The sequence below is a fragment of the Chelonia mydas genome, chromosome 21, assembly GCF_015237465.2.
Source record: "Chelonia mydas isolate rCheMyd1 chromosome 21, rCheMyd1.pri.v2, whole genome shotgun sequence".
NCBI classification, from domain to species: Eukaryota; Metazoa; Chordata; order Testudines; family Cheloniidae; genus Chelonia; species Chelonia mydas.
Window position 1 is genome coordinate 5,140,857 of NC_051261.2, and position 234,638 is coordinate 5,375,494.

General features: G+C 45.8%; 1 protein-coding gene and 7 long non-coding RNA genes across 13 annotated transcripts in view; 3 read left to right on the top strand and 5 right to left on the bottom strand.

The window, feature by feature from the left end:
• Window positions 1-78, top strand: part of LOC122463446 — a 5,457-nt gene extending 5,379 nt beyond the window's left edge. Inside the window, exon 3 of the long non-coding RNA XR_006286841.1 lies at window positions 1-78. This exon is cut by the window's left edge and continues 329 nt beyond it. This is a non-coding gene — a long non-coding RNA (uncharacterized LOC122463446).
• Window positions 79-9,686: 9,608 nt separating this feature from the next.
• LOC102941465 (complement receptor type 1) lies at window positions 9,687-205,519 on the bottom strand. Its single transcript, XM_043533800.1, has 63 exons — window positions 205,359-205,519; window positions 200,247-200,435; window positions 197,464-197,652; window positions 196,335-196,434; window positions 194,052-194,134; window positions 192,805-192,999; window positions 191,316-191,384; window positions 190,661-190,849; window positions 187,827-188,015; window positions 186,682-186,781; window positions 185,723-185,975; window positions 184,823-184,857; window positions 184,408-184,490; window positions 183,159-183,353; window positions 180,125-180,313; window positions 177,391-177,579; window positions 174,737-174,775; window positions 173,575-173,641; window positions 172,854-172,915; window positions 157,081-157,209; window positions 155,004-155,189; window positions 150,389-150,482; window positions 147,253-147,338; window positions 146,204-146,398; window positions 144,953-145,132; window positions 143,747-143,926; window positions 130,341-130,434; window positions 128,418-128,474; window positions 109,213-109,349; window positions 107,469-107,654; window positions 104,051-104,144; window positions 100,886-100,971; window positions 99,834-100,028; window positions 98,964-99,143; window positions 97,257-97,442; window positions 93,751-93,844; window positions 90,614-90,699; window positions 87,785-87,829; window positions 86,303-86,332; window positions 85,382-85,401; window positions 71,519-71,657; window positions 69,773-69,958; window positions 66,355-66,448; window positions 63,172-63,257; window positions 62,112-62,306; window positions 60,850-61,029; window positions 57,443-57,487; window positions 56,094-56,123; window positions 41,427-41,582; window positions 39,875-40,060; window positions 33,224-33,317; window positions 29,388-29,473; window positions 28,324-28,518; window positions 27,091-27,270; window positions 25,384-25,569; window positions 21,885-21,978; window positions 18,720-18,805; window positions 17,674-17,868; window positions 12,681-12,719; window positions 11,592-11,655; window positions 10,375-10,475; window positions 10,103-10,196; window positions 9,687-9,937 (listed from the first exon to the last, which is right to left on the bottom strand). The coding sequence occupies exons 1-63, from the start codon at window positions 205,438-205,440 to the stop codon at window positions 9,928-9,930; spliced, it is 7,758 nt and encodes a 2,585-aa protein (XP_043389735.1). The 5' UTR covers window positions 205,441-205,519; the 3' UTR covers window positions 9,687-9,927.
• On the bottom strand, window positions 11,255-11,581 carry LOC122463439. The gene is made up of 2 exons (XR_006286830.1): window positions 11,466-11,581; window positions 11,255-11,428 (listed from the first exon to the last, which is right to left on the bottom strand). It is a non-coding gene; the product is annotated as an uncharacterized LOC122463439 (long non-coding RNA).
• Window positions 50,801-54,475, bottom strand: LOC119564409. Its single transcript, XR_005223200.2, has 2 exons — window positions 53,579-54,475; window positions 50,801-51,712 (listed from the first exon to the last, which is right to left on the bottom strand). It is a non-coding gene; the product is annotated as an uncharacterized LOC119564409 (long non-coding RNA).
• Window positions 171,232-172,329, top strand: LOC122463443. Of its 2 annotated transcripts, none has more exons than XR_006286837.1 (2): window positions 171,232-171,545; window positions 171,653-172,329. It is a non-coding gene; the product is annotated as an uncharacterized LOC122463443 (long non-coding RNA). The 2 variants fall into 2 exon arrangements; XR_006286838.1 differs by having other exon boundaries at window positions 171,232-171,384.
• A 2,300-nt stretch (window positions 205,520-207,819) lies between the features above and the next one.
• On the bottom strand, window positions 207,820-222,068 carry LOC119564411. Of its 3 annotated transcripts, none has more exons than XR_006286834.1 (4): window positions 221,481-222,068; window positions 220,866-220,960; window positions 209,998-210,172; window positions 207,820-209,906 (listed from the first exon to the last, which is right to left on the bottom strand). It is a non-coding gene; the product is annotated as an uncharacterized LOC119564411 (long non-coding RNA). The 3 variants fall into 3 exon arrangements; XR_006286835.1 differs by having other exon boundaries at window positions 209,998-210,107; window positions 221,481-222,067; XR_005223202.2 differs by lacking the exon at window positions 220,866-220,960 and having other exon boundaries at window positions 209,998-210,107; window positions 221,481-222,064.
• On the top strand, window positions 210,731-216,269 carry LOC122463440. The gene is made up of 2 exons (XR_006286833.1): window positions 210,731-212,274; window positions 213,087-216,269. It is a non-coding gene; the product is annotated as an uncharacterized LOC122463440 (long non-coding RNA).
• A 2,824-nt stretch (window positions 222,069-224,892) lies between the features above and the next one.
• LOC119564414 lies at window positions 224,893-227,834 on the bottom strand. 3 transcript variants are annotated; one of them, XR_006286831.1, is made up of 2 exons: window positions 227,729-227,834; window positions 224,893-225,977 (listed from the first exon to the last, which is right to left on the bottom strand). It is a non-coding gene; the product is annotated as an uncharacterized LOC119564414 (long non-coding RNA). The 3 variants fall into 3 exon arrangements; XR_005223205.2 differs by lacking the exon at window positions 227,729-227,834 and adding an exon at window positions 226,767-227,333; XR_006286832.1 differs by lacking the exon at window positions 227,729-227,834 and adding an exon at window positions 226,767-227,148 and having other exon boundaries at window positions 224,893-225,930.
• Window positions 227,835-234,638: the final 6,804 nt, after the last annotated feature.

Here is a 234,638-nt window from a genome sequence, read left to right on the forward strand (position 1 = left end):
GTAGAGGGAGCTGCTCCCCCTGTGCCGAACCCCAGGCCCCCTCATTCTCAGATCCTCCTGCTGAGCCTCACCCCCCACACTCAGAACTTCCTGATGAGCTCCACTTACCCAGCATCTGACCCCACCACTGATTTCTCCCCACACTCCGACCCCCACTCTTCCGAGTGTTGTAGGAGCAGCAGTGATCTGTATGCTATGTACAACTTGTTACTCAAAAGGTCTGTTACACACACCCTTTTGTCTCCTCTCCCTCTTTGAATTCCTGTGAAGTGGCTTTCCCCTACCCTTCCTCCTGGAATGCTTGTGGGATGAATGGGCTGCTTAAACAGCTGGAAGATCAGAAGAGCTCCAAGGAGACAAGGTGTCTGGGACTCTAATTAGGCAGCGATCACACACCCAATGCATGGACTCTGCCTGAGGTGGAGTGTGACCAACCAGAGGCGGCCAAGTGATCTCTAACTGCAGGCCATGAGGAGCAGGTCCTTAAAAGGGGAAGAGGCCATGCGCTCAGGAGTGCACTCACAAGCTTGTACCTCCAATGAAGACCCTTCGCCTGGACCGCCTGGTGAGTGGATCACTGCGTTTCATTCCATCGTGCCTCAGGAAGACTTAGCTTAGAATCCTAGAATATCAGGGTTGGAAGGGACCTCAGGAGGTCATCTAGTCCAACCTCCTGCTCAACGCAGGACCAATCCCCAACTAAATCATCCCAGCCAGGGCTTTGTCAAGCCTGACCTTAAAAATATCTAAGGAAGGAGATTCCACCACCTCGCTAGGTAACACATTCCAGTGTTTCACCACCCCCCTAGTGAAAAAGTTTTTCCTAATATCCAACCTAAACCTCCCCCACTGCAACTTCAGACCATTACTCCTTGTTCTGTCATCAGCTACCACTGAGAACAGTCTAGATCCATCCTCTTTGGAACCCCCTTTCAGGTAGTTGAAAGCAGCTATCAAATCCCCCCTCATTCTTCTCTTCCGCAAACTAAACAATCCCAGTTCCCTCAGCCTCTCCTCATTACTCATGTGTTCCAGTCTCCTAATCATTTTTGTTGCCCTCTGCTGGACGCTTTCCAATTTCTCCACATCCTTCTTGTAGGGTGGGGCCCAAAACTGGACACAGTACTCCAGATGAGGCCCCACCAATGCCGAATAGAGGGGAACGATCACGTCCCTCGATCTGCTGGCAATGCCCCTACATATACATCCCAAAATGCCATTGGCCTTCTTGGCAACAAGGGCACACTGTTGACTCATATCCAGCTTCTCGTCCACTGTCACGTCTAGGTCCTTTTCCGCAGAACTGCTGCCTAGCCATTCGGTCCCTAGTCTGTAGCGGTGCGAGGGATTCTTCCGTCCTAAGTGCAGGACTCTGCACTTGTCCTTGTTGAACCTCATTAAATTTCTTTTGGCCCAATCCTCTAATTTGTCTAGGTCTCTCTGTATCCTATCCCTCCCCTCCAGCGTATCTACCTCTCCTCCCAGGTTAGTGTCATCTGCAAACTTGCTGAGGGTGCAAGACACACCATCCTCCAGATCATTTATGAAGATATTGAACAAAACCGGCCCCAGGATCAACCCTTGGGGCACTCTGCTTGATACCAGCTGCCAACTAGACATGGAGACATTGATCACTATCCCTTGAGCCCGACAATCTAGCCAGCTTTCTATCCACCTTATAGTCCATTCATCCAGCCCATACTACTTTAACTTGCTGGCAAGAATACTGTGGGAGACGGTGTCAAAAGTTTTGCTAAAGTCAAGGAACAACACATCCACTGCTTTCCCCTCATCCACAGAGCCACTTATCTCGTCATAGAAGGCAATTAGATTAGTCAGGCATGACTTGCCCTTGGTGAATCCATGCTGATGGTTCCTGATCACTTTCCTCTCCTCTAAGTGCTTCAGGATTGATTAATTGCTTCATTGCTGCGCAGTGGGACACTTACCTTGAAGGATCCTGACATCTCTAGTGCCATGCTTGTCCTGGGAGTGTGAGTATGAGTGTGTGACACCCCCCACCTTTTCTTTTGAGCTTAGCTGTCAGTATAATAAATGTGCTGCTTTCTGCCAAACTCCGGTGGGTCATTAGTCCTTCCTAAGCTTACTAGCTGGCCCAATTTCAGGTAACATTACTAGTGGAGAAGGTAGGCAGCTTAGTGGAGGATTTGACCCAAGAGTAGGTGTAAACCCCCGAGTGCCACCGCCCTCCGTGGTCTCTTGAGCAGGTCCGGCTAGAACCTGTGTAAAAGGTGGTAGGCTAGCAACCCACTGCAGGGAGAAAAGGACACTGCTGCTAAGTATGCCACTGTGGGGCAAGGGGAAGAAAAAGGCAAAGCAGCCTGCAGGAGAAGACTCCCCCCTGCTTGGGGAGCAGCGCTGCTGCTTGGGGTGGTGGTAGAATGGCTCCAAAAGAAAGGGGCAGACCCCTGGATGCCAGGGGCGGTTCCACCTGGGAGGACAATTCCTGAACCAGAGCTCATGTTGGATAAATAATGTACTTATATACAGTCCCAATAAGGCGGGACTGGATCGTGCAGTCACTGTGGCAAGCAGGCTGGCAATGGCAGAGTCAGCTCGCCACTGAAATAGATCCACTCAAGGACCGACGTAATGAGCTGGAGAAGGAACGGGATGGGTGGAAGGCGCAGGCTCTGCCTGCTAGCGCCCACGCCTCTTGCTCTCTGTAGCTGCAGTACAGATGGCGGCCGCAGAGGAGGAGCGGCTGGAGGTAGAGAATGCCGCTCTGAGCCAGGCAGTCACCTGCCTGAAGGATCTGGTCCTGGAGGGGTCCGCCCAGGCGAACAGGGTCCGGGGGGGCTTACTCAGCTCGGGTCGCTGCCATTGGGGTGAAAGCCCAAGGGGGTGTGGGACAATATGATGATTGGGACAGGGGATATCTAGTAGACCCCGGATGGCCGGACCCCAGACACTATGTTGCAGCGGTCCAGAGGGTGGTCCGAAACTATGGGCCTGTGCCTGCAAGGGGCGGGGCAGCCCCAAGTACCGGACACACTGGCAGAGACGGGGTTGACTTCTGCACAAGCAATAGAGTTAGCAAAACCCCTGGGTGGCCCCTTGCGCTTCAGGTTCAGCGGGTGGGCCAGGGATATGGTGACCCTGTGTTTAGATCAGGGACTGAACCTAGCTGAGACCCGAGGGGTGTTAAAAGCCGGTTCCGGTTGGGAGGAGATTTAGCAGGGGCAGCTCAGCAGCAAGCCGGTCATGCCGCACACAATAGTATCTTTGATACGTTGGCGGGGATGGTGCCTGCTGTGGGGCCATGCGCATTATTGGTAGAGCTTGTCTCGTAGAGAGAATGGTTCTCCTGGCATGCTTGTGTGGCAGCCACAGCGGGAGGGCAGGTACCCCCGGCCATAGCTCAAATAGCCCTGCCTCCGGAGGAATTGAGGCTGATCACCCAGGGGTCTCCCAGGCCATGTACAGCAGGCAATCAGGAGGTGGCGATCCGGGGAACCAGCAGATGAGGAAGCCCTGCTGGATGCAGTCCGGCAGGCTGCTCTCGTCATCCCGTCTGTGCTACAACCTCCAGTGGGCAAGGCTTCTAAGGTGGCGGCAGTAGACCGCAGAAACCCTGGGAGACCAGACCCTCGATCTGGAAACAGCAGGGGGCGGTCCTGCCTGCGAGAGAACCTCTGCTGGGTTTTGCTGGAAGGGGGGGGGATATGGACAATTGGTATGGAAACCCCCCCGGGGAGATGATGCTCCAGTGCATGCAGTTTGGGATACCCCTTCCTGCAGGGGAGCAGAGGAGCATCCCAACCCTGTCAGGTGCAGCGCCAGCTGGTGCAGATCGGCCAGTGCAAGCCCCCTAGGGGAGCCCGCAGGAGGATGGATGCCCGGAGTACGGGTGGAGATGGGTAGCCACCCTGTCCCCTGAGCGGGGGGTGTCAAGGTTCCTTCCCCACTCTGAACTCTAGGGTACAGATGTGGAGACCTGCATGAATACCTCCTAAGCTTACTTTTACCAGCTTAGGTTAAAACTTCCCTAAGGTACAAACTATTTTACCCTTTGCCCTTGGACTTTCGCTGCCACCACCAAACGTCTAACCGGGTTTCTGGGAAAGAGTTGTTTGGAAACATCTTTCCCCCCAAAATCCTCCCAACCCTTGCACCCCACTTCCTGGGGAAGGTTTGGTAAAAATCCTCACCAATTTGCATCGGTGACCACAGACCCAAACCCTTGGATCTTAAGAACAATGAAGAAGCATTCAATTTCTGAAAAGAAGAATTTTCATAGAAGTAAAAAGAATCACGTCTGTAAAATCAGGATGATAAATACCTTACAGGGTAATTAGATTCAAAACATAGAAAATCCCTCTAGGCAAAACCTTAAGTTACAAAAAGACACAAAGACAGGAATATCCATTCCTTTCAGCACAGCTTATTTCTTCAGCCATTTAAAGAAATCATAATCTTAAGCATATCTAGCTAGATTACTTACTAAGTTCTAAGACTCCATTCCTGTTCTGTCCCCAGCAAAAGCATCACACAGACAGACCCAGACGCTTTGTTTTTTTCCCCCGCATCCAGCTTTGAAAGTATCTTGTCTCCTCATTGGTCATTGTGGTCAGGGGCCAGCGAGGTTATCCTAGCTTCTTAACCCTTTACAGGTGAAAGGGCTTTTCCTCTGGCCAGGAGGTATTTTAAAGGTGTTCACCCTTCCCTTTATATTTATGACGGGGGCATCTAGAAGTCCAAATGCGGGTAGGAATGACACGTACCCCCTGTGTGGCACTGGTGGATACTGGTGCAGCAGTTTGGCTTTTACCCTTTTTCCCCCCTGAATGTGTGCAAGTTTGGTCAGTTGTGCTGGCTGCTTATGGGGGCCAGGAGGAGAGAGGAAGGTGGTTGTCACAACTAGGTGGGAGCTGGCAGATTTGGTGGCTCACCTCCCCTGAGTTCCTTCGCAGATGTTGTTCTAGGGATTGATCAGCTCAGAGAGCTCCATCTGGTGGTAGATTGTGCCAGTTGCTGCATGTAGCAGGTCCCCGCAGTGGACTGGAGGGGGAAGGTCCACAAGGAGGTGTCTCCGGAGTGCTAAGCTGCTCTTTGTTGGGGGTGGCAGCTGTGGAGGTTCCAGAGACAGAGGAATGGAAAAAGCAGATTCCCAGAGTCTGGGCTAATGATGAATATGATTGCGGTCTCTGGATGGGGAAGCCTATTGTCATTCAGGGTCCCCTGGTGCTGCCCCAGAAACAATACAAGTATCCTCCTGAGGCAGAGCAAGCTGTGGGTGAGATATTGGACACCCTGACACACCAGGGAGTAGTTCGTTTAACTACCTCTCCTTTCAACTCCCCCATCTGGCCAGTCCGTAAGGCAGGCTGGAAGACATGGCGACTAACTATAGATTACCGCCGGATCAGTGCTTGCACCCCTCAGCAGGCTCCAGCGGCAGCAGACATGACTGCACTGTTGGAAAGTATTCCGCCTGAGGCAAAGTGGTTTTCAGTGATTGATTTAGCAAACTGCTTCTTCACCCTGTGCCCCTGGCTCCAAAGAGCCAAGACCGATTTGCCTTTACCTTTCGCGATACCCAGTATACGTTCACCCAGCTTCCCCAGGGATTCCACAGTTCCCCCACACTAGCCCACCAAGCCGTGACTAGCACCCTAGATACCCTGACCCTCTCTGACGGGCCATGGGACCCCGGAGGGCAAATGGGTACACCGCAGACAACTCAAATGAGCAGGGTCTGCCGCAGCGGGAGCACTGTGCTAATTTCTTTCTAAGCTTCTATCTTTCAGCCTCTGAACCGGAATATCAGGAGAGCTGGTACCAGCTGAAGAGTTACAGAAATACCATGGTTATAGTGCTGCAACAAAGTCTGTGTTTGTGTTTGTGTCTGGTGGATGTCCTGTGCTAGCGTTGGGTCCAGAGAGAGGGGATACTACACTAGACAGGGTAAATGCCTTTCCCCTCTCTCCTTCCCCCATCTCCAACCAAATCATCAATCATATCCACCTCTGCCCAAAAGATGTTGGTCCCCAATGCATCAGGTTTATTTTTTGTTAGGTTCTCCAATAATCATTTTGTTGATACAATTGTATTGTTAGTTACATTTTCTTGTATTAATTCCACTTTACAACTGTAGTACTCCTACAAACTTTATTTAAGTACACATAAGGGTTAGGGTTGATTTTTGTTTGGCTATTGCAGCATCAAATTCAGGCCTCATTCCGCTTGTCAATGTACCCAATTACTGTAATGGTGATGGTTTTATTGTAGTCCCAAATACTATGATTGTTTGCATCTGTGTTATATCTGGTGTTTAGTCAATTGTAATGGTTTTATTATATTCACCTGGTTATGATTGTTTGGTTTGTTTTTAATAGATCACCTGTGTCCTACAAGGACAAAAACTACTGTAATGATCACAGATCAAGGGGCAGAGTGTTGTAGGAGCAGCAGTGATCTGTATGCTATGTATAACCTGTACACTCAAAAGGTCTGTTACACAGCCCCCCGCTTTGTCTTCTCTCCCTCTTGAATTCCTGTGAAGTGGCTTTCCCCCACCCCTCCCTCCTGGAATGCTTGTGGGATGAATGGGCTGCTTAAACAGCTGGAAGATCAGAAGAGCTCCAAGGTAGACAAGGTGTCTGGGACTCTAATTAGGCAGCGATCACACACCCATGCATGGACACTGCTTGAGGTGGAGTGTGACCAACCAGAGGCGGCCAAGTCATCTCTAGTCGCAGGCCATGAGGAGCAGGTCCTTAAAAGGGGAAGAGGCCATGTGTTCAGGAGTGCACTCACAAGCTTGTACCTCCAATGAAGGCCCTTCACCCGGACCGCCTGGCCAGCAGTTCGCTGCGTTGCATTCTATTGTGCCTTGGGAAGACTTACCTTCATTGCTGCGCTGTGGGACACTTACCTTGAAGGATCCTGACATCTGTAGTGCCATGCTTGTCCTGGGAGCGTAAGTTTGAGAGTGTGACACCCCCCCCCCCCTTTTCTTTTGAGCTTAGCTATCAGTATAATAAATGTGCTGCTTTCTGCCAAACTCTGGTGGGTCACTAGTCCTTCCTAAGCTTACTAGCTGGCCCAATTTCAGGTAACACCAAGCTCTATCCCCCCCACACCCAGACCTGCACTTCCTCTGAGCCCCAACCATGTTCACCTGGACACCCACCCTCAGTCCCATTACTGTTGCACCCAAACCCTCCAACAAGCCCCTGTGCATCCAGGTGCCCCCCCCATAGCTGGATCCCCCACTGAGCTGCCTGCACCCAGACTGCCCCACCCAGAACCCCCTCAACCCACACCTGGATCCCCCCACACCAAGTCCCTCTAGACTGGGATCCTGCCTTGCTGAGCTTGCCTGCCCACAGCTAGTGCACCGGGCAAGGAGGGGCAGGGCTCTGGGCTGTTTCCGGGCCAGGCTCTGTCCTTGTGCCATGTCAGGGCTGGGTGCAGCCTCACCGCTGGGTCCCAGGGGGAGCTGCACAGTGATCTCCCACTTCTATGAAGCCAGTGGCCTGTGCTCTGCAATGCCATGCTGGAGCCTTCACATTTATTTGACAAATGAATTTTGCAGATTTTTAAAATATCGTGTACAGAATTTTTATTCTTTTGGTGCAGAATGCCCTTGGGAGTAACTTGTTCTATACCTTTCATTCTCCTCGTTTCAGATACAAGCATTCCAGGTACTGACCCCAGAAAGTACCTTTTGTAATTTGTACCGGGGCAAAATAGAAATGTATTTGGATTTTTGACGAGTCACCTATCTGCTTATGTCACAGGCCAAGCAGCACTATTGCAACCTGTAGATTACCTCCTTTGCATCATGCGGGTGTTTGGTTCGCATTGCCTTCTGGTTACAACACAGAGGGATCCCAGGGCCACTGCAATCTACCTCCTGGGACCAGGGGGTTACTTGTTTGATGGGTTACGAAAGGGCCCGGTGGCTAGTCACAAATCCCCGCATTGACTCTCTGCCACGGGTCTGGTGTTTGTGACACAAAATGTTAATGGCAACTGGTAAGGGAGGTACAGAAACCTCCTGAGTTTGCTATACAAATATTCTGGTTCTCCCAAAGCACGTCAGGTGAGGTGTCACCTCAGTGCGGGGGACATGTTAGTCATTCAGAGTGTGGTCCAATGTTGTACAGAATTATGTAAGGAGTTGTGTGTGTATATACTGGAAATGTGTTTTAAACTCTGTAAGGTGCAGGTCTGTTGGGATGTAAATGTAGCATTGTAAAATAACAGAACGCATACCTCTTTACATACAAAGTCTATGTAATAAAGAGATGCCACCTCTACAGAAAAGGAGCAGGCAGGCGAACACAAGGCCTGGGTGATGATCCTGCCTCAGAGTAAAGACAATGAATGTTGGGGTATATACAGAAGGCACCGCTTCATTCCACACCCGGCAAGCCACAAGCGAGCGTGGGTTGCAGGCAGCCTTAGTCGAAAACCCCACAGCAGGCTCTGGCTGAGAGAAATGTCTTCAGCCAGGAGGTTAACCTGATAGTTTGTGTCTTGAGAGCATGCTCTGATTTTGGTGGCCTAGGTAAGGACTTGTTTCCCCACATTCCTCTTAACTCTCTTCTTTGTTAATTTTATTCTCCCTTTCTGTAGTCTTGGCCCTGAGTTGAACCTTACAAGCCCGTAGTATGTACGGGCAAGTGTTCAGTGGCACAGGCTGGACAGGAAGTGGGTCGGGGGTGTACTTAGGTCTTCCTTCCAAGAGGGGGGGTGATGGGAATGAGGCACCTCCTGCCCCAGAGGAAGGTGAGGGTGCAGGGGCTGGTCCCTGCTCTTGGTGTGTAATAACCCCCCCCCGGTCCCCTTTGTTCAAGTTCAGGGGTTGGGGTAATAAAACAAGGGGCCAGAGGCGTCTGCCACCGTCTTTGTTCTGTGGCAGGGCCGGGCTCCCGCAACGTGACTCGGCCTCCGGCGCATGCGCAGTTGGGAACGGCGTCCCATTGGGCGCCTGGCCAGCCAATGGCGAAGCGGGGGCGCGGTACAAAGCCGGAAGCGGCTCCCGCGCGAGAGAGCGGCGGCTGCTCCAGCATCCAGAGCAAGGAAGGAGCCGGAGCGGTGTCGGGCCGCTCCCCGCGCTGCAGCACCCGGGCGCTGGACGAGGGGAAGGTACCGCGCGCTCCCCTCCTCCCCCCCTTCTGCTACAGACCCTCCGCGCTGGTGCTTCTGAGATCCCGCCGCATGGACTGGCTGCTTTCCTCGCCCTCCCCGGGCAAGGCTCTGGGAGCAGAGGGGAAAAGAGGTAGGCTGCTGGGAAAAGAGCAGTTCAGAAGGGCTGAACCGGCCCATTTTTTAAATTGGGGGATGGATCATACAGACTAACATGGCTACCTTGTTACCCAGGGTATTGGCCAAGGTCAGAGCTCTGGGGGAAGCTGGACGCTTCCTATGCTGTATGCTCAGGGTTTAGCTGAGGGCCATATTTGGGGGGGGGTGGGTCAGCTCAGAGCTAGCCTCCCCCAGCACTGCTACTTCCTTGTAGGGGGTGATACAGTCCCAGCCTCGGTGTCAGTTGGAGGATGAGCCAATCAGCAGCCTGGTGCTATTGGTTTCCACAGGCCCTGTGGTTTATCTAATATATTGCTGACTTACCTCCTCCTAGACTGCAGCCATAGTTGACCCTATAGCTCTGAGCAGTGGGATCTTTGAAAAGAGGAAAGAAGAGAACTTCTTGCTTTTCTGTTTTAAATAGTTTATTTAAGAAAAAAGCTCAGTGCAGCTTGCAGTCACAAAATATAACATTTTAAATCTTATAAGACAGATGATCAAGTAAATAATACAGGCACTAAACCACTGGAGACTTTGGCATCTTCAAATTGTTCAGAAGAGCAAATAATTTTGATGCTAGAAGCCATTTTCAAGGGCAAGGGCAAGAGCAATGATCCACCTCACTCAGATGCAGTGGATTCATACTTCCTAACATATCCTGAAAAAGGAAGATAAACAAAGTTTCAGAGTGGTAGCTATGTTATAGTCTGTATCAGCAAAAACAACAAGGAGTGCTTGTGGCACCTTAGAGACTAACAAATGTATTTGGGCATAAGCTTTTTGCACAGAACAGAAACTGGTAGCTATCAGGGCAGACACTCACCTTGGCACAGCAGTGTCTGATGTGGCTTTGCCCAGCCCAGTTCCATTCCCTGCCTCCAGGTACGCTGTCTCCCCAGTGCCCAGGGAAGTATTGTCTGTGGGGGAGGAAGGGACATAGATCAGCCCCCTCAATGTTTGTTGTGGTTGCAGAAAAACAGACATGCAGGGTTTTAGTAGATAATTAAATAATATGAGACAAGGTTAATCAGAAGACTGCCTCACCACCTGCATACTTTTGGATACAGGAAAATATTTTTCTCTAAAAATATATACCTTTCAAGATCAAATTAGATTTTGTTTCACTCATCTGGAAATCATGTTCTGTCGTAATGTGATGCTTTCGGGAATCCAGATTTGGTTTTACACCGAAAGAACTGAATGGCAAGAAAGGAGAGAACATTTGCTGATTAAATATGTTCATGTAACAAGCAAATTTAATTTAAAGTAGGGGTTTTTGTTTTTTTAAAGATGGAGCCTTTTTATAAAGCTAGAACTGGATAAAGAAAAAGTTGGAGGCTGAATATTAGGAAAGTATTTTGATGGTACGATGCTTAAGGACAAGATACTTAAAACGCTTCTCAAAATAAAACAAACCCTATTTGCAAAATCTTATGTCCCTTATACTTTTCAAGAATGTAAAAAAAATTCTCATAGGGATTACGTTTTAACAATACACAAAGTACATTTCACAAAACAAGCAATTTATTCCCACAGAGACTCCACAGCTCAATAAAATCAAGAACAGATTAATATTTAATTTTCTTTTTTTGTCTGATGAACATATATTTTGCCAGCAATATACAAACAAGACTGCAGTAACCACATTTGTATCTTCCCTTACGAACTGCCAATACTGGATATTTTATTCAAATGACATTGTAGGTTGCTGCAGTCTATTAGCTTAGTCAGGGCTTGGAAATCAAATTTTTTTTAGAAGCTTAACATCACTGGCTTTACTTGTGTGGATTCCAGGGAAGAAGGTAAATATGCAAACCTTTTCACAACAGTTAACAAGAGATGCTGTCACCTTGAAAGAGTAACCAAGTTAATCTGTAAAATGCAGACTTCACACAATCCAGCATGTCAAAAGCAAAATTAATGTTTAATTAAAAATAGACTAGACACTAGGTGCAAGTCAAAGGCATCTCAGTATAAATGAACCCCAGGGAAATATTATTGAAGTGAATAGGTTATAAAGCAAAGCAACTATTTAAAAAGCCTTTACACAATATTATCTGGCAGTGATACAAAGAAAGTTTATGTTTTGCAGGTTTGAAGACTGAGATGTCCCTTATGAGAAACATTCCAGACCAACTAAACATCATTCCTTCAGTGATGCATTTTCAGAGCACTATATATGTAACTTTTCCTGACATCCAGGTACATGCAAGAAAAGACAAGCCCTGCTGAAAATGTAGAGTAAATCTCAGAAGGAAATACCTTTTCATGCAGTAATGAAATGCCATGAGGATAAGTTGAAACTAGCTTACCTTTTTTTCTTTTGCCATAAAATGGAAGCTCCAACCATCCCAGCACAAATGATGACAACAGCACCTTGAAGAAAAAACAAAAACAAAACACTGATCAGGCAATGAAGTTATATTTTATTTAACATTTTGGTAAACACAGCTAGCAAACTTCACAGATAAGTAGTATGGAAAAACCCCTCTTGTATCCCAGACCAGGAATTCTGATGTTGGATCTCCCCATTTATCACATCTAGCTCATTCAGAACAATGTTTAGTACTCAGTCTACTTAACATTCAAGGTGTTCAAGCTTTTCATCATCTGTTTCCCTTCAAGCGCCTCCAAGCTGTTTAAGGAAGGGACCTTACCCGCTGCTTGACAAAGCTGCTCAGATTGACCTCAGCAGGATTTATACATACGCTCAGGTGCTTTGATGAATGGGGGCCTAGTTAAGCTACAACAGGCTTTGTGGGAATTCTTTGGGAAAGGTGTGTTCAGAATTTGCTAGCGTGATGATTCAGAATTTGCTAGCGTGATGACTGAACGCCCATGCTCTGGTAAGTGGAGCCCTTTACGCTGCAGACTGACTAACATTCTGAATGGTGGGAACTTCATTTATATAAGTAACAACTTTCTTATTCCCAAGATGCTAGACTGTCAAATCCAACCTAGGAAGGCTTATGCTTGGATCTTCTCACAATTTCCCTTCCTGGCTCCTATCCTTTCCATTGTTGGTGCGCACCAGACAAATAAGCAGTCCTCCCTTCTGTTCCCCAATATTGTGCACGCAACTTTAAGAAAGAGAGAATCACAGCAGGATTCTTTGCTCAGGAAAATATTGTGAATAAATTAGAAGCGGACAGACAGAGAAACAGTGCAATCTCAACCATGGGCATATATTTTACATGGCACCACAAGGCAAAAGTTAATCAGTGGCAGAAAAATTCAAGATTCCTAAATCCAAGGACTCTTTAGGAGTTAAGCGGCGCAGAGTAGGGGTGGGGAGGGAATGAGATAGAGGAAGTGCAATAGTAAAATAGCCTGGACTGTGGACCTCAAAACAGTCACAGCTTTAGTGTTTCAAATTATTTTTTCAGTTTTAAGTTACTTACCGATGCCCAGGCCGATGCCCAGTTTATCAGTGCCAGACCCTGAAGAGAACAAAAATGTGAGCTAAAATATGAAACCGTGGTCATGTCAATAACTTAGAGGAACTCATCCACAATCCATGCATAAACACCTCTGTGACATTGCACCCCATAAAGCTTTATAGAAATATGTTTATGAGTGTAAATATGACATAACTGGAATATGTTTTAGGCTGGATATGCCATGTAACATATCTTTGCAAAGGTTATAATCTACTGAATATATTCATCCTATTGGTATGCATGTATCATTTTTATATTTGAAGTTATGAGCGTTAGCTCTATGCCTGTATTGAAAGCGGTATGAAGGGCTTATTCAAGTAATTGGGAGTACTTAACTAACAATGGACTTTAGGGGATTTTACACAGGAGAACAAAGGGGTTTCCACCCACAAGAGAGATTATGTAAGGCCCTGGAAACCCCTCCATTTTGTCTTCAGCCTGCTCAAAAGATAGCCTCTCCACTCCAAGGAGATGCCTGAAAGAAACTGGAACAAAGGCAGTAACTACGGGGGTGTGAGAGATTGCTGGACCCAGACTAGGAAAGAGTCTAGTCTGTCAAAGAAGCTTATTGGAACATCTCTGAGGGTGAGATTTTCCTACTGTTTTAGGCTTAGACTTATTTTGCTTGGTAATTTACTTTGTTCTGTTATTACTTGGAACCACTTAAAGCCTACTTTTTATATTTAATAAGATTTTTAATGATTAATTAATCCAGAGCAAGTAATTAATTCCTGGGGGAGGAAACAGCTGTGCATCTCTCTCTATCCGTGTTACAGAGGGTGAACAATTTATGAGTTTATCCTGTATAAGCTTTATACAGAGTAAAACAGATTTATTTGGAGTTTGGATCCCCTTGGGACCTGGGTATCTGGGTGCTGGAGATAGGAGCACTTCTTAAGCCGTTTTCAGTTAAGCCATACCCATTTCATTTTCCTTAGGATTTCTGTTGAGTTTGCACAGTGACAAGTGTCCACATGCATTAGGTACATTACTCGTACAGCCATGCCAACAACTAATGCTTTGAACCAGAAGCCATCTACTCCTACACCAAATAATTAGTATTATAGTACAGTTTTCAAGATGATCCATCTTCGGCCAAGTCAACATGCCTGGAGTGCCACACCCCCTAGGAGCTTGTAAGAGTCTATTCTCTCGTTTGGTACACGGTCTCCCCAATTCTCAAAAGCTATCGTCTCATCCCACCTATCCCTCCAAACTGTTCCCTTACCTCTCTTCGTTTGTAAGTTCTCCCAACACACCCTTGCCTCATGTTTCTTCACTCCAACACCATCCTTCAGCCCCTCCAGCCTGGTTTGTCCTCTTCATTCCACCCTAACTTCTTTAACCAAGCTTTTTAACTGCTCCTTCCCAGACCAGTCTCAGGCCTGTACTCTGCTCCATCCCCCTCTTCCTGTTGGACCCAGTTGATCCTCTCAAGACTGTTGAGCCAGGGATGAGAGTCTTGTAGATGCCCAGGTGATTTTCCCCCTCTGGCTCCTCGGCAGAGTCTCTTGCAGGTTCCTCCTCTAGGATAGGGTGGGATCTGAGTTACTACAGAGAAGTCCTTCCTGGGTGTCTGGCTGGTGAGTCTTGCCCACATGCTCAGGGTTTAACTGATCGCCATATTTGGGGTCAGGAAGGAATTTTCCTCCAGGACAGATTGGCAGAGGCTCTGGGGGTTTTTCGCCTTCCCCTGCCGTGTGGGGCATGGGTCACTTGCTGGAGGATTCTCTGCACCTTGAAGTCTTTAAACCATGAGTTGAGAACTTCAATAGCTCAGATATAGGTTAGGGATTTGTTACAGCAATGGGTGGATAAGATTCCGTGGCCTGCTCTGACCTTAAAGTCTAGGAGTCTTCCTGTTGACTTTGGCTTCACTCTGGACTCATGCCCGCAACGCTACGCGATGACTGGAGAAACGTATCGGCTGCCACTGGATGTGATGTGAGGAATGCCAGGAGCTGGGAGTCCTGGTGCCGCAGCTGAAGAATACAGATCACACTATCATCACTCCGAGAGCAAGAACCATGCCGGAGAGGACCCCGAAGGATACCATCTGCTGCCCATACGTGGAAAACCTGAAACGGAAGCCGGCCCAGGGCAAGGCATTCGAGGTGACGTTCAAGTGGGACCCAGCAACCACTTCCTCCCTGGGAGCAGCTTCACCCAATTTGCCAACTGGAAGTGCAGCCACAGGGCCCAGCTCAACTGTGTCCCACTGAACGGAGCCGTCCACACCATGGGATTAGGGACAAGCGATGCGGGAAGTGCGGCTACGCCAACGAGACGCTACCCCACGTCCTGTGTAGCTGCAAGCCCCATTCGAGAGCTTGGCAGGTGCAACACAATGGCATCCAAGGTCGCCTGGCCAGAGCCATCCCGCCACCAGTGGGGAAGGTTGCCGTAAACTCCGCCATCCCCGGAACCAACAGCCAACTGCAACCAGACGTTGTCATCACCAACAAGGACCGGAAGAAGATGATCATGGTGGACATGACAATGGCTTTCAAGATCAGGATCCCGGCCTTCTGCAATGCCCGAGCTTGAAAGGTAGAGAAATACGCCCCTCTGGCCAAAACCTTGAGAGCTAAGGGTTACCAGGTCCAGACAAACGCACTGATTGTTAGAGTCCTTGGCGCATGGGACCCCAGTAAGGAGCGAGTGCTGAGATCATGTGGATTCGATCAACGCTACACTCGGCTGATGTGGCAACTCATGGTGTCGGACGCCATCAGGTGGTCGAGGAACATCTACATAGAACACATCACTGGACATCGGCAATACCAGGAGGGATGAGCTGGAGTGCCCACGAGAAGCGCAGTCAGGAAAGTACCAAATACTTTCCTCATGGATCCTATTTTCTAAATGGACAACCGACTTAATTCTCAATTATTGAGGGACAATCTCCGCTCATTGATAGATTTTGCTTTCCATGACCAAATCTCTGCACAACTTTTCAAGAGTGATGTACCTGAGTATTTGGATTCTAATATCTAAACTGTATTGTTAAACTGATTCACCTAAATTGGGGTTATTGCTGATTATGTGCTCTATGTACCATATGACTTTTAAAAACTAACTTTATATTTGTAGACAAGCTAAGCACTATACCCAGATGATCACAAGCTAAATATGAGTCAACAGTGTAACACTGTTGCAAAAAAAGCAAACATCATTCTGGGATGTATTAGCAGGAGTGTTGTAAGCAAGACACGAGAAGTAATTTTTCCGCTCTACTCCGCACTGATTAGGCCTCAACTGGAATAGTGTGTCCAGTTCTGGGCGCCACATTTCAGGAAAGATGTGGACAAATTGGAGAGAGTCCAGAGAAGAGCAAACAAAATTATTAAAGGTCTAGAAAACATGACCTAAGAGGGAAGATTGAAAAAATGGGGTTTGTTTAGTCTGGAGAAGAGAAGACTGACAGGAGACAGAACAGTTTTCAAGCTCACAAAAGGTTGTTACAAGGTGGAGGGAGAAATATTCTTCTTCTTCTTAACCTCTGATGATAGGACAGGAAGCAACGGGCCTAAATTGCAGCAAAGGTGGTTTAGGTTGGATATTAGGAAAAACTTCCTGTCACGGTGATTAAGCACTGGAATACATTGCCTAGGAGGTTGTGAAATCTCCTTCATTGGGGATTTTTAAGAGCAGGTTGGACAAACGTCTGTCTGGGATGGTCTAGATAATACTTAGTCCTGCCTGAACTGCAGGTGACTGGACTAGATGACCTCTCAAGGTCCCTTCCAGTTCCATGATTCTATGTGCAGACACTCTTTTACCAACCTGTATATTTTATTTTATTTTATTTTAACATTAGCTTTGATAAAATTTGTGTGTGTGTTATGCCTATGACAAAAATGGGACACAGATACTCAAACTTTACATCATTCCGACATGGCTACTCAAAAGCAATAAGCTCCCTAACATTAGCATATAAAAGGTTCAACACAACTGCTGGGGGGTGGGGGGGGAGGAAAGAAGAAAAAGCCCCAATACTTGACTACAGCAGGTATTAAAATCTATTTTAAAATAAAGTTATACAACTTTAGATCTTTCCCTTTAAAAAGATGTTAGTCTACATAAAGCACAGCACCCAACTGTATGGCTATCAGGGCCCTCCCCCCCTAGTAAACTGCACAAGTTAATCATCATTTTACGAAGCCATCAGGAATTTGGGTCAAGCTAGAAGAGATGTAGATACAATGACATTCTGGAACTGAACTTCCCCGCTTTTCGGGGAGTTATTATTAAGTAGCGAGGTGACCAACCTGCCTAATGCCTTCAAAAAAGCCTCAATCCCAGCTGTTAGGCTGGGAAACTCAGCAAGAATAAAAGCAAGTTGTTGCAACTGCTTGAATACCAAGTACATAAATGCATTATTAGCTAAATGCAATAGCGTGCATGAGCACTGCCATCACGAAAACGAGGATTGTACAATGACCTTTATTTCCCCCTCCGAAGAACTTTATGGCTGTGATATGAACTCACAGAAGCATAAGCCTTCACTGCCAAGGAGCCCTGCCAGAGAGTTCTGAAAAAGAGGGTTGCCAAACAATCCTGCTTGTAAGCCCCTCTCTCTCTCCCCCCACTCCCCTTTAGCACTTGAGTGGTAGGGTACTCACATAAACTCTTAAACTAAGGTTTTGCTTTTATCTCCACCTAAAAAAATCAACTGTTCGTGACCTGAGAATTAACTGCAGTCTTGGAACACTGAGGGGAGACAAAAAATACAGGATGTATTAGAGGCAAAAATTGTTTCCAGGAATGATTTATGAAGTGTCAGTCATTCTTTAGTTTTCCAACAGTAACTAGTTTTCACGATACGTATTTAGGGGGACAAAGCACTAACTGAATTTCCTCAGGTTTATGGGTTTACTTAGCAATCAAAATAGAGTTTTTCTTGGAAGGTGATCGTAGAATAAGAAGGGGATAAAAAACAGATGCTACTAACCTTTGCACTCAGGGGCAGGCCCACTCCACTCTCCATTGACTTGATCTTTCGTTGTACAATGAATGGAGGCCTCTCCAATAAGAGAGAAGCCCGGGTCACATTTGTAAGTTACTGCAGAGCCAAAGGAAAACTCTTCTCCACTCTGACCATTATGGGATCCATCGGTGATATCAGGAGGTGGAAGACAAGATATTGCTGAAGCAAAGACGGTCAACATGAAAATTAAAGTTTCCACTGAAGGTGAACCGAAGAGAGTTTTCACTAAGAAAGTTGTCTCAGATCCTCCCAAAAAGCTATTTAGCCATTTGGAAGCGTACTTAACATTCCATTTTAACATTTGAAGCAATACCCCTTTCAGATTCTGAAAGTTTTTCTACTTTTAGGCTTGACCCAACCCAGTACGTCCATTGCTCAAGGAGGATGCTCCATAAAACACCAGCTCTGGAAGATGACCTTGGCAGAGCGCGCCCCTTCCCAACATTAGCCTCAAGAAGCCAGAACCTCTTGTCCGGCATCTCTCGAGACAGTATTGTTCCACCAGCAGAAAACTAAGCTAGAACAATTCTTGTAGCAGCAGCTGATTCTAGACCGGACATCAGCAGCATGATGGATAGACCAAGCCCTGAAAGCATTCAAGAGATCAAATTAAGGTAAAGGCAAATTAATTGTGATTCACTCCAAAAGAGCCTCAGATTTTAAGTGGATAGTCACATTTGGGAAGCCTCAAAACTTCTTGAAGTCATTATCATGCCTTTTACATAGTGAACAGGAGGATTACACAGATACAATAGTGAAGAGGAGCCATGAGGCCTGTTGGATTGTGCATATTAAACAGTGCCAAGTGAATAATCTAAAAAGGTACCAAAAAAAAAAAAAGATTCCGTAGAAGTCATCCAAACACCATGGTGAAGCACAGTATGATTTCATTCCTCCCCACTGTCACTTGAATTAAATGCCAAAGGAAGAACAGAGACTCATCTGAAGCGCCAGCTATGCTGCATCATCTCCAGACATGAACCGTTCTTAAAACCATTAAATTGCTTTACCTTGGCAAAGTGGAACCTCCTTATCCCAATCAACTCCATTTTCCACAAGCACACACTGGGCAGAAGTCGCTCCAATTAATCTGTGCCTAAAGAAAAAAGGTTCAAGTTTGTTACTCATGGAAGCAAAAAACTAGTTCCCCGTCCAGAGATGGAACATGGTTTCTTTCTGCCAGTAGGTGGAGACAAATCATTGAAAAAGGGATACATCTAACACCACAGGACCAAGGAAGACGAAGGCCAGGTCTACAGTACACATCTACGTGGGTACAGCTACAGTAACGCCTCACTTAACCTCGTCCCAGTTAACATAGTTTCGTTGATGATCAATTAGGGAACATGCTTGTTTAAAGTTGTGCAATGCTCCCTTAGAACGTTGTTTGGCAGCCGCCTGCTTTGTCCACTGCTTGCAGAAAGAGCAGCCCGTTGGAGCTAGCTGGTGGGGGCTTCGAACCATGGTGGACCGGCAGCCCCCCCGCCCCATTAGCTCCCCTAAGTTCCCTGTGTGGCAGCTGCCCAGCAGGCTATCAATTGTCAGGCAGTTCAGCTGTCCCTCCCCCCACTGCCCTGTGCTGCTCCTGTCCTCTGCCTTGGAGCTGCTCCCGGGAGCCTCCTGCTTGCTGTGCGGAGGTGGAGGGGAAAGAAGAGTGCTAATATCCGGATGTCCCCCTCCCCCTGTACCTCTTCTCCAAAAAGAGGTGGGGAAGAACACGACAGGGCTCAGGACAGAGGGAGCTTGCTGCAAACAACTGCTGTCTCAACTTGCTGATCTATTTAAAAAGGCAATGTACTTAAAGTGGGCTCAGCGTACTTAAGGGGGCAATGTACGCACGTGTCTCTCTCTAGAGTGTGAGGCTACATTAACAACGTGTTAACCCTTGAGGGCTTAGCCAAAAGCACTGCATTTCCGAGTCCATTGAGCTGAAGGTCCAGCTAAACCCAGCACACAAAGTTGCAACATACTGACAAAGCTTACACTTGGTCTTCACTGCAGAACGCACTAAGCATTCGATTAAATTGAAGTGAAAGAACTTGAAGAAATCAATCTCCTGTGAAGGCAGGGAACAGTGAGAGAGAGAGCGCGCGTGCGCAGATGGGCCCAAGCAGCTGCTAGTGTGTAAAACAGAATTACACCCAAAGGCAACCTGCCGAGAGCAGTAATGGGAGACAAGACAGCTGCCCTGAGCGGTCGCCCACTTGCCATCTCCCTGTTCCATATTCAAAATTCAAGCATCTTAACTGTCCAAGATCTAACCAGTGGTCTTTAAACCCACAAACCTCATAGGACTGCACAATTCCAAAGCCTGAGGGCCCTATAGGCTACTGCACAGAAAGTCATCAAGTCCTTCAACAAGAGCTCAGACATTTCTGTGGATCAAACCTACTTCATCCAGAAGGCAGGGTATTGACCAATCTACAGGATAAACCAAGGGATTTAACTCCCACTTCTGTGCAGCCAGAGAGCCTGCCTTGCCCCAGGGAGTTACCTCCCCACGCCCAGATACATCTAACTGAGACTGGGCCTGGACATCTCCCACCACCCCAAACATTCCTTGGGAGTCCAATCTCTGCTGCCTGGACAAGCCACCGAAAGTTCTGATACACAAAAACAAAACTCTACACAACACCTGCATTCCTGTCGTTTGTGTGCCCACGCAATGCAATCCATTCAATTAGCAGGGAGGGTAAAGAGCTATTTAAACTAAGTACAATGCTGCCACAAGAACAAAACGTAAAAACTGGCCGTGAAAAACTTTAAGCTGGAAATTAAAAGGTTTCGAACCATCAGAAAGGTGAGGCTCAGGAAGAGTCACCCAATAGTAGTTGTGGGGGCAACTAACTTAGTTTGAGAGAGAGTCAGACAAGTTTGTGTGTGCAATTATATGATGGGGTTGCTTGCGATGGTGGGGCTCCGCAACACCAGGGTTTGTTTCCAGTGTGTGTGTTACATTCCTAAGGCTCACGCGTCAGGATTTCAGCCAGTCACCTGAAGCAGTCAGGACAGGATTCCCCCACCCAATGTATTCTGAGTTGGTTTCTTTTATCTCCTTCCTTTGAACCATCAGGGACAGCCATGGTTGAAAATGGGACACTGGATGGGGAAGGCCAGGACTCTGAGGTGGCATCAACCGCTCTCACCTCAGTGCTTGACTTGCTGGTTCTTGCTTACATGCTCAGGCTCTAGTATGTGGGGTTGTTAGGAAATGTTCCCCCGGGTCAGATTGGCAGGGACATTGGGGGTTTTCTTGCCTTCCTCTGTAGCATGTGAGTGCAGGTCACTTGCCAGGATTATCTCAATATATAACTCACTTCAACATTTCCCTGCCATGACAGGGACCCGAGGAATTTGTACACCTCAGGCTCTCCTGTTCTCTGACCATGGCACATAATGGTCTACGCTCCTGTGGGCTGTAGTATTTTAGACTACATTTTGGTTTAAGTTTAGTATGTGGGTCTCTGGGAAGCGTTAGTGGCCTGTGATATACAGGGAGGTCAGACTGGAGGATCTGGTGGTCCCTTCTGGCCTTAAACTCTGAGACCTCAAAAATCCAAAACACACCTGCTCAGTGCAAGGAAGTCACAAGCTATTTTTGATTCCCCAAGGCCTGGCAACATAACCCACATGGACATAAGCAAAAACTGCACTTGATGCTATCCTGGGGAATACCGACATCTGTAAGGGAGGGACAGACAAATATTCGCTATTGTAGAGCAGGAACAGGTCTGCTTCTACTGGATGCGGCATTTTATGGGCAATATTCTGCCGCTAGCTCCCAGCACCCACACAGAAACCCCTGTAACAAGGGAGAGATGGCACGCATCAGTAAGTGCCTGAGGTGGGACACTCAAGCTCATAACCCAACCCCAACTGGATGATCTCCTAAGGGCTCTACGCTGGGATCGTCAAAAGCACCTGAGCGAGTTAGATGCCCATCTCCCACTGAATGACAACCATAGCTGGGTGGCTATCTTCCTTCAACTCCTTTGAAAATCGCAGGTGTAATTCTTAACAAGGGCCCAGCCCATGGCTACACATCTATAGCACACCACTCACTTTTGTTCTTCAAGTTAAGCAGCCTTTCTTGTCTCATTTTGCCAGACTTCACCAGCAGTTTTACACCAGGCTAGGTTCTGTTAATTTGTCCAAAGCAGCAATTTGCCACTCACCCTTCATTACAGGAGAAGTTTGCTGTCGCACCAAACCGGAGATCCGTTAAATCAACCCTGCCGTTTTCGAGTTCTAGTGGTTTACATGGTCTTCCTAGAAGAGAACAAGACGAACATTAGTATTACTTCTTTTGACCTTAACGGGAAAAGGGGATATGCTAACTTGCACCCCCTAACAGAGCAAATACCAGGGGAGATCAAAGCCAATGGTCTTGACGTCCAGTACCTGTTCTGTAAGACAGCGGTCAGTACCAAAGGCTACAGAGGAAAGCTTACAACCCACCTTGTGGATAATTTTGTAACATGCCCATGGGAAGTGAGGAGAAGTGGAAGCGGGATGATGCTTCCTAATCCCACACAGACAGTGGTTACCCTATATCCTGAAACAAGAGAATTAAGATCTCCTTGCACATTTAGTGTAAGTGCAAATATTCAGGTTAGAGGGCAGGGGTGACAGATTCTCATTACTCTGGATGATACATTGAGTATACCACGCGTAGTAAAGGTACAAACCTGTTACTTAATGGAGATGGGTAAAACAATTATGATACACGAAAGGCAGGAGTGTTCAGGAAATATTTCCCTTTTGTATTTGGAAAGAAGCACGACAACCTAGTCTCATCACAAGAGTCTGATGAAGTACTTCCATGTCTATTAATAATTAAGGAGGAAGTTAAACTACATCTGCTAGGGATAAACACTGTTAAATCAAAATCTTGGGATAACTTGCACCCAAGTGTCCTAAAAAGTTGGCCAAGGAGATCTCTAACCCACTGATTAAGATGTATAAGAAGTTAGAGTAACTGGAAGTTCAAGAAGAATGGAAGAGCGCTGATCTTGTGCCAGTATGCAAAAAGGGCAACCAGAATGACCTCGGTAACTATAGACTAGTTAACATGATCTCATTCACAGGCATAGTAATTTAAAGGTATTGTGGGATTCATCAATTCCAAGGGCAAATCTGTTCTGACCACTTGTGCAGTGTAGGGAAAATTTTCCCAATTCATAAGGACTTAAGAACAGGAATATAATTAATACCAACCAATATGGTTTTATGGAAAATCAGGTTTGTCTGATAAACCTCTGTTGTTCTTTGAAGTTAGAAAGATGTTTGATAAACGTAACTGATGTAATATGCCTAGACTTTTGTAAGCTGTTTGACTTAGTACCACACAACGTTCTAAATAAAAAATAAACACTTCAATATCAATAGAGCACAACTGAAATGGACTAAGAATTGGCTAAGAGGGTGAGGCAATATCTTTTATTGAACCAACTTCTGTGGGTGAGAAACTTTCAACCCTACACAGAGCTAGTCTTCAGGTTTGGAATACATTTCCGAGACCAAGAAGAATGGTGTGTAAGCTCGAAAGGTCGTCTCTCTCACCAACAGAAGTTGGTCCAATAAATGATATTATCTCACCCACTTTGTGTCTCTAATATCATGGGATTGACATGGCTGCAACACCACTGCAGACAAGAACTGGCTAACTGATATCTCCAGGAGCAGTCACATCAGTGGGAATCATTATCAAACAAACCTGTTTCTAGTAGAATTCTGCAGGGATCGGTCCTAGACCTGCTGCTATTCAACATTTTAATCAGTTGACTGGAAGTAAACAAAAATCACTCCTGACAAAATTTGCAGCTGACACAAAGTTTGGGGGATTGATAAAGCAGAACAGGGCAGTCCTGCAAAGCAATCTGGATCCCCTGGGTCCGTTCAAACAAAATTCATTCTAGTACCGTACAGTGCAAAATTATTCATCTAGACACAATTACTTCTAGCATTAAACTCTATGAAGCAGCGGACTATTCACATGAGCAACATTAAGCAACGTGTTTGCCAGGCCCGGTTCTAAGTGTCTCATCCTTTTTTGAACCCTACCCTGTTCTTTGCCTCCATTTCGTGGCAGAATGTTCCACAGGCTTGTTTTGCGTTTTGTAAATATGTTATTAATTTTCTTGATACGTGAATCCTGATTTTAGACAGCTAAAAATTGCAGGTTCCTCAGTCAAGCTCAGTGGAAGAGCTCTTCTTTGCCCCTACAAGAGTTATTTGTGATGCTTTCTCCCACAGTAGACTTATTCCCATGAAGAACGAACTGTATCAAAAAGTCACCATATCTATAGGGAGTTCAATGTAGATATACTGTATCCAAGCAAAGATAAAGTCAGTACTTTTTATTATTGTACTGGGGAAAAAAAATCTCTGAATTCACACAAGGCACGTAAAAATTGTGACCTATTTACGAAGGCCTGATCGATTCAGCAAAACAAGTTCCGCTGACATCACTGAGACTTAAGAACGCACTAAGTGCTTTGCTGAATCAGGGCCTATATATATTTTCTCAACCCAGAGAAGGTAAGTCTAAGGCTAGTCAAGAAATCCCCATCAGTATTCCACAAATTACGACAAATTAAATCATCATTTAAAACATATGCACAAGACGACAGAGTTAAGGTTCATCAGCATCCAACTGTACATATCCTTACTAGTTACTGTAGTACTGCATTTACTAGGGACTTCTGCATGGAATACAGCATCTATAGTCTTAAGAGGAGGAAACTTGCAAAAATCTTATTGTACTCTTAGCAATGAAGCCAAGAGACGTATTCTCTAAGCTTTGTTATGAATTAGTATTTTGACCAAGTTTGTAAGACACGTTATTCAATAGCGGGTTTACTTTCAGTACAGTGAATTCCGTAGGGCTGAACTCTATCATTTGTTATCAGGGATAGAGCAACTACAATTTTTCCAAAAAGACAGACACTTACCACACCAAAGTGTTTCACTTTATTGCAGTATTTGTGATGTTCCCTATACTATCAACAGGAAATACTATCAACACTATGAATTTAACCGCACCAAGTTGTAGTTGTCCAGTGTTCTGTGCCACCCACTTGAACAAAGTTAAAAGAGGTGATATGGTAAGAACCAGGATCATTAGGGAAACTAAAAAGATGAAAGCTTAGACGTCCTTTATTTTATACCTCCATTTAAAGCTGACCCGCATAGGTAGAGTATCAAATTCCAATAACTTCACTGGTGTGCACTGAATGCCTCCCAGTCAGTCACACGCACATTATGTGGACAGTGGGGTTTCTGGGAGAGAAGAACTACGCTATTCTTAAGTTTATATCTACTACTACACAAGATGTTGATGATGTTCTAGAAAGGCAGATATTCAGCACATGGCCTAAAAACCAGGAAGAAATGTGGTAAACCTATTCCTCCTCTGAATCCTATTTGAGAGTATTCAGCACAGAAGGCTGAAGTTACTGGAATTTTATATTTTAGCTGCTCTTAACGAACCCTACGAAGATATGGAAGCATTCTGATATTTTTTTTTCTGAAGTCAACCACTAATATAACAAAGAACTGTCCAAAATGTATTTAGAAAGTGTTTATGGATACCAGTGTTGAACTGTGAACCACTTCCCCAATAAAAGATGGCTTGCACATCAATTGAAACAAAAAAGCAACAAAGGTACTCACCTTCACAAAACTCAGGGTCTACTGACCATTTTGAATTTTCAAGACATGTAACAAAAGGAGACTTTCCAGAGCTCAAAATGTATCCTGGGCGACAGGAGTATTGCAGTTTGGTTCCAACAGGATAGGAATTTTTCACTCCCCCAGGCAGCTCAGCAAAATGCAACCGTGGAGGAGAATCACAAGTGCCTAGCAAGAGAGACAGACAAGGAAGGGAAAAAGTTAACTATGAAAGAAATTCAATAGTCTGTTGTAACAGAATACTAATTTTTGAGAAGCCACAAATGATTTTATTGGGGACAATTTGGATGCACTTGTTTTCATTAGAGCCTTGAAGCTAGTTTACTGAATGGGCTTGATACAAAACTACAGTACATTACAATTTTACATCATTTACCATGTATACATCACCCTGAGCGTGTATGGTAACGTAGGGTAAGTACATTGTGCAAAACAAGACATTGCTCCACCTCACAGGTTTTATGATCTAACGCAGCACAGGCTCAGAGAGAGGGTTGCTACCACACAGACTGACATGAAAGGTGGTGACGTAGAGGGCAAAGAAGACCAAGGGAGCAATCTATAGAAGAGTCCACGAAACACGTCTGGCATTATCTCTCAGACAGGTAACTTTTATATTTCTCATGTGATGCATGGAAACTGCATGACAGGCATGAGGACAAGCGCTAATGAGAAGCAAAGTGGGGAAAGTAACTGAAATACTTCCCGATGTACTGTATTGTATTTTCTAAAAGCCAACCGATCCTAAATTCTCAATTACCGAGGGACAATATTAACTCGTTGCTATATTTGCTTTCCATAAGATACTCTTAGTATAACCTTTTATGAGTTATGGACCTGAATAACTGGATGCTAATACCTTAACCGTATCACTGAATTTAACAACCGTCATTTGGGATACTGTCGATTATGTACTATATGGTTTGAAAGTCATAAGGTACAAATTTTGTACTTTTGGATAATTTAAGCATTATAGCAAGATGTACAGACGCTCTCTTCTTAACCTGTGCATTAGATCTTTGTAACGTTAGCTTTAATAAAAAAAATTTAATCTATTTCTGTACAGTCACAAACCTAAGGCTGTAACAGGGGATCTGGCTCATTTTATAATCTTTAGGAGTCTTATACCCCAAACTTTGTTTTACTGAAACTGGTACAGCAAAGCAGCTGCACCTTTACCTCCTGTTCAAAGTGGCTTTTTCTTTTCCCTAGCCTACCTCCAACTACGACAGGAGACATTCCTCATCCTACAGCAGCGGGCACTGGGTATTAACACTATCTCACGATACGGGACAGAGTTTAGCCTCCAAGGCAAAAGCCATTCCAATGAGCCTTCTCCCGGGCAAAAGCGCTCCCAGGGGCTGAAGGCTAGCAGAAGTGTGGTTCCACATCAGCCACATGCCAACACGCAGGCTGCTCCAGAACTTCGAGATGAAATGTACTTCGTGAATTTCACACTGCCATTTTCAGACTTGTAGACACTACATGCTAAAAAACTGGAAGCTTTAAATAGCCAAAAGTTCTTCCAACTCACCAGAAGTATCTTTTGTTCCTCCTGGAGGGGAAGTTGTAGGTGTAGTATGTGTTATGCCGATGACAAAAAGGGGACACAGACACTCAAACTTTACACCATTCTAACATTGCTAAACATTAGCATATAAAAGGTTCAACACAACTGCTTATACTTACCTAGACAAGTTGGCAAAGATGGAACCCATGAATTGTTAGCTTCACATCTAACTGAACTGCTACCATGCAGAGTGTAGCCAGAATCACATGCAAATATTACGGCGTTTCCATATGAATAGTCAGGTCCAAACCCAGATTGCTTTTTTCCATTTTTAACTTCTGGCTCAGGACACTTGACCACTGAAAATTAAAAGTACCAGCATAAGAACGTTTGGCACAGAAAGCATGTAGTGTGTGTGGGGATATGGGGGCGTGGGGGAGAATTAGAGGAAAGACGAAAACGCCCTGATACTTGACTACAGCAGGTACCAAAATGTATTTCAAAATAAAGTTATACAACTCTGGATCTTTTCCTTTAAAAAGATGTTAGTCTACATACACCACAACACCCAACTGTATGGCTATCCCGCCCCTTCCCCCACCCTCCACTAAACTGCATGAGTTGAACATCATCATCGTGTGACGTCATCAGGAATTTGGGTCAAGCTAGAAGAGACGTACACACAATGACATACTGGAACTCAACTTCCCTGCTTTCGGGGGAGTTAATATTAAGCAGCAAGATGACCAACCTGCCCTAATGCCTCTGAAAAAGCCTCAATCCCAGCTGATGGCTGGGTAACTCAGAAAGAATAAAACCAAGTTGTAGCAGTTGCTTGTATACCAAATACATAAATGCACTGTTAGCTAAATGCAATAGAGTGCAGGAGCACTGCCGTCACTCAAATGAGGATTGTACAATGACCTTTATTTCCCTCTACGAAGAACTTTATGGCTGTGATATGAACTCACAGAAGCCTGAGCCTTCACTGCCAAGGAGCCCTCCCAGAGAGTTCTGAAAAATCCTGCTTGTAAGCCCCTCTCTCTCTCCGCCCACTCCCCTTTAGCACTTGAGTTGAAGGGTACTGGCATAAAAGCAAAGAGTTTAAGAGTTTATCTCCACCTAAAAATCAACTGTTTGTGACCTGAGAATTAACTTCAATCTTGGAACACTAAGGGGAGACAAAAAACACAGAATGTATTAGAGGCAAAAATTGTTTCCAGGAATGATTTATGAAGTGTCAGTCATTCTTTAGTTTTTCAACAGTAACTAGTTTTCACGATACGTATTTAGCGGGACAAAGCACTACCTGAATTTCCTCAGGTTTATGGGTTTACTTAGCAATCAAAATAGAGTTTTTCTTGGAAGGTGATCGTAGAATAAGAAGGGGATAAAAAACAGACGCTACTAACCTTTGCACTCAGGGGCAGGCCCACTCCACTCTCCATTGACTTGATCTTTCGTTGTACAATGAATGGAGGCCTCTCCAATAAGAGAGAAGCCCGGGTCACATTTGTAAGTTACTGCAGAGCCAAAGGAAAAGTCTTCTCCACTCTGACCATTATGGGATCCATCGGTGATATCAGGAGGTGGAAGACAAGGTATTGCTGAAGCAAAGCATGTCAACATGAAAATTAAAGTTTCCCCTGAAGGTGAACTGAAGAGAGTTTTCACTAAGAAAGTTGTCTCAGATCCTCCCAAAAAGCTATTTAGCCATTTGGAAGCGTACTTAACATTCCATTTTAACATTTGAAGCAATACCCCTTTCAGATTCTGAAGGTTTTTCTGCTTTTAGGCTCGACCCAACCCAGTACGTCCATTGCTCAAGGAGGATGCTCCATAAAACACCAGCTCTGGAAGATGACCTTAACAGAGCGCGCCCCTTCCCAAAATTAGCCTCAAGAAGCCAGAACCTCTTGCCTGGCATCTCTAGATGTAGTATTGTTCCACCAGAAAAAAACTAAGCTAGAACAGTTCTTTTAGCAGCAGCTGATTCTAGACTGGACATCAGCAGCATGATTGATAGACCAAGCCCAGAAAGCATTCAAGAGATCAAATTAAGGTAGAGGCAAATTAATTGTGATTCACTTCAAAAGAGCCTCAGATTTTAAGTGGATAGTCACATTAGGGAAGCCTCAAAACTTCTTGAAGTCATTATCATGCCTTTTACATAGTGAACAGGAGGATTACACAGATACAATAGTGAAGAGGAGCCATGAGGCCTGTTGGATTGTGCATATTAAACAGTGCCAGGTGAATAATCTAAAAGGTAACAAAAAAAAAAAAAAAAAAAAAAAAGATCCTGTAGGAGTCATCCAAACACCATGGTGAACCACAGTATGATTTCATTCCTCCCCACAACAAAACTGTCATTTGGATTAAATGCCGACAGAAGAATAGAGACCCCTCTGAAGCACCAGCTATGCTGCATCATCTCCAGATGTGAACTGTTCTTAAAACCATTAAATTGCTTTACCTTGGCAAAGTGGAACCTCCGTATCCCAATCAACTCCTTTTTCCACAATCACACACTGGGCAGAAGTCGCTCCAATTAATCTGTACCTAAAGAAAAAAGGTTCAAGTTTGTTACTCATGGAAGCAAAGAACTAGTTCCCCATCCAGAAAGATGGAACATGGTTTCTTTCTGCCAGTAGGTGGAGACAAACCATTGAAAAAAGGGATACATCTAACACCTCAGGACCAAGGAACACAAAGGCCAGGTCTACAGTACACATCTATGTGGGTACAGCTACAGTAACGCCTCACTTCACATTGTCCCAGTTAACATTGTTTCGTTGCTGATCAATTAGGGAACATGCTTGTTTAAAGTTGCGCAATGCTCCCTTAGAACGTTGTTTGGCAGCCGCCTGCTTTGTCCACTGCTTGCAGAAAGAGCAGCCCGGTGGAGCTAGCTGGTGGGGGCTTTGAACCAGGATGGACCAGCAGCCCCCCCGCCCCATCAGCTCCCCTAAGTTCCCTGTGTGGCAGACTCCCAGCAGGCTATATCAATTGTCGGGCAGTTCAGCTGTCCCTCCCACCACTGCCCTGTGCTGCTCCTGTCCTCTGCCTTGGAGTTGCTCCCGGGAGCCTCCTACTTGCTCTGCGGGGGAAGAAGGGTGGTAATGTCAGGGTGTCCCCCTCCCGCTGTACCCTTTCTCCTCAGAGAGGTGGGGGAGAACACGACAGGGCTCAGGACAGAGGGAATTTGCTGCCAGCAACTGCTGTCAACTTGCTGATCTACTTAAAAAGGCAATGTACTTAAACTGGGGTCAGCGTACTTAAAGGGGCAATGCGCACATGTGCCTCTCTCTCATGCGCGTGTGTGTGTGTGAGAGAGAGAGAGAGAGAGAGAGAGAGACTGTCTCTCTCTGCCATGCTGTGTCTCCTCCCTCCATTTGTGCTGCCTGGTAGAGTGTGAGGCTACATTAACAACAATGTGTTAACCTTTGAGGGCTTAGCCAAAAGCACTGCATTTCCAAGTTCATTGAGCTGAAGGTCCAGCTAAACCGAGCGCACAAAGTTGCAACATACTGACAAAGCTTACACTTGGTCTCACTACAGAACACACTTAGCATTTGATTAAACTGAAGTGAAAGAACTTGAAGAAATCAAACTCCTGTGAAGGCAGGGAACAGTGAGAGAGCACGCGCGCGCACAGATGGGCCCAAGCAGCTGCTAGTTTGTAAAATAGAATTACACCCAAAGACAACCTGCCGAGAGCAGTAATGGGAGACAAGACAGCTGCCCTGAGCGGTCGCCCACTTGCCATCTCCCTGTTCCATATTCAAAATTCAAGCATCGTAACTGTCCAAGATCTAACCAGTGGTCTTTAAACCCACAGACCTCATAGGCCTGCACAATTCCAAAGCATGAGGCCCCTATAGGCTACTGTACAGAAAGTCACCAAGTCCTTCAACAAGAGCTTGGAAATTTCTGTGGATCAAACCTACTTCATCCAGAAGGCAGGATATGGACCAACCTACAGGATAAACCAAGGGATTTAACTCCCACCTCTGTGCAGCCGGAGAGCCTGCCTTGCCCCAGGGAGTTACCTCCCCATGCCCAGATACATCTAATTGAGACTGGTCCTGGACATCTCCCACCACCCCAAATATCCCTTGGGAGTCCAATCTCTGCTGCTTGGACAAGCCACCTAAAGTTGTGATACAGAAAAACAAAACTCTGCACACCACCTGCATTCCTGTCATTTGTGTGCCCACGCAATGCAATCCATTCAATTAGCAGGGAGGGTGAAGAGCTTGTGGCAAATTGCCGGCACTACTTTGATGGGTCTCGCGCTCTCTCTTCTTCAGGAGGGTTCAGGGCACCGTTTCTCGCCCCTGAACTGGGGTATTAACTGCCCCACTAGTGTCCTAGAGGAGGAGTGGAGTTGAGAGGGAAGGACCTGGGCCCGCCCTCTACTCCAGGTCCCAGCCCAGGGGCCCTAGGGAAAGCAGTAAACCACTAAAACTAGTGGTTTCTTCTTCTGGGCTACTTCCCTCTCCTGCCCTTCAGCTTGTGGGGCTTCCTGCCCTCCCACTGCACAAGCCAGGTGTCCCTTTACCTAGGGTCTTGGTCTTCTTAGCCCACCGCAGCACTTCTCCAAACTCTCCTCTGCTTCCCTCCAAACTGCTCTCTGCTCCAACATCCATCCATTCTGCTTCAACTCCTTTCCTTGTCTGATTGAAGCTGGGGTGGGGGGAGGGGGGTTATCAGGTGACTGGCTTCAGGCGTTCTAATTAATCTATAGCGAACTTTCTTCCTTCTACAGGGAATAAGGCTCCCTTCTAACACTCTCCTACTACCCTCTGGCCATGCTGTATCACAAGCTATTTAAACTAAGTACAATGCTACCACAAGAACAATGGGTAAAAACTGCCCACAAACAACTTCAGGCTGGAAATTAGAGGGTTTCTAACCATAGGAAAGGTAAGGTTCAGGAACAGTCATCCAATAGTAGTTGTGGGGGCAACTAATTTAGTTTGAGAGAGAGCCAGACAACTTTATGCGTGCAATTCTATGATGGGGTTGCTTGTGATGGCAGGGCTCAGCAACCCTGGGGTTTGTTTCCAGTGTGTGTGTTATATTCCAAAGGCTCACACGTCAGGATTTCAGCCAGGCACCTGCAGCAGTCAGGAAGGGATTCCACACCAAATGTATTCTGAGTTGGTTTCTTTTATCTCCTTCCTTTGAACCATCAGGGATAGCCATGGCTGAAAATGGGACACTGGATGGGGAAGGCCAGGACTCTGAGGTGGCATCAACCGCTCTCACCTCAGTGCTTGACTTGCTGGTTCTTGCTTACATGCTCAGGCTCTAGTATGTGGGGTTGTTAAGAAATTTCCCCCCGGGTCACATTGGCAGTGACATTGGGGGTTTTCTTGCCTTCCTCTGTAGTATGTGAGTGCAGGTCACTTGCCAGGATTATCTCAATATATACCTCACTTCAACATTTCCCTGCCATGACAGGGACCCGAGGAATTTGTGCACCTCAGGCCCTCCTGTTCTCTGACCATGGCACATAATGGTCTAAGCTCCTGTGGGCTGTAGTATTTTAGACTACATTTTGGTTGAGTTTAGTACGTGGGTCTCTGGGAAGTGTTAGTGGCCTGTGAAATACAGGAGGTCAGACTGGAGGATCTGGTGGTCCCTTCTGACCTTAAACTCTGAGACCTCAAAAATCCAAAACACACCTGCTCAGTGCAAGGAAGTCACAAGCTATTTTTGATTCCCCAAGGCCGGGCAACATAACCCATACGGACAAAAGCAACAACTGCACTTGATGCTATCCTGGAGAACACCGACATCTATAAGGGAGGGACAGACAAATATTCGCTATTGTAGAGCAGGAACAGGTCTGCCTCTACCTGGTGCTGCATTTTATGGGCAATATTCTGCCACTAGCTCCCAGCACCCTTACAGAAACCCCTGTAACAAGGGAGAGATGGCACGGGTCAGTAAGTGCCACATGACCCCTGAGGTGGGACTCTCAATATCATAACCGAACCCCAACTGGATGATCTCCTAAGGGCTCTACGCTGGGATCTTCAAAAGCACCTGAGCGAGTTAGATGCCCATCTCCCACTGAATGACAACCATAGCTGGGTGGCTATCTTCCTTCAACTCCTTTGAAAATCGCAGGTGTAATTCTTAACAAGGGCCCCAGCCCATGAATACAGATTTATAGCACACCACTCACTTATGTTCTTGAAGTTAAGCAGGCTTTCTTGTCTCATTTTGCCAGACTTCACCAGCAGTTTTACACCAGGCTAGGTTCTGTTAATTTGTCCAAAGAAGCAATTTGCCACTCACCCTTCATCACAGGAGAAGTTTGCTCTTGCACCAAACCGGAGGTCCATTAAATCACCCTTGCCATTTTCAAGTTCTAGTGGTTTACATCGTCTTCCTAGAAGAGAACAAGATGAATATTAGTGTTACCTCAGATTACCTTAATAGGAAAAAGGGGATATTCCAACTTGCACCCTCTAACACAGCAAATACCAGGGCAGATCAAAGCCAATGGTCTTGGAGTCCAGTATCTGTCCTGTACAACAGCAGTCAGCACCAAAGGCTAAGGAGGAAAGCTTAAAACCCACATTATGGATAATTTTGTTACATGCCCATGGGAAGTGACGAGAAGTGGAAGTGGGATGATGCTTCCTAATCCCACACAGACAGTGGTTACCCTATATCCTGAAACAAGAGAATTAAGATCCCCTTGCAGATTTAGTGTAAGCGCAAATATTCATACTGTAAACGTTAACGCCCAGATCCCGAAAACTCATATGCAGAACCATATTCATGTGGGTAGACCCATTGACCTCAACTGGCAGCAATTACAAATAAAAAGCAACATAAGACACAGAAGAAAAAAAAAAAAAAGGATAGACGGCATAAGTTACGAAATGTAAAAATTTATATGGGGCACTAAAGACATCAGTGAGAGTCTCACAAGTGGCATGGTTACAGACAATAAAGAGAAGATTTTGAAGTTCGTTAGGGACAAAAGAAATCCTTCTGTAAGAGAATGTACCCGTGTCCACACCCTAGAGACTGCTGTAATAATCTCTGTACCGAGCATGCCTTCTGAGGCATCATCTGAAAATGTATAAAAAGAAAAGGAGTACTTGTGGCACCTTAGAGACTAACAAATTTATGCTCAAATTTGTTAGTCTCTAAGGTGCCTCAAGTATTCCTTTTCTTTTTGTGAATACAGACTAATACGGCTGCTACTCTGAAACCTGAAAACGTATAGTTTACTGGTCAATACTGTCCTGATAAAATGCATGGTAACATTGTCTTTGAAGTTAGAAGATTTCCCTGTATAATGTTAACTCATATTGCAAACCTACAGCACAAGTTGGCAAACAGGACTGTCTCAAAGGAATGTGTGCTCTGCTTAATTTGCATTTAAGCAACAAGCAGTCATCAAGCAGGAAGAAAAAAACTTCCAAAAAAGAGAGGAAAAGCAGCAGGGAAGATCTTTTCCCAATAGACTTTTTGTCAGCTGGGAATGTTTTCCCAGGGGCGGGACTGACACTATAAAAAAGGAGCAACAAAAACTCCCAGGCACCCCCTCCTCCCTCTCACTCCATCCATCAACTCACTGCGCTAGAAGAGACAAAGGAAGCACCAACTAAGCTGAAGAAGGGGTCCTCACTTAAGAAGTTTGGTCAGCAAGACTGCTGAGAGCATATGGTAAGAAAAACTTCATTTTGAATTTAACAGCGTTTTTTAACTTGAGCACCAGTTGTGATTTATCTTGACCTCTCTTGTAACCCTTTCAGACTTATGCCTCATTACTTGCATTTCCTTAAAATCTTTGTAGTTAATAAACTTGTTTGATCTAATCCAGTGTGTTTTAATTGAAGTGTCTGTGAAACTCTATTTGGGTAACAAGAAAGAAAGAGACTCGAAATGAATTTGTATTGTCCGGGAGAGGGCTGGGCAATACAAGACACACATTTCTGGGGTGGGGGGTGGGAGGAATACTAGGAATTTGTTGGGGTCACCTTGCAGTATAAGCAAGGCTGGTGAGAACAAAGGTGTGGCTGGCCAAGACCTAGCTGGGAGTGACTTGCACATTGGAGGCTGTTTGTGAGCAGTCCAGACTGGAGGCTACAGCAGCCAAGCTTTGTAAAGGGCACCCCCAGGTTAGAGGACAGGGGTGACAGATTCTCATTAGTCTGGATGATACATTGAGTATACCACGCGTAGTAAAGGTACAAACCTGTTACTAAATGGAGATGGGTAAAACAATTATGATACACGAAAGGCAGGAGTGTTCAGGAAATATTTCCCTTTTGTATTTGGAAAGAAGCACGACAACCTAGTCTCATCACAAGAGTCTCATGAAGTACTTCCATGTCTATTAGTAATTAAGGAGGAAGTTAAACTACATCTGCTAGGGATAAACATTGTTAAATCAAAATCTTGGGATAACTTGTACCCAAGTGTCCTAAAAAGTTGGCCAAGGAGATCTCTAACGCACTGATTAAGATTTATAAGAAGTTAGAGTAACTGGAAGTTCAAGAAGAATGGAAGAGCACTGATCTTGTGCCAGTATTCAAAAAGGGCAACCAGAATGACCTCGGTAACTATAGACTAGTTAACATGATCTCATTCACAGGCATAGTAATTTAAAGGTATTGTGGGATTCATCAATTCCAAGGGCAAATCTGTTCTGACCACTTGTGCAGTGTAGGGAAAATTTTCCCAATTCATAAGGACTTAAGAACAGGAATATAATTAATACCAACCAATATGGTTTTATGGAAAATCAGGTTTCTCTGATAAACCTCTGTCGTTCTTTGAAGTTACAAAGATGTTTGATAAACGTAACTGATGTAATATGCCTAGACTTTTGTAAGCTGTTTGACTTAGTACCACACAAGGTTCTAAATAAAAAATAAACACTTCAGTATCAACAGAGCACAACTGAAATGGACTAAGAATTGGCTAAGAGGGTGAGGCAATATCTTTTATTGAACCAACTTCTGTGGGTGAGAAACTTTCAACCCTACACAGAGCTAGTCTTCAGGTTTGGAATACATTTCCGAGACCAAGAAGAATGGTGTGTAAACTCGAAAGCTCGTCTCTCTCACCAACAGAAGTTGGTCCAATATATTACATTATCTACCCACTTTGTCTCGCTAATATCCTGGGATTGACATGGCTGCAACACCACTGCAGACAAGAACTGACTAACTGACATCTCCAGGAGCAGTCATCAATGGGAATCATTATCAAACAAACCTGTTTCTAGTAGGATTCTGCAGGGATCGGTCCTAGACCTGATGTTATTCAACATTTTAAATAATTTGTCTGGAAGTAAACAAAAATCACTCCTGATACAATCTGCAGATGACACAGACTGGGGGAGTCCTACAAAGCAATCTGGACTCCCTATGTCCGTTCAAACAAAATTCATTCTAGTACCGTATAATGCAAAATTATACATCCAGGCACAAGAAATGCAGGCTGTTCCTAGAGAACGGGGAAACTATATTCTGGGAAGCAGCAAGTCTGAAAAGGATTGAGATCACAGCAGACAATCAACTGAACGTAAGCTCCCACTGCAATCCTATGGAAAAAAGGGCTAATACGATCCTTGATGTATTAACAGATGTGATTGCAAAGCCACGGGCCATTATCTTTGAAAACTCATGGCAATCGGGGGAGGTCCCGGACGACCGGAAAAAGGCTAATGTAGTGGCCATCTTTAAAAATGGGAAGAAGGAGGATCCTGGGAACTACAGGCCAGTCAGCCTCACCTCAGTCCCTGGAAAAATCATGGAGCAGGTCCTCAAGGAATCATTTCTGAAACACTCAGAGGAGAGGAAAGTGATCAGGAACAGTCAGCCTGGATTCACCAAGGGCAAGTCATGCCTGAATAATCTAATTGCCTTCTATGATGAGATAACTGGCTCCGTGGATGAGGGGAAAGCAGTGGACGTGTTCTTCCTGGACTTTGGCAAAGCTTTTGACATGGTCTCCCACAGTATTCTTGCCAGCAAGTTAAAGAAGTATGGGCTGGATGAATGGATTATAAGGTGGATAGAAAGCTGGCTAGATTGTCGGGCTCAACGGGTAGCGATCAATGGCTCCATGTCTAGTTGGCACCCGGTATCAAGCGGAGTGCCCCAAGGGTCGGTCCTCGGGCCGGTTTTGTTCAATGTCTTCATTAATGATCTGGAGGATGGGGTGGATTGCACCCTCAGCAAGTTTGCAGATGACACTAAACTGGGAGGAGAGGTAGATATGCTGGAGGGTAGGGATAGGATACAGAGGGACCTAGACAAATTAGAGGATTGGGCCGAAAGAAATCTGATGAGGTTCAACACGGACAAGTGCAGAGTCCTGCACTTAGGACAGAAGAATCCCTTGCACAGACTAGGGACCGAATGGCTCGGCAGCAGTTCTGCAGAAAAGGACCTAGGGGTTACAGTGGATGAGTCAAGAGTGTGCCCTTGTTGCCAAGAAGGTCAATGGCATTTTGGGATGTATAAGTAGGGGCATTGCCAGCAGATCGAGGGACGTGATCGTTCCCCTCTATTCGGCATTAGTGGGGCCTCATCTGGAGTACTGTGTCCAGTTTTGGGCCCCACACTACAAGAAGGATATGGAGAAATTGGAAAACGTCCAGCGGAGGGCAACAAAAATGATTAGGGGACTGAAACACATGACTTAGGCGGAGAGGCTGGGGGAACTGGGATTGTTTAGTCTACAGAAGAGAAGAATGAGGGGGGATTTGATAGCTGCTTTCAACTACCTGAAAGGGGGTTCCAAAGAGGATGGATCTAGACTGTTCTCAGTGGTAGCAGATGACAGAACGAGGAGTAATGGTCTCATATTGCAGTGGGGGAGGTTTAGGTTGGATATTAGGAAAAACTATTTCACTGGGAGGGTGGTGAAACACTGGAATGTGTTACCTAGGGAGGTGGTGGAATCTCCTTCCTTTGACGTTTTTAAGGTCAGGCTTGACAAAGCCCTGGCTGGGATGATTTAGTTGGTCCTGCTTTGAGCAGGGGGTTGGACTAGATGACCTCCTGAGGTCCCTTCCAACCCTGATATTCTATGAACAGGGAAGAAGAAGTAGGGAGATGATAGCAATGCTGTATACAGCATTGCCGAGACCCATACGGGAATACTGTACCCAGGTGTGGTGTCCCCTTTTTTAAAATGGTGTTGAAAAATTGCAGATGGTGTAGAGAAGAGCCACAAAAAGGTATTCACTGGCCTGAGAAAATGCCTTACAGTGAGAGACTTAAAGAACTCAGTCTGTTTAGCTTGTCGAGAGACCGTGAACCTACCTGATTACAGCATCTGAGGACCTTCACAAGGAGAAGATACCAGCTACTAAAGGGCTCTTTAATCTAGCAGAGAAAAGCGGAACAAGAACCAAGAGCTGGAAAGTCGAGCCAGACAAATTCAAAATGGAAATAAGGCGGAAGTGTTTAATATGAGGGTGACTAACCATTGGAACAAATTACCAGAGGCAATGGCAGATTCTCAGTCTCTGCAAGTCTATAAATCAAGACTGGATGTCCTTCTTGAAGATATGCTTTCGTCAAATACACGTTTTTGGCCTCAGAAAAGGGATAACTTGGTGAAATGTAATTCGCCTGTGATGTAACAATCTCTTCTAGCATTAAACTCTACGAAGCAGCGGACTATTCACACGAGCAATATTAAGCACAGTTGTGTTTGCCGGATCAGGTTCTAAGTGTCTCATACTTTTTTGAATCCTGCCACGTTCTTCGCCTCCATTTTGTGGCAGAACGTTCCACAGGCTTGTTTTGCGTTTTGTAAATATTTGTTAGTCGTTTTCTTGATATGTGAATCCTGATTTTAGACAGCTAAAAACTGCATGTTCCTCAGTCAAGCTCAGTGGAAGAGCTTTTCTTTGCCCCTACAGGAGTTATTTGTGATGCTTTCTCCTGCAGTAGACTTATTCCCACGAAAAATGAACTGTTTCAAAACTTCACCATATCTATATGGAGTTTGACACAGATATACTGTATCCATGCAAAGATAACGTTAGCACTTTTTATGACTGCACTGGGAAAAATCTCTCAATGCAGACAAGGCATGTAAAAATTGTGACCTCTTTACTAAGGCCTGATCGATTCAGTAAAACAAGGCCCGCTGAAGTCAGTGGGACTTAAGAACGCACTAAGTGTTTTGCTGAATCAGGGCCTATATTTAAAGTATTTTCTCAAGCCAGCAAGCCAGAGTAGGTGAGTCTGAGGCTAATCAAGGAAGTCCCATCAGTATTCAATACGACAAATTCAATCATAATTTAAAACATATGCACAAGAAGGCAGAGTTAAGTTTCATCAGCATCCAACTGTATATATCCTTACTAGTTACATGGAATATAGCATCTATAGTCTTGAGATGAGAAAACTTGCAAGAATCTTATCGTACTCTTAGCAATGAAGCCAAGAGGAGTATTCTCTAAGTTTTGTTATGAATTGCTATTTTGACCAAGTTTGTAACACAGGTCCCTTCCAACTCTGATATTCTATGAGACATTATTCAATACTGGGTTTACTTTTAGTACAGTGAATTCAGGATATTTCGTTATCAGGGATAGAGCAACTACAATGTTTCAAAAAGGACAGACACTTAGCACACCAAAGTGTTTTACTTAATTGTAACAGGTTTCAGACCAGTAGCTCTGTTAATCTCTATCAGCAAAAACAACTCGAAGTCCTTGTGGCACCTTAGAGACCAACAAATTAACTTGGGCATAAACCTTCGTGGGCTAAAACTGACTATATCACATGCATGGAATGGAAAATTCAGGAGAGAGGTATAAATACACAGCACAAGAAAAGATGGGAGTTGCCTTCTTTTCGTATGCCAATAGAAGAGAGATACCCAACAGAAGAGAGATTCCTAACTGTGTCAAGATGGCTTGCACATCAATTGAAATGGAAAAGCAACAAAGATACTCACCTTCACAAAACTCAGTGCCTACTGACCATTTTGAATTTTCAAGACATGTAACAAAAGGAGACTTTCCAGAGCTCAAAATGTATCCTGGGCGACAGGAGTATTTCAGTCTGGTCCCAACAGGATACGAATTGTTCACGACCCCAGACAGCTCAGCAAAATGCAACCTTGGAGGAGAATCACAAGTGCCTAGCAAGAGAGACAGACAAGGAAGGGAAAAAGTTAACTATGAAAGATATTCAGTAGTCTGTTGTAACAGAATACTAGTTTTTGAGAAGCCACAAATGATTTTATTGGGGACAATTTGGATGTACTTGTTTTCATTAGAGCCTTGAAGCTAGTTTACTGAATGGGCTTGATACAGAACTGCAGTACATTAAAATTTACCATGTATACATCACCCTGAATATGTGTAGTAACTGTAGGGTAAGTATATTGTGCAAAACAAGACATTGCTCCACCCACAGGTTTTAGAGAGAGGGTTGCAACCATACAGAGTGACATGAAAGAAGGTGACGCAGAAAGGCAAAAGAGACTAAGATAGCAATCTACAGAAGAATACACAAAACATGTCTGGCATTAGAACAAGTGAGAACAGCTGGTGGAAAGCCATCTCTGAGACAGGTAACTTTCATATTTCTCATGTGATGCATGGAAACTGTATGATAGTCATGGACAAGTACTAATGAGAAGCAAAGTGGGGAAAGTAACTGAAAAACTTCCTGATTTACTGTATTGTATTTTCTAAGTGGCAACTGACCCTAAATTCTCAATGACTGAGGGACAATCTTCACTCATTATTGTATTTGCTTTCCACAAGCTCCTCTTAGTATAACCTTTTCGGAGTGATGTACCCAAATAATTGGATGTGAATACGTTAACCTTAATTTGGGATACTGCAGATCATGTACTGTATGTACCTTATGACTTTCAAACCAAATTTTGTACTTTTGGATAATGTAAGCATTATACCCATATATATATATATATCTTACCCTGTGTATTAGATCATTTTAACATTAGCTTTAACAAAGTTTTTATTTCTCTGTCTGTACAGTCACAAAGCTAAGGCTATAACAGGGGAACTTCCTCATTTGACAGTCTTTAGGAGTCTTGTGCCCCACACTTCGTTTTACTGAAGCTGGCCAGCTACAGCACCTTTACCCGCTGTTCGAAGGGGCTTTTTCTCCCCGCCCCGGCCCGCCCGCCTCCAACCACCGACAGGAGACACCCCCAGCCCCCGCCCCTGGGCCTTAACACTCCCACCAACGGGACAGAGTTTAGCCCCCAGGCAGAAGCGCTCGCGGGGCCTCGAGGCTCGCAGAGGTGCGGGGCTCGCCCCAGGGGCCGGGCTGGGGCAGCGGGGACCTGTCGCTGCCGCGCGGCTCGGGCCCCCTCGCCCCCTCCTGCCCCCCGCGGGCCGAGCTCGACGCAGCCCGGCCTGAGGGGCTGGACGGGGAGGCCCGGGGGCGCCGTGCACCGATGGAGGCGGGGAGAGACCGGGAGGACTCTGTGCCCGGGCAGGGGCCGCCTGGGCCCCCCCGCCCACACTCACCGCGAGCCCCGGGCAGGCGCGGCAGCAGCAGCATCAGCAGCGCCAGGAGCCCCCGGGCGGCCGGCGGGCAGCGCGGCTCCGAGACCATGGCGGCGGCAGAGGGAGAAGTCGCGGGGCGAAGGCGGCGGCGGCGGAGCGGCCTCAGGGCGTTGCCGCCTCAGAACTGCAGCTTCCGGCTCTGGCGCAGCTACTAGCCCCAGCGCCGGCCACCAAGCGAGACGGGGAAGCGGCAGGGCCCGGCGGGCAAGGGGCGGAGCCGGTGTCGCCGCTAGGGGGCCGCTCCCTCGTTCCAGTCGGTGCCGCCGCCCCCGCCGCTCACGGGCACGCAGGGCCTGGCCGGGGCCTTTGGCGGGCAGGCCCCGCTTCCAGCTCGCTCCGGGTCCCTGGCGGAGGAGGCGGGCGGCGCGGCCGCGCTCCTGTGTGGAGGCAAAGCCGGGTTTGGGGGCTGACAGCTCGCGACCCCGCCCCTGCACTGAGGCGGTGACTCCGGGAGGGGTTTTGACCCCCCTTAGTCCCCTGGGCTCAATCCAGAGATCATTCCTCAGTCTTCCATCGGGCAAGAGTCATTGACTGCAACGGGCGCTTAAAGAAGGATCGAGTGAGAAGCAAAGGGAACCCACACCCCTCCTGGGCGTGGTGTCCTCTGTCATCTAGTGCTACTGAGACCACTCAGAGCAGGATTACCGAGTCTGCTCGACAGCCTTAGCTAAGGGCCATCTGGCTTTTAGCTCGTACAGGAGAGGCTGGTGCGCTAGTAAACTCTAAAGGTGCCAGGTTCAGTCCCGCCCGCCCATGATCGGGGTCTGTCAGCGTTACACAAAGACTGGAAGATCTGCCCCCAAAGTGTGGATTTTTACTGCAGCTCTGCGAACACAATATACACGTTGTCACTGAGAACATGATATTTATGTCACCCACGTGTGGGTTAGGCGCTTGTCTAACAAGAGGCATCAGCCCTCTGCTGCTGGAGGCTTGAGCCTTTGCGGCACGGCCCTTGGTTTCAGTGGGGCTCCAGGCGACGACAGGGCCTGCTCACAAGAGTACAGTTTGCAGGAGTAGCGCTCACATTTGTTTTATGTTTTAATAAAAAGAATATTGTATTTTATACATCTCCTTTCCGCAGAACTCAGAGTGGGCTCATTGCTGTGATCTGGCCACAAAGGCTAGCCACATTTAGTCAGGCAAAGTGTAAGCCGGTAATTATTAAATAAGGAGAAATGGTGTCTGTTTACAATTTAGACCGCCTGTTCCCTTTCTTTCTAACTCACAGACGGAGCTGGTAGTGACCCCTGTATGGAGAGTGGCGATATCTTTCTATTACAACAGAGTCTTGTGAAATTAGATTTTCTCAGAGATCGCCATTGTTTACAGCAGCCCTTTGAAATTCAGCAGGCAGAAAGCGCTCAGGTCAGAGACATGCCTTTTTTTGTGTCCCCTCCGAGGCAATTCCATTCAGGGTTGGCTGAGATATCAACTTAAAACAAAAAAATATCACCAGTTCCCTTCCCTCTTGTGCCTTGCCAAAAAACCCCACATCTCTTAAGTCCAACACTAGGCCCCTGCAGCAGCAAGACGCTGCACTAGGGATGCCTGGGAGCTGCAATGGGGTTGTGGCAAACAGTGGGGCTGGGGCTCCAACCAGCCCCCATAGATAGCACATCTCCCACTCTGGGGGCACCACACTAGACAGGAATAGGGATAAGTGAGGAAGCCAGGCCTGGGCTCTTCCCTAATTCAGCTACAAGGCCTCACCGGTTCTGGAATAAGAAACAACACTAGCAACACATTTATGTAATTACAGTAGCTGTGTAGCTCTAGTGGTAGCGATCTGTGCTGAAGTTGCTAGTTCAGATCATGCTGATGAGATGGCTGAGGGGCTCTTATAGTTGCACACAACAAAATTTTTAAAAATTCTAGGAAATTGTATCCAGTAAGAATTGTAGTAAAAGAAAATGTTGGTTGCACTCAGGAGTTAGGACATGTCAGATGTAAGCAACCTGACTCTGCATCCACCACCAGCTGCACAATACTGCACTGGCACCCTGGAAGGCAGCTGCCAGAGCAGCCGGACACCGTTCAGCAGCACTGAATTCAGATTACACTTTAAAAGTGTAAAGTGAGAGACATGAAATATTTGGCTATGTATTGCTCCAGACTGAAGAACTCATAATTTCCTGGATAATAACAAAGCTAGATCTAGAGCCCCACTGGAAACTTCGAGTGAGTAAACAACCACCTTTGCTCAGTTAAACCACAAGGAATATTCCAATTGGTTCAGGTTCTAAACTAATGAGTTTATAGGACAAGAGCCTAGAAGTCTTTGAGTAACAGGCACAACAGTGACCTTATCTAAAAAGAAAATGATGGGAGTAGTACTGAGCAGTCTTTCGTTTCCACTATTAAAGCTTTAATGACCTCTGTTTTGAGTCACTATTATTTGAAAACCACCCAAGCTGGTTGTAAGGGGAAGGGTTTTTTTTTTTGTACGATCTGATCCTGCAAGGTGCAAAGTAGTGTGAAGTTGGTAGGTGACCATTTAAACCAAATCCAGCTGTAAAATGTGTGTGAAGAGCCCCCGCACCCTGACCCAGCTTCCCAGCAGGAACACTGGGCAGGCAGAGGGGGGCGAGCCAAACAACTTTATAACGGAACATTGCATGACTTAAAACAAGTATGCTCTCTTATAGATCAGCAACCTTCCGTGAGAGAGCCAGGCAGCAAAATTCATAACTTTACATATCGTGCCACACACATTTTACTGTGATATTGACCAGTGAATTATGAGTTTTCAAATGATACCTTATAAGGCATCTGTTGCACAGATTATTACAATAGCATGTGGGGTGTGAATACAGGGTGCATTCGGTCACACATGTGCATTAGCCTCTATGCATTAACAAGTGCCTGGTCCCCAGTGCCCAGCTATGCCTCCTTCATGCTCTTTGGCTCCATGTGCAGACTCACCAGACAGCTGAATGATGGGATGTGAGCAGAGGAATTATAGGACTTTGCCACTGTTATCTCAAGACCCAGAATGCCAGCGGTTTCTGGACGGCATCCCACAACATGCCATGAGAAGAATCCCAAAATGCGTAGAGCCTAGCAGTGGACCAAAGCACCACAGGATGCCTTCCCAGAACGCAGAGCACTTATTTCTACAAGTCAGTGGGAGGCGTATGCACGAATTCAGAGGAAAGTAGCTACAAAAAAAATCCACATCATCTGTGAGGACGCACTTATTTCAAAATAGTTATTCCACAACAGCATGCCCAATTTAATCCACAAAATGCCCACTATGTGGGCAAGCCCTACAACCCCCTTCCTCTAATCTGTTCTATGCCAGCAGAGGCTGGAGTCTTTGCAGACCAGCAGTGGATTTCAATGGGACTGCACACTGGGGCAGGGCTGTACTGACACGCAGAAGTGGGGCCATAGTTTTTAGTTAAAATATAAAACAAATTAAGCTAGTACTCTAGAACTCATCTCTTTGAGGAACTATGAGGTCACATCACTGCAGTGACCCCACCGCTAATGACGACTATGTGGAATTGAAGACGTGGACTGGTAACATTTTCTCCTTCACGGGCTATTTTATTTCTGTGTCATTGGACGAGCAGGAAGTGACTCCCATTGAGGTTGCCTAGCACTACCCATTATTTATAAAACGTGTGTGAACTTTCCTGAGACATTTCCACATAGCCATCGTTCACTGCAGACCTTGGAAACTGGTCAAGAACAAAGCCCTTGGGTTAGAGATGTGCTTTTTCTTGGCCCCATAAAATTCCATTCAGGTTTTACTGAGTTATCAAACGCTGAAAAGGTCAGTGAAACATGCCCAGGAAAATGTTTAACCTGCCATAATAATCGAACAGGGCTCTTCTAAGACTCAGCCCATGCATTGGGAACGTCTGGGAGCTGCCACAGGGCAGGGAAGGAAAGCAGCAGGCTGAGCTCCATTCAACCACTCTCTCAAAATCAGTACAGGACCACCTCCCATTCCTCCCGCAGTACATCCCTCCAGCTGGGGGAAACCAACCCAGGCAGGCACAACCCCATTCCACGTGGGAGGTGATGGTGGCGAGAGGCGATGGTGGCGAGAGGCAGAGTTGGGCTGAGCTCCACCCAAATCAGCATACGAACCCAGTGGCTGATGTGGTATTCTGGGATAACAACTTTTTCTGCTGCCAGCTAATAGAGTTAGTTCTGTAGATGAAGTGGTAGCCGTCTGTGATAGTGTGTGCAGGGGAGGGGTTTGCAGTTGTATATACTGTGTGTGCTGCCAGAACCTCAAGCCTTTGCAGAACCTTTGTTGATTTCAGGAGGGCTCCACACAACTACAGGGTCTGTTCAGACATTACAGCTTGCAGGAGTAGAGCTCAGATCTCTTTTACGTTTTAACTAAAAACAGCATCTTATTCCAAACTTGTGCTTTCTGTGGAACTCAGGGTGGGGTCATTTCTGTTAACTGACAGCAAAAGCTAACTACATAGTTATGAAATAACCTGAATAGTTATGAGATAAGGGGAAATGGTGTCTGCTTATGGTTTGACAGCCTGTTCCCTTGATTTCTAACTCACAGAGGGAGCTGGTAGTGACCCCTGTATGGAGGGTAGCTCTGTCTTTCCATTACAACAGAGTCTTGTGAAGTTAGATTTTCTCAAACATCACCATTGTTTGCAACAGACATTTAGAAATTCAGCAGGCAGAAAGCGCTCAGGTTAGAGTTGTGCCTTTTTTTGTGCCCCCTCCCAGGCAATTCCATTCAACTTAAAAATCAAAATCAGTCAATCAATCCCCATTTCCCTTCTGACTCACAGTTCCAAAAAATGTTGGCAGCCTGCCAAAAAAAACCCCCACAAATATCCTAAGTCCTACACTATGCCACGACAGCAGCAAGATGCTGCACTCGGAATGCCTGGGAGCCGCAGCCAGGCCGTGGAGAACACTGGGTCAGGATCCCCAGGAGCCCCCTTAGCTAGCACATGGGCCGCTGTAGGTCATCGCCCACTCTGGGGGCACCGCACTGGGCAGGAGCTAGAGGCCAGTGAGGAAGCCCTGGAGCCCATCAGTGAAAGAACAATCAACCTGAATCGTTAGTGGCAGAGGGGCTGGAACAATGTTTATAATGCGGGTGCTGTGAGCCATTCAACCAAACTGTGAACTCTGTATACAATGGGAACTACTTCAAGCCAGGGGGTACAGCAGAATCCCCAGCACCCCTAGTTAGTAGAGAGAATCCCTTCACGCTCTCTATTACTTCTCTCTGTTGTAGGGTTGCCAACCCTCCTGGTTTCATTGGGAGTCTCCTGGAATCAGGCCCTATTTCCCGGAGGCTACTGCAGCCAAACCAGGAGATTTGAAGTGCTAGCAGTCTGGCAGCTCAGGGGGGCTAAGGCAGGCTTCCTGCCTGCCCTCGCTCCGAGCCGCTCTCAGAAGCGGCTGGCACTGTCCCTGCGGCCCTGGTGGGTCGGGGGGCAGGGGTCTCCGCTCACTGCCACTGCTCCAGGCGCAGACTCCCCAGCTCCCATTGACCAGGAACTGCGGCCAATGGGAGCTGCAGGGGCGGTGCCTGCAGGCAGGGGCAGCATGCAGAGCTCCCTGAACCCCCTGCGCCTAGGAGCCGCTGCCAGACGGATGTGCCCAGTCGCTTTCGGGAGCTGCCCAAGGTAAGCGCCGCCCCCACTCACTCCCTCCCACACCCCAACCCCTGCCCTGAGCCCGTACTCTGCACCCAAACTCCCTCCCAGAGCCTGACCCCTCACACCCTCCAAGAGCCTGCACCCCCTCCTGCACCCCAACCCCTGCCCCAGGCTTAGCTGGAGCCACCTACTACACTCTGAACCCCTTCACCCCGCCCCCAAAGCCCACAATCCCTCCCGCATCTCAACCCCCTGCGCCAGCCCGGTGAAAGTGACTGAGGGTGGGGGAGAGCAAGCGAGAGATGGAGGGAGGGGGGCTAGAGTGAGCAGGGGGCGGGGCCTCGGGGAAGGGGCAGGGCAAGGGTGTTTGCATTTGTGCCATTAGACAGTTGGCAACCCTACTCTGTTGGGCCCGCTGTCAAGTCTGCACAATGCAGAAAATCCACGTGCATTAGGTGCATTACCCTTGTAATTGTTCCAAGAGCTAATTCTTTAAACTCTAGTAAGCTATCGACTCCCAAATACCAGAGGGTGATACCAGTCCCATCCTGGGAGGTGACATTGTGGGCGTGCACAGGTCTTTTGTGCACACCCAGCAGGGCTAGCCACGAGAGCTCTGAACAGATCTAAAACCAACCTCATGTTCTAATAACGTGTATTCCTCTCCACCTTCTCATCCTGCGGGATCCCAAAACACCAAGGTGCCCTAAAGCTCCTGCAGGCTACTGGGTCAAGCTCATCAGCCCTACTACAGAATATGAGAAGGCGGCCAGATACTCAACAAGGGGCTAGCTAGGCTGGTCTCTCTGCTTCAGTTGTTGCAACCTTCAGGTTTGAAATGTCATGCTTGTCCTTGGATACATTTGGTGGATTGTTTAGAGAAAAAAGGTTGAAAGAAGAGAGTGAGAAAGCTTAAAGATTAAAAAAGGAAGCTTTAGTTAGGTTTAGAGGAAAAAAAGGAAAAAATAAGCACAGGGCAAAGAAAAAAGGTTTTAGAAAAAAATAAAAGAGGCTGCGTTACAGAACACATGCAGAGCGAAACGTCCTACTCCAGCGACTGTCGGTAGTGAAATGATAAGTTTCAGAGTAACAGCCGTGTTAGTCTGTATTCGTAAAAAGAAAAGGAGTACTTGTGGCACCTTAGAGACTAACCAGTTTATTTGAGCATGAGCTTTCGTGAGCTACAGCTCACTTCATCGGATGCATAGCATATCGTGGAAACTGCAGAACTTCTGCAGTTTCCACGATATGCTATGCATCCGATGAAGTGAGCTGTAGCTCACGAAAGCTCATGCTCAAATAAACTGGTTAGTCTCTAAGGTGCCACAAGTACTCCTTTTCTTTTTAGTGAAATGATAACTGTTCTCGGAGGTGATCCTTGGGAGCTAGCCCTGTCTTTCGGTGGACCCATCCGTAACTGCTTTACAGCTATGTCACAGAATGCACTTTTTGAACCAATCCTTTCATACCAAGATTCTAAAAGAAGAGCCTTTCAAAAAAGGACGATCGTGAAGTATATTATTTGAAAAAACCTCTAGCCAACGAGCATTTGACCATGTGTATAAAACCACATATTTTTGCGAACGGCAGTTTTAAAACCGGTAGCCGAGACAACGGTCATGTCCTTCTACAAGACGCCTCCAGATACCAAGAAGCCGGAATTGCCCGCGGGTGCACCAGCTCACGTTCAGAAGAGACGACCCATTTACACTTATTTTGCTAAAGAGGCAGACCTCTTGCCGAACCCTGCCTTTCATCCTGAAATTGAACTGAAGAAACAGGAAGACTTTATGGAGTCACGGCCAGCTGTAAAAGACAAAAAAGATCGCGTGCGAAAAAATGTGTTGCTGACTTTGGAGGAAGCAGACTCGACGGTGGAGGTAAGGCCATTTTGATAACAAATTGATGAAAAATTACAACATGTTTTATAACTATTTATGGTTAAATATTTTTGTCTTTTATAGGTAGGAATGGAAGAAGAGTGAATACGAGGACATGGCAACCGAGGGACTGCTGGAGGATAGCCATGTCGAGAACCAGCTGATACACCCAGAGTCATGGAAAGACGGCAACATTGTTATGCTAAAAAGCAAGTGAAAGCTTTACCAGTTGTGAAAAAACTACTACATTTATGTGTTTAAAAATGATCTCACACACGCACACACAGCTGCAGCACAGGGTGACCAGCAAGGTAAGAGATAATGAGCCCCACACAGTACCTACTGCCTGCAGAAATTTTAGTCTAAGCACACCTCACTGCCCGACTGAACTAGTAGTATTTCACTTCACCATCCCAGTCCCTCACTAACCTTTACCAAATTTGGTGCATTTCTACATTTTATGAAAAAAAACGAAAAACAAAAACAAAACGTTTACTATTTTCCTGCAGCTGAGAGACCTCAACTCCACCTTGAAGTGGTTTTTCAACTATTTCCATTTCATAACCTCAGGTGTATGGAAAGTTATGAGCAGAATAACTATGCTACGGAACAGAGACAGGCAGCTAATGTGACTCACATCAACTCCCCCCTTCATCTTAAGTCAGCTCACAACAACTTTCAATAGGACTTTTCCTCCTTAACTCACTTGGGCTCTTTTGAAAACACCATTAATTGTGTTTAAAATGCCAGAAGCACCCACTGGCCCATCTACACTAAACTTCCCAATGCTACCGCCATTGGTGGCCTTGTGGACACTGGGAGCTGGTCTACACTAAGGCTGTAAGTCAAGCTGAGTTATGCCAAGTTAGGCAACTGAAGTCGACACAATTTGGGTTGACTTACAGCGGTGTCTACACCGCGCTGTGTCGATGCAAAACTCTCCTGTCGACACAGCTTCCGCCTCTCAGGGAGGTGGAGTACAGACATCAACAGGAGACCATTCTCCCATCGACTTAGCGTCTTCACCAGACCCGGTAAAATTGACACCGCTGCATCCATTGCACCAGTGCCGATTTAGCCGGTAGTGTAGACATGGCCTGAGCCTTTGTCCTGCCTTCAGCCACTAGTGGTCTGACACCAATATAGCTCCATCAGTGCTCAGCCATAGTGTAGACAGGAAAACTGCTATAAACTGCTTACACCTACCCAGGCTTGAAAACATAAACCGCACTCGTGCAAAACAAGGCTTGATAGGGCAAACCTGATGTTATGCTGGGGATTTGAACTGCTAACTGAAAACCAGGACACATTCCCAGCGTAGCTATGACCTTAGCAACAGTGGCAAATTACAACATCTAAATCCAGACACATCCTTCAGGTAATCTGAGCAAAGGCAAAGCTTCATTAAACATCTTTGCAGTTTCTAATGAGCATCAGAAATCTGTTTCTATCACATAGATCCTAATCCTATTGTAATGCAGGCAGGATCAAACCGACTGGCTGTTAGCTAAGGCTGTAGAGCAGACTCATTTTAGGTCTCTAAGCCGTCTCTGTGCCACTAGATGGGACAGAACACCACACCCAGGAGGTGTGTGGGTAATACAATCCCGCTCTTATTCAGTTTGGATAGTATCTTGTAGTTTCCTGGCAGTGCATTGTTACCAGGCTGACAAAGTGCTACCCCTTGCTAGAAAGACCCATGCCCTAGGAAGTCATGGATTTTTTTGGGGGGTAGGGTGCAAAAAGAAGTATTAGTTTCATCTGCTCTTGAAAGCAGTTAGTGTCCAGATCACAGTCGAGGGGTAGATGTCAAGCACATTTTTACATCGTTATCGAGAGAGTCAGGATGCTATAGTCTTTGTACAGTATTCCTTTTATTCAGAAAAAAAAACTTAAGTACAACACAGAAATTCCAGTTTTTTCATTTAATAAATATGCAGATTGCCAAGTAAAATTCTGTACAACTTGTATAAATACAAATAATTTATGTTTTCAGTGACAGTGACAAAACAGCATTTGGCTATGAACACCTTCTCGCAGCAGAGAATTATTTCCTGAACGTAACAAGCTTGCTTTAAATGCTACCAAAAACTTATTTTCAACTATTGAAATAGAAAAATAAAGATATTTCCTTTAGGCACGGAATCAGAAGAATTTGATCACAAGTATAACCATTTTACTGCTTACTTATCGGAAAGCGTTTATAAGGAAACAGAGGTAATTTATTTTGGCTCTCAATACGGGCTTAAAAAACTTGATAGGTATTCAGAATCCACACTGAGTCTTGCACACGTCCACGCACTTCACCCTGGGATGCTACACTGAGGACACACTAAATATAAGACTTGGGGTAAGAGTAGTTTGGGGCTGTTTGTTATTGTTGTTTTTGGAGTTTCCTGGACATGAGAGCAAAAGGAACACTGATTATTCTGGAGATTTGATTTTAAAACGGAGGATAAATTTGAATTAAACAAAAGTCGACAGCAGTTCAAGGAGCATCTTTGACATCGTTAAATCTGTACTTTAAAAGGGATAATACATACTTCAAAATAGAAACCTCCAAATAGGAATCTCAACAGGCTCTCGCTCGCAACACCAAAATCCACAACTCCAAATACAACTGTCATGAGAGGAATCTGGGATCACGAGGAAAGTTTAGTACAATCACATGACGATTGCTTCAATTTTTCCATTTTCTTCCAATACCACATTCACTGTCTGATGAACAAGTTAGTAATCAGCACGGCAAGAATGACAGGCATCTTTCCTGAAAAAACAAAAGAAAGAAAGTCGTAACCAAAGTAAAAATGCGTAATATCTTGACTTCACTCCCTATGTTTAGGATAATGAGAGTTTTCATTTTATATTCTGTCTGAAAGATTTGTTTAGTTACTTTTAGAGTTACATGAACACAATTATAAATTCATTTCCAATTAAAGCACAGTTCATGCTGTTTCTTCTCAGAGGCCATGTCCAAAACAGAAAAGAGGCAGAAAAAAATTCATGAGGAGGATTAATCTGTAAGCAAAGTTGGCAAACAGTGGTAAGCTAGTTATTACATGTCCTAAATACAGGAGAACTGGACTATCTATGCTCCCTCCCCGTAACGCTCAACTGTTTAGAGCACTGGAAAGGCAAGGGGGTCATCTATAACATAACACTGTTTTAGGACATATTCATTTCTTCCACTGACCAATCACATTGTACAAGAATCTTATTCAACTGTACACCCCAAGAATACCACGTAGAGTACTAATGAAGAGTCAACAGTACTTTTGTACACTGTCAGGGCCCACGGTTTCACAGTGAACCCACTATGAGACACCCACACCACCTGAGCTCTTCAGCAGAGATCTGTTTAACATCTCCTGCCCGCTGGAAAGCTCCGCATACAAAACTGTATCAGCTAAAAGTTGAAATGTAAAGTCTGTATGCTGCTACTCCTCTACTGAACGAAGTCTCGGATTTAAGGATAGAATTGCAACCTTACACCAGAAATCAAAGTCCAACATGGGCTTTGTAGCATTAATATTCTTCTGGAGAAAATATTTGTTCTTATATCATCAAAATGGTAACATACTGAAGTAACGTTTATATATGTTAAGACAGAGCTGTTAATGACAAGTTACATCACAAGGACATAAGGTACACAATGCATTCATAACTGCTATGGTTGACAAAATGGTTCCATAGAAATGGAGAATTTAGCGGATATTCACATAAGTGTGACATTCAACATATCTGTTCAGGCCACAGAACAAAGGTAACAAAGTAATTTATATTTAATTGATATGTTGCACAGTTGTATGATGTTCTTGCAGATAATGGTTCATCAGAACCACACCATCTTTTCACACTGAAGTAAATATTTTCTATAAAAACACCTTTCAGGACCCAAGCAAGGCTTTTTTCCACACTCCTGTAGATCACTGAAGCGCTGTTTTGCATCATATGGGCTCAACAGAAGGAAAGGAGAGAAACTAATTCAATAAAATATGACTCCAGAATTCAAGAGTAAAAATCAAAGTTGCTTTTGCTTCCTTAAAGGAGGCTTTTTGTATCATTAGAACTCCAAAGAAAACCGATGCTGAATATTAGGAAAATTTTTGATGGCAATGGATTTTTTTGGGAGGGTGAGGGGTGGGGGAGGGGCAGGGGGAACTTTTAAAACTAGCATGGACTAAAATGGTAGAGAAAAGTACTGTAGAGAACAATCCTGCCTTTGCAGGGACAGGATGATTCGACAGATTCCCCCCAGCCACACACCCCCTTGTATAATTCTATATTCGTGAGGTTAACCGGTTTAAAAAATCCTTACATGTTATTTCCATATCAATAAAAAAAGAAAGATTTTTTTAAAAAAAAACTAGTTAATGCTATTTACTTTTGCATTTCTTTCAATGCACATAGGGATATATATATTTTTTTACACTTTCTAAGCACTAGCACAATGAAGCATTGCAGTGTGTTGCAAACTCTAAGAGAATGTTTAAATCCAAAAATCTTTTCTAAAATTTTATGTATAACTTTCTATTAAAACTCAATTGTGAAAGAAATCCCACACAAGGTAAAAACCTATATGCAAGATACCCAGCTGTGCCCCTTGGAAAGGAGGCACAGTTTTAACTCATACCTCTTATCAATATTAATATTCATATTTCTGCCAATCAAACATCCCCAGGGGATTGCAGCAAACAGGTCCGTCAAGCTTCAAGTTCACACTATTGGGTATATAGGATTAATTTATGATTAGTGTACGTGCTAGTACCCCCTTACTGAATGAAGTCTCAGATTTATTTAAGCATATTGCTCTTCTAGAAAACATTGAAAAGAGTTATTAATAGTTTGGCAAATGACTGGTCAATATGCAATTTAATTAAAGACAAGTATAAAGCTTTTAAAATTGTTTCCTAAAAACTGAAGTTAAATCACTGGAAAAACCTATGGCTTTACATTTTCAGACAGCAAACGGTCTCTGGGATTAAGTTAACACAAAAAGAATAGACAATTTTCTTCTCTAATATGCGTGTCTTTTCCTATTTAATAGACAACTCTGGTTAAAATTTATAGGACAAGGAGTTACCTCATTTAGGATAGTTCTCTTTCAAAACTGTTCCCAGTTAAATCCTAGCAAGTCCTTATTTTTCATAGTCAGAGAGACTACATAGCAACATGTTACTTGCAAGTCTTCTTGATATTGGGTTTCTTTTACTCTGGCAGTAATAGCCCATTTTAAATGCGAGTATCTTTTCCTCCAACACTGAATATTATTCAAAAGATTTTACTAATTGGGCTTCTTAACACAATATTACCTTCAACAAGCATCAAGCTTGACTATCGTGACAAAAATGCAACACGTCACAACAAGCGCAGCGTTGCTTCAGAGGGATAATGTCTAATAGCTCACGACTTGAATTATATTGCGCTTGAGCACAACTGGTCAACAAACCTTCTCTCAAAAAACATTAAAGGATATCAAAAATAAAAGGAAAGCTAAAAGTGATAGCAAGCAGAAAGGATCTCTCAAGTCAGTTACCTGTGTAGCTGGAGACAGTTCTAAGTTAACACTTGTAGGATGCTGCACATGTCATTAGCTTAGACACGACATGGGACACCATGTGTTGTTAAAGGCTTATGATCATTGGCCTTTGCTTACAGATGAAGGACAAAATAAGCCTCAGCATCAGAATTCTCATTTACCCTACAAAAGATATTAGGCAGGTGCTTTGTTGAAATATCCTGTAAGCTAAGAATGTGTACGATGTGGATGGGAAGATTTGAGTCTCTGCCTACACAGGTAACAAGCAATACTTCCATTTCTAAAAATTGTAAACAGTAAAAAGCAGGCTTCACAGCATCTAAGATGTCTCTTGCAAAGTCAGGGCTAAACACAAAGAAATTTAGATTGAAACTAGATCTTGGTGCAAATCAAAGGCACTTCAGAAACAATGGCGCCCAAGGGAACTTGATTTTAAATGGTAGTTTTTCCATTTTAAAGCCATTTTTAAAAGCTTTTACACAGTATTAATTAGCAGCAAGACAAAATCTTCACTGTGAACACTGTAGCGAGCAGAACTGGAACAGCAGATCAATAGGATTACGTTTTTAGTTTGCCATATTCACATTTTACAAGCCTGAAAGTGTTGCAGACATTTCAGAAGACATTCTGGGCTTGAATCTCTTGGGGTCCATGGGAAAAAGCTCTGTGTCGCACACCTAGTTTGAGGGTAACTCAAGTATTCCTATTTTGTTAATGGGAGAAGAAAATCAAAATAGAGAAGACACTTTGGGTTGGGGGTTTGGGACAGACACACTCAGGCTGCGTCCATACTGGAGCTGGAGCTGTAGTCTCCAACTCGGGCAGACACAGCTCAGTGCTAGCGTGCTGAAAACAGAAGCGCAGCTGTGGCGGCACGAGTGGCAAGACAGCCATCCAAGGACAGTGCCACTGCAGTTACGCTTCTGTTTTTAGCATTCCAGCTGACTCAGAGCTAATGCAGATATGTCTACACCTGAGCTTAAAGTTACAGCTCCAGCGTAGACATACACTAAGTTTCAAACCACCATTCATCCACACCCCCTTCCCTCCCACTGGCCAAGCTGAATGTGCCCCGATGTTTCCTTTTTACATGCATCTACAGTTTAAAAATGGAGCTTTCATTGTCCTTGGTTGTGTAAAGGGAGTGATTTGTAGAAGCTGAGAAACCTATTTTAAAGTAATATACTGAAAATTTAATCTAACTGCTGAACTTACTAAGTTGTGCAAAAGTGACTGTATACGCAGTGAGCCTCTGCCGCGTTCCCCCCCTACACCCTCAGGCTGCCGAGGAGATGGGCTGAGGGTAAGATGGATATTTAAGGGCAACTCTTCCTAGTATTACACACAAAAGTCCTACATTAAACATCCTATGTTAAAAGAACATTAATAAGTCAAGCATCTGCCTCATGAGCTTTTACATGGCCCCACTCGACAGAACATAATACAGTAACAGAAAAACTCTCTCACCCGGAGTAGATGCCTCACGTAGTGAAGCAGCGGGGAAAAAATTGTTTGAAATGAAGTGGAACGTAAATACTTTATGCTATTACCGTATCTTACCATGTAAAGTCTATGCACTGAATTATTTTTTAAATTTTAAATTACTTACCAATAGCAATCACGGTACCAGTGTTCGGCCCTAGAAAGAAAAAAAATGCAAGGTGAGCTGAAGTGACACGTTACATGATGCCAGATAACTATAGGAATCCATTGATTCATATTGGTGCAACATTTAGTACCTTAAACCACACGCTAAATTAAACAAATAGACTCAAATTAGTACCCATCATGCAAATGACAGAATTTATAAGGCATACTGGAAACCAGGATCTGACCCCTAGATAATCCAATATTGAAAGAAGAAAGGATACCTGGAAAAGCTGCCTATTACTTGTACGTTGCAATAGAGACATGACGACAGACCTGAGAATTGACAGGGCAAAACCTCTATAAAGATTTCCTCTATTATGAAATGAATGCTCTCATTTGCAGAATTCTTATGCATCCTTCTGACACCAGAGGGCCCGCCCCTCGAGACACTTTCAGGATCTCAGCTGCCAAATTCTACACTGACCTGAAGAACAGCTCTGGGGAAGCTTGAAAGCTTGTCTCTCCTCACCAACAGAAGTCGGTCCAATGAAAGGTATTACCTCACCCACCCTGTCTCTCTAATATCCTGGCACCGACATGGCTACAACAAAACACTGCACACAAATTCTGCACTGGTCAGCCAAATTTTTACCTATAGCAAAAGTCACTAGAGGTGCGGTGCTTGGATCAGCTACCACAAAACAGGCCTCTTCACCTAACCACAGGATTAGTGACATCAGGTTCTCTGCCAACCTGTACTTATTTGGGAGCAGAGCAGAAACAGGAAAAGAGTGCTATTTTTATTTTGATACTCCTGCTGTCATTACCAGAGGATCAGTCAACTCAAGCCTAACCGTTACTTACAGAACAAAAAGTGAACTGAGCAGACATCTCATCGGATCTGTATTCATCATTGAGAATCTTTGAATTCTCATCATTGACACCTGACTACCAGTTAAGCCTGTAGTTGCCTGTGCCATTATTGTGCAGAATTCAGATTGACAGTTTCATACAGCTGGCATTTTATAGCGATATATTGAGAGAGTGGCCATCAGCAGGTGGGTATTATCACACAGACGAGTGGGGGAAAAAGGAATTAAGGAAGAGGTAGTTCTGGGTGGGAGACAAGACTACTACCTAGGTATAGAAATTTAATTCCAGCCTCAGTCTTGTAATTCACACCTAGGCATAAGAGGCATTCAGGTGAGCACAACTGTACTTTGTTATATATTATGAAGCGCAAATTGAAGTAAGGGTGCAGAATGCTCCAGTTCAATGTGTAAACCAACGCCTCCACCATCCACCTTGAGCATTCTAGGTATCTGAGCACAGTGGTTTTTTCGCTCCCTTTATCGTCATCAGGTTTACCTGGGCTTTCTTTAGGGCCATTTGGGGTTGTGTTCAGAGTAGGTTCTGCAAACGAAAAAAAAAAAAAAAAAAAAAAGATTTACAAGAGGATACAGGAGCAACCCACTTATCTGAATATGCTGAACAAAGCCACGCCATGCACGGAAAGACCGCTCTCTAGTTGTCTTGTCGCCTTTGAGATTTTACAAAGTTAGTTTCCAACAAAACATGCTAAAAAGACCCAGTCCCAAGACTGCTCCTTTTCTCTCTCCCCCATCGAAAGATCAAGCACTACCTGCTAGCACACTATTCAACTAGGAAACACAGACAAGCTATTTTACCCATTTCATTTTCCTTAGGATTTCTGTTGAGTTTGCACAGTGACAAGTGTCCACATGCATTAGGTACATTACTTGTACAGCCATGCCAACAACTAATGCTTTGAACCAGAAGCCATCTACTCCTACACAAAATAATTAGTATTATAGTACAGTTTTCAAGATGATCCATCTTCGGCCAAGTCAACATGCCTGGAGTGCCACACCCCCTACGAGCTTGTAAGAGTCTATTCCCTCGCTTGGTACATGGTCTCCCCAATTCTCAAAAGCTATCGTCTCATCCCACCTATCCCTCCAAACTGTTCCCTTACCTCCCTTCGTTTGTAAGTTCTCCCAACACACCCTTGCCTCATGTTTCTTCACTCCAACACCATCCTTCACCCCCTCCAGCCTGGTTTGTCCTCTTCATTCCACCCTAACTTCTCTAACCAAGCTTTTTAACTGCTCCTTCCCAGACCAGTCTCAGGCCTGTAGTCCGCTCCATCCCCCTCTTCCTGTTGGACTCAGCTGATCCTCTCAAGACTGTTGAGCCAGGAATGAGAGTCTTGTAGATGCCCAGGTTATTTTCCCCCTCTGGCTCCTCAGCAGAGTCTCTTGCAGGTTCCTCTTCTAGGATACGGTGGGATCTGAGTTACTACAGAGAAGTCCTTCCTGGGTGTCTGGCTGGTGAGTCTTGCCCACATGCTCAGGGTTTAGCTGATCACCATATTTGGGGTCAGGAAGGAATTTTCCTCCAGGGCAGATTGGCAGAGGCTCTGGGGGTTTTTCGCCTTCCCCTGCCGTGTGGGGCATGGGTCACTTGCTGGAGGATTCTCTGCACCTTGAAGTCTTTAAACCATGAGTTGAGGACTTCAATAGCTCAGACATAGGTTAGGGGTTTGTTACAGCAATGGGTGGATAAGATTCCGTGGCCTGCTTTGTGCAGGAGGTCAGACTAGACGATCATAATGGTCCCTTCTGACCTTAAAGTCTAGGAGTCTTCCTCTTGACTTTGGCTTCACTCTGGACTCATGCCCGCAACGCTACGCGATGACTGGAGAAACGTATCGGCTGCCACTGGATGTGATGCGAGGAACGCCAGGAGCTGGGAGTCCTGGTGCCGCAGCTGAAGAATACTGATCACACTATCATCACTCCGAGAGCTAGAACCATGCCGCAGAGGACACTGAAGGATGCCATCTGCTGCCGATACGTGGAAAACCTGAAACGGAAGCCGGACCAGGGCAAGGCATTCGAGGTGACGTGCAAGTGGGATCCAGCAACCACTTCCTCCCTGGGAGCAGCTTCACCCAATTTGCCAACTGGAAGTGCAGCCACAGGGCCCAGCTCAACTGCGTCCCACTGAACGGAGCCGTCCACACCATGGGATTAGGGACAAGCGATGCGGGAAGTGCGGCTACCTCAACGAGACGCTACCCCACGTCCTGTGTAGCTGCAAGCCCCATTCGAGAGCTCGGCAGCTGCAACACAATGCCATCCAAGGTCGCCTGGCCAGAGCCATCCCGCCACCAGTGGGGAAGGTTGCCGTAAACTCCGCCATCCCCAGAACCAACAGCCAACTGCAACCAGACGTTGTCATCACCAACAAGGACCGGAAGAAGAAGATCATGGTGGACATCACAACGACTTTCAAGAACAGGATCCCGGCCTTCTACAATGCCCGAGCTTGAAAGGTAGAGAAATACACCCCTCTGGCCGAAACCTTGAGAGCTAAGGGTTACCAGGTCCAGACAAACGCACTGATTGTCAGAGTCCTTGGCGCATGGGACCCCAGTAAGGAGCGAGTGCTGAGATCACGTGGATTCGGTCAACGCTACACTCGGCTGATGTGGCAACTCATGGTGTCGGACGCCATCAGGTGGTCGAGGAACATCTACATAGAACACATCACTGGACATCGGCAATACCAGGAGAGATGAGCTGGAGTGCCGACGAGAAGCGCAGTCAGGAAAGTAACAAATACTTTCCTCATGGATCCTATTTTCTAAATGGACAACCGACTTAATTCTCAATTATTGAGGGACAATCTCCGCTCATTGATAGATTTTGCTTTCCACGACCAAATCTCTGCACAACTTTTCAAGAGTGATGTACCTGAGTATTCGGATTCTAATATCTAAACTGTATTGTTAAACTGATTCACCTAAATTGGGGTTATTGCTGATTATGTGCTCTATGTATCATATGACTTTTAAAAACTAACTTTATATTTGTAGACAAGCTAAGCACTATACCCAGATGATCACAAGCTAAATATGAGTCAACAGTGTAACACTGTTGCAAAAAAAGCAAACATCATTCTTGGATGTGTTAGCAGGAGGGTTGTAAGCAAGACTCGAGAAGTAATTATTCCGCTCTACTCCGCACTGATTAGGCCTCAACTGGAATAGTGTGTCCAGTTCTGGGCGCCACATTTCAGGAAAGATGTGGACAAATTGGAGAGAGTCCAGAGAAGAGCAAACAAAATTATTAAAGGTCTAGAAAACATGTCCTAAGAGGAAAGATTGAAAAAATGGGGTTTGTTTAGTCTGGAGAAGAGAAGACTGAGAGGAGACAGAACAGTTTTCAAGCTCATAAAAGGTTGTGACAAGGTGGAGGGAAAAATATTCTTCTTCTTCTTCACCTCTGATGATAGGACAGGAAGCAACGGGCCTAAATTGCAGCAAAGATGTTTAGGTTGGATATTAGGAAAAACTTCCTGTCACAGTGATTAAGCACTGGAATACATTGCCTAGGAGGTTGTGAAATCTCCTTCATTGGGGATTTTTAAGAGCAGGTTGGACAAACGTCTGTCTGGGATGGTCTAGATATTACTTAGTCCTGCCTGAACTGCAGGTGACTGGACTAGATGACCTCTCGAGGTCCCTTCCAGTTCCATGATTCTAAGTACAGACACTCTTTTACCAACCTGTATATATATTTTATTTTATTTTAACATTAGCTTTGATAAAATTTGTGTGTGTGTTATGCCTATGACAAAAATGGGACACAGATACTCAAACTTTACATCATTCCAACATGGCTACTCAAAAGCAATAAGCTCCCTAAACATTAGCATATAAAAGGTTCAACACAACTGGCTATACTTACCTAGACAGGTGGGCAAAGATGGAACCCATGAATTGTTAGCTTCACATCGAACTGAACTGCTACCATGCAGAGTGTAGCCAGAATCACATTCAAATATTACAGTGTTTCCATATGAATAGTCAGGTCCAAACCCAGATTGCTTTTTTCCATTTTTGACTTCTGGCTCTGGACACTTGACCACTGAAAATCAAAAGTACCAGCATAAGAATGTTTGGCACAGGAAGCAATTAGTGTGTGCGGTGGGGGGAGGTGGGGCGGAGGAGGGTTGGGGGGGAAGGAAAGAAGAAAAAGCCCCAATACTTGACTACAGCAGGTATCAAAATCTATTTTAAAATAAAGTTATACAACTTTAGATCTTTCCCTTTAAAAAGATGTTAGTCTACATAAAGCACAGCACCCAACTGTATGGCTATCAGGGCCCTCCCCCCACAGTAAACTGCACAAGTTAATCAATCATCATTTTACGAAGCCATCAGGAATTTGGGTCAAGCTAGAAGAGATGTACATACAATGACATTCTGGAACTGAACTTCCCCGCTTTTTGGGGAGTTATGATTAAGTAGCGAGGTGACCAACCTGCCTAATGCCTTCGAAAAAGCCTCAATCCCAGCTGTTAGGCTGGGAAACTCAGCAAGAATAAAACCAAGTTGTTGCAACTGCTTGAATACCAAGTACATAAATGCATTATTAGCTAAATGCAATAGCGTGCGTCAACACTGCCGACACCAAAATGAGGATTGTACAATGACCTTTATTTCCCCCTCCAAAGAACTTTATGGCTGTGATATGAACTCACAGAAGCATGAGCCTTTACTGCCAAGGAGCCCTGCCAGAGAGTTCTGAAAAAGAGGGTTGCCAAACAATCCTGCTTATAAGCCCCTCTCTCTCTCTCCCCCCACTTCCCTTTCGTACTTGAGTGGTAGGGTACTCGCATAAACTCTTAAACTAAGGTTTCGCTTTTATCTCCACCTAAAAAAAATCAACTGTTCGTGACCTGAGAATTAACTGCAGTCTTGGAACACTGAGGAGAGACAAAAAATACAGGATGTATTAGAGGCAAAAATTGTTTCCAGGAATTATTTATGAAGTGTCAGTCATTCTTTAGTTTTCCAACAGTAACTAGTTTTCACGATACGTATTTAGGGGGACAAAGCACTAACTGAATTTCCTCAGGTTTATGGGTTTACTTAGCAATCAAAATAGAGTTTTTCTTGGAAGGTGATCGTAGAATAAGAAGGGGATAAAAAACAGATGCTACTAACCTTTGCACTCAGGGGCAGGCCCACTCCACTCTCCATTGACTTGATCTTTCGTTGTACAGTGAATGGAGGCCTCTCCAATAAGAGAGAAGCCCGGGTCACATTTGTAAGTTACTGCAGAGCCAAAGGAAAAGTCTTCTCCACTCTGACCATTATGGGATCCATCGGTGATATCAGGAGGTGGAAGACAAGGTATTGCTGAAGCAAAGCATGTCAACATGAAAATTAAAGTTTCCACTGAAGGTGAACTGAAGAGAGTTTTCATTAAGAAAGTTGTCTCAGATCCCCCCAAAAAGCTATTTAGCCATTTGGAAGCGTACTTAACATTCCATTTTAACATTTGAAGCAATACCCCTTTCAGATTCTGAAGGTTTTTCTGCTTTTAGGCTCGACCCAACCCAGTACGTTCATTGCTCAAGGAGGATGCTCCATAAAACACCAGCTCTGGAAGATGACCTTAACAGAGCGCGCCCCTTCCCAAAATTAGCCTCAAGAAGCCAGAACCTCTTGCCTGGCATCTCTCAAAACAGTATTGTTCCACCAGCAGAAAACTAAGCTAGAACAATTCTTTTAGCAGCAGCTGATTCTAGGCCGGACATCAGCAGCATGATGGATAGACCAAGCCCTGAAAGCATTCAAGAGATCAAATTAAGGTAGAGGCAAATTAATTGTGATTCACTCCAAAAGAGCCTCAGATTTTAAGTGGATAGTCACATTAGGGAAGCCTCAAAACTTCTTGAAGTCATTATCATGCCTTTTACATAGTGAACAGGAGGATTACACAGATACAATAGTGAAGAGGAGCCATGCGGCCTGTTGGATTGTGCATATTAAACAGTGCCAGGTAAATAATCTAAAAGGTAACAAAAAAAAAAAAAAAAAAAAGATCCTGTAGGAGTCATCCAAACACCATGGTGAACCACAGTATGATTTCATTCCTCCCCACAACAAAACTGTCATTTGGATTAAATGCCAAAGGAAGAACAGAGACTCCTCTGAAGCACAAGCTGTGCTGCATCATCTCCAGATGTGAACTGTTCTTAAAACCATTAAATTGCTTTACCTTGGCAAAGTGGAACCTCCTTATCCCAATCAACTCCATTTCCCACAAGCACACACTGGGCAGAAGTCGCTCCAATTAATCTGTACCTAAAGAAAAAAGTTTGTTTGTTACAAAGTTTGTTACTCATGGAAGCAAAGAACTAGTTACCTGTCCAGAAACATGGAACATGATTTCTTTCCGCCACTAGGTGGAGACAAACCATTGAAAAAGGGATACATCTAACACCACAGGACCAAGGAACACAAAGGCCAGGTCTACAGTACACATCTACATCGGTACAGCTACAGTAACGCCTCACTTAACATCGTCCCAGTTAACATTGTTTCGTTGCTGATCAATTAGGGAACATGCTTGTTTAAAGTTGCGCAATGCTCCCTTAGAACGTTGTTTGGCAGCCGCCATCTTTGTCCACTGCTTGCAGAAAGAGCAGCCCGTTGGAGCTAGCTGGTGGGGGCTTCGAAGCAGGATGGACCGGCAGCCCCCCCGCCCCATTAGCTCCCCTAAGTTCCCTGTGTGGCAGCCGCCCAGCAGGCTATGTCAATTGTCGGGCAGTTCAGCTGTCCCTCCCCCCACTGCCCTGTGCTGCTCCTGTCCTCTGCCTTGGCGATGCTCCTGGGAGCCTCCTGCTTGCTGTGCGGGGGTGGAGGGGAAAGAAGGGTGGTAATGTCAGGGTGTCCCCCTCCCGCTGTACCCCTTCTCCTCAGAGAGGTGAGGGAGAACACGACAGGGCTCAGGACAGAGGGAGCTTGCTGCCAGCAACTGCTGTCTCAACTTGCTGATCTATTTAAAAAGGCAATGTACTTAAAGTGGGCTCAGCGTACTTAAGGGGGCAATGTACGCACGTGTCTCTCTCTAGAGTGTGAGGCTACATTAACAACAATGCGTTAACCCTTGAGGACTTAGCTAAAAGCACTGCATTTCCGAGTCCATTGAGCTGAAGGTCCAGCTAAACCCAGCACACAAAGTTGCAACATACTGACAAAGCTTACACTTGGTCTTCACTGCAGAACACACTAAGCATTCGATTAAACTGAAGTGAAAGAACTTGAAGAAATCTATCTCCTGTGAAGGCAGGGAACAGTGAGAGAGAGAGAGCGCGCGTGCGCAGATGGGCCCAAGCAGCTGCTAGTGTGTAAAACAGAATTACACCCAAAGGCAACCTGCCGAGAGCAGTAATGGGAGACAAGACAGCTGCCCTGAGCGGTCGCCCACTTGCCATCTCCCTGTTCCATATTCAAAATTCAAGCATCTTAACTGTCCAAGATCTAACCAGTGGTCTTTAAACCCACAGACCTCATAGGACTGCACAATTCCAAAGCCTGAGGGCCCTATAGGCTACTGCACAGAAAGTCACCAAGTCCTTCAACAAGAGCTCAGACATTTCTGTGGATCAAACCAACTTCATCCTGAAGGCAGGATATGGACCAATCTACAGGATAAGCCAAGGGATTCAACTCCCACTTCTGTGCAGCCAGAGAGCCTGCCTTGCCCCAGGGAGTTACCTCCCCACGCCCAGATACATCTAACTGAGACTGGGCCTGGACATCTCCCACCACCCCAAACATCCCTTGGGAGTCCAATCTCTGCTGCTTGGACAAGCCACCGAAAGTTCTGATACAGAAAAACAAAAAACTCTACACAACACCTGCATTCCTCTCGTTTGTGCGCCCAAGCAATACAATCCATTCAATTAGCACGCAGGGTAAAGAGCTATTTAAACTAAGTACAATGCTGCCACAAGAACAAAACGTAAAAACTGGCCGTGAACAACTTCAAGCTGGAAATTAAAAGGTTTCGAACCATCAGAAAGGTGAGGCTCAGGAAGAGTCACCCAATAGTAATTGTGGGGGCAACTAACTTAGTTTGAGAGAGAGTCAGACAAGTTTATGCGTGCAATTATATGATGGGGTTGCTTGCGATGGTGGGGCTCCGCAACACCGGGGTTTGTTTCCAGTGTGTGTGTTACATTCCTAAGGCTCACGCGTCAGGATTTCAGCCAGGCACCTGAAGCAGTCAGGACAGGATTCCCCCACCCAATGTATTCTGAGTTGGTTTCTTTTATTTCCTTCCTTTGAACCATCAGGGATAGCCATGGCTGAAAATGGGACACTGGATGGGGAAGGCCAGGACTCTGAGGTGGCATCAACCGCTCTCACCTCAGTGCTTGACTTGCTGGTTCTTGCTTACATGCTCAGGCTCTAGTATGTGGGGTTGTTAGGAAATTTTCCCCCGGGTCACATTGGCAGTGCCATTGGGGGTTTTCTTGCCTTCCTCTGTAGCATGTGAGTGCAGGTCACTTGCCAGGATTATCTCAATATATATCTCACTTCAACATTTCCCTGCCATGACAGGGGCCCGAGGAATTTGTGCACCTCAGGCCCTCCTGTTCTCTGACCATGGCACATAATGGTCTAAGCTCCTCTGGGCTGTAGTATTTTAGACTACATTTTGGTTGAATTTAGTATGTGGGTCTCTGGGAAGTGTTAGTGGCCTGTGATATACAGGAGGTCAGACTGGAGGATCTGGTGGTCCCTTCTGGCCTTAAACTTTGAGACCTCAAAAATCCAAAACACACCTGCGCAGTGCAAGGAAGTCACAAGCTATTTTTGATTCCCCAAGGCCTGGCAACATAACCCATACGGACAAAAGCAACAACTGCACGTGATGCTATCCTGGGGAATACAGACATCTATAAGGGAGGGACAGACAAATATTCGCTATTGTAGAGCAGGAACAGGTCTGCTTCTACCGGATGCGGCATTTTATGGGCAATATTCTGCCGCTAGCTCCCAGCACCCAAACAGAAACCCCTGTAACAAGGGAGAGATGGCACCCGTCAGTGAGTGCCTGAGGTGGGACACTCAAGCTCATAACCCAACCCCAACTGGATGATCTCCTAAGGGCTCTACGCTGGGATCGTCAAAAGCACCTGAGCGAGTTAGATGCCCATCTCCCACTGCATGACAACCATAGCTGGGTGGCTATCTTCCTTCAACTCCTTTGAAAATCGCAGGTGTAATTCTTAACAAGGGCCCAGCCCATGGCTACACATTTATAGCACACCACTCACTTTTGTTCTTCAAGTTAAGCAGCCTTTCTTGTCTCATTTTGCCAGACTTCACCAGCAGTTTTACACCAGGCTAGGTTCTGTTAATTTGTCCAAAGAAGCAATTTGCCACTCACCCTTCATTACAGGAGAAGTTTGCTGTCGCACCAAACCGGAGATCCGTTAAATCAACCCTGCCGTTTTCGAGTTCTAGTGCTTTACATGGTCTTCCTAGAAGAAAACGAGACGAACATTAGTATTACTTCTTTTGACCTTAACGGGAAAAGGGGATATACTAACTTGCAACCCCTAACATAGCAAATACCAGGGGAGATCAAAGCCAATGGTCTTGACGTCCAGTACCTGTTCTGTATGACAGCGGTCAGCACCAAAGGCTACAGAGGAAAGCTTACAACCCACCTTGTGGATAATTTTGTAACATGCCCATGGGAAGTGAGGAGAAGTGGAAGCGGGATGATGCTTCCTAATCCCACACAGACAGTGGTTACCCTATATCCTGAAACAAGAGAATTAAGATCCCCTTGCACATTTAGTGTAAGTGCAAATATTCAGGTTAGAGGGCAGGGGTGACAGATTCTCATTAGTCTGGATGGTACATTGAGTATACCACGCATAGTAAAGGCACAAACCTGTTACTAAATGCAGATGGGTAAAACAATTATGATACAAGAAAGGCAGGAGCGTTCAGGAAATATTTCCCTTTTGTATTTGGAAAGAAGCACGACAACCTAGTCTCATCACAAGAGTCTCATGAAGTACTTCCATGTCTATTAGTAATTAAGGAGGAAGTTAAACTACATCTGCTAGGGATAAACATTGTTAAATCAAAATCTTGGGATAACTTGCACCCAAGTGTCCTGAAAAGTTGGCCAAGGAGATCTCTAACCCACTGATTAAGATGTATAAGAAGTTAGAGTAACTGGAAATTCAAGAAGAATGGAAGAGCGCTGATCTTGTGCCAGTATTCAAAAAGGGCAACCAGAATGACCTCGGTAACTATAGACTAGTTAACACGATCTCACTCACAGGCATGATAATTTAAAGGTATTGTGGGATTCATCAATTCCAAGGGCAAATCTGTTCTGACCACTTGTGCAGTGTAGGGAAATTTTCCCAATTCATAAGGAATTAAGAACAGGAATATAATTAATATCAACCAATATGGTTTTATGGAAAATCAGGTTTCTCTGATCAAAGAACGACAGACGTTTAAGTTACAAAGATGTTTGATAAACGTAACTGATGTAATATGCCTAGACTTTTGTAAGCTGTTTGACTTAGTAACACACAACGTTCTAAATAAAGAATTAACACTTCAGTATCAATAGAGCACAACTTAAACGGACTAAGAATTGGCTAAGAGGGTGAGGCAATATCTTTTATTGAACCAGCTTCTGTGAGTGAGAAACTTTCGACCCTACACAGAGCTAGTCTTCAGGTTTGGAATACATTTCCGAGACCAAGAAGAGTGGTGTGTAAGCTCGAAAGGTCGTCTCTCTCACCAACAGAAGTTGGTCCAATTAATGATATTATCTACCCGCTTTGTCTCTCTAATATCTTGGGATTGACACGGCTGCAACACCACTGCAGACAAGAACTGGCTAACTGACATCTCCAGGAGCAGTCATCAGTGGGAACCATTATCAAACAAACCTGTTTCCAGTAGGATTCTGCAGGGATCGGTCCTAGACCTGCTGCTATTCAACATTTTAAATCATTTCTCTGGAAGTAAACAAAAATCACTCCTGATACAATGTGCACATGACACAGACTGGGGGAGTCCTACAAAGCAATCTGGACTCCCTATGTCCGTTCAAACAAAATTCATTCTAGTACCGTATAACGGAAAATTATACATCCAGGTACAGGAAATGCAGGCTGTTCCTAGAGAACTGGGAAACTATATTCTGGGAAGCAGCAAGTCTGAAAAGGATTGAGGTCACAGCAGACAATCAACTCAACGTAAGCTCCCACTGCAATCCTATGGAAAAAAGGGCTAATACGATCCTTGATGTATTAATAGATGTGATTGCAAAGCCACTGGCCATTATCTTTGAAAACTCATGGCAATCGGGGGAGGTCCCGGACGACTGGAAAAAGGCTAATGTAGTGGCCATCTTTAAAAATGGGAAGAAGGAGGATCCTGGGAACTACAGGCCAGTCAGCCTCACCTCAGTCCCTGGAAAAATCATGGAGCAGGTCCTCAAGGAATCATTTCTGAAGGACTCAGAGGAGAGGAAAGTGATCAGGAACAGTCAGCATGGATTCACCAAGGGCAAGTCATGCCTGAATAATCTAATTGCCTTCTATGATGAGATAACTGGCTCCGTGGATGAGGGGAAAGCAGTGGACGTGTTGTTCCTGGACTTTGGCAAAGCTTTTGACACGGTCTCCCACAGTATTCTTGCCAGCAAGTTAAAGAAGTATGGGCTGGATGAATGGATTATAAGGTGGATAGAAAGCTGGCTAGATTGTCAGGCTCAACGGGTAGCGATCAATGGCTCCATGTCTAGTTGGCACCCGGTATCAAGCGGAGTGCCCCAAGGGTCGGTCCTCGGGCCGGTTTTGTTCAATGTCTTCATTAGTGATCTGGAGGATGGGGTGGATTGCACCCTCAACAAGTTTGCAGATGACACTAAACTGGGAGGAGAGGTAGATACGCTGGAGGGTAGGGATAGGATACAGAGGGACCTAGACAAATTAGAGGATTGGGCCAAAAGAAATCTGATGAGGTTCAACAAGGACAAGTGCAGAGTCCTGCACTTAGGACAGAAGAATCCCTTGCACAGACTAGGGACCGAATGGCTCGGCAGCAGTTCTGCAGAAAAGGACCAAGGGGTTACAGTGGATAAGTCAACAGTGTGCCCTTGTTGCCAAGAAGGCCAATGGCATTTTGGGACATATATGTAAGGGCACTACCAGCAGATCGAGGGACGTGATCATTCCCCTCTATTCGACATTGGTGAGGCCTCATCTGGAGTACTGTGTCCAGTTTTGGGCCCCACACTACAAGAAGGATGTGGAGAAATTGGAAAACGTCCAGCGGAGGACAACAAAAATGATTAGGGGACTGGAACACATGACTTAGGAGGAGAGGCTGGGGGAACTGGGATTGTTTAGTCTGCGGAAGAGAAGAATGAGGGGGGATTTGATAGCTGCTTTCAACTACCTGAAAGGGGGTTCCAAAGAGGATGGATCTAGACTGTTCTCAGTGGTAGCAGATGACAGAACGAGGAGTAATGGTCTCAAGTTGCAGTGGGGGAGGCTGAGGTTGGATATTAGGAAAAACTTTTTCACTAGGAGGGTGGTGAAACACTGGAATGCATTACCTAGGGAGGCGGTGGAATTTCCTTCCTTTGACGTTTTTAAGGTCAGGCTTGACAAAGCTCTGGCTGGGATGATTTAGTTGGGGATCGGTCCTGCTTTGCGCTGGGGGTTGGACTAGATGAGAGATACCCAACAGAAGAGAGATTCCTAACTGTGTCAAGATGGCTTGCACATCAATTGAAATGGAAAAGCAACAAAGATACTCACCTACACAAAACTCAGGGTCTACTGACCATTTTGAATTTTCAAGACATGTAACAAGAGGAGACTTTCCAGAGCTCAGAATGTATCCTGGGCGACAGGAGTATTTCAGTCTGGTCCCAACAGGATACGAATTGCTCACGACCCCAGACAGCTCAGCAAAATGCAACCTTGGAGGAGAATCACAAGTGCCTAGCAAGAGAGACAGACAAGGAAGGGAAAAAGTTAACTATGAAAGATATTCAGTAGTCTGTTGTAACAGAATACTAGTTTTTGAGAAGCCACAAATGATTTTATTGGGGACAATTTGGATGTACTTGTTTTCATTAGAGCCTTGAAGCTAGTTTACTGAATGGGCTTGATACAAACCTGCAGTACATGTAAAATTTGACATTATTTACCATGTATGCAACACCCTGAGCATGTATGGTAACGTAAGGTAGGTACATTATGCAAATCAGGACATTCCTCCACCTCACCGGTTTTATGATCTAACGCAGCACAGGCTCAGAGAGACTGTTGCAACCACACAGAGTGACGTGAAAGAAGGTGACATACAGGGCAAAGGAGACCAAGGGAGAAATCTTTTGAAGAGTACATGAAACATATCTGGGTTTAGAAACAAGTGAAAACAGCTGGTGGAAAGCTATCTCTGAGACAGGTAACTTTCATATTTCTCATGTGATGCATGGAAACTGTATGACAGGCATGAGGACAAGTGCCAATGAGAAGTAAAGTCGGGAAAGTAACTGAAATACTTCCTGATGTACTGTATTGTATTTTCTAACAGCCAACCGATCCTAAATTCTCAATTACCGAGGGACAATATTAACTCGTTGCTATATTTGCTTTCCACAAACCACTCTTAGTATAACCTTTTAGAAGCGATGTACTCAAATAATTGGACGCTAATTCCTTAATATTTGTATCACTGAATGTATTAACCTTAATTTGGGATACTGCAGATCATGTACCTTATGACTTTCAAACCAAATTTGGTACTTTTGGATAATTTAAGCATTATACGCAGATGTACAGTCACACTTTTCTTAACCCGTATATTAGATCATTTTAACATTAGCTTTAATACAATTTTATTTCTCTGTCTGTACAGTCACAAAGCTAAGGCTATAACAGGGGAACTTGCTCATTTGACAGTCTTTAGGAGTCTTGTGCCCCACACTTCGTTTTACTGAAGCTGGCCAGCTACAGCACCTTTACCCGCTGTTCGAAGGGGCTTTTTCTCCCCCCCCCCCCGGCCCGCCCGCCTCCAACCACCGACAGGAGACACCCCCAGCCCCCGCCCCTGGGCCTTAACACTCCCACCAACGGGACAGAGTTTAGCCCCCAGGCAGAAGCGCTCGCGGGGGCTCGAGGCTCGCAGAGGTGCGGGGCTCGCCCCAGGGGCCGGGCTGGGGCAGCGGGGACCTGTCGCTGCCGCGCGGCTCGGGCCCCCTCCTGCCCCCTGCGCGGCCAGGCCCCGGTGTGGGCAGAGCCCAGCCCCAGGGAGGCTGAAGTGGAGGCCCCGCTTGAGCAAGAGGATGGGGAGGGCCCGGGGGAGCCGCTGCGGCTCCGGTCCCCGCCCAGCACCGACTGGGGAGAGCGCGGGGGGGACTGAGGGAATTCTGTGCTCCTCTCCCCGCCCCCCTCCACCCGCCGCCAACCCCCCACTCACCGCGAGCCCCCGGCAGGGGCCGCCTGGGGGGCTCCGTCCTCTCCCCGCCCCGCCACCAACCCCCACCCCCCACTCACCGCGAGCCCCGGGCAGGCGCGACAGCAGCAGCAGCGCCAGGAGCCCCCAGAGGCCCGGCGGGCAGCGCGGACCCGAGACCATGGCAGCGGCGGGAAGAGTCGCGGGGCGCAGGCGGCGCGGACTCACGACGATGCTGCTTCAGCGCCGCAACCGCAGGCTCTGACCCAGCCCCCGGTCCCGGCGCCTGCAGCCAGGTGAGACGGGAGGGGCGGGGCCGTGTCGCCGCTGCGGGGCCGCTCCCTCGTTCCAGTCGGTGCCGCCGCCCCCGCCGCTCACGGGCACGCAGGGCCTGGCCGGGGCCTTTGGCGGGCAGGCCCCGCTTCCAGCTCGCTCCGGGTCCCTGGCGGAGGAGGCGGGCGGCGCGGCCGCGCTCCTGTGTGGAGGCAAAGCCGGGTTTGGGGGCTGACAGGCTCGCGACCCCGCCCCTGCACTGAGCCGGTGACTCCGGGAGGGGTTTTGACCCCCCCTTAGTCCCCTGGGCTCAATCCAGAGATCATTCCTCAGTCTTCCATCGGGCAAGAGTCATTGACTGCAACGGGCGCTTAAAGAAGGATCGAGTGAGAAGCAAAGGGAACCCACACCCCTCCTGGGCGTGGTGTCCTCTGTCATCTAGTGCTACTGAGACCACTCAGAGCAGGATTACCGAGTCTGCTCGACAGCCTTAGCTAAGGGCCATCTGGCTTTTAGCTCGTACAGGAGAGGCTGGTGCGCTAGTAAACTCTAAAGGTGCCAGGTTCAGTCCCGCCCGCCCATGATCGGGGTCTGTCAGCGTTACACAAAGACTGGAAGATCTGCCCCCAAAGTGTGGATTTTGCCTGTATGTTGTGTTCGCAGAGATGCAGTAAATTCCATTCAGGGTTAGCTGAGATATCAACTTAAAACAAAAAAATATCACCAGTTCCCTTCACTCTCATGCCTTGCCAGACAAATGTTGGCACCCTGCCAAAAAAACAAAACAAAACACATCTCTTAAGTCTGACACTAGGCCCCTGCAGCAGCAAGACGCTGCACTAGGGATGCATGGGAGCTGCAATGGGGTTGTGGCAAACAGTGGGGCTGGGGCTCCAACCAGCCCCCATAGATAGCACATCTCCCACTCTGGGGGCACCACACTAGACAGGAATAGGGATAAGTGAGGAAGCCAGGCCTGGGCTCTTCCCTAATTCAGCTACAAGGCCTCACCGGTTCTGGAATAAGAAACAACACTAGCAACACATTTATGTAATTACAGTAGCTGTGTAGCTCTAGTGGTAGCGATCTGTGCTGAAGTTGCTAGTTCAGATCATGCTGATGAGATGGCTGAGGGGCTCTTATAGTTGCACACAACAAAATTTTTAAAAATTCTAGGAAATTGTATCCAGTAAGAACTGTAGTAAAAGAAAATGTTGGTTGCACTCAGGAGTTAGGACATGTCAGATGTAAGCAACCTGACTCTGCATCCACCACCAGCTGCACAATACTGCACTGGCACCCTGGAAGGCAGCTGCCAGAGCAGCCGGACACCGTTCAGCAGCACTGAATTCAGATTACACTTTAAAAGTGTAAAGTGAGAGAAATGAAATATTTGGCCATGTATTGCTCCAGACTGAAGAACTCATAATTTCCTGGATAATAACAAAGCTAGATCTAGAGCCCCACTGGAAACTTCTAGTTAGTAAACATCCAACAACCACCTTTGCTCAGTTAAACCACAAGGAATATTCCAATTGGTTCAGGTTCTAAACTAATGAGTTTATAGGACAAGAGCCTAGAGGTCTTTGAGTAACAGGCACAACAGTGACCTTATCTAAAAAGAAAATGATGGGAGTAGTACTGAGCAGTCTTTCGTTTCCACTATTAAAGCTTTAATGACCTCTGTTTTGAGTCACTATTATTTGAAAACCACCCAAGCTGGTTGTAGAGGAAGGATTTTTTTTGTACGATCTGACCCTGCAAGGTGCAAAGTAGTGTGAAGTTGGTAGGTGACCATTTAAACCAAATCCAGCTGTAAAATGTGTGTGAAGAGCCCCCACACCCTGACCCAGCTTCCCAGCAGGAACACTGGGCAGGCAGAGGGGGGCGAGCCAAACAACTTTATAACGGAACATTGCATGACTTAAAACAAGTATGCTCTCTTATAGATCAGCAACCTTCCGTGAGAGAGCCAGGCAGCAAAATTCATAACTTTACATATCGTGCCACACACATTTTACTGTGATATTGACCAGTGAATTATGAGTTTTCAAATGATACCTTATAAGGCATCTGTTGCGCAGATTATTACAATAGCACGTGGGGTGTGAATACAGGGTGCATTCGGTCACACATGTGCATTAGCCTCTATGCATTAACAAGTGCCTGGCCCCCAGTGCCCAGCTATGCCTCCTTCATGCTCTTTGACTCCATGTGCAGACTCACCAGACAGCTGAATGATGGGATGTGAGCAGAGGAATTATAGGACTTTGCCACTGTTATCTCAAGACCCAGAATGCCAGCGGTTTCTGGACGGCGTCCCACAACATGCCATGAGAAGAATCCCAAAATGCGTAGAGCCTAGCAGTGGACCAAAGCACCACAGGATGCCTTCCCAGAACGCAGAGCACTTATTTCTACAAGTCAGTGGGAGGCGTATGCACGAATTCAGAGGAAAGTAGCTACAAAAAAAATCCACATCATCTGTGAGGACGCACTTATTTCAAAATAGTTATTCCACAACAGCATGCCCAATTTAATCCACAAAATGCCCACTATGTGGGCAAGCCCTACAACCCCCTTCCTCTAATCTGTTCTATGCCAGCAGAGGCTGGAGTCTTTGCAGACCAGCAGTGGATTTCAATGGGACTGCACACTGGGGCAGGGCTGTACTGACACGCAGAAGTGGGGCCATAGTTTTTAGTTAAAATATAAAACAAATAAAGCTAGTACTCTAGAACTCATCTCTTTGAGGAACTATGAGGTCACATCACTGCAGTGACCCCACCGCTAATGACGACTATGTGGAATTGAAGACGTGGACTGGTAACATTTTCTCCTTCACGGGCTATTTTATTTCTGTGTCATTGGACGAGCAGGAAGTGACTCCCATTGAGGTTGCCTAGCACTACCCATTATTTATAAAACGTGTGTGAACTTTCCTGAGACATTTCCACATAGCCATCGTTCACTGCAGACCTTGGAAACTGGTCAAGAACAAAGCCCTTGGGTTAGAGATGTGCTTTTTCTTGGCCCCATAAAATTCCATTCAGGTTTTACTGAGTTATCAAACGCTGAAAAGGTCAGTGAAACATGCCCAGGAAAATGTTTAACCTGCCATAATAATCGAACAGGGCTCTTCTAAGACTCAGCCCATGCATTGGGAACGTCTGGGAGCTGCCACAGGGCAGGGAAGGAAAGCAGCAGGCTGAGCTCCATTCAACCACTCTCTCAAAATCAGTACAGGACCACCTCCCATTCCTCCCGCAGTACATCCCTCCAGCTGGGGGAAACCAACCCAGGCAGGCACAACCCCATTCCACGTGGGAGGTGATGGTGGCGAGAGGCGATGGTGGCGAGAGGCAGAGTTGGGCTGAGCTCCACCCAAATCAGCATACGAACCCAGTGGCTGATGTGGTATTCTGGGATAACAACTTTTTCTGCTGCCAGCTAATAGAGTTAGTTCTGTAGATGAAGTGGTAGCCGTCTGTGATAGTGTGTGCAGGGGAGGGGTTTGCAGTTGTATATACTGTGTGTGCTGCCAGAACCTCAAGCCTTTGCAGAACCTTTGTTGATTTCAGGAGGGCTCCACACAACTACAGGGTCTGTTCAGACATTACAGCTTGCAGGAGTAGAGCTCAGATCTCTTTTACGTTTTAACTAAAAACAGCATCTTATTCCAAACTTGTGCTTTCTGTGGAACTCAGGGTGGGGTCATTTCTGTTAACTGACGGCAAAAGCTAACTACATAGTTATGAAATAACCTGAATAGTTATGAGATAAGGGGAAATGGTGTCTGTTTATGGTTTGACAGCCTGTTCCCTTGATTTCTAACTCACAGAGGGAGCTGGTAGTGACCCCTGTATGGAGGGTAGCTCTGTCTTTCCATTACAACAGAGTCTTGTGAAGTTAGATTTTCTCAAACATCACCATTGTTTGCAACAGACATTTAGAAATTCAGCAGGCAGAAAGCGCTCAGGTTAGAGTTGTGCCTTTTTTTGTGCCCCCTCCCAGGCAATTCCATTCAACTTAAAAATCAAAATCAGTCAATCAATCCCCATTTCCCTTCTGACTCACAGTTCCAAAAAATGTTGGCAGCCTGCCAAAAAACCCCCCCACAAATATCCTAAGTCCTACACTATGCCACGACAGCAGCAAGATGCTGCACTCGGAATGCCTGGGAGCCGCAGCCAGGCCGTGGAGAACACTGGGTCAGGATCCCCAGGAGCCCCCTTAGCTAGCACATGGGCCGCTGTAGGTCATCTCCCACTCTGGGGGCACCGCACTGGGCAGGAGCTAGAGGCCAGTGAGGAAGCCCTGGAGCCCATCAGTGAAAGAACAATCAACCTGAATCGTTAGTGGCAGAGGGGCTGGAACAATGTTTATAATGCGGGTGCTGTGAGCCATTCAACCAAACTGTGAACTCTGTATACAATGGGAACTACTTCAAGCCAGGGGGTACAGCAGAATCCCCAGCACCCCTAGTTAGTAGAGAGAATCCCTTCACGCTCTCTATTACTTCTCTCTGTTGTAGGGTTGCCAACCCTCCTGGTTTCATTGGGAGTCTCCTGGAATCAGGCCCTATTTCCCGGAGGCTACTGCAGCCAAACCAGGAGATTTGAAGTGCTAGCAGTCTGGCAGCTCAGCGGGGCTAAGGCAGGCTTCCTGCCTGCCCTCGCTCCGAGCCGCTCTCAGAAGCGGCTGGCACTGTCCCTGTGGCCCTGGTGGGTCGGGGGGCAGGGGTCTCCGCTCACTGCCACTGCCCCAGGCGCAGACTCCCCAGCTCCCATTGACCAGGAACTGCAGCCAATGGGAGCTGCAGGGGCGGTGCCTGCAGGCAGGGGCAGCATGCAGAGCTCCCTGAACCCCCTGCGCCTAGGAGCCGCTGCCAGACGGATGTGCCCAGTCGCTTTCGGGAGCTGCCCAAGGTAAGCGCCGCCCCCACTCACTCCCTCCCACACCCCAACCCCTGCCCTGAGCCCGTACTCTGCACCCAAACTCCCTCCCAGAGCCTGACCCCTCACACCCTCCAAGAGCCTGCACCCCCTCCTGCACCCCAACCCCTGCCCCAGGCTTAGCTGGAGCCACCTACTACACTCTGAACCCCTTCACCCCGCCCCCCAAGCCCAAAGCCCACAATCCCTCCCGCATCTCAACCCCCTGCGCCAGCCCGGTGAAAGTGACTGAGGGTGGGGGAGAGCAAGCGAGAGATGGAGGGAGGGGGGCTAGAGTGAGCAGGGGGCGGGGCCTCGGGGAAGGGGCAGGGCAAGGGTGTTTGCATTTGTGCCATTAGACAGTTGGCAACCCTACTCTGTTGGGCCCGCTGTCAAGTCTGCACAATGCAGAAAATCCACGTGCATTAGGTGCATTACCCTTGTAATTGTTCCAAGAGCTAATTCTTTAAACTCTAGTAAGCTATCGACTCCCAAATACCAGAGGGTGATACCAGTCCCATCCTGGGAGGTGACATTGTGGGCGTGCACAGGTCTTTTGTGCACACCCAGCAGGGCTAGCCACGAGAGCTCTGAACAGATCTAAAACCAACCTCATGTTCTAATAACGTGTATTCCTCTCCACCTTCTCATCCTGCGGGATCCCAAAACACCAAGGTGCCCTAAAGCTCCTGCAGACTACTAGGTCAAGCTCATCAGCCCTACTACAGAATATGAGAAGGCGGCCAGATACTCAACAAGGGGCTAGCTAGGCTGGTCTCTCTGCTTCAGTTGTTGCAACCTTCAGGTTTGAAATGTCATGCTTGTCCTTGGATACATTTGGTGGATTGTTTAGAGAAAAAAGGTCGAAAGAAGAGAGTGAGAAAGCTTAAAGATTAAAAAAGGAAGCTTTAGTTAGGTTTAGAGGAAAAAAAGGAAAAAATAAGCACAGGGCAAAGAAAAAAGGTTTTAGAAAAAAATAAAAATAAGAGAGGCTGCGTTACAGAACACATGCAGAGTGAAACGTCCTACTCCAGCGACTGTCGGTAGTGAAATGATAGCTATTCTCAGAGGTGATCCTTGGGAGCTAGCCCTGTCTTTCGGTGGACCCATCCGTAACTGCTTTACAGCTATGTCACAGAATGCACTTTTTGAACCAATCCTTTCATACCAAGATTCTAAAAGAAGAGCCTTTCAAAAAAGGACGATCGTGAAGTATATTATTTGAAAAAACCTCTAGCCAACGAGCATTTGACCATGTGTATAAAACCACATATTTTTGCGAACGGCAGTTTTAAAACCGGTAGCCGAGACAACGGTCATGTCCTTCTACAAGACGCCTCCAGATGCCAAGAAGCCGGAATTGCCCGCGGGTGCACCAACTCACGTTCAGAAGAGACGACCCATTTACACTTATTTTGCTAAAGAGGCAGACCTCTTGCCGAACCCTGCCTTTCATCCTGAAATTGAACTGAAGAAACAGGAAGACTTTATGGAGTCACGGCCAGCTGTAAAAGACAAAAAAGATCGCGTGCGAAAAAATGTGTTGCTGGCTTTGGAGGAAGCAGACTCGACGGTGGAGGTAAGGCCATTTTGCTAACAAATTGATGAAAAATTACAACATGTTTTATAACTATTTATGGTTAAATAGTTTTGTTTTTTAAAGGTAGGAATGGAAGAAGAGTGAATACAAGGACATGGCAACCGAGGGACTGCTGGAGGATAGCCATGTCGAGAACCAACTGATACACCCAGAGTCATGGAAAGATGGCGACATTGTTATGCTAAAAAGCAAGTGAAAGCTTTACCAGTTGTGAAAAAACTACTACATTTATGTGTTTAAAAATGATCTCACACACGCACACACACGGCTGCAGCACAGGGTGACCAGCAAGGTAAGAGATAATGAGCCCCACACAGTACCTACTGCCTGCAGAAATTTTAGTCTAAGCACACCTCACTGCCCGACTGAACTAGTAGTATTTCACTTCACCATCCCAGTCCCTCACTAACCTTTACCAAATTTGGTGCATTTCTACATTGTATGAAAAAAAAAACAAAAAAAAAACAAAACATTTACTATTTTCCTGCAGTTGAGAGACCTCAACTCCACCTTAAGTGGTTTTTCAACTATTTCCATTTCATAACCTCAGGTGTATGGAAAGTTTTGAGCAGAATCACTATGCTACGGAACAGAGACAGGCAGCTAATGTGACTCACATCAACTCCCCCCTTCATCTTAAGTCAGCTCACAACAACTTTCAATAGGACTTTTCCTCCTTAACTCACTTGGGCTCTTTTGAAAAGACCATTAATTGTGTTTAAAATGCCAGAAGCACCCACTGGCCCATGTACTCTAAGCTTCCCAGTGCTACCGCCATTGGTGGCCTTGTGGACACTGGGAGCTGGTCTACACTAACGCTGTAAGACAAGCTGAGTTACGCCAAGTTAGGCAACTGAAGTCGACACAATTTGGGTTGACTTACAGCGGTGTCTACACCGCGCTGTGTCGATGCAAAACTCTCCTGTCGACACAGCTTCCGCCTCTCAGGGAGGTGGAGTACAGACATCAACAGGAGACCATTCTCCCATCGACTTAGCGTCTTCACCAGACCCGGTAAAATTGACACCGCTGCATCCATTGCACCAGTGCCGATTTAGCCGGTAGTGTAGACATGGCCTGAGCCTTTGTCCTGCCTTCAGCCACTAGTGGTCTGACACCAATATAGCTCCATCAGTGCTCAGCCATAGTGTAGACAGGAAAACTGCTATAAACTGCTTACACCTACCCAGGCTTGAAAACATAAACCGCACTCGTGCAAAACAAGGCTTGATAGGGCAAACCTGATGTTATGCTGGGGATTTGAACTGCTAACTGAAAACCAGGACACATCCCCAGTGTAGCTATGACCTTAGCAACAGTGGCAAATTACAACATCTAAATCCAGACACATCCTTCAGGTAATCTGAGCAAAGGCAAAGCTTCATTAAACATCTTTGCAGTTTCTAATGAGCATCAGAAATCTGTTTCTATCACATAGATCCTAATCCTATTGTAATGCAGGCAGGATCAAACCGACTGGCTGTTAGCTAAGGCTGTAGAGCAGACTCATTTTAGGTCTCTAAGCCGTCTCTGTGCCACTAGATGGGACAGAACACCACACCCAGGAGGTGTGTGGGTAATACAATCCCGCTCTTATTCAGTTTGGATAGTATCTTGTAGTTTCCTGGCAGTGCATTGTTACCAGGCTGACAAAGTGCTACCCCTTGCTAGAAAGACCCATGCCCTAGGAAGTCATGGATTTTTTTGGGGGGTAGGGTGCAAAAAGAAGTATTAGTTTCATCTGCTCTTGAAAGCAGTTAGTGTCCAGATCACAGTCGAGGGGTAGATGTCAAGCACATTTTTACATCGTTATCGAGAGAGTCAGGATGCTATAGTCTTTGTACAGTATTCCTTTTATTCAGAAAAAAAAACTTAAGTACAACACAGAAATTCCAGTTTTTTCATTTAATAAATATGCAGATTGCCAAGTAAAATTCTGTACAACTTGTATAAATACAAATAATTTATGTTTTCAGTGACAGTGACAAAACAGCATTTGGCTACGAACACCTTCTCACAGCAGAGAATTATTTCCTGAACGTAACAAGCTTGCTTTAAATGCTACCAAAAACTTATTTTCAACTATTGAAATAGAAAAATAAAGACATTTCCTTTAGGCACGGAATCAGAAGAATTTGACCACAAGTATAACCATTTTACTGCTTACTTATCGGAAAGCGTTTATAAGGAAACAGAGGTAATTTATTTTGGCTCTCAATACGGGCTTAAAAAACTTGATCGGTGTTCAGAATCCACACTGAGTCTTGCACACGTCCACGCACTTCACCCTGGGATGCTACACTGAGGACACACTAAATATAAGACTTGGGGTAAGAGTAGTTTGGGGCTGTTTGTTATTGTTGTTTTTGGAGTTTCCTGGACATGAGAGCAAAAGGAACACTGATTATTCTGGAGATTTGATTTTAAAACGGAGGATAAATTTGAATTAAACAAAAGTCGACAGCAGTTCAAGGAGCATCTTTGACATCGTTAAATCTGTACTTTAAAAGGGATAATACATACTTCAAAATAGAAACCTCCAAATAGAAATCTCAACAGGCTCTCGCTCGCAACACCAAAATCCACAACTCCAAATACAACTGTCATGAGAGGAATCTGGGATCACGAGAAAAGTTTAGTACAATCACATGACGATTGCTTCAATTTTTCCATTTTCTTCCAATACCACATTCACTGTCTGATGAACAAGTTAGTAATCAGCACGGCAAGAATGACACGCATCTTTCCTGAAAAACCAAAAGAAAGAAAGTCGTAACCAAAGTAAAAATGCATAATATCTTGACTTCACTCCCTATGTTTAGGATAATGAGAGTTTTCATTTTATATTCTGTCTGAAAGATTTGTTTAGTTAATTTTAGAGTTACATGAACACAATTATAAATTCATTTCCAATTAAAGCACAGTTCATGCTGTTTCTTCTCAGAGGCCATGTCCAAAACAGAAAAGAGGCAGAAAAAAATTCATGAGGAGGATTAATCTGTAATCAAAGTTGGCAAACAGTGGTAAGCTAGTTATTACATGTCCTAAATACAGGAGAACTGGACTATCTATGCTCCCTCCCCGTAACGCTCAACTGTTTAGAGCACTGGAAAGGCAAGGGGGTCATCTATAACATAACACTGTTTTAGGACATATTCGTTTCTTCCACTGACCAATCACATTGTACAAGAATCTTATTCAACTGTACACCCCAAGAATACCACGTAGAGTACTAATGAAGAGTCAACAGTACTTTTGTACACTGTCAGGGCCCACGGTTTCACAGTGAACCCACTATGAGACACCCACACCACCTGAGCTCTTCAGCAGAGATCTGTTTAACATCTCCGGCCTGCTGGAAAGCTCCGCATACAAAACTGTATCAGCTAAAAGTTGAAATGTAAAGTCTGTATGCTGCTACTCCTCTACTGAACGAAGTCTCGGATTTAAGGACAGAATTGCAACCTTACACCAGAAACGAAAGTCCAAGATGGGCTTTGTAGCATTAATATTCTTCTGGAGAAAATATTTGTTCTTATATCATCAAAATGGTAACATACTGAAGTAACGTTTATATATGTTAAGACAGAGCTGTTAATGACTAGTTACACCACAAGGACATAAGGTACACAATGCATTCATAACTGCTGTGCTTGACAAAATGGTTCCATAGAAACGGAGAATTTAGCGGATATTCACATAAGTGTGACATTCAACATATCTGTTCAGGCCACAGAACAAAGGTAACCTAAGAAAGTAATTTATAGTCTCAATTTGATATGTTGCATAGTTGTATTATGTTCTTGCAGATAACGGTTCATCAGAACCACACCATCTTTTCACACTGAAGTAAATATTTTCTATAAAAACACCTTTCAGGACCCAAGCAAGGTTTTTTTCCACATTCCTGTAGATCACTGAAGCGCTGTTTTGCATCATATGGGCTCAACAGCAGGAAAGGAGAGAAACTAATTCAATAAAATCTGACTCCAGAATTCAAGAGTAAAAATCAAAGTTGCTTTTGCTTCCTTAAAGGAGGCTTTTTGTATCATTAGAACTCCAAAGAAAACCGATGCTGAATATTAGGAAAATTTTTGATGGCAATGGATTTTTTTGGGAGGGTGAGGGGTGGGGGAGGGGCAGGGGGAACTTTTAAAACTAGCATGGACTAAAATGGTAGAGAAAAGTACTGTAGAGAACAATCCTGCCTTTGCAGGGACAGGATGATTTGACAGATTCCCCCCAGCCACACACCCCCTTGTATAATTCTATATTCGTGAGGTTAACCGGTTTAAAAAATCCTTACATGTTATTTCCATATCAATAAAAAAAGAAAGATTTTTTTAAAAAAAACTAGTTAATGCTATTTACTTTTGCATTTCTTTCAATGCACATAGGGTGTCATAAATATAAAGGGAAGGGTAAACCCCTTTAAAATCCCTCCTGGCCAGAGGAAATCTCCTCTCACCTGTAAAGGGTTAAGAAGCTAAAGGTAACCTCGCTGGCACCTGACCAAAATGACCAATGAGGAGACAAGATACTTTCAAAAGCTGGGAGGAGGGAGAGAAACAAAGGGTATGTGTGTCTGTCTATATTTTGTCTTTGCCGGGGATAGACCAGGAATGAAGCCTTAGAACTTTTAGTAAGTAATCTAGCTAGGTACGTGTTAGATTATGATTTCTTTAAATGGCTGAGAAAAGAATTGTGCTGAATAGAATAACTATTTCTGTCTGTGTAACTTTTTTGTAACTTAAGGTTTTTTGCCTAGAGGGATTCTCTATGTTTTGAATCTAATTACCCTGTAAGGTATCTACCATCCTGACTTTACAGGGGGGATCTTTTTTTTTTTTATTTCTATTTACTTCTATTTCTATTAAAAGTCTTTTTGTAAGAAAACTGAATGTTTTTTCACTGTTCTCAGATCCAAGGGTTTGGGTCTGTGGTCACCTATGCAAATTGGTGAGGCTTTTTATCCAACATTTCCCTGGAAAGGGGGGGTGCAAGTGTTGGGAGGATTGTTCATCGTTCTTAAGATCCAAGGGTCTGGGTCTGTAGTCACCTAGGCAAATTGGTGAGGCTTTTTACCAAACCTTGTCCAGGAAGTGGGGTGCAAGGTTTTGGGAAGTATTTTGGGGGGAAAGACGTGTCCAAACAGCTCTTCCCCAGTAACCAGTATTTGTTTGGTGGTGGTAGCGGCCAATCCAAGGACAAGAGGGTGGAATATTTTGTACCTTGGGGAAGTTTTGACCTAAGCTGGTAAAGATAAGCTTAGGAGGTTTTTCATGCAGGTCCCCACATCTGTACCCTAGAGTTCAGAGTGGGGGAGGAACCTTGACATAGGGATATATATATATATTTTTTTACACTTTCTAAGCACTAGCACAATGAAGCATTGCAGTGTGTTGCAAACTCTAAGAGAATGTTTAAATCCAAAAATCTTTTCTAAAATTTTATGTATAATTTTCTATTAAAACTCAATTGTGAAAGAAATCCCACACAAGGTAAAAACCTATATGCAAGATACCCAGCTGTGCCCCTTGGAAAGGAGGCACAGTTTTAACTCATGCCTCTTATCAATATTAATATTCATATTTCTGCCAATCAAACATCCCCAGGGGATTGCAGCAAACAGGTCCGTCAAGCTTCAGGTTCACATGATGGGGTATATAGGATTAATTTATGATTAGTGTATGTGCTAGTACCCCTTTACTGAATGAAGTCTCAGATTTATTTAAGCATATTGCTCTTCTAGAAAACATTGAAAAGAGTTATTAATAGTTTGGCAAATGACTGGTCAATATGCAATTTAATTAAAGACAAGTATAAAGCTTTTAAAATTGTTTCCTAAAAACTGAAGTTAAATCATTGGAAAAACCTATGGCTTTACATTTTCAGACAGCAAACGGTCTCTGGGATTAAGTTAACACAAAAAGAATAGACAATTTTCTTCTCTAATATGCGTGTCTTTTCCTATTTAATAGACAACTCTGGTTAAAATTTATAGGACAAGGAGTTACCTCATTTAGGATAGTTCTCTTTCAAAACTGTTCCCAGTTAAATCCTAGCAAGTCCTTATTTTTCATAGTCAGAGAGACTACATAGCAACATGTTACTTGCAAGTCTTCTTGATATTGGGTTTCTTTTCCTCTGGCAGTAATAGCCCATTTTAAATGCGAGTATCTTTTCCTCCAACACTAATTATTATTCAAAAGATTTTACTAATTGGGCTTCTTAACACAATATTACCTTCAACAAGCATCACGCTTGACTATCATGACAAAAATGCAACACGTCACAACAAGCGTAGCGTTGCTTCAGAGGGATAATGTCTAATAGCTCACGACTTGAATTATATTGTGCATGAGCACAACTGGTCAACAAACCTTCTCTCAAAAAACATTAAAGGATATCAAAAATAAAAGGAAAGCTAAAAGTGATAGCAAGCAGAAAGGATCTCTCAAGTCAGTTACCTGTGTAGCTGGAGACAGTTCTAAGTTAACAGTTGTAGGATGCTGCACATCTCATTAGCTTAGACACGACATGGGACACCATGTGTTGTTAAAGGCTTATGATCATTGGCCTTTGCTTACAGATGAAGGACAAAATAAGCCTCAGCATCAGAATTCTCATTTACCCTACAAAAGATATTAGGCAGGTGCTTTGTTGAAATATCCTGTAAGCTAAGAATGTGTATGATGTGGACGGGAAGATTTGAGTCTCTGCCTACACAGGTAACAAACAATACTTCCATTTCTAAAAATTGTAAACAGTAAAAAGCAGGCTTCACAGCATCTAAGATGTCTCTTGCAAAGTCAGGGCTAAACACAAAAGAAATTTAGATTGAAACTAGATCTTGGTGCAAATCAAAGGCACTTCAGAAACAATGGCGCCCAAGGGAACTTGATTTTAAATGGTAGTTTTTCCATTTTAAAGCCATTTTTAAAAGCTTTTACACAGTATTAATTAGCAGCAAGACAAAATCTTCACTGTGAACGCTGTAGCGAGCAGAACTGGAACAGCAGATCAATAGGATTACGTTTTTAGTTTGCCATATTCACATTTTACAAGCCTGAAAGTGTTGCAGACATTTCGGAAGACATTCTGGGCTTGAATCTCTTGGGGTCCATGGGAAAAAGCTCTGGGTTGCACACCTAGTTTGAGGGTAACTCAAGTATTCCTATTTTGTTAATGGAGAAGAAAATCAAAATAGAGAAGACACTTTGGGTTGGGGGTTTGGGACAGACACACTCAGGCTGTGTCCATACTGGAGCTGGAGCTGTAGTCTCCAACTCGGGCAGACACAGCTCAGTGCTAGCGTGCTGAAAACAGAAGCGCAGCTGTGGCGGCACGAGTGGCAAGACAGCCATCCAAGGAAGTGCCACTGCAGCTACGCTTCTGTTTTTAGCATTCCAGCTGACTCAGAGCTAATGCAGATATGTCTACACCTGAGCTTAAAGTTACAGCTGCAGCGTAGACATACACTAAGTTTCAAACCACCATTCATCCACAGCCCCTTCCCTCCCACTGGCCAAGCTGAATGTGCCCCGATGTTTCCTTTTTACATGGATCTACAGTTTAAAAATGGAGCTTTCATTGTCCTTGGTTGTGTAAAGGGAGTGATTTGTAGAAGCTGAGAAACCTATTTTAAAGTAATATACTGAAAATTTAATCTAACTGCTGAACTTACTAAGTTGTGCAAAAGTGACTATACGCAGTGAGCCTCTGCCGCGTTCCCCCCTACACCCTCAGGCTGCCGAGGAGATGGGCTGAGGGTAAGATGGATATTTAAGAGCAACTCTTCCTAGTATTACACACAAAAGTCCTACATTAAACATCCTACGTTAAAAGAACATTAATAAGTCAAGCATCTGCCTCATGAGCTTTTACATGGCCCCACTCGACAGAACATAATACAGTAACAGAAAAACTCTCTCACCCGGAGTAGATGCCTCACGTAGTGAAGCAGCGGGGAAAAAATTGTTTGAAATGAAGGGGAACATAAATACTTTATGCTATTACCGTATCTTACCATGTAAAGTCTATGCACTGAATTATTTTTTAAATTTTAAATTACTTACCAATAGCAATCATGGTACCAGTGTTCGGCCCTAGAAAGAAAAAAAATGCAAGGTGAGCTGAAATGACACGTTACATGAATGCCAGATAACTATAGGAATCCAAATGAAGTGAGCTGTAGCTCACGAAAGCTCATGCTCAAATAAATTGGTTAGTCTCTAAGGTGCCACAAGTACTCCTTTTCTTTTTGCGAATACAGACTTACACGGCTGTTACTCTGAAACCTATAGGAATCCATTGGTTCATATTGGTGCAACATTTAGTACCTTAAACCACACGCTAAATTAAACAAATAGACTCAAATTAGTACCATCATGCAAATGACAGAATTTATAAGACATATTGGAAACCAGGATCTGACCCATAGATAATCCAATATTCAAAGAAGAAAGGATACCTGGAAAAGCTGCCTATTACTTGTACATTGTAATAGAGACATGAAGACAGACCTGAGAATTGACAGGGCAAAACCTCTATAAAGATTTCCTCTATTATGAAATGAATGCTCTCATTTGCAGAATTCTTATGCATCCTTCTGAGACCAGAGGGCCAGCCCCTCCAGACATTTTCAGGATCTCAGCTGCCAAATTCTGCACTGACCTAAAGAACAGCTCTGGGGAAACTTTAAAGCTTGTCTCTCCTCACCAACAGAAGTTGGTCCAATGAAAGGTATAACCTCACCCACCTTGTCTCTCTAATATCCTGGCACCGACATGGCTACAACAAAACACTGCACACAAATTCTGCACTGGTCAGCGAAATTTTTACCTATAGCAAAAGTCACTAGAGGTGCGGTGTTTGGATCAGCTACCACAAAACAGGCCTCTACACGTAACCACAGGATTGGTGACATCAGGTTCTCTGCCAACCTGTACTTATTTGGGAGCAGAGCAGAAACAGGAGAAGAGTGGTATTTTTATTTTGATACTCCTGCTGTCATTACCAGAGGATCAGTCAACTCAAGCCTAACCGTTACTTACAGAACAAAAAGTGAACTGAGGAGACATCTCATCGGATCTGTATTCATCATTGAGAATTTTTGAATTCTCATCATTGACACTTGACTACCAGTTAAGCCTGTAGTTGCCTGTGCCATTATTGTGCAGAATTCAGATTGACAGTTTCATACAGCTGGCATTTTATAGCGATATATTGAGAGAGTGGCCATCAGCAGGTGGGTATTATCATACAGACGAGTGGGGGAAAAAGGAATTAAGGAAGAGGTAGTTCTGGGTGGGAGACAAGACTACTACCTAGGTATAGAAATTTAATTCCAGCCTCAGTCTTGTAATTCACACCTGGGCAAAAGGGGCATTCAGGTGAGGACAACTGTACTTTGTTATACATTATGAAGCGCAAATTGAAGTAAGTGTGCAGAATGCTCCAGTTCAATGTGTAAACCAACGCCTCCACCATCCACCCTGAGGATTGTAGGTATCTGAGCACACTGGTTTTTTCGCTCCCTTTATCGTCATCAGGTTTACCTGGGCTTTCTTTAGGGCCATTTGGGGTTGTGTTCAGAGTAGGTTCTGCAAACAAACAAACAAACAAAAGATTTACAAGAAGATACAGGAGCAACCCACTTATCTGAATATGCTGAACAAAGCCACGCCACGCACGGAAAGACCGCTCTCTAGTTGTCTTGTCGCCTTTGAGATTTTACAAAGTTAGTTTCCAACAAAACATGCTAAAAAGACCCAGTCCCAAGACTGCTCCTTTTCTCTCTCCCCCATCGAAGGATCAAGCAGTACCTGCTAGCACACTATTCAACCAGGAAACACAGACAACCTATTTTACCCATTTCATTTTCCTTAGGATTTCTGTTGAGTTTGCACAGTGACAAGTGTCCACATGCATTAGGTACATTACTCGTACAGCCATGCCAACAACTAATGCTTTGAACCAGAAGCCATCTACTCCTACACAAAATAATTAGTATTATAGTACAGTTTTCAAGATGATCCATCTTCGGCCAAGTCAACATGCCTGGAGTGCCACACCCCCTACGAGCTTGTAAGCATCTATTCCCTCGCTTGGTACACGGTCTCCCCAATTCTCAAAAGCTATCGTCTCATCCCACCTATCCCTCCAAACTGTTCCCTTACCTCTCTTCGTTTGTAAGTTCTCCCAACACACCCTTGCCTCATGTTTCTTCACTCCAACACCATCCTTCAGCCCCTCCAGCCTGGTTTGTCCTCTTCATTCCACCCTAACTTCTCTAACCAAGCTTTTTAACTGCTCCTTCCCAGACCAGTCTCAGGCCTGTACTCCGCTCCCTCTTCCTGTTGGACCCAGTTGATCCTCTCAAGACTGTTGAGCCAGGGATGAGAGTCTTGTAGATGCCCAGGTTATTTTCCCCCTCTGGCTCCTCGGCAGAGTCTCTTGCAGGTTCCTCCTCTAAGATACGGTGGGATCTGAGTTACTACAGAGAAGTCCTTCCTGGGTGTCTGGCTGGTGAGTCTTGCCACATGCTCAGGGTTTAGCTGATCACCATATTTGGGGTCAGGAAGGAATTTTCCTCCAGGGCAGATTGGCAGAGGCTCTGGGGGTTTTTCGCCTTCCCCTGCCATGTGGGGCATGGGTCACTTGCTGGAGGATTCTCTGCACTTTGAAGTCTTTAAACCATGAGTTGAGGACTTCAATAGCTCAGACATAGGTTAGGGGTTTGTTACAGCAATGGGTGGATAAGATTCTGTGGCCTGCTTTGTGCAGGAGGTCAGACTAGACGATCATAATGGTCCCTTCTGACCTTAAAGTCTAGGAGTCTTCCTCTTGACTTTGGCTTCACTCTGGACTCATGCCCGCAACGCTACGCGACGACCGGAGAAACGTATCGGCCGCCACTGGATGTGATGCGAGGAAAGCCAGGAGCCGGGAGTCCTGGTGCCGCAGCTGAAGAATACAGATCACACTATCATCACTCCGAGAGCTAGAACCATGCCGGAGAGGACCCTGAAGGATGCCATCTGCTGCCGATACGTGGAAAACCTGAAACGGAAGCCGGACCAGGGCAAGGCATTCGAGGTGACGTGCAAGTGGGACCCAGCAACCACTTCCTCCCTGGCAACAGCTTCACCCGATTTGCCAACTGGAAGTGCAGCCACAGGGCCCAGCTCAACTGCGTCCCACTGAACGGAGGCGTCCACACCATGGGATTAGGGACAAGCGATGCGGGAAGTGCGGTTACGCCAACGAGACTCTACCCCACGTCCTGTGTAGCTGCAAGCCCCATTCGAGAGCTAGGCAGGTGCAACACAATGCAACCCAAGGTCGCCTGGCCAGAGCCATCCCGCCACCAGTGGGGAAGGTTGCCGTAAACTCCGCCATCCCCGGAACCAACAGCCAACTGCAACCAGACGTTGTCATCACCAACAAGGACTGGAAGAAGATGATCATGATGGACATCACAATGGCTTTCAAGAACGGGATCCCGGCCTTCTACAATGCCCGAGCTTGAAAGGTAGAGAAATACGCCCCTCTGGCCGAAACCCTTGAGAGCTAAGGGTTACCAGGTCCAGACAAACGCACTGATTGTCAGAGTCCTTGGCGCATTGAGGCATTTGGAAACGTACTTAACATTTTAACATTTGAAGCAATACTCCTTTCAGATTCTGAAAGTTTTTCTACTTTTAGGCTTGACCCAACCCAGTACGTCCATTGCTCAAGGAGGATGGTCCATAAAACACCAGCTCTGGAAGAGGACCTTAGCAGAGCGCGCCCCTTCCCAACATTAGCCTCAAGAAGCCAGAACCTCTTGCCTGGCATCTCTCAAAACAGTATTGTTCCACCAGCAGAAAACTAAGCTAGAACAATTCTTTTAGCAGCAGCTGATTCTAGACCGGACATCAGCAGCATGATGGATAGACCAAGCCCTGAAAGCATTCAAGAGATCAAATTAAGGTAGAGGCAAATTAATTGTGATTCGCTCCAAAAGAGCCTCAGATTTTAAGTGGATAGTCTCATTTGGGAAGCCTCAAAACTTCTTGAAGTCATTATCATGCCTTTTACATAGTGAACAGGAAGATTACACAGATACAATAGTGAAGAGGAGCCATGCGGCCTGTTGGATTGTGCATATTAAACAGTGCCAGGTAAATAATCTAAAAGGTAACAAAACAAAAAAAAAAAAAAAAAAGATTCTCTAGGAATCATCCAAACACCATGGTGAACCACAGTATGATTTCATTCCTCCCCACAACAAAACTGTCATTTGGATTAAATGCCAAAGGAAGAACAGAGACTCCTCTGAAGCACCAGCTGTGCTGCATCATCTCCAGATGCGAACTGTTCTTAAAACCATTAAATTGCTTTACCTTGGCAAAGTGGAACCTCCTTATCCCAATCAACTCCATTTCCCACAAGCACACACTGGGCAGAAGTCGCTCCAATTAATCTGTACCTAAAGAAAAAAGGTTCAAGTTTGTTACTCATGGAAGCAAAGAACTTAGTTACCCGTCCAGAAAGATGGAACATGGTTTCTTTCCGCCAGTAGGTGGAGACAAACCATTGAAAAAGGGATACATCTAACACCACAGGACCAAGGAACACAAAGGCCAGGTCTACAGTACACATCTACGTCGGTACAGCTACAGTAACGCCTCACTTAACATCGTCCCAGCTAACATTGTTTCGCTGCTGATCAATTAGGGAACATGCTTGTTTAAAGTTGCGCAATGCTCCCTTAGAACGCTGTTTGCCAGCCGCCTGCTTTGTGCACTGCTTGCAGAAAGAGCAGCCCATTGGAGCTAGCTGGTGGGGGCTTCGAAGCAGGGTGGACCGGCAGCCCCCCGGCCCCATTAGCTCCCCGAAATTCCCTGTGTGGCAGCCGCCCAGCAGGCTATATCAATTGTCGGGCAGTTCAGCTGTCCCTCCCCCCACTGCCCTGTGCTGCTCCTGTCCTCTGCCTTGGCGATGCTCCCGGGAGCCTCCTGCTTACTCTGCGGGGGTGGAGAGGGAAGAAGGGTGGTAATGTCAGGGTGTCCCCCTCCCGCTGTACCCCTTCTCCTCAGACAGGTGGGGGAGAACACGACAGGGCTCAGGACAGAGGGAGCTTGCTGCCAGCAACTGCTGTCTCAACTTGCTGATCTATTTAAAAAGGCAATGTACTTAAAGTGGGCTCAGCGTACTTAAGGGGACAATGTACGCACGTGTCTCTCTAGAGTGTGAGGCTACATTAACAACGTGTTAACCCTTGAGGACTTAGCTAAAAGCACTGCATTTCCGAGTCCATTGAGCTGAAGGTCTAGCTAAACCCAGCACACAAAGTTGCAACATACTGACAAAGCTTACACTTGGTCTTCACTGCAGAACACACTAAGCATTCGATTAAATTGAAGTGAAAGAACTTGAAGAAATCAATCTCCTGTGAAGGCAGGGAACAGTGAGAGAGAGAGCGCGCGTGCGCAGATGGGCCCAAGCAGCTGCTAGTGTGTAAAACAGAATTACACCCAAAGACAACCTGCCGAGAGCAGTAATGGGAGACAAGACATCTCCCTGTTCCATATTCAAAAATCAAGCATCTTAACTGTCCAAGATCTAACCAGTGGTCTTTAAACCCACAGACCTCATAGGACTGCATAATTCCAAAGCCTGAGGGCCCTATAGGCTACTGCACAGAAAGTCATCAAGTCCTTCAACAAGAGCTCAGACATTTCTGTGGATCAAACCTACTTCATCCTGAAGGCAGGATATTGACCAATCTACAGGGTAAGCCAAGGGATTCAACTCCCACTTCTGTGCAGCCAGAGAGCCTGCCTTGCCCCAGGGAGTTACCTCCCCACGCCCAGATACATCTAACTGAGACTGGGCCTGGACATCTCCCACCACCCCAAATATCCCTTGGGAGTCCAATTTCTGCTGCTTGGACAAGCCACCGAAAGTTCTGATACAGAAAAACAAAACTCTACACAACACCTGCATTCCTCTCGTTTGTGTGCCCAAGCAATACAATCCATTCAATTAGCACGCAGGGTAAAGAGCTATTTAAACTAAGTACAATGCTGCCACAAGAACAAAACGTAAAAACTGGCCGTGAACAACTTCAAGCTGGAAATTAAAAGGTTTCGAACCATCAGAAAGGTGAGGCTCAGGAAGAGTCACCCAATAGTAGTTATGGGGGCAACTAACTTAGTTTGAGAGAAAGTCAAACAAGTTTATGCGTGCAATTATATGATGGGGTTGCTTGCGATGGTGGGGCTCCGCAACACCGGGGTTTGTTTCCAGTGTGTGTGTTACATTTCTAAGGCTCACGCGTCAGGATTTCAGCCAGGCACCTGAAGCAGTCAGGACAGGATTCCCCCACCCAATGTATTCTGAGTTGGTTTCTTTTATCTCCTTCCTTTGAACCATCAGGGATAGCCATGGCTGAAAATGGGACACTGGATGGGGAAGGCCAGGACTCTGAGTGGCATCAACCGCTCTCACCTCAGTGCTTGACTTGCTGGTTCTTGCTTACATGCTCAGGCTCTAGTATGTGGGGTTGTTAGGAAATTTTCCCCCGGGTCACATTGGCAGTGACATTGGGGGTTTTCTTGCCTTCCTCTGTAGCATGTGAGTGCAGGTCACTTGCCAGGATTATCTCAATATATATCTCACTTCAACATTTCCCTGCCATGACAGGGGCCCGAGGAATTTGTGCACCTCAGGCCCTCCTGTTCTCTGACCATGGCACATAATGGTCTAAGCTCCTCTGGGCTGTAGTATTTTAGACTACATTTTGGTTGAATTTAGTATGTGGGTCTCTGGGAAGTGTTAGTGGCCTGTGATATACAGGAGGTCAGACTGGAGGATCTGGTGGTCCCTTCTGGCCTTAAACTTTGAGACCTCAAAAATCCAAAACACACCTGCGCAGTGCAAGGAAGTCACAAGCTATTTTTGATTCCCCAAGGCCTGGCAACATAACCCATACGGACAAAAGCAACAACTGCACGTGATGCTATCCTGGGGAATACAGACATCTATAAGGGAGGGACAGACAAATATTAGCTATTGTAGAGCAGGAAGAGGTCTGCTTCTACCGGATGCGGCATTTTATGGGCAATATTCTGCCGCTAGCTCCCAGCACCCAAACAGAAACCCCTGTAACAAGGGAGAGATGGCACCCGTCAGTGAGTGCCTGAGGTGGGACACTCAAGCTCATAACCCAACCCCAACTGAATGATCTCCTAAGGGCTCTACGCTGGGATCGTCAAAAGCACCTGAGCGAGTTAGATGCCCATCTCCCACGGCATGACAACCATAGCTGGGTGACTATCTTCCTTCAACTCCTTTGAAAACCGCAGGTGTAATTCTTAACAAGGGCCCAGCCCATGGCTACACATTTATAGCACACCACTCACTTTTGTTCTTCAAGTTAAGCAGCCTTTCTTGTCTCATTTTGCCAGACTTCACCAGCAATTTTACACCAGGCTAGGTTCTGTTAATTTGTCCAAAGAAGCAATTTGCCACTCACCCTTCATTACAGGAGAAGTTTGCTGTCGCACCAAACCGGAGATCCGTTAAATCAACCCTGCCGTTTTCGAGTTCTAGTGGTTGACATGGTCTTCCTAGAAGAAAACGAGACGAACATTAGTATTACTTCTTTTGACCTTAACGGGAAAAGGGGATATGCTAACTAGCAACCCCTAACATAGCAAATACCAAGGGAGATCAAAGCCAATGGTCTTGACGTCCAGTACCTGTTCTGTATGACAGCGGTCAGCACCAAAGGCTACAGAGGAAAGCTTACAACCCACCTTGTGGATAATTTTGTAACATGCCCATGGGAAGTGAGGAGAAGTGGAAGCGGGATGATGCTTCCTAATCCCACACAGACAGTGGTTACCCTATATCCTGAAACAAGAGAATTAAGATCCCCTTGCACATTTAGTGTAAGTGCAAATATTCAGGTTAGAGGGCAGGGGTGACAGATTCTCATTAGTCTGGATGGTACATTGAGTATACCACGCATAGTAAAGGCACAAACCTGTTACTAAATGCAGATGGGTAAAACAATTATGATACACGAAAGGCAGGAGCGTTCAGGAATTATTTCCCTTTTGTATTTGGAAAGAAGCACGACAACCTAGTCTCATCACAAGAGTCTCATGAAGTACTTCCATGTCTATTAGTAATTAAGGAGGAAGTTAAACTACATCTGCTAGGGATAAACACTGTTAAATCAAAATCTTGGGATAACTTGCACCCAAGTGTCCTGAAAAGTTGGCCAAGGAGATCTCTAACCCACTGATTAAGATGTATAAGAAGTTAGAGTAACTGGAAATTCAAGAAGAATGGAAGAGCGCTGATCTTGTGCCAGTATTCAAAAAGGGCAACCAGAATGACCTCGGTAACTATAGACTAGTTAACACGATCTCACTCACAGGCATGATAATTTAAAGGTATTGTGGGATTCATCAATTCCAAGGGCAAATCTGTTCTGACCACTTGCGCAGTGTAGGGAAAGTTTTCCCAATTCATAAGGAATTAAGAACAGGAATATAATTAATACCAACCAATATGGTTTTATGGAAAATCAGGTTTCTCTGATAAACCTCTGTCATTCTTTGACGTTACAAAGATGTTTGATAAACGTAACTGATGTAATATGCCTAGACTTTTGTAAGCTGTTTGACTTAGTACCACACAAGGTTCTAAATAAAGAATTAACACTTCAGTATCAATAGAGCACAACTTAAACGGACTAAGAATTGGCTAAGAGGGTGAGGGAATATCTTTTATTGAACCAGCTTCTGTAGGATGAGAAACTTTCGACCCTACACAGAGCTAGTCTTCAGGTTTGGAATACATTTCCGAGACCAAGAAGAATGGTGTGTAAGCTCGAAAGCTCGTCTCTCTCACCAACAGAAGCTGGTCCAATAAATGATATTATCTCACCCACTTTGTCTCGCTAATATCTTGGGATTGACACGGCTGCAACACCACCGCAGACAAGAACTGGCTAACTGACATCTCCAGGAGCAGTCATCAGTGGGAATCATTATCAAACAAACCTGTTTCCAGTAGGATTCTGCAGGGATCGGTCCTAGACCTGCTGCTATTCAATATTTTAATCAGTTGACTGGAAGTAAACAAAGATCACTCCTCACAAAACTTGTAGCTGACACAAAGTTTGGGGGAGTGATAAAGCAAGACAGGGCAGTCCTGCAAAGCAATCTGGATCCTCTGGGTCCGTTCAAACAAAATTCATTCTAGTACCGTATAGTGCAAAATTATACATCTAGGCACAATTACTTCTAGCATTAAACTCTATGAAGCAGCGGACTAGTCACATGAGCAACATTAAGCAACATGTTTGCCAGATCTGGTTCTAAGTGTCTCATCCTTTTTTGAACCCTACCCTGTTCTTTGCCTCCATTTTGTGGCAGAACGTTCCACAGGCTTGTTTTGCGTTTTGTAAATATTTGTTATTAATTTTCTTGATACGTGAATCCTGATTTTAGACAGCTAAAAATTGCAGGTTCCTCAGTCAAGCTCAGTGGAAGACCTTTTCTTTGCCCATACAAGAGTTATTTGTGATGCTTTCTCCCGCAATACACTTATTCCCACGAAGAATGAACTGTATCAAAAAGTCACCATATCTATAGGGAGTTCAATGTAGATATACTGTATCCAAGCAAAGATAAAGTCAGCACTTTTTATTATTGTACTGGGGAAAAAAAAATCTCTGAATTCAGACAAGGCACGTAAAAATTGGGACCTATTTACTAAGGCCTGATCGATTCAGCAAAACAAGTTCCGCTGACATCACTGAGACTGAAGAACGCACTAAGTGCTTTGCTGAATCAGGGCCTATATATAAAGTATTTTCTCAACCCAGAGAAGGTGAGTCTAAGGCTAGTCAAGAAATCCCCATCAGTATTCCACAAATTACGACAAATTAAATCATCATTTAAAACATATGCACAAGACGACAGAGTTAAGGTTCATCAGCATCCAACTGTACATATCCTTACTAGTTACTGTAGTACTGCATTTACTAGGGACTTCTGCATGGAATACAGCATCTATAGTCTTGAGAGGAGGACACTTGCAAAAATCTTATTGTACTCTTAGCAATGAAGCCAAGAGATGTATTCTCTAAGCTTTGTTATGAATTAGTATTTTGACCAAGTTTGTAACACACGTTATTCAATAGCGGGTTTACTTTCAGTACAGTGAATTCCGTAGGGCTGAACTCTATCATTTGTTATCAGGGATAGAGCAACTACAATTTTTCCAAAAAGACAGACACTTCGCACACCAAAGTGTTTCACTTTATTGCAGTATTTGTGATGTTCCCTATACTATCAACAGGAAATACTATCAACACGATGAATTTAACCGCACCAAGTTGTAGTTGTCCAGTGTTCTGTGGCACCCACTTGAACAAAGTTAAAAGAGGTGACATGGTAAGAACCAAGATCATTAGGGAAACTAAAAAGATGAAAGCTTAGACGTCCTTTATTTTATACCTCCATTTAAAGCTGACCCGCATAGGTAGAGTATCAAATTCCAGTAACTTCACTGGTGTGCACTGAATGCCTCCCAGTCAGTCACATGCACATTATATGGACAGTGGGGTTTCTGGGAGAGAAGAACTACGCTATTCTTAAGTTTATATCTACTACTACACAAGATGTTGATGATGTTCTAGAAAGGCAGATATTCAGCACATGGCCTAAAAACCAGGAAGAAATGTGGTAAACCTATTCCTCCTCTGAAACCTATTTGAGAGTATTCAGCACAGAAGGCTGAAGTTACTGGAATTTTATATTTTAGCTGCTCTTAAAGAACCCTACAAAGATATGGAAGCATTCTGATATTTTTTTTCCTGAAGTCAACCACTAATATAAGAAAGAACTGTCCAAACTGTATTTAGAAAGTGTTTATGGATACCAGTGTTGAACTGTGAACCACTTCCCCAATAAAAGATGGCTTGCACATCAGTTGAAACGGAAAAGCAACAAAGGTACTCACCTTCACAAAACTCAGGGTCTACTGACCATTTTGAATTTTCAAGACATGTAACAAAAGGAGACTTTCCAGAGCTCAAAATGTATCCTGGGCGACAGGAGTATTGCAGTCTGGTCCCAACAGGATAGGAATTGTTCACGACCCCAGGCAGCTCAGCAAAATGCAACCGTGGAGGAGAATCACAAGTGCCTAGCAAGAGAGACAGACAAGGAAGGGGAAAAGTTAACTATGAAAGAAATTCAATAGTCTGTTGTAACAGAATACTAGTTTTTGAGAAGCCACAAATGATTTTATTGGGGACAATTTGGATGCACTTGTTTTCATTAGAGCCTTGAAGCTAGTTTACTGAATGGGCTTGATACAAAACTATAGTACATTACAATTTTATATTATTTACCATGTATACATCACCCTGAGCGTGCATGGTAACGTAGGGTAAGTACACTGTGCAAAACAAGACATTGCTCCACCTCACAGGTTTTATGATCTAACGCAGCACAGGCTCAGAGAGAGGGTTGCTACCACACAGAATGACATGAAAGGTGGTGAGGTACAAGGCAAAGAAGACCAAGGGAGCAATCTATAGAAGAGTCCACGAAACATGTCTGGCATTATCTCTCAGACAGGTAACTTTCATATTTCTCATGTGATGCATGGAAACTGCATGACAGGCATGAGGACAAGTGCTAATGAGAAGCAAAGTGGGGAAAGTAACTGAAATACTTCCCGATGTATTGTATTGTATTTTGTAACAGCCAACCGATCCTAAATTCTCAATTACCGAGGGACAATATTAACTCGTTGCTATATTTGCTTTCCATAAGATACTCTCAGTATAACCTTTTATGAGTTATGGACCTGAATAACTGGATGCTAATACCTTAACCGTATCACTGAATTTAACAACCGTCATTTGGGATACTGTCGATTATGTACTATATGGTTTGAAAGTCATAAGGTACAAATTTTGTACTTTTGGATAATTTAAGCATTATACCCAGATGTACAGACACTCTCTTCTTAACCTGTGCATTAGATCTCTGCAACGTTTGCTTTAATAAAAAAAATTTAATCTATTTCTGTACAGTCACAAACCTAAGGCTGTAACAGGGGATCTGGCTCATTTTATAATCTTTAGGAGTCTTATACCCCAAACTTTGTTTTACTGAAACTGGTACAGCACAGCAGCTGCACCTTTACCTCCTGTTCAAAGTGGCTTTTTCTTTTCCCTAGCCTACCTCCAACTACGACAGGAGACATTCCTCATCCTACAGCAGCGGGCACTGGGTATTAACGCTATCTCACGATACGGGACAGAGTTTAGCCTCCAAGGCAGAAGCCGTTCCAACGAGCCTTCTCCCGGGCAAAAGCGCTCCCAGGGGCTGAAGGCTAGCAGAAGTGTGGTTCCACATCAGCCACATGCCAACATGCAGGCTGCTCCAGAACTTCGAGATGAAATGTACTTCGTGAATTTCACACTGCCATTTTCAGACTTGTAGAAACTACATGCTAAAAAACTGGAAGCTTTAAATAGCCAAAAGTTCTTCCAACTCACCAGAAGCATCTTTTGTTCCTCCTGGAGGGGAAGTTGTAGGTGTAGTATGTGTTATGCCGATGACAAAAAGGGGACACAGACACTCAAACTTTACATCATTCTAACATTGCTAAACATTAGCATATAAAAGGTTCAACACAACTGCTTATACTTACCTAGACAAGTTGGCAAAGATGGAACCCATGAATTGTTAGCTTCACATCTAACTGAACTGCTACCATGCAGAGTGTAGCCAGAATCACATGCAAATATTACGGCGTTTCCATATGAATAGTCAGGTCCAAACCCAGATTGCTTTTTTCCATTTTTAACTTCTGGCTCAGGACACTTGACCACTGAAAATTAAAAGTACCAGCATAAGAACGTTTGGCACAGGAAGCATTTAGTGTGTGTGGGGATATGGGGACATGGGGGAGAATTAGAGGAAAGACGAAAACGCCCTGATACTTGACTACAGCAGGTACCAAAATGTATTTCAAAATAAAGTCATACAACTCTGCATATTTTCCTTTAAAAAGATGTTAGTCTACATACACCACAGCACCCAACTGTATGGCTATCCAGCCCCTTCCCCCACCCTCCACTAAACTGCATGAGTTGAACATCATCATTGTATGACGCCATCAGGAATTTGGGTCAAGCTAGAAGAGATGTACATACAATGACATTCTGGAACTCAACTTCCCTGCTTTTGGGGGAGTTAATATTAAGCAGCAAGATGACCAACCTGCCCTAATGCCTCTGAAAAAGCCTCAATCCCAGCTGTTAGGCTGGGTAACTCAGAAAGAATAAAACCAAGTTGTTGCAGTTGCTTGAATACCAAGTACATAAATGCATTGTTAGCTAAATGCAATAGAGTGCAGGAGCTAGTTCCAACAGTAACTAGTTTTCATGATACGTATTTAGGGGGACAAAGCACTAACTGAATTTCCTCAGGTTTATGGGTTTACTTAGCAATCAAAATAGAGTTTTTCTTGGAAGGTGATCGTAGAATAAGAAGGGGATAAAAAACAGATGCTACCAACCTTTGCACTCAGGGGCAGGCCCACTCCACTCTCCATTGACTTGATCTTTCGTTGTACAATGAATGGAGGCCTCTCCAATAAGAGAGAAGCCCGGGTCACATTTGTAAGTTACTGCAGAGCCAAAGGAAAACTCTTCTCCACTCTGACCATTATGGGATCCATGGGTGATATCAGGAGGTGGAAGACAAGGTATTGCTGAAGCAAAGCATGTCAACATGAAAATTAAAGTTTCCACTGAAGGTGAACCGAAGAGAGTTTTCACTAAGAAAGTTGTCTCAGATCCCCCCAAAAAGCTATTTAGCCATTGGGAAGCGTACTTAACATTCCATTTTAACATTTGAAGCAATACCCCTTTCAGATTCTCAAGGTTTTTCTGCTTTTAGGCTCGACCCAACCCAGTACGTCCATTGCTCAAGGAGGATGCTCCATAAAACACCAGCTCTGGAAGATGACCTTAACAGAGGGCACCCCTTCCCAAAATTAGCCTCAAGAAGCCAGAACCTCTTGCCTGGCATCTCTCAAAACAGTATTGTTCCACCAGCAGAAAACTAAGCTAGAACAATTCTTTTAGCAGCAGCTGATTCTAGACCGGACATCAGCAGCATGATGGATAGACCAAGCCCTGAAAGCATTCAAGAGATCAAATTAAGGTAGAGGCAAATTAATTGTGATTCACTCCAAAAGAGCCTCAGATTTTAAGTGGATAGTCTCATTTGGGAAGCCTCAAAACTTCTTGAAGTCATTATCATGCCTTTTACATAGTGAACAGGAGGATTACACAGATACAATAGTGAAGAGGAGCCATGCGGCCTGTTGGATTGTGCATATTAAACAGTGCCAGGTAAATAATCTAAAAGGTAACAAAACAAAACAAGATTCTCTAGGAATCATCCAAACACCATGGTGAACCACAGTATGATTTCATTCCTCCCCACAACAAAACTGTCATTTGGATTAAATGCCAAAGGAAGAACAGAGACTCCTCTGAAGCACCAGCTGTGCTGCATCATCTCCAGATGCGAACTGTTCTTAAAACCATTAAATTGCTTTACCTTGGCAAAGTGGAACCTCCTTATCCCAATCAACTCCATTTCCCACAAGCACACACTGGGCAGAAGTCGCTCCAATTAATCTGTACCTAAAGAAAAAAGGTTCAAGTTTGTTACTCATGGAAGCAAAAACTAGTTACCCGTCCAGAAAGATGGAACATGGTTTCTTTCCGCCAGTAGGTGGAGACAAACCATTGAAAAAGGGATACATCTAACACCTCAGGACCAAGGAACACAAAGGCCAGGTCTACAGTACACATCTACATCGGTACAGCTACAGTAACGCCTCACTTAACATCGTCCCAGTTAACATTGTTTTGTTGCTGTTCAATTAGGGAACATGCTTGTTTAAAGTTGCGCAATGCTCCCTTAGAACGCTGTTTGCCAGCCGCCTGCTTTGTCCACTGCTTGCAGAAAGAGCAGCCCGTTGGAGCTAGCTGGTGGGGGCTTCGAAGCAGGATGGACCGGCAGCCCCCCCGCCCCATTAGCTCCCCGAAATTCCCTGTGTGGCAGCCGCCCAGCAGGCTATATCAATTGTCGGGCAGTTCAGCTGTCCCTCCCCCCACTGCCCTGTGCTGCTCCTGTCCTCTGCCTTGGCGATGCTCCCGGGAGCCTCCTGCTTACTCTGCGGGGGTGGAGAGGGAAGAAGGGTGGTAATGTCAGGGTGTCCCCCTCCCGCTGTACCCCTTCTCCTCAGACAGGTGGGGGAGAACACGACAGGGCTCAGGACAGAGGGAGCTTGCTGCCAGCAACTGCTGTCTCAACTTGCTGATCTATTTAAAAAGGCAATGTACTTAAAGTGGGCTCAGCGTACTTAAGGGGACAATGTACGCACGTGTCTCTCTAGAGTGTGAGGCTACATTAACAACGTGTTAACCCTTGAGGACTTAGCTAAAAGCACTGCATTTCCGAGTCCATTGAGCTGAAGGTCCAGCTAAACCCAGCACACAAAGTTGCAACATACTGACAAAGCTTACACTTGGTCTTCACTGCAGAACACACTAAGCATTTGATTAAATTGAAGTGAAAGAACTTGAAGAAATCAATCTCCTGTGAAGGCAGGGAACAGTGAGAGAGAGAGCGCGCGTGCGCAGATGGGCCCAAGCAGCTGCTAGTGTGTAAAACAGAATTACACCCAAAGACAACCTGCCGAGAGCAGTAATGGGAGACAAGACAGCTGCCCTGAGTGGTCGCCCACTTGCCATCTCCCTGTTCCATATTCAAAAATCAAGCATCTTAACTGTCCAAGATCTAACCAGTGGTCTTTAAACCCACAGACCTCATAGGACTGCATAATTCCAAAGCCTGAGGGCCCTATAGGCTACTGCACAGAAAGTCATCAAGTCCTTCAACAAGAGCTCAGACATTTCTGTGGATCAAACCTACTTCATCCTGAAGGCAGGATATTGACCAATCTACAGGGTAAGCCAAGGGATTCAACTCCCACTTCTGTGCAGCCAGAGAGCCTGCCTTGCCCCAGGGAGTTACCTCCCCACGCCCAGATACATCTAACTGAGACTGGGCCTGGACATCTCCCACCACCCCAAATATCCCTTGGGAGTCCAATTTCTGCTGCTTGGACAAGCCACCGAAAGTTCTGATACAGAAAAACAAAACTCTACACAACACCTGCATTCCTCTCGTTTGTGTGCCCAAGCAATACAATCCATTCAATTAGCACGCAGGGTAAAGAGCTATTTAAACTAAGTACAATGCTGCCACAAGAACAAAACGTAAAAACTGGCCGTGAACAACTTCAAGCTGGAAATTAAAAGGTTTCGAACCATCAGAAAGGTGAGGCTCAGGAAGAGTCACCCAATAGTAGTTATGGGGGCAACTAACTTAGTTTGAGAGAAAGTCAAACAAGTTTATGCGTGCAATTATATGATGGGGTTGCTTGCGATGGTGGGGCTCCGCAACACCGGGGTTTGTTTCCAGTGTGTGTGTTACATTTCTAAGGCTCACGCGTCAGGATTTCAGCCAGGCACCTGAAGCAGTCAGGACAGGATTCCCCCACCCAATGTATTCTGAGTTGGTTTCTTTTATCTCCTTCCTTTGAACCATCAGGGATAGCCATGGCTGAAAATGGGACACTGGATGGGGAAGGCCAGGACTCTGAGTGGCATCAACCGCTCTCACCTCAGTGCTTGACTTGCTGGTTCTTGCTTACATGCTCAGGCTCTAGTATGTGGGGTTGTTAGGAAATTTTCCCCCGGGTCACATTGGCAGTGACATTGGGGGTTTTCTTGCCTTCCTCTGTAGCATGTGAGTGCAGGTCACTTGCCAGGATTATCTCAATATATATCTCACTTCAACATTTCCCTGCCATGACAGGGGCCCGAGGAATTTGTGCACCTCAGGCCCTCCTGTTCTCTGACCATGGCACATAATGGTCTAAGCGCCTGTGGGCTGTAGTATTTTATACGACAGTTTGGTTTAAGTTTAGTATGTGGGTCTCTGGGAAGTGTTAGTGGCCTGTGATATACAGGGAGGTCAAACTAGAGGATCTGGTGGCCCCTTCTGGCCTTAAACTCTGAGACCTCAAAAATCCAAAACACACCTGCGCAGTGCAAGGAAGTCACAAGCTATTTTTGATTCCCCAAGGCCTGGCAACATAACCCATACGGACAAAAGCAACAACTGCACGTGATGCTATCCTGGGGAATACCGATATCTATAAGGGAGGGACAGACAAATATTCGCTATTGTAGAGCAGGAAGAGGTCTGCTTCTACCGGATACGGCATTTTATGGGCAATATTCTGCCGCTAGCTCCCAGCACCCAAACAGAAACCCTTGTAACAAGGGAGAGATGGCACGCGTCAGTAAGTGCCTGAGGTGGGACACTCAAGCTCATAACCCAACCCCAACTGGATGATCTCCTAAGGGCTCTACGCTGGGATCTTCAAAAGCACCTGAGCGAGTTAGATGCCCATCTCCCACTGCATGACAACCACAGCTGGGTGGCTATCTTCCTTCAACTCCTTTGAAAATCGCAGGTGTAATTCTTAACAAGGGCCGAGCCCATGGCTACACATTTATAGCACACCACTCACTTTTGTTCTTCAAGTTAAGCAGGCTTTCTTGTCTCATTTTGCCAGACTTCACCAGCAGTTTTACACCAGGCTAGGTTCTGTTAATTTGTCCAAAGAAGCAATTTGCCACTCACCCTTCATTACAGGAGAAGTTTGCTGTCGCACCAAACCGGAGATCCGTTAAATCAACCCTGCCGTTTTCGAGTTCTAGTGGTTGACATGGTCTTCCTAGAAGAAAACGAGACGAACATTAGTATTACTTCTTTTGACCTTAACGGGAAAAGGGGATATGCTAACTTGCCCCCCCTAACATAGCAAATACCAGGGGAGATCAAAGCCAATGGTCTTGACGTCCAGTACCTGTTCTGTATGACAGCGGTCAGCACCAAAGGCTACAGAGGAAAGCTTACAACCCACCTTGTGGATAATTTTGTAACATGCCCATGGGAAGTGAGGAGAAGTGGAAGCGGGATGATGCTTCCTAATCCCACACAGACAGTGGTTACCCTATATCCTGAAACAAGAGAATTAAGATCCCCTTGCACATTTAGTGTAAGTGCAAATATTCAGGTTAGAGGGCAGGGGTGACAGATTCTCATTAGTTTGGATGATACATTGAGTATACCACGCATAGTAAAGGTACAAACCTGTTACTAAATGCAGATGGGTAAAACAATTATGATACAAGAAAGGCAGGAGCGTTCAGGAAATATTTCCCTTTTGTATTTGGAAAGAAGCACGACAACCTAGTCTCATCACAAGAGTCTCATGAAGTACTTCCATGTCTATTAGTAATTAAGGAGGAAGTTAAACTACATCTGCTAGGGATAAACATTGTTAAATCAAAATCTTGGGATAACTTGCACCCAAGTGTCCTGAAAAGTTGGCCAAGGAGATCTCTAACCCACTGATTAAGATGTATAAGAAGTTAGAGTAACTGGAAATTCAAGAAGAATGGAAGAGCGCTGATCTTGTGCCAGTATTCAAAAAGGGCAACCAGAATGACCTTGGTAACTATAGACTAGTTAACACGATCTCACTCACAGGCATGATAATTTAAAGGTATTGTGGGATTCATCAATTCCCAGGGCAAATCTGTTCTGACCACTTGTGCAGTGTAGGGAAATTTTCCCAATTCATAAGGAATTAAGAACAGGAATATAATTAATACCAACCAATATGGTTTTATGGAAAATCAGGTTTCTCTGATCAAAGAACGACAGAGGTTTAAGTTACAAAGATGTTTGATAAACATAACTGATGTAATATGCCTAGACTTTTGTAAGCTGTTTGACTTAGTAACACACAACGTTCTAAATAAAGAATTAACACTTCAGTATCAATAGAGCACAACTTAAACGGACTAAGAATTGGCTAAGAGGGTGAGGGAATATCTTTTATTGAACCAGCTTCTGTGGATGAGAAACTTTCGACCCTACACAGAGCTAGTCTTCAGGTTTGGAATACATTTCCGAGACCAAGAAGAGTGGTGTGTAAGCTCGAAAGCTCGTCTCTCTCACCAACAGAAGTTGGTCCAATAAATGATATTATCTACCCGCTTTGTCTCTCTAATATCTTGGGATTGACACGGCTGCAACACCACTGCAGACAAGAACTGGCTAACTGACATCTCCAGGAGCAGTCATCAGTGGGAATCATTATCAAACAAACCTGTTTCCAGTAGGATTCTGCAGGGATCGGTCCTAGACCTGCTGCTATTCAACATTTTAAATCATTTCTCTGGAAGTAAACAAAAATCACTCCTGATACAATCTGCACATGACACAGACTGGGGGAGTCCTACAAAGCAATCTGGACTCCCTATGTCCGTTCAAACAAAATTCATTCTAGTACCGTATAACGGAAAATTATACATCCAGGCACAGGAAATGCAGGCTGTTCCTAGAGAACTGGGAAACTATATTCTGGGAAGCAGCAAGTCTGAAAAGGATTGAGGTCACAGCAGACAATCAACTCAACGTAAGCTCCCACTGCAATCCTATGGAAAAAAGGGCTAATACGATCCTTGATGTATTAATAGATGTGATTGCAAAGCCACTGGCCATTATCTTTGAAAACTCATGGCAATCGGGGGAGGTCCCGGACGACTGGAAAAAGGCTAATTTAGTGGCCATCTTTAAAAATGGGAAGAAGGAGGATCCTGGGAACTACAGGCCAGTCAGCCTCACCTCAGTCCCTGGAAAAATCATGGAGCAGGTCCTCAAGGAATCATTTCTGAAGCACTCAGAGGAGAGGAAAGTGATCAGGAACAGTCAGCATGGATTCACCAAGGGCAAGTCATGCCTGAATAATCTAATTGCCTTCTATGATGAGATAACTGGCTCCGTGGATGAGGGGAAAGCAGTGGACGTGTTGTTCCTGGACTTTGGCAAAGCTTTTGACACGGTCTCCCACAGTATTCTTGCCAGCAAGTTAAAGAAGTATGGGCTGGATGAATGGATTATAAGGTGGATAGAAAGCTGGCTAGATTGTCGGGCTCAACGGGTAGCGATCAATGGCTCCATGTCTAGTTGGCACCCGGTATCAAGCGGAGTGCCCCAAGGGTCGGTCCTCGGGCCGGTTTTGTTCAATGTCTTCATTAGTGATCTGGAGGATGGGGTGGATTGCACCCTCAACAAGTTTGCAGATGACACTAAACTGGGAGGAGAGGTAGATACGCTGGAGGGTAGGGATAGGATACAGAGAGACCTAGACAAATTAGAGGATTGGGCCAAAAGAAATCTGATGAGGTTCAACAAGGACAAGTGCAGAGTCCTGCACTTAGGACAGAAGAATCCCTTGCACAGACTAGGGACCGAATGGCTCGGCAGCAGTTCTGCAGAAAAGGACCAAGGGGTTACAGTGGATAAGTCAACAGTGTGCCCTTGTTGCCAAGAAGGCCAATGGCATTTTGGGACATATATGTAGGGGCACTGCCAGCAGATCGAGGGACGTGATCGTTCCCCTCTATTCGACATTGGTGAGGCCTCATCTGGAGTACTGTGTCCAGTTTTGGGCCCCACACTACAAGAAGGATGTGGAGAAATTGGAAAACGTCCAGCGGAGGGCAACAAAAATGATTAGGGGACTGGAACACATGACTTAGGAGGAGAGGCTGGGGGAACTGGGATTGTTTAGTCTGCGGAAGAGAAGAATGAGGGGGGATTTGATAGCTGCTTTCAACTACCTGAAAGGGGGTTCCAAAGAGGATGGATCTAGACTGTTCTCAGTGGTAGCAGATGACAGAACGAGGAGTAATGGTCTCAAGTTGCAGTGGGGGAGGTTGAGGTTGGATATTAGGAAAAACTTTTTCACTAGGAGGGTGGTGAAACACTGGAATGCATTACCTAGGGAGGCGGTGGAATTTCCTTCCTTTGACGTTTTTAAGGTCAGGCTTGACAAAGCTCTGGCTGGGATGATTTAGTTGGGGATCGGTCCTGCTTTGCGCTGGGGGTTGGACTAGATGAGAGATACCCAACAGAAGAGAGATTCCTAACTGTGTCAAGATGGCTTGCACATCAATTGAAATGGAAAAGCAACAAAGATACTCACCTTCACAAAACTCAGGGTCTACTGACCATTTTGAATTTTCAAGACATGTAACAAAAGGAGACTTTCCAGAGCTCAAAATGTATCCTGGGCGACAGGAGTATTTCAGTCTGGTCCCAACAGGATACGAATTGTTCATGACCCCAGGCAGCTCAGCAAAATGCAACCGTGGAGGAGAATCACAAGTGCCTAGCAAGAGAGACGGACAAGGAAGGGAAAAAGTTAACTACGAAACATATTCAGTAGTCTCTTGTAACAAAACATTAGTTTTTGAGAAGCCACAAATGATTTTATTGGGGACAATTTGGATGTACTTGTTTTCATTAGAGCCTTCAAGCTAGTTTACTCAATGGGCTTGATACGAACCTGCAGTACATTAAAATTTTACATTATTTACCATGTATGCAACATCCTGAGCACGTATGGTAACGTAAGGTAGGTACATTATGCAAATCAGGACATTCCTCCACCTCACCGGTTTTATGATCTAACGCAGCACAGGCTCAGAGAGACTGTTGCAACCACACAGAGTGACGTGAAAGAAGGTGACATACAGGGCAAAGGAGACCAAGGGAGAAATCTTTTGAAGAGTACATGAAACATATCTGGGTTTAGAAACAAGTGAAAACAGCTGGTGGAAAGCTATCTCTGAGACAGGTAACTTTCATATTTCTCATGTGATGCATGGAAACTGTATGACAGGCATGAGGACAAGTGCCAATGAGAAGTAAAGTCGGGAAAGTAACTGAAATACTTCCTGATGTACTGTATTGTATTTTCTAACAGCCAACCGATCCTAAATTCTCAATTACCGAGGGACAATATTAACTCGTTGCTATATTTGCTTTCCACAAACCACTCTTAGTATAACCTTTTAGAAGCGATGTACTCAAATAATTGGACGCTAATTCCTTAATATTTGTATCACTGAATGTATTAACCTTAATTTGGGATACTGCAGATCATGTACCTTATGACTTTCAAACCAAATTTGGTACTTTTGGATAATTTAAGCATTATACGCAGATGTACAGTCACACTTTTCTTAACCCGTATATTAGATCATTTTAACATTAGCTTTAATGCAATTTTATTTCTCTGTCTGTACAGTCACAAAGCTAAGGCTATAACAGGGGAACTTGCTCATTTGACAGTCTTTAGGAGTCTTGTGCCCCACACTTCGTTTTACTGAAGCTGGCCAGCTACAGCACCTTTACCCGCTGTTCGAAGGGGCTTTTTCTCCGCCCCCCCCCGGCCCGCCCGCCTCCAACCACGGACAGGAGACACCCCCAGCCCCCGCCCCTGGGCCTTAACACTCCCACCAACGGGACAGAGTTTAGCCCCCAGGCAGAAGCGCTCGCGGGGGCTCGAGGCTCGCAGAGGTGCGGGGCTCGCCCCAGGGGCCGGGCTGGGGCAGCGGGGACCTGTCGCTGCCGCGCGGCTCGGGCCCCCTCCTGCCCCCTGCGCGGCCAGGCCCCGGTGTGGGCAGAGCCCAGCCCCAGGGAGGCTGAAGTGGAGGCCCCGCTTGAGCAAGAGGATGGGGAGGGCCCGGGGGAGCCGCTGCGGCTCCGGTCCCCGCCCAGCACCGACTGGGGAGAGCGCGGGGGGGACTGAGGGAATTCTGTGCTCCTCTCCCCGCCCCCTCCACCCGCCGCCAACCCCCCACTCACCGCGAGCCCCCGGCAGGGGTCGCCTGGGGGGCTCCGTCCTCTCCCCACCCCGCCACCAACCCCCACCCCCCACTCACCGCGAGCCCCGGGCAGGCGCGACAGCAGCAACAGCGCCAGGAGCCCCCAGAGGCCCGGCGGGCAGCGCGGACCCGAGACCATGGCAGCGGCGGGAAGAGTCGCGGGGCGCAGGCGGCGCGGACTCACGACGATGCTGCTTCAGCGCCGCAACCGCAGGCTCTGACCCAGCCCCCGGTCCCGGCGCCTGCAGCCAGGTGAGACGGGAGGGGCGGGGCCGTGTCGCCGCTGCGGGGCCGCTCCCTCGTTCCAGTCGGTGCCGCCGCCCCCGCCGCTCACGGGCACGCAGGGCCTGGCCGGGGCCTTTGGCGGGCAGGCCCCGCTTCCAGCTCGCTCCGGGTCCCTGGCGGAGGAGGCGGGCGGCGCGGCCGCGCTCCTGTGTGGAGGCAAAGCCGGGTTTGGGGGCTGACAGCTCGCGACCCCGCCCCTGCACTGAGCCGGTGACTCCGGGAGGGGTTTTGACCCCCCCCTTAGTCCCCTGGGCTCAATCCAGAGATCATTCCTCAGTCTTCCATCGGGCAAGAGTCATTGACTGCAACGGGCGCTTAAAGAAGGATCGAGTGAGAAGCAAAGGGAACCCACACCCCTCCTGGGCGTGGTGTCCTCTGTCATCTAGTGCTACTGAGACCACTCAGAGCAGGATTACCGAGTCTGCTCGACAGCCTTAGCTAAGGGCCATCTGGCTTTTAGCTCGTACAGGAGAGGCTGGTGCGCTAGTAAACTCTAAAGGTGCCAGGTTCAGTCCCGCCCGCCCATGATCGGGGTCTGTCAGCGTTACACAAAGACTGGAAGATCTGCCCCCAAAGTGTGGATTTTGCCTGTATGTTGTGTTCGCAGAGATGCAGTAAATTCCATTCAGGGTTAGCTGAGATATCAACTTAAAACAAAAAAATATCACCAGTTCCCTTCACTCTCATGCCTTGCCAGACAAATGTTGGCACCCTGCCAAAAAAACAAAACAAAACACATCTCTTAAGTCTGACACTAGGCCCCTGCAGCAGCAAGACGCTGCACTAGGGATGCCTGGGAGCTGCAATGGGGTTGTGGCAAACAGTGGGGCTGGGGCTCCAACCAGCCCCCATAGATAGCACATCTCCCACTCTGGGGGCACCACACTAGACAGGAATAGGGATAAGTGAGGAAGCCAGGCCTGGGCTCTTCCCTAATTCAGCTACAAGGCCTCACCGGTTCTGGAATAAGAAACAACACTAGCAACACATTTATGTAATTACGGTAGCTGTGTAGCTCTAGTGGTAGCGATCTGTGCTGAAGTTGCTAGCTCAGATCATGCTGATGAGATGGCTGAGGGGCTCTTATAGTTGCACACAACAAAATTTTTAAAAATTCTAGGAAATTGTATCCAGTAAGAACTGTAGTAAAAGAAAATGTTGGTTGCACTCAGGAGTTAGGAAATGTCACATATAAGCAACCTGACTCTGCATCCACCACCAGCTGCACAATACTGCACTGGCACCCTGGAAGGCAGCTGCCAGAGCAGCCGGACACCGTTCAGCAGCACTGAATTCAGACTACACTTTTAAAGTGAAAAGTGAGAGACATGAAATATTTGGCCATGTATTGCTCCAAACTGAAGGGCTCATAATTTCCTGGATAATAACAAAGCTAGATCTAGAGCCCCACTGGCAACTTTGAGTGAGTAAACATCCAACAACCACCTTTGCTCAGTTAAACCACAAGGAATATTCCAACTGGTTCAGGTTCTAGACTAATGAGTTTATAGGACAAGAGCCTTTGGTCTTTGAGTAACAGGCACAACAGTGACCTTATCTAAAAAGAAAATGATGGGAGTAGTACTGAGCAGTCTTTCCTTTCTACTATTAAAGCTTTAATGACCTCTGTTTTGAGTCAGTATTATTTGAAAACCACCCAAGCTGGTTGTAGGGGAAGGGTTTTTTTTTGTACGATCTGATCCTGCAAGGTGCTAAGTAGTGTGAAGTTGGTAGGTGACCATTTAAACCAAATCCAGCTGTAAAATGTGTGTGAAGAGCACTGTAGCTAGCATACACCCAATACCTTAGCATTAACAGAAAGTGCTGCAGTACAATGACCCAAAAGTTAGATTTTCACTGGACAGTGGGTATTGGTGTCGCTATTACAGACTTAGTACGAAGATTAAATAATTGCAATGTATAATCCAGGAAACAGTAACTGGTTCAAAGGTTCCTGAGCCCTTTACCAACGCACTGATAAATCATGTGTTTTTCAGGTAATAGGAAAATTAGTTGCAGTGAGGACTTTGCTTGCATGCTGTAAATGTCTTTCTAGATGCAGGAAGTGCAATACAGTAAAAAACAAACATAGGTGACTGTTCACTGGAATGCAGATTAATGTGCTGAGGTATGCTCTCTTTGTAATCTGCAGTGGGGTTGGGCATGTTGAGGTCCTTGATATTCCCTCTACTACACACCTGTTCCTTTCATATTTCCTGTTAACAGGGCTGGCTATATATAGCACCAGTGGCCAAGTCACAGAGTAGACAGATGAAATACACTATTTCCCCCGTGAAAGCCCGTTTTTAACTAAGTGACCAGAGACACCTTTGGAAACCGACAAATTTACATTTAAAGAAATTCACATTAATCCATCATTTCACCTGTTCTCTGAAGGGATTCCACTTCTGCTGTGCACAATTTGAGATAATGAAATATAGTATATTCACTAACATTAGCATAATTATCAGTTTCCCTTTGTGTTTGCATCTATGTCAGAAAGGAGGTATTCTACACATCTGCAGGGCTGACCCTGCAGCTATTCCCTCACTGCATCTTACAGAATCGATACAAGCAATAGTATAATGCATACTGCACCTGCAGAAATGGATTTATCCTCACAGGCTCCGGAGAGAGAGACAAAGGTTTTATCCCTATTTGAGAGATGAGGAACTGGAGACCCAGAAAGGGTATGATCTGGCTGCACAAAAGGAGTTAGGCATTGCGATGGTGAGCACCTAGAAACTTTCGGGCCCCTTGTGAATCACAGCGATTTTTCAAAGCCCCAGTTAGGCACCTAAGGGTCTATCAAAGGAATAGAGGGAGACAGGCGCCTTAGATTGTGATCCACCAAAGCCAGCGCGAGAAGCAGGGAGCCACCTACGCTGGCCAATGGGAGATGCTGAGGAGAAATGGCCTTTCAGCCCCCACCAGAGATAGGCAGCTAGCTTTGGGAACTGCTCCTCTGGAGTCAGGCAACTTACGTTTCTTACCAGAATGAGTTAGGTGCCTACCCCAGTCTGTGTAAAACAGCTGGAAGTGGCATTAGCTGTACCCACCTGCTAACATTTAGCCCTATAGTGAGCACACTCTCCTGGGATGTGGGGAGACCCAGGTTCAATTCCCCCATCAGGCACAGGGGGAGAAAGGATTTGAACATAGATCTCCTGTGTCTCTCAGCAGAGTGCTGTAACCACTGAATATGAGATAGTCTGATGGGGGCTCCCTCCGTCTATCCAAGTGAAGCTGCTGCACTGCGGGGAAAAAAGAATGGAAGTGATTGGAGCCAGGGTCTCCCACCACCCAGGTGAGTGCTCCACCCAACTACAGTCTCTCTCTGGCTCTATGACTATGTAAGTACGTACCCAGAGTGGAACACTGAGCTGAAAGTTATAAGGGGGGCACTGGCACCACCACCTTCTCCTTCCGAGGGTTAGGCGGAATGTTTTGGGTGTCACAGAGATGCTGAAACCAGGACTCAGGCATGTACAATGGGGCCTTGGGCACCTAACTCCTTTTGTGCATTCTGGCCTATGTGACTTACCCGAGGCAGAACAGAGAATCTGTGGGAGAGACAAAAACAGAGCTGAAAACAGAACCCACATAGCTTCTGACTCTTAGTCCTGTGTTTTAAGCACACGACCTTTCTTCATCCCCTTCCTTTTGCTAGCTTTTACTGCAGAACCTGCATGTGAAGGTTTCATCTGTGACAGAAAGTGGGGGTATTTTGTAACTACTGTAACTCCTCACTTAACGTTATAGTTATGTTTGCTACTTTCAGCGAAATGATGCTAAGCGAATTCAATTTCCCCCTAAGAATGAATGTAAATGGGGGGTTAGGTTCCAGGGAATTTTTTTTCACCAGATAAAAGACATTATATAAATATACACTACTAAAATATATATACTTTTGTGCACAGCCAGCAGGACTCAGCCACGAGAGCTCTGAACAGATCTAAAACCAACCTCATTTTCTAATAATGTGTATTCCTCTCCACCTTCTCCTCCTGCGGGATCCCAAAACACCAAGGTGCCCTAAAGCTCCTGCAGGCTACTGGGTCAAGCTCATCAGGCCTACCACCGAATATGAGAAGGCGGCCAGATACTCAACACTATTGGGAAGCGTGGGGTATTTCCCTCATATTGGGAAGGATTATAGCATTTGATTCCACTTGGCTCTGTTCCCTTAGGACACAACCACCTCCCCTTTGCATCTCTGTGGTCTAAAACAGCCTTCCTATGTTCCTCTTTACCTCCTCCCTTTTCCATTTCCTTTCAAAGGGCGAAGTGAACACACAGATCTACCTGAGCTCCACCAAGACAAATACGTAACTGGCAGCTGTACCTTTGGATAGCAGCACTGGGTGTGTTCTGATGAAAGTCTATGACACCAAGTTTTATCCTGCTTGGAAACTCCTTTATGCAGCACAAATGCTCCCCCAGAGCTAAGCTGAGTAAAACAGATCAGGCCAGGTAGATGTTAAGGGGAAAAAATGAAAGCAAGTGCAACACAAACAGAAACCCCTCTCTGAACTACATGCCTGATCTCCATTCTACCATGCCTAGGAGCACGATCAGATGCCAACTAGCAGAATGATCTGATGAACAAAAGCTTTGGAGACCCTGAATTCTGCTATTAATTATAGAGCTCACCCTCCTTGCTTAGGGTCAGATGGTGATCTCAACTTCAGGAGTCTAACAACGGGGTTATTCCATAGATTTCACTGGAGTTATCACTGGCTTTACACCAGCGTAAACATAATCAGAATCTGACTTCCTCATTTTGACCTTATAATTGTAAAATAAATCTATTAGAATAAGTATTTTATTGACATATCAGTGTATAGTATACAGAGCAATATAAACAAGTCATTGTATAAAATTTTAGTTTGTACCGACTTTGCCAGTGCTTTTTATCTAGCCTGTTGTAAAATTAGGCAAATCTCTAGATGAGTTGATGTACCCCCCTGGAAGACCTCTGTGTACCCCTAAGGGTATGCATACCCCTGGTTGAGAACCACTGTTCTACATCATCCAAGAGAAAATGTACATTGAGGTGCCAAAGTGGCTTTTAAGCTTTCCACAAAGGTATGTACGCAGTCCGCTCCCTCCCCTCACACACATTCCTGTCTGGGCCTTAAAATAACACAGCCAAGTTCATGAAAGAGAATTTCAGGTTGAAAACATTCACCGATCAGTCATTTTGAGCACCGGGCAGTTGATACTTTTTCTTTATATTTATAGTTTGTGTTATTAGGGAACCTGGAATTCCATACGCATTGAGGGTGTTCAGGATCAGACTCTAAGGGATTGTCTACATTAGAAAGTTGTGCCACTTTAACTATATCAGCCTAGATTGAGTCCTGTAGTGCAGACTCAGTTATATCAGTTCAAAGGTGCTTATAGCAGTATAGCAAATCTCGTATGGGCAAAGGAATAAGTTATGCCACTGTGACTGCATCCCTATTAGTGCTTTTACCAGTGTAACTATTCTGCTAAAACATCACACATCTAATGGAAACAGATATACCAGTCAAACTTTGGACCAAGCTGTAGTGCAATGTACACCGAGGGATGGGTGAGGAGGTCAGTTGCCCTGGGTGCCAATTTCCAGCACATGCAAATCAACATCTGGGTTGTGTGCATGCACCAAATACAGGCTTTAATTTTGCTCTTTGCTCGGACTCTTTTTGCTCATCCATTTGCAGGGGACCAGAAAATGAAACACCGAGGGCCAGCCATAGGAATGAACCACTATTTAAACACTTCTTTCCTGGTTGTGGTATCGCTAGCTGGACATCTCAACTAAATCTAGTTGAGAAATTTGATGTGAAGTGCTCTAACTAGCGCACACATTAGTAAACGCAGCAATACCTGTAGGTCAGATTTTCACCAGACACAGAGTGCAGTGTAGCGACTACAGACTGTTACCACTATTACTAACTATATTGCAAAACGTAAGCCAAAACAAATCAGTTGAGACGGCAAAATACTTGTTGAAAGAAAAACCCTGTGATCAAGCACTGGCCAATTATTTGACCTATTAATAATTAGCTGCCATGAGCATTACAAATTATATGATGGGGGAAAACAAAATTGCAGCACCATAAGATATTCAAAAAATAATTGTTTGGGTAATCTGAAAATTCTATATAGTTGTATGCATGTATTTCTGCAAGGCTTCCAGGTACAAAACAAAAAGGAAACGGAGAATAAATGCATCCCCGATACAATTTTAGCTATAATTTCAGTGCAGTAATTTCTAGGCAAACGGAAGAATTCCTCTGCTATTGTAAAGGCTTCAAGGAATCAATCAACTAATAGCATATAGAGTTAAATCCTATTACAGGATTTAATTTGAAAGGAAGGTGGTATGAAGATAATTCAGAGTCAAACATTCTCTTCTTCATAGCAGAAAGACAAACTTGTCACATGTAGCACCTTTCTTCATGAGGGATCTTAACATGCATTAGAAATTTTATTAAATGTACACATCATTACCATATAACACATTTAGGATTCTAACCACGTCAACGCTGCTAGAGTGGAAGGCAGAGGCTGTTGTGAACTACCTTACATAGCAGTATAGGACAACAAGAATACTGTATCTAACCAAAACTACAGGAGAATTCACGTACTCAGATCTGCAGCTATACTGGGAGATTGCATCATTACAGATGCGAAGGGAAAGAAGCCATATAATGATTTAAAAGCATACATTTCCTGCAGCTTCAGTGTTTTTTCCTGGGTCTTCAGTCCACCTATTTATATTGGCCTGACCCTATCTAGCACGTGGGATCTGATGAGACCACAGCAAATAGATATGGTGGGACCAGGGGCACCAGAACTAGGCCTGTGGCAGCACCCCCTGGCTTGAAGTTGTTTCCATCATATACAGGGTTTGCAATTTTGTTCAATGGCTTTCAACACCCCCCCTATAAAAATTCTTCCAACGCCACTGGGTGTGACTGCAGGACCTAAATTCTAAAAGGAAGACAAGGAGCATGTTTGAATCTCTCCAAGATGCACTTATAGGGGACTGCAGTGGTTTTAACGATATAGGCTATAAGCTTCTCACTGCAGGCTTACTCCCAACCACTCAGAAAACACTAACAGTTCATACCACTCCAAAGTTACACATGCCAGAAATGTTATTTTTCCTACTACTGAGATAAATGATTACAAAGTGTCGAAACATTTAAACTGTAGAAAACTGACTAGATTAACAGCCCCTTTGTAACTAATCAAATACCCTCTTTACATATTCCAAATTCCACAACACCCAGCTTCTATATAGCACTTTACATCAGATCGCTAAGCACTTTAAAAAGGAGGTAGGAACCATTATCCCCATTTTACAGATGGAGAAATGGAGGCATAGAGAGGTAGCTTTTAAATGGCTGGTGGGATCTTTCAGGGCAGTACAGCAACTTAATGTGGAATTTGAATGGAGAAGAGAGGAAAGAATTTATGAAACAGTAATTTCTGCTTTCTGAGCCAGCGCAAGGAATCATGCAACATCTCACTCAGAGACAAACCTGTGACAGCATGCACACCTGCCTTTCTACGCTCCTTGTGAGTACTCCATCTAGCGAGGGAGCTGGGATTTTGTTTCAGAGATTTTTCAGGACCCGGTCAGAACTTCTGAAATGTTAACTCAACTAACAACCTTTTAAGTCTGTCTATCTTGATGACATGTCTTTTAGTGGGGGACGTAGGGCGCAGTCCCGCAAGACGCTGGGCACCGTATGGGAGCTGCTTAGTGTCCTCCACTCCCAGCACCGAGCGAGAAAGTTTCAGCACTGTAAAGCGGCAGTGTAGACAAGGCCCAAGTCTCCACCTTTGTTCCTCATAACAGACAAATTCAGCTTCAAAGTGGTGCTTTTAGAACTATGGGGTTCACTTTGTCAGCAGGTGCATTTACTCTGCTGGAGGAGATGATCTGTATGTTCACCAGTGTGGTGATGCTGTCGTGCTGCAAGGTGGTGTTGGCGCTCAAGTGGGTCTTTGATTTATAGATAATCACAAATCTGGTTAAAGAGCGTGTGTGTGTGCACTAAAAGCTTTTTTTCAGGCTAAATGGAAGGAACAATTAAATGCTCCTTTTGTGTAGTGAAGTAGCTGGAAACAACAGAAACTACCATCCAAGGCAATGGGCCACATGCAAGGCCAGATCAAATATAACAAAATGTAACCTCAAGAAATTAAGGGTTTCCCCTGGGAATGGTTGCAAATGCAGGGGAAGGGGTTTGTGTTTAGTAAGCTGTTATGTGTTAGAAGCAGAAAGGGTGGTGAGAAGGAGCTGAGACACAGAGCATCTTGGGCAGAGGACTCCCTGGAGAGGTAGACTTGGCAATAATGAGAAACATCCTTCTGTTTGTACTGTGTTCAGGGAAAGAGCACTTGGTGTACATTCTTTGTAAACAGGACTTCACCAAAGAATATATCCAGCTCCTGTCAGTTTCTTCTCCTCAAGGTAAACCACCTTGCAAGACTAGTGGCTCAGGCTCAGGAATAAAACTGTCTTCGCACATTCAGTGAGTTGCCCACAAGTGACATCAGGCTTAGCAACTCTGAGTATTTCAGGCAACCAAATAGCACCTCTAATTTAGGAGTACTAAGTAACTCAAGTCTTCAGTATCTTTTTACCAAGCGTTTGAAAATGTGCTTCAACCGGAGCAAAACATGGCAAAAGGCTGTTTCCGCTCAGAGCAGGAGAGGCTTGATAGAATTTCACTCCTGCTGCTGAAGCAACAACTGGCTTTTTACTTTTCTTTGGCTAGTCAATTTAGTGCTGGTTAAAGGGAGGGAAGAATAGCATTGACCAGAGGCAAGTACAGGCAGACACAGTGCAATCTTCCCCACACAGCTTTGTCAGCACCGTCAATCCCCTGCTGTCCCTGGGAAGAGCTCCCACAGGGCTGTGCCAGTGCTCCTTAATTCTATCTACAACATGCCCTTCTATTTAACAGTTAATCCCTCCTTCCACTCCCTGTTTTAGGCAAAGAATGGGATTCTTACCAGCAGTACCCTCTCCTATTTAATTCAGAGCCTCTTCTCTGGAGTAATGTTTTCCCTTCTTTTAAAGCACTGTTTGAGGTATTTAAATAATTAGTTACATGTTTCAAATTATCTCCTAGGAGACGGACATGCAGATTCCCCAAAGAGAAGGATGACACAAGCTAGACCCCGGGAGTGCCATGGGGAGAAGGATGACTTTGTGGTTCAGGCAGCGGACTGGGAGACAGGAGATTAGTGTTTCTTTCCACTCTGCTGTCAGTTCTCCAACAGACTCGCCATGTGGACTTGAGTAAGTCTGAATCTTTCTGTGCCTCAGGTTCCTAGTCTCTAACCTGGATATAAGACCAACATACGTCCCTTCCGGGGAGGTGCAGGGATAAGTCTATTAATGTTTGTGTTGTGTTTCAATGGCATCGGCAATGAGCCCAACCCCACTGCAGGTTATAAACTGATAGTGCGTCAGCACCTTTATCTGCTTTCCCGGGAATACAGTCAGTTTTACTGTGTAGTATTTATTGCAGGGCCAGCTAGGGAAAGTGCACCCGAGATGCACATATGAACATAGAAATCACCCTCTCGAGGTTGGGTTTGATCTGAACTGACACTGATCTGACAAAGGTCTATAGAGGCACATTTCTGCTATGCAGTTAACGCAAAACCACCAAACCAGATGTACAAACCACGTAGCCTGGTAGCTCAAATGATTCCCTTGAGCTCCCTGCCCTGGTTTTGGCCAGCACAGCCACCTTCTCTCTCCCCTCTTTGAAGCCTAGGGTATCCATTGCTGACAATAGGCGTCAGCAGTAGTTGCAGCTGAACCAGTGTTAGCCCTGGTCTACACTAGGACTTTAGGTCGAATTTAGCAGCATTAAATCGATGTAAACCTGCACCCGTCCACATGATGAAGCCCTTTATTTCGACTTAAAGGGCTCTTAAAATCGATTTCCTTACTCCACCCCGACAAGTGGATTAGCGCTTAAATCGGCCTTGCCGGGTCGAATTTGGGGTACTGTGGACACAATTCGACGGTATTGGCCTCCGGGAGCTATCCCAGAGTGCTCCATTTTGACCGCTCTGGACAGCACTCTCAACTCAGATGCACTGGCCAGGTAGACAGGAAAAGAACCACGAACTTTTGAATCTCATTTCCTGTTTGGCCAGCGTGGCAAGCTGCAGGTGACCATGCAGAGCTCATCAGCAGAGGTGACCATGATCGAGTCCCAGAATCGCAAAAGAGCTCCAGCATGGACCGAACGGGAGGTACAGGATCTGATCGCTGTATGGGGAGAGGAATCCGTGCTATCAGAACTCCGTTCCAGTTTTTGAAATGCCAAAACCTTTGTCAAAATCTCCCAGGGCATGAAGGACAGAGGCCATAACAGGGACCCGAAGCAGTGCCGCGTGAAACTGAAGGAGCTGAGGCAAGCCTACCAGAAAACCAGAGAGGCGAACGGCCGCTCCGGGTCAGAGCCCCAAACATGCCGCTTCTATGATGAGCTGCATGCCATTTTAGGGGGTTCAGCCACCACTACCCCAGCCGTGTCGTTTGACTCCTTCAATGGAGATGGAGGCAATATGGAAGCAGGTTTTGGGGACGAAGAAGATGATGATGAGGTTGTAGATAGCTCACAGCAAGCAAGCGGAGAAACCGGTTTTCCCGACCGCCAGGAACTGTTTCTCACCCTGGACCTGGAGCCAGTACCCCCCCGCACCCACCCAAGGCTGCCTCCTGGACCCAGCAGGCGGAGAAGGGACCTCCGGTGAGTGTACCTTTTAAAATACTATACATGGTTTAAAAGCAAGCATGTGAAAGGATTACTTTGCCCTGGCATTCGCGGCTCTCCTGGATATACTCCCGAAGCCTTTGCAAAAGGTTTCTGGGGAGGGCAGACTTATTGCGTCCTTCATGGTAGGACACTTTACCACTCCAGGCCAGTAACACATACCCGGGAATCACTGTACAACAAAGCATTGCAGTGTATGTTTGCTGGCGTTCAAACAACATCCGTTCTTTATCTCTCTGTGTTATCCTCAGGAGAGTGAGATATAATCCATGGTCACCTGGTTGAAATAGGGTGCTTTTCTTCAGGGGACACTCAGAGGAGCCCATTCCTGCTGGGCTGTTTGCCTGCGGCTGAACAGAAATGTTCCCCGCTGTTAGCCACAGGGAGGGGGGAGGGTTGAGGGGGTAGCCACGCTGTGGGGGGAGGCAAAATGCAACCTTGTAACAAAAGCACATGTGCTATGTATGTAATGTTAACAGCAAGGTTTACCCTGAAAGAGTGTAGCCAGTGTTTTATAAAATGTGTCTTTTTAAATACTGCTGTCCCTTTTTTTTTCCTCCACCAGCTGCATGTGTTTCAATGATCACAGGATCTTCTCCTTCCCAGAGGCTAGTGAAGATTAGAAAGAAAAAAAGACGCACTCGAGATGAAATGTTCTCCGAGCTTATGCTGTCCTCCCACACTGACAGAGCACAGACGAATGCGTGGAGGCAAATAATGTCAGAGTGCAGGAAAGCACAAAATGACCGGGAGGAGAGGTGGCGGGCTGAAGCTCGAATGTGGCGGCAGCGTGATGAGAGGAGGCAGGATTCAATGCTGAGGCTGCTGGAGGACCAACCAGTATGCTCCAGTGTATGGTTGAGCTGCAGCAAAGGCAGCTGGAGCACAGACCGCCGCTACAGCCCCTGTGTAACCAACCGTCCTCCTCCCCAAGTTCCATAGCCTCCACACCCAGACGCCCAAGAACGCAGTGGGGGGGCCACCGGCCAACCAGCCACTCCGCCACAGAGGTTTGCCCAAAAAAAAGAAGAAGGCTGTCATTCAATAAATTTTAAAGTTGTAAACTTTTAAAGTGCTGTGTGGCATTTTCCTTCCCTCCTCCACCACCCCTCCTGGGCTACCTTGGTAGTCATCCCCCTATTTGTGTGATGAATGAATAAAGAATGCATGAATGTGAAGCAACAATGACTTTATTGCCTCTGCAAGCGGTGATCGAAGGGAGGAGGAGAGGGTGGTTAGCTTACAGGGAAGTAGAGTGAACCAAGGGGCGGGGGTTTCATCAAGGAGAAACAAACAGAACTTTCAAACCGTAGCCTGGCCAGTCATGACACTGGTTTTCAAAGCTTCTCTGATGCGTACCGCGCCCTCCTGTGCTCTTCTAACAGCCCTGGTGTCTGGCTGCGCATAACCAGCAGCCAGGCGATTTGCCTCAACCTCCCACCCCGCCATAAACGTCTCCCCCTTACTCTCACAGATACTGTGGAGCACACAGCAAGCAGTAATAACAGTGGGAATATTGGTTTCGCTGAGGTCTAAGCGAGTCAGTAAACTGCGCCAGCGCGCCTTTAAACGTCCAAATGCACATTCTACCACCATTCTGCACTTGCTCAGCCTGTAGTTGAACAGCTCCTGACTACTGTCCAGGCTGCCTGTGTACGGCTTCATGAGCCATGGCATTAAGGGGTAGGCTGGGTCCCCAAGGATACATATAGGCATTTCAACATCCCCAACAGTTATTTTCTGGTCTGGGAATAAAGTCCCTTCTTGCAGCTTTTGAAACAGACCAGAGTTCCTGAAGATGCGAGCGTCATGTACCTTTCCCGGCCATCCCACGTTGATGTTGGTGAAACGTCCCTTGTGATCCACCAGAGCTTGCAGCACTATTGAAAAGTACCCCTTGCGGTTTATGTACTCGCCGGCTTGGTGCTCCGGTGCCAAGATAGGGATATGGGTTCCGTCTATGGCCCCACCACAGTTAGGGAATCCCATTGCAGCAAAGCCATCCACTTTGACCTGCACATTTCCCAGGGTCACTACCCTTGATATCAGCAGATCTTTGATTGCGTGGGTTACTTGCATCACAGCAGCCCCAACAGTAGATTTGCCCACTCCAAATTGATTCCCAACTGACCGGTAGCTGTCTGGCGTTGCAAGCTTCCACAGGGCTATCGCCACTCGCTTCTCAACTGTGAGGGCTGCTCTCATCTTGGTATTCATGCGCTTCAGGGCAGGGGAAAGCAAGTCACAAAGTTCCATGAAAGTGCCCTTACGCATGCGAAAGTTTCGCAGCCACTGGGAATCGTCCCAGACCTGCAACGGTATGCGGTCCCACCAGTCTGTGCTTGTTTCCCGAGCCCAGAATCGGCGTTCCACAGCATGAACCTGCCCCATTAGCACCATGATGCCTACATTGGCAGGGCCCATGCTTTCAGAGAAATCTGTGTCCATGTCCTGATCACTCATGTGACCGCGCTGACATCGCCTCCTCGCTCGGTATCGCTTTGCCAGGTTCTGGTGCTGCATATACTGCTGGATAATGCGTGTGGTGTTTAATGTGCTCCTAATTGCCAAAGTGAGCTGAGCGGCCTCCATGCTTGCCTTGGTATGGCGTCCGCACAGAAAAAAGGCGCGGAATGATTGTCTGCCGTTGCTCTGATGGAGGGAAGGGTGACTGACGACACGGCTTACAGGGTTGGCTTCAGGGAGCTAAAATCAACAAAGGGGGTGGCTTTACATCAAGGAGTATTTCAGGCAGGACTTCACGGAGGGTTCCAATAAGAAATGGTGCACCTAAGTTATTGTTCTTATTGGAACAAGGAGGTTAGCCTGGCCTCTGATTGATACATGGCTAGATTTACCTCGCTGCACCTTCTCTGTGAGTGACTGCAGTGTGACCTAGAGGAATGAGTCCCCTAGACGGGGGAGGAGGCAAATGAGTACAAAACAAATCTGGTCTATTTCTTGTTTTCATCCACTCCATCTATCTTTTACATCTTTGGCTGGCAGCAGACGGTGCAGAAGGACTGCATGCCATCCACATCTCATGGCTGCTCGGCAGAAGACGGTACAATAGGACTGCTAGCAATCCATATTGCCTGCCTGCTCACCGTAAGACGGTTCAATAGGACTGACTGCAGGACTAAAGAGAATGACCTGGTCAAGTCACTCCAAATTTAGTCCCTGCGCCCATGTCTGCCCAGGCGCTCCCAGCCGACGCGGCCAGGAGCACCTTGGACATGACGATGACGGCTACCAGTCGTATTGTACCGTCTGCTGCCACAAGGCAATGGATTGCTGCTACTGTGTAGCAATGCAGTACCACGTCTGCCAGCACCCAGGAGACATACGGTGACGGTTACCTGAGCAGGCTCCATGCTTGCGGTGGTATGGCGTCCGCACAGGTAACTCAGGAAAAAAGGCGCGAAACGATTGTCTGCCCTTGCTTTCACGGAGGGAGGGAAGGGGGGACTGACGATATGTACCCAGAACCACCCGCGACAATGTTTTAGCCCCATCAGGCATTGGGATCTCAACCCAGAATTCCAATGGGCAGCGGAGACTGCGGGAACTGTGGGATAGCTACCCACAGTGCAACGCTCCGGAAGTCGACTCTAGCCTCGGTACTGTGGAAGCACTCCGCCCAGTTAATGCACTTAATGCACTTAGAGCATTTTCTGTGGGGACACACACACTCGAATATATAAAACCGATTTCTAAAAAACCGACTTCTATAAATTCGACCTTATTCCGTAGTGTAGACATACCCTTAAGTATAAATTAGGCAAATTGTGGTTTTGGTACCATTTCAGAGACCATGGTCATTGTCAGCGGTGAGCGGTTTTCTTAAAGCGGCCATGGCCAGAGAGTCTTTTGCAGGGCTTTCAGCCTAAAGAAGCTCAGCTGCCCTTAGCTTCCCGATCTGCCTGACAGCGCTTTAACGTAGAGTGAAGACATACCCACAGTCTCTCTCACCTCCAGCAAAACAGAAAAGCAACAAAAGAACTGACATCGCAAAACCATACAGCACTTTGGATTTTGTTCCTTTGCTGACTGCTTCCTGATAAAAGGTTTTCGGTTTGGAGCATGCAGGTATTTGGCAGAGATGCATACGTTACACAACGTTTGTCTCTGGACTGAGACGGGAAATGGAATGGCTTAATTTAGATGGGGATGGGTGAGACTTGTCCAGAGAAGTGCCAAAAGAATTACGATTTTTACGCAAGATGAAAAATGGGAGGGGAAGTGCAAAGAAGATGCCGAAGTCTGAATTTGGGAGGAGACAGAAACTACAGTGCAAAGAGCGTTGCCTAAATTCACGGCCGATATAAATTGGCCTTGCCCTAGTGAAGTTAGAGCTGTGCCTATTTACACCAGCTGAGAATCTGGCCCTGTATTCAGAGCATAGGAAGACAGGCCATCACAGATGTAGTAGAAAGGGAGAGCCTGAAACATGAGGCCTGGTATCAGAGCCCTGGACTAAAGTAGTAGTCAGGCCCTGCTGATATAAAGCAAAGTTAGCAAAAGTGATCTGGCCCTGTTATAATACATGCCTGCTTGCAAGTTCACAGAACCCGAAAGAACAGGGCTGGTATTGCAAAACCACACACATTCCTAAGAAGTGCTAGGCACAGGACACTCACAGAAACACATTCCAGAAGGGTGGTGGTACCAGAACACCCCATATCAAGTAACTTACAAATGCACTCCCCAAAGATAAAAGGAACATGTTGACCCCTCCTAGAGATAAGGACAGGATGACACTGATGGAAAGAGGCGTTTGACTGAACCAACCTGTACAGGGTAAACAGTAGTAACTAACCACGTCAGAGGGGCAATACGTAATGCGTTTGTACCGGTGTATAAAGAAGGGTCTCAGAGGGAGTGTCTTTGTCTGGCCGAGGAGGGAACGGAAAGTCCTAACAACATAAGAACGGCCATAAGGGGTCAGACCAAAGATCCATCTAGGCCACTATCCTGTCTTCCAACAATGGCCAATGCCAGGTGCCCCAGAGGGAATGAACACAATGGGTAATCGAGTGATCTATACCCTGTCTCCCATTCCCAGCTTCTGGCAAACAGAGGCTAGGGACATCATCCCTGTCCATCCTGGCTCATAGCCATTGATAGACCTATCCTCCATGAACTTATCTAGTTATTTTGAATCAACATATTCTGGCAATGAGTTCCACAGGTTGACTGTGCATTGTGTGAAAAAAAATGCTTCCTTTTGTTTGTTTTAAATCTGCTGCCTATTAAAGTCCTGTCATTCACTGAGCCGGTCCATTGTTACAGGCATACATGTGCTAGCGTCACCGTAGACATTGATCTGGGGAGCTAGGACCATGCTTTGTCAACAATAAACCTGGCTACGTGCCTTTGCTACTGAAACGGGGCTGGGGTTTAATTGGGCAATTCGATCAAGGTCTGCTGCGTCCCCTAGCTGCACAGAGCTGGGATAGCACAACACACACATAGCCAACAACAGGCAGCCTACCCTATGATAAGTGGGTAAAGCCCACTTTGATCACAGCAGCCAACAGCATGTGCTTTATGGTAGCTCCTCTCAGAAAGGGTCCCTGATACCTCCTGTGCTTGGCTGTGTTCTCTTTGGATGGCAGGCCTTCTCCGCCAGCACCAGTCATCTAGACTGCCTTACATTCTGTTCAACTGCCCCAGCCCCACTGCCTCAGGGCTTGGCCATGCTAACGATGCACCGTGAGCTGGCTCTTCGCGGCTCCTCCGTTGTGCATTTAAAACACAGCAGCACTCATTTGCACGTTTTCTTCCCCTGGGTACTTGGTCACTGTTCCTTCTGGCCTCTCCTGCCCCGGGCTCTCTCCCATTGGCATTACTCCTGCACCAGCCCCCAACACAGGCAACGCCCACGGGCCCACCACAGTCAAGGTTCACAAGGAATCCATCAAGACAAGCTCAGACGGGAGCCACTGCACCTGACCCAAATAAGGTCGCATACACAGAATGGAAGCAGGGCCTCAGATAAGCCATCGCTGCCAGCCATTGGGTGGGGCTACATAGATTTTCAGTGGGCCACAAGGCATGTGGTGTAGCACTGGGGTAGGCACCAATGCACCACGCAGGAGGCCTCGCCCCACCCTCATCAGCAAAGGAACTGAAATATCAAAACCAAGTATCTTCAGGCTGTATTTTCCAAAAGAGTGCAGCATGGGAGTGGTATATATGAGAGGCTGAGCTCTTTTGGAAGCCTGACCCTTGGCTTTGGTGCCTAAACAGGAGCCAAATTCTTTTGAAAAAAATCAGTTGCAGGGGCTGAGATTTTAAAGTCTGGCTGGTCCCAGGGTGGTGATGAATTTTCAGAGTAGCTCTTCTTGATAAAGCTTTTAGCTCTGCAGCGTGCAGACCTTTGGCAGAGACATGGAAAATGAAAGCCTTGCATCATCTTTCTGTATGCTCAGAAACGGAACGATTTAATTTAGCAGGGGACAGTGATGGACAAATAGCCGCCCTCCTACACAGTGTTTGATTTGGCAAAAGTGCCAACCGGAAGAAAAGCTGAGAAGGTCACCGCAGACTGCACCTGCAGACAATTGCTAGCTCAGGAGGGGGATGGGTCCAAAGGGTTTTTTTTTTTTGGGCTGGTGGCAGCATTTACCAAGCCAAGGTCAGAGAAAAGTTGTAACCTTGGAGTTTAATACAAGCCTGGACTGGCAAGTATGAGTTTTTAAAAACTAAACTTGCAGGCCCCCTCCTCCTGCACTCAAGGTGCCAGAGTGGGGATTCAGCCTTGACAGTTGTGATCTGCAAAGCATCTGTTACCATGGAAGAATGCTTTATTTCAGGCAGTGGGGTTTGTCATCGTCCAATCTGAAAAATGACCGTTTTGAAGGGGGGGAGGGAAAATCTCAGTAGAACAACTCATTTCCAGGAACCTTGCTTGAGGGATGGTTATTGTCTTAAGTATTGTGAAACATGAAGGGGAGGCAGAGATTCAAACACTCCCTAGGATTCATTTGTGCAAATAGTAACCTTGTACTCTAACTATGCAAAACTAGTTACGTACATAGCTCATTGTGTGGAGATGACTTAAAGAGCCACCCTTAGCACTGATGCAAACAAGAAAAGGTTGTGATGGGAACAGTGTGTAAGGCTTTCATTTTCCATGTCTCTGCCAAAGGCCTGCAAGCTAGCTACCCTACCTTGTGCTGGGCTTTGTTTGTGACCAAGAAGCTGGGAATAAGCGCAGTGCAGCACAGGTCCAGCCACATGTCCATGCCCCTAGAAATGCCCCAAGGACACACTGTACTGGAAATCCCTGCAGGGATGCATCAGAGCTGTCAGATCCATGGACTGTTTGGCTCAGAAGCAGAGAGATGAATTGGGCCCTGCTGCATGATTCCAGCCACCCCCACTCAGGTACTTCATCGCTTTGTGGCTCCGGCTCTAGGGTAGGGTGACCAGATATCCTGATTTTATAGGGACAGTCCCGACGTTGGGGTCTTTTTCTTATATAAGTTCTTATTACGCCACATCCCCGTCCCGATTTTTCACATTTCCTGTCTGGTCACCCTACTCTAGGGGCAAAAACTGAGCCCTTAGGTTTCACACCTGAGATTGGGCAATAAGAGCTGATTGAAACAAAGAATGAGTAACTGACATGAATATGACGACTAAGCACCAACATCCTCAAAGTTTTCTATCAGGGCAATAAAAGGCTCTTTGGTTAGTCAGTGATGACACAGGACGAATATTGACAGACCAAGCCCAGAAAGCATCCAAGAGATCAAAGTAAGGTACAGGCAAATTAATTGTGATTCATTCCCAAAGAGCCTCAGATTTTAAGTGGGTAGTCAGGTTTGGGAAGGGTCAAGACTTCTTGAAGTCATCATCATGCCTTTTACTTCGCAAACAGCAAGGATTACACAGATACACGAGCCAAGAGGTGCCATGAGGCCTGTTGGATTATGAATATTAAACAGTGCCAGGTGAACAATCTAGAAGGGACTTGGTTTTTAAGCTTTGATTCTATAGGAGTCATCCAAACACCATGGTGAACCACAGTAGGATTTCATTCTCTCCCCAACCAAACATACATCCTCAAGTTTTACTCTTACTTGGATTAAAAGATGTAAGAACAGACTCCTCTGTAGCACCAGCTATGCTGCATCATCTCCAGATGTGAACTGTTCTTAAAACCATTGAATTGTGCACTCTCCCACAAGCGCACATGGGGCAGAAGTCGGTCCAATTAATCTGCAACGAACGAACGAACGAACGGTTCAAGTTTGTTACTGAAGTAACCAAAGAACTGGGTTACAGGTCAGAAAGATGGAACATGGTTTCTTTATGCCACTAAGTGGAGAAAAAGGATTGATCAGGGTCATCTCTGCTATAAAACAGGATAGGTCTAAGACCACGGGGCCAAGGAACACTAGAGTAATTAAAGTCAATCTAGAGCTATAAACTGGTAGCAAGAGAGTGCTCTCACTTCTTGTCTACACTAGTCAGATGCTTGGGAATGCTGGTTAATTCTTTGCAAAGGGGAACAAGTGATCCTTCTTCTAAATTGGAGATACAAGTAGTAAGGAGTGCAAATATCTCTAACAGGTGGAAGAGGGCTCTAATCACCCCTACTACAGAACTTAATAAATGCCCAGGAAACCATGTTATTTTAGACAATGGTCTGCTCACGGTGCTGTCACATGGAAAAATGGTTTGGACTTGCTGGATAGGAGGCTGTGCCTCCTCTTATGTTTCTAAGACCAGAAGAGTGTTTGAAATGCGAGCTGCCACCATTTTACACCTTAGAATTACTATGATTTATCTGCAGCAGTACTAGATACCTCTTCTCTGAATGCCCAATTGTGTTACCCTAGTTGTCAATGACTCAGCTTAAGCAGCTCACCTTACCTTTCCTCCCCAGCAACGTTTTGTAAAATAAAAATCATACCTAAAGATAACCCATCCTGACAGAAGCGATGGCAAGTCAGCTGCCTTGAGCTGTCACCCACCTGACCCCATCTCCCTTCCATGTTCAAAATCTGAGCATCTTAACTGTCGAAGATCTAACCTAATCCTAAACCCAGGGAACTCATGGGCCTGCACAAATCCAAGGCCGTCAGTCCATGTAGGCTAGTGCAAAGAAACCCTACCTCCACAAATCCCTCAACTGTGGATCAACCCACTTCACCCAGAAACCAGGCTGACAACCAATCCACACAAAAAAGCATTTAACTTGCAGGGGGTTTGGCGAGCCAGCCACCAGCAGGGAGTTACACCTCCCCGCGCCCTCCCCCCCCCCATATCTCCTCCCTCAGACTGGGGGTTAGCTTCCACCCAGAGACATCTTACTCTTCTTCCCAGAAGACTTAACCCCTGCAGACAGGTCAAACCCTCCAAAGTTTCGATACAGTGAAAAAACACCTGCACTTGGTTGGTTGTGTTTTTGGTCCCCATCCAATGCAATCTATTCAGTTATCTCAACACCCAGAACACCCGCTTATTGGAATGAGGTCACAATCCATTTATGATTCCCCAAGGGTTGCCCATATGGACAAACCCATATGGACGTAACCCATATGGACAAAAGCAACAACTGAACTTGACACTACCCTGATAGTTATTGACGAGTCCGAAGAAGTCTGCTTCTACCTGGTGCTGCCTTTTATGGGCAATATTCTGCCTCACAATCCCAGCACTGATTCAAGACACTAGGACTGACCAACAACAGCCCGTTACTTGCCAGAGACCGCACCGATCAGTGAGTGCCACGTTACCCTTCAGGTGGGGCTCTCCTTTTGAACTCATGATCCAGCAGCTGCTGGGATGACCGTTTGAAGGTCCAGGCTGGGATTTCCAAAAGCACCTGAGCGAGTTACGTGCCCAGCTCCCACCGAAGGACAGCCATAAATGGGTGGGTAGCATCCTTCAACTCCTTTGAAAGTCACAGGTGTAACTCTTAACAAGGGCCCAGCCCACGGCTACAGATGTACAGCACACCACTCACTTATGTTCTTAAAATTAGGCAGGATTTCGAATCTCATTTTGCCAGACTTCACCAGCAGTTTTACACCAATCTAGGTTCTGTTAATTAGTCAAAAGAAGCAATTTGCCACTCACCCTTCACTACAGGAGAAGTTGGCTGTTGCACCAAACCGGAAATCGGTTAAATCAACCCTGCCATTTTGTAGTTCTAGTGGTTTACATGGTCTTCCTAGAAGAAAACAAGACAAATATTAGTGTTACCTCAGATTACCTTAATGGGTAAAAGAAAAAGGGATATGCTAACTTGCTCCCCCTAACATAGCAAATACTATGGCAGATCAAGCCAAACGTCTAATCCAGTGGTTAACCTTTTTTGGGCTGAGGACCCATTTGTAAATGTTTATGGCCTGTCGTGACCCAGTAAATAGTCTGGGCATGGAGGCCCTGGGGTGGTTTCAGTCAGGTCCTGCATCCCAGGAGGGTTGGTCCCTGCCTGGCACTCACCCCACAGTGGTGGTTCCTGTGCCAAGGGGCTAGCTAAGCTGGTCTCTCTGCTTCAGTCGTTGCAACCTTCAGGTTTGAAACGTCACTACAGTTTGGCCCCCCGCCCCTCGACTGGACCAAATTTGAGAGAGTGGAGTTGCGACCTGGCTCCTGGGGTTGCAGTGCCGCTCAGATTTGGCCTACTCACAGTGGCAGATTAACCACTGACCCAATGGGGCCCTTGCCCAGGGGCCCCGGACAATTGGGGCCCCCCAGAAAAAGGCATGCCCCAGCGCCCTGACCTGCTCCATGCACCTGCCCAGCGCTCCTGCTGGGGAGCGGACGCAGGGTCTTGCAGGCGTGCTGGGTGGGTGGGGCGGGGCGGGGCAGGGCAAGTCTCCACGCCCCCACCCCGCTCCCCAGCTGAAGTGCCTGGGGAGGAAAACAAGGAGACTGCAGGAAGAAGGGGTGGGAAGGGCCCCCCCAACTTGCTCTGGCCCATGGCCCCACAAACCCCTAATCCACCTCTGCCTACCCAGGCTGCCGTCATCATGACGGCTGCTCCAAACCTGAGTGGTGCTGGAATCCCAGAGATTGTAACGCGCAGAGCAGAGAGGTGAGCCACAGGAGCTGCCATGTGACCCTTTGAAACAAGTCTTCTGCCAACCCTAATTTTATGTCCCAACCCACACTTTGAGAAACCCTGGTCTAGTCTTATCTCCTTTCTGACCATGGCCAGTCATAGAAGCTACAAAGAAACCTGTAAAACCTCCATTATGGATAATTATGCCCACAGGAGGCCAGGTGGACGGGGAAAGATTCCTCCTAACCTCACAGTTAATGGCTCCCCTCACATCCCAAAGAGGAGTAAGCCAACTAAATTATCCAAAGCGCATATTTATATTGCCAAATTAAGGCCCAGACCCTGAAACACTCACATGCATAACTATATTTACCTGGGTAGACCCATTGATTTATACGGGATAGTTCACGAGTGATGTTAAAAACCATTTTAAGTGTTTGCAGGACAAGAGTTTGAGTGTCTCATCCTTCTTTGAATTGTACCAAACTCTTTACTTCAAAGTCTCATGGCACCGAGTTCCATGGATTAATTATGCATTTTGTCAAGCAATTTCCTGTTTTCAGTCCCACGGGAATCCTGATTTTAGGCAAATAAAAATTCTTTTCCTCATTTAAACTCAATGACAGAGATTCTCCTCGCCCCCCAGGACAAGAATATCCGGAAAATTATTTATGATGTTTTATCCACTAATGGAAGCTTATTTCTACAAAAGGATGAACAGTATCAGAAATTCACCATTGCTTCATGGAGTTCAAAATAGAACAACCGTATCCATGCGAACTTAGAACTTGTTATCATGACTAACTGAAAGAACTTCTCTCTTGATTCAGGGAAGGCACAAAAATTGCCTTCTGTTTATGAAGCAGCTGACTCTGCAGGACACTACTGCACATGCTAATGGCCCAACGACTACTTGCAATTAGTCACATGCTTATGTCCCATGAAGGCCAGAATATGAGTGTCAAAGACTACGCAAGAAAGTACCATCGGTGTTCTATAACCATAGCATACAGCTCGATTGGTTTCCACACCCCATTTGAGACTTATGTCCTGCCCTCCAGTCCCATTGGTGTCAAGGTCTGGCACCGTCAGCCATTTTGAATTTTTATTTTTTTACATTTGAATAGGAGGAACGTTGCATGCTTGTGCTTGGATACATTTGGTGGATTCTCTAAAGAAAAAAGGTTCAAAGAAGAGAGTGAGAAAGCTTAAAGATTAAAAAAGGAAGCTTTAGTTAGGTTTAGAGGAAAAAAAGGAAAAAGTAAGCACAGGGCAAAGAAAAAAGGTTTTAGAAAAAAAAATAAAGAGAGGCTGCGTTACTGAACACATGCAGAGCGAAACGTCCTACTCCAGCGACTGTCGGTAGTGAAATGATAGCTATTCTCAGAGGTGATCCTTGGGAGCTAGCCCTGTCTTTCGGTGGACCCATCCGTAACTGCTTTACAGCTGTGTCACAGAATGCACTTTTTGAACCAATCCATTCATACCAAGATTCTAAAAGAAGAGCCTTTCAAAAAAGGACGATCGTGAAGTGTATTATTTGAAAAAACCTCTAGCCAACGAGCATTTGACCATGTGTATAAAACCACATATTTTTGTGAACGGCAGTTTTAAAACCGGTAGCCGAGACAACGGTCATGTCCTTCTACAAGACGCCTCCAGATGCCAAGAAGCCGGAATTGCCCACGGGTGCACCAGCTCACGTTCAGAAGAGACGACCCATTTATACTTATTTTGCTAAAGAGGCAGACCTCTTGCCGAACCCTGCCTTTCATCCTGAAATTGAACTGAAGAAACAGGAAGACTTTATGGAGTCACGGCCAGTTGTAAAAGACAAAAAAGATCACGTGCGAAAAAATGTGTTGCTGTCTTTGGAGGAAGCAGACTCGACGGTGGAGGTAAGGCCATTTTGATAACAAATTGATGAAAAATTACAACGTGTTTTATAACTATTTATGGTTAATTTTTTTTTTTTTTTATAGGTAGGAATGGAAGAAGAGTGAATATGAGGACATGGCAACCGAGGGACTGCTGGAGGATAGCCATGTCGAGAACCAGCTGATACACCCAGAGTCATGGAAAGATAGCGACATTGTTATGCTAAAAAGCAAGTGAAAGCTTTACCAGTTGTGAAAAAACTACTACAGCAAGGTAAGAGATAATGAGCCCCACACAGTACCTACTGCCTGCAGAAATTTTAGTCTAAGCACACCTCACTGCCCGACTGAACTAGTAGTATTTCACTTCACCATCCCAGTCCCTCACTAACCTTTACCAAATTTGGTGCATTTCTACATTGTATGAAAAAAAAACGAAAAACAAAAAACAAAACATTTACTATTTTCCTGCAGTTGAGAGACCTCAACTCCACCTTGAAGTGGTTTTTCAACTATTTCCATTTCGTAACCTCAGGTGTATGGAAAGTTATGAGCAGAATCACTATGCTACGGAACAGAGACAGGCAGCTAATGTGACTCACATCAACTCCCCCCTTCATCTTAAGTCAGCTCACAACAACTTTCAATAGGACTTTTCCTCCTTAACTCACTTGGGCTCTTTTGAAAACACCATTAATTGTGTTTAAAATGCCAAAAGCACCCACTGGCCCATGTACTCTAAGCTTCCCAGTGCTACCGCCATTGGTGGCCTTGTGGACACTGGGAGCTGGTCTACACTAACGCTGTAAGTCAAGCTGAGTTAAGCAATTTATGTAACTGAAGTTGACATAACTTGGGTTGACTTACAGTGGTGTCTGCACCAAGCTGAGTCAATGGAAACACTCTCCTGTCAACATAGCTTCTGCCTCTCAGGGAGATGGAGTACAGACATCAACAGGAGACCATTCTCCCATCGACTTAGCGTCTTCACCAGACCTGCTAAAATAGACGCTGCTGCATCAATTGCAGCAGCGCCCATTTAGCCGGTAGTGTAGACATGGCCTGAGCCTTTGTCCTGCTTTCAGCCACTAGTGGTCTGACACCAATATAGCTCCATCAGTGCTCAGCCATAGTGTAGACAGGAAGACTGCTATAAACTGCTTACACCTACCCAGGCTTGAAAACATAAACTGCACTCGTGCAAAACAAGGCTTGATAGGGCAAACCTGATGTTATGCTGGGGATTTGAACTGCTAACTGAAAACCAGGACACATCCCCAGTGTAGCTATGACCTTAGCAACAGTGGCAAATTACAACATTTAAATCCAGACACATCCTTCAGGTAATCTGAGCAAAGGCAAAGCTTCATTAAACATCTTTGCAGTTTCTAATGAGCATCAGAAATCTGTTTCTATCACATAGATCCTAATCCTATTGTAATGCAGGCAGGATCAAACCGACTGGCTGTTAGCTAAGGCTGTAGAGCAGACTCATTTTAGGTCTCTAAGCCGTCTCTGTGCCACTAGATAGGACAGAACACCACACCCAGGAAGTGTGTGGGTAATACTATCCCGCTCTTATTCAGTTTGGATCGTGTCTTGTAGTTTCCTGGCAGTGCATTGTTACAAGGCTGACAAAGTGCTACCCCTTGCTAGAAAGACCCATGCCCTAGGAAATCATGGTGGGGTGCAAAAAGAAGTATTAGTTTCATCTGCTCTTGAAAGCAGTTAGTGTCCAGATCACAGTCGAGGGGTAGATGTCAACCACATTTTTACATCGCTATCGAGAGAGTCAGGATGCTATAGTCTTTGTACAGTATTCCTTTTATTCAGAAAAAAAAAGACTTAAGTACAACACAGAAATTCCAGTTTTTTCATTTAATAAATATGCAGATTGCCAAGTAAAATTCTGTACAACTTGCATAAATACAAATAATTTATGTTTTCAGTGACAAAACAGCATTTGGCTACGAACACCTTCTCGCAGCAGAGAATTATTTCCTGAACGTAACAAGCTTGCTTTAAATGCTACCAAAAACTTATTTTCAACTACTGAAATAGAAAAATAAAGACATTTCCTTTAGGCACGGAATCAGAAGAATTTGACCACAAGTATAACCATTTTACTGCTTACTTATCGGAAAGCGTTTATAAAGGAAACAGAGGTAATTTATTTTGGCTCTCAATACGGGCTTAAAAAACTTGATAGGTGTTCAGAATCCACACTGAGTCTTGCACACGTCCACGCACTTCACCCTGGGATGCTACACTGAGGACACACTAAATATAAGACTTGGGGTAAGAGTAGTTTGGGGCTGTTTGTTATTGTTGTTTTTGGAGTTTCCTGGACATGAGAGTAAAAGGAACACTGATTATTCTGGAGATTTGATTTTAAAACGGAGGATAAATTTGAATTAAACAAAAGTCGACAGCAGTTCAAGGAGCATCTTTGGCATCGTTAAATCTGTACTTTAAAAGGGATAATACATACTTCAAAATAGAAACCTCCAAATAGGAATCTCAACAGGCTCTCGCTCGCAACACCAAAATCCACAACCCCGAATACAACTGTCGTGAGAGGAATCTGGGATCACGAGAAAAGTTTAGTACAATCACATGACGATTGCTTCAATTTTTCCATTTTCTTCCAATACCACATTCACTGTCTGATGAACAAGTCAGTAATCAGCACGGCAAGAATGACACGCATCTTTCCTGAAAAACCAAAAGAAAAAGTCGTAACCAAAGTAAAAATGCATAATATCTTGACTTCACTCCCTATGTTTAGGATAATGAGAGTTTTCATTTTATATTCTGTCTGAAAGATTTGTTTAGTTAATTTTAGAGTTACATGAACACAATTATAAATTCATTTCCAGTTAAAGCACAGTTCATGCTGTTTCTTCTCAGAGGCCATGTCCAAAACAGAAAAGAGGCAGAAAAAAATTCATGAGGAGGATTAATCTGTAATCAAAGTTGGCAAACAGTGGTAAGCTAGTTATTACATGTCCTAAATACAGGAGAACTGGACTATCTGTGCTCCCTCCCCGTAACACTCAACTGTTTAGAGCACTGGAAAGGCAAGGGGGTCATCTATAACATAACACTGTTTTAGGACATATTCGTTTCTTCCACTGACCAATCACATTGTACAAGAATCTTATTCAACTGTACACCCCAAGAATACCATGTAGAGTACTAATGAAGAGTCAACAGTACTTTTGGACACTGTCAGGGCCCACGGTTTCACAGTGAACCCACTATGCGACACCCACACCACCTGAGCTCTTCAGCAGAGATCTGTTTAACATCTCCTGCCCGCTGGAAAGCTCCGCATACAAAACTGTATCAGCTAAAAGTTGAAATATAAAGTCTGTATGCTGCTACTCCTCTACTAAACGAAGTCTCGGATTTAAGGATAGAATTGCAACCTTACACCAGAAACGAAAGTCCAACATGGGCTTTGTAGCATTAATATTCTTCTGGAGAAAATATTTGTTCTTATATCATCAAAATGGTAACATACTGAAGTAACGTTTATATATGTTAAGACAGAGCTGTTAATGACAAGTTACATCACAAGGACATAAGGTACACAATGCATTCATAACTGCTGTGCTTGACAAAATGGTTCCATAGAAATGGAGAATTTAGCGGATATTCACATAAGCGTGACATTCAACATATCTGTTCAGGCCACAGAACAAAGGTAACCTAAGAAAGTAATTTATAGTCTCAATTTGATATGTTGCATAGTTGTATTATGTTCTTGCAGATAACGGTTCATCAGAACCACACCATCTTTTCACACTGAAGTAAATATTTTCTATAAAAACACCTTTCAGGACCCAAGCAAGGTTTTTTTCCACATTCCTGTAGATCACTGAAGAGCTGTTTTGCATCCTATGGGCTCAACAGAAGGAAAGGAGAGAAACTAATTCAATAAAATATGACTCCAGAATTCAAGAGTAAAAATCAAAGTTGCTTTTGCTTCCTTAAAGGAGGCTTTTTGTATCATTAGAACTCCAAAGAAAACCGATGCTGAATATTAGGAAAATTTTTGATGGCAATGGATTTTTTTGGGAGGGTGAGGGGTGGGGGAGGGGCAGGGGGAACTTTTAAAACTAGCATGGACTAAAATGGTAGAGAAAAGTACTGTAGAGAACAATCCTGCCTTTGCAGGGACAGGATGATTCGACAGATTCCCCCCAGCCACACACCCCCTTGTATAATTCTATATTCCTGAGGTTAACCGGTTTAAAAAATCCTTAGATGTTATTTCCATATCAATAAAAAAAAAAAAAAGATGTTTAAAAAAAAAAACTAGTTAATGCTATTTACTTTTGCATTTCTTTCAATGCACATAGGGTTTTGTTTTTTTTGTTTTTTTGTTTTTTGTTTTGTTTTTTTACACTTTCTAAGCACTAGCACAATGAAGCATTGCAGTGTGTTGCAAACTCTAAGAGAATGTTTAAATCCAAAAATCTTTTCTAAAATTTTATGTATAATTTTCTATTAAAACTCAATTGTGAAAGAAATCCCACACAAGGTAAAACCTATATGCAAGATACCCAGCTGTGCCCCTTGGAAAGGAGGCACAGTTTTAACTCATGCCTCTTATCAATATTAATATTCATATTTCTGCCAATCAAACATCCCCAGGGGATTGCAGCAAACAGGTCCGTCAAGCTTCAAGTTCACATGATTGGGTATATAGGATTAATTTATGATTAGTGTACGTGCTAGTACCCCTTTACTGAATGAAGTCTCAGATTTATTTAAGCATATTGCTCTTCTGGAAAACATTGAAAAAACTTATTAATAGTTTGCCAAATGATTGATCAATATGCAATTTAATTAAAGACAAGTATAAAGCTTTTAAAATTGTTTCCTAAAAACTGAAGTTAAATCATTGGAAAAACCTATGGCTTCACATTTTCAGACAGCAAACGGTCTCTGGGATTAAGTTAACACAAAAAGAATAGACAATTTTCTTCTCTAATATGCGTGTCTTTTCCTATTTAATAGACAACTCTGGTTAAAATTTATAGGACAAGGAATTACCTCATTTAGGATAGTTCCCTTTCAAAACTGTTCCCAGTTAAATCCTAGCAAGTCCTTATTTTTCATAGTCAGAGAGACTACATAGCAACATGTTACTTGCAAGTCTTCTTGATATTGGGTTTCTTTTCCTCTGGCAGTAACAGCCCATTTTAAATACGAGTATCTTTTCCTCCAACACTCAATATTATTCAAAAGATTTTACTAATTGGGCTTCGTAACACAATATTACCTTCAACAAGCATCAAGCTTGACTATCATGACAAAAATGCAACACGTCACAACAAGCGCAGCGTTGCTTCAGAGGGATAATGTCTAATAGCTCACGACTTCAATTATATTGCGCATGAGCACAACTGGTCAACAAACCTTCTCTCAGAAAACATTAAAGGATATCAAAAATAAAAGGAAAGCTAAAAGTGATAGCAAGCAGAAAGGATCTCTCAAGTCAGTTACCTGTGTAGCTGGAGACAGTTCTAAGTTAACACTTGTAGGATGCTGCACATGTCATTAGCTTAGACACGACATGGGACACCATGTGTTGTTAAAGGCTTATGATCTTTGGCCTTGGCTTACAGATGAAGGACAAAATAAGCCTCAGCATCAGAATTCTCATTTACCCTACAAAAGATATTAGGCAGGTGCTTTGTTGAAATATCCTGTAAGCTAAGAATGTGTACGATGTGGATGGGAAGATTTGAGTCTCTGCCTACACAGGTAACAAGCAATACTTCAATTTCTAAAAATTGTAAACAGTAAAAAGCAGGCTTCACAGCATCTAAGATGTCTCTTGCAAAGTCAGGGCTAAACACAAAGAAATTTAGATTGAAACTAGATCTTGGTGCAAATCAAAGGCACTTCAGAAACAATGGCGCCCAAGGGAACTTGATTTTAAATGGTAGTTTTTCCATTTTAAAGCCATTTTTAAAAGCTTTTACACAGTATTAATTAGCAGCAAGACAAAATCTTCACTGTGAACGCTGTAGCAAGCAGAACTGGAACAGCAGATCAATAGGATTACGTTTTTAGTTTGCCATATTCACATTTTACAAGCCTGAAAGTGTTGCAGACATTTCGGAAGACATTCTGGGCTTGAATCTCTTGGGGTCCATGGGAAAAAGCTCTGGGTCGCACACCTAGTTTGAGGGTAACTCAAGTATTCCTATTTTGTTAATGGGAGAAGAAAATCAAAATAGAGAAGACACTTTGGGTTGGGGGTTTGGGACAGACACACTAAGGCTGCGTCCATGCTGGAGCTGGAGCTGTAGTCTCCAACTCGGGCAGACACAGCTCAGTGCTAGCGTGCTGAAAACAGAAGCGCAGCTGTGGCGGCACGAGTGGCAAGACAGCCATCCAAGGAAGTGCCACTGCAGCTACGCTTCTGTTTTTAGCATTCCAGCTCAATCAGAGCTAATGCAGATATGTCTACACCTGCGCTTGAAGTTACAGCTCCAGCGTAGACATACACTAAGTTTCAAACCACCATTCATCCACAGCCCCTTCCCTCCCACTGGCCAAGCTGAATGTGCCCCGATGTTTCCTTTTTACATGGATCTACAGTTTAAAAATGGAGCTTTCATTGTCCTTGGTTGTGTAAAGGGAGTGATTTGCAGAAGCTGAGAAACCTATTTTAAAGTAATATACTGAAAATTTAATCTAACTGCTGAACTTACTAAGTTGTGCAAAAGTGACTATACGCAGTGAGCCTCTGCCGCGTTCCCCCCTACACCCTCAGGCTGCCGAGCAGATGGGCTGAGGGGAAGATGGATATTTAAGGGCAACTCTTCCTAGTATTACACACAAAAGTCCTACATTAAACATCCTACGTTAAAAGAACATTAATAAGTCAAGCATCTGCCTCAGGAGCTTTTACATGGCACCACTCGACAGAACATAATACAGTAACAGAAAAACTCTCTCACCCGGAGTAGATGCCTCACGTAGTGAAGCAGCGGGGAAAAAATTGTTTGAAATGAAGGGGAACGTAAATACTTTATGCTATTACCGTATCTTACCATGTAAAGTCTATGCATTGAATTATTTTTTAAATTTTAAATTACTTACCACTAGCAATCATGGTACCAGTGTTCCGCCCTAGAAAGAAAAAAAATGCAAGGTGAGCTGAAATGACACGTTACATGATGCCAGATAACTATAGGAATCCATTGATTCATATTGGTGGAACATTTAGTACCTTAAACCACACTCTAAATTAAACAAATAGACTCAAATTAGTACCCATCATGCAAATTACAGAATTTATAAGGCATATTGGAAACCAGGATCTGACCCCTAGATAATCCAATATTGAAAGAAGAAAGGATACCTGGAAAAGCTGCCTATTACTTGTACGTTGCAATAGAGACATGACGACAGACCTGAGAATTGACAGGGCAAAACCTCTATAAAGATTTCCTCTATTATGAAATGAATTCTCTCATTTGCAGAATTCTTATGCATCCTTCTGAGACCAGAGGGCCTTCCCCTCCAGACACTTTCAGGATCTCAGCTGCCAAATTCTGCACTGACCTGAAGAACAGCTCTGGGGAAGCTTGAAAGCTTGTCTCTCCTACCAACAGAAGTTGGTCCAATGAAAGGTATTACCTCACCCACCTTGTCTCTCTAATATCCTGGCAACATGCCTGGAGTGCCACACCCCCTAGGAGCTTGTAAGAGTCTATTCTCTCGTTTGGTACACGGTCTCCCCAATTCTCAAAAGCTATCGTCTCATCCCACCTATCCCTCCAAACTGTTCCCTTACCTCTCTTCGTTTGTAAGTTCTCCCAACACACCCTTGCCTCATGTTTCTTCACTCCAACACCATCCTTCAGCCCCTCCAGCCTGGTTTGTCCTCTTCATTCCACCCTAACTTCTTTAACCAAGCTTTTTAACTGCTCCTTCCCAGACCAGTCTCAGGCCTGTACTCTGCTCCATCCCCCTCTTCCTGTTGGACCCAGTTGATCCTCTCAAGACTGTTGAGCCAGGGATGAGAGTCTTGTAGATGCCCAGGTGATTTTCCCCCTCTGGCTCCTCAGCAGAGTCTCTTGCAGGTTCCTCCTCTAGGATACGGTGGGATCTGAGTTACTACAGAGAAGTCCTTCCTGGGTGTCTGGCTGGTGAGTCTTGCCCACATGCTCAGGGTTTAGCTGATCGCCATATTTGGGGTCAGGAAGGAATTTTCCTCCAGGACAGATTGGCAGAGGCTCTGGGGGTTTTTCGCCTTCCCCTGCCGTGTGGGGCATGGGTCACTTGCTGGAGGATTCTCTGCACCTTGAAGTCTTTAAACCATGAGTTGAGAACTTCAATAGCTCAGACATAGGTTAGGGATTTGTTACAGCAATGGGTGGATAAGATTCCGTGGCCTGCTTTGTGCAGGAGGTCAGACTAGACGATCATAATGGTCCCTTCTGACCTTAAAGTCTAGGAGTCTTCCTCTTGACTTTGGCTTCACTCTGGACTCATGCCCGCAACGCTACGCGATGACTGGAGAAACGTATCGGCTGCCACTGGATGTGATGTGAGGAACGCCAGGAGCTGGGAGTCCTGGTGCCGCAGCTGAAGAATACTGATCACACTATCATCACTCCGAGAGCTAGAACCATGCCGCAGAGGACACTGAAGGATGCCATCTGCTGCCGATACGTGGAAAACCTGAAACGGAAGCCGGACCAGGGCAAGGCATTCGAGGTGACGTGCAAGTGGGACCCAGCAACCACTTCCTCCCTGGGAGCAGCTTCACCCAATTTGCCAACTGGAAGTGCAGCCACAGGGCCCAGCTCAACTGTGTCCCACTGAACGGAGCCGTCCACACCATGGGATTAGGGACAAGCGATGCGGGAAGTGCGGCTACGCCAACGAGACGCTACCCCACGTCCTGTGTAGCTGCAAGCCCCATTCGAGAGCTTGGCAGCTGCAACACAATGCCATCCAAGGTCGCCTGGCCAGAGCCATCCCGCCACCAGGGGGGAAGGTTGCCGTAAACTCCGCCATCCCCGGAACCAACAGCCAACTGCAACCAGACGTTGTCATCACCAACAAGGACCGGAAGAAGATGATCATGGTGGACATCACAATGGCTTTCAAGAACAGGATCCCGGCCTTCTACAATGCCCGAGCTTGAAAGGTAGAGAAATACGCCCCTCTGGCCGAAACCTTGAGAGCTAAGCGTTACCAGGTCCAGACAAACGCACTGATTGTCAGAGTCCTTGGCGCATGGGACCCCAGTAAGGAGCGAGTGCTGAGATCATGTGGATTCGGTCAACGCTACACTCGGCTGATGTGGCAACTCATGGTGTCGGACGCCATCAGGTGGTCGAGGAACATCTACATAGAACACATCACTGGACATCGGCAATACCAGCAGGGATGAGCTGGAGTGCCGACGAGAAGCGCAGTCAGGAAAGTAACCAATACTTTCCTCATGGATCCTATTTTCTAAATGGACAACCGACTTAATTCTCAATTATTGAGGGACAATCTCCGCTCATTGATAGATTTTGCTTTCCACGACCAAATCTCTGCACAACTTTTCAAGAGTGATGTACCTGAGTATTCGGATTCTAATATCTAAACTGTATTGTTAAACTGATTCACCTAAATTGGGGTTATTGCCGATTATGTGCTCTATGTATCATATGACTTTTAAAAACTAACTTTATATTTGTAGACAAGCTAAGCACTATACCCAGATGATCACAAGCTAAATATGAGTCAACAGTGTAACACTGTTGCAAAAAAAGCAAACATCATTCTTGGATGTATTAGCAGGAGTGTTGTAAGCAAGACACGAGAAGTAATTTTTCCGCTCTACTCCGCACTGATTAGGCCTCAACTGGAATAGTGTGTCCAGTTCTGGGCGCCACATTTCAGGAAAGATGTGGACAAATTGGAGAGAGTCCAGAGAAGAGCAAACAAAATTATTAAAGGTCTAGAAAAAATGACCTAAGAGGGAAGATAGAAAAAATGGGGTTTGTTTAGTCTGGAGAAGAGAAGACTGACAGGAGACAGAACAGTTTTCAAGCTCACAAAAGGTTGTTACAAGGTGGAGGGAGAAATATTCTTCTTCTTCTTAACCTCTGATGATAGGACAGGAAGCAACAGGCCTAAATTGCAGCAAAGGTGGTTTAGGTTGGATATTAGGAAAAACTTCCTGTCACGGTGATTAAGCACTGGAATACATTGCCTAGGAGGTTGTGAAATCTCCTTCATTGGGGATTTTTAAGAGCAGGTTGGACAAACGTCTGTCTGGGATGGTCTAGATAATACTTAGTCCTGCCTGAACTGCAGGTGACTGGACTAGATGACCTCTCGAGGTCCCTTCCAGTTCCATGATTCTATGTACAGACACTCTTACCAACCTGTATATATTTTATTTTATTTTAACATTAGCTTTGATAAAATTTGTGTGTGTGTTATGCCTATGACAAAAATGGGACACAGACACTCAAACTTTACATCATCCCAACATGGCTACTCAAAAGCAATAAGCTCCCTAAACATTAGCATATAAAAAGTTCAACACAACTGGTTATACTTACCTAGACAGGTGGGCAAAGATGGAACCCATGAATTGTTAGCTTCACATCTAACTGAACTGCTACCATGCAGAGTGTAGCCAGAATCACATTCAAATATTACAGTGTTTCCATATGAATAGTTAGGTCCAAACCCAGATTGCTTTTTTCCATTTTTGACTTCTGGCTCTGGACACTTGACCACTGAAAATTAAAAGTACCAGCATAAGAACATTTGGCCCAGGAAGCATTTATTGTGTACAGGGGAGGGTTGGGGGGGGGGGGGGGGGGGGGGGGGGGGGCGGGAGGAAAGAAGAAAAAGCCCCAATACTTGACTACAGCAGGTATCAAAATCTATTTTAAAATAAAGTTTTACAACTTTAGATCTTTCCCTTTAAAAAGATGTTAGTGTACATAAAGCACAGCACCCAACTGTATGGCTATCAGGGCCCTCCCCCCACAGTGAACTGCACAGGTTAATCATCATTTTACGAAGCCATCAGGAATTTGGGTCAAGCTAGAAGAGATGTACATACAATGACATTCTGGAACTGAACTTCCCCGCTTTTTGGGGAGTTATGATTAAGTAGCGAGGTGACCAACCTGCCTAATGCCTTCGAAAAAGCCTCAATCCCAGCTGTTAGGCTGGGAAACTCAGCAAGAATAAAACCAAGTTGTTGCAACTGCTTGAATACCAAGTACATAAATGCATTATTAGCTAAATGCAATAGCATGCGTGAGCACTGCCGTCACTAAAATGAGGACTGTACAATGACCTTTATTTCCCCCCCCGAAGAACTTTATGGCTGTGATATGAACTCACAGAAGCATAAGCCTTCACGGCCAAGGAGCCCTGCCAGAGACTTCTGAAAAAGAGGGTTACCAAACAATCCTGCTTGTAAGCCTCTCTCTCTCTCTCTCCCCCCACTCCCCTTTAGCACTTGAGTGGTAGGGTACTCACATAAACTCTTAAACTAAGGTTTTGCTTTTATCTCCACATTAAAAAAATCAACTGTTGAACTCTACCCGGTTCTTTGCCTCCATTTTGTGGCAGAATGTTCCACAGGCTTGTTTTGCATTTTGTAAATATTTGTTATTAATTTTCTTGATACGTGAATCCTGATTTTAGACAGCTAAAAATTGCAGGTTCCTCAGCCAAGCTCAGTGGAAGAGCTTTTCTTTCCCTAAACATTAGCATATAAAAGGTTCAACACAACTGCTTATACTTACCTAGACAAGTTGGCAAAGATGGAACCCATGAATTGTTAGCTTCACATCTAACTGAACTGCTACCATGCAGAGTGTAGCCAGAATCACATGCAAATATTACGGCGTTTCCATATGAATAGTCAGGTCCAAACCCAGATTGCTTTTTTCCATTTTTAACTTCTGGCTCAGGACACTTGACCACTGAAAATTAAAAGTACCAGCATAAGAACGTTTGGCACAGGAAGCATGTAGTGTGTGTGAGGATATGGGAGCATTGGGGAGAATTAGAGGAAAGACGAAAACGCCCTGATACTTGACTACAGCAGGTACAAAAATGTATTTCAAAATAAAGTTATACAACTCTGGATCTTTTCCTTTAAAAAGATGTTAGTCTACATACACCACAGCACCCAACTGTATGGCTATCCTGCCCCTTCCCCCACCCTCCACTAAACTGCATGAGTTAAACATCATCATTGTGTGACGTCATCAAGAATTTGGGTCAAGCTAGAAGAGATGTACATACAATGACATTCTGGAACTGAACTTCCCTGCTTTTGGGGGAGTTAATATTAAGTAGCAAGATGACCTGCCTGCCCTAATGCCTCTGAAAAAGCCTCAATCCCAGCTGTTAGGCTGGGTAAGTCAGAAAGAATACAACCAAGTTGTTGCAGTTGCTTGAATACCAAGTACATAAATGCATTGTTAGCTAAATGCAACAGTGTGCAGGAGCACTGCCGTCACTCAAATGAGGATTGTACAATGACCTTTATTTCCCTCTCCGAAGAACTTTATGGCTGTGATATGAACTCACAGAAGCCTGAGCCTTCACTGCCATGGAGCCCTCCCAGAGAGTTCTGAAAAAGAGGCTTGCCAAACAAGCCTGCTTGTAAGCCCCTCTCTCTCCCCGCCCACTCCCCTTTAGCACTTGAGTTGAAGGGTACTGGCATAAAAGCAAAGAGTTTAAGAGTTTATCTCCACCTAAAAATCAACTGTTTGTGACTTGAGAATTAACTTCAATCTTGGAACACTGAGGGGAGACAAAAAACATAGGATGTATTAGAGGCAAAAATTGTTTCCAGGAATGATTTATGAAGTGTCAGTCATTCTTGAGTTTTCCAACAGTAACTAGTTTTCATGATACGTATTTAGGGGGACAAAGCACTAAACTGAATTTCCTCAGGTTTATGGGTTTACTTAGCAATCAAAATAGAGTTTTTCTTGGAAGGTGATCGTAGAATAAGAAGGGGATAAAAAACAGACGCTACTAACCTTTGCATTCAGGGGCAGGCCCACTCCACTCTCCATTGACTTGATCTTTCGTTGTACAGTGAATGGAGGCCTCTCCAATAAGAGAGAAGCCCGGGTCACATCTGTAAGTTACTGCAGAGCCAAAGGAAAACTCTTCTCCACTCTGACCACTATGGGATCCATCGGTGATATCAGGAGGTGGAAGACAAGGTAGTGCTGAAGCAAAGAATGTCAACATGAAAATTAAAGTTTCCACTGAAGGTGAACCGAAGAGAGTTTTCACTAAGAAAGTTGTCTCAGATCCCCCCAAAAAGCTATTTAGCCATTTGGAAGCGTACTTAACATTCCATTTTAACATTTGAAGCAATACCCCTTTCAGATTCTGAAGGTTTTTCTGCTTTTAGGCTCGACCCAACCCAGTACGTCCATTGCTCAAGGAGGATGCTCCATAAAACACCAGCTCTGGAAGATGACCTTAACAGAGCACGCCCCTTCCCAAAATAAGCCTCAAGAAGCCAGAACCTCTTGCCCGGCATCTCTAGATGTAGTATTGTTCCACCAGCAGAAAACTAAGCTAGAACAATTCTTTTAGCAGCAGCTGATTCTAGACTGGACATCAGCAGCATGATGGATAGACCAAGCCCAGAAAGCATTCAAGAGATCAAATTAAGGTAGAGGCAAATTAATTGTGATTCACTCCAAAAGAGCCTCAGATTTTAAGTGGATAGTCACATTTGGGAAGCCTCAAACTTCTTGAAGTCATTATCATGCCTTTCACATAGTGAACAGGAGGATTACACAGATATAATAGTGAAGAGGATCCATGAGGCCTGTTGGATTGTGCATATTAAACAGTGCCAGGTGAATAATCTAAAAAGGTACCAAAAAAAAAAAAAAAAAGATTCTGAAGGAGTCATCTAAACACCATGGTGAACCACAGTATGATTTCATTCCTCCCCACTGTCACTTGGATTAAATGCCAAAGGAAGAACAGAGACCCCTCTGAAGTGCCAGCTGTGCTGCATCATCTCCAGATGTGAATTGTTCTTAAAACCATTAAATTGCTTTACCTTGGCAAAGTTGAACCTCCGTATCCCAATCAACTCCATTTCCCACAAGCACACACTGGGCAGAAGTCGGTCCAATTAATCTGTACCTAAAGAAAAAAGGTTCAAGTTTGTTACTCATGGAAGCAAAGAACTAGTTACCCGTCCAGAAAGATGGAACATGGTTTCTTTCCGCCACTAGGTGGAGACAAACCATTGAAAAAGGGATACATCTAACACCATAGGACCAAGGAACACGAAGGCCAGGTCTACAGTACACATCTACGTCGGTACAGCTACAGTAACGCCTCACTTAACATCGTCCCAGCTAACATTGTTTCGTTGCTGATCAATTACGGAACATGCTTGTTTAAAGTTGCGCAATGCTCCCTTAGAACGTTGTTTGGCAGCCGCCTGCTTTGTCCACTGCTTGCAGAAAGAGCAGCCCGTTGGAGCTAGCCGGTGGGGGCTTCGAACCAGGGTGGACCGGCAGCCCCCCCGCCCCATCAGCTCCCCTAAGTTCCCTGTGTGGCAGACGCCCAGCAGGCTATATCAATTGTCAGGCAGTTCAGCTGTCCCTCCCCCCACTGCCCTGTGCTGCTCCTGTCCTCTGCCTTGGAGCTGCTCCCGGGAGCCTCCTGCTTGCTGTGCGGAGGTGGAGGGGGAAGACGAGTGCTAATATCAGGGTGTCCCCCTCCCCCTGTACCTCTTCTCCAAAAAGAGGTGGTGGAGAACATGACAGGGCTCAGGACAGAGGGAACTTGCTGCCAGCAACTGCTGTCTAAACTTGCTGATCTATTTAAAAAGGCAATGTACTTAAAGTGGCAACATACCCACGTGTCTCTCTCTCTCTCTCTAGAGTGTGAGGCTACCTTAACACCAATGTGTTAACCTTTGAGGGCTTAGCCAAAAGCACTGCATTTCCAAGTCCACTGAGCTGAAGTTCCAGCTAAACCCAGCACACAAAGTTGCAACATACTGACAAAGCTTACACTTGGTCTTCACTACACAACACACTAAGCATTTGATTAAGTTGAAGTGAAAGAACTTGAAGAAATCAATCTCCTGTGAAGGCAGGGAACAGTGAGAGAGAGAGCGCGCGCACGCAGATGGGCCCAAGCACCTGCTAGTTTGTAAAACAGAATTACACCCAAAGACAACCTGCCGAGAGCAGTAATGGGAGACAAGACAGCTGCCCTGAGCGGTCACCCACTTGCCATCTCCCTGTTCCATATTCAAAATTCAAGCATCGTAACTGTCCAAGATCTAACCAGTGGTCTTTAAACCCACAGACCTCATAGGACCGCAGAATTCCAAAGCCTGAGGGCCCTATAGGCTACTGCACAGAAAGTCATCAAGTCCTTCAACAAGAGCTCAGACATTTCTGTGGATCAAACCTACTTCATCCAGAAGGCAGGATATTGACCAATCTACAGGATAAGCCAAGGGATTTAACTCCCACTTCTGTGCAGCCGGAGAGCCTGCCTTGCCCCAGGGAGTTACCTCCCCACGCCCAGATACATCTAATTGAGACTGGGCCTGGACATCTCCCACCACCCCAAACATCCCTTGGGAGTCCAATCTCTGCTGCTTGGACAAGCCACCGAAAGTTCTGATACAGAAAAACAAAAAACTCTACACAACACCTGCATTCCTCTCATTTGTGTGCCCACGCAATACAATCCATTCAATTAGCACGGAGGGTAAAGAGCTATTTAAACTAAGTACAATGCTGCCACAAGAACAAAACGTAAAAACTGGCCGTGAACAACTTCAAGCTGGAAATTAAAAGGTTTCGAACCATCAGAAAGGTGAGGCTCAGGAAGAGTCACCCAACAGTAGTTTGAGAGAGAGCCGGACAAGTTTATGCGTGCAATTATATGACGGGGTTGCTTGCGATGGTGGGGCTCAGCAACACCGGGGTTTGTTTCCAGTGTGTGTGTTACATTCCTAAGGCTCACGCGTCAGGATTTCAGCCAGGCACCTGAAGCAGTCAGGAAGGGATACCCCCACCCAATGTATTTTGAGTTGGTTTCTTTTATCACCTTCCTTAGAACCATCAGGGATAGCCATGGCTGAAAATGGGACACTGGATGGGGAAGGCCAGAACTCTGAGGTGGCATCAACCACTCTCACCTTAGTCCTTGACCTGCTGGTTCTTGCTTACATGCTCAGGCTCTAGTATGTGGGGTTGTTAGGAAATTTTCCCCCAGGTCACATTGGCAGTGACATTGGGGGTTTTCTTGCCTTCCTCTGTAGCATGTGAGTGCAGGTCACTTGCCAGGATTATCTCAATATATCTCACTTCAACATTTCCCTGCCATGACAGGGGCCCGAGGAATTTGTGCACCTCAGGCCCTCCTGTTCTCTGACCATGGCACATAATGGTCTAAGCGCCTGTGGGCTGTAGTATTTTATACGACATTTTGGTTTAAGTTTAGTATGTGGGTCTCTGGGAAGTGTTAGTGGCCTGTGATATACAGGGAGGTCAGACTGGAGGATCTGGTGGCCCCTTCTGGCCTTAAACTCTGAGACCTCAAAAATCCAAAACACACCTGCTCAGTGCAAGGAAGTCACAAGCTATTTTTGATTCCCCAAGGCCTGGCAACATAACCCATATGAACAAAAGCAACAACTGCACTTGATGCTATCCTCGGGAATAGCGACATCTATAAGGGAGGGACAGACAAATATTCGCTTTTGTAGAGCAGCAACAGGTCTGCTTCTACCGGATGTGGCATTTTATGGGCAATATTCTGCCACTAGCTCCCAGCACCCACACAGAAACCCCTGTAACAAGGGAGAGATGGCACCCATCAGTAAGTGCCTGAGGTGGGACACTCAAGCTCATAACCCAACCCCAACTGGATGATCTCCTAAGGGCTCTACGCTGGGATCGTCAAAAGCACCTGAGCGAGTTAGATGCCCATCTCCCACTGCATGACAACCATAGCTGGGTGGCTATCTTCCTTCAACTCCTTTGAAAATCGCAGGTGTAATTCTTAACAAGGGCCCAGCCCATGGCTACAGATTTATAGCACACCACTCACTTTTGTTCTTCAAGTTAAGCAGCCTTTGTCTCATTTTGCCAGACTTCACCAGCAGTTTTACACCAGGCTAGGTTCTGTTAATTTGTCCAAAGAAGCAATTTGCCACTCACCCTTCATTACAGGAGAAGTTTGCTGTCGCACCAAACCGGAGATCCGTTAAATCAACCCTGCCATTTTCGAGTTCTAGTGGTTTACATGGTCTTCCTAGAAGAGAACAAGACGAATAGTAGCATTACTTCTTTTGACCTTAATGGGAAAAGGGGATATGCTAACTTGCACCCCCTAACAGAGCAAATACCAGGGGAGACCAAAGCCAATGGTCTTGACGTCCAGTACCTGTTCTGTATGACAGCGGTCAGCACCAAAGGCTAGAGGAAAGCTTACAACCCACCTTGTGGATAATTTTGTAACATGCCCATGGGAAGTGAGGAGAAGTGGAAGCGGAAGCGGAATGATGCTTCCTAATCCCACACAGACAGTGGTTACCTTATATCCTGAAACAAGAGAATTAAGATCCCCTTGCAGATTTAGTATAAGTGCAAATATTCATACTGTACATGTTAAGGCCCAGTTCCTGAAAACTCATATGCAGAACCATATTCATGTGGGTAGACCCATTGACCTCAACTGGCAGCAATTACAAATAAAAAGTAACATAATACATGGAAAAAAGAGAGACAGCATAAATTACAAAATGTAAAAATTGATATGGGGCACTAGAGACATCAGTGAGAGAGTCACAACTGGCATGGTTACAGACAATGAGGAGAAGGTTTTGAAGTTCCTTAGGAACAAAAGAAATCCTACTACAAGAGAATGTACCCGTGTCCACACCCTAGAGACTGCTGTAATCTTTGTACCAAGTATGCCTTGTGAAGTATCTTCTGATAATGTATAGTTTACTGGTCAATATTGTCCTGATAAAATGCATGGCAACACTGTATTTGAAGTTATAAGATTTCCCTGTATAATGTTAACTCATATTGCAAACCTACAGCACAAGTTGGCAAACAGGACTTTCTCAAAGGAATGTATGCTCTGCTTAATTTGCATTTAAGCAACAATCAGTCATCAAGCAGGAAGAAAAAAAAACCTCCAAAAAAGAGAGGAAAAGCAGCAGGGAAGATCTTTTCCCGATAGACTTTTTGTCAGCTGGGAATGTTTTCCCAGGTGCGGGACTGACACTATAAAAAAGGAGGGACAAACATGCCGAGGCACCCCTCCTCCCTCTCACTCAGTACATTGAATCACTGCACTAGAAGAGACAAAGGAAGCAGCCACTAAGCTGAAGAAGGGGTCCTCACCTAAGGAGTTTGTTCACTAAGACTGCTAAGAGCACATGGTAAGAAAAAGTTTCTTTTGAATTTAACGAATACTAGGAGTTTGTTGGGGTCACCCTGCAGCGTAACCAAGGCTGGTGAGAACAAAGGTGTGGCTGGCTGAGACCTAGCTGGGAGTGACTTGCACATTGGAGGGTTTTTGTGAGCAGTCGAGGCTGGAGGCTACAGCAGCAAAGCATTGTAAAGGGCACCCCAGGTTAGAGGGCAGGGGAGACAGATTCTCATTAGTCTGGATGGTACATTGAGTATACTACGTGTAGTAAAGGTAGAAACTTGTTACTGAATGGAGATGGGTAAAACAATTATGATGCAAGAAAGGCAGACGTCTTCAGTAAATATTTCCCTTTTGTATTTGGAAAGAAGTACGACAACGTAGTCTCATCACAAGAGTCTCATGAAGTACTTCTATGTCTATTAGTAATTAAGGAGGAAGTTAAACTACATCTGCTAGGGATAAACATTGTTTAATCAAAATCTTGGGATAACTTGCACCCAAGCGTCCTAAGAAGTTGGCCAAGGAGATCTCTAGCCCACTGATTAACATCTAATAAAAATTCAAGAAGAATCGAAGAGCCCTGATCTTGTGCCAGTATTCAAAAAGGGCAAGCAGAAGGACCTAGGTAACTATACACTAGGTTAAATTATTATGCCTGTGCATGAGGTATTGTGGTATTCATCAATTCCAAGGGCAAATCTCTTCTGACCTCTTGTGAAGAGTAGGGCAAAATTTTCCCAATTCATAAGGAATTAAGAACAGAAATATAATTAATACCAATCAATATGGTTTTATGGAAAACCAGGTTTGTTTGAGAAACCTGACCTTGTCTTTTGAAGTTACAAATTTGTTTGATAAATTTAACTGATAATATACGTAGACTTTTTTAAGCTTAGTACCACACAACATTCTAATTAAAAAATTAGTTTAATGGACTAAGAATTGGTTAAGAGGGTGAGGTATTATCTTTTATTGAACCAACTTGTATTGGTGAGAAACTCTGACCCTTACACAGAGCTTGTCTTCAGGTTTGGAATATGTTTTCCAGACCAAGAAGAGTGGAGGGTAAGCTCGAAAACTTGTCTCTCTCACCAAACAAAAGTTGGTCCAATAAATGATATTATCTCACCCACTTTGTCTCGCTAATATCCTGGGATTGACACGGCTGCAACACCACTGCAGACAAGAACTGGCTAACTGACATTTCCAGGAGCAGTCATCAATGGGAATCATTATCAAACATACATGTTTCTGGGAAGATTCTGCAGGGATCAGTCCCAGACCTGATGCTATTCAGCATTTTAATCAGTTGTCTGGAAGTAAACAAAAATCCCTCCTGATAAAATTCGCAGATGACACAAAGATTGGGGGAGAGATAAATGAGGACAGGGCAGTTCTACAAAGCAATCTGGATTCCCTGGTTCCTTTCAAACAAAATTCATTCTAGTACTGTATAACGCAAAATGATACATTTAGGGAAAAGAAATGCAGGCTGTTCCCAGAGAACGGGAAAACTATATCCTGGGAAGCAGCAATTCTGAAAAGGATTGATGTCACAGCAGACAATCAGTTGAACATGAGCTCCCAGTGCGATCCTAGGGCAAAAAGGGCTAATGCAATCCTTGATGTATTAACAGGGGAGCAGGAGTAGGAAGGTGATAGCAATGCTGTTTACTGCATTGCCGAGACACCTACGGGAATACTGTACCCAGGTGTGGTGTCCACATTTTCAAAATGATGTTGAAAAATTGCAGATGGTGCAGAAAAGAGCCACAAAAAGGTATTCATGGGCCTGAGAAACTGCCGTACAGCGAGAGACTTAAAGAGCTCAGTCTGTTTAGCTTGTCGAGAGATGGTGAGGCTACCTGATTACAGCATCTGAGGACCTTCACAAGGAGAAAATACCAGCTACAAATTACCAGAGGCAATGGCAGATTCTCAGTCTCTGCAAGTCTATAAATCAAGACTGGATGTCCTTCTCGAAGATATGCTGTCGTCAAATACAAGTTTTTGGCCTCAGAAAAGGGATAACTTGGTGAAATGTAAGTTGCCTGTGATGTAACAATCCCTTCTAGCATTAAACCCTACGAAGCAGCAGACTATTCACACGAGCAATATTAAGCACAGTTGTGTTTGCCGGACCAGGTTCTAAGTGTCTCATGCTTTTTTGAATCCTGCCACGTTCTTCGCCTCCATTTTGTGGCAGAACGTTCCACAGGCTTGTTTTGCGTTTTGTAAATATTTGTTAGTCGTTTTCTTGATATGTGAATCCTGATTTTAGACAGCTAAAAACTCCATGTTCCTCAGTCAAGCTCAGCGGAAGAGCTTTTCTTTGCCCCTACAAGAGTTATTTGTGATGCTTTCTCCCGCAGTAGACTTATTCCCACGAAAAATGAACTGTTTCAAAAATTCACCATATCTATATGGAGTTTGATACAGATATACTGTATCCATGCAAAGATAACGTTAGCACTTTTTATGACTACACTGGGAAAAATCTATCAATGCAGACAAGGCATGTAAAAATTGTGACCTCTTTACTAAGGCCTGATCGATTCAGTAAAACAAGGCCCGCTGAAGTCAGTGGGACTTAAGAACGCACTAAGTGTTTTGCTGAATCAGGGCCTATATTTAAAGTATTTTCTCAAGCCAGCAGGCCAGAGTAGGTGAGTCTGAGGCTAATCAAGGAAGTCCCATCAGTATTCAATACGACAAATTCAATCATAATTTAAAACATATGCACAAGAAGGCAGAGTTAAGTTTCATCAGCATCCAACTGTATATATCCTTACTAGTTACATGGAATATAGCATCTATAGTCTTGAGATGAGAAAATTTGCAAAAATCTTATCGTACTCTTAGCAATGAAGCCAAGAGGAGTATTCTCTAAGTTTTGTTATGAATTGCTATTTTGACCAAGTTTGTAACACAGGTCCCTTCCAACTCTGATATTCTATGAGACATTATTCAATACTGGGTTTACTTTTAGTACAGTGAATTCAGGATATTTCGTTATCAGGGATAGAGCAACTACAATGTTTCAAAAAGGACAGACACTTAGCACACCAAAGTGTTTTACTTAATTGTAACAGGTTTCAGACCAGTAGCTCTGTTAATCTCTATCAGCAAAAACAACTCGAAGTCCTTGTGGCACCTTAGAGACCAACAAATTAACTTAGGCATAAGCCTTCGTGGGCTAAAACTGTCTTTATCAGCTGCATGGAGTGGAAAATTCAGTAGAGTGGTATAAATACACAGCACAGGAAAAGATGGGAGTTGCCTTCTTTTCATATGCCAACAGAAGAGAGATACCCAACAGAAGAAAGATTCCTAACTGTGTCAAGATGGCTTGCATATCAGTTGAAATGGAAAAGCAACAAAGATACTCACCTACACAAAACTCAGGGTCTACTGACCATTTTGAATTTTCAAGACATGTAACAAAAGGAGACTTTCCAGAGCTCAGAATGTATCCTGGGCGACAGGAGTATTGCAGTCTGGTCCCAACAGGATAGGAATTTTTCCCTCCCCCAGGCAGCTCAGCAAAATGCAACCTTGGAGGAGAATCACAAGTGCCTAGGAAGAGAGACGGACAAGGAAGGGAAAAAGTTAACTATGAAAGAAATTCAATAGTCTGTTGTAACAGAATACTAGTTTTTGAGAAGCCACAAATGATTTTATTGGGGACAATTTGGATGTACTTGTTTTCATTAGAGCCTTGAAGCTAGTTTACTGAACGGGCTTGATACAAACCTGCAGTACATGTAAAATTTTACATTATTTACCATGTATGCAACACCCTGAGCATGTATGGTAACGTAAGGTAGGTACATTGTGCAAATCAGGACATTCCTCCACCTCACCGGTTTTATGATCTAACGCAGCACAGGCTCAGAGAGACTGTTGCAACCACACAGAGTGACGTGAAAGAAGGTGACATACAGGGCAAAGGAGACCAAGGGAGAAATCTTTTGAAGAGTATATGAAACATATCTGGGTTTAGAAACAAGTGAAAACAGCTGGTGGAAAGCTATCTCTGAGACAGGTAACTTTCATATTTCTCATGCGATGCATGGAAACTGTATGACAGGCATGAGGACAAGTGCCAATGAGTAGTAAAGTCAGGAAAGTAACTGAAATACTTCCCGATCTACTGTATTGTGTTTTCTAAGGGGCAACGGATCTTAAATTCTCAATTACTGAGGGACAATCTTCACTGCATCAGATGAAGTGAGCTGTAGCTCACGAAAGCTTATGCTCAAATAAATTGGTGAATCGCTAAGGTGCCACAAGTACTCCTTTTCTTTTTACTCATTTCTATATTTGCTTTCCACAAGCTTCTTAGTATAACCTTTTAGGAGTGATGTACCCAAATAATTGGATGCTAATTCCTTAATATTTGTATCACTGAATGTATTAACCTTCATTTGGGATACTGCAGATCATGTACTGTATATACCTTATGACTTTCAAACCAAATTTGGTACTTTTGGATAATTTAAGCATTATACCCAGATATACAGACACACTTCTCTTACCCTGTGTATTAGATCATTTTAACATTAGCTTTAATACAATTTTATTTCTCTGTCTGTACAGTCACAAAGCTAAGGCTATAACAGGGGAACTTGCTCATTTGATCCAAGATAAGATCCAAGTTACCCGGGAAAGAATTTTCTGTAGTATCTGGCTGATGAGTCTTGCCCATATGCTCAGGGTTTAGCTGATCGCCATATTTGGGGTCAGGAAGGAATTTTCCTCCAGGGCAGATTGGAAGGCCCTGGAGGTTTTTCGCCTTCCTCTGTAGCATGGGGCACGGGTCACTTGCTGGAGGATTCTCTGCTCCTTGAGGTCTTTAAACTACAATTTGAGGACTTCAATAGCACAGATATAGGTGTGAGGTTTTTTTGTAGGAGTGGTGGGTGAAATTCTGTGGCCTGCGTTGTGCAGGAGGTCAGACTAGATGATCATAATGGTCCCTTCTGACCTAAATATCTATGAATCTATTTGACAGTCTTTAGGAGTCTTATGCCCCACACTTCGTTTTACTGAAGCTGGCCAGCTACAGCACCTTTACCCGCTGTTCGAAGGGGCTTTTTCTTCCCCCCCACCCCTCTGGCCCGCCCGTCTCCAACCACCGACAGGAGACACCCCCAGCCCCCGCCCCTGGGCCTTAACACTCCCACCAACGGGACAGAGTTTAGCCCCCAGGCAGAAGCGCTCGCGGGGGCTCGAGGCTCGCAGAGGTGCGGGGCTCGCCCCGGGGGCCGGGCTGGGGCAGCGGGGACCTGTCGCTGCCGCGCGGCTCGGGCCCCCTCCTGCCCCCCACGGGCCGAGCTCGACGCAGCCCGGCCTGAGGGGCTGGACGGGGAGGCCCGGGGGCGCCGTGCACCGATGGAGGCGGGGAGAGACCGGGAGGACTCTGTGCCCGGGCAGGGGCCGCCTGGGCCCCCCCGCCCACACTCACCGCGAGCCCCGGGCAGGCGCGGCAGCAGCAGCATCAGCAGCGCCAGGAGCCCCCGGGCGGCCGGCGGGCAGCGCGGCCCCGAGACCATGGCGGCGGCAGAGGGAGAAGTCGCGGGGCGAAGGCGGCGGCCTCAGGGCGTCGTCGCCTCGGAACTGGAGCTTCCGGCTCTGGCGCAGCTACCAGCCCCAGCGCGGCCGCTAGCCCCCCCTCACCGCGAGCCCCGGGCAGGGGCCGCCTGGGGGGCCCCCTCCACCCGCCGCCAACCCCCCACTCACCGCGAGCCCCGGGCAGGGGCGGCAGCAGCATTAGCGCCAGGAGCCCCCAGAGGCCCGGCGGGCAGCGCGGACCCGAAACCATGGCGGCGGCGGAGCGGACTCACGACGATGCTACCTCAGCGCCGCAACCGCAAGCTCTGACCCAGCCCCCATCCCTGGCGCCGGCCGCCAAGGGAGCCAGCGGGGGGCGGGGCCAGCCGGGGAGGGGCGGGGCCAGCCGGGGGGCGGAGCCGGTGTCTCCGCTGCGGGGCCGCGCGCTCGGGGGCGCTGCGGAGTCGCTCCTTCGTTCCAGCCGGTGCCGCCGCCCCCGCCGCTCACGGGCACGCGGGGCCCGGCCGGGGCCCTTGGCGGGCAGGCCCCGCTTCCAGCTCGCTTCGGGTCCCTGGCGGAGGAGGCGGGCGGCGCGGCCGCGCCCCTGTGGGTTTCCCTGCAGCGATGAGCGAGCGGGGCGGGGCCTGGCTCACCCAGCGCGGGCGCCGGTGCCTCACCTCGAGCCTGCGGCCGGCCCAGGCCCGCGCAGGGGAGCGGGGGGCTGGCGAGACTGCGACTTCCCCTTGGCTGCGAGCGGGTTTCAGGCCCCGGTTACAACCACAACGAGAGGGAGCGAGCGGAAGAAAGGGAAGGGCCCGCGGGGGGGTGGCGGAATCGACACTGACGCCTTTTCCCCACCTCCCCGTGTCTGTCCTGGGGGAAGCGGGCTCTTGTCTCGGCGCCCTGGTGCTGCTCCCCAACGTGCTGTGGTTTGCTGCTGCTCCGACACCGGGGCTAAATCAGTGGTGCTCGCCTTATTGGGATCCGTGACCCCCTTTCACGCAGCGAGCCTCTGAGCGCCACTCCCCTCATAAATAAAAAACACCGGGTTTTTTTGCATCTAACACTATTATAAATGCTGGAGGCAAAACCGGGTTTGGAGGCTGACAGCTCGCAACCCCGCCCCTGCACTGACCCGGTGACTCCGGGAGGGGTTTTGACCCCCCTTAGTCCCCTGGGCTCAATCCAGAGATCATTCCTCAGTCTTCCATCGGGCAAGAGTCATTGACTGCAACGGGCGCTTAAAGAAGGATCGAGTGAGAAGCAAAGGGAACCCACACCCCTCCTGGGCGTGGTGTCCTCTGTCATCTAGTGCTACTGAGACCACTCAGAGCAGGATTACTGAGTCTGCTCGACAGCCTTAGCTAAGGGCCATCTGGCTTTTAGCTCGTACAGTAGAGGCTGGTGCGCTAGTAAACTCTGAAGGTGCCAGGTTCAGTCCCGCCCGCCCATGATCGGGGTCTGTCAGCGTTACACAAAGACTGGAAGATCTGCCCCCAAAGTGTGGATTTTTACTGCAGCTCAGCGAACACAATATACACGTTGTCACTGAGAACATGATATTTATGTCACCCACGTGTGGGTTAGGTGCCTGTCTAACAAGAGGCATCAGCCCTCTGCTGCTGGAGGCTTGAGCCTTTGCGGCAGGGCCCTTGGTTTCAGTGGGGCGCAAGGCAACGACAGGGTCTGCTCACAAGAGTACAGTTTGCAGGAGTAGCGCTCACATTTGTTTTATGTTTTAATAAAAAGAATATCGTATTTTATACATCTCCTTTCCGCAGAACTCAGAGTGGGCTCATTGCTGTGATCTGGCCACAAAGGCTAGCCACATTTAGTCAGGCAAAGTGTAAGCCGGTAATTATTAAATAAGGGGAAATGGTGTCTGTTTACAATTTAGACCGCCTGTTCCCTTTCTTTCTAACTCACAGACAGAGCTGGTAGTGACCCCTGTATGGAGAGTGGTGATATCTTTCTATTAGAACAGTCTTGTGAAATTAGACTTTCTCAGAGATCGCCATTGTTTACAGCAGCCCTTTGAAATTCAGCAGGCAGAAAGCGCTCAGGTTAGAGACGTGACTTTTTTTGTGTCCCCTCCCAGGCAATTCCATTCAGGGTTGGCTGAGATATCAACTTACAACAAAAAAATATCACCAGTTCCCTTCCCTCTCGTGCCTTGCCAAAAAAACCCACATCTCTTAAGTCCAACACTAGGCCCCTGCAGCAGCAAGACGCTGCACTAGGGATGCCTGGGAGCTGCAATGGGGTTGTGGCAACCCGTGGGGCTGGGGCTCCAACCTGCCCCCGTAGATAGCACATGGGCCATGGTAGAGCGTCTCCCACTCTGGGGGCAGCACACTAGGCAGGAGTAGGGATAAGTGAGGAAGCCAGGCTCTTCCCTAATTCAGCTGTAAGGCCTCTATAGTTCTAGTGGTAGCTATCTGAACTCGTGTCAGAAATTGCAAGTTCATGTCCTGCTGATGAGATGTATAAGGGGTTATTATAGTTGCATGCAATAAAATTTCCAAAAATACGAAGAAACTGTACACAGTGAGAACTCCTGCAGCGTGTAGGGACTGCAAAGGGAGTGGTGCGGTCCCCAAAGGAATTCCCGCAGTGTTGTACCAATAAAATAAAAACCAGCAGGATCTTATTAAAGGGAAAAAGGCAAAATACCACATTTATTGTGAATACAGAAAGAATCATAGTCAGCAGTTAGTTACAGCTGTAACATTCCATTCAATCTCATCTTTATTCACACATTCATTCACACACACACACACACACACAGGTTCTGCAAGGTTGTTATCATAGTAAGCAGTTAGTTATAGCTATAACATTCCATTCAATCTCATATTTATTCACACATTCATTCATACACACACACACACACACACACACACACAGAGGTTCTGCAAAGTTGTTATCATAGTTACCAGCCTTAGAGTTGCTCATGCCAAGCCACTGGCCAGGTGGCCTGGACATGAGGGGGGAGCAGGGCCTTGTCAGATGCTCATCTGATGCTCCTGGAAGTTGGTTTGCAGAATCAGACCCCAAAGTTCTCACTTTTTAGAGTCTATTTTTATAGGAATTTCTTCCTATGCCAGTCTATGGGAATTGCTGCATCATGCTGTTGCTGAATCAATCAGCAGATGGCACATTCCTGACGGCTCCAAGATGTTATCTTGTTCTTTGGTTCTCCCATTCTTGAGGCTGTTGGGTGGATTCCAGTCTGCCCTCCGGGGGTCCTCTGGTTATTTCCACTTGACGCCTTCTTCAGCCGATGGACACTGGATTCTTAGGCTGGCACCTCCCTGATCATTCAGTTATTATCCACACCAAGCATCCATCCACATACATCCTCTATCTCTATTTTAATCACAATTGTTAATACAACAAAAGGGCAGGGAGTCTCTGGGTGCTGTTTCTGTTGTTAGAGTATTGCTTTGAGTCTCTGTGAATTGCTTTGAGAACAGAATCTGTCTTAGAATGTACTAACACAATTAGCAGCTTGCAAGTTTCACACACAGAGGGAGAGAAACAGTACCAAAAACCAAGAGACCTCTTAATTAGTAATACCCTGGAATTTAAACTATGGGGAATCAAACTCATTTGTGATTTTAATACAGAACTTCTTTAATATGATCCAACAGCAGTGCAGGGAAAGCATATCCTGGCATATGCAGCCTGAAAGCTGCCTCTCATGCAGCCCCTGGTGTAGGGTACTGCCAAAGGCATGAAGAGAAGTGGCCAGAGCACTTTATGCTTTGGAATTCTTGGCTGCAGGGAAACCCATCGGCAGCAGCAGTGGGAAAGCTGCTGAGGGTTATGTGGGGTTGTGACTATTCCAGGAACAGGTGGGACCTCTGTGGGTGCGTAGTGCTCTAACCGAACATACACAGGAGGCTGCACAGGCCCTCAGAGCCTGAGGAGCCCGGAATCAGAGAGGTATAAAGGGGGCTAAAAGCCCCGACGTCCTGGTCAGAGCCTTGTGTGCCACACCTCTTGTGAGCGGCAGCACAGAGTCTTGCTCGTATCTTTCAGTTGCAGCACTGCCTGTCAGTGAAGAATTGAACTGTTAGTGGTCTCCACCCTCTACACCACCCCAGCCCACCCTCCAGCCTCCACCCCAAACCCCGCTTCGCCTCCAGCATGTATAATGGTGTTAAATATATAAAAAAGTGTTTTTAACTTATAATGGGGCTCGAACCCGGAGGCTTGCTATGTGAAAGGGTTCACCGGTACAAAAGTTGGAGAACCACTGCACGAGACGCATCCTTCCCCTTTGAGAACCAGGAGTAGAACCCGGGCCTCGTGGCTGGGCCCGGTACCCGGTCAGTTCCTTCGCTAGGGCTGGGACAGCCTCTCCTGTGGTGTCTCCGTCCTGCTGCCCCATGGCAATGTCACAGAGCAGCAGGGAAGCATGGGCAGCCAGGTATGGCACTGGCTTCATCAGCGCCTGCTCTCCGGGCAGAGCCCGTGACAGACCCACCTCCAGCCCTCCAGAGCCAGGCTGGTCCCTAAAAACCGCCTGTGGAGCCAGGCCGCTCTCAGAACCAGCCCCCAGCAAGCGCCTCAATCAGTGCTCTTATCACCCACGCATTGGCCACTTGGCCTCTCCAAAGCAGCGCACGTTGAAGGCACAGACCTTGAAGGTGGCCCGGGCAAGGTGAATCCTGAACTTGACCAGGAGCAGGGTGGGAGAGTGTTATAGCAGGGGGAGCCTCAGGCAAGCAGGAGAGGGCCTTGTGGACCAGTGCCCAGGCTGGGGGCGGGGGGAGTAGAGGGGAGCAGTGATCTGGCTTATTGCTGAGTAGGTAGCTGGTACAGAGGTCCTTTTGACTGGCAGATCCCAGGACATTCAGGGGAGAGAACAGCCTGGGCTGTGGTAAATCCCCTCTTCTCCCTCCCCTGTGCCCGTCCCTGTCCATGCCCTGGGAGTCCTGGCTTCTACCCCAGACTAGACCCCAATCCCCTCCCAGTGCTGGGGACAGAGCAGACATCCTGGTTTACAGCTCCCCCCATGAGCTGCAGTGCATTTTCCAGCTCTGGCCAGGTTTAAATCAAGACGGGGTGTTTTCCTAAGAGATCTGCTCTGGTTCCAGCAGGGATTAATTCAGGGCCTGGGTCAGGCAGGGGGCCAGATGACATGATCACAGGGATCCCTTGCAGCTTTGAGATCTATGAGAACCTTGAGCTGTCAGCAGAGCCCCAGGGCAGCTCATTGTAAGGGCTGACAGCACAGTCCTCATCAGCTGTGGATGCCTTGGTAGGAGGAGGAGCCAGGTTGATCTGCAGGTGGACAGGGAGTTTCACCACCTGCAGCTGATCAGTGAGTAAAGCAGGGCCAGGAAGTATATTTAAGGGCCGGCTCTAGGCCAGGCTCTCTTTTATGGGGAAGGTTATGACAGAGAATCCCCTTTGAAAACTACTCCAGCTTGCTGCTAGTTTGGGGTTTTCTAGAACCTTCCCCCTCCACTGGGGGTGGGAACAGACTTCTCATTTCCAGCCTCAGCTGATCCCTGGTGAGTTTATTCCCCTTGGCTTTTGGGCCAGCATTGTCCTTTAGCTTCACTGGCTCTTTCTCTTCCCTGGTGTACTTACAGGGAGCAACCACATCTGCTCTTTTTAGGCCACACAAGCCAAACTCTTTCAGTCTCCTCTCTGAAGAGTCGTGGGCGGTTTCCCTAAGCGTTGTAGTTGCCCTGCTCTGTTTTAGTTAGGAGTCCCAAATAGGACCTAGGATTCCAGATGAGGCTGGTCCATAGAATTGTAATGTTTCAATAGCTCCTGGAAATACATGGCTTGGTACATCAGCTGAGTATCACCTGACAATGCCAGCAGGAGGACAACCCTGTGGACTCTCAAGTCCCTAAAAGCAAGATGGGGAGGTGAGCAGAGACAGGGAGGGAGTGGGGGAGCCATATGGGCTTTGCTTGTTCTATCTGAATATCCATTACTCTTGTGTGCGTTGAGGGTAAAAGTTACTGTGGTTAAACTCCTCTTGCTTTGCCTGTTGTGCTGTTCCCAAAGAGTTAAAGAATAAACCGGAGTGCCCATGGGGATCCCTGTATAAACAGCCCCTGTTCTCCACCCCCGATGTGGCTGCATCTTGGCACCAAGGCAAGGAAGGTTCCTGTATAAACAGCCCCTGTGCCCCATCCCAGAGGTATGAGGATTCATACCCATTCCAGAATATGTGGCCATTAACTGTTGTTATGCTGGAAGGTGATCATGGCTCTTTGTCTTTAGATCAATTACAGACCTGAGTGTGTGAAGAGCTTTTCATTCCAGCAAAGTGGAAGGAGCAATTAAATGCCCCTTTCTGTAGAGATAGCTCTGAGCAATGGGGAGCCACCACCAGAGACACTGGGCCGGATGGTACAGCCGATCAGAAGCTCAGGTGTGTCTCTGGGACTGGTTGTAGATGCAGAGGCTGAGGGATAGGCTGTGTTCTGGGCGGAAAGTTGGCAGACAGTAAAGGAAGCCAGGCCCCTGGAAGTAAGCAGAGAAACAGCTCCTCTGGGCATGGGGCAGGCTGGAGAAGCAGGCTTGGGTTTTGGAGCAAGGAAAGGGCCTAGGTTTGGGTGGTTTGATTCCCTTGAGGAACAGGACTGTGAGTAACTCGGATTGTGCCAGATGGAAATAGTTCAGCACAGTCCCAAGTAACAGCAAACCATGGGGGCCAAAGGAGTTACTGTAATGTTGCTGATCATGTGTATCTCATAATTCCACTTCTGCCCCCTGGGACTACCATAATGCTGCTGCTGATGTGCACTATAAAAAGGGGAAGCTGTTATTGTAATGCTGCTGATAATGTGTACTTCATACTGGGGCACCTCCCAGGTGGTATGATAATGTTGGGTGTTGCAAAAGGGGGGATAAGCAGAGGCACGCCCCCTCCCCAGTAATTGTCAGGGACACTGACCTTCTCCAGCCCTGAGGCTGCAGTGGTGGGGAGAACGAGCTCCTGCTGGAGCCAGGGTGGGGGGAAAGAGCAAGCTCCTGGCAGAGCGGGGGGGGGGGAAAGGGAACAGTGGAGCACAGTGCCCCCCCCCCCCCAAAAGGGGTCATAGTTAAATTTCTGTGCATGTTCCTGGATAATGTGCACTTCGTTCAGGGACAGGTGCTCCCATACAGGGCATGCCCCCCAGGCACCATAAAAAAGGGGAGCCCATAGGTGCTATTGTAGTGCTGCTGATAATGTGCACTTCCTAAAGGCCCCCACCCCCAGCTGCTACTGTAATGTGCTGCTGCTACTGTGCATGTCATAGGGTCTCCATCTAGGTTTTGGGTGTCTGTGCTACCATAATACTGCTAATAATGCCCATGCCATAAGTGGGCCCTGATTTTGGTCGGTGCCCCTATAGCCCACACAACAGTAATCCCAAGCGGCCCAGCTGTGCCGCCTCCTGGCTGTTGCTGTCCTTCACCCCCCGCCCCTTTCAACTCTTTCTTTCTCATTGCCGCTCTCATATCAGCTGCCTGTTGTTCCAGGGGAGTAGGAGTCGCATCACCAGAAGAGCACAGCCTGCCTGGATGGTGTTACTGCTGGAGTCACTAGAGGGGAAAAGGTTAATGGGTGCAGTGCAGGGCCGCGCCCTCAGAAAGCCCAACAGCTGTTTGACTCTGGGCTGGATTCTGCTTTTGATTCCTGCTGTGTAAACCCACTGACTCCACTTCAGACCAGATATCCCCCCACCCTGTCTCTCCCCATTGGGTCATTCTGGTTTTGCGGGTCTAATCGGAGCACCATTGACCACTGTATAGCCTGGTCTCTCCAGGAGCCGTTCAGGGACCCGGGCGCTTTGGTGAATTGTCACAGCATGTTTGAAACCCTATTGGTATTTCCATAACCTTTGGGGGTGTTTTTAAGTCATGGAAATAATTCTGTAGGAAGAGACACAGAGACCAAGGCATATCTCCTTCAGTCAAAGCGGTGTCAAATGCCAAGGAGAGGGTGGCCCTTATTTAAGGGCAAGGGCGTGGGAAGGAACAAAGACGGGCTTTACTTCAGCAGTGTATGTGCCAACCATTTAAGGCCGATGTCCCAGGGTGGCTGGCTTCTTTAAGAGGTGCCAGGGTCGGGGCTATTCATGATGAGCTTTTTAAAGAAGGCATCCACCTATAATTAACGGCCGATGTGGCTGGTGGGCAGTGTTGATGAATGATAGCATCAATTGCTTGGCCATGCTTTGGTTTGTTATGAAATATATAAAAGAGCTCAAATAACCAATATCAGTGAGGTTTATTGCAGAAAGTCAATAATGGCATAGTACAGGAAGAAAAGTTCAATAAGATACCGTGACAGAACGCACCCCTGTATTCACATCTGACACACTACTGTAAAAATCTCTGTACAAAATATGCCTGCTTGAGGCACTGTGTGACAAGTAAAACTTGCTGGTCAATGATATCTCGGTAAAATGTACATAGCAACATTATCGGTCAAGTTCTAAACATAACCCGAAATCAATACTGTGTGTTTACTGGACATGTCTGAGGAGTGGGCAAACCTGTTTCTCAAACACAAAAGACAAGTTGATACCCCAGGCGGGTGTCATCACCTATCAAGTGCAGGGCCAGATTAATGCAGGGGCTTTAGGGGCTGCAGCCCAGGGCCTTGGGCTAAGGGGGGCCCCTCGGACCCTCCAGCTGGATGTAGCCCACTGCTTCTTTTCATCTGGCCCCCGGTAAGTCTCTGCGCTGCTGGCCGGACACGGTTCCCCAAGCCTCGGCACCCCCATTCAGGCAAGGAGCTGCGAGCACAGGCCCGCCAATGTGCCCTTGCGGCATCTAGGCGAGGGGCGTTCAGGGAATCTCTGTGCGCTGCCCCCAGCCTCGGCTCCGCAGCTCCCGTTGGCCGGGTATCCCGGGAGCTGCCCAAGGTTAGCGTCTCCTGGCTGGAGCCTGCACCCCAATCCCCTGCCCTGGGCCACTCCCCCACTCCAAACCCTCAGGGGCCCCTCAAAAATCGAATAGTCCTGGGCCCACAGGAGAGTTGATCCGGCCCTGCTCAAGTGGTCATTCTTTGGCAAGGAAGCAGGGCAGGAACACACAGATCCGATCTTGGCAAATAACAGTATGAAACCTTTCCCCCATCAAACTCTGTGTCTCCTTGCTCTCAGCTGGAAAGAGCTTTTAACCAGGGGTCATGCTCAGGAACTTGGTTTCCAAAGGGTGACTGAGCTATGAAAGAGAGGCAAAAACATCCCAAGTTATCTCTTCTTGTCCACCTCTTTCACCTAAGTGGACAAAAGTAAACAGCCACTGGACCTTGGGAGCAGATCCTGCCCTGTAATTTGGTCAGCAATGCTGCTGAACATCTGTGGTAAGAATTTCACCTTGAAGCATGTCTAGTTTAAGATGAGAACTAGGAAGTGTTTTATGATTGTCTTGTAATCATTTCTGACTATAATTTGTACTTTAAAAAAAATCTTTAGTTAAATAAACTTGTTTTGTTCTTTAATCACAATTCATCCAGCATTGTGAATTGTGTGGGCAACTCCATTTAAGGTGTCGAAGCTTGATGCCCTCAGAGGCAATGGACAGAATGTATCTGGACAGCTGGGGAACAGACCTTTCTGTGGGGAAGACCGGGAGTGTGCCGGGATCACTGCGCACGTAGTAATTGAGGCTGCCAGAAGCCAGAGCATGGCTGGTGTTTGCTAACAGGCCACCGGGGTCTGAATCGCTGGACCACGGCTGTGGTGTGACCTGCAAGTCGTTTGGCTGTTTGTGAGCGGTCCTGCTGGGGAGCCACAGCAGCAAGGCATTGTGAGGCACCCCACGTTGCAGGGGAGGTTGTGTATTTCTAGAATGATTGTACAAGTTAGAAAACTCTTCATGTTACTAAAATCCAGCTCATCCGTTGGTTACAATTCTTCCACTTGTTACTCCTGGGGGGAATTCTGCACCCCTGTGTGTGCGCAGAATTTATGTCCCTTGCAAATTTCTTTGCTTTCCCCCAGAAAAATCCCTTTTTGATAGGGAAGCCACAAGAGAGGTCATGTAACCTTCCCAGCAGTATGTTTTGGTGTCCAGGGCAGCCGGCAGAGAGGTAAACCATTGTGGGGCAGGGGGCAGGACTGGAAAGACCTTGCTGGTAGTTCCTACCAGCCAGGTTCAGCTGCTAGTCCCATCTGGGCTGAGGGGGACGGGACTTCCTCTTCCACTGCACAGCATCCGGGGTTGTTTCAGACCCACCCCCAGATTTCTCTCCCAGCTGTAGGATGTGCCCTGTGTACATCCTGCCACCCCCACCCCTGCACTTCCTGCACCCATTGCTCTTTAGCTACAGGGGGAGGGATTGCTGTAGAGGGAGCTCCTCCCCCTGTGCCGAACTCCAGGCCCTCTCATTCTCAGATCCTCTCGCTGAGCCTCACCACCCACACTCAGAACTCCCTGATGAGCCCCACTTACCCAGCATCTGACCCCACCGATTTCTCCCCACACTCCAACCCCCCCTCTTCGAAGTGTTGTAGGAGCAGCAGTGATCTGTATGCTATGTACAACTTGTTACTCAAAAGGTCTGTTACACACACACACCCCCTTTTGTCTCCTCTCCCTCTTTGAATTCCTGTGAAGTGGCTTTCCCCTACCCTTCCTCCTGGAATGCTTGTGGGATGAATGGGCTGCTTAAACAGCTGGAAGATCAGAAGAGCTCCAAGGTAGACAAGGTGTCTGGGACTCTAATTAGGCAGCGATCACACACCCAATGCATGGACTCTGCCTGAGGTGGAGTGTGACCAACCAGAGGCGGCCAAGTCATCTCTAGCTGCAGGCCATGAGGAGCAGGTTCTTAAAAGGGGAAGAGGCCATGAGCTCAGGAGTGCACTCACAAGCTTGTACCTCCAATGAAGACCCTTCACCTGAGCGGTTCGCTGCGTTGCGTTCCATCGTGCCCTGGGAAGACTTACCTTAGAATCCTAGAATATCAGGGTTGGAAGGGACCTCAGGAGGTCATCTAGTCCAACCCCCTGCTCAAAGCAGGACCAATCCCCAACTAAATCATTCCAGCCAGGGCTTTGTCAAGCCTGACCTTAAAAATATCTAAGGAAGGAGATTCCACCACCTCCCTAGGTAACGCATTCCAGGGTTTCACCACCCTCCTAGTGAAAAAGTTTTTCCTAATATCCAACCTAAACCTCCCCCACTGCAACTTGAGACCATTACTCCTTGTTCTGTCATCGGCTACCACTGAGAACAGTCTAGATTCATCCTCTTTGGAACCCCCTTTCAAGTAGTTGAAAGCAGCTATCAAATCCCCCCCTCATTCTTCTCTTCCACAGACTAAATAATCCCAGTTCCCCCAGCCTCTCCTCCTAAGTCATGTGTTCCAGTCCCCTAATCATTTTTGTTGCCCTCTGCTGGACTCTTTCCAATTTCTCCACATCCTTCTTGTAGGGTGGGGCCCAAAACTGGACACAGTACTCCAGATGAGGCCCCACTAGTACTGAATAGAGGGGAACGATCACGTCCCTCGATCTGCTGGCAATGTCCCTACGTATACATCCCAAAATGCCATTGGCCTTCTTGGCAACAAGGGCACACTGTTGACTCATATCCAGCTTCTCGTCCACTGTAACCCCTAGGTCCTTTTCTGCAGAACTGCTGCCGAGCCATTCGGTCCCTAGTCTGTAGCGGTGCGAGGGATTCTTCTGTCCTAAATGCAGGACTCTGCAGTTGTCCTTGTTGAACCTCATCAGATTTCTTTTGGCCCAATCCTCTAATTTGTCTAGGTCCCTCTGTATCCTATCCCTACCCTCCAGCGTATCTACCTCTCCTCCCAGGTTAGTGTCATCTGCAAACTTGCTGAGGGTGCAAGACACACCATCCTCCAGATCATTTATGAAGATATTGAACAAAACCGGCCCGAGGACCGGTCCTTGGGGCACTCCACTTGATACTGGCTGCCAACTAGACATGGAGCCATTGATCGCTACCCGTTGAGCCCGACAATCTAGCCAACTTTCTACCCACCTTATAGTCCATTCATCCAGCCCGTACTTGTTTAACTTGCTGGCAAGAATACTGTGGGAGACTGTGTCAAAAGCTTTGCTAAAGTCAAGGAACAACACATCCACTGCTTTCCTGTCATTCACAGAGCCAGTTATCTCGTCATAGAAGGCAATTAGATTAGTCAGGCATGACTTGCCCTTGGTGAATCCATGCTGACGGTTCCTGATCACTTCCCTCTCCTCTAAGTGCTTCAGAATTGATGAATTGCTTCATTGCTGCGCAGTGGGACACTTACCTTGAAGGATCCTGACATCTCTAGTGCCATGCTTGTCCTGGGAGCGTAAGTTTGAGAGTGTGACACCCCCCCACCCTTTTCTTTTGAGCTTAGCTATCAGTATAATAAATGTGCTGCTTTCTGCCAAACTCTGGTGGGTCATTATTCCTTCCTAAGCTTACTAGCTGGCCCAATTTCAGGTAACACCAAGCTCTATCCCCCCACACCCAGCCCCCCGCTTCCTTTGAGCCCCAACCATGTTCACCTGGACACGCCCCCCTCAGTCCCATTACTGTTGCACCCAAACCCTCCAACAAGCCCCTGTGCATCCAGGTGCCCCCTGCCCATAGCTGGATCCCCCACTGAGCTGCCTGCACCCAGACTGCCCCACCCAGAAGCGCCTCAACCCACACCTGAATCCCCCCACACCAAGTCCCTCTAGACTGGGACCCTGCCTTGCTGAGCCTGCCTGCCCACAGCTAGTGCACCTGGCAAGGAGGGACAGGGCTCTGGGCTGTTTCTGGGCCAGGCTCTGTCCTTGCGCCAAGCAGTACTATTGCAACATGTAGATTACCTCCTTTGCATCACGCGGGTGTTTGGTTCGCATTGCCTTCCAGTTACAACACAGAGGGATCCCAGGGCCACTGCAATCCACCTCCTGGCACCAGGGAGTTACTTGTTTGATGGGTTACGAAAGGGCCCGCTGGCTAGTCACAAATCTCCGCATTGACTCTCTGCCACGGGTCTGGTGTTTGTGACACAAAATGTTAATGGCAACTGGTAAGGGAGGTACAGAAACCTGCTGAGTTTGCTGTACAAACATTCTGGTTCTCCCAAAGCACGTCAGGTGAGGTGTCACCTTAATGCTGGGGACACGCTAGTCATTCAGAGTGTGGTCCAATGTTGTACAGAGTTATGTAAGGAGTTGTTTGTATATACTGGAAATGTGTTTTAAACTCTGTAAGGTGCATGTCTGTTGGGATGTAAATGTAGCATTGTAAAATAACAGAACGCATACCTGTTTCCATACAAAGTCTATGTAATAAAGAGATGCCAACTCTACAGAAAAGGAGCAGGCAGGCAAACACAAGGCCTGGCTGATGATCCTGCCTCGGAGTAAAGACAATGAATGTTGGGGTATATACAGAAGGCACCGCTTCATTCCACATCCAGCAAGCCAACAGACAGCGTGGGTTGCAGGCAGCTTTAGTTGAAAACCCCACAGCAGGCTCTGGCTGAGAGAAATGTCTTCAGCCAGGAGGTTAACCTGATACTTTGTGGCTTGTGAGCATGCTGTGATTTTGGTGGCCTAGGTAAGGACTTGTTTCCCACATTCCTCTTAAACTCTCTTCTTTGTTAATTTTATTCTCCCTTTCTGTAGTCTTGGCCCCGAGTTGAACCTTACAAGCCCGTAGTATGTACTGTTTGTTTGGGCAAGTATTCAGTGGCACAGGCTGGACACGGAAGTGGGTCGGGGGTGTACCTAGGTCTTCCTGCCCAGAGAGGGCCAGGGGCATGTAGCAGACTTCCTCAGGCTAAGAGGGGGGGTGTGGGTGGGAATGAGGCACCTCCTGCCCCAGAGGAAGGTGAGGGTGCAGGGGCTGGTCCCTGCTCTTGGTGTGTAATAACCCTCCCTTTGTTCAAGTTCAGGGGTTGGGGTAATAAAACAAGGGGCCACAGGCGGGGCTGTGGCTGGCCTGAGGCCTCTGCCCCGTCTGCCGCTGTCTTGGTTCTGCGGCAGGGCCTGGCTTGGCTCAGGGATCGGGTCCCTAGCGTAGGGGGCCGCCGGGGCGGAACGTGACGCGGCACTCGGCCTCCGGCGCATGCGCAGTTGGGAACGGCGCCCGGCCAGCCAATGGTGAGGCGGGGGCGCGGTACAAAGCCGGAAGCGGCTCCCGCGCGAGAGAGCGGCGGCTGCTCCAGCATCCAGAGCAAGGAAGGAGCCGGAGCGGTGTCGGGCCGCTCCCCGCGCTACACGAGGGGAAGGTACCGCGCGCTCCCCTCCCTTCCCCTCATGCTACAGACCCTGGGAGCAGAGGGGAAACCTTCGCAGAGCGGGGCTCCTCCTGCCAGAGGGGGTCTGGGGGATGCTCTCCCCAGGGACGGGGCCGCCCGTGGTGATGGTACGGGGCGGTACCTGGGCAGAGGTAGGCTGCTAGGAAAAGAGCAGTTCAGAAGGGCTGAACCGGCCCATTTTTTAAATTGGGGGATGGATCATGTGGATTCATTTGATTGATTGTCCTCTCTCCACCAGGTTTCCATGATGCCTGAAATCCCCCCCTGGGGAAACACACTATGGCTTGTCATCTATATACAGACTAACATGGCTACCCTGTGATACTTGACACCTATTCTAAACTTTTTATTTTATTATTAAATTGCACAAGCTTTGAAGAACTAGCATATGGAATTTTACTTATAATCTTTCTGGTTTTATATATTGGTTCTTACCCAGGGTATTGGCCAAGGTCAGAGCTCTGTGGGAATCAGAACATGTTTTAGGCAAGCACTTGAATTCAAAATGGAAGCTTCATATGCCTTATGCTCAGGGTTTAGCTGAGGGCCGTATTTGGGGGGTGGGTCATCAGAGCTAGATGCCTCATTATCTATGGCCCCTGCGCCCTCTCCCCCAGCACTGCTACTCTCTACCATGGTGGGGTGTGTGTGTGATGACTATTCCAGGAACAGTGGGGCCTGTTCTAATGTATGGTAGCTTTTTCAGGGGATTGCAATTAACATTTGTTTTTGCCACTGCATAGGTATCCCTTTTATTTAAGAAAAGTTGCTTCTTATTGCTAAATAAAACTCAGTGCAGCTTACAGTCACAAAAAAAGGGTGTAAATAACATTTTAAGTCTTATAGGATTTAAAGACAGATGATAAAGTGTTTGATTATATCTTGCTGCTTACTTTGTATAAGAAAGTGCTAGTGGATTGCAAGAGCACTATGGAGAGGCCGAATAAGGATGCTATGAACTGCCTGGCTGGCTGGCTTGCTTGCTTCAGAAGCCATTTTCAAGGTCAAATTAATGTGTAACCCATAGCCATCAGCCAGCATCAGTCATTTATGCTGCAAAAGGAAGACAAACAATTAAAATCAAAATAGTATTGTCAGGAACAAATACTAGCTCTTGTATTAGGTGTAACTTTTAAACAAAGTTCAGTGTCACAAACATCTGCACAGCAATGAGCTGGAGCCTGAGCCCCCCTAGTCCTGCTTCCCTACTCTGGGCACCCTGAGCAAGGGCTCAGTCTCCTGCTCGGGAGAGGATTGTCTGTGGGGGAGGAGGGGACATAGATCAGCCTGCTCAATTTCCCATAGAAATGTACATTAAAGAACCTATATAATGTTTGTTAGTAGATAATCAAATAATAGAAGAATAACCCATAATTTACATTCTCAGTTTGCACTTAATATTGTAAACTTCTACCATATTTTTCTCTAAAAATATATACCTTTCAAGATCAATTCTGTCATAATGTGATGCTTTCGGGAATCCAGATTTACACCGTAAGAACTGAATGGCAAGAAAGGAGAGAACATTAAAACATTGTTTCCTTCTGTAAAATGCTTCTCAAAAATGGTACAAGTACACAAGCAATATTTTTGCTTTGGGAACAAGTCACATTTATTTTAGAGACTCCACAGCTCAATAATTCTAGCACCCACTATATTTCATAGTTTTATTCAATATGGAACAGGATTGCATGAGCATAAACTTCACTTCAGTGGGATAAAGTCCAATAGTCCACACTATTAATCTACTTGTTTAGGAGGGCATTGTACCAATTATTGTTTGTAGGTTGCTGCAGTCTATTAGCTTAGTCAGGGCTTGGAAATCAAATTTTTTTTAGAAGCTTAACATCACTGGCTTTACTTGTGTGGATTCCAGGGAATAGTCATACTAGATATCTCATTCACCATATAAACAACACCATTTAACAAGAGATGCTGTCACCTTGAAAGAAAGTCTGTATTGTGAGAACACAACTTCATAATTCCTGCTGAAATAAATTAGAGCGGCGCTACAGGGTTGTGTCCTAGTGGAAGCAAAAATTTGAAGAAGGAGTTTTGGACCCAACCACAGCAACAAAGAATTTCTAAATCTATCAGAGATATCTGTATGGAGCACCCCAATACACATCCATGGCTCTGTCTCGCGATGACGCTTCTTACCGTTTTTTCTTTTGCCATAAAATGGAAGCTCCAACGATCCCAGCACAAATGATGACAACAGCACCACCTTGAAGAAAAAACAAAACCAAAACAGTGATTGGTAAACACAGCTAGCAAACTTCACAGATAAGTAGTATGGAAAAACCCCTCTTGTATCCCAGACCAGGAATTATGAGAAGCTTTTACTTATCCAGAAAATGGTTCAGATGTTGGATCTCCCAATTTATCACATCTTTAATGTGTCTATACACTGGTTAATGTTTAGGTTTCTAGCTCATTCAAGGTGTTCAAGCTTTTCATCATCATCATATTCTTATGTCCAAGCTTTAGTTTGGCTTATTTAATTTCTTCCTTGACTGATGAAATATTTTAAAAGAATAAATACAAATCAGATAATCAGATTGTGGGCCAGTTAAACTACATTTAAAACTGCACAGTAGTTTGGGTTTGCGTATTCTCAGTCCACATGGATCAGGAAAACTGCTAGAAACCTGCTTGTAACAGCCGCCTCTAGCATAGCTGTGCTCCAAGCACACAGGGACCTTACCCACTGCTTGACAAAGCTGCTCAATGGCTCCAATTTTACAAGTCATTTAATTCTGATTGACCTCAGCAGGATTTATACATACGCTCAGGTGCTTTGATGAATGAATGGGGGCTGTGGGAATTCTTTGGGAAAGGTGTGTTTTCTTATTCCCAAGATGCTAGACTGTCAAATCCAACCTAGGAAGGATTTCCCTTCCTGGCTCCTATCCTTTCCATTGTTGGTGCGCACCAGACAAATAAGCAGTCCTCCCTTCTGTTCCCCAATATTTTGCACGCAACTTTAAGAAAGAGAGAATCACAGCAGGATTCTTTGCTCAGGAAAATATTGTGAATAAATAACTAAGAGTATTAATACAGGCTTCTGTCCAGGAAACAGCAGTGCAATCTCAACCATGGGCATATATTTTACATGGCACCACAAGGCAAAAGTTAATCAGTGGCAGAGAAATTCAAGATTCCTAAATCCAAGGACTCTTTAGGAGTTAAGCGGCGCGGGGTAGGGGTGGGGAGGGAATGAGATAGAGGAAGTGCAATAGTAAAATAGCCTGGACTGTGGACCTCAAAACAGTCACAGCTTTAGTGTTTCAAATTATTTTTTCAGTTTTAAGTTACTTACCGATGCCCAGGCCGATGCCCAGTTTATCAGTGCCAGACCCTGAAGAGAACAAAAATGTGAGCTAAAATATGAAACCGTGGTCATGTCAATAACTTAGAGGAACTCATCCACAATCCATGCATAAACACCTCTGTGACATTGCACCCCATAAAGCTTTATAGAAATATGTTTATGAGTGTAAATATGACATAACTGGAATATGTTTTAGGCTGGATATGCCATGTAACATATCTTTGCAAAGGTTATAATCTACTGAATATATTCATCCTATTGGTATGCGTGTATCATTTTTATATTTGAAGTTATGAGCGTTAGCTCTATGCCTGTATTGAAAGCAGTATGAAGGGCTTATTCAAGTAATTGGGAGTACTTAACTAACAATGGACTTTGGGAGACGCCAATCCGCATCCTGGGAAGGTTCAAACTAACATGTAAACAATGTGACTTGCCCAGGTGATTGCAAACTCCATTTTGGTGAGGGGATTTCACCCACAAGAGAGATTATGTAAGGCCCTGGAAACCCCTCCATTTTGTCTTCAGCCTGCTCAAAAGTGTGAGAGATTGCTGGACCCAGACTAGGAAAGAGTCTAGTCTGTCAAAGAAGCTTATTGGAACATCTCTGAGGGTGAGATTTTCCTACTGTTTTAGGCTTAGACTTGCGTGTGTGTGTTTTATTTTGCTTAGTAATTTACTTTGTTCTGTTATTACTTGGAACCACTTAAATCCTACTTTTTATATTTAATAAGATTTTTAATGATTAATTAATCCAGAGCAAGTAATTAATTCCTGGGGGAGGAAACAGCTGTGCATCTCTCTCTATCAGTGTTATAGAGGGTGAACAATTTATGAGTTTATCCTGTATAAGCTATATACAGAGTAAAACAGATTTATTTGGAGTTTGGATCCCCTTGAGCACTTCTTAAGCTGTTTTCAGTTAAGCCTGCAGCTTTTGGGGGACGTGGTTCAGACCTGGGTCTGTGTTTGTAGCAGGCTAGCGTGTCTGGCTCAACAAGGCAGGGTTCTGGAGTCCCAAGCTGGCAGGGAAAACGGGCTCAGGGGTAGTCTCAGCACATCAGGTGACAGTCCCAAGGGGGTGTCTGTGACCCAACCCCTCGCAACCATATTTTAAAATGAATAATCATTCGCGAGTGGAAACCATGATCTGACCTCACAAAGAAGAAAAGCAGCTTTTCAAGGGATTGCATACATATGTATCTTGTGATACAGGCAGGAAAACAGTTGCAAAAATGGCTGAACCAATCTCAGTTTAAAGGCTTTCAACAATATAAACCAAGAGATGTGAACTATTCTCTTACACAGTTTTCCAAGCCTGCACTGGCCAGCCATGTGTTTGTGAAAACACTGAGTAAGCACAGAATCATTACACATGGGCTGTCTGGATGGGGTATCAGAATATCCACCCTAGCATGTCGTCATAGGTTGGTGTTGGGGTATGTCTACATTGAAATTATACACCTGCACCTGGCCCACGCCTGCTTTCTAGGGCTAAGGGGCTGTTTAACGGTAACGCAGATATTTGGGCTCGGGCCTGCGACTTTCCCACCTCACAGGGACCTACAACCCCAGCTCGAGTCTGAGCCCAAACGTCTGCACCACAATTAAACAATCCCTTAGCCCGAGCCCTGGGAGCCCGAGTCAGCTGGCACGGGCCAGCCACGGATTTTGAATTGCACTGTAAACATATGTAAAAAGTGTTGCAATCAGTATTTCAAATTATCCAAATAGATCATTTCAAGAGACAGACTTTTGCTGTCCTTACTAGAAGAAGGTCATTTAGTATCTTCCATAGCTGCTGGTTAGACATTAAATGGGTAACTCCTTCCAAAGATTGAGCAGAACTGCCATCACCGATGTCAATGAGTTTTGCATTTAAAAATCAGACTCGTGTTAAAGCAATTCTCAGACTAAGATTTTTAGGGAAATTGTATGAAAGATTACAATACTAACAAGGAAGGTAGAGAGTGCACTGAAGTGGCCTTTCAAAGACTCCTAAAATAACTGAAACAATTGGTCCTTAGGAAATACCTCACTAATAAATTTATAGTCTTTAATGTTAACAATTTTAGTATAAAAAAATGGAGTATACATATTCACTTGTACCCATATTGTTCATCATAACTAAGTGCAGGACTCACGTTTACTGATGGCTTCAGTGTTGGCAGAAACACAGTTTGGGTTCTTTTGTTGTTGTTGTTGTTGTCGTATAAATAAAGCTCAATGATATGCAATTGGGACCTTTACGCAATATAGTAATATAAATGGTACTCTGCAGGTAAATCATTTCTGAAACAGCTTTATTTCATATTTGACAGGTGATGCAGCAAAACAGTAGAATATTAACTTTACTGCATTATTTGTGATTTCCAATTGCTGCTGGGAAGCGCAACGAAACAATGAAAAGCTTAACTACTGCAAACGCTGTCTACTGTTCAATAGTACTCTCTATGCTTTCTCTCTCCATTTAAAGCTTCATTTAAATTTAGCATCAAAACCTGACAAAAAAGTTTCTCCAAACTAAAATTGACAAGCCGGTGCTGAAATGTGAACCAGCTGTTTAACACAAAACACTCCTGTCTGCTCACAGAGGGCCACTTGCTCAATGGAGAGAGAAAAGTGACCAAAAAGACACCCACCTCTACAGAACTCAGGGCTTTCTGACCATGCTGAATTCTCAAGACAAGTAATGACAGGTGTCAGTTCGGTCCTCTCATATCCTGGACGACAGACATAACGCACAGTGGACCCCCTAGGATGGTAATTCTTCCTCTCATCTTCCTTACTTAAGGCAGCAGATTTTAACCTTGGGGGGGCACCACAGTCATCTAACCAAAAAAAAAAAGAAAGATTTAGCTATGAAGATAGGCATCAAAATTGTACTTTTAGCTTTCTATTTATATATAAACACACACACACGTTTTTAAAAAACCTTTGCCAAAAGTTTATGATTTAGAGGTAGTGTGACCAGATGTCTCGTTCTTAAAGGGACAGACCCGTTTTTTGGGACTTTTTCTTACGTAGGTGCCTACTACCCTCCACCCCCGTCCTGTTTGTTCAGAGTTGCTATCTGGTAGCCCTATTTAAAGGCAGCAGCAGCTATTACAGTACAGCCACGGAACAGCATCTGAGCATTAGAGCAGGACGCTTTACAAAATTTGCAGGGGAAGGGAGATTTTTTTACAATTATTTTTAAGGAAGAGAGGCAATCAACTTGGACAAAGTTAACTGGGTGCTGCTCCAAGCAGCGGGTGATACAAACTAAGCAGTAAAAGAGAAAAGGAAGGAGCTAAGAGAGAGAAAGGCATTGGTAGATTAAAGCATGTAGAAAGAGAAAGACAGATTTCCCCCCTGCACCTCATCTCCAATTCTAACTGAACATTCTGTTTACAACCACGGTGGTCTTCTTCAGCTTGAACCTTGTGACCTTCCCCGGGCTGTGTCCATCCTCTCCACTTTATTGAAGTCTCACACAGGACCTCTACCCCACCCCATCCTCCTTGACCTGTTTGTGCCTTGGACACCATCAAGCATTTCTACTTCTTTTAATCCCATCATCTACTGGCTTTTGTCACTCTATCCTCTCACGGTTTTTCTCCTGACTCTTCCATCTCGTACTTTCAGGTCTAGTTCAGTAGATCCTCCAACTCTCCCCCACCCCTGCCCCATCAGCAAGGATCTGCCAGGATTCTCTCCTCAGCCCACCCTCTTTTCCTTCTGCATCCTGTCTTCGGGATCTGATATGTTCTCTCAGCTTTGGATGCGATCGTCATATTGACAACTCACAAAACTCCCGTTTGGATTCCCTGCCAGTAGCTTAAACTGCACATGGCAAAAACAGAGCTTGTGTTCCCTTGCAAATCTTTCCCTCTCCACGTCCTCAGTCGCCACCGATTGAACAAAATCATCTTCTCTCAGCTGCTCATGCCTGTAATCTGGGCATTAGTTTTGACTCAGCCCTTTCTATAGATCCTCATGTCTCGACTGTATCCAAATCTTCCATTTTCCCTTCTTAAATTCCCCAAGATCCAGCTTTTCTCAGTCCAGACTGCCAAAGCTCTTGTCCAGGCCCTTATATTCTTCTCTATGGACTTGGCTTTTTTTCAGATTATGTAAACCCCTATTCTCTGCATCCCTCCACCAGGACTCCCTTCTTTACCACATCAAAAACAAGCTTCGTATCCTCTCTTTCAAACCACATCTCCTCACAGCCCTGCCTTACCTACCAGAGGTCTCATCTTGTCATGTCAACTACCAGCTGAGATCTACCAGCATACCCAACCATCGCCTCTTCAGCCACTTCTAGAGAACCTCCAGGCTTTCTTCCATAGCTGCTACTTTGACCTCTAAAATCTAATCTACATGAAAACAGGCTGCCCTCCCTCCCAACCACCTTCACCCATTTGTTTCATCCATTTGTTGCATCTTCTTGTTAATCTGGATTTAGAGTTCTTTAGGGCAGTGGTTTTCAAACTTTTTTTCTGGCGAGCCAGTTAAGAAAATTGTTGATGCCTATGTCCCAACGGAGCTGGGGATGAGCGTGTGGGAGGGGCTTAGGGCTGGGGCAGAGGGTTGGGGTGCGCGGGTGAGGGCTGCAGGGCGGGGCTGGGAATGAAGGGTTCAGGGTGTGTGGGGCTCTCTGGGCTAGGGTGCAGGAAGGGGTCAGAGCTCTGGCTGGGGATGAGGGGTTTGGGGAGCAGGAATAGGCTCCAGGTTTTAGGGGGGCTCAGGGCTGGGGAAGGGGATTGGGGCACAGGCTTATCTGGGGCAGCTCCCTGTCAGCGGTGCAGCAGGGATGCTAAGGCAGGCTTCCTGCCTATCCTGGCACCGGGAACCGTTCTGTGCCCCGGAAGCGGCCAGCAGCAGGTCTGGCTCCTAGGCGGAGGCGCGCAAACAGCTCCGTGCAGCTCTCACCTGCAGGCACCGCCCCCCCGGCTATCATTGGCCAGGACATTTATGCAATATAGTAATATAAGTGGTACTATTCAGCTATATCATTTCTGAAACAGCTTTATTTCATATATGCCAGGTGATGCAGCAAAACTGTATGAGCATCCCGAGGATGGAGGCATCCCCACCTATTTCTGTGAAGTTAAAACTCAAATATAAAATTACTTCCCATTCCTGTCAATCTTAATCGCACATTTCGGAACCAAGCACAAGTCGTCTCACTGATGGATGTTCCCAGGCTGCTTTGCAACAAGATTATTGAATAAGCAGGTTAACTGTATATTGTCACTGATCCAGCAAGGAACTTGAAACCAGTTACTAAAGCTAATTTTGAGTAGACCTATTCAGTGGGGGAATGTCTGACATTTCCATCAGTGAAGGGTGGCCCGAGCAAATTTGTTCCAGAGAAAATAAAATACTTACGATCACAAAACTCTCCAATGCTTGACCACTCTGAGTTTGGAAGGCAAACTACACTGTCTGACTTTCCAGGGATTTTAACACAGCCATCAACGCACTTGTATGTCACTTCTGCGTTGATAGGGAAGCCCCCTGTGTGATTAGCATCACGGGGGATGGCACGACGGAGCCTTGGCAGGGTCCCACACAGACCTATCAGAAAAACATAAGAACATACTCTCATTTCAATAGGAAAGATATTGATTTTAAATAATTTCACCCAGCTGCCTTTGTTGAAAAGGATCCTGACATGCCTTAGATGCTACAGGGACCTGCCACAGGTCAGCGAGCCCCGTTGTGGGGGGTTCCTCAGGTTTTCCAGTGGCCTATGAGCACAGATGAGCTTCACACAGCCAGAGGTTTAAACTAAAGGCATGTCTTCACTGCTGTGCTAGGTCAAGTTATTAAGACAGGAATTAGCCTAGGGAGAGCAACCACGCTGCAGAAGAATGGTGGAGGTGCAGAGAGTGATTGGATTAGCAGCACAGAGTAGCTGAGTCCCCACTGCATGACTAGCTCCCGCCTAAGCAACTCTCAGGCTCCCACCCACACTCCAAGTGGGCCACATTTTGAATCCAAAATTCTAGACATTTAGCAAATCCAAGTTCTTCCAATTTATCTGAGGAAGTACCAGCTCCTTCTGCTCCTTCAGGAGGGACAGTTGTGGGTTTGTCCTGGGTAATTATGACTAAGGCAAAAAGAAGAGGGCAAAAGCAGTTATGAACATTACATCAGTCTTCCATCACCAGCTGGCCACTCAGAGCCAGACGCTTACCAAACCAATATTTAGGAATCTGCAGCTTTAGAGAGAAGACATTCTTACCCCACTTACACGTTGTCACAGCGAGAGCCCATGTACTATCAGTTGGGCTACCCTGCAGGCTGCTGCTGGGATCCCATTCATATATTCTAGGGGAAGCCCATAGCAACCCCTACATTGAGCTGCCTACCACTTCCCTTTACAAACGTTCTCTCTCTCTCTCTCTTTTTTTTTCTTTTTTAAGAGCTCTAACAGTTCCGTGGTTTGCAGCAGGGATGGGAAAGGCTCAATGTGGTGCCTCTTGCTGCCAACATGAGTTACAAACTGCCAATATCTCTCATTTCCCTTCAGTTTTACTCATCAAAACTTCCTAGAGTGACTTCTAAAGCCCCTGAACATGCTGTTCTCACGGAGCATTCTCTGCAAGGTATTGCCATATGTTACTCAGAACTATGCATCTCCACCCCTCAAGTCAAAATATCCTTTGGCCTAAGAGAAGGTGCATTGCGTTGGGAATCAGGAGATCATAGAATAATAGAACCATAGAATATCAGGGTTGGAAGGGACCTCAGGAGGTCATCTAGTCCAAACCCCTGCTCAAAGCAGGACTGATCCCCAATTAAATCATCCCAGCCAGGGCTTTGTCAAGCCTGACCTTTAAAACTTCTAAGGAAGAAGATTCCACCACCTCCCTCGGTAACGCATTCCAGTGTTTCACCACTCTCCTACTGAAAAAGTTTTTCCTAATATCCAACCTAAATCTCCCCCACTGCAACTTGAGACCATTACTCCTTGTCCTGTCATCCGCTACCACTGAGAATAGTCTAGATCCATCCTCTTTGGAACCCCCTTTCAGGTAGTTGAAAGCAGCTATCAAATCCCCCCTCATTCTTCTCTTCTGTAGACTAACCAATCCCAATTCCCTCAGCCTCTCCTCATAAGTCATGTGTTCCAGTTCCCTAATCATTTTTGTTGCCCTCCGCTGGACTCTCTCCAATTTTGCCACATCCTTCTTGTAGTGTGGGGCCCAAAACTGGACACAGTACTCCAGATGAGGCCTCACCAAAGTCGAATAGAGGGGAACGATCACGTCCCTCGATCTGCTGGCAATGCCCCTACTTATACATCCCAAAATGCCATTGGCCTTCTTGACAACAAGGGCACACTGTTGACTCATATCCAGCTTCTCGTCCACTGTAACCCCTAGGTCCTTTTCTGCAGAACTTCTGCCGAGCCATTCGGTCCCTAGTCTGTAGCGGTGCATTGGATTCTTCCGTCCTAACCGCAGGAGTCTGCACTTGTCCTTGTTGAACCTCATCAGATTTCTTTTGGCCCAATCCTCCAATTTGTCTAGGGCTCTCTGTATCCTATCCCTACCCTCCAGCGTATCTACCTCTCCTCCCAGTTTAGTGTCATCTGCAAACTTGCTGAGGGTGCAATCCACCCCATCCTCCAGATCATTAATTAAGATATTGAGATGATGAGTTCAACTCTCATTATTTCTACTGACTGGTGTTAACAATCCTGTGCCCTTCAAAACCCAAGTTCGCACTGAGCAACCCATCCTCCCTGAATAAAAGTTACATAAGCTAGGAAGAGAACCCAGATCTCTAATCTGGCAGACCCAAGTCTCATCCACTTAGCCTAACCGAAAGAATTTGCCAAATCTAAATATTTGGCGATGCAGTGTGTACAATGAGGCTATTTGTGAATATATAATCCATTGTTTTAGTGTGCTGTGCATCCTCCTCTAGCGGTTGGTCCATATAACAATTTACTCCTGCTGCCACCTATTATAATTCAAGTTAAAGAACTATAGAGGTCGATGCTGCAGTACCTTAGGCCCAAGAGTCAAACCTCAATGACACATGGAGGTAGAAGATGGGACATTACCTCCACATACACGTCTTTGTTCTTTTTAAAAAGCCCAAACCTTACATAAAAACCCACAGCAGAAACAAGTTATTAAAATTGTAGAGCACTCAGAAGGTAGGAAGTCACAGAATTAAGGTTACCCATGAGATCTTAATTTTTCCTCCTTTGGTGTACGTGAAGCGACAGCCATTTCTTCAGGATTATGTTTCCCACAGCAACCAGGTTTCCCACAAGTTATATCTTTAGAGGATTAATGCCTAACTCAATTTCCTCATGTTTATGGGTTTGCCTAGCAACCAAAATATTGTTTTTTCTGGTGGGAGAAAGTAGAACAAGAGGAAGATTAAAAAAATAGGCAGTCACCTTTGCATTCAGGGGCAGACCCATTCCAGACTCCATTGATGTTATCTTTAGTTGTACAGTGAATGGAGGCCTCTCCAGTAAGCGAGAAATTATGGTCACATTTGTAAGTTACCGATGAGTTACGGTGAAAGATTTCCATGTTGCTGCCATTGTGTGTCCCATTGACAATATCAGGAGGAGGAGAACAAGTAATCGCTGAAGGAAAAGAGAATAGCACCATGAATATTAATGCACTTTTCAGTTAGAGGTGAATTGTAAAGATTAAGTAAACATTTGTTTACAATTCCTCCCCAAAAGGGGGAAAAAATGTAACCTTTTGAGAGTGTAATTAGTACTGTGTTTTAACAAAATGCGAGGCATTACCTTCCTTAGATTTACAAGGCTTTCTGCTTTCAAACTTTTCTCCACTCCCAACATCCGTTCAGCTAGAAGATTTTGGCTCCATTAAACAAATCCTGGATAACAGCCTTGTCAGACCACATCCCTCCCCCACATTATATATAAGGAGCTTGGCTCTTTGATTGACATCCTTGAAAGACAATAGTTGTGCTTCTACAATGTTCCAGAAGCTGAAAGCTTAAATTATGACTTTCCTTCTAACTGCAGCTGGTTCTAGACCAGATGGCGATAGCCTGGTTGACAGATCCCCAGGTAGTGTCCAAAAGGACAAAATAGTTAAAGCAAATAAATTGGGAAGAAGAAGTTTAAATACTGGATTTCACTCTGAAATAGCCTGAGATTTTGAATGTGGAGTCCCAGGGTTGGTTGGTTGGTTGGTTGGTTTTGAGGCGAAGGGAAGAGAATAATTAACGGGGAGGAATTACACTAAATAAAAAAAAGTTGGATGAAAGACTTCAAAAGCAGCAGAGATTATTTGGGGAGGAATGAGAAACCAATCCAACTCCACCATCCCCGTGTTCAGGGTTCAATTGTGATGAGGTCGTTAGTTGGGTTGGAATCTATACACCAGACAGCAATCTCAAGAGGAGTGCTCTGTAGGGATAGAGAGGGCTGTGGGGTTTTTTGTTTGTTTGTTTGAAGTGTGGCTTCCACAGAAGGCACCAGCAACACAATGGATCCTCCTACACTTTCATCAGACTTCCCCGCTCCCAAAAATATATACATATATGATCGATAATGGACATCGAGTGAATATGAAACACACATGAAAGCTCTGTGAGCTCTGTAATGGTTACTCTGAAACAGTTCCAATCACGAGTTCTTCTTAAATCCATAAAAATAGCCTGACCTTGACAAGTTGGAAGTGGACTCCATTCAACTTGATCTCCCTTCCGCAAACATTGGATGAAAGTCCGCCCACGTAATCTGAACCTAAAGAAAAGAGAAAAAGCTTCTTACCTAACTATCTAATTACTCCTGTAATAACCCCTTTTCCAAAATTCTGGACCTGTAGAGTCATTCCTGCTGTAAGTACGAACATGATCCCTAGGACCACGGAATGCTGATTGGTTAAAATCAATGTAGAACAAGCAAATAGGTGGCTTGAAGACTGCAGAGACCATGTGAGCAGGTGAAATCCTTCCCCTTAAAGTCTATACTAGCTAGATGCTTGGGAATTCCTGGGCAATACCTTTGTTAAACCTTAGCAAAAGGAAACAACAAGTAAGTGTCTTTTCTCCACATTTTTAATGCTTATTTCTTACATCTCCAGAAGGTGGAAGAAGTCCCTAGGTAAGTTCTAGAATTTGAAAAACACTAAAGAAATGAGTAATTTTCCAGACTGTTGAAGTGTTTGTATGTCAAAGAGGTTTGCATTTGCAGAGTAAGAGGCTGCGTCACACCTCCCTCGCTCCAATCTGCAGAACAGTGTTCCGGATGTGTGCTTTTGCCATTCTACCCCTTTGATTACAGCCCCAGCTAAACGGGGAGAACAGTACTCAAAGGGTATCTCTGTCACTCTGGAAGTCAGTAGCTCAGTCTGTTTAGTGCCATCATTCCTCTTCCTATTTTAACTCTGCTCTTTTACCAAAGAGTTGCCAACAGTCCACACCCAAGACCCACTTAGCTAGACCGCTAGCTAATGCTTGCACAGGAAGTACGGTACTGCATACTGGCAATGCAGTCACTTAGCCTTCGCTACTTCTTTTAACACTACAGGCTAAAGGTCGTGGCCTTATTTATTTGGGAAAGAGGTTTAGAGAAATAGATGAGAGGTGCCCCTAGTAAAGCTGGTTTCTGCAGGGTCTTTCACCAGTCTGCTGAAACGGCAGGGGCTAACAAGGATAGACATGAACATCATTTGTGGCCAGGTGGCTACTGCTTTTCTTCCAACTTAGAACATTACATGCAAAGGCCTCTTGTGCTGGCAGAAACAACAGGGCGAGAAGACAGCTGCCCAAGGGCTGTCCCGCTGCTGCCACTCTTTCAAAACCTGAACGTCTCAATGTCCAAACCTCATCAGCCCACTTAAACCCAAAGTTTTCGTTGGCGGACACAATTCCAAGGTGTGCAGCTCCTGTGCGCTTCTGCACAGGAAAATGTGAAGTACCACAACAAATGGCTCGGACATTCTTGTGGGTACAACTCAGATGCAGTATTGCCTAGAGGAAAAACCACCGGACTGGGACTCGGGAAACTTGGATTCCATTCTCATTTCTGCCTCTGTCCTGTGGGTGACCTTGGGAAGTCACTTCCCCTCTGCGCTTCAGTTTCCCCATCTGTAAAATGAGGTAAACAATACTGCCCTCCTTTGCAAAGTGATTTGATATCTGGTAACAGCTAGTTGGTATTACATCACCTGAGAAGTAGGCCGATAGCTCAGCTACAGGAAAAGGCATTCTCCTTGTCTCCCAATCTCTGTGAGGTTTGAAGACAGAGAATCATAGGACTGGAAGGAACCTCGAGAGTCCAGTCTCCTGCACTCAGGCAGGACTAAGTATTATCCAGACCATCCCGGACAGACGTTTGTCTAACCTGCTCTTAAAAATCTCCGCTGACAGAGATTCCACAACTTCCCTAGGCAAATTATTCCATAACCAGCCCCTCCCAATCATTCTAATCCCGGCACAGGGATCTAAACCTTGCTGCCTGCACATACCACCAAAATGGGTGACACAGTGAAAAACAAAATGATATATTAATTAAAACGAAGACATCCATGCTCATGCCACGTGCTTCCCTGTTGAATTACTCTGATGTCCAGAAAGTACCCGCACAATCCAATGAAACTAGAATCCAATCACATATTATGGTAGTTTTTTCCAACAGCAGCTTGAACAAATTGAAGCACACCCCATGATGCCGTAGCTGCACCTGCTTCCTCCCAACTTAATCTTTCAACTGGAGGACTGAGGGATCATAATCCACACCTGGCCAAATTCAGCTTGAAGGTTATACTTTTTAAATAGAGCCCTGAAGCCAGGACAGCAGATCTGTAGCACTTGCTCAGATTATGTTTTTAAATTAGATCGGAATTTCTATTATTAATTTTCCACTGTTCCCCAGTAGCTCTACACCAAACTAAGCTCTGTGAATTACTCAGCACCGGTTGCCCAAAACTCACCCGTCATCACAAATTATGTTGACTTTTGCACCATACAGGTCATTTGTTACATCAACAGCTCTGCCATGCTCTGGTCCTTTTGGAACACCACAAGATTTCCCTAGCACAGAACGAGATCACTATTAGCACGTTATGTTGCTTCAACAAACTCTAACATACTTAGAAGAGACTATGGCTGGGGTGGCCAAACTGTGGCTCGCAAGCCGCACGTGGCTCTTTTACAGTTAAAGTGCAGCTCACGGAGCCTTCCTACCATACTTGCGGGGGGGTGGGACCTCTGCCTGGGGGCAGGGTGGTGGGTTAGGGGCTACCGCCCAGCAGAGAGGGAATCTCAGGGCTTCAGCAGGAGCGGGGTGAAGCCCCGAGCCCCAGCAGACGCCTCCTGCTCCAGCGCTTGAACGTCTGAAGATTGTTGTATGCGGCTCGAAGGGTCAGTAAGTTTGGCCACCCGTGGACTGTGGCAATGGCAATGGCAGACTCACAGTCCAGTTAGTTCACTCTCCTGGGTTTTGCAGGGAATACAACAGACACAGACTCAATATAGGCAGCTTTGCCAAAACTTACGGTATTCTTGACAATGCGGGCCATCTGTCATTTAAGTTTTGATATGTATTTTGGTATTTGAACAGCTTTGCCATACATATAGTTATTAAATATTGTATTTATTTTTTAATACGGTGATTCCGTTTGGTTGAACTGTGTGCAGAATGAGTGGTGTCTGAGGCTAGAGTTTTTAAATGTGTGAACTTTTAGAAATGACAAAAATAATACGAATATTCTCCTTCACATATAGTTTCCAGGGATACTGTGCTCACCATTTTTAAATGGATATTTACCACAGTAGGATATTAACTTTACTGCATTATTTGTGATTTCCAATTGCTGCTGGGAAGCACAACGAAACAATGAAAAGCTTAACTACTGCAAACGCTGTCTACTGTTCAATAGTACTCTCTATGCTTTCTCTCTCCATTTAAAGCTTCATTTAAATTTAACATCAAAACCTGACAAAAAAGTTTCTCCAAACTAAAATTGACAAGCCGGTGCTGAAATGTGAACCAGCTGTTTAACACAAAACACTCCTGTCTGCTCACAGAGGGCCACTCGCTCAATGGAGAGAGAAAAGTGACCAAAAAGACACCCACCTCTACAGAACTCAGGGCTTTCTGACCATGTTAAATTCTCAAGACAAGTAATGACAGGTGTCAGTTCGGTCCTCTCATATCCTGGACGACAGACATAACGCACAGTGGACCCCCTAGGATGGTAATTCTTCCTCTCATCTTCCTTACTTAAGGCAGCAGATTTTAACCTTGGGGGGGCACCACAGTCATCTAACCAAAAAAAAAAAGAAAAAAAAGACACAGGGTCTGAAAGATTTAGCTATGAAGATAGGCATCAAAATTGTACTTTTAGCTTTCTATTTATATAAAAAAACACACACATGTTTTTAAAAAACCTTTGCCAAAAGTTTATGATTTAGAGGTAGTGTGACCAGATGTCTCGTTCTTAAAGGGACAGACCCATTTTTGGGACTTTCTCTTACGTAGGTGCCTTCTACCCTCCACCCCCGTCCTGTTTGTTCAGAGTCGCTATCTGGTAGCCCTATTTAAAGGCAGTAGCAGCTATTACAGTACAGCTACGGAACAGCATCTGAGCATTAGAGCAGGACGCTTTACAAAATATGTAGGGGAAGGGAAATTTTTTTACAATTATTTTTAAGGAAGAGAGGCAAGCAACTTGGACAAAGTTAACTGGGTGCTGCTCCAAGCAGCGGGTGATACAAACTAAGGAGTAAAAGAGAAAAGGAAGGAGCTAAGCAAGAGAAAGGCACTGGTAGATTAAAGCATGTAGAAAGAGAAAGACAGATTTCCCCCCTGCACCTCATCTCCAATTCTAACTGAACATTCTGTTTACAACCACGGTGGTCTTCTTCAGCTTGAACCTTGTGACCTTCCCCGGGCTGTGTCCATCCTCTCCACTTTATTGAAGTCTCACACAATTCCCAGGACCTCTACCCCACCCCATTCTCCTTGACCTCTTCGTGCCTTGGACACCATCAAGCATTTCTACTTCTTTTAATCCCATCATCTACTGGCTTTTGTCACTCTATCCTCTCACGGTTTTTCTCCTGACTCTTCCATCTCGTACTTTCCGGTCTAATACAGTGGATCCTCCAACTCTCCCCCACCTCTGCCCCATCAGCAAGGATTTGCCAGGATTCTCTCCTCAGCCCACCCTCTTTTCCTTCTGCATCCTGTCTTCGGGATCTGATATGTTCTCTCAGCTTTGGATGCGATCGTTATATTGACAACTCACAAAACTCCCGTTTGGATTCCCTGCCAGTAGCTTAAACTGCACATGGCAAAAACAGAGCTTGTGTTCCCTTGCAAATCTTTCCTTCTCCACGTCTTCAGTCGCCACCGATTGAACAAAATCATCCTCCTCTCAGCTGCTCATGCCTGTAATCTGGGCATTAGTTTTGACTCAGCCCTTTCTATGGACCCTCATGTCCTGGCTGTATCCAAATCTTGCCATTTTCCCTTCTTAAATTCCCCAAGATCCAGCTTTTCTCAGTCCAGACTGCCAAAGCTCTTGTCCAGGCTCTTATATTCTTCTCTATGGACTTGGCTTTTTTTCAGATTATGTAAACCCCTATTCTCTGCATCCCTCTACCAGGACTCCCTTCTTTACCACATCAAAAACAAGCTTCGTATCCTCTCTTTCAAAGCTCTTCTCCTCACAGCCCTGTCTTACCTACCAGAGGACTCATCTTGTCATGTCAACTACCAGCTGAGATCTACCAGCATACCCAACCATCGCCTCTTCAGCCACTTCTAGAGAACCTCCAGGCTTTCTTCCATAGCCGCTACTTTGACCTCTAAAAAAACTCCTATTTTTGCTGTAGTGCCTGTAGAACCCTGCTATTTTATACAAGCCAGAAATGAGGCCAGCCACACTGCAAGCACAGCTAATCTACATGAAAACAGGCTGCCCTCCCTCCCAACCACCTTCACCCATTTGTTGCATCTTCTTGTTAATCTGGATTTAGAGTTCTTTAGGGCAGTGGTTTTCAAACTTTTTTTCTGGCGAGCCAGTTAAGAAAACTGTTGATGCCTACGTCCCAACGGAGCTGGGGTTGAGGGGTGTGGTAGGGGCTTAGGGCTGGGGCAGAGGGTTGGAGTGCGTGGGTGAGGGCTGCAGGGCGGGGCTGGGAATGAAGGGTTTAGGCTGTGTGGGGCTCTCTGGGCTAGGGTGCAGGAAGGGGTCAGGGCTCTGGCCGGGGATGAGGGGTTTGGGGAGCAGGAATAGGCTCCAGGTTTTAGGGGGGCTCAGGGCTGGGGAAGGGGATTGGGGCACAGGCTTATCTGGGGCAACTCCCTGTCAGCGGTGCAGCACGGATGCTAAGGCAGGCTTCCTGCCTATCCTGGCACCGGGAACTGTTCTGTGGCCCGGAAGCGGCCAGCAGCAGGTCTGGCTCCTAGGCGGAGGCGCGCAAACAGCTCCGTGCAGCTCTCACCTGCAGGCACCGCTCCCCTGGCTATCATTGGCCAGGACATTTATGCAATATAGTAATATAAGTGGTACTATTCAGCTATATCATTTCTGAAACAGCTTTATTTCATATATGCCAGGTGATGCAGCAAAACTGTATGAGCATCCCGAGGATGGAGGCATCCCCACCTATTTCTGTGAAGTTAAAACTCAAATATAAAATTACTTCCCATTCCTGTCAATCTTAATCGCACATTTCGGAACCAAGCACAAGCCGTCTCACTGATGGATGTTCCCAGGCCACTTTGCAACAAGATTATTGAATAAGCAGGTTAACTGTATATTGTCACTGATCCAGCAAGGAACTTGAAACCAGTTACTAAAGCTAATTTTGAGTAGACCTATTCAGTGGGGGAATGTCTGACATTTCCACCAGCGAAAGGTGGCCCGAGCAAATTTGTTCCAGAGAAAATAAAATACTTACGATCACAAAACTCTCCAATGCTTGACCACTCTGAGTTTGGAAGGCAAACTACACTGTCTGACTTTCCAGGGATTTTAACACAGCCATCAACGCACTTGTATGTCACTTCTGCGTTGATAGGGAAGCCCCCTGTGTGATTAGCATCACGGGGGATGGCACGACGGAGCCTTGGCAGGGTCCCACACAGACCTATCAGAAAAACATAAGAACATACTCTCATTTCAATAGGAAAGATATTGATTTTAAATAATTTCACCCAGCTGCCTTTGTTGAAAAGGATCCTGACATGCCTTAGATGCTACAGGGACCTGCCACAGGTCAGCGAGCCCCGTTGTGGGGGGTTCCTCAGGTTTTCCAGTGGCCTATGAGCACAGATAAGCTTCACACAGCCAGAGGTTTAAACTAAAGGCATGTCTTCACTGCTGTGCTAGGTCAAGTTATTAAGACAGGAATTAGCCTAGGGAGAGCAACCACGCTGCAGAAGAATGGTGGAGGTGCAGAGAGTGATTGGATTAGCAGCACAGAGTAGCTGAGTCCCCACTGCATGACTAGCTCCCGCCTAAGCAACTCTCAGGCTCCCACCCACACTCCAAGTGGGCCACATTTTGAATCCAAAATTCTAGACATTTAGCAAATCCAAGTTCTTCCAATTTATCTGAGGAAGTACCAGCTCCTTCTGCTCCTTCAGGAGGGACAGTTGTGGGTTTGTCCTGGGTAATTATGACTAAGGCAAAAAGAAGAGGGCAAAAGCAGTTTTGAACATTACATCAGTCTTCCATCACCAGCTGGCCACTCAGAGCCAGGAGCTTGCCAAACCAATATTTAGGAATCTGCAGCTTTAGAGAGAAGACATTCTTACCCCACTTACACGTTGTCACAGCGAGAGCCCATGTACTATCAGTTGGGCTACCCTGCAGGCTGCTGCTGGGATCCCATTCATATATTCTAGGGGAAGCCCATAGCAACCCCTACATTGAGCTGCCTACCACTTCCCTTTACAAACGTTCTCTCTCTCTCTCTTTTTTTTTTTCTTTTTTAAGAGCTCTAACAGTTCCGTGGTTTGCAGCAGGGATGGGAAAGGCTCAATGTGGTGCCTCTTGCTGCCAACATGAGTTACAAACTGCCAATATCTCTCATTTCCCTTCAGTTTTACTCATCAAAACTTCCTAGAGTGACTTCTAAAGCCCCTGAACATGCTGTTCTCACGGAGCATTCTCTGCAAGGTATTGCCATATGTTACTCAGAACTATGCATCTCCACCCCTCAAGTCAAAATATCCTTTGGCCTAAGAGAAGGTGCATTGCGTTGGGAATCAGGAGATCATAGAATAATAGAACCATAGAATATCAGGGTTGGAAGGGACCTCAGGAGGTCATCTAGTCCAACCCCCTGCTCAAAGCAGGACCGATCCCCAATTAAATCATCCCAGCCAGGGCTTTGTCAAGCCTGACCTTAAAAAATTCTAAGAAAGGACATTCCACCACCTCCCTCGGTAACGCATTCCAGTGTTTCACCACCCTCCTAGTGAAAAAGATTTTCCTAATATCCAACCTAAATCTCCCCCACTGCAACTTGAGACCATTACTCCTTGTCCTGTCATCTGCTAATACTGAGAGTAGTCTAGATCCATCCTCTCTGAAACCCCCTTTCAGGTAGTTGAAAGCAGCTATCAAATCCCCCCTCATTCTTCTCTTCTGCAGACTAAACAATCCCAGTTCCCTCAGCCTCTCCTCATAAGTCATGTGTTCCAGTACCCTAATCATTTAAATGACACATGGAGGTAGAGGATGGGACATTACCTCCACATACACGTCTTTGTTCTTTTTAAAAAACCCAGAAGTTACATAAAACCCACAGCAGAAACAAGTTATTAAAATTGTAGAGCACTCAGAAGGTAGGAAGTCACAGAATTAAGGTTACCCATGAGATCTTAATTTTTCTTCCTTTGGTGTACGTGAAGCGACAGCCATTTCTTCAGGATTATGTTTCCCACAGCAACCAGGTTTCCCACAAGTTATATCTTTAGAGGATTAATGCCTAACTCAATTTCCTCATGTTTATGGGTTTGCCTAGCAACCAAAATATTGTTTTTTCTGGTGGGAGAAAGTAGAACAAGAGGAAGATAAAAAAGAATAGGCAGTCACCTTTGCATTCAGGGGCAGACCCATTCCAGACTCCATTGATGTTATCTTTAGTTGTACAGTGAATGGAGGCCTCTCCAGTAAGCGAGAAATTATGGTCACATTTGTAAGTTACCGATGAGTTACGGTGAAAGATTTCCATGTTGCTGCCATTGTGTGTCCCATTGACAATATCAGGAGGAGGAGAACAAGTAATCGCTGAAGGAAAAGAGAATGGCATCATGAATATTAATGCACTTTTCAGTTAGAGGTGAATTGTAAAGATTAAGTAAACATTTGTTTACCATTCCTCCCCAAAAGGGGGAAAAAATGTAACCTTTTGAGAGTGTAATTAGTACTGTGTTTTAACAAAATGCGAGGCATTACCTTCCTTAGATTTACAAGGCTTTCTGCTTTCAAACTTTTCTCCACTCCCAACATCCATTCAGCTAGAAGATTTTGGCTCCATTAAACAAATCCTGGATAACAGACTTGTCAGACCACATCCCTCCCCCACATTATATATAAGGAGCTTGGCTCTTTGATTGACATCCTTGAAAGACAATAGTTGTGCTTCTACAATGTTCCAGAAGCTGAAAGCTTAAATTATGACTTTCCTTCTAACTGCAGCTGGTTCTAGACCAGATGGCGATAGCCTGGTTGACAGATCCCCAGGTAGTGTCCAAAAGGACAAAATAGTTAAAGCAAATAAATTGGGAAGAAGAAGTTTAAATACTGGATTTCACTCTGAAATAGCCTGAGATTTTGAATGTGGAGTCCCAGGGTTGGTTGGTTGGTTGGTTGGTTTTGAGGCGAAGGGAAGAGAATAATTAACAGGGAGGAATTACACTAAATAAAAAAAAGTTGGATGAAAGACTTCAAAAGCAGCAGAGATTATTTAGGGAGGAATGAGAAACCAATCCAACTCCACCATCCCCGTGTTCAGGGTTCAATTGTGATGAGGTCGTTAGTTGGGTTGGAATCTATACACCAGACAGCAATCTCAAGAGGAGTGCTCTGTAGGGATAGAGAGGGCTGTGGGGTTTTTTGTTTGTTTGTTTGAAGTGTGGCTTCCACAGAAGGCACCAGCAACACAATGGATCCTCCCACACTTTCATCAGACTTCCCCGCTCCCAAAAATATATATATATGATCGACAATCGACATCGAGTGAATATGAAACACACATGAAAGCTCTGTGAGCTCTGTAATGGTTACTCTGTAACAGTTCCAATCATGAGTTCTTCTTAAATCCATAAAAAGAGCCTGACCTTGACAAGTTGGAAGTGGACTCCATTCAACTTGATCTCCCTTCCGCAAACATTGGATGAAAGTCCGCCCACGTAATCTGAACCTAAAGAAAAGAGAAAAAGCTTCTTACCTGACTATCTAATTACTCCTGTAATAACCCCTCTTCCAAAATTCTGGACCTGTAGGGTCATTCCTGCTGTAAGTACGAACATGATCCCTAGGACCATGGAATGCCGATTGGTTAAAATCAATGTGGAACAAGCAAATAGGTGGCTTGAAGACTGCAGAGACCATGTGAGCAGGTGAAATCCTTCCCCTTAAAGTCTATACTAGCTAGATGCTTGGGAATTCCTGGGCAATACCTTTGTTAAACCTTAGCAAAGGGAAACAACAAGTAAGTGTCTTTTCTCCACATTTTTAATGCTTATTTCTTACATCTCCAAAAGGTGGAAGAAGTCCCTAGGTAAGTTCTAGAATTTGAAAAACACTAAAGAAATTAGTAATTTTCCAGACTGTTAAAGTGTTTGCATGTCAAAGAGGTTTGCGCTTGCAGAGTAAGAGGCTGCGTCACACCTCCCTCGCTCCAATCTGCAGAACAGTGTTCCGGATGTGTGCTTTTGCCATTCTACCCCTTTGATTACAGCCCCAGCTAAACGGGGAGAAAAGTACTCAAAGGGTATCTCTGTCACTCTGGAAGTCAGTAGCTCAGTCTGTTTAGTGCCATCATTCCTCTTCCTATTTTAACTCTGCTCTTCTACCAAAGAGTTGCCAACAGTCCACACCCAAGACCCACTTAGCTAGACCGCTAGCTAATGCTTGCACAGGAAGTACGGTACTGCATACTGGCAATGCAGTCACTTAGCCTTCACTACTTCTTTTAACACTACAGGCTAAAGGTTGTGGCCTTATTTATTTGGGAAAGAGGTTTAGAGAAACAGATGAGAGGTGCCCCTAGTAAAGCTGGTCTCTGCAGGGTCTTTCACCAGTCTGCTGAAACGGCAGGGGCTAACAAGGATAGACATGAACATCATTTGTGGCCAGGTGGCTACTGCTTTTCTTCCAACTTAGAACATTACATGCAAAGGCCTCTTGTGCTGGCAGAAACAACAGGGCGAGAAGACAGCTGCCCAAAGGCTGTCCCGCTGCTGCCACTCTTTCAAAACCTGAACGTCTCAATGTCCAAACCTCATCAGCCCACTTAAACCCAAAGTTTTCGTTGGCGGACACAATTCCAAGGTGTGCAGCTCCTGTGCGCTTCTGCACAGGAAAATGTGAAGTATCACAACAAATGGCTTGGACATTCTTGTGGGTACAACTCAGATGCAGTATTGCCTAGAGGAAAAACCACCGGACTGGGACTCGGGAAACTTGGATTCCATTCTCATTTCTGCCTCTGTCCTGTGGGTGACCTTGGGAAGTCACTTCCCCTCTGCGCTTCAGTTTCCCCATCTGTAAAATGGGGTAAACAATACTGCCCTCCTTTGTAAAGTGATTTGATATCTGATAACAGCTAGTTGGTATTACATCACCTGAGAAGTAGGCCGATAGCTCAGCTACAGGAAAAGGCATTCTCCTTGTCTCCCAATCTCTGTGGGGTTTGAAGACAGAGAATCATAGGACTGGAAGGAACCTCGAGAGGTTTTCTAGTCCAGTCTCCTGCACTCAGGCAGGACTAAGTATTATCCAGACCATCCCGGACAGACGTTTGTCTAACCTGCTCTTAAAAATCTCCGCTGACAGAGATTCCACAACTTCCCTAGGCAAATTATTCCATAACCAGCCCCTCCCAATCATTCTAATCCCGGCACAGGGATCTAAACCTTGCTGCCTGCACATACCACCAAAATGGGTGACACAGTGAAAAACAAAATGATATATTAATTAAAACGAAGACATCCATGCTCATGCCATGTGCTTCCCTGTTGAATTACTCTGATGTCCAGAAAGTACCCGCACAATCCAATGAAACTAGAATCCAATCACATATTATGGTAGTTTTTTCCAACAGCAGCTTGAACAAATTGAAGCACACCCCATGATACCGTAGCTGCACCTGCTTCCTCCCAACTTAATCTTTCAACTGGAGGACTGAGGGATCATAATCCACACCTGGCCAAATTCAGCTTGAAGGTTATACTTTTTAAATAGAGCCCTGAAGCCAGGACAGCAGATATGTAGCACTTGCTCAGATTATGTTTTTAAATTAGATCGGAATTTCTATTATTAATTTTCCACTGTTCCCCAGTAGCTCTACACCAAACTAAGCTCTGTGAATTACTCAGCACCGGTTGCCCAAAACTCACCCGTCATCACAATTTATGTTGACTTTTGCACCATACAGGTCATTTGTTACATCAACAGCTCTGCCATGCTCTGGTCCTTTTGGAACACCACAAGATTTCCCTAGCACAGAACGAGATCACTATTAGCACGTTATGTTGCTTCAACAAACTTTTAACATACTTAGAAGAGACTATGGCTGGGGTGGCCAAACTGTGGCTCGCAAGCCGCACGTGGCTCTTTTACAGTTAAAGTGCAGCTCACGGAGCCCTCCTACCATATTGGGGGGGTGGGACCTTTGCCTTGGGGCAGGGTGGTGGGTTAGGGGCTACTGCCCAGCAGAGAGGAGATCTCAGGGCTTCAGCAGGAGCGGGGTGAAGCCCCGAGCCCCAGCAGACGCCTCCTGCTCCAGCGCTTGAACGTCTGAAGATTGTTGTATGCGGCTCGAAGGGTCAGTAAGTTTGGCCACCCGTGGACTGTGGCAATGGCAGACTCACAGTCCAGTTAGTTCACTCTCCTGGGTTTTGCAGGGAATACAACAGAGACAGACTCAATATAGGCAGCTTTGCCAAAACTTACGGTATTCTTGACAATGCGGGCCATCTGTCATTTAAGTTTTGATATGTATTTTGGTATTTGAACAGCTTTGCCATACATATAGTTATTAAATATTGTATTTATTTTTTAATACGGTGATTCCGTTTGGTTGAACTGTGTGCTGAATGAGTGGTGTCTGAGGCTAGAGTTTTTAAATGTGTGAACTTTTAGAAATGACAAAAATAATACGAATATTCTCCTTCACATATAGTTTCCAGGGATACTGTGCTCACCATTTTTAAATGGATATTTACCACAGTAGGATATTAACTTTACTGCATTATTTGTGATTTCCGATTGCTGCTGGGAAGCGCAATGAAAAGCTTAACTACTGCAAACGCTGTCTACTGTTCAATAGTACTCACTATGCTTTCTCTCTCCATTTAAAGCTTCATTTAAATTTAGCATCAAAACCTGACAAAAAAGTTTCTCCAAACTAAAATTGACAAGCCGGTGCTGAAATGTGAACCAGCTGTTTAACACAAAACACTCCTGTCTGCTCACAGAGGGCCACTCGCTCAATGGAGAGAGAAAAGTGACCAAAAAGACACCCACCTCTACAGAACTCAGGGCTTTCTGACCATGTTAAATTCTCAAGACAAGTAATGACAGGTGTCAGTTCGGTCCTCTCATATCCTGGACGACAGACATAACGCACAGTGGACCCCCTAGGATGGTAATTCTTCCTCTCATCTTCCTTACTTAAGGCAGCAGATTTTAACCTTGGGGGGGCACCACAGTCATCTAACCAAAAAAAAAAAAGACACAGGGTCTGAAAGATTTAGCTATGAAGATAGGCATCAAAATTGTACTTTTAGCTTTCTATTTATATATAAACACACACACACACACGTTTTTAAAAAACCTTCGCCAAAAGTTTATGATTTAGAGGTAGTGTGACCAGATGTCTCGTTCTTAAAGGGACAGTCCCTTTTTTAGGGACTTTTTCTTACGTAGGTGCCTACCACCCTCCACCCCCGTCCCGTTTGTTCAGAGTTGCTATCTGGTAGCCCTATTTAAAGGCAGTAGCAGCTATTACAGTACAGCTACGGAACAGCATCTGAGCATTAGAGCAGGACGCTTTACAAAATATGTACGGGAAGGGAGATTTTTTTTACAATTATTTTTAAGGAAGAGAGGCAAGTAACTTGGACAAAGTTAACTGGGTGCTGCTCCAAGCAGCGGGTGATACAAACTAAGGAGTAAAAGAGAAAAGGAAGGAGCTAAGAGAGAGAAAGGCATTGGTAGATTAAAGCATGTAGAAAGAGAAAGACAGATTTCCCCCCTGCACCTCATCTCCAATTCTAACTGAACATTCTGTTTACAACCACAGTGGTCCTCTTCAGCTTGAACCTTGTGACCTTCCCCGGGCTGTGTCCATCCTCTCCACTTTATTGAAGTCTCACACAATTCACAGGACCTCTACTCCACCCCATTCTCCTTGACCTCTTTGTGCCTTGGACACCATCAAGCATTTCTACTTCTTTTAATCCCATCATCTACTGGCTTTTGTCACTCTATCCTCTCATGGTTTTTCTCCTGACTCTTCCATCTCGTACTTTCCGGTCTAATACAGTGGATCCTCCAACTCTCCCCCACCCCTGCCCCATCAGCAAGGATCTGCCAGGATTCTCTCCTCAGCCCACCCTCTTTTCCTTCTGCATCCTGTCTTCGGGATCTGATATGTTCTCTCAGCTTTGGATGCGATCGTCATATTGACAACTCACAAAACTCCCGTTTGGATTCCCTGCCAGTAGCTTAAACTGCACATGGCAAAAACAGAGCTTGTGTTCCCTTGCAAATCTTTCCTTCTCCACGTCCTCAGTCGCCACCGATTGAACAAAATCATCCTCCTCTCAGCTGCTCATGCCTGTAATCTGGGCATTAGTTTTGACTCAGCCCTTTCTATGGACCCTCATGTCCCGGCTGTATCCAAATCTTGCCATTTTCCCTTCTTAAATTCCCCAAGATCCAGCTTTTCTCAGTCCAGACTGCCAAAGCTCTCGTCCAGGCCCTTATATTCTTCTCTATGGACTTGGCTTTTTTTCAGATTATGTAAACCCCTATTCTCTGCATCCCTCCATCAGGACTCCCTTCTTTACCACATCAAAAATAAGCTTTGTGTCCTCTCTTTCAAAGCACATCTCCTCACAGCCCTGTCTTACCTACCAGAGGACTCATCTTGTCATGTCAACTACCAGCTGAGATCTACCAGCATACCCAACCATCGCCTCTTCAGCCACTTCTAAAGAACCTCCAGGCTTTCTTCCATAGCCGCTATTTTGACCTCTTAAAAAAAAACCCTATTTTTGCTATAGTGCCTGTAGAACCCCGCTATTTTATACAAGCCAGAAACGAGGCCAGCCACACTGCAAGCACAGCTAATCTACATGAAAACAGGCTGCCCTCCCTCCCAACCACCTTCACCCATTTGTTTCATCCATTTGTTGCATCTTCTTGTTAATCTGGATTTAGAGTTCTTTAGGGCAGTGGTTTTCAAACTTTTTTTCTGGCGAGCCAGTTAAGAAAATTGTTGATGCCTGCGCCCCAACGGAGCTGGGGTTGAGGGGTGTGGTAGGGGCTTAGGGCTGGGGCAGAGGGTTGGGGTGCGTGGGTGAGGGCTGCAGGGCTCTGGGCTGTGGCTGGGAATGAGGGGTTTGGGGTGCAGGAATAGCCACATTTCGGGGGGCCTCAGGGCTGGGGAAGGGGATTGGGGCACAGGCTTATCTGGGGCAGCTCCCTGTCAGCGGTGCAGCAGGGATGCTAAGGCAGGCTTCCTGCCTATCCTGGAACCGTGAAACGTTCTGTGCCCCGGAAGCGGCCAGCAGCAGGTCCGGCTCCTAGGCGGAGGCGCGCAAGCAGCTCTGTGCAGCTCTCACCTGCAGGCACCGCCCCCCTGGCTACCATTGGCCAGGACCTTTATGCAATATAGTAATATATGTGGTACTATTCAGCTATATCATTTCTGAAACAGCTTTATTTCATATATGCCAGGTGATGCAGCAAAACTGTATGAGCATCCCGAGGATGGAGGCATCCCCACCTATTTCTGTGAAGTTAAAACTCAAATATAAAATTATTTCCCATTCCTGTCAATCTTATTCGCACATTTCGGAACCAAGGACAAGTCGTCTCACTGATGGATGTTCCCAGGCTGCTTTGCAACAAGATTATTGAATAAGCAGGTTAACTGTATATTGTCACTGATCCAGCAAGGAACTTGAAACTAGTTATTAAAGCTAATTTTGAGTAGACCTATTCAGTGGGGGAAAGTCTGACATTTCCACCAGCGAAAGGTGGCCCGAGCAAATTTGTTCCAGAGAAAATAAAATACTTACGATCACAAAACTCTCCAATGCTCGACCACTCTGAGTTTGGAAGGCAAACTACAGTGTCTGACTTTCCAGGGATTTTAACACAGCCATCAACGCACTTGTATGTCACTTCTGCGTTGATAGGGAAGCCCTCTGCGTGATTAGTATCATGGGGGATGGCACGACGGAGCCTTGGCAGGGTCCCACACAGACCTATCAGAAAAATATAAGAACATACTCTCATTTCAATAGGAAAGATATTGATGTTAAATAATTTCACCTAGCTGCCTTTGTTGAAAAGGATCCTGACATGCCTTAGATGCTACAGGGACCTGCCACAGGTCAGTGAGCCCCGCTGTAGGGGGTTCCTCAGGTTTTCCTGTGGTCTATGAGCACAGATGAGCTTCATACAGCCAGGGGTTTAAACTAAAGGCATGTCTTCACTGCTGTGCTAGGTCAAGTTATTAAGACAGGAATTAGCCTAGGGAGAGCAACCACGCTGCAGAAGAATGGTGGAGGTGCAGAGAGTAATTGGATTAGCAGCACAGAGTAGCTGAGTCCCCACTGCATGACTTCTCCCGCCTAAGCAACTCTCAAGCTCCCACCCACACTCCAAGTGGGCCCGCTAGTGGGCCAAGCCAAGCTGGAGAGATTCGTCCCTTAAACAAAAGCTTCTTTTGACCACCATGAATCCTATGCTCAGAGCTAGAATGGACATTTCTCCCCCTTACAATCACCAGTTTTATTTGGGTTTTTTTTCAGGGGTGCCTGGGATTGTTTTCAGCCTAGACACTGTATAAAAAGGAATTTTGCAAAAGAAAAGATCATCAGTTCACTCATCTGACTGTTCTGAAAATCATGTAAACAGCCAGGCTACTCCCTGAAGATGCCGCAAGATGACTAGAGTGACTTTTACAGTGTTAGTATCTGACAAAACAGGCTAAAAGAAGACAGGCCCAAATCCCAGAATTGCTCCTTCTCTCTCTCCTACAAATATTTCAAAGCTCTGCCTCCTACACACAAGTGAAAGTACCACTGAACAACATAGCTATGACAAACAAGAAAAAATGCAAATAATTTTACTCATTTAGTTTTCCTTAATATTTCTGAGATTCTACAGTGCGAGATGTCCACGTCCATGAGGTGTACTGCCCTTGTAGCCATACCACCAATTAATTCTTTGAACTGTAAACAATCGATTCCTGCGCAGAACAGCGAGCATTACAGTACAGTTTTAGAGATGGATAATCTTTGGCCCAGTTAACATGCCTGGAGTGCCATTCACAATAGGAGATCCCCTGACACATTGCCATCTCACTAAACCAAATGCGAACAAGCTCTGGTCTCCCCCAATCCCAAAAGCCATCCTCTGATCCCACCAATCCCTTCAACTATTGCCCCATATCCCTTCCTCCCTTCCCTTCTAACATAATTGAACATGATGTTGTGAAGGCCAAAAGTATAACTGAGTTGAAAAGAGAATTAATTAAGTTCATGGAGGACAGGTCCATCAATGGCTATTAGCCAAGATGGTCAGGGGCGCAATCACATGCTCTGGGTATCCTTAAACCTCTGCCTGCCAGATTCTGGCACTGGACAACAGGGGAGGTACCACTCTGTAACTGCCCTGTTTTGTCTCCTGCAGCGGAAACACAGCGGGTCCAGTGTTTTCCTCAGGAATTGAAATGGGGGTTTGTTTTTTTTCAAATTTGGGGGGGGGGGTCAGGGCCGATGAGGGGTGAGACCATGAGGGTGAAGGTGGGCTGTATGGCACCATAGGAAAAACTGAAAAAATGTTTCATGACCATTTTATTAGATTTAACTCATGTTTTAAAATCAATCCCACAAATTAAAGCTGGCTACTCAAGCCTTCTATGATGCACTACATCTACATCCTTCTTGGTTTCTTGTTATAATTTTGCACAACTCTGTTAATGAACTTCTTGAACGCAATGCGTTCATCTGTGGTGGCTTCTCGTGTGTCTGGTACTTCCATTCCTTCAATTGATATGCTCACTAGTTCACTCACATGATCAGGCAGAAGGCGACTTCTTTCAGAACACAAAATTATATTCAATGATGAAAAAGAACGCTCAACTACAGCTGTTGTGACTTGGAATAGCAAGAGGTGAATTCCTACTTCTTTCATCCCAGGAAACACAGCACGAAGATCAGATCGAGCCACTAGTGATGATAAAAAAGAAGTTGAGTCAAATCTTCATTCATTCGTCGTATGATATTCCACTCTGTGTTCAAATTCTCTATTCTGTCCTGATCCCATGGCAGCCCCATTGCTGGTAGTGCCTCACTCCCTCAAGTGTTGGTGTTTTATAGGACAGTGATCTGTAAAAGCTACGGAGAGGTTGAGTAGAATCTACAAGTCGTTGTTGTAGATTTTTAAGAATCAAGTCTGTGTACTTTTTCAGTTAACTTAAACACTTCTTGTACTCTTCACTTAAGGATTCAATATAAATGCCTCCATTAGTCAACTTGTGGACTGAAGTCTTTGCGTCTTCCAGTATTTTTTCCAATGGATACCTCTGATTGATCCAAATGTAGCTTCTATAGCTGGACAAAGATCTACTACTGTTGTAGCAGATGCCTGGATGGCATTATTTAAATGACCCAAGTGGTTTCAACAGTAGACTTACAAGAGAGAGAATGGCAATAGTCTTCTCTGAACATAGTAGCAAAAGTAATGCACCAGCCTCACTACTTAGATCCATCCCATCTTGGTAGATACTTTCCAAAGCCAGTAATAACGGCTGGAGTAATTTTAAGACAACAGCCAAGGCTCGCTCATGAGAAAACCAGAGGGTTTTCCCAGGTTGGACTAATTTGAACTTCAGTCCCAGTGTATCTTCTATATTTTCCAAGATATTCAGTCTTTTTGGACTCTTGCTGAAAAAAGAATATAATGAAGACATTAAATTTATAGCTTTTTAAATGTCTTTTGAAGAGTCTGCAGCTCGTACTAGCACTATTTGAAGTAGATGGCCTCTGCAGTGTGTATAGGAGAGATTAGGGTTACACTTTTCTCTGAGCAAAGCTTGTACTCCACCATGTTTTCCAGAGAAGTTTGCAGCTCCATCAAATGCACAAGCAGCCATCTGCTTGGGGTCCAACTGACAAGCATTTAACTCTTCTAAGATGTGGGTTGTCACAGATGCAGCCGATGTGTCTTCAATAACTTGAACATCTTGAAATGCATCTACTGGCCAACCAGTGACATCAAGATAACATACACAATGACTTAATACTTGATGCCCATTTACATCGGTGCATTCATCAGCCATGTATGCAAATTTTTTGAATGTGGTTCAGTTTTTCAACTGTTGAATCTTTCACCAGATGCTTCTAGCCAGTCAGTTGAGTTTCTTGCAGAAAGACAGTGAGCATTTGCTCGTCTTGTTCGGAACCAGTGTTCAACTTCAGGATGAACAAGTGACAATGCACTTAACACTGGCCTCCAGTTTGTAGCGTGTGGTATCTCTTGCTTAAATTGAAAATATGATGCCACAGCCATGTTTGTTCGCATGAACTGTGTTGCGTCTCCAGCATTTTTAACAGTCTCATTAACGTTCACCGGTGTTGTCCTTGGTCAGTGGGGACTCAGAGTTCAGAGGTGCTTTCACATGATTCACCTCCCACGTGGGGGGGAAGAAGGCACCTTGCTCATTCCCGCAGCTGCTCACTGTTCGCTCTGGCCACTGTTGTTCGTTGTGCCACCGTTCACTCCATTGCTTTGTGGCCAATGGCCCTGCACCGTCACCTTCTGCTGCTGTGACCTCTGCGAGTGGGTCTCTTGCGGTTCCACCGGGCTCTCAGTGATTTCATCTGAGCTCTCAGTGGGGGAACCTCGGTGCTAGTGCAGACTGGGCCGTCTCTTCCGCAGAAACACAGTCCCACAGCTGGTCTATGTACTTAGACCGATTATCACTGATCTCAGTTCCAGTGGTCACTTAACAAAACAAAAGACTCTCTATGGAGCCTAATCAGCTCTGTCTTTAAACAGTGGAGGGGGCAGGTCAAATCATACTTGTGACTCAGGCGGACCATCAAGCAAAACACCTGTCCCCACCCCCTCTCTATGCCCTCAATCAGCACAAGCTAAGTACAGTTCTACTGCCCTTTACTCATACAATAAGAACAACAACATTTCATTACACCCCCCCCAAGTGATTTGTAACCCAACCCCAGCCAAAATCTATCACTTGGGCAACACAGCTCTGTTTGCTGGATACCTAGGTACATTAGGTGTGAGTGTCAATACAATCTGGTCCTGAAGCCTTTCCCCCAGCCCCTAGCTCACCACTAGCTGTCAGGGAGAGCTCATTGAGACTTTACTTACAAATCATCATTCGAAATTATTAAGTTGGCCAACATCACCGAAGTGAATGCACTGACACGGTCTTAAAAAAAACCCCAACACCTGTAAAAGGAAGCTAGTCTATGTTCACACGTCTCAAATCTATTAAGAAAAGGAGTACTTGTTGCACCTTAGAGACTAACCAATTTATTTGAGCTTGAGCTTTCGTGAGCTACAGCTCACTTCATCGGATGCTGTAGCTCACGAAAGCTTATGCTCAAATATATTGGTTAGTCTCTAAGGTGCCACAAGTCCGCCTTTTCTTTTTGCGAATACAGACTAACACGGCTGCTACTCTGAAACCTCAAATCTATTATACTTCTTCAGATACACATATTTTACCATACACTTTATGTGCTTTTAAAGGGTGTATTAATATTTCAATTTCCATTCAAATTTCCAAACACGCACTAAACTAGCAACACTGCATGTAACTAGTTCACAAAATGCGGGGGGCGGGGCAATTCAGGGGGTGTGCAGAGAAATCCCTGAGTGGGTCTCTGGCAGCGGGAACGCCCGCACCGACGGGCCAAGCCCGCTGAGCTGCCCGCTCCCACCGGGAGCCCCGGCCCCGGCCGTCCGGCGCCCGCTCGCTGCCCAGGGGGCCCCGACTAGCCCGGCAGCCAGTGGGGCGGTGCCCCCTCGGGCGGGGCTGGCTGCCTCCAGCTCCGCACCCCGCACAGCCAGTGCGGGGCAGCAGCAGGTCCCCGCCCGCCGGCCCCGCGCAGCCCGGGGCACCGCCCGCTGCTGGGGCCGCCGCGACTCACCGCGAGCCCCGGGCAGGGGCAGGAGCATCAGCAGCGCCAGGAGCCCCCGGGCGCCGGGCCGGCAGCGCGGAGCCGAGACCATGGCGGGGCTGGCAGCGGAGGCTCAGGGGCGCGACCGCTCGCTCCGGCTCCCCCAGCACCGTCGGGCTCGGAGCGGGAGGGACAGCGAGGGCTGGGAGCAGGGGCGTGGCCAGGAGGGATGGGGCGGGGCCTGAGGAGTGGGAGCGGGGCTCCTGTCACTGCTTTGTGCCCAGGTGCAGTCCGGGGAGCAAGCGCTGGGGTCGGGGTCAGGGTCAGGGGCAGGGGAGAAGAGGCTGGGCTGGGCCCTGAGTTATTGGTTCCCCCCAGGGATCAGCATTGAGCCTGTGTCCCCAGAGGCAGGGGACCAGCTCGCCCCTCTGCACGTGTATCTTTGTGGGTGCAGCCCTGGGCACATTACACGGAGGGGCAGCTGCTCAGGGAACCACCCACCACATCTAACCCTCGGTTGCTTTTGTGCATTAGGGTGTAAAATTGAAACATTTAAAGCCCTCCCCCGGTCTCCCTTCCAGTCTGTATCCCTGAGTGCAACAGCCCTCCCCGGCCCTGCTGCCAGGAGCGGGGTTCCTACACTGGCCAGAGCTGTTTCTTTCAAAAGATATAAAACCCCATTGGTGTACTAACCTAACTCTGTTCACTTTTTTTCCTTTTGTGAAGAAGCTGTACCTCACCGTTATTACATTAGACCAAAAACAACTTCCTCTTTCTTTGATCTAAACTCAACCATCAGGCATGATGCATTTCTCACACCGTCTCAGGGTTGAGAGGGGTGGGGGGAAGGAAGAGGAAACAGTCCCAAAATGCATATACCTGGTCCATTCCACACTGCTATATTTAGTTTCTGATCCAACACAGTAGGACACATGTCCTGACGTTCTGGCAAGAGTCACTGACTGAAAGGGGTGTTTAAAGAGGGACTGAGTAAGTACTCAATAAAGGCTCCAGGACTTGGCTAAAGTTTTTCTTTTTTTTTTTTTTTTAACGATTCTCTGTAAAATCAATATAAACGGTGAGTCACTGCGATTGAGGAAAATGTTTTATAGCACTGAAAACACGTAGTGGTTCCTAGCTGACTACGAGGCCTGGTCTTTGTCCCACAAAGCTTACAGTCTGAGGTCCTGTTTCTCGTCGCTGCTCTGGGCTGAACTCCACCCATATCTCTAGGAAAGCCTTTATCATCCTGAGATTCTTCCTCAAATGTCCGTCACCACCACCATTCTGTCACACCTGTCAGACCTGGTTTGCCAAGCCCAGGAAGGGTACACAGGGGAGCGAAGCTTCTCCAGGAAAGCTTTATACACAATTAGCTTCTCATAGTTATCCTTCTCTATAGCACTTGTCTCTCAGTGCAGTGACTGGCTTCTGAGCCACCCATGTGTGATTCCAAATACATGTGACATGGCAAGGTGCAATCCAGACCACTGAGGGCTGTGTCACCCCTGTCCTGCAACCTAGGATGCCTTACAATGCCTTGTGGAAGTAGCTCCCACCTGGGCCATCCACGAAGAGCCTTCCTTCGAGCAAGTCACAACCTGCCAGGCACGCTTGGGTTACACTTCGGCTTTTATCAGCCTTGGTTACTTCTTCAGGGTAAACCCAAGACACTCCTACTCCCAGATTTCCCCTCCTCCCTTGAAAAAAAAACTTTTCTCGGCAGTCCAGAGATAGTTCTGTTGTCCCTTTAAGGCAAGTGTGGGCAAACTATGGCCTGTGAGCCATTTTAAGCCAGCTCCCAAGCTCCTGCTGGGGAGCAGGGGCTGGAGGTTGCCCTGCTCCAGCCGGGGCGTTGGGTCAAGGGGAGGGGGGCGTGCACCACAAAGCTCGGCCCCGCTCCGCCACTCCAGCTGGGGTGCTGGGTTGGGGGGCTGCTCCAGTGCTCAAGCTGGGGCGGTAGGTTGGGGGCCGCAACACGTGGCTCCCAGAAGCCACGGCATGGCCCCGCTCCGGCTCCTCCATGCTCCAATGGCCCTCTCTGGGGCTCCAATGGGAGCTGTAGGGGTGGCGCCTGCTAATGGGGCAGTGTGCATAAGCACCTGGCCGTGCTTCCGTGTCCGAGCCGGAGAGGGACATGCCACTGCTTCCGGGAGACGTTTGAAGTAAGTGCTGCTTGGAGCCTGCACCCCTGAGCCTCTCCCCACACCCCAACCCTGATCCCCCTCCCACTCTCCAAACTCCTCGATCCCAGCACAGAGCACACTCCTTCACCCCATACCTCTCATCTCCAGCCCCACCCCAGAGCCCTCACCCCCAGCCAGAACCTGCACCCCATCTTGCACCCCAACCCCAATTTTGTGACCCTTCATGGCCTGCCGTACAATTTCTATTCCCCAATGTGGCCCTCGGTCCAAAAGCCCACCCCTGCATTAAGGGAACGATACACAATAATTTGTCACCTCAAATTGAGTTACCTAGACAATTTAACTTAGTTTCAATAAAAGAATAAAAACAGATTTATTTAAATACAAAGAGATTTTAAGGAAGTACAAATAATGACGCATGAAAGTGAGAAATGGTTACATGAAAAATAAAGATAAAAAGCTTCCTGGTGCTTAACTTAAACTATACTTGATTCAAAAGTGAAGTCCTTACCACATCCTATCAGCATTACAGACTGAACTTTTCCTGTCAGGACACCTCCCTCAAGTCCAGCAGCTGTTTCTTCTGGTCTTCTCACATACAAAGACGGAGATGGACAGGGAGAGAGGAGTGGCTTGGGGTGTTTGCCCCTCACTTTTATATTTCATTTCCCCATTGGAAATGCAAGCTCTTGAGAGCACTTTCTCGTACAAATTCCTTCCATGTGCGAATCAGGCAGCAAAATCTCCTAGTAAAAAGTCCCATGCTGTTTTTTCTCACCCCGTTTGCTGAAATGCAGACCTCTCTTGTCCTCTGTCTTCCCCCTTTCATTGGCTGAGGACTCTGTTTACATGTAAATTTGAGGTAAACACACATCCCTTTAAAACCTGTTTCGCCTGTTTTGCCTAATTGTTTTGGAGTTTGAACATGTCCCACCAATGTCATGCAGGGGGGAATTCATAACTTTATATATAATGCCACACACCTTTTACCATGATATTGACCTGTGAATTATGAGTTTTCAAATGATACCTTACAAGGCATCCGTTGTGCAGAGATGATTACAATAGCATGTGGGGTGTGAATACAGGATGCATTCGGTCACACATGTGCATTAGCCTCTATGCAGTAACAAGCGCCTGGCCCCCAGTGCCCAGCTATGCCTTCTTCATGCTCTTTGACTCCATGCGCTAACTCACCAAACAGCTGCTTGATGGGATATGAGCAGAGGAATCATGGCACTTTGGCTGAGTTACCAACTGTCAAAAAGGTCAGTGAAACATGCCCAGGAAAATGTTTGACTGCCACAATAATCGAACAGGGCTCTTCTAAGACTCAGCCCATGCATTGGGAACGTCTGGGAGCTGCCACAGGGCAGGGAAGGAAAGCAGCAGGCTGAGCTCCATTCAACCACTCTCTCAAAATCAGTACAGGACTACCTCCCACTCCTCCCGCAGTACATCCCTCAAGCTGGGGGGAACCAACCCAGTCAGGCACAACCCCATTCCACGTGGGAGGTGATGGTGGCGAGAGGCGGAGTTGGGCTGAGCTCCACCCAAATCAGCATATGAACCCAGTGGCTGATGAGCTATTCTGGGATAACAACCTTCTCCTGCTGCCAGCTCATAGAGTTAGTTCTGTAGATGAAGTGGTAGCCGTCTGTGGTAGTGTGTGCAGTTGTATATAACAGAATTAGTTAGCTGTTTAAAAAGTACTAGGAAATTGTATTGGGTAAAAATTGATTTAGGTTGCAAAGTCAAGCACTAAGGAGTTACATCCAGCATTTCTTAAGGCTGCTCATGCATAACAACAGACTGGAAGCTGTATTTAAACAGCACCTAGGACACTGAGGACCTGCTCCATGACTAAGGCTGCTTGGCCCTCTACTAATACAAATAAAGAATGCAATGAATCTGTGGTAGACCCAAAAGCAGAGCTGAAAACAGAACCCCCAACTTCTGACTCTTATGCTGATGCTTTAACCATGTAACTACCTTCCTTCCTCACACCCACTCATCTCATCCTCTGAGGATCCTGGATGTGAAGGTCTTACCTGCAATGGCAAGTTGTCAAGTTTAAAACTTCGACTATTTAACTATCTCAAAGGGGTAATATCTTCATCATGAGGAAATGCGATTCAAAACCTCTATGCGCTCACTGCCTATCCCTTCTTACATTTTCCTTTCAGTTAAAGATACCTGTTAAATATCTGGTAGCTTTGGAAAAACTTATCATTATAGCCTGTTTATTGACCTCTTGGCCACAACAGAGTGCATGTATTTTCCCTATTTAGAAAAAATAGCATTATTTTCACAGTGCCAACCTTCTTAACATTCCTGTTCATAATGTAACAGGTGGCAGGGAGAGTAGGAGAGCGGCAGCTGAAGCCAGAGTAGGGATCTGAGCTCATTTTCAGTGGGTTCTTCTGACATCCTGTGGGACATGGACCAAACAGGAATACTTATCCAGATTACATCCTTTCATACTGGTTAGGAAATCCATGGACCCTAGTAAAGTTGCTTACCTGTAAGAGCAAAGAGGCAAACTTCCTTCTGTTCTGTGAGCAGCCAGTGATTGGATCAGGGCAGAAAGCTAGATTTCAGCTTCACTTTTACATAGTTAACCAGACAATTTCTATAACAAGTATGAAAACAGAGTCAGGATCTTTATTCAGGTTTCAGAGTAGCAGCCGTGGTAGTCTGTATTAGCAAAAAGAAAAGGAGGACTTGTGGCACCTTAGAGACTAACCAATTTATTTCAGCATAACCTTTCGTGAGCTACAGCTCACTTCATCGGATGCATCTGTAGCTGTAGCTCACGAAAGCTTATGCTCAAATAAATTTATTACTCTCTAAGGTGCCACAAGTACTCCTGGTCTTTATTCAGTTTTCCTTTTATTTTTAACAAACAAACAAACAAACAAACAAAAACAAAGACATTGTAAATCCTTCAACTACAGTTTCTTCACCTGGGGAAAGATTTGTTCATATTGCTAAACAAAACTCAATGCAGTCTGTGGATGCCCAAAAAAGAGAAAACAAATGTTTTAAATCTTGCAAGAAAAATGCACCTTTACAATAAACACCTCGTCAGTAGCACAGATAATCATTTCATGAATTTTAAAAGCTTGTTTTAAGATCTCCAAAAGTTTTTAATGACTAAAATATGGAAATAATTTCACTATAGTCACCACATAGTCTCTATGTCACTGGAGAATTTGCTCTGGAGAAGTACACTTTTAATCCTACTGTACTTCTCATAAGGAAGTGCTAGTTGATTGTACAGATTGTAGATTTGACGCTGCACACTGAAAAACTAGCTTCTGAAGCAAGCATGGCAAAGAACAGGACATTTTATACCACACAAATGTGCGTTAGGTGCTTGTCTAAAGAGGCCTTGGCCCTGTGCTGCCAGACCCTTGAGCCTTTGCAGAATCTTTTTTGATTTCAGGCGGGCTCCACACAACTACAGGGTCTGTTCAGACAGTACAGCTTGCAGGAGTAGAGCTCAGATCTCTTTTACGTTTTAACTAAAAACAGCATCTTATTCCAAACTTGTGCTTTCTGTGGAACTCAGGGTGGGGTCATTTCTGTTAACTGACGGCAAAAGATAAGCACATTTAGTAAGACAGGGTGTAACCTAATAGTTATGAAATAAGGGGAAATGATGTGTTTACGGTTTCACAGCCTGTTCCCTTGATTTCTAACTCACAGAGGGAGCTGGTAGTGACCCCTGTATGGAGGGTGGCTCTGTCCTTCCCTTACAACAGAGTCTTGTGAAGTTAGATTTTCTCAAACATCGCCATTGTTTGCAACAGACATTTAGAAATTCAGCAGGCAGAAAGCGCTCAGGTTAGAGACGCGCCTTTTTTTGTGCCCCCTCCCAGGCAATTCCATTCAACTTAAAAATCAAAATCAGTCAATCAATCCCCATTTCCCTTCTGACTCACAGTTCCAAAAAATGTTGGCAGCCTGCCAAAAAAAACCCCCACAAATATCCTAAGTCCTACACTATGCCCCGACAGCAGCAAGATGCTGCACTCGGAATGCCTGGGAGCCGCAGCCAGGCCGTGGAGAACACTGGGTCAGGATCCCCAAGAGCCTCCTTAGCTAGCACATGGGCCGCTGTAGGTCATCGCCCACTCTGGGGGCACCGCACTGGGCAGGAGCTAGAGGCCAGTGAGGAAGCCCTGGAGCCCATCAGTGAAAGAACCGTCAACCTGAATCGTCAGTGGCAGAGGGGCTGGAACAATGTTTATAATGGGGGTGCTGTGAGCCATTCAACCAAACTGTGAACTCTGTATACAATGGGAACTACTTCAAATGAGGGAGTACAGCAGAATCCCCAGCACCCCTAGTTAGTAGAGAGAATCCCTTCACGGTCTCTATTACTTCTCTCTGTTGTAGGGTTGCTAACCCTCCTGGTTTCACTGGGAGTCTCCTGGAATCAGGCCCTATTTCCCGGAGGCTACTGCAGCCAAACCAGGAGATTTGGGGCATTAGCAGTCTGGCAGCTCAGGGGGGCTAAGGCAGGCTTCCTGCCTGCCCTCGCTCCAAGCCGCTCTCAGAAGCGGCTGGCACTGTCCCTGCAGCACTTGGTGGGTCGGGGGACAGGGATCTCCGCTCGCTGCCACCACCCCAAGCGCAGACTCCACAGCTCCCATTGACCAGGAACTGCGGCCAATGGGAGCTGCAGGGGCGGTGCCTGCAGGCAGGGGCAGCATGCAGAGCTCCCTGAACCCCCTGCGCCTAGGAGCCGCTGCCAGACGGATGTACCCAGTCGCTTTCGGGAGCTGCCCAAGGTAAGCGCTGCCCCCACTCACTCCCTCCCACATCCCAACCCCTGCCCTGAGCCCGTACTCTGCACCCAAATTCCCTCCCAGAGCCTGACCCCTCATCCTCTCCCGCACCCAAACACCCTCCCAGCGCCCGCACCCCCTCCTGCACCCCAACCCCTGCCCCAGGCTTAGCCCGGAGTGAGCAGGGGGCGGGGCCTCGGGGAAGGGGCAGGGCAAGGGTGTTTGCATTTGTGCCATTAGACAGTTGGCAACCCCACTCTGTTGGGCCCGCTGTCAAGTCCGCACAATGCAGAAAATCCACATGCATTAGGTGCATTACCCTTGTAATTGTTCCAAGAGTTAATTCTTTAAACTCTAGTAAGCTATCGACTCCCAAATACCAGGGGGTGATACCAGTCCCAGCCTGGGAGGTGACATTGTGGGCGTGCACAGGTCTTTTGTGCACACCCAGCAGGGCTCAGCCACGAGAGCTCTGAACAGATCTAAAACCAACCTCATTTTCTAATAACGTGTATTCCTCTCCACCTTCTCCTCCTGCGGGATCCCAAAACACCAAGGTGCCCTAAAGCTCCTGCAGGCTACTGGGTCAAGCTCATCAGCCCTACTACAGCATATGAGAAGGCGGCCAGATACTCAACACTATTGGGAAGTGTGGGGTATTTCCCTCATATTGGGAAGGATTATAGCATTTGATTCCACTTGGCTCTGTTCCCTTAGGACACAACCACCTCCCCTTTGCATCTCTGTGATCTAAAACAGCCTTCCTATGTTCCTCTTTACCTCCTTCCTTTTCCATTTCCTTTCAAATGGCGAAGTGAACACACAGATCTACTGAGCTCCACCAAGATAAATACGTAACTGGCAGCTGTACCTTTGGATAGCAGCACGGGATCTGTTCGGACGAAAGAGTCTGTGACAACGAGTTTTATCCTGCTTGGAAACTCCTTTGCCCAGCCCAGATGCTCCCCCAGAGATAAGCTGAGTAAAACAGATCAGGCCAGGCAGATGATCAGGGGAAAAAACGAAAGCAAGTGCAACACAAACAGAACCCCTCTCTGAACTACATGCCTGATCTCCATTCTACCATGCCTAGGAGCAAGATCAGACACCAACTAGCATACTGATCTGATGAACAAAAGCTTTGGAGTCCCTGAATTCTGTTATTAATTATAGAGCTCACCCTCCTTGCTTAGGGTCAGATGGTGATCTCAACTTCAGGAGTGTAACAACGGGGTTATTCCATAGATTTCACTGGAGTTATCTGGCTTTACACTAGTTATCTGGTTACACTGGCTTTATCTGGTTACACTGGCTTTACACTAGTGTAAACATAATCAGAATCTGTCTCTTGGCATATAATGGGTAAGGCTGGACATATTAGGCCAGATTCCAGGGTGCTTTGTACCACTCCTGCAGCGTGTAGGGACTGCAAAGGGAGTGGTGCGGTCCCCAAAGGAATTCCCGCAGTGCAGGGAAAGCATATCCTGGCATATGCAGCCTGAAAGCTGCCTCTCATGCAGCCCCTGGTGTAGGGAACTGCCAAAGGCATGAAGAGAAGTGGCCAGAACACTTCATGCTTGGGAATTCTTGGCTGCAGGGAAACCCATTGGCAGCGGCAGTGGGAAAGCTGCTGAGGGTTATGTGGGGGTGTGACTATTCCAGGAACAGGTGGGGCCTGTGTGGGCGCGTAGTGCTCTAACCGAACATACACAGGAGGCTGCACAGGCCCTCAGAGCCTGAGGAGCCCGGAATCAGAGAGGTATAAAGGGGGCTAAAAGCCCCGACGTCCTGGTCAGAGCCTTGTGTGCCACACCTCTTGTGAGCAGCTGCACAGTCTTGTTCATATCTTTTAGTCACAGCACTTCCTGTCAGTGAAGATTTGAACTGTTAGTGGTCATGACAAGGCATTTCTGTTCCACCTCTGAACACTCACTTTCTACATTCGTGGCTCTCAACCTTACCAGACTACTGTACCCCTTTCAGGAGTCTGATTTGGTCTTACATACACCCAAGTTTCACCTCACTTAACTACTGGCTTACAAAATCAGACCTAAAAATACAAGTGTCTCACAGCACGCTATTACTGAAAAATTGCTGACTTCCTCATTTTTATCTTATAATTGTAAAAATCAGTCAATTAGAATATAAATATTTTATTTACATATCAGTGTATAGTATACAGAGAAATATAAACAATTTACTGTCTGTGAGAAATTTTAGTTTGTACCGACTTTGCTAGTGCTTTTTATGTAGCCTGTTATAAAATTAGGCAAATCTCTAGATGAGTTGATGTACCCCCTGGAAGACCTCTGCATACCCCGAAGGGTACACATACCCCTGGCTGAGAACCACAGTTCTACATCATCCAAGAGAAAACATACATTGAGGAGCCAAAGTAGCTTTTAGCTTTCCACAAAGGTATGTACGCAGTCCTCTCCCTCCCCTCACACACATTCCTGTCCCAGGCCTTAGAATAACACAGCCAAGTTCATGAAAGAGAATTCTGTGTGGAAAACATTCACCGATTAGTCATTTTGAGCACCAGGTAGTTGATACTTTTTCTTTATATTTCTAGTTAGTTTTATTAGGGAACTTGGAATTCCATAGGCAATCCCTTAGAGTCTGATCTAAGGGATGTCTATATTAGAAAGTTGTGCCAATTTAACTCTATCATCATAGATAGTCCGCACTACGGGACTCAGTTATGTCTGTACAAAGGTGCTTACAGCAGTAGAGCAAATCTTGTATGGGCAAGGGAATAAGTTATACCACTATAACTGCATCCATATTAGTGCTTTTACCAGTGTAACTATTCTGCTAAAACATCACACATCTAATGGAAACAGATATACTAGTCAAACTTTGGACCAAGCTGTAGTGCAATGTACACCTAGGGATGGGTGATGAAGCCAGTTGCCCTGGGTGCCAATTTCCAGCACATGCAAATCAACATCAGGTTGTGTGCACGCTTTAACTGAGGCTTTAATTTTACTCTTTGCTCTGACTTTGCTTTTTGCTCATCCATTTGCAGGGGACCAGAAAACGAAACACCAAGGGCCAGCCATAGGAATGAACCACTATTTAAACACTTCTTTCTTGGTTGTGGTATCACTAGCTGGACATCTCAACTAAATCTAGTTGTAAAATTTGATGCGAGGTGCTCTAACTAGCACACACATTAGTAAATGCAGCAATGCCTGTCTGACGTTGCACTCCATATGTTTTTATGGAAATATGAGTGTAAATATAAAGTAACTGGAATATGCTGTATGCAAAAGGTCTTTTGTAAGGTATTATTACAAAGCTTATAATCTACTGAGTGTGTTCCTCCTATTTGTACCAAGGTATCATTCTTGTATCTGAAGCTAGATATATGAAGTATTATTCTGAAGTCCTATTGTAACTATGGAAAGTGTGGGCCGTTAATGGTGGCTTGGAATCTTGATGGCTCCCATTAACTGGGACAATTGGTTGTGAATAGCTTTGTTTACTCGCAAACCTTCCTGAGTACCTGCAGGCGAGCCCTGAAAGAATGGAGAATAAGGTCTCACAGTGACATGTGATCATGTCACCTGGTACTGAAATTCATCTTAAACCTGGCGCTTTTCCATTTTGAAGGAAGGGTGCGGGCCCAGAGAGACAAAAGATTCCCGCCTTGTGCCAAAGCTATGAAAGGGGGTGGAACAAAACCAAGGGGGCTCCCAGTCATGTGAAATCCCCTGCTTTTCATCTAAGATGCCTGCTGGAACGAACAAGGTCTGTACCAGGGGAAAGGATTGGGCCCAGACTAGGAAGGACTCTAGTCTGTGAAAGAAGCTTATTGGAACATCTCTGAGGGTGAGATTAACCTGTATTCAGTTTCTTAATGGATTAGGCTTAGACTTGCGTGATTTGTTTTATTTTGCTTGGTAGCTTACTTTGTTCTGTGTGTTATTACTAGAAACCACTTAAATCCTACTTTTTATACTAAATAAAATCACTTTCATTTATGAATTAAACCAGAGTAAGTGATTAATACCTGGGGGAGCAAGCAGCTGTGCATCTCTCTGTATCAGTTTTATAGAGGGCAAAATTTATGAGTTTACCCTGTATAAGCTTTATACAGAGTAAAAAGGATTTATTTGGGATTTGGATCCCATTGGGAGCTGGGTGCCTGGGTGCTGGAGACAGGAGTACTTACTGAGCTGTTTTCAGTTAAGTTTGCAGCTTTGGGGGTGTGGTTCAGACCCTGGGTCTGTGTTGCAGCAGTCTTGTGTGTCTGGCTCAACAAGACAGGGTTCTGGAGACCCAAGTTGGCAGGGAAGACGGGCTCAGAGGTAGTTTCAGCACATTGGGTGACAGTTCCAAGGGGGTCTCTATGACCAAACCCATCACAACCTGCAGGTCAGATTTTCACCAGACACTGAGTGCAGTGTAGGGACTACAGACTGTTACCACTATTACTAACGATATTGCAAAATATAAACCAACACATATCAGTTGAGGAAGCAAAATACTCATTGAAAGAAAAACCCTGTGATCAAGCACTGGCCAATTATTTGACCTACTAAGCATGGGAGAATTAGCTGAAATGAGCATTAAGAATTATATGATAGAGGGAAACAAAATTGCAGCACCATAAGATATTCAAAAAATAATTGTTTGGGTAATCTGAAAATTCTATATAGTTGTATGTGTGTATTTCTGCAAGGCTTCCAGTACAATTCAAAAAAGGAAATGGAGAATAAATGCATCCCCGATATAATTTTAGCTATAAATTTCAGTGTAGTAATTTCTAGGCAAACGGAAGAATTCCTCTGCTATTGTAAAGGCTTCAAGGAATCAATCAACTAATAGCATGTAGAGTTAAATCCTATTACAGGATTTAATTTGAAAGGAAGGTGGTATGAAGATTTCATGAAACTCATCTAGCCAGTAAAAATAATTCAGAGTGAAACATTCTCTTTTTCATAGCAGAAAGACAAACTCTTATCACATGTAGCACCTTTCTTCATGAGGGACCTTAACATGCTTTAGAAATTTTATTAAATGTACACACCATTACCATATACAACATTGAAAATCCTAACGACACGTCTACACCGCTAGAGTAGAAGGCAGCAATGGATACACTAGGCTTCAAAGAGGGGAGAGAGAGAGATAAGGTGGCTGTGCTGACCAAAACCAGGGTAAGGAGCTCAAGGGAAGCATTTGAGCTACCAGGCTACATGGCTTATATATCTGGTTTGGTGGTTTTGCGTTAACTGCATGGCAGAAATGTGCCCTCTACAGACCTTTGTCAGATCAGTGTCAGTTCAGATCAAACCCAACCTCGAGAGGGTGATTTCTGTGTTCATACATGAGTCTCAGGTGTGCTTTCCCTTGCAACAAATACTACCCAGTAAAACCGACTCTATTCCCAGGAAAGCAGTTTATAACCCGCACTGGGGTTGGGCTCATTGCCGGTGCCATTGAAACACAACACAAACATGCCATGCATGCATCTGAAGAAGTGGGTATTCACCCACAAAAGCTTATGCTCCAATACGTCTGTTAGTCTATAAGGTGCCACAGGACTCTTTGCCGTTTTCACAGATCCAGACTAACACAGCTACCCCTCTGATACTTAACACAAACATTAATAGACTTATCCCTGCACCTCCCCGGAAGGAAGGTACGTTGGTCTTATATCCAGGTTAGAGACTAGGAACCTGAGGCACAGAAAGATTCAGACTTACTCAAGTCCACATGGCAAGTCTGTTGGAGAACTGACAGCAGAGTGGAAAGAAACACTAATTTCCTGACTCCCAAGCCACTGCCTGAATCACAAAGACATCCTTCTCCCCACAGCACTCCAGGGGTCTAGCTTGTGTCATCCTTTTCTGTGGGGAATCTGTATGTCCGTCTCCTAGGAGATACAGGTTTCAAGCTAACCACTTATTTAAATACCTCAATAAAAGGAACAGCGCTTTAACTCAAGGGAAAACTTCAATAAAGGCTTTGAGTGAATCAGTTTCCATCCATCTCCTTGACTTTGTGTCTTTCTGGGAAAGAGTTTAGGTTTTAAAGCCAAAAAGGACCATTGTGACCATTGAGTGTGACCTCTAACACAGGCTACAGAACCTTATCCAAGACTTTTGCATTAAGCGCGTAACTTCTATTTGAGCTACAGCATCTCGTTAGAAAGACATCCAGTTTTGATTTAAAAAATGTTAGGTGATGGAGAATCTGCCACATCCATAAGTAGATTGCTCCACTGGTTATTTACCCTCAGTTAAATAGTTACACCTTATTTCTACTCAGAATTGAGCCTTATTTCGTGTCCAGCTTCTCACTTGTCCTCTTCACAAGCCACTTGGCTTCCCATTAGCCTCCTCTGTTTGGAAATACCTAACTACAAAAGTATCAGTTTTTTAAAAATAAGAATACTTCAGTGTGCATAACAGTGCCCCTGAGACATTACCCAGAGGGATGAGTGTTGATAAACAATGGCGTTTGGCAGCACATTTGTTTATTTGTTTTAAGAGTCAAACTGCCCAGATAATTTTGAACACTTTGGCACAACCCTAGCTAGAACCTAATAGATCAAAGGTGGCACAATTAAAAGTGATCAATCTCATTAAACAACCTTTCTTTGTACCACATTCAGCCCTTGGACTAGAGAAAGATTCACCACTGTAAAAGCAAGTTCCCTCTTCGATGGAAAAACAAGCAGCAAGTAACTATGTAGCCATCTAGTTTAACTCCGAGGGAATTTAATCAAAGACACAAATGATGGGACATTTGCAGCTTGGTTCTCAGGGGCAAAATGTAACTCCCCTTGACAACCGTGGGAGAACATGTAGCCGCCTTCTCAACTTGTAAAAAATACACCTCAGTTTGGCACAGTTTTGCTTACTAGAGAAATAAGTCTGACCTTGTGCCCATTGAAGTCAATAGCAAAAATACCTATGGACTGCAGGACTGGGCCTTTGGAAAAGAAAAGCCAGGAATAATAGAGCCATTAATTAGATAGTGACAAATAAATGACCATGAAGGGGCAGATGCTACATTTTCCATAGATGGCAATGGGAGTTGTGGTACTTAGTAACTAATCATTTCAATCCTGCTCCCATTAATGTCAGTGGCAAAACGCCGGCTTGATGTAAGACATTCAGATTTTTAAGGTGGTGGGGATGGGGATGGGGAGGCCCTCCCCCCACTCCAAATTTGCATTGCTCAGCATATGCTGGTACAATTCACAGGCTCACCTATAGCATGTGAATTACTTTAAAAATAATCAAAACAAAATGTCCATGTTATTACCTCCCAGTGAGAAGGAAAACCCAGAGGCCTCTAAAGTAGGCACAGACTGACATCAATTACAAACCTCCTCTACCAAACAGAACGTTTAGTTTGTGAGAGGTTTCAGAGTAGTAGCCGTGTTAGTCTGTATCCGCAAAAAGAAAAGGAGTACTTGTGGCACCTTTGAGACTAACACATTTATTTGAGCATAAGCTTTCGTGAGCTACAGCTCACTTCATCGGCTGCAGAGTTAACACTGGCCCTGCCTTTAATCCCCCCATTCCCAGGAAGAGCTCGGTTTTATTCCTTTGACCATGGTGCTCTTCCTAAGGGCTTCCAGGTCAGGGGGATTAAGAAGTCAGAGTACCTTACACACTGTTCCCATCACAACCTTGTCTTGTTTGCATCAGTGCTAAGGGTGGCTCTAAGTCATCTCCACGCAATGAGCTATGTACGTAACTAGTTTTGCATAGTTAGAGTACAAGGTTACGATTTGCACAAGTGAATCCTAGGGAGTGTTTGAATCTCTGCCTCCCCTTCATGTTTCACAACACTTTAGACAATAGCCATGCCTCAAGCAAGGTACCTGGAAATGAGGTTTCCTGACATTCCCCCGCCCCCGCATTCAAAACAGTCGGTTTCCGGACTGGACTACAACAAACCACACTGCCGGAAACAAAACATTCTTCCATGGTAACAGATGCTTTGCAGACCACAAGCCACTGACATACAGGCAGGGACATTTTCCTGTTTGTGTATGGGCTCAAACAGACCCAGTTATTGATGGTTGAAAGCGTCAGCTTCTCTGCGAGGTGTCATGTGTCTGGTTCAGAAAGTGATACAATGTTCTCAAACTCAGTTTCCCGGAACAGGCACAACAGAAAGTATGAACTCATTTGTTATCAGCATTGAAACATGGTGAGTAGTGTATTACAAATGGAAATAGCTTATCTACGCATTTCTAGTGGCTTATTTTTAGTTGAAATATAGCAGAGACTAGCTAGAGCTTCATGCTAAAACTCCTCTGCAGATGTTAAAATGGCAACATTAATTCCAGTAACTCTTGTATAGTTCTAAGGGATGTTTCAATTTGCAAAACACAAAACCCACAGCTGGTAGTCCCAGCAGTAACCAGGGACTGAATGGGCCATGGGCATGGAGCTCCCATCTCCTCAAAGGTAACCCCTGCAGGACAGGATTTGGGACATGTTGCCAGGGGCAGCGAGGGGAAGCTTACAGTGCTGCTACCCACTCTGTACTTGTGCTGAGAATAAAGAACTTTCCTCTCCAGGGCTGGCCATGTAACATTGCAAAAGCAATGAACAGCTCACCTACTTCACTTTCCTCCCCACCTGTTCTGCTCCAGCCTGCTTCTGAACCTTGGCCCAATGGTTAGATGCCGCTGTGATGAATATTGGATAAATACCTGACAGATATGAAAGCTCTTTGTGAGTGGGACAGAGTCTTGATTTACATCATGTACAACTCTGAGCAAACAGTTGACAGATTTTTTTGAAAAAAAAAAAAAAAATCCACCTTGCTGCCATTCTGGACTCTGACTTTGGTTAATTAGTGACGTTGATACTACCAATATTCAGCCCAGTTCACACAAGCATACATCAATATCAAACACATTGAGCATATTCCATTGATATCACAGATAGCAGGGAATGATCAGTTAGGAAAGGTAACAGTGACAAACCATTTTTAACAGGAACAGCAAACTGAAATGGGCTCGAGACTGTAACCCTCTATTTAACCGGATTTACTTCTTACACTTCAGAGGCGTAGAAAAACTAGCACATGGTGGTGCTTGTGGAGTGAAGTCTTACTCAGTATGAGTAAGGGCGACAGGATTGGGCGCAGAACAGTGGGGTAGGTCGTGCACGAAATGACTGTCAAAGAGTGGCCTCTGGCGGGCACACAGAAAAGATCACATTGCCTACCTTCGTCCAGGATAGCACAGGAAAGCAGCCGCGAGAAGCAGGAGCCTGTGGGTCAAATTCAATTCAGTCTCTCTGCGAGCAGAGAGGCGGCCTTGGCGTGCGCGTTGCAATGCGGCGCTGCAGAGCGCAGGGAGACAAGCAGCCCGAACGCCCCCGAGCACAGCGCAGCAGCCAGAGACGCAGCCTGGATGCGCGGAGTCAGTGTAATTTCTGGGCTCAGCCCCGAAGGATCCCCGGGGCGGATTGAAATTGCTCCCTGACACCACGAGCTCTCCCCACAGCAAGTCACCCCCTGGCCCGCTCTGCGCGCAGTCGCCCTCACACGTCGGAGGGGACAGAAGCTTCCCCCCCCCGCATGGTATTTCTCCGCTGCTCGAAGGGGCTCCCCCCCCGGCCTGCCTCCAACCACAGACAGGAGACACCCCCAGCCGCAGCCCCTGGGCCTTAACACTCCCACCAACGGGACAGAGTTTAGCCCCCCAGGCAGAAGCGCTCCTGGGGGCTCGCAGAGAGGCGGGGCCCCCCCGCCCTGCTCGCCGCAAAAACTGGCTCGGATTCAGCAACCAGCCCCAGCGTCGGCAGCCTGGAGAGCCGGGGGCGGGGCCAGCAGCGGAGGGGGCGGGGTCTGACGGCTGAGGGGCGGGGCCTGTGTCCCTGCTGGGCGCTCGCGCGCTGTCCGGGCGGCGGGGCGTGGGGGGCGCTGTGGGTACATTCACTACCATGAGCATAAAGAGCAGGAGGACTTGTGGCACCTTAAAGACTAACAAATTTATTTGAGCACAAGCTTTCGTGAGCTACAGCTCACTTCATCGGATGCATTCAGTGGAAAATATAGTGGGGAGATTTATATACATAGAGAACATGAAACAATGGGTGTTACCATACACACTGTAAGGAGAGTGATCAGTTAAGGTGAGCTATTAATCAAGGTGGGACATTTCCAGCAGTTGACAAGAACGTCTGAGGAACAGTGGGGGGCAGGGAATAAACATGGGGAAATAGTTTTACTTTGTATAATGACCAATCCACATCCCTTTCCCTTTGTGTTTGCAGGGGTGTCAGGAAGGAGGTATTCTCCCCCCCTGCAAGGCTGACCCTGCAGCTATTCCCTCCCTGCATCTTACAGAATCGATACAGGCAATAGTATAATGCGTGCTCCACCTGCAGAAATGGATTTATCCTCACAGGCTCCGGAGAGAGAGACAAAGGTTTTATCCCCATTTGAGAGATGAGGAACTGGAGACCCAGAAAGGGTATGATCTGACTGCACAAAAGGAGTTAGGCTTTGCGATGCTGAGCACCTGGAAACTTTCAGGCCCCTTGAAAATCGCTGTGATTCACAAAGCCTGAGTTAGGCACCTAAGGGTCTATCAAAGGAATAGAGGGAGACAGGCGCCTTAGATTGTGATCCACCAAAGCCAGCGCACTAAGCAGGGAGCCACCTACGCTGGCCAATGGCTGATGCAGAGGACAAATGGCCCTTTAGCCCTCACCAGAGATAGGCAGCTAGCTTTGGGGACTCCTCCTCTGGAGTCAGGCAACTTACGTTTCTTACCAGAATGAGATGGGTGCCTGCCCCACTCTGTATAAAATGGCTGGAGGTGGCATTAGCTGTACCCACCTGGTAACATTTAGCCTTATAGTGAGCACACTCTCCTGGGATGTGGGGAGACCCAGGTTCAATTCCCACATCAGGCACAGGGGGAGAAAGGATTTGAACATAGGTCTCCTACGTCTCTCAGCAGAGTGCTGTAACCACTGAATATGAGATAGTCTGATGGGGGCTCTCTTGGTCTATCCAAGTGAAGCTGCTGCACTGCGGGGAAAAAAGAATGAAAGTGATTGGAGCCAGGGTCTCCCACCGCCCAGCTGACCATCTGCTCCACCCAACTACAGAGTCTCTCTGGCTCTATACCCAGAGTGGAACACTGAGCTGAAAGTTAGAAGGGGGGCACTGGCACCACCACCTTCTCCTTCCGAGGGTTAGGCGGAATGTTTTGGGCGTCACAGAGATGCTGAAACCAGGATTTAAGCAGGTACAACAGCGCCTTGGGCACCTAACTCCTTTTGTGCGTTCTGGCCTATATGACTTACCCGAGGCAGAACAGAGAATCTGTGGGAGAGACAAAAACAGAGCTGAAAACAGAACCCACATAGCTTCTGACTCTTAGTCCTGTGTTTTAAGCACACGACCTTTCCTCATCCCCTTCCTTTTGCTAGCTTTTACTGCAGAACCTGCATGTGAAGGTTTAATCTGTGACAGAAAGTGGGGGTATTTTGTAATTACTTCAATACCCCAAAGAAGTAAGCACCTTACCTCAAGGGAAATGACTCAAAACCTTTTTTTACAATCTCCGCCTAGCCCTCTCCTTAAATTTGTATCTATGGCCTTTCACATAAAAATACATATTCCCAAAGCCACCATAGAAGAGGGAGATACTTGGACCATAATGGCCTTAGTTTATTGACCACTGGGGCAGACTGCAAGGCTCTTTTTGCTATCTAGAAGAAGTTTTGGGACTGTTTTCAGAGTTCCAACCTTCTTAACATTTGTTTTTGCCGCTGCATAGCAAAGAAACACCTGGAAGCAGGAGAGAAATTGATCTTAGTTCACTGAACTCCTCCAAGCTGCAGTCTAGTGCATAGGACTAAAATTTAGTTGTTTACCACAAATATACGGATGGGCCCCTGGTCTTCCCCATTATGTGGGGAGCCCTCCTGGGAGCAGGGATGTTGTGTGAGGGCCAGGGGAATCATAGAATATCAGGGGTGGAAGGGACCTCAGGAGGTCAATTAGTCCAACCCCCTGCTCAAAGCAGGACCAATCCCCAATTTTTGCCCCATATCCCTAAATGGCCCCCTCAAGGATTGAACTCACAACCCTGTGTTTAGCAGGCCAAAGCTCAAACCACTGGGGAATAGGTGGGGGTGCGGAGGGAACCAGGGTGGGGAGAATGTATATTCCTTCATTGCTGTCTCCCCTGCTCTAGAGCTGCCTCTGTCTGACAAAGCCTGTGTTATGAATGCCAGGCTCTTCCGCAGAAGTAGCTCTGTGGCATCTCGCCTTGCCAGTTCACACCCTAACGGGAAGTGAGGGAGGGGGAAGGAATGCAGCTGTAGTTGACGCTATAGCGCTGATCTCAGCTCTGAACAGTGGCGATCTCCTTCCTCTGACAGCGATCCCACGGGAGTCTGGCTAAACAGAACTGAGTCAACTTCTGACACACGTTTTGAAAATCCCTCCACACAAGTAAAGATACTTATCTGCAAGAGGAAAGAAGAGAACTTCTTTCTGTTCTGTAAGCAGCTAGTGATTAGATGAGAGCACAGGGCTAGATCTCAACATCACTTTTAAATAGTTAATGAGACAGTTTCTATTAACAGGTATGGCAAAAATATCAGGATGCTAGAGTCTTTATTCAGTATCCCTTTTATTTAAGAAAAAGGCCTATTCCAAATAACACATTGTAAATAACACAGATACCTTCAATTATAGTTGAAGTGCAGCTTGCAGTCACAAAAAAGGTGTAAGTAACATTTTAAATCTTTATATCTCGTAAGACAGATGCCGAAGTGTTTGATTATACTTTTCTGAATATAAAAAAAGCTTATTTTAAGATCTACAAAGTCAGATTTTGACAACTAACATATAAAAATAATATAGGCACTAAACCACTGGAGAACTTCTCAGGAGGACACTTGATCTTGCTGCTTACTTCTTATAAGAAAATATTAGTGGATTGCAAGGAAACAAATGTGATAGCCAAGATGGCCAGGGATACAACCCCATGCTCTGAGTGTCCCTACTCTCCCATTGCCAGAAGCTGGGACTGGCTGACAGGGAATGATGGATCACTCAATAACTGCCCTGTTCTGTTCATTCCCTTTGAAGCACCTGGCTACATGGACCATTGGTCTGACCCAGGATGGATGTTTTCATGAAGAATCTACCACATTCCACCTAGTGTCTGGCATCTTCAAATTTCTGTTTATAGAGTAATATGCACTCCATGATGGAAGCTTGTAAGTAAGGATCTGAAGAGGCTTTCTTGCTGTCTGCAGTTAAAGCCACAACTCACAATCCAAACCATGCCACGCTCTGATGGTGACTATGTTGTTAAAGGGGAAACATTTAGCACTATGGAGAGGCCGAATAAGGAACCAGCTGCATGTTCAGAAGTGCGAATAATTTTGATGCTATGAACTGCCTTGCTTGCTTCAGAAGCCATTTTCAAGGGCAAGAGCAATGATCCACCTCCAGCCTTTCTGCTTTACTCAAATGCAGTGGATTCCTACTACAAGTCCAGAGGAAACAAGTTGTAGAGAAAGTAATAGCAGCTACCTGGGGGGGGGGCGCGAGGGGCGAGGTCGTCTATTTTCACTACAGAAATTTCAGTGCAAAATGTATGACATTTATCTTCTAAACTTTTCCATGATTTTCTTCCAATGTCTGTAAATTTGTAAACCATAGGCATCAGCCAGCATCAGTCATGTATCCTGAAAAAGGAAGATAAACAATTAAAATCAAGTTTCAGAGTGGTAGCTATGTTAGTCTGTATCAGCAAAAACAACAAGGAGTGCTTGTGGCACCTTAGAGACTAACAAATGTATTTGGGCATAAGCTTTTGTGGGCTAAAACCCACTATATACTTCAGTCTTACACACATCTTTCTTTAGACTTCAAAGTATTCATTGAAACTAAACTTTTCATTGGTTGTACTTTTCAGTATTGTCAGGAACAAATACTAGCTCTTGCATTAGGTGTAACTGCACAGAACAGAAACATTTTAAACTCATTTCAGGTTAAAGCAGAGGTTTTGGCAAAATCTTAGAAAAAGCAGGAGAAAACATGCACCCTGGATGTCACAGGGCTAGGGTTAATTTGTCAGCAGAGGTAGTAACTGCAAGGGACAAACAACAAAAAAGTGACTGATGACAAGTGTTGATAATTACAGGAGCTAACTAACGGAGAACTAGGCTATCCATGAATCTGCTTTTCTCCCCACTATAAACCAAAGCTGAGCTGGAACGTTCCTCCGGAAGTTCCGCTCTGCACCAGGAACGGACACCTGTGTAGATTTACATTTTTATCGCGGGATATTAGTTTCTTCAGTGTCTAGTCACATTGACTATTCTTGTTCAACAATGGAGCAGGTGAATGGTATGTAAAATACTGTATAGTCCTTAGGAAGTCCACGTGAGCTTCTTTATGATAGATACTCAACACAACTAAGCTCTTCATGATAGATACTAAACGCAATTAAGCAATTACTTTAGTTTACATACCTGTTTTAAAGCACCATATACTGTAACTACACACGCGCGCACACACCCCGCGCCATATCATCCATTTGAGGAACTAGCACGCGCAATGCTGCCTCCTTGTAGATTAAATCTGGTCTTTGCTTATCATCTTTCTGGCTTTATAGATTTATTTTTCACCCAAAGACCACCACATGATTTTCTCCTTCATTCTTAATAGGGGACGAGGGAAGGCTGCTGGGAGCACATCAGACCCGCCCTCTGCTCTCCACACTGGCTCAAAAGCAGCAGAAGCTTGACTTGAGAAGCTGGGGGGCTGAGGTTTGGGCGGGGGGTGCGCCGAGGAGCCCGAGGGAAGAGTCTACCCAGCCAGTGCGGGGCAGCAGCAGGCCCCGGCGCGGCACCGACTCATCGCAAGCCCCGGGCAGGGGCAGCAACCTCAGGAGCCCCCGGCTCCCCCCAGCGCCGCCGGGGCCAGCGAGGGAAGGGGGCGGGGAGCAGGGGCGTGGTCGGGAGAGATGGGGCGGGGCTTGTGTCCCTGCTTTGCACCCGGACGCCGTGCTGGGGTTTGGGGGAGGGGAGAAGAGGCTGCGCTGGGCCCTGAGTTATTGGTTCACACCAGGGATCAGCGTCGAGCCTGTGTCCCCGGAGGCAGGGGGAGCTGGCCAGGCAGACGCAGGGAGGGGGCTGGCTCACCCCGCTGCATGTGTATCTTTGTGGGTGCAGCCATGGGCACATTACATGGAGGGGCAGCTGCTCCTGGAATCACCCACCAGATTTTACCCGTTTGCTTCTGTTCATTAGGGTGTAAAATTGAAACATTTAAAACCCTCCACGGGTCTCCCTTCCAGGCTATATCCCTGAGTGCAACAGCCCTCTCCGGTGCTGGTGCCAGGAGCGGGCTTCCTACACTGGCCGGAGCTGTTTTTTCCAAAAGATATAAAAAACATTGTTTTTAAATGAATCTCCTGCTTTTAATTAGATACCTTCTGAATGTCCAGTCTTCACCTTCTAGCCTGCAGTGGAAAAGAAATCGCAGAAGAGCGTTTTTTTCAAATGTCATTTGCTTCATTTGGGTTCAGGGATTTGGCTGGAAGTGGGTGATCAGGGAGGGGGAGCGAAGAGAGGAGGGAGACAGTGGGGAGAGGGCGGGGCCTGGGCAGAGTGGGGGCAGGGCCTGGGGCAGAGCAGGGTGGAGTATGGGCGGGGCTATAGGTGGGCTGGGGAGCTGGCCTCCTCAAGCGACCACTTCACCCCCCGCCCACTACGGCAGGTAAGAGCGGCTCGTCTTGAGCGTTGTGCACAGAGGACACAAGTAACATTAGAGGCTAAGGAATCTGTGGGCAAAATGTATTTTTATGTAAATGCAGGAGAGCCACATCTGACTTGGCAAGTTAGCCAGCGACAGTGACAAACAAGCTGAGAACATCTTTTATACATGCAAGTGACATTTTCTTCATTAAAATTCGATGCATTTCACCTGATTTCCCAATTCTAAATTGGTCCTGGGAGGTATAAGCCAAACCAAGAACAGCAATTATAACAGTTGGGCTAGTTCTGGCAACAGGTCTGTGTTGCTAAAACAAGCAGGCAGAGGTGCAGTGGAAACTCCGCAGAGAAGTTGCAAGTGACCCTGTAGACCCTTTCGGAATCTTTGAAGCCAGCCGGAAAGGCTTCTGAGGAAATAGCTCTCACACGCCCTGCTGATTTCCTTCCTCAGGGCGACGCTCTGATACACCAAGCACCACATCTATTTAACACACTTTCTCACACTGGAGCAGGGTGGAGCAACCCCTTGTGAATGTCAATCTGTTGGCTATAACCACAAACTACAGATCAAACCACCCCACTTGTACAATTAATACTTATGTTAAGTACTCAAGGAACTCAGGGGCAGGGGACTGGAGCATTTTCCTCACATTTTTTTGAGGGAATCTGGGTTCTAAAGCCAATCCTCCCACCCCTACCCCCCAAAACTCATGTGTTTCATTCCAGTCCCCATTTATGCAATCCACCAGAATACTGCAAAAATCAGCATGGCTGGTAGTTTCTCCAGCGAAGAGGCCCTGAATTAAATAGGGGAGAGTACTGCTGGTAAGAATCCCATTCTTTGCCTAAAACAGGGAGTGGAAGGAGGGATTAACTGTTAAATAGAAGGGCATGTTGTAGATAGAATTAAGGAGCACTGGCACAGCCCTATGGGAGCTACTGCCGGGGACTGCAGGGGATTGACAGTGCTGACAAAGCTGCATGGGGAAAGATTGCATTGTGCCTGCCTGTACTTGCCTCTGGTCAGTGCTATTCTTCCCTCCCTGTAACCAGCACTAAATTGACAAGCCAACAAAAAGTAAAAGCCAGTTGTTGCTTAAGCAGCAGGAGTGAAATTCTATCAAGCCTCTCCTGCTCTGTGCAGAAACAGCCTTTTGCCACGCTTTGTGCCAGTTGAAGCACATTTTCAAACTCTTGGTAAAAAGATAGTGAAGACTTGAGTTACTTTGCTTTGGATTTTGTTCCTTTGCTGACTGCTTCCTGATAAAAGGTTTTAGCTTTGGAGCATGCAGATATTTGGCAGAGATGCATACGTTACACAACGTTTGTGTCTGCACTGAGAAGGGAACTGGAATGGCTTAATTTAGATGGGGATGGGTGAGACTTGTCCAGAGAAGTGCCAAAAGAATTGTGATTTTTATGCAAGATGAAAAATGGGAGGGGAAGTGAAAGAAGGTTCCTTCATAATGTGGAGATGCTGAAGTCTGAATTTGGGAAGAGACAGGAACTACCATGCAGACAGTGTTGCCTAAATTCACGGCCGATATAAATTGGCCTTGCCCTAGTGAAATTAGAGCTGTGCCTATTTACAGCAGCTGAGAATCTGGCCCTGTATTCACAGCATAGGAAGACAGGCCATCACAGGTGTAGTAGAAAGGGAGAACCTGATACATGAGGCCTGGTATCAGAGCCCTGGACTAAAGTAGTAGTCAGGCCCTGCTGATATAAAGCAAAGTTAGCAAAAGTGATCTGGCCCTGTTATAATATATGCCTGCTTGCAAGTTCACAAAACCTGAATGAACAGGGCTAGTATTGCAAAACCACACACATTCCTAAGAAGTGCTAGGCACAGGACACTCACAGAAACACATTCCAGAAGGGTGGTGGTACCAGAACACCCCATATCAAGTATGTTACAAATGCACGCCCCAAAGATAAAAGGAACATGTTGTCTCCTCCCTAGAGATAAGGTCAGGATGACACTGATGGAAACCAGCAGGTATGATTGAACCAGCACGTACAAGGTAAAGGGTGGTGTGGAAGTAGATCAAGAGAATTTGAATGCAGACCTCTATATTGAGCAGGAGTCCGGCTAACTCTATCTTTAATAACGTGAGATTTTTAGAAGCGGGGATAGTGTGAAGCGAGTGGGAAAAGAATTGTGAGAGAGGCTGTTGTGACCTTGTATTAGATAAGAATAGAATGTAGATGATAAGAGAAATGGTAAGAAAAATAAGATATCATGAAGGAATATGTATAAACAATATGCAGCTGTTGATTATTGTCTGTAATAAAGGTATAAATACTTGCTCCAATTGTTTATCTTTGAGAGACCTGCCTAGGTGGGGGAAACCCTGTGTCCTAGTGCACTCTCTCCCTCTGTGCAATTGCTTGAGACAATAAAGTGTATCTGACCTGCTGCACCCAACCTGAGAGCAAGAACTGTGTTTTTCTCTGACAGTGGTAACTAACCATGTCAGAGGGGCAATACCTAACATGTTTGTATGGGTGTATAAAGAAGGGTCTCAGAGGGAGTGTCTGTCTGGCCCAGGAGGGAACAGAAAGTCATAGGAACGGCCATACGAGATCAGACCAATGGTCCATCTAGCCCACTATCCTGTCTTCCAACAGTGACCAATGCCAGGTGCCCCAGAGGGTATGAACAGAACAGGGAATCATCAAGTGATCCATCCCCTGTCACCCATTCCCAGCTTCTGGCAAACAGAGGCTAGGGGCACCATCCCTGCCCATCCCTGGCTAATAGCCATTGATAGACCTATACTCCATGAACTTATCTAGTTTTTTTGAATCAACATATTCTGGCAATGAGTTCCACAGGTTGACTGTGCATTGTGTGAAAAAAATGCTTCCTTTTGTTTGTTTTAAATCTGCTGCCTATTAAAGTCCTGCCGGTCACTGAGTCGGACTGTTGTTACAGGCATACATGTGCTAGCGTCACCGTAGACATTGATCTGGGGAGCTAGGACCATGCTCTGTCAACAATAAACCTGGCTAGGTGCCTTTGCTACTGAACTGAGGCTGTGGTTTGTATTGGGCAATTCAATTGAGGTCTGCTGTGTCCCCTAGCTGCACAGAGCTGGGACAGCACACTGAAACAACACACACAGCCAACCCTACCATAAGTGGGTAAAGCCCACTTTGATCACAGCAACCAACAGCATATGCTTTATGGTAGCTCCTCTCAGAAAGAGTCCCTGACCCTTAGTTTGGTGCCTAAACAGGAGCCAAGTTCTTCTGAAAAATCAATTGCAGGGGCTGAGATTTTAAAATCTAGCTGGCCCCAGGTGAGTGATGAATTTTCAGAGTAGCTCTTCTTGATAAAGCTTTTAGCTTTGCAACATGTAGACCTTTGGCTGAGCCATGGACAATGAAAGCCTTACATAATGTTTCTGTATGCTCAGAAATGGAATGATCTCATGTAGTAGGGAAAGTGATAGACAAATATCTGCTCTCCTACACAGCATTTCCTTTGGCAAAAAGGAACTGGAAGAAAAGCTGAGGTGGTCACTGCAGACTGCATCTGCCGACACAATTGTCAGCACCGGAGAGGGATGGGCTACAAACTACAGTTCAATACTCTATTTGCAGCATGGGAAGAGGTGGGCTAAGTGAGCACAACTCAGTTTGAACATTTCACCTGTTGTGATCACTAAGTGGAATAGAATGGGAAGCACATAGGGAGTCTATTCCAGGTGAGGGAAGCATAGATTTAGCAGAGGCTACTGGTGCTTGCCCTGAAGAGAGCATGCCTGGGGCTGGCCTTGTAAAGACAAGGACAAGGGGGGCTAATTCATCCCCATGCTAGATACTGCTTTTGTGTTCTGGGTCTGGCTGCAACTTGTTCAGCCTCAGTGCAGGTTAGAGCAGCCTTTTGGCTACCCTACCTTGTGCAGGGCTGTGTTTGTGACCAAGAAGCTGGGAATAAGGAAAGCGCAGCACAGGTCGACCCACATGTCCATGCCCCGGAAATGCCCCCAGGACACACAGTACTGGAAACCCCTGCAGGACTGCATCAGAGCCATCAGATCCTGGACTGTTTGGCTGAGAAGCAGAGAGATGAACAGGGCTCCGCCCCATAATTCCAGCCACTACATCACTATGTGGCTCTGGCTCTAGGGTAGGGTGACTAGATGTCCCTGTTTTATAGGGACAGTCCTGATTTTGGGGGATCTTTTATATAGGCTCCTATTACCCCCGACCCTGTCCTGATTTTTCACATTTGCTGTCTGGGCACCATGCTCTGGGGGCAGTAACTGAGCCCTTAGGTTTCACACCTGAGATTGGGCAATAAGTGCAGATTGAAACAAAGAATGAGTATCTGACATGAATATGACGACCAAGCACCAACATCCTCAAAGTTTTATATCAGGGCAATAAAAGGCTCTTTGGTTAGTCAGTGATGACACAGGAGCAAGATGGGTGCAACAAAGGGTGGAATCGCAATGAAATGTGCTATTGATTGAACAATAGAAAATGCTGCTAAATCTCTTGGTCGATCTTTAAGGAGAATTAAACTTCATTCACTACAATATACTGTAGTGAGCAAGATGCTAAAAGGGCTCTGTTTTCCCCAGGAATCTGATTTTTAGCAAGTCATTTTGCTCCTTCGAGGAGTTCTTCTTGAATAGGGGGAGCAGTTCTAGGAAAGCTCCACAGCGAGCTGGAAGGACCTTACGCTCGCACGAGCCAGGATCCATATTCCCGTTTCACCAAAGGGCACAGATCCATATGAGCAACGGAACAGGCTTAGTAAGTCGTCATATCCCATTCATCCCCTGCAGTGATTACAGGCTTCTTTTAGCAAATTCTCGAGTGTCCTGCTCTTATACATACAAAGCTGGGTCATACACCTGTCATGTAAACATTAGCAGAACTCTATGCTGCTGTAAAAAAGTCAAAATCAAGGAGTCCCTGAATTGAAAAAGTAATTTGTGGGGTGGTTCTTCCCACCACCTCTAGATTTCTCCACTTCTGGTGAAGATGCTCCGGTATTGGAACTATTTCACAGGTAGCAAAGGGACAAGGCCAGACTGCAGAAACAGGCCCTCTGCTACCAGCCTGCCACATACGTAGAGCTCTGTGTGAGTATGTAAGTGCACCAATAACCAAAACTTCCGTTAGCCCAACAGATCAGGACAACAGCCTTATCTCCACCAGACTGTGATTATACAGGTTTCCAGGGCAAGTTTGTAAGATTATGAATGCACTTCCATAGCATACACAGTATAACCTTCCAAACTCATTTCAGATGCTAATTAGACACAAAACCAAGAACTGGGACCCAATCCTGCTGCCCTTAGTCACATGAATCATCCTAGTGACTTCTATAAATGACAGCTTTTGTGAGGAAGGGCTGCAGGATTGGGCCTTTGGAAGAGAAATCTAAGGAATAGTAGAGCCATTAATTAGATCATGACAAATTCCTATGAAGGGGCAGATGCTGAGAGGTGATCAGCAGCTGCATTTTCCATAGATAGCTATGGGAGTTGTGGTACTCAGATTTTTAAGGTGGTGGTGGGGGTGGGGATGGGGAGCCCCCCCAAAAATTTGCACGTACCAGCATATGCTGCTACAATTCACCAATGGCATGTGAATTACTTTTGAAAAAAAAAAAAAAATCAGAACAAGGTGTCCATATCATTACTCTCCCCGTGAAAAGGAAAACCCAGAAGCCTCTAAAGTAGGCACAGACTGACAATTACCAACCACCTACCAGAATATGTAGTTGGTGAGAATGATCACTGGCCCTGAACCACTTCAGCAGTTTTGATAGCTGCCTTTAGTCTCCCCTTTCCCGGAAAGGGCTCGGTTTTGTTCCTCTGACCAGAGTGGAGTGAAGTATTTACTACTCAATATGAGTAAGGGTGACAGGATAGTGGGGTAGGTACTGCACAAAATGATTGTTGAAGAGTGGCCTCTAGTGGTAGATGGGCACACAGAAAAGATCACATTGGCTACCTCCATCCAGGATAGCACAGGAAAGCAGTCGTGATGAGAAGCAAGAGGCTGTTGGTCAAATTCAACTCAGACTCTCTGCAAGTAGAGAGACTGCCTTGGCATGTGCGTTGCAATGCGGTGCTGCAGAGTGCAGGGGAGACAAGCAGCCCGAACCCCCCAGAGCAGCCAGAGACGCAGCTTGGATGCGCTGAGGCAGTGTAACTTCTGGGCTGAGCACCGAAGGATCCCCGGGGCGGATTGAAATTGCTCCCTGACACCACGAGCTCTCCCCACAGCAAGTCACCCCCTGGCCCTCTCTGCGTGCAGTAATCCTCACAGGTCTGAGGAGACAAGCTTCCCCCATCTGCAAAGGCTGAGTCTGCATGGTATTTCTCTGCTGCCATTCTTTTCCCACAGCTACTCCTGGCTTTACACAGCTAAGGTTTCTCACTGGAGGAGACAGCAGCACTGTTACATTTGGCACAGGGACAATCACAAGTGACGTTATTCTCAGAGCAGCCCTACGCTAACCCTTCCTGAGCAAAGCCTCCTCTGCAGTAATGATTTCCGAGAGAGGCATTTACCAGCCATCTTTCCTACTTACCCTATTGCCCAAATTAATCCCTGCTGTTACCCCAGGAATGTAGCTGAATCTGTGATCCCTTGGGG

Coding starts and splice junctions, on each gene's coding strand:
- LOC102941465 (XM_043533800.1), bottom strand. CDS start 205,440: ATGGTCTCGGCTCCGCGCTGCCGGCCCGGCGCCCGGGGGCTCCTGGCG. Junction 57,488..60,849: donor ATCTTTGCCCACCTGTCTAG/GTAAGTATAGCC, acceptor TTTCGTTTGCAG/AACCTACTCTGAACACAACC. Junction 25,570..27,090: donor ATCTTTGCCAACTTGTCTAG/GTAAGTATAAGC, acceptor CTCTCTTGCTAG/GCACTTGTGATTCTCCTCCA.